The sequence below is a fragment of the Scomber japonicus genome, chromosome 24, assembly GCF_027409825.1.
Source record: "Scomber japonicus isolate fScoJap1 chromosome 24, fScoJap1.pri, whole genome shotgun sequence".
Taxonomy (NCBI): Eukaryota; Metazoa; Chordata; class Actinopteri; order Scombriformes; family Scombridae; genus Scomber; species Scomber japonicus.
The window spans coordinates 5,016,068-5,304,425 of NC_070601.1; the positions used below are offsets into that span (position 1 = coordinate 5,016,068).

Genomic DNA, 288,358 nt, shown 5'->3' on the forward strand with positions numbered 1-288,358 from the left:
ACCTAAACAGGATGGGTCTCGCTCCTCTCGTATATAAAAAACAGTCTCTACACAGGCTGAGAACAAGAAAAGTGTGAGATGAGATGAACAGGCTCGCTTAGAAGGAGTCCAAATCTCACTGTAAAAATGTGACCAAGTAAAAAGAAATTGTTAAGAGTGTTTTTAAATTGTTCATTTCTTGCAGATGTTGAAAATTGGTCAGTATATAATCCACACAGGGGAGAGAAAAAAAATCTCTGTGATTCAGTTCCTTTAAATAACAGATAAGTGGTCACAATTCTTGAAATAGATTGGAGGGAAAAATATGATTTGATGACTCAGTATTAGATTTAAAAATGTTTTTAATGTTGTGGACGAAGCTCAAACTGTCAGAGATGAATGTAAGGATTAAAGCAGGAGTAGTCTAGTAATGCCATCTCTTGAAAAAAACACAGAAAAAACGTCCCCATGTGTGTTCTCTCATGTCTCTAAAATGGCAACGTGTCGAGGAATAACTTATCTATTATTGCAGGCGGCGGCACCAAGTCCTCCAGCTTCAAATAAAAAATCCTCTGCAGGCCTTGGATGCACAGAGTACGGAGTTCAGGCAGCTTTTCCAAGAGTCTGGACAAATGGTCGGACCAACAGTTTGAGCCTCTGTCGGCGCACATCCCGCCGTCCTTCAAGCACTTGACGATGTTGTTCTGCAGCTCCTCCACTTTCTTGGGCTCCTTCAGTCCGTGCCGCTCTGCAGGTCCATAGGTGAGAGCCCAAAAACACATATTAGATAGTTTATAATGACAAATGACCTTTAATGAGACACTGAAATGTTTAATTATCTCCAAATCTTGTGGGGAAAATGCTGCTGGGATGAGATGTCATTTCTTTTTTTCCCAAAACTTTAAGCTTTGACAGATTTAATCACACATTTAAACCAAACAAGCCCAACACAAGAACTCTACATATTTAATTTATGTCATTACAATCAATTCTGATGTGTCCTATGCCCCCTAAATGCTACGTGGTTCACAGCAAGAAAAGATATTTCTTCTTAATTAAAGTTGCACCTCTCTGCATAATTAAATTTATAGTATACTACTTTTTTAGCTGATACATTTTCTTAATATTTTAGACAATAAAGACAATAAATATGGGTCAAATCCAATTTCTAGAGCAAGAAAAAGAGTTCAGGCTGGAGTACTTGAATGCAACATTTAAACTGAGCATTTTGTGGCCACACAAAATATTTCAGATCATCTCACCTGTGACCAGAGCGAGGGCGCATATGCACGAGAAGGTGGAGACGTCTAGATTCATCCTCTGCAGATTGGCGGAGAACTCAACAATGCTGTCAATCCACTCCCCAAAGCCCCGCAGGCACTGGAGCCGGTGCCACACCGACCCGTCGCAGAAGATCAGCTTCCCTTCTTCCGGGTTTGATCTGAAACATTATGACAGCTTGTGCTAAAAGTAGAAAAACCTGAATGGTGGAACAAGTAGATATAAGCTGCCTGGTTATACAGACACCTTTGTATTCATAAACAGGGGTGTAGATAGTCATTTTAGCCTCCTTGCTGTATTCATGCACCCTGCCACCTTTTATGAACCTTGTCCAGGTTTGAATCACACAAACAAAGATCCAGTCCTCTTTCCATCTGCTAAACTCCTTTGGATATTGTTGCAAAAATGTCACATCAGCCCCCTCTCCATTGTTTACCTGTACGACAGCCGTAAAACAAAGAGCTCCAGGAAAGCAGAGTAGAACAGGAGGTCTTGGTCTTGCTTAGGCAGTGAGATAAAGCCCGGGATCTTCTGGGCCCAACCTCGAATCACCTCCATCGATCTGATCAGGAGGTCATAAAACTGCCGCACGTGTTGAGCATCGTCTCCTGGTGGGCTTCCAGGACTCTCTTTGAACTAGAGGAGTCAAATAGGACAGAAATACCATGAATACTGGATTATATGTAGACTTATTTGAGGATAATGACACTTAAAGTCTATTAATGTTAGTTTAGGAATAGGTAGATAAAGTATGGATAGGCGATTCTTAGGTAATGACGTCAACACTGCTTACTTTAGAGTAGTCAAGGCGAGAGGGCGAAGGGTTCGACTCCACATGTGCCCTGACGAGGGCGCTGAGGGTGCTGACAGGCGAGGACGAGTCCGGAAGAGCTTTGGGTTTGGACGGCAGGCGACCTCTTCGACCCTTCAGACCCGCTGTCCTCACCACTACAGAGCAGGCATAGAAATGGGAGATGTCCATGAGTACATTGGGAGGATTATGTTAAATGATTTAAGAGAACCAGTTTGCAGCACTGACTTACCTTCTTTGACCATTCCCACTACAAGGCACTTCTGGAAGCGACAATATTGGCATCGGTTCCTCCTGCGTTTGTCCACAGGGCAGTTTTTGGCAGCCAAACAAACGTACTTGGCATTTTTTTGCACTGTGCGCTGGAGATAGAAAAAGATTGAGATGTTTTGTCAGTGTACGAACCTGGAAAATATCATCACATGGGCCAGAAAATGAGATGTATTTGATGCTAATTGGGTTGAGATGGTGCGTAATGTTTACTGTGGATGACATAACCTCCTCTTGTCTATTTAATACCGTAAATATAGAAAAACACAAAGATTCTTCAAGGATTCTTTGGTTACAGGTTGAAACCGACTTAAAGAGCCTCAGAAAATATATTGTAGTGTTTCTTTCTGAAATGTTCTTACGTCCTCTAAGATATTTAAATACTATAAAACCTCTAAATGGGCTCCACTGTGTAACAAACCCAAATTATAGCCTCAGAATTATTAACAAGAGAACATTTTCATGACATTTTCATTGCTTCACTTTCTTAGCAGCTTATCAGGCGTCTTGCCAGACAGTTAAACCACATTGTTGTTCTCTGTGGAATCAATATCATGTTGTCAAATGGTTCATTCTGGTTTCTGCATAAAAACCCCCCAGCCTTTTTGGATGATTTTTGCAGCAAGATAAGAGTTCTGCAGCGGTGCATGCTAAAGAAAACAAGAAGTGTGACAAAGACCAATGACATAAGCATAAAATAAACTCTCTTGAAGGCTTCTTTGAAAACTCTTCAACATAAAGAGGAAATTAAAAAGCCTTAAATGGTTCTTTGAAAATTAACAGCAGCACTCTTGCTCCTATGGGCCATCTGAGGCAGTATAAGGCATTCAGCAGGCGGATAGGGCAGTCTGGGTAAATACAGGGTCGTGGTCATTCATAATTTGGAGAATCGCCCCGGGGAATCTCCTTCAGAGAGAAAAAGGGGGAGGTTTTTATTCATGGCACGTTAGTGGTCATTTTCATACAGGACATTTGCCCCCTAAAACGCGTGTGTCAAGAGATCAAAACGTGCATCTGAAGCACAATGACCAATTCAAGAGAGCAGTCAGGATTCCCAGTGGGGTTTTTACATTATAGCCTGTTAACAGGAATTAGAGTTTAATTATGCGACAGAGTGGCCATGTAGTCTTGTCTGTATGTGCAGAGAAAGGTGATTCCATGTTAACAAATCTGGTATTTTTATCCTTAAGTAATATCAGACACATTCTTTTTAAGGATTGTTTCATGGTTTGGACAGAAATGTTCACTTTTGCGCAGCTGTATTATCCCAATTTCAACTTTTCAGCGTAATAAAGGTGCCACACATTTGAACTGCCTGCAGATTTCTCCGTGTTGCAATATTTCATGAAGCTTTAATATAAAGTTGCATTCATAACAAACCTTGAAAAATCCCTTGCAGCCTTCGCAGGTGCGCACTCCGTAGTGCTGGCAGGCTGCGTTATCCCCGCACACCGCGCACAGCCCCTCACTGCTCAGCGGTCCTCGGCTGGAGCATGAAGGACTCTGATAGTCCTTAAAGTGGTGGCTGTGGGCGAGTTGGAAAGGGTGAGGGAATCCCACACCGGGCTGCTTTCCGAGACCAGTGCAGCCGAGAACCCCGGGGCTGTCCAGCGATTGGTGCGCACCGGTAGCGTCCAGGTTCATGGACACGTGGAGAGATCCGTCACATTTCATTTGGCAGGCGGATAAGTTCTGACTGGCGTGTTGTGCGTGTTTGAGGGAAAATAGTGAGAATCTAGAAAGTGTGTTTTTCCTGTGCGCCGCCGCCAAATAGTCTTGACGGAAACTGTACAGAGAGCCGGAGTCTTCCCATATGTGTCCCGGTGGAGTCTGGAAGTTGGATGTGTGTGGCGACGGAGACCGGTAATAATAAACGGAGCCCGGGGAGGAGAGCAGCTCGTCTGATTGGTGTACATGATGCTGAGTCGGCTGATACCGCGGACATCCATGCATATCCTCCACCTTTACGCACGGAATCTCCCCCTGAACCGGCATTTGGAAGAGACACTGGGGCTTAACGTCGTAGCCGGAGCTGTAGGTGTCCGTTAATGGGCCAAAACTGGGACCCGATGAGGCAGCTGATACTTCATTGTTGGTAAGGTCCATGCTAAACTTGACAAACTCCGGGGTGAGGAAGTCGCAGCTGCGCTCTCCGATGGCGCCCTGTGAGGCCGGGCTGGCTCCCTGTGGAGAGGAGCCGCACTGGGTCTGGACGCACGGCATGGTCACTGCAAACATGAAAATCATAAAGTTAGCTAAAAATGACTTGTAGGCTATTTGGCAAAATTGAATAATGCGCATGAAAATGAAACACTCTGCAAGACTTCAATCTCTTAATCTATGTTAAATGTTACTTTCCTTTAAATTGTATAATTTCAAAACAGGCAGGCATGATAAAATAATATGTTTTTAAACGTTTCTTCATAATTCTCCTATTTTTTTTCTACAAAAAGTACATTTGAAACAAGTTGCGCACCATTAGAAATGGTCACTTGTTGAAAGAAAGATACTTCTACACTTTTAAAATTAAATTTAAACCACTTGGACATCTTTTGCAGTATGCAGAATAACAGTATTAAACTTGGATGCGTAAAAACCAGAATTTAAGCTACTACCTTAAGGCAAGCTGTCTTATTTTCCAAAGCGTGGTACTGTCCTGTTATTTGCCTGCTATGAAACAGAAAACATTAGAGCATCACTTGCAGTCACTTACACTGACATGCAGCATTGCTTTCTTCATAAATGAGTAGATAAAAAGTGGAATATGCATTACCTTAGACTTCCATCCAGTGCAAGAGAACAGTGGCAAGTAATCCCATTTCTGCTGCAGTATTGCTGTGTATCAGTTACAGTTTTGCTGTGACCAGAAAAGTCCATTCGCTGTCTGTCTGGAGAGCAAAGGAAATGACTGTTCACTTCTCCCACTCTTGGCTTACAGACTGGCTGCCAGTGACACCGACAATGTGCTTTTGTTTACGTGGTGCGCACCCGTGTGCCAAACCCTATTACGCACAAGGCACAGAGGGGTGGAGTGGCGTGAGTGTCTCTCTCTCTCTCTCTCTCTCTCTCTCTCCCTCTCTCTCTCTCTCTCTCTCTCTCTGTGTGCTCTCTCTCTCTCTCTCTCTCTCTGTGTGTGTGTGTGTGTGTGTGTGGCCGGGTGGAGGGGGTTATTTGGAAATAATGCTTGCGGCCCACTCTTTTGCAGTTTGCCTCATGCGTGAGCTATTTTATTGCAATTGGATAAACTATCAAACATGTGGCTGTAAATCAATGCATGTGTGTGTGCTGATATTGTTGGGAAATAACAATAAAAAATGAATATTTTACTGCTGATCATCTTCAACTGCTTTTATTTAATCTGTGGTAGAGAGAGAACAACAGGTTGCAGTTTAAAAACGTGTCTCCTATCAGTTAAAATGTCAGTCTAATTATAATTATATGTTGGGGGGGGGGGGTGGTTATGAGACTCCTCCTGAAAGACATAGCAAACGACAGGTGGTGGCACTTCTCACTCTTTATTATTATCCTGCAGGAGATAGATGGAGAGGATACTGGCGTCTATATTACACATGCAATAGTCCATTGATTCATCGTTGAGTGACAGACTATTTTGATCACTGAGACATCATTTTAGGAGCTTAATTGTTTAAAAGAAAACATGCCAAAGATGAGCTATAAGTTCTCAATTGTGACAATAAATGCATTTATTTGTCTTACGTTGGTATAATCTTCAAGTTGTGCACATCTGAAGAGGTCACACTGGACTATGAGGAACTATTACAGATGTTTTTCATAGACTAAATAATGAGTCAATGATGAAATATGAATGGAATAACTGTTGCAAACTATTCTCAAGTAGTGAAAGTTGGTATCAAATATGTCATCTTGTCTACTTCTGCTTTGATCTGCAGGTCCTCCCTTCCTGCTGTGGTCAGACTTGTCAGTCAACACTGCTCCCATTAGACCACACACTCACCAAAACTGACAAATCAACTGTGCAATATCAATGTATATTAAACTGTGCAAAGTGTGTTTATTATATCTTACTGTCTGTTTAGTTCTCTACAATATCTTGCTATTTTTACTGATGCTTCTTGCTATTGTTCTGTCTCCTTTGTTGTCAGTTTCTCCAACATTGGATTATTTATCTTATCTTATCTCTGGTGGTTTATTTTTTTTTAATCAAAAGTGAAAGTTGGCATCAAATGTCTGGTCTAATTTATCATTTTGTTTACTTATGTTTGGGTGTGTCTACTTTATAGAGACAAATATTTGACATTTGAGCCCAAGTCTCTTCTCTAATGAAGAAAAAACAGGTTTTGTAGAAAAAATGTGTTTATATTACAAGTAGAGCTGCAACTACTGTTTAATTAATAGATTTGTGTAACTACTGAAAATAAATCTGCAACTATTTTAATAACTGAATCATCATTTTATTAGATTTATACGCAAAAATACCAAATATTAACTTGTTTTAAGTTCTCAAATGTGATGATAAATGCTTTTCTTTGTCACGTGTGATGGTTCAAGTAGTGACAGTTGCTATCAAATGTCTGCTTAAATCTTGTTAATCGATAATGACAATACATTTCAGTCATCAAATGTCTACTCTAACATGTTATCTTGTCCACTTCTGCTCTGATCTTATATTTCCTGGTTTAAATGACACATCTAGCACATTTAAGTCTATTTTATGGAGGGAAACATTTAATATTCGACTATCTCCGCTTCTTTTCGTCAATAAAAGGCTGATTTTATAGTTAAAAACATGCTAATATCACTTATCTTTCTTACTATCTTCCAGGAGAGTTGATGGAGGGCCCTCGCCTTACGTCACATCTAAGCACCGCCTCTTCTCTAACGCTATTGGACGAACCCACCTGAGCGCTGAATTCTGATTGGCTCTACTCAACGTCACTCGGCGCCGTTCAGTTTCCTGGTTGTATCTGTCAAACACACAAGACTCCGCTTTTGGATAACAAACCGATGTCCTCAGTCGCCGCCCTGCCTTACATCGTCCCAATTGAGCTTTATCCATCCGCAGAACAAGAAAGCCTGTAAGTGGAAACATCTGTTGTATCACCTGTTGTTGTTTTAACATTAAAAAAACGAGTCGTACGAGTGGTTAAACCTGTTTATTTTGGTCTTAAATCCAACATCTAACGAGTTTTCCCCGTTGCTAGTGACTATGTAACAGTGGAAGGAATAGCCTCTTCTCTTCTGCAGGATATGTCAAGTTAATATGGTTATATTGCTTATTTAAAACCGTCATAAAATAGAAGAAATACTCATATAATGTTAGCCCTTCATGTCAAGGTGTTGGTGTTTTTTCTAAAGAGCTTATTCGTGACCTCTAAGACGAAGCTTGCTGTCGGTTTTCCTTCAAAGAGCAAACTGAGCTGACATTTTAATCCACTGTAAAAGATGTCAGACTTTCTCTAGTGGTGTGGTAATACACTACAACAACATAATAATAATACTAATAATGATGATAGAGAAAAAGCAGCTACCATGCATATTAAAACACAAATCACTGACAGGAAGAGGAGTGTAGAACATGAAAATGAGACCATGTGTTTCTTCTTATAAAAAAAAATAGCAGACAGGAAGCTCCCTCCTGTGCTGACTCACAATGAGTAGCTATATGGAGGCTGAGTCACCTCCCAAAGCTGGAGGAAATCACCACGAGGAGAAATGGTTAAATTAGTGCTTCAATTTCACTTCCAGCATGGTGTGGTTCAGCTGGTTTAAGTACACCTTCCCTTTTTTCTTTTTTCAGTGAGCTGCTGTCTTGTCTGTCCTCAGGGCTAATTATTTGTCATGTTTGGCCCTTTTTTTTTTTTTTTTGCCTTCAGTAATGAGCAGTCTGTGAAAAGGGGGTGTGAAAAGCAAAGCGTGTGGTATGCCACTGACTGAGCAGGATTTGTTGTAATGTGGAGCTTTTGAAGGCCAGGACACAAAGGGAAGTGTGGTTAAATGTGACACCTGTGTATCCCTGAATGTATCATTATTTCAACACCTATACCTTCAATTACAGCAAGCGTGTGAGCATCCTAAAGTGGTATCAGGTGTGTAGGCTTCAGGTAAAGACATTCAAAGAGTAATAATCACTATACTTATAGAAATATAAGCAAAAGGCAAAGTTTTATAAATGTTAAATATTGTCTTTGCTGTAATAATATAAGTGTTTTTGCTCAAAAGTGAAAGTTGGCTTCAAATGTAAGGTCAATTTTGCCATTTTGTTTACTTATACTTAGGTTTAAAGCATTTTTTGTTTACTTTATATAGAGACAAACAGTCTACAGTCTCGTCTTAAACAGGTTTTGTAGGAAAAATGTGTTCAGAGCTACAACTATTGGTTAATTAATTGATTAGTGTAATGACAGAAAATTAATATGTGACTATTTTGATAACTGAATCGGCATTTTAGTCATTTTTTAAGCAAAAATACCAAAGATCAGCTCATTTTAGGTTCTTAAATGTGATTTACTTTGTCGTGTGTGATGGTAAATTGACTATTTTGGGGTTTTGGACTGTTAGTCAGACACATTTGATGATCTCACACTAGACTGTGTGGACTGTAATAGACAGTTTTTATTGTTTTCTGACATTTTTCATCACAAAACAAGCCATAATCGAGAAGTTAGATGAATCGATAATTGCAATAAATGTTAGTTGTGGCCTTCAAGTAGTGACAGTTGGCATCAAATATCTGCTCAAATCTGCTCTTCTTCTGCCTTGATCTGATATTTCCTGATTTAAATGACACATGTAGCTTCATTTAGACTGTTTTATTGAGGCTGATGTTGAATTCCTGCTTCTTATCATCGATGAAACAGCTGATTTTGTAGGAAAAGCATGTTTATGTTACTTATAACCTTTTAATTAAGGAATTGAGAAAAGGATATCTTTTATATTGGATCCAAAACCCAGTAAGAGAAGCAATATTTGATGTAAAATGGTAAATATCCAGTGAAAAAGTGAGTAAACAAGGTGCTTGGTGCTTCACTTTTTTATATATTTGCTACCAAAAACAGTAAAAGTTTAATATCCAGCTCTACTAACATTTAGAGCAGCTGTCAGGACTATAATTATATATCAGTCTTATGTTCATACTATACCTCACAGCTTTACCATCCTACCCATGCAGTGAGGGTGTGATAGCTTTACACCGACCAGCCAGACCAGATTAAGATACAGCTCCGTGGAAACCTTGTCCTAACGTCTTTATAACGGGTTATAAAAGAAACTACTTTGCTTAAACCACAGTGCACACATCCTTTAAACTGCCTCTTGTAAACTTTTACATTTTTATTTCAAAGTTTGGTGCTAACATTAGCCGACACCATGGCTCGCTACTTGTAATAGGTCATTTACACCAAACTGGTTATTGGCATTTATACCATCTGTAGCAAGTGTTTTATTAAAATGCATTAGAATCTGTTACAGCTAATCCGCCACTCCCTGGAAACCTTTATCTAAAAGGGCTTTTAGTGGGAATGCAAATACTTTTTTTTGGGCTGCCCCTGGTGGGAATTGAGGCCTTCGCTCCCTGCCAGAGAGGACTGGTATCATGTTCAGCTCGTTAGGCAGTTTCTTTTTAATGGACTGGACATTTCAATCTGTAAATGGCTTATTTTAATGTTTCAAAGCCTGTTTCGAGTCATTTTCTTGATTTTATAGATGATTATTTTTTATTTAGCTGCACTTAGCTGAAACAATTAGTCAATTAAGAGTAAAACAATTATCTAAATATTTTGATAATTCATTAATTGTTAAAGTATTTTTTCAATCTGAAGTGCCAAACCTACTTAAATGTGGAGATATCTTACTTTTCTATGTCTTATGCGATATTAAACTGAATATATAGTTTGAAGCTTGGACTTTGGGAATCTGTGACGGGCGTTTCCACTATTTTATGACACTTTATCGAACTAGCGCTTAATTCAAGGCTGTAATCAGTAGCTTAATCAATAATGAAAAATAATCATTAGTCATAGCCTTACAGTATATTCAAGCATGCTTTACACTATAGGATCATTATTAAAAGGTGTGGACACTGGAAAAATACACCCTGATAAAGAGCAAACACATTAATCTGGAGGAAAGGGCGTCCACATACTTTCAGCTATAAACTGTGTCTCAACTCTTATAGAAATGAAATAAATGACTTGTTAGCACATGTTTGACCACACAGGTACAATCATTGGTGGTCATTATAGTTAAATGGTAGCATTATGGGACTGTCCTGCATCTGTAGAGTGCATGTTTAATGTATTATCATGGGGTTGAACTTGAGTTGAGTTTGTGTATTAAGAAATGACTTATCACTGCAGGAAGAATATCTTTAGTTTTTTTATTTTATTATGAAGCCAAAAGGTAATAACTATATATTTGGTGTAAAAAAAAAAAAAACTGAGCTCAAGCTAGTTCAGGCTAGCCGAAGAGCAGTGACAGTTTAGTTTAGTTTAGTTTATTTGGATCCCCGTTAGCTGTTACCCAGGCAACAGCTACTCTTCCTGGGGTCCATAACAGTCACCTGTAATTGCACACACATCTTAATAATTGAGTTTTAATGTCACATAAATAAGTCAGCAGCTAAATAGAATCATAGTAAAGGGAAAGAAGTAGCACCTGTCCCACAAAGCTAACTAGCTTAGCTCAGGTTGCTCACACAGAGAGTGCACCATCTGATTTTATGACCTTCTAACTATCCTAAATTTGCATGCATTTCACTGAACTGCTAATTATCAAATCACAGTGAAGGAAATGTGCGTTAACGTCGGATCGTTGGACGAGCTTAATGATTTTGCTAAAGGCGGAACTAGCAGTCTATTTTTAATGAGTGATTAATATGTTTTTTTTCAATGCAAATCAATACGTCTGATCATGTTTTAAATGTCAAAAAGTAATGACAAACACCTGTCACAAGTTACCAGAGCTGACTGCAGTGTCCTCCAAGTGATTACTGAGTCTAAGCAGCACTTAAGCAAACATTAGTCACGCTGCAGCGAGCAAATAGCTTTTAAAGAACTAAAATAAGTCATATATTACATGAATAGGCAACCGCCTTTAAATAAGCAGAGTCACTGTTTAGTAAGTAAGCATGAACACATTCCTCAGCCTCTTTCCACCACTTCCTCCCTTGAACTTGCTTTTTTGCCCCCCCCCCTCTCCTCTGCTCCCCTCCCCTCTCTCAGGCTTGCATGCCTCTATTCACATGATCCCTCTGTCATCTCAGAGTCTCATAACCCCCCCACCAGCGTCCCAGCTCCGTGTCCCTCACTGCACTTCACTTTCTCTGCAGGGCCAATGGCGTTCAGGAAGGCTCTGAAACGGACGGCGATCATAGGCGGCGGGGCGGTCGCCGCGGCGTTCGGCCTGTCGCAGGTGGTTGAGTACAAGAGGACACAGGTAAGCCCCTTCCTCATCTCTCAGTCTGAGCTGCTCATCCAAACATCTACCTTTTTTATTTCTGGTTGCATAATTAAAACTGCAAGAGTGAAGGGGGCATATTCTCTGTGTGTCTATATTTTGTGCCTTTGTGAGTTAGTTTATTGCATATTTGGTTTCTGTGCTTAACAGGGAGGGGTTGTCTTTCAGGGCATGTCCCGTCTAGATGGTGGAATGTGTTTTTGCTTTGTCTCGGACTTTTATTCCCTCTCTTTTCATTGGAGGATATCAGCACCTGTGCAGGCTCTGAATCCTGACCTGCACACTATACTAGTTCACCTCAAAGGTTTTCCCACGCTGCTATACAACTACTGTCATGACAAGATTATAATTGGATAATCGAGGACAGCTTGTTCCCTGAGCTGTGTGAGGTGTGGCAGCCTTTCAAAATAAAGTGTCAGCACAGGTTTTTGACAGTTTTTTTTGGTTTTGTAATGTAATAGGACCCTCCTCCTCTCCTGTTTTGGCTTCCAGGAAGTCTGAGAAGGGAAGTGGCGCCTTTTACGGTTGCCGTGGTAACACAGCTATACATCACTTAGCTTCTAGCCAGATTCATCTTACAGGAAGTTTGTGTTTAATCTATTTGATGTGTGTTTGGTTTATCTAGAGGCCACACAGACACATACATTTTTTTGTAGTGTTTAATGTAATAGGACCCTCCTCCTATCCTATTTTGGTTGCTAGGAAGTGTGAGGAGGGAGGTAGCGCCTCTTACAGTTGCCTTGGTAACACAGAAATATATCATCTAGCTCCTAATCAAATTAATTATGTAGAAGAAGATGTTTTCTCTGATTATTGTTTGTACTGTATTTAAAAGAAGGTCTATTTGATATGATTTTTGTGTTTATCTCCAGGCCCACACTGACACATAAACTCTCAAATGATGCTTAGTCATCGGTCAGAGTTGACGGACAACACCTTAAATTTAAGGAATGACAAGAATCCAGGCACATAGAGAACAATAGGCAGAGTTATGGTGACACTACGAGCATCGCTGCTGTTACCACATCACCTCCATGAACGTATAAATAACCACATGACCTGTCCTCATTTGAACATTTGAAATGGACACACAGCTGTCCCCCCCCCCCCCCCCTCCCCTTCACACCCCCCTGACCTCTGACCTGACGTAGACCTATTTTTGGCATGCCACAAAACTACATACCGGACTTCATTTGACTGTACAACCTAATGTGAACTTTGCTTTGTGTCCCGGTGTGAATAATGTCTTCTCTTGCCCGTCGTCGTCCTCGCAACCAAGCACGGATTGGTAAGCAAGAAAGTCGACCCTGATGAAATCTAATTATTTTTGTCACAATAGTTTGTAATCATGCATGCCTTCTAATCCCAGTAATTGCAACACTGATGAGATGAATGTCCGTCTTGTCTCCTTTAGCAAAGGTTTATGGCTTGGAGAAGTTTTCAATGCAGCGGCCGATTGGCTATTAGCATGGGCCTTCACTGACTTAACTTGATTACACGGGGGTACGCAGGCACTTAATTCTGCAGCACTGTTTTTCTCTACGCATCATCAAAAATAGACAATGATTATATCATTGTGTTGTTTGCGGTCGCAGGCCTAAATTAGGAGCACTTGCTGCTATTTGCAAGTCAAATGCCGGGGTGGCTTCAAAGCAGCTTGATGCAATCATTTAGCTTGAACTGCTTAATAAAAAAAATGAATAAATATTTCATTAGAGGTGAAATCCCACATCGTCATATCAGAGGTGAGCTGTGTTTTTTTTTTTCTATGGTGGTGGTTGTGATTATTTCTTTAATTCTTGTTCTAATCAAACCGAGGGTGTAAATGAGGCTCAAAATGTGCAATGTGATTGATTTTGTGGGTTTTTCAGAGATAAGCAGCATGTTGAAGCAGGCATTAACCCCGGGCTCTGTGTGAACTTTCCTCCTTTTATTATTACATCAAGAATATTTGGTGGATTATTTCAGCAACACTTCACTTGGAAACTAAAGGCGACGTGGCATCATAAGCACATTTATTATAACCTCACTTTCTGCTAAAAACAGCTGCAGAAAAAACAATCGTGGATTTTGAAAGATGATTCTTGGATTCATACAGCATTATATTTGGTTTCCATGTTACTTCTAATGGTTAACAGACACTTCATTTGACCATTTTTACATTCTTATTTCAATCAGTTCATCCAAATGTATTCATATAGCACCATTTATACAGTAATAAAAACATAAAACACAATAGAAACAACACCGACAAGCAAAAACCATTGATTATTTAATCATTAAATTAAATGCTTGATTTAAAAAAGCAGGTTAAAAACTACTGAGCTGCTTTTAAAGAGCATTACTAAGATTGCCTGTTTTAGGGGCACTGATGAAAAAAACTCCATCTTCAATATTTGTATGTTTTTTTAAGGAATATATAGATTTAAAAAGACCATTTAAAGCTTTGTAAATAAACTGTTAGATTTTATTAGATGGTGTTTTTAGCTGTAATGTTCAGAAATGGAGCATTGAACTGTGTAGGCTCCTGTTATTGGCTGATAGTAGCTTATAGCACATATATTTAATATGTTAGTGCTCTATATGATAACAATCGCTGTTCATTGTTGCTCCAAGATATGTGAGAGAATATGAATTAAATATTAAGTTGATTATTCAATAGTAAAATGTTGTTTTCAGTACGTATCTTGGTTGTAATTCCTAAAAAACAACAACAAATAGGGCATCAAAAATAAAAAATGTATCTCTGTCATATCTTGAAAATCCAGGATTGGTTGAGATGTATTATTTGCTTTCATAATATCATGCATCATACCATAAAAAAAACTCTACATACATTATATTTGATCCATTACAATGAAATAAAGCTTCTGAGTGTCTTATCTCATTACATACTGTAGATCATGCCTTAATGTATTAAACTGATTGAAAGTCATTATGCAATATATCATAAATAATCTGAAGTGATTAAAATGCAATAATGTTACATAAACACTCTACATTGTGTTTGCATTGTGCTTATAATGTTTCACAATGCCTCCAAGGAAAGTGTTGCTGTTATTTACTAATGATTTAACATAGAAATCTGTTGTTTTGCACTAATGTAAAATAAAATAACAGACTCAATATAAATCTGTTAGAAGTTAGAAAAAAAGTTAGTGTGCTCATGCTGTTGGTGTGTATGTGTGTGTGTGTGTGTGTGTGTGTGTGTGTGTGTCTGTGTCACATCCAGGCACAGTTAGCCCACGTACAGGCCGAAGCAGACCTGAAGGTCCCGTTTGCGGACCAGCTCCCCTCTCGGCAGGCCCAGCTCGCTGCGCTGAAAGACACAGAGGAGTTTGATGTCCTGGTGGTCGGAGGAGGAGCCACGGGTGCAGGATGTGCCTTAGACGCTGTCACACGAAGTAAGCTAACTGTCAACAAGTCCTATCAGCTTCAGCACTCTCTCATGGGATGTAGCAGGATCTATAATTGTCCTTAATGAATTACGTGGGTCAGTTTTACCTCTCAGTAATTATCAAAAATGTGGAACGCAAAGGCTGTAATTTTAATTTAGGAAACCCTTCACAGTTTAAACTCCCAGTGGCAGCCTGAGTGAGTTACTAAAATAATCCACGAGGCTCTAAATTGATAAAGAAATGCAGATACGACACAGCGAGGTCACCTTCACAGCTTCTAATGTATGAGCAGGATTTTGCCCTGGGCTTTGCTTTTCAGGCAACAAACCGGCTGCTTTAATCAGCTGGTAGGTGAAGCTTGTTGCTTGTTGCTTGTTGGGGTTGGACACAGACTGATAAGAAGCTCTGCAGATATTACTCAGCTTCATCTGCATCAGAAAATAACACTTATATTTAGATCTACAGGTGAAGATGTGGAATTTTAGATACTAGAATTGAACATTAATCAAAGGTAAGGCAGCAAGAAGAGAAAAGCTGTTTTTTGATGTTTGAAAGTTCAGTTTATTTAAGTGTTTCTGCATTTATTGTAGGGTTAGGGTTTAACCAAGTATTGTGATTTTATATTTCAATTATTGTGTTTTTCTTTCCTTAAACAAGAGCATGTTGAACTAAACACTTGATAATACATCATAAGTCATATTTACAAAAAAAACAATACACACATCATCACATCAGTTTGTGAGATTTATTTTTAAAACTGTGAACCTTATCCACCAACATCTTACTAAACTGCTACATGTAGCTGGTCTTTAGAAAAAATAAATAAATAAAATTAAAAAAATTAAATAAATAAATAAATCGCCAGAAAAAAATCGTGACTAATATAAAAATCTATTTTTTTGCCCAGCCCTAATATATTGTGTTTTATTTTTAGCATTTTGTAGTTAAAAGTATACAGTTAACAAAACCGTATTGTATTTAATTGTGAGTGTAATCTTCAGTCAGGTCCGAGCAGCAAGAAAACAAAAGCAACTGCAGCATTTCTCACTTCTTTATCAGATTTATTTGTCACTTTTTATCTGGTTTAAGAAGCCATAACCTCGACTCAGTCCCTTCTCACTTCTATTTGAACATCCTCTAAAGAATTTGAGCCTTTCTAACTTCATGTTTCAACAATAATAAAGTGTATACGAGTGCTGATGTGTCCTCTGTCTCCGTCCTCAGACCTCAAAACTGCTCTTGTGGAGAGAAGCGACTTCTCTTCAGGAACAAGCAGCCGCAGTACCAAACTCATCCACGGTGGCGTCCGCTACCTCCAGAAGGCCATCATGCAGTTAGACTATGAACAGGTTCATCTCCATCTTCCTCTTCTTCACCTTTATCTCCTGCTTCTGTTGCACTTCTTTGTCTCATGATCTTTTTGTCTCAGTACATGATGGTGAAAGAGGCTTTGCACGAGCGAGCCAACCTGCTGGAGATCGCTCCTCACCTGTCTGCTCCGCTACCCATCATGCTTCCTGTTTACAAGTAAATTCATTCAGTTGAATAAAAGTCATTCATGTATGTAGGTAAATGTAATTTCTATCTCTTACTGGAATAATGTGGAGAAGGAGCTGATTACTGTCTGGGGAATTTATGTGAGTTTTAAAGGATTGAGGAAATTAGCTTCTAAGTTTTCACTAAAATTGCTTTAAAACAATCTACCTGTTTATTCATAACTGTATTTGTGTCCCTGACTCTCAGTTTTAATTGTCTGTTTGTATTGGTTGTAATAGCAGGACACTCTTTTAATCTCAATTAAACTTTTACCTAGTTAAAAAAGGATATATATCATTAAATCAAATTAATTGAAGTCATTTAATTACCTATTATAACTTAAGTTGAATAAAATTATACAATTCAGTTAGATAAGTAATTATAATATCATATCTGTCATTATATTAACTAAAATTAAATGACTGGATCTCCTTTTATTTGGTTAATGTAGTCAGGTTTACAGTTTGATGAATAATTGGATGGTTTCTTCTTTTTTTTAACTTCTTTTTATTTCCTTTTACCAAGTACAGTCATACATCTTATATACAGTCTAATAAGAGAAATAAATAATAAATAAATAAATAAAATAAAAGGTAACTAGTCCATGGATCTCTTGACCCATCAAGGGCAAAGCATAACAACATTAATTGGATGGTTTCAATGTGTTAACGAGCTGATCTTTTATTAATTAGACTGACATCTAAATATGTTGGAACGAGTCTCATTACCTGGATCAGCTGATTGTGAGCCGATTCCTCTGATGTGATGAGTTACTTTTACCTTCTGTATGCTTTCTGAATACAGTCTGTGTTTTTGTCCATAGATGGTGGCAGTTGCCTTATTACTGGGCCGGGATCAAGATGTACGACTTGGTGGCCGGGATCCAGAACCTGAAGAGCAGCTACGTCCTCAGTAAAGCGAAGGCCTTGGAGCTTTTCCCCATGCTGAAGAAGGACAAGCTGGTGGGAGCCATCGTTTACTATGACGGTGAGTGAGCTGCTGGGGTTTTTTTATTTTTTATTATAACGCCCGCAGAGGCTTTTTCATCGCTTTCAAATGGGATATTTCCACATTAGACTCACCCGTGTGTGAACAGTAATCTAAAAAGCATGCTCGGTTTGTTGATTCATTACTCATCTCTTTATTTTCTGTAAACATGTACAAAGCAGCTGCGTCTGTGTTTTTTTTTTTTGCCCTTCTCGCTGTTTTCGCTTCTCATTCCTTTCCAGTAATGAATCAGATCAGTTAGCCACTAATTAACTGCTGAAACATAACTGTAATAAAATGATATAGCAGCATGGCACTTGAACTAAAAGCTGGTAGTTAACTGGCTTAACAGACTTAACTCATAATGCCTTTTATTTTATAGAAAATAATGACTTCCTGCTTTATTTTGAACCACACATTTTTTGATTTATGTCTTTATATGAATGATTTAGTCCATATAACATGTATTCAGTGCAACAAAGAGCACCTAATATGGAAACACTGCAAAATAAAACAGGATTTTAATTGGTTTCTAATTTATTAAAGCCAATAAAAGCTTCTGAATAAATAGTAATATTAAAAACCTTTGATGCAGCAGTTTTTTTAAAAATGAAAATAAAACCTCTCTGTAGTGTAGGAGTGATGAGATTAGATGTTATTAAAATAGGCTTCAGATGCAAGTCTTGCCCGTGGCCTTCACATCTCCACTGGTCCCTAACAAAACGTGTTGACAGGCTGGTAGGATGCCCTCATCCCCGTGGCAACAAAGGTTGCGTGTTCCCCCGGATGGGTGCGGAGGAGAACCAACCATATGCTGAGTGTCCAGCTGAGTGTGAGGAGCTTCACGCCGCGGGGCCGCCTCTCCTTTCCGCCACTGAAAATAACAACTTAGCGTCCGCGGGCCATGTGTCTGCTACTGTAGGCTTCACCGGGTATCAGCTCGTCACGTCCAAATGACAGCAGGCCCATGTGTTTTAGGGATGGCGCCGCTTAGAGAGGCTTTTATTGGATTTTAACTGTGTGATGCTTCTTTTTAAAGGATATATCGTTCAATTTGGTCCAAAAAATCAATTATATTCACATTTTTTAATACAAATTCACAGTTTTACAGCGTTTTTTTGTGAGCAATTAGCGATCTATGCATTTTGACAGACACTGACTTAAAATTCTGTAGACTTTGCACACTGAATATGAAAAAGCATCTTTAAAACCAATTTTCAAGCTAAATGTTCAGATTTAACTGGATTTACTGCAGGCAGAGCATTTTCTTGGTGCAAAGCAGCATATGTTTGATTTCCAACCCCCCTCTTCCCCCTCCTTCCCCCCTCTACCTACCCTCCCCGCCATCATCTGCTCTGAGGGGGGGGGGCAGGGTCGTGGGGATGGTGGAGGGGTGGGGCGTCTTTTCTCCAATTATGCCGTCTGGAACAATCACACCCGTGACATTTCCAGATCTGACCTTCTCTCCCGGCGGTGTGGAGCGCAGAGGAGCGTCGGCAGCGGTCGGACTGGCTGAGCAACAGCTTTTTCTCCCGTTGTCGTGGTTACTGCTGCTGCTCCTGCCACCACCGCCGCCGCCGCCGCTGCTACCAACAACAGCAGCAACCAGCAGCTCTTTTATTCTCTATAGGAGCAGGACAGCAAATGTGTCATCCTAATCTTTTGAGTTGTCTGGGTTGTTTATCAGTTTATATGATAAGGGACGTCAGGATTTATAAGAATATTATAAGGATATGAAATGAGTAAAGGAATATTGCAACCATTTTTATGAGGAAAATAAGTCATCAGTGATTCCCTCTGATTTTAAATCACTCCACAAACCACCTTCATTTGTGTTCTTCCACCTTTTCTATCTTTATATACATAATAAACATATTTATTCACATATGAGAATCTATCTATATCACTTAATGTCTGTTTCCGCACTATAAACCTGTAAAATGAGTTTTAAAAACAGCTAAAAGCAAACAGAGTTGTTCAGAGTCGCTATATATATCTATCTATAAAATAAAGGCTAGATTATAATTTTGATATAACTTCAGAAAGCAAAAATTCGAAGCTCTTTTGATATGAAATGTGAGATCATGATATTCATTTATATTTCACGCTGACATTCCCGGCCTGTCGCCTGTCAGCCTGCAGTTTGTCAAAGATGTGTCGCCTGAAATGGCAAATGAATAAATAAAACATAAAAATTGACGTTAGATCATCGTTATTACCTCAAACACTGATTGATGCAGCACCTTTCTTCTGTAGTTAAAAGGACACAATAATTTTAATAGTTGGGTTGAATGTTTAGTAGGAAGGAAGGAAGGAAGGAAGGAACAGTCAAAACAGACATAAATTAACAATTAAACATCTTTCTATTAGGAAGAAGGAAGAAAGGAAGGATGGAAAGATGGAAGGAAGAAAGGGGGTTGGAGGAAAGAAGGAAGGAAGGGAGGAAGGAAGGAAGGAAGAAAGGGGGATTTTGGAAGGAAGGAGGGACAGAGGGAGGGAGGAAGGAAGGAAGGAAGGAAGGAAGGAATGAATTTGACTTTGTATATTTTTCTTCGTCCTCTTTCAGAAAGTCTCACACTTCTCCGTCTCTCTTTCTCCCTCTCTCTCTCTCTCTCTCTCTCTCTCTCTCTCTCTCTCTCTCTCTCTCTCTCTCCTCTCTCTCTCTCTCTCTCTCTCTCTCTCTCTCTCTCTCTCTCTCTCTCTCTCTCTCTCTCTCTCTCTCTCTCTGCAGGTCAACACAACGACGCTCGTATGAACCTGGCCATAGCTCTCTCGGCCGCCCGCTACGGCGCCGCCATCGCCAACTACACCGAGGTGGTTCACCTGCTGAAGACTAACGACCCCCAGACTGGCAAGGAGAGAGTGTGCGGTGCTCGCTGCAGGGACGTCGTCACAGGTGAGTCACATGATCCTCCTTTAACTAATACTTAGAGAGTCCATCACTTAGATCATGGAGTATTAGCAGAGTTCATTTTAAGTCACTCTGGAGAGATCAGCTAAGTGCTGTTAAGATTAAAAGGTCAAAGGTCAGAGGCCAAAGAGAAGATGAACCAACCTTCATTTAAAGGAGTAAAATAGTTATAAAGCCTTTTCTTATTACACTGAAATCAGGAATTTAACCTTCCTGTCGTCCTCCTGGGTCAAATTGACCCTGTCTGTTTTGACTGTTCCTTCCTTCCTTCCTTCCTTCTTTCCTCTGTCCTTCTTTCCTTCCTTCATTCTTTCCGCCGTCCTTCCTTTCCTTCCTTCCTTTCCTTCCTCCCTTCCTTCTTCCCTTTCCTCCTTTCCTCCTTTCCTTCCTCCCATTAACCACAGCGTCACACCTTAAAGAAGGAAGGAAAGGAGGGAGGGAGGGAGAAAAGGAAAGAAGGAAGGGAGGAAGGAAAGGAAAGGAGGGAGAGAGGAAGGAAAGAAGGACAGAGGAAAGAAGGGAGGGAGGAAGGTAGGTGGAGGAAAGAAAGAGAGAAAGAGGGAGGAAGGAAGGAAAGAAGGACAGAGGAAAGAAAGAAGGGAGGAAGGTAGGGAGAGGAAAGAAAGAGAGAAAGAGGAAGGAAGAAAGGAGGGAGGGAGAAAGGAAAGAAAGAAGGAAGGAAGGAAGGAAGGAAGGAACAGTCAAAACAGACGGGGTCAATTTCACCTGGGAGGACGACACAAACGTTAAAGCATCATTATTTTCACTCGCTAAAGTTCAATTAATGGTGATTTAGATTTTTGCCATAATCTCCCAGCCTTACGTCATATCATATTTTCCATCATCGTCTACTCTTTACAGGACAGGAGTTTGACGTTAAAGCCAAGTGTGTGATCAACGCCACGGGGCCGTTCACCGACTCACTGAGGAAGATGGACAACCAGAAAATCTCCAACATCTGCCAACCCAGCGCCGGTGTGCACATCGTCATCCCCGGTTACTACAGGTAACACCAAACACTCAAGCAAAGGCAAATGCATGTATCCCTTTCATTTTTTTTTAGGCCTTTAGACCTTTTTTTTTTTTTTATGATTCCTCCTCAGGTTTTTATGATTCCTCCTCAGGTTTTTATTTTTCCTCCTCAGGTTTTTTGGTATTTCAAACGCAATAACTTGTAGATATTTATTCCTCTGTGTTTTTTCATTCTTATGTGTAAATACTAAGCTGGCTAAATATTATCTGACCTATGCTTACATGCAAAGGACAATCTCCTCCTTGCTTAAGATACAGCGGAGCAATAGAGTGGTTTTGTTGAAGGGGGATGGGGGTTGGGGGGGGGGGGGCGTTGGGTTTTTAAAGTTCAGCGAAGCTTATTGAGCGAAACCCGAGGGAGCGCGAGCCCCCTCCAGCCTCTATCTGCCGCCTCCCCCCTCTTCCTCTTCCTCTTCCTCCTTACTTCCATCTTCTTCTCCTGTTTTCTTCCTCACCTGCTCAATTTGTCGCTCTCCTCCTCACCTCCTCTTCCTCACTACCCTTCAGTCTTTCTCTGATGTCAACTAATTCACATGAAACAGTTACCTTCCTTCCTTCCTTCCTTCCTTCCTTCCTTCCTTCCTTCCTCCGTCCTTCCTTTCCTTCCTTCCTTCCTTCTTTCCTCCGTCCTTTCTTCCCTTCCTTCCTTCCTTCCTTCCTTCCTTCCTTCCTTCCCTCTTTCCTCCCTCCCTCCTACCTTCCTTCCTTCCTTCCTTCTTTCCTCCATCCTTCCTTTCCTTCCTCCCTTCCTTCTTTTCTTTCCTCCTTTCCTTCCATCTCCCTCCATCCTACCTTCCTTCCTTCCTTTTTTCCTCCGTCCTTCCTTTCCTTCCTCCCTTCCTTCTTTTCTTTCCTCTGTCCTTCCGTTCTTCCTTCCTTCCTTCCTTCCTTCCTTCCTTCCTTCCTTCCTTCCTTCCTTCCTTCCTTCCTTCCTTCTCACTTTCTTTCCTCCCCTCTACCTTTCACCTGCTCAATTTGTCGCTCTCCTCCTCAGCTCCTCTTCCTCACTACCCTCCTTTCTTTCTCTAATGTCAACTAATTCACATGAAACAGTTAAAATAATAAAAAAATAAGACTACTTCTTCTTCCCCTCCTGTTAATAAACATACTTCCTTTTTTTTCAGCCCTGACAACATGGGTCTGCTCGATCCAGCGACGAGCGACGGCCGCGTCATCTTCTTCCTGCCCTGGCAGAAGATGACCATCGCCGGGACGACTGACACGCCCACCAGCGTGACGGCCCACCCCATCCCGGGAGAGGACGACATCAACTTCATCCTGCAGGAGGTGCGCAACTACCTCAGCCCTGATGTAGAAGGTACTTAGAGTCCCATTCACTGTCATCATGAATAGAAGAAATACATTTTTATATTTATTCTAGTACTTCGACTCATTGTTTTGGTTTCCCGTTCCTCTTTTCTTCTGCTTTTTCTTTTTCTTCTTCCTTTTTCTGTTTTTCTAACCATGCTGCTGGAGTACTCTGTTTATCCCAGGAAGCTTTGGATTTATTTTTGTACCAGAGGGAAAAACAACCCAAATTTTAAAAGATTAACATCACATACAGTGGGAGAGATCCCCCCCTTTATATATTATGGTGTTATATTCAGTCAGTGTTGTTTGTTTTTGGATATCTGTATTTTTTATATCATGTATTGTATGTGCATATGTAGTTTTATGACTTATACAACTGTTTAAGTTGTAAAAATATCAATTAGTTTATTAGCAGCTGCAACCAGCGATTATTTTCTCGATTAATTTATTATTAGTGTTGTTCATAAATTAGAAAAAAGTCCATCCCAATCTCCCAGAGCCTATGACTGATCTTATATATTGTTTTGTCCAAAATCTAAAGATAATCATTTTTTAATCATCATTGAGAAGTATGACAATCAGAAAATATTCATATTTTCCAAGTAATATTTGCTCAAAAACAGCCTGAACTGATTATTTTATTATTGAAATTGTTGCCAATTGATTTTCTGTCAATCAACTATTTGAATTGAATGAATGAAATGTGTTTCCGTTGTCTGCAGTGCGCCGAGGAGACGTGCTGGCAGCATGGAGCGGCATCCGTCCCCTGGTGACCGACCCCAACTCCAAAGACACTCAGTCCATCTGCAGGAACCACATTGTTAGCGTCAGCGACAGCGGACTGGTCACCATCGCCGGTCAGTTAGTCAATATTTAAGAAGTAGCCGATGATGTCGTGTTACTATCAGTCATAAATTATCTGTGTGTGTGTGTGTATGTCTAGGTGGGAAGTGGACGACCTATAGATCAATGGCTGAAGAAACCCTGGACGCAGCCATCAAAGCACACGAACTGAAAGCCGAGCCTTGCAAGACTGTGGGTCTGATGCTGGAGGGGGCTAAGGGCTGGACTCCGACGCTCTACATCCGCCTGGTGCAGGACTACGGCTTGGAAAATGAGGTACGACCATAGACTGCATAAAAGAAATGGACGTAACATCCGTGACGTCACCCATTGGTTTGTGGACTGCTGCTCGGAAGCCAATAGTTTCGAATCTAGGCAGCGCCATCTTGAAAATTTCAGGTGCATGCTGGGAAAAATAAAAACACGGATTGTACTTATATGGGCATGAGGCGTAGCCATGGGCGGAGCGGGCAGGTTGCTATGGTTGCGAGGGCTGGATCTCGAGGACATTGGTCAATCAACCTGTCAATCAGGACGTAACCACGCCCTAATGCATACCCTGCTTTATCGTCACATATAAAATCAGGGAGGCCAAAATGTCCCAAATAAACATCATACTGCATTGAAGAAGGCTTTAAACTAGCGATTGAGACCATAAACACATTTTGAAAACGTTTACTGAGGTTAGAAATCAAGTGAGAATTTGGTGAATTCTCCATTGACTTGTATAGAGACAGTCGCCCCCTGGTGGCCTTTTGATAGAATGCAGTTCTAAGTTACTTCCGCGTTGGCCTCATTTCAGAGGACCAGAACTCCCCATCTGGGTACGACGCAAGGAAACATTGAGTAGATTTTGAGTTTAAATGTAGTTGTAGTCAGAAATTTGGAGCCAGAGAACCGCTGTTTATCTGATTAAGTAACATCAGAGTGAAGTGAAGTGAAGTAACAAAGGAGGAAGTACAGTAAGTTTTTCCACTAAAAGGAAAACCCCAAAAAGTTTTAGTAATAATACCTGTTCCCTTTTTTTGAATCAACTCGGCTTCTGTTTTTACTGTTTAGAGCCTGAATTTTCATTATGAACTCTTTATAAAGTTGTTTCATAGCTCCAATCTCCCATTTTGTGAAAAACAAAACAATCCCCACTTCTTCTCTTCATTTTTTTAATATGAGTCACTTTACAGTCAGGCCAGCTCCTAAATGTCAGCACATAAACTAGTCAGACCCGCCAGGTTCGGTACTGTTTATACTTTGACCATAAATTCTCAAATAGTGGCCTTTATTTAATGTTTACTGTATTTCTAAGTGGCCGTTTGCTGCTAGTACAAACTAAACACCTATTCCATGTTTATACCTGTTGTCTTGTTAAATTCAAGCCAAATGTACGTTTCCACCGCTTCCACTGTTTACTCTTTTAAATAGAAATATGCAGATGTTGAAAAGCTTTCCAGTGAATTAAAAGACCTATTATATCCTTTCACTGGTATGGTAGGAATATGAAACACATGCAGGATGATTTATTGACAGTGAACTGATACCTGATACCTGATGAAGGTTGAAACGTCAAAACTAATAAATATTTCTTGTTTTTATTGAAGTTACGCTCAAACAATCCTTCAAAAAGTGTTAACCCTCCTGTCGTCCTCCCGGGTCAAATTGACCCCGTCTGTTTTGACAGTTCCTTCCTTCCTTCCTTCCTTCTTTCCTTCCTCACTCCCTCCCTCCTTCTCTCTTTTTTTCCTCCCCCATTCCTTCCTCCCTTCCTTCTTTCCTTTCCTGCCTTTCTTCCTTAGTTCCTTCCTTCCTTCCTCCCTTCTTTCTTTCCTTTCCTTCCTTCCTTCCTCCTTTCCTTCCTCCATTGTATCCTTCCTTCCTTCCTCCCTTCCTTTTTTCTTCCGTCCTTCCTTCCTTCTATCCTTCCTTCCTTCCTTCCTCCCATCCATCCTTCCTTCTTCCTTCCTTTCATCTTTCCTTCCTTCCTTGACTCGAGGACAACAGGAGGGTTAATTTCCATCCTGAAAAACTGTTTCAATTCATTTAGATTGAAGTTATGTCCTTGTTAACTGTCGCTCTAACTCCAAAAGAACAGTACATTTTCAGCACGGTGAAGCAGACCTTTAATTACTGTACACACACACACACACACACACACACACACACACACACACACACATTCATCTACAAACAAACCTGTAAAAAGCAGCACAGTCACATCCACACATTCGCCGCCTTCACCAGCAGCGATGCAGCTGACATTAAAGCCACTGCTGTAACAATGCTGACATTTCTACTTCACAAAAGACTGGAGACACACACACACACACACACACACACACACACACACACACTCTCACACACACACACACACTCTGCATGCTGTACAATTTATCAATGGCATTAAGTAAGGGCACATTGATTTACATCAGCTACAAGTCGTCTTTCCAATAATTAGCCTGTGTGTTTTCATCAGATCCAATAGAACATAGTCTCATGAAGAAGAAGCTCGTGCTCCTGCAGCAGGTGTCTACAGTAAACTCACTCCTCATTAGAGCTGTTCTCAACCACCGCCGCTGTTCTCACGAATATTCCTAAAAGGTCACTGTTGATATTTGGACAGCGTTTGCCCTTTCACACGATCGGCAAGGCAACGATCTGAATAGCAAATAGGCCGTCCTGCGCTCTGTAAACATGTGACACCTCATTGACAAAGTGGCGCTAACGTTTTATCGTTTAGCTCCGATGAGGTGAAATCGATCATGTGACCGACGGGGAGCTGCTGCTGCTGCTACAATCTGCTTTGTTTGACTTGTTAGTGATTCTGAGCTTAATCAAACTTTAAGATATCGAAACTATTGACAATGCAGATGTTTGTTTTTAAAAGCAGTATCAAGTTCATGATCAAATATTACTTCTTATTATTTATTTTATTGTGATTTGTTCTTAAAAGTGTGGTTTTTATTTGAATGAAGGGCGTGTCCAAACCAAACAGATTAACCCTCCTGTTGTCCTCAAGTCAAGTAAGGAAGGAAGGAAGGGAGGAAAGGAGAGAGGAAGGGAGGAAGAAGGAAGGAAGGAAGGAAGGAAGGAAGGAGGGAGGGAGGAAGAAGGGAAGGAAGATGGAAGGAAAGGAGGAAGGATGAAGGAAGGAAGGAAGGACGGAGGAAAGAAGGAAGGAGGGAGGGAGAAAGGAAAAGAGGAAGGGAGGAAGGAAGGAAGGAAGGAGGGATGGAGGGAGGGAGGAAGGAAAGGAAGGAAGGAGGGAGGGAGGTAGGAAGAAGGGAGGAAGGAAGATGGAAGGGAAGGATGGAGGAAAGAAGGAAGTAGGGAGGGAGAAAGGAAAAGAGGAAGGGAGGAAGGAAGGAAGGAGGGATGGAGGGAGGAAAGGACTTTTATGTGTATTTGATTTTTTTTATTTTTATGACTAAATTGATTGAATTTTAATATATATAAATATGTACGGACAGTTTTTATTCATAGTTATATCTGATTATTACATTTCCAGTGAAGTTTATTGATATCATTTTAACCACATTTGAGGAATCATTGAATTTTGTATATATTCTGTATATTTATACAATTATCAGCCAATATATTGAATATTTGACAAGAAATCCCAGTAGTCGACTCTACTGTAAATCCTTGCTCTCAGATTGTATTTCATGTCTTTCTCTCTGTGCACAGGTCGCTCAGCATCTGGCCTCCACGTACGGAGCGAAGGCGTTTGACGTCGCCAAGATGGCCCTGGTCACCGGGCAACGATGGCCAATCGTAGGGAAGAGATTGGTGTCTGAGTTTCCTTACATCGAGGGCGAGGTAAGCCGTTAATAACCATCCACTGAGCTTTAAGAGAAACATCAACCTCTTTATAGTCTGAAATGAATCACATCTTGTCTCTCAGGTGCTGTACGCGATCAAGGAGTACGCCTGCACGGCCATCGACGTCATCGCCCGACGAACACGCCTGGGCTTCCTCAACGTGCAGGCAGCGGACGAAGCCCTGCCACGTATCGTACAGATCATGGGCAAAGAGCTGGGCTGGAGTCAGGAGCAGAGAACGGTACACTTTTAGGACTTGAAATCATTTTTATAAACACACTCTGAGGTTTTTCTCTCAGTTTTATTGCTTTAGTTCAGTGATATTCCTCCTTGCCCCAGAAAACCTGTTGAGTTTACATAATGCTTTAATGCCTGCTGGGTTTTGAAGTATACAATGGAGAGAGGTCCACACCCTTTATCCCTTTTTAGAGGGGGGGAAGCTCTCTGTGTGTGTGTGTGTATGCATGTGTGTGTACAGCATGAAAGAGACGAGGAGATATGTGTGTGTTGGTTACATGTGCATGAAAACTGAACTCTCACCTAATTTGAGCCCTCATTGTTAAGCAGTTCAGGACGAGCAGCACTGTAGAATAACACGGAAACAGGTCAATACATAAAAATAATCTAATACACACACATGTGTGAATAGATTTAACTCATTTACTTATTTTACTAAACCTTCTGTTTTCTCCATTATTTTCCATTTGCACACATTTTATATAATCTTTTAAAATAACAGCTCCTCTTCCTTTCTTCTTTTCTGTCAGTAAATGATGCTTTTCTTTTTGTAATCACACAGCATTATTCTTTCTAAGGCGGATTACAGTCTGCAATATGACAAAAAGCTGACTCCTCTCTTCCTCTCTGATCATTTTAAATCCAGGCTGAGCTCGAGGCAGCTAAGAAGTTTTTGTACCAGGAGATGGGCTACAGGTCTCGCTCCGAACAGCTGACCAGGACGACTGAGATCAACCTGGACTACCAGGAAGTAGTCAGGTGATTATTATTATTGCTTCCTTTTTGAAAGCATTTGACCTCCACACTGTTGAGTTTCTGCAAGCAGTAAAAATATGATATGACAGCTAAAATGAGATTGTATTGAGATAAATTATTACTTTAAACCTGCAGTGTGGAACTTCTGAAGCCCTTCCTAAACAAGTTCATATATTGTGGATTAAGCCAGATAAAGCTCTCTGTATTTTACTACCAAAGTTTTTAATCTGGTGTCAGGATTGACATTCCCGCGCTGGCTACATGAAGACATACTGAGCATGCTCTGTAGGCAAGGTGGCTAACTTCCTGTTAGCTCTCTGCTAATTTGAATGGGAATAAAATGATTTAACTGTGAGGCTAATAATTATGAGAACTTTTTATATAGCACCTTTTAAAAAGAGTTTACCAAGTGCATTGGCGTACAATGCAAAGACATACAACACAGAACAGAGAGCAGTGACAAGGCCGACATTAACAAGACCAAAGTAGAAGACATACTATAACAATGAACAAACAGTATCACAAAAAGGAAGTCTGTGGTTTTAAAATGGGATTTAAAGGAAGTCGCCGATTCTGCAAGCCTTATTTCCTCAAGCGGGTCGTTCCAAAGCCGAGGGGCCCTGATGGCTAAAGTGCAGTCACAGCCAGGAGGGTCCAAACCTAAGGCTCAAAACGGGGTCAACATTTCTGTTTTATAGCTCGGAGCCAAACCCAGAGTCAACAGTGTTTTTGTAGTAACTCTCACTGCCAGTCAGTTTTAAAACAGCTGTTGGATTATTAGGTCTTATATTTCTGATATGCTGTTGAACTGGATGTAAAGAACGGAGAGATTAAACAGTTTTTTATTTTGTTGACAGATACAAGAAGCGCTTTCATAAGTTTGACAAAGAGTGCAAAGGATTCATCACCACTGTCGACGTCCAGCAAGTTTTGGACGTGAGTTTGATTTCAACCATTCTTCCTTTAATTTCTCTCTCAGTTTTATCCTCTTCTATCACGTTTGTTGTTTCCTTCTTTTCCTCTCGTCTTTCTTTCTGCCTCTCTTTCATCTCTATCTCTACCTGTCTTCATTATGTTATTGATCCTCGATCTTGTTTTTCTTCTCTGCAGAGCATCAATGTCCACATTGATGAAAATGCGCTCCACGAAATCCTTAATGAGGTGGACCTGAACAAGAACGGACAAATAGAGATTGATGAATTCCTGCAGGTATGTAACACGCAGACAGACAGAGATGTCGGAGACTTGAGGACGAGCTTCTAATAACTGATCATTTCCCATTTTAAATTCAACTTAAACCTTCGAACAGTGGAGTTTATATGTACCTTCATTAGTAGCTGTATTTATTTATTACTAAACACCAAACTGTCAGTAATCACATGGGAAAGAGCACAAAATATCAGTTTAAGAGAAAAACGTTCATTATTTTACTGCAAACTTATCTGAGTATAAAACTGTATATAAGGAATAAGTAAAAAAGCTGATAGATATAGGGCAGAAATCTGAGCAATAATCCAACTAAAATATTAACATGGCAAAAAATCTCAAGTCCTAAAAGTCTTTTCCAGTTCTTAAAACAGATGCCAGTGAGATTCTATCAGCTTATTTTCAATAGAAATAAACTTTATCAGTCATTTTCTAGACATGAATAAGGCAGATCAATACACTAGAATTAAGAGAAATTAAACTTTAATTTAGATTCAAATGCTGGAAACATGTTTAAATATCCTCACTGCACTGATTCATTCAATGTTCATTTAATGTTATTTTAGTGTTTCGTTTTAAGAAAGTAACACTTTAAGGACTTAATGGCGGTCAAAAAACGAATTGAAGACAAATCCAGCAAAGACTAAATCCATAACTGACAGTGAAAGACTTTATTTTTTTCTGCATGCACAAACATTATACACTATATGTGATATGTGCATGTGGCTTCCTCTTGATGAGAGCGACAATTAAAGCCTAACACCTCGAACAAACGCTGAGACACTCTGACTAGATAATAGAAACCCTGGGGAACACAGTGCTATATCACCATTGACATTTTTACATTTTTATACATTTCTACTCCTTTTTTGAGATCCCATCTTAGTGTTTAGATACAATTAAAGACATTTGTAAGTCTATTGTTATTTATAGATATGTGTGTGTGTGGATATTTATTCACAATCTGAGGAAACAGTGGCAGTAAAAGTATCGAAGAGTCAAATGTTGACCAAAGCTGGAACACACATTGAGTCCTTGTTATAAAAAAAAAGGCAAACAGGTGTGAAGTCTCGACTCGGCAGCCAGCAGGTTCCACCAGATGAAGCTAATTAGAAATGAAAATCTCTGTCAGCGACTTCTGTAATGAGGGCTGAAGTGCATCCAGGGGCGACCGAGTCCGCCCGTTAAATTACTTTCTCACTCCAGTCCAGAAAAGAGTCATTATGGGAGAGCTTGATGATGACATTCGATGATTTAGTCTTCATTAGCGCGTCTGCTGTGACTTCCAGAGCCGAGGAAACGAACCCGTCACACAGTGTGTCTTTAAACTAGAACCTTTTTTTTATGTTCCCATATCTGTCAGTAGATACTCACGATGCTCGATGTCAATGTTTGTTTTTGCTTGTGTGCACATTCCTGACCTGCAATGATGACTTAGAGACAACAAACAGGTTGTTAATCACTTCCTGTAACTCTCTCTGAGTCCTACAAGTCGGATATTTATGTTAAAAAAACAACTTATGGATGCTTGTCAAGTCCTCTTTTGAGTGAAGACAATGTTTGGAGAGGAAGAAGATTAAAAAGCTGTCTGAGGAGTGTTAAAGCTGCACCAGGTGGCTTCATTCATCAGTAGTTTGAACTTAAAGGATAAGATACATAAAGAGCCTGATAAGTCACATTCCTTTATCAGCATAATCCTTCCTTCCTTCCTTCATAATTACCACACAAACCGTCATGCATCTAGAGTGTATTATTCCATGGCAGAAAATAGTCCCCTCCAACTGTTAAACCTTTATTTGTTATGTATGTTTCTATTAAGTTGCTAAACCTGTTTTGCAGACAGAAAAATGACAAGCAGTAAAAAAACAGATGGTGATACTTGAATGAGGCTTAAAATAGGCGAAGAACAGAGGTGTTAGTGAGGTTTAACTGAAGTGTTGATTTTATTGGTCAAACCTCGTCCCATCACACCTTTCTGATGTTGAGCTGCATCAGACAATTGTTGAAACTTCATGAAACCAACAATTTGATAAGCAAGCCCAGTTAGGATTGTTCCAAAGTGTTCGGAGCAGGCTGAATTATTTTGACTTTCAGGGAGCCTTTGTACATATGTTCACCTCAAGTTTTGCTACTCTGATCAGGTTTAACACAAACATCCAACATTATAGCAGTATAAAAATCACTGTTCCCTTTAAATCTTTACTAAGACGAAATAGGTTAGTGCCACAGACAGAGTAGACGAGTTTAAAAGTACTGAGAGACGGACTAACACATGAAGAATACAGACTATAATCAGCTTTTTCCTTTAAACAACTGCAAGATTCACTCTTCAAACCAACAGGCTCCAGAGTGACGAGAGCTTGAATGTTTGCTGTGCTATTTAGCAGCATCACTCGGCTTCATATCCAAGTGAAATCTCTCCTCATTCAGGTTTAACACATTTAAAAAAAACACAGTTAGTACTGGTTTTATTTTCTCCCTCCTCAAACTCTACGATGTGTCAGTGATCAGACAGCTGTAAAACCTTTCACCGTGAGGCAGCGAGGTGTTTTCACCACCACGCAGATAATTACTTCCACCTTAACCGCCACCTTTTGGAAAAACAGCCCCGTTGTCACCGAGCCCTCGCCCCCGTTTGACAGCTTAACCTTTTCCCGCTGTATTCAACACACCATTGTACCTCATGTTCTCTGCCATTTCCTGTGTAGCTGATGAGCGCCGTGAAGAAGGGACAAGTGTCCGACAGCCGTCTGGCCATCCTGATGAAATCTGCGGAGGAGACTCTGGATATGAGAGGGCCTGTGACGGTGGACCGCAGCGGGGGCGGAGTCTGAGCCCGGAGGATTTCACAAGGATGCCAAGAAAAACCTTCAAAGCTACAGTTCTTGTTTTATTTTGTTTTTTTTTTAAAAGGTGGAGACAAGTTAAGAAAGAGAAAGGAAAAGTGTCGCATGCAAATGATGCTATTTGAATGACAATAACGCAATCAAGGATGCAGCGGGATGAATTTGGCCAAATCAAGTGGAGACCAGCATCACTCCTGAGTGTGTTTTGGGTGAAATAGTATCTAATGATTGACTGAGATTAGTTTTATTCACAAAGTCAGAGAGTCTGTGTGTGTGTCTGTGTGGGTGTGTGTGTGTGTGTGTGTGTGTGTGTGTGTGTGTGTGTTTTGTCCTCAGTGGATTGATTGGTCCTCGACATCTCGTGCCTCTGATATTACACAGCACACAATATATCTGTTTTATACTGTCTTTTAAAAACAAAAAAAAACCTTTGATATTTTAATTATCACGTCTGTTCAACACTCCTTTTTAAACTTTTGCTTACGTTCATTTTTAACATTATCGACACTGATTGTTGCGTAAACTCTTTCTTCAATGCGACGCAGCTTATTAAGATGGCAACTGAACATTTGGTGATGCTTTATTTTACAGGTCCGTCATTTCCCCTAACTGAAAATTTCCCGGGAAATATGGTGCTAATCTCAGGATACTTATACTAGAGAGTCCTTTCTGTTTACTGGTAATGATCAAGCTTATGTAGAAATTAAGAGCCAAATCACAACATGCTGTAAAAATGATTTGCTATGAAAAGGAAGCTTCATATAGTTTGATAGATTTAGCAACTACCTACAAATGGAGCAGTGACAGGATATTCATACATGTTTAACAAATGTTTATTTTTATAATGAAATAGGAAACAACCTACATTCATCACTGTGATGATGCTGTAGCTGTCTGAACGACTGAGGAGAAAATCTATCAGTCTTTATATAATGGTTCAGTTTGGCTAAAAATCTATAATTAATTAATATATATAAATCTCTTAATGTGTTTTAGTGTATTTTAATTTGATATAACTGGAATACATGATTATATTTTGGCCACATAAGGGCAAGATCTTTCTTTATTGTTATTATTTTAAATATAAACAGACAGAAAAAAAAGAATCATAAAAATATAAACACAGTACAGATTTAACAACATTTCGAGAGTCCGAACTTCTGTATCATTAGTGAAAAAGCCATTACGTTGGTTGCAGTTTGATTTTAACGTTGAAAAGTGAGCATTTAATAATGAATCTTAGCTCTATTATTGGTTGAAATTGGTCGACGTCAGCACACATCATGAAGAAATGTGATTTGATTTTGATAGAAATTGGCCTTTTATTGGCATATTTCACAATAAGAGCGGTGGCGTAATCTGAAAGGGTTAAAAAGGTATTTCCCATTTGCAAAGCCTGCTAAAACATGATTGGTCAATACTACTCAGACTACAAATGATGGACATGTGCTGATAGAAAGGATAGAAGATAGAATATGCAGTAAAATCTAAATAATGAGCCAGAAGATGCTAAGATAAAGTCAGGTGATCATTATAGAAACTTAGGTTAGTTTCTCAAGCTTCTCTTTAATCTTTAGGAAGAGTCTTGTATGCTTACAAATGTTGATAAGATCATCTTAGCTTTAAGCTTTAAGCTTTAAGACGCAGGTTTCCGTTCTTTCCAGGAAACTTCCTAGAAAACTATGAAGAAATCACGGACCTTCAAAATAAAGCTATACCGAGCGTTTTAATCTTAGCGTGTTACAAGCTCTCGTCAGGTGATATTTAATGATTTCTTAAAACTCTCTGAGATGTTTCTGAAGTACTCTTACGCTGCCTGTAATTAGCCTAGAAGAGTTTCTGTGTGTTTTCAGGGTTAACGTCGCTACGGTGATAATCTTACAGCTGAAGTCGCACATCTTCTTTGTCTACTTTGTGTGTTTTTTATTTTTTCCATCTATTGCACTACCAGCAAAACTACTGAGACTGAGGTTTACACCATGAGGTTTCCAGCTTTAGCGTTACTGATTGAGCTTTTAAATCACCTTTGTTGTTCTTTTCTGTGCACATTATTATGAAAATTATTTATTCAGGTTTCTTTATATACATGAATACATTTAAAGAGATTATAGATTTAGATTGAATGCAAAAGGCAGCACAAAAACAGGAATTTAAAGGGATTGTGGTATATATATATATGAGTTATTTTTATTATTTAGAATTGCATGCTACATATTGATCTCCTTCTCTGAATAATGGAAACAATTTATTCTTTTATTTCTCCGCTTGTGGTCGAGATCGAGATCATAAACGCTGTATTAACGCACATCATTATATCAGCGGCAAAACTGATATAATCCTGCATGCTGTTAGCTGATGATTTTACTGCTTCTGTGATAACAATGAGATTTTAATCCTGCATGGACATTTACGTCAGGTCATAGCATGCTTTATATTCAGTGTTTTGTGATTTATTTGAAATTTTTTATTAGGGGTTGAATGGAAAGGCAGTGCACTGTATGAATGTATGATATGTGCCTTGATGTGCCTACAATATGACACTTAACCATTTGCTCTATTTTCCACAACCCATGCACCACTCCACATGTTTTACAAATACAGGAAATAATGTTGAGAATGTAAAAATATTTATACATCTGTTATTATTATTATTATTATCATTATTATTATTATTATTAATATATAAGGAATAGTATTTAAACTCTACTGTGTATCCGCTGTGTGATAACAGGAGTCTGTTGCAAGGAACGAGCCGCCATGTTGGAGGAGTTTGACTGAAAATGAGGCTGATATTTTTAGTTATTTGCACTGTCATTTTAAAAGGAGAGGTATTTTATTTTGTAGGAACGGGTATCAAGCACTTGTGTTTTTATACTTAAAGCTGGCATTGGATTTGTTATCTTGTAAATGTTCTTTTATTATTAAGATGAACATGTTGCTGGTTTCAGGCTGTTTTAAGTTAAGACAACATTTAAAGGCATCCTGTGGAGTTTTTGACCACTAGTGACCAAAGTGGAGACCATTTTTTTATGTAAGGGTCCTAAATCAATGCAATTCACATATTGCAGTTGGTAGTGATAACACAGAAGGAAGTGCAGCATTGATTGAGTGATGGATGGATTTATTTGATAATCGAAGCTTTGGAGATTTAAAATAGTACAAACAACAAAGGCAAGCTACTAAAAATGCAAATATGGGTAAATGATGTAGGTTGTCCTTTAAAAAAAACTCCACAGGGCTCCTTTAACATTACAGACATAAGCCTCTTTAATTAAATGGAAAAATATTCTTCTAAGTAAGGTATCAAAAAAGTGCTGAATCTCAGGTATCATGTTGAAACCAGTATCCAAAAAATAGGAAAAATGATACCCTGCTTTTTTTTATTTAGATATTTTTTGTACTGTGCCAGTTTAGAAACTCCTTTGAAACAGGAGTCAGACCATTAGAAACACTAAAACTCCTCAAGAGTCCCATAAAAATGAAATTTGCAGTTGGGAACTCCCACCTGATTTTTCTTCCTCCAACGTAGCGACTTGTCCGTTCTCTCTCTCTTCCTCATCACAGGCTCCTGTTTTATATTGTAAAAGAAAGTGTGTGAAAATGTGTGTGTGTGTAAGAGAGTGTGAGCAGACTGTACTTCTTTATTGCCTTCATATTTTTGATTTACATTTAGTGCTGATTCAGAGCAGGTTTTGACATTTTCTCCGGACTTTTTTGACGCAGTGAGCAGAATCATTCCATAATGTAGGGTTTTTTTTTCCCTCCCATGATCCAACACCGAAGCAGTTATTATTAAAGCATGTGTATCAGCTTGTCCTCACTTGGGGGTTCGGCTACATTACCTTGACAACTGAGGACCCTTCAAACTGCCAACGCCGGCCCATCAAGAATAGCTCATGGGCAGCACGACTTCAATCCACATCCTGATGTTTGATTGTCTTCTTCGGATGAAATTACAGCTTTATCCAGGCTCAAAGAGAATCATATTCCCTTTTTTTTTTTTCAAACCACCAAATACTGTAACAATACAAAGTCAGTCTTCTGGAGAAGGAGGGGGGGAAAAAAACAACGCAATTATCTACCTGTAATTAAATGTATCTGGTTGCTTGCAAAGCTTTGTGGGTTTTTTGTGTTTCTTGTGTGAACATATTTCATACTGGGCGTCAATGCGGGAGAATAGATGTGACAGACTGTGAATGGGGAAAGTATAAACCAGGACAATATGAAGAGGTCCTTTTTTTAAAATTTGTGTTTTAATTGGGTCAGATGATAGGGTAACTGTTCAAAATCCAGATTGTTACATAAAGGCATTACATATTTCCATTTCCATCCATTCTATCAAGCAAAAAAAGGAAAATGTTTGACAATTTACTGCTTTTCTCTCTTTTATATCATCGTAAATTAAATATTTTGGGCTTTTTGGCTGTTGGTTGGACAAAATGTGTCATCTTACACTGTGGAAATGGCTTTTAATTGGTCAGTATTTCCATTTTTACATCATTTCACAGAAAATATTCACCAAATGATATATGAATTATAATGAAAATAGTTTACATTTACGGCTCTGTACTTACTTATATATAAATGAATGTCTATAAAATGTATTGGTTAGTTGATGGGTGAAATAATATCTGACTTCCTGCATAAAACCATGTGTCATTTTTACGCTTTGTCTTACAGATTAAACAAACAAGCTATATATAACATATATAGTGAGCTTCAGAGGTACTTCCATGCATATTTGGTTGCTTTTTCACCTGTTTCCAAATGCTAAAATAAGCTTATATAATAATCTTCCCATCTGATTTGAACTTTAACTGAACCCTAATCTCAAATCTGACATCTATTGTGTTGAAAAACAGTAACAGCTAAATGAGCATGTGGATATTTTTAGCGAAGCAGTAACAGTTTATCTGTGTATAATGTTGCAGGTGGAGCTCAGGAGGATTTTCTTTCCCATCAAGTTTGTCTGTAATTGTAAAAACATGAGGTCAGGTTGCACCGGGCCAAAATGTCCTCACAGAGATAGATTCTTCTGACAAGCATGGAGGCACACACACACACACACAAAATATCATCCAGTTCGCTCCGTGAAAACTGGGTGAAAAACAGCCTTTTCTCCCTAAAGGTCACAGTGAGATTTGAATGACAGCTTTAAGTCCTCCGCTCATATTACAATTTGCAGCGGAGCCGTTCGCCGTGTGCCGCCTTCCTGGGAAAGGCCGGGAGTACGGGGAAGCAATTAATTGTAATGAATAATGGGACAAATCTGGTGGGCATATGACCGCTAATGCTCTTTTTCTCTCTTGAGGATTAGGGCGGTGATGCCAGCCATGCTGAGGTGTCTGTCTGCACACTAATTGAAACGCGTGAGGATGATGCGAGGGATGGTGTCAGCGTTCAACTCCACTGTCCTCCTGCATTCCCGCCTTTTTCTTTTTCCTCATCTCCTTAATTCAAAGTGAGTTTCTGATCAAAATACATCAAATCTGGCTGTTTTGTTAAGCTCCAAATCAGCTGCAAACAGGACCATGCATGGGGTATGTTTCAGCCCCACGACCCCTCTCAGTGACTAATCCGGCCATGTCTAACGTTAGCATGCTTCCTGTACCTATTAGCTTGAGTGCCAGTGTTAGTAATTAGAAATGTATAAATGGAAATTGTCAGTAGTCCTTCCCATTTTCCATAAACAAGTTGTCATCGTGTTTTGAGGAGTTTTAATTATAACTGAGTGAGAGTAAGGAGCAGACAGTCCCACAACAACGCCGCAAACCCTCACTTATTCAGCTTATAATTACGGTAAATAAGATGATAATTAACTGACGGCTCGAGAAATTAATCACATCCACCTCTCGCTATTAAGTAAAAGTTTAAATATTGATATGCTCAGGACACAGATGAGATTATTTATATCATTATTTGGTGTTATTTGTGCCTCAGGGCTAATTGCAAGTGGACATAATTAAACAAAGAGGTTGTTTTTTTTAAAGATGAGACACTAAAACCACTATCTTAAATTGAAAATGGAACCTCAAGGGTAATTTCTGAGACTTTGAAAGGACTGCAGGTGCGTTAGGGTCCTGAACTGAAGAGAAAGAGTAAAAGAAAATGCCCAGTGACCCCTGAAACTCTACACTTTATGATTGAAATAATGGTTCAAACCTTTCTGGGCCTCTCTTGAACCTCTTCTGGTCGAACAAAAACCCATTCTGCAAGGTGTCCTGACATTTACCTGGGTCATTCACAGGCTTTGTGTCTATCAGTGTGGAGACAGGAAGCTCTTTCAGTCGCATTTCAATGGACACCTGCCAATCAACCCAAACAAGCCGAGAATCTTTAGTCGTCATTCTCCCATAAACCCCAAACTAAATAAGGTGGACGTCACATTCAAGACGATGAGGAATAGAACATCAGTCACTGTAAAACAGAGCCTTTTTGTCTTAAAATGTGTCCAACTGGCGCCACCCGACACCAAACATCTCAATGAGAGGAATTTAGACAGCGCTTACAGTGTGTTTTAGTGACGGCAGCAAATTGCAACCCATTCCTGATTTCTCCTACGCGTTGAAAATAAAGCAGACTTTTCATGAAGAGTTTCCTGTATCTCTGTCTTGGTCAGATTGTGAGACATGTTGTGTTTCTGCTTGGCGACAATGCTCCCTTTCACACAGGAATCTGCAGTGACTCATTCCCTTCAGTGTCGCTGGCTTTGAGTGATTTTGAGTGGGCTGACCAAAATTTGTCGGGAGACACGACATTAAAAACAGATCTGGTCTCTTTGGAAGTAAACCATATTTTGTTGTAATTTGGTTGAATCTTCTCTTGTGTTGAGGACAGTCAAATATTGGACTTCGGCAGAGTCTTGCTTTAGGCTAAATGCTTCTTTTGAAGATGCAAGGGAGTCACATCACTGGTGATTCAAAATCTGACAAAAGCTTGTGTAGCTCACTGTGTTGGACAGCTTCTATGAAGTTTAGAAGTTGTTGGTTCAATCCTGACACTGGCAAGTTAATTTTTAAAGTCAGACACTGCTGGACATTGAAAACCTTGAAAAGTGATTATTCACCTCCTTCCTGTTGTGTGGCTCACTGTGTCAGAAGACTGTATTGAGGTTTTGAGGTTGTTGGTTCGAATCCTGACTCTGTCAGTGAGTTTTGAAAGTGATGACTCAGAGGAGAAGTTGAAAAGCGCTCAGAGAACAGCTTCCAATGTGAAGGGGACCTGGTGTAGTGACGGAGCCGTTAACACAGATCTCATATATGTCTGCAGATGTGAGGTGGCTGGTTCGATTCCTCTCCTGCATCAGTAACTGGATCAAACTAAAACTGTGAATGAATACATTTGGCAGGCTTTAAATGAGACTTTAATAAAAACGGTTTGTCTCGCAATACTAATGTACTGTGGGAAATTTCACTGTTACTATTGTATGCAGTCAGGGAAGCCGAGGGGTCCATTTGGATTTACCTTTCAAAATTTGAGTGAGAATTGAACCGTCACCCTTAAGACTCCAGACTCACAGTGCAACATAGTGAGCTACAGAGTGATCCTGACTCCATGTTCTCATTTCATGTTTTCAGTCTTCAGTGGTCTGGCTGGATTCAAAAACTTACCAAACAATTAAAACTACTGGACCAAGTCCTTAAAAAGGTGGTTTAGACAGCCTGTCTCAATCTTTACATATGTTATTCATTACAAAAATAAAAAGTCCCTTGTCTGAATTGAACCCACAATCTTAAAACTTGAGTGATGCAGTTTAACACTTTGAGCCACAGAGTCAAGCTGCTGCTGAGAGGTTTCACCAAAGCTTTTCAGTCTTCATCTAGCAGCTGATCAACACAGTTTAACACAGTTCAGTGCTGGCTTCAATGGGCTCAAGGTGTTGTCAATTAATGTTTTCAATCTTCAGTGCTGGATTTTGTGCCTGACTTGTGATTCAGGATTGAACCCACTACTTCAAAACCTTCAAGCAGCTGCCAATCAGACTGACCTAGTGGACCAGGACAGTCATGACTCAACATGTTGGCTTTAAAAGATGTCCAAGCAGCTCAACCTTTAAACCTTTGAGTAGTATCATTTAACACAGTCAAACCTTTACAAAGACTTTTACATCTCGCTTGACCGAGCTGAGCATCTCAGAGTTCAACTCACATGTTTAACAAAGTCAGAAAAAGTCACCAGCAATGATTACATTTCTGTTGAGGTGACTTTTTTTAGTATAAATGACATTAAGGAGCAAAAAAAAGTTGATATTCAATCTTCAAGGAGTGTTTCTATACCCTTCATGATACAGATGATGCAGATTATTACATCTTCACATTTTTAAGAGCAACACACAAATGAAACCATTAAAGATTAACTTCAGCAGCAGAACCAATAACCAGTAACACCAGCACCAGTTTTACCTGGAGGGGGGGGTGTTAGCTAAAGTCATGTGATGCCGGTCACATGACTGCCATGTAGTCACGTGACTGTCATCATTGAATAAAGCAGCAGTTTGGACTCTTCGCGGTAAGTTTGTTTTCTTTAATACTTATTTTAACTTTATCTACAGTAACTTTACACTGTGTTTCTTGCTCTTTCATGTTTGTAGTTCATATTTTTATTTATTCATCACAAACTTTGGAGAACATGTTAGAAGATGAATCTAAAATCTGGTTAATGATTGATCAACCTGCTGGAGTCAATAAATCAACAGCATTATTTCCTTTCTGCAGCTCTGAGAAATGAACATGTTTTATATGTTTGAATATAAATGTGTTGTATTCACTGATGTGGAGGAACAGTCAGTCAGTGTTACTACAACTTAACAGTCTAATTACACTTACACAGGAAGCGATGAGCTGTGTATTTATTGATTTATTTCTCTTTGTGATTATACTTCATCTACTGAGCGAAGAGTTAAAAGTTAAACTAGATCTAACATCTGCTGCTGTTAAGTTTTTACTGTAAAATAATTCATATCAAAATAAATGTGTGAAGGGCTGGGCGATATGGACAAAATCAAATATCACAATATTTTAGACCAAATACCTCAATATGGATATTGCAACAATTTTATAGAGGTGGTTGTTGATGCTTTAACAAAATATTTACACTATGAAATGTTTGATAATCATCAGTAATGTGGATATAATGACAAAGAGGGTAAAAGGTACATAAAAGAATAGCAAGAACAATCTGTTAAGTTCAGAAAATAAAACAGTAATGCAGCTTTAAAACCAGTAAAAGACAACTCGACGATATCTAGTCTCATATCACAATATCGATATAATTTCATATTGCCCAGCCCTCGTCAAGATCATATTTTAATACATTTCTTTTTGTGCATCATGTGAAATATTAATGTTACCACACTAAAGAGGACTAATAGATACCTGAATCTATTTAAATGTTGTGTTATTAGTGTTCAATTTGTTGAATATTAATGATTCAGTCAGTGAATGTTAGTAAATCCTCCTGAGCATCATGCTGCTGCTTAATGTCGCCATCTAGTGGACTGATGGTGGAACTGCAGCGACTTTTTCTGACTCAGTTTTATTACATTATTTATCAACTATATTAATCCAAATAGTGGATCTGTTACAAGAAATCCACTTCATTTCTAAAGGTTATTTGTGAGTTATAGGCCAGATTTTAGATTGTAATCTAATTATTCTTGTTAATCTAATTGCTTAAGGTAAAAAATGTTGCAGAAAGTATTTAACGGCATCTGAAAAAAAATCCTTAAACAGCACTTTTTTTATTGAGTTGGAATGAATAAAAACAAGTAAAAATGAATAATATAACTTAATTGTACATGTCATGCACCCTATATTTTGTCCTGCACATGTCTGTATTAAATGCAACCTCCAAATCATCACTCCTGTAATTCTTCAAATCACTCAAGTCCATAAATCCATATGTCTGTGTGTGTGCTGTATTTTTAAAGGACCCTCTGATGCTCCATGTGTGACTCCTGCAGGTGACACTTCATCTTTTGCTGCTCCCCAGAGAGTCTCATCCAACGCTGGAGATGTAAAAAAAAAGGGGTAAAATAACTGTTAGTGGTTAATATGATCTTAAACTTTCGACTCATCAGGGTTGTTAGTTATTCTTTTTTATTACCTCCTTCAGCATCATCAGTGGAACTACTACTAACCCTCCTCAACCTGTGGGAGCACCTCCTGCTGCTGCTGCTGCTGCTGCCTAAGACGATGACGCCACATCAGGACCACAGGTGGGTGTCTGCAGCTTTATTCAAGGCCCCTCCCCTCACAGCTGAAGGTTGTCATGCAGCTTCAATTCAAATAACTTTATTTGAAGAAACTGAAAGCAGCATGATGGTTGTGGTGCTTCAGGCTGTGAGAAGACTGCGCTGCAGATGTAGAAGTTCAAGAGGACAAGGTGAAAAGTGTGAGAAAATCTTTGTCCACAGTGAAGAGCCAGTGGCTCAGTGAGTAAAACATCTCACCTCTCAGTCAGAGGTTGTGAGTTCAATACTAGGTTGTACCTTTTAAGGTCAGAAAGCTCAAATAAAGACTGAAAAGCTAAAAAAAAACTCATATTAGAGTGTGAGGGCTGGTAGCTCAGGCAGTTAGAAGACTGCTTGGGAAGCTTCAGGTTGTTGGTTCAGTTCTTGCACACTTTTAAAGTCCAACATCCAAATTAAGAAGATCAATGCGCCCGGAGAAAAGGTCTTAGTGTAGACAGGCTTGCTGGTGCAGTGGGTTTGTCTGAGATCATAAGGTGTTTGTGATACAACGCCCGGTTTGAATCTGGGTGTTGCAGGGATACAGATTGTGAGAAATTTAGTACTTTTAAAGTCCAACATCCAAATTAAGAAGATAAATGCGCCCGGAGAAAAGATCTCAGTGTAGACAGACTCCACTTAACCACAGGCTCACACTGATTACTCCATCAGCACTTCAATCTCCAGCAGTTTGTCTGACTTACAAAAGTTCATGAACACATTTGGAATCAAACTCACAACCTTGTGACTTCAGACTCAGAGCTATAGAGTCACACTGCCCATCTGTTCTCATTGGATGTTTTCAGTCCTCAGTGGTCTGGCTGGATTGACGATATTCAAGACTTTAACCAAAAAATAATCAGACAGCTCCAACAGATGTTTCTGCACAGCTTTTTTACTCCTAAATCCGCTCTTAAGTCCCTTTTTACATACAACTCATAGTAAAGTGCTTCAGACAGGCCCAGCTGGATCTAACAGGTGTGTTAACGAGACCAATCAAACACAACATGGAGGTGTCTTTGTCTCGTCGGCACACCCAGATTCAGGGTAAGAAATGTTTTAAACTTTGAAATCAAGACAAATCTTTGTGTTTCTTCTCACAAAGTTGCTTTAATAAGTTCCCCACATACACACTTTATAGTCATTCATAGTCATTCATAGAGTTCAGTCATTGTTTTATCAAACTTAATGTCTCAATATGTAGACATGTCAACACCAGAGAGCATCTAAAACTTCATATTAAATCTAAACATCACATTTTTCTTATTTACAGTCAACTTCTGATTATTAGAAAATACTTTTTGTTTCTTCATCTCACTTTAAATCACCATAACTACATCTGGGAACTGTATTAAACCATTTTTCCTGGAAGAAATACAAACATTCAGCTTGACTCTCACACAACAGGAGCACCACCAGCTCTGCGGCACCTCCCTTTATTAATTAAGCACCTCCCTTTATTAATTAAGCACCTCCCACACACTGCATTAAAACCACACTTTAACAACATTACTCAAGATATTGATTGTAGAGAGCATCTGCAGCTCCAAACAAAGACAAACACAAACATTAGCAGCTGGACTGTGTCTCTTCTCTTTCACTCCAATTCTCAAACTCAGCTTCTCAATTGAGGAGTCAACTCAATGTTAAACTTTTATTTTCATTAGTTAAGTGTCACTTAAAGCCTGTCAAATCTATTCATCAACCACATCACAACTTAGCTCTGCAGAGATAGCTCAGCAGGATGAGTGACAGCTCTTTGTTTCTGTGTGTCAGCGGAGTTGTTGGTTCAATCCCTGCAGCAGGATGGAAATATTCTTGTTAACTCAGGTTTACACACCAGTCATACTGCCCCCGATAGGCTGCTTCACTAAGTACAAACACTCAGGTTAAAGTGCCACAGGAAAGGAACCACATCCACACTTTCATTTGGGGATTTGGAATTTTAGGCCTATGGCAAGGCGGTGGGCTTATGGCTATTGGGTATTTGTGTAATAGGCAACAAACATGTTATGGCAAGACACTTCCAACTGTTTTAAAAACTCGTTCACACTTTCCACTAAAACGTCACCCAGACGGGATTTTTTCCCTCATAACCCCCTGCGGGCAGACCTCCGAAACATCGGGGGAGGACAAGGCCCTCCCCCTCACCCACTCCGCGTGAGACACATTTTTAGTATGATCCGATTACTGATGCAGGAGAGGGATCGAACCAGCCACCTCACGTCCGCAGACGTATTTGAGATCTGTGTTAACGGCTCCGTCACTACACCAGGTCCCCTTCACACTCACACCTCTTCTCTCAACGCTTTTAAACCGCTCCTCTCTGTGATGTCACTGAAAAGTCACACGCGGGCCCGGGATCGAACCCACCACCCTTAAAGTCTAAACCGGCTGTCTAACACACTCAACCACAGCCTCACACTAACTCCACAAGTCTTCATCAGCTTTTCAGTCTCCAGCAGTTTGTCTCACTCACAAAACTCCACCAGCACAGTCGGGATCGAACCCACCACTCTTAAATTGTAAACTGGCTGTCTAACACACTCAGCCACAGCCTCACACTAACTCCCCAAGTCTTCATCAGCTTTTCAATCTCCAGCAGTTTGTCTGACTCACAAAACTTCACCAGCACAGTCGGGATCGAACCCACCACCCTTAAAATCTAAACCGGCTGTCTAACACACTCAGCCACAGCCTCACACTAACTCCACAAGTCTTCATCAGCTTTTCAGTCTCCAGCAGTTTGTCTGACTCACAAAACTTCACCAGCACAGTCGGGATCAAACCCACCACTCTTAAATTGTAAACCAGCTGTCTAACACACTCAACCACAGCCTCACACTAACTCTGCAAGTCTTCATCAGCTTTTCAGTCTCCATCAGTTTGTCTGACTCACAAAACTTCACCAGCACAGTCGGGATCGAACCCACCACTCTTAAATTGTAAACCTGTTGTCTAACACACTCAGCCACAGCCTCACACTAACTCCACACGTCTTCATCAGCTTTTCAGTCTCCCTAACCCTAACCTGGCTCGACTCATTTAATCAGCTTAACTCACTCTTCAGTCAGCTGATTGGTGTGCATGTGTGCTCCTGCTTGGTTGGAATGAAAACCTGCAGCCACATGGCCCTTTGTGGAATGAGTTTGAGATGCCTGGTCCAGACTTACAGAATAGGAGTATATCTGGACTGTCATGTTAGCATCCTTTCTTTCTATAGTCTCCTCCAACACATTGATCCAAATTTCCACCAAATTCCACAAAGGAGGTCCAAACCAATAATGAATTAATGCATTTGTATGTAGCCTGCCATATAGCCACTGTTGGTCAAACACTGAATGCTCCCTCAGCTCAGTAGGTCTTGAATGCAACCCCAGGCTTGGCCCCGCCTCTAATCAAGGTAAGGTTATTTAAGACACCTGTGTACATTTGTTCTTCCTTTTCTGCTGCCGTGTGGTCTGGACGGAGGTCGGTATGCTGAGATGTAACTGCCAGAAGTTCTTGTTTCTGAGAGCTAACTTTGGTTTTCTATGCTTAGTTTCTCTGTTGGTGTCTCCAGCTCGTAGACCCTTTTCCCTACTATGGTGGAAAGTGGTGCCTGGACAGTTTGATTCTATTGTGTATGCAGGTGGCTAACTAACTCTGTCTCTTTTTGTAGGATACCATCTGCTGCTGCTTTTTGCCTGCCCTCTTTAGTACAGCCTTATAAATATTGGAGATTAGGACCATCTATTTTTGTTTAACCTTTGTAGTTTTATTAGATTTAGTGGAGTTGTGGGCCAGTCTGCTGGGACAGGTCTCTTCACAAGTGAGTATATGTTGGCACACCTAGAGATCTGCTAGCCCTAGTCCACTTGTGTTTTGTGTTTAACTATTGGTAGTATATTCAGATTGTGATTTTTAAACTGAATTTGTAATAAAATGCTTTTACATTTAAACTCAATATTGTCTTGAATTTACTTTTGTCAGCTTATTCTTGAAAAATGTATCAGAACCAGTCTATGATCTGAACTCTATTTTGGAGTCACTGACTTTTCATGTACCATAATTCCAAGTGGTGTATCACATCTAGTCACTTTCCAACTGTTAGCACTGCTGTGTACAATGTACAGCAGTTCATTTTGTATAGTCCTGCTGGAAATGGTCCAAATGCACCATTTCCTTATTAGAAGTAACAAATGGTGTTTAGTTACATCTTCAGTGTACTTAGTAAAACTTGCTTTGGTTCTGATGCCTCAGACTGTGCTAATTGTCTTATACCTACAATGTATTGATATGTAGTTGTGAGATATTGCACTATCTGTTGAATACACTGATAATGTGGCCAAATCTGGAAAAAAAGCCTAATAAACCATGAAACAGTTGCTGCAGATTTTTCAAATTTTATTCAACCATCACAGATTTTACATTCAATGTTTGACAGTTTAAATTTCATCCTCAAACTCAGGCTGAGCAGAAGTGCCTGGTCACATCCCAGCAGGTGGACTCCAGTTCTCCACACCAGTCAAGCAACACTAAAAAAAAAAAACACATTACTAGAGAGCACTTGAGTTTTGAAAATAAATTGCAATTCACATGTTAGCTTAATAGAATCTGCAGATAGAAGTCTGCCATGGCAGTACAAGATTGGGGATACATACCTGACATCAGTCTTGGTTCCTGCTGTGTACTGCCCCCTACAGGCCAGCTGCTCCACACACTGCTGTAGAGAAAATAGTCAGTTAAAGCAGGAACAATACTGTCACTGCTCAGGGTTTGATTATCACCACATTAATATAAATTTTACTGGTTTTGCATCACTCACCTTCAGTCAGTCTGCAGTATGATGAGCAGCTCATCAGTAGCTCTGCCTGCAACAGTCAAGGAAAATTTACTTCACATCATAAGTCATATGGCTACTTTGATTGAAAACTGTTATTTTCTACCACCTATGAAAGTTCAACTTCAAAGCTTCCTTATAGGAGTGAGTCTGAAATGTGCAGCCTTGTACTCTCATTGGGCCAAGCTCTGCAACAGACTCTAAAACAGAACCTGCAGCCAAAGCCAAAATACAGAGATACTCTACCAGCACTGTAACACTGAGCCAGACACACTACCTGGACAGCTGACTGAGCACTGGAGTTAAAGAAACAGCCACCATGATGTGGTATCTACTGCAATTTAAACATTTTGCGAAAAATAAAGAAATGTAAAGTTCTGGGACATGACTTGAATGCAACGTGAATCTTAAAGTGAACCATCACAACTCTGTTTACCTTCACTCCAAAGAAAAAGGCTGGGGGTTGGTAGTTTCATCCCATGGCAGCGGCTCTGTCATGGGGGACCCAGCATCTCTGAAACAAAACATAAAGGTCATAACGTGCTGCAATGGAGCCACAGAAATTGGAGGGCAGGCAATGAACAAAAAGTTGACTTAATTACTGGTTTATATATCTAAAGTCAGGTAATTCTTGTGACCTAATATGTGCACATAAGTGCTCAAGTTCAGCTGCGTGGTTGAACACGTTCAGTAACGTTAGCCAGCAGCACAGTAAAGTGAACAGGTCACGCAAAAACCGCCAAAAAACGACTCATAAGCGCCATTTTATAAAAGTACTTGAACTTTCTCACGAATTTAGTACAACAATACATTTCTTTAAAAAAGCTGAAATTCTTACCGCGTTTAAACAGACGTCTCAGTCACGTCTCCCACACGTTTTTCTTCTAGACTGAGATCCAGAGCGAAAGGCACGCTCATATTTATAACCTACGGCTGTCGCAGTGCATTATGGGAAGAGACGCCCTTCCAAAGATCGTCTCTTAAACAGAACGACCACTAGTTTATTTCCCCCTGGATCTTCATTCATTTTATATATAAGTATAAAAGGTGAAACAACAACATTTGTACAACATAAAATTTTGGAAAACTAGTCTTAGGATAGCTCAGTGAGATAAGTGGTGGGCATTAGGTAATTGAAATTAAGGTTGTTGGTTCAATCCCCGTTTAGGGTCATTGATCTTTAATGTTACTTTACAGCATTGGTGGTAACTCCAATTAGAATACTGCCCCCTGTAGGCAACCAGTAGAAACACATCCACGATCCTCTTTGGAGGATTTGGGATTTTAGGCCGATAGGACGCAGACAGATATGTGAGCAGGCCGGGGATCGAACCCACCACCCCCAAAACTCAAACCGGCTGTCTAAATCACTGAACCACAGGCTCACATTGGCTCCATAAGTTTTCCACAAGTTTTCATCAGCAGTTTGTCTGACTTTCAAAAAACTGTGCAACAATTGAACCAACAATCTGATCGCTTCCCAAGTAGTCATCTAAGGCATTAGATGTGTCTGACTTGGAAAAACAATTGGACATAGTGGGAATTGAACCCACGACCACTAAGATTCAAAGCAAACAGCTAACAAACTGAGCTATTCCCCTTTGGGACTCAACCAGTAAAATCAGAAGTTCAAGAAGGTTTCCCAACAAGCTGAGCTGTTTGAGTTGAGATGCCGAGGTTTGGTTTCTTGCACCTGAGGCTCCAACTTGTCAACCTAATTAATCTGTAATTGGAGCAATGATTATGAATTAATTAATTAATTTATTTATTGATACATAATTATTAATAATCATTAGATTAACATTAATTGAAGCAAGTAATGTTCATCTATTAATGATTAATATTAATTAATTAATTAATATTAATAATTAAATAATATTAATTATTAATCATTACTAATGTTAATTGAATCAAGTAATGCTACTCTATTAGTTATTAATTATTAACATTAATAATTAATTAATATTAATTAATCATTAGTAATGTTAATTGAATCAAATAATGTTACTCTATTAGTTATTAATCATTAATATTAATAATTAATTAATTGTTAATTAACAATTAATGAAGCCTTACCTTGATGAGATCAATGTGAGGATGACTCATAAAATCACAACAAATGATTAGTCTACATATAATTAAGACTATAGTCTTACTACAGCCCCTACATATAAGTAAGACTATAACCTTACTACAGCCCCTACATATAAGTAAGACTATAACCTTACTACAGCCCCTACATATAAGTAGCCTTACCTTCATGTAGACTAATCATTTTTTGTGATTTATAAGGAAAACACAAATTGACCTCATGAAGGTAAGACTATAGCCTTACCATCATATAGAATAATCATTTTTTGTGATTTAGGAAAACACAAATGTTGTAATGTCTTTATTTGTTACCGTGATTACTCATATTCTCCGGTTCCTTATTTTGCCTCCGTTTCATGAACTGGCCCCAATTCCAAATGAATTGAAAAGCCCTGCTGTAGAAGATAAATGCTCCCGGAGAAAAGGTCTTAGTGTAGAGAGGCTCGCTGGTGTAGTGGGTTTACCTGAGCTCATAAGGTGTTTGTGATACGCCCGGTTTGAATGCGGGTGTTGCTGGGATACAGATTGTGAGAAATTTAGTAGTTTTATAGTCCAACATCCAAATTAAGAAGATGAATACGCCCCGAGAAAAGGTCTTAGTGTAGACAGACTCCATGGTGTAGTGGGTTTGTCTGAGATCACAAGGTCATTTAATGCACTTTGTAGTCACGTTTATATTTATTCTTTATCTTTGCACTAAATGTCACCTGATTTATATTGTTTGATGTACTGTTGTGTTATATGTGCTTTGTAAGGCGCCTTTAAATAAAATGCATTATTATTATTATTATTATTATTATTATTATTATTATTATTATTATTATTATTATTATTATAGGCTAGTGAATAGTGCAAGCACCTGGTTCAAATCCAGGATAGCCGTAGGTAAAGGTAGTGGCACCTGGTTCAAATCCAGGATGGAGGTAGGAGAAGATAGGTAAAGGAGAGCAGGAACCCCCCCCCGAGTTTCGGAGAGGTGGAACTAGGGGGGTTATATTAAACTTGACCATGAAAAAAAAGCTACTTCTTTCCTCGTTCACCTCCCTTCCCCATTTATAGGGATTTGATTTCTTCTTGCTGCTCGTAGAGTGACGTCACGTTTTCAGCACGAGGACAACACACCTGTGCGACACACTCGTAAACAACAATGGCGGGGGGAGAGAGAAGCGCGTTTTCGACTTGGAAATACAGTCATTATTTTGAGTTTCTGTCCGTTAAAGATCACAGTATAAAGGTTCACTGTACACTCTGTACTGGAGACGAAGTATTATCTAGCTTCAAAAACACAATGTCAAATTTGAAGAAACATTTGGAGTCGCGGCACGGCACAGTCAAACTCACGGAGAAAGTCCCACCAGGTGATGCGAAGGAGAGAGCTGTGATTAATGCAAGAGGACCCTCACCCACCACCCACCACCCACCACCCAAACAACAAAAGCTGGACTTCGGTGCAAAATCGGTAAGTGGGGGAGAGTTAAAGAAGTTGGTCGGGCAGTATGTTGTAGAGGAAATGCTACCCTTAAACACAGTTGACTCCATAGACACATAGACGCCGCATTGACTGTGGAGAGGCGTGCCTAAAGTAGCTACAGGGCTAGCAGAGACCGATTTTCAAACGGTTTGATTTGTTAAAACATGTCTATCTATCTATCTGACATTTGTAACAAACAGCCCGTGGGAATATATGTTGACAATTGAGCAATTTTATTTATTTATTTATTTATTTTTATTACAATTGAGCTGTACCAAGATGGCCGCCGTTGTAGGCACGTCGCTCCAATCGGTAGCAGCAGTCAATGCGGCGTTTACGTACATATGTCTATGGTTGACTCGCCCTCGTTTTATGCCATAATAAACAAGATCTAATGTATATATAATCTAACTTAGTTACTTTAAAAATCAATTAATCAGTAAAGTAACTATACTTTCCAAAGGAGTAATCAGTAGTCATTAATCAGATTAGTTTTTCAAGGTAACCGTGGCAACACTGCTCATAATACTGTACACTGGGACAAAAAGCACCTTCTCCAAAGCAGTGTGTCTGCTCCTTTTAAACTCAAGCTCCTCGTCCTCGCCCATCACCACTTAACGACTTCTTTAAATGTCACTGTGAAGGGTGCTGTTATATATGTCGGATTAAAATCTCATTAACTCTGAATGAGATCCTCCAGCACCTGCAGGAAAGGGAGGCCCAGATTCTGATTTTCCTACAACCCTTTGAAAGGAAATTTGACTGCTACAACATTAAAGAAGAGGATTTACCCTCAGTCAATGATTCAGTCAAAAGCACTTGATCGATTTTTCCTCCCTGGCGGCTTCTTGCTAGCAGCCATTGGCCCTCGTTCCCTCATTTCTACTCCTGACTTGTCACAAATTCCCTTAGAGCATCAGAGACGATGACGGGCCCCAGGCAAGCTGTGATATTTCAGTCTGTCAGCGAGGGTGACCTGCCCTTTACCTCGACCCTCGCTAAGGATTCCTGCATCTTCCTTTCTGGTCTTTTGTTTTCCTGCTGAAAAGAAAGAGAAGAAAGAAAAAGAAAGGAAAGGATGGGACTGAAGCCAAAAAACAAAAGGCGAAATATAGCAGGAGCATATTTTTTGCTGTTGAGTGAGTAGGTCAAAGAGCGCCTGCAGTGTCTGATCTGAAAGTCCTTCCTGTGACCTTTGACCTGGGAAACCTTGAAGCTGTGGCTAATGTTCAGTGTGGGGTGAATGCTGACATTTGCCTCCATTCAAATGAAATATATGCATTCATTTGGAAATATGCATATTTATAAAGATGTAAATATGCAACTTGGTCATCTTACACATGCGCTAATACATGAACAGGTGCTGTAAGCTAATGGATTACACTGAAAGCAGTCTTCTTTTAATACCTAAATGCTGTTTTGAGTCATTATTTACATACTAAATGTCTTTATTCTATTTTATTTAAGAGAAAACACCAATATAAATATAATTAGTGTAAAAATATATCAGAATCTGCCTTCAAACTCAACATGTGTAGTCTTCTTTTTGTGTTTCTCAGGAATTGTTTGACATTTTGGGAAATATAGCGAGACTGGCTCTATTTAAAACTAATAAAACCTGCATAAACCTCCCAAATAAAACTGCAAATTTACATGTTTATGTTCAATTTCTATATGCAGATCAATAAATTATCATAACGTTGTGAATTAGTCAGATTTTGAGGTGCTGATAGTCACAATGGGGGCAGGCAAATAAGTGTATTTCCCAAAATGTAGAATTATTCCTTTAAATTTGTTTTTATTAATGGCATGTTAGTGTTAGTCCAATTGATGAGCCTCATTGACATAATGCATGAACTAGCCCTTTACCCTAACCTCAACAGTCACAATTAAGTGTCAATACCGACTTCTAACCTTAACCTTAAAGCCAAGTCTTAACCCTCAAATTGCCCTTTGAAGCTGTCAAAATGTCTTCACAGCACAGAAATGTCCCCACAACTCTGGTTTTTAACTGAAACCGGTTCCCTCAAAGACATAAAAAGAGGCACACACACACACACACACACATCACTTTATTTCTCCTGCTCAAGGAGCTGCATCTGATAGAGTTCAGGCGCCATCTGTTGTCCAAGATTACTTTTTTTTAACTTTTTTTTTTTAACCAGCTGTTGTCATCATGGTCAAGATGTGTTTTTGTCTTTACAACCTGAAACACGTAAGCAGTCATGTTATAAAGGGCAAATTAATATATTTCTGGCAGCAATGTTCCTTTAATATTAATTGGTTTGTGGATTCTAATCAATAGCTGCAGGAATAATTTGGATTTCCTTATTACTGAAATGTGAAGGTTGACTTATGTGCGTGTGCAGATATTGACACACAAAGATTAATGTCAACACACACACACACACACAGCGCCTGTCATACTACTTCCACTTTTTTTTTTTCTTGTTTATATTCATGTTTGTTGTTAAGTTGAGAAAACAGAAATTATAATTGGATACTTGCTTCATTTATCTGCAGAACTGATATCAGCACAAATAGCACAAATAATTTAAAAAAATACAAATTTTACAGTTTTATAATCAAGTAATGTCTCAGAAGATACTTCAATTAGAGATCTTGTTTAATCTGATTTGATGACTGACATAAGGACTGTGAGCATAGCGATATTAATGATATAAGAGGGTTAGACATGTATTTTGTTGAGCACTGATATTCTGGGGCTACAAAATTCAATATTTTCCTACCATCAACGTTTCTGAAATCTTGGATGACACAAGTTTTGTTCCAGACGGCCAAAAATCTTCTGACTGACTCGTCTGAAACAGAAAAATGTCACTCACAGCACTGCCAAAAACACCCACTCCTTTCTTTACACAGTACAGAAGCCTTAAATGAAGAACTGTCAGGTGCTTTAATTATCTCAAATGCTTTGTTAGAGGCTTATCCAAACCAAGAAATTGATTTTTTGGCATTAAAACGACCATAAAGTGTCACCATTATTCATTTAAACATCATTTTTCAGCTGTTTCTTCCATGAAATATCTCTATTGTTAACGCAGACGTTCCTCTTCTTAGTTAATTTCTTCTTTCTAACAAAATCACCCACATAAATCGTATATTTTATATAAGTAACCAGCCCCCTTTTTTCCAGGCCAATATTGATTTTACACCTCTTTTATTTATAGGAGGAGGGGGCGGATGTGTATTGCTTCCTGTTGCGCCTCGTCCACCTCGCTTCAAGTGGAAATATGGCTGAACTTTGACCCACGGCACAGCGGGACCGGTGTGAGGGGGAGGAGCAGCTGACGTCTCATTCAGGAAAGCATTGATTGTTGCAGTTTCGGGATATCTGTGGAAGAAGAAGAACCAGGCGGCGGAGGAGAGGTGATTGTTTAGTTTTCCACATGACTTCAGGCTGTAATTTAAAAGGATAATTACAATTTAGAGATGATTTAAGGTATGAGTGAGATGTAGTGTAGCAAAATTGATCAAATTAAAGGATAATTACCGTTTTTTACAACCTGGATCTTATTTCTAGCATAAAATACGATCGTTTACTCACCCAGACAACTTTGGTGTCTCGTCGTTCGGACAAAATTAGTTCCAGTGTTGCGCTGCGTATATCCGTATAATGCGAGTACACGGGGCACCGAAGCAAAACCTCTATATAACACATTTTCTGCCACCAAACTAGTTCATTTCAATATTTAGTTATGATACGTTACTGCTATGCTCCTCCGAGCCCGTGGTGGCATGTTATCAACATCTGGGGTCTGTAGGTTGACCTACTAACCTCTGATCTGGATGATGTCATTTCAGATGATGTCAGATCAGAGGTTATCTATGAGAGGTTAGTAGGTCAACCTACAGACCCCAGATGTTGATAACATGCCACCACGGGCTCGGAGGGGAATAGCACTAACGTATCATAACTAAATATTGAAATTAACTAGTTTGGTGGCAGATAATGTGTTATATAGAGGCTGCGCTTCGGTGCCCCGTGTACTCGCATTATACGGATATACGCAGCGCAACACTGGAGCTAATTTCGTCCGAACGACTCCAAATGACACCAAAGTTGTCTGGGTGAGTAAATGATCGTATTTTATGCTAGAAATAAGGTTGTAAAAAACAGTAGTTATCCTTTTAGCTGTAGATGTGATGTATAAAGTGGATCAGGGAGGTAATTGAGCCCCACTTTTGCTTTATGTTGATAAATGTCTTATGCCTTTACAGCTAGTGTGCTAATAACACTAAAGCCAAAATAAGTTTTGAAGAGTTCGTTCAATTTGCAACCTAAAGCAAAATGCTTACTTGAAGCTTGATTAATAGCATGAAGAATTGATGACTTTGACATTTATTCAACTCATAATTTCAAGTTGAATTATGATGATTATGATCTTAAGAGACACATTGAAGTTGACCTGACAAACTCATCTAACTACATAGACTCAATGGTAAAATATGGGCTCATTTAATTCAAATGATCATGAAAATTTACTGTGTAAAATCATTCTGCTTCCCTTCTTCCCACACCATCATCCCATACATTCAAGTATTTGTCTAAATTACATTTACATTACTAATATCTTTCATTTTTCCACCTTCAGTTTATATACATAGTCCATTTACATATAATACACTCATCCTGATGTTAATACGGCTTATCTAATTATTTATAAGAGGAAACATACAGTTGAGTACAAATGAATTGCAATTAGGAGTTAATTTTAGATGCTTTGAATGTAATTAAATGCACACACACACACACACACACACACACACACACAGGCCACAACACACACTCTTCCATTCTTATGTTTAACTAAAAGGTGACTCATAAAAAGCTAACGTCTCATCTTGTTGCATGTGTCAAACACAGACCTGTTGAAATGACAGTTAAATCTGAAGTGGCCGACATGCTGGCAAATATTCACATTTAGTCATTGACATCAGAGAACATGTTTTTTTTTTGTTTTTTGTTTTTTGGGGGGGTGGAGAAATGAGTTTGGTTTGCAGTTCAAAAATGTGGCTTCTTGCTCTAGACTCTTCTGAGTTCATGTCAGCTCAATTAAGGCTCTAAAAAGCTGCAATGGTATGACGCCACTAGAGGGCCGGTGCACATCTGTCTCCATGATGTTTCAGTCTTCTTCCACTAGAGAGCAGTAGTCCTCCATTTCCTCCACATCTGCATGGAGTGCCTCTTACTTTGTCCATATTTTACAATAAATTAAGACCCTCAGCCAGGTCTGTATATGATATTCTCCATTTGTCATGATAATCCCGCTGTGGTGAATCAAGGCGTGTCGGCTCCATTCGTCCTGTGCTGCAAGTTTCCTGCTGAGTCTCCAAAAAAAACCAAAAAAAAAACCCTGACGTCCTTCAAACTCTAATGATGCTGATGGACGAGGAGGCTCTGTGGAGCTGAAAGAGAGAGGAGAAAACAGTGATTATAAACACATGACTCATAAAAACAGGCAGAGGGTCACAAACATGATCATGACTCACAAACTGCAGGACGGCAGCGTGCGTTCACGTGTGCTGCAACGTGCCTTCGTTTCACGTGCTGGATATGAGACATCTGTCAAAGATTTATTAATGAATCGATGACCTGTTCCTCCCGTGTGTTTCATGCTTGACATTTAATGCACCAATCGAAACTGATCACAATGGGTTCAGATGAGATTCTCACTTAATTGCTTCAAGTTTGGGTTGTACTTAAGGTGAGAAATGCTCAAAATTTGACAAAGTAGGATCACCGGGGGAGAAACTGTTTGAAGAATCAGATGATCACTGCTATTGAGACAGCCAGACATAAAAAAAATGAATCATGTTTGGCAAATCTTGCTGGATGCATTCTGTTTTTTAAATTTATCTCTGCTCTGAGGCAAGTTATACCAAAGCAACTCTTTTAATATACATTTTGGCTCTAAATCTAAAATGCATCTCACATATCAATCTATATTTAATCAAACACACATCTCAATGTCAAATTCGAGAAAATGTGCAAAAGCTTCCAAAGACACTGAATAGATCGAGCTGGAACTGAATAAAAATGATGCATGAGTCTTTGGTTTGAAATCTTCCCTTAATATGAATCTCTTTAAGCTTTTAGAAGAGTTCAAACAAGCTGATACAGAACAAATATAAAAGGAGAAACTGGACTCAATTACCCAATTCATGGATTAGTCAATCAACACAAAGTTAATCTGCAATAAATTATGAAAACAATCATTTTGTTGCAACATCTCAAATGTGAATTAATTTCTTATTCTGACCCTCTAATAAAGTAAATACCAAAGGGTTAATGTATTCATCAAGAAAATAATTGACTTTACATTTTATAAGCTTTTAATCTGTAGACAAATATCCTGATTGTTGCTTTAAAGCTTATCGAGTGTCTCTTTAACTCGAGGGAAAAACTTCCAAAGGACTCTAAATAAGAAGGATAAAACAAGTATTTACTCTACAGTGTGTAATATCTTCTTACAGGAGGATTCAAAGCTACATTTCTAATCTGCAAACTGTATTACGGTAAGAAAACTGTGTCACTCAGTCTTTACTTGAGCCTAAACTACCCCGAAACCAGAGATTAGTAAACACAAGGGACCGAAAACTGTTAAAGTGACAGTAACCTACATCTCCTGTTTAACAGAAAGCATAAATAATGTTGCCTTTTTACAAAAACCTCTAACAAGGAAGTTACTATTAATTACCTTAATTAAATCACTTAAGTATCTCAATTTACATAAACTATTTAACTTAAATCACACCTGCAGTTAACCTGGATGTTTGTAATTAGTGCTGCAAAGTATTTCTCATTTACTTTTGTTCACAATCAATCCATTTTTAATATCTTCTAGCAAACACTGAAGTGGATGCTCCCTTAAATGAACCCTAGAAACATGTTTAAAGATTAAAGAAGCCGGTGGAGCAGCTTCCTAGCCTGTCATGACTTCAGCTCTCTGTGCACCTTGTCAGACATGCAGGAGTGTATCTGGTGATGCCCTTCTTAAAAGCATAAAAGGTAGCGACCCTGCTTTGATGCACCTGCCAGCTTGTTGCTCGCTCGCACCTGAACTCTCTCTCAAACTGTAGTTTATCGCCACATCGGCTTATATTTAGAAACAAATCCACCCTGTCAGACTGCTGCTTTGAGCACTATCACCGACTGCATCTCCAGCGGCAACCCAACAAGCGTTTGCAGCGATAGCTCTGTGTTTCCAGCCCTGGTTGTTTTATATTTAGCAATGATGGCAGCAGCCCTGGTTGCTAGGAGATCTCTGATGCAACTGCATAGGGCTCTTCAGAGGAAACAAAATATTCCTGGCAGCCGAGAAATGATCATGCATAATAGAGAGGTGTTGCAGCAAAATGAAAGCCATGAAGAAGAAGAGGAGGAGGAGGAAGTTGTTTTTTTTTACAATAAAAAAACAACAACACTACTTTTAAATGAATTTGAGGGGTTAGAGTGTAAATGAGTCACCCTGCTGCTGCGTACGGCTCCGTTGTGGTAGATGGGTGAGCTGTGGGCAGAAGCGTTGTAGTAAGAGGAAGTGGCGCGGACCAGCGGCCTCTTTGTCTTGTCCTTGGCACCGTTGGAGTCGTTGTCCTTGATGATGTCGTACTGTCGGCAGAAGAGGGCAATGACGGCTGCGGTGGAAGACGAGACACAAAACAAATTAAACATATGAAACAAAAGAGTGTCTTCTAATAAGTTTGAGCTATACCCATGATACATCCTCGTCTGCAAACATATCCACGTATATAACACACACACACACATACATACACACCTGCCCACAGCAGCAGCACAGTGGTGATAATGAGCAGCTCTCCTGTCTGCAGATGCGGAGTCATGCCCAGACCTTCCATAGCCGGTTCATCTGAGGACACAACCAGAGCAAAACCTCATCGACAACGCCAAACAAGGTCAATGAGATGCAGATTCCCAGGTGTACAATGTGTGTTGGTATTTTTTTGTGTGGGACACCTCCGCTCAGGAAAAGCTATAAAATAGTGATTTGAATCATTATTTTTATCAATAAAAGAGGCTGTACTAAAATATAACACTTTTAAGACTCTGTGAGCTCATTTAAACTTTATGTCAACAAGTTCCTTTTAAAAGCCAAAAAACAACAATATATTTGCTGTTTGTTGATCTTCTAAAAGGTGTAAATCTTTAAAACCAGGTCACAAATGTATAGTCAGTTAGTTAGCTTGTTAGTTAGTTTGTTAGCTTGATAGTTTGTTAGCTTGTTTGTTAGTTAGTTAGTTAGTTTTTTAAGCCTAGGTTTTCTCTAAGAGATATTTGCAGCAGCAGATGAATCCACATTTGGCACTCTAATGAGTATTTCCAGCAGAATAAGATATGTCAGGCTTTGGATATGCACACAGTACTTATTAGAGGATCAAATCATCCAAGTCAAGAAGAAAAATAAACCGTATCACCAGATTCTTCCTTCAAATCTGGAGGCTTGACTGTTTGATACACAAATATTTGGTACACAACTAAAAATGCAGACATCATTTGAGGTGTAGTTGTTGCCCAGAGTGAGTTTGAGTGGCTTAACTTGTGTATAAATATATATTATATCCCCTTATTAATGTTTTCTTGCCTTTTTCTTTTTCAAAGTGTACATTTTTACATAATAAATGACAGGTCTTACTTAATAATGCTGCTTACATGTGTATATTTGTCAAATTTGTTGAATAGAAAGTCGGTTCAAATCCCTGAAAATATGCACATGTATTTGCATCTAATTTATTGGGAATAAATAAGCCTGTTTGCACTTTCTCTCTGTGTGTGTGTGTGTGTGTGTGTGTGTGTGGTTACGGTGGTCGAGGACTCCAGCAGGATAATGGTCGCTTCTCTCCAGAGTCCTGAAGTGGACGGCGCGGCTGGGCTGGCTGTCTCCATGCGGCCCGACGGACTGCACCTGAAGCCAAGAAAAAAAAAAAAGAACAATAAGTAACTGGTGAAGCTAAGATGGAGACAAATCACCTCATACATTTGGGCTTGTTTACAGACATAACGGAGGATGCCGTTATGTAACGATGATAAGAAACTGGCTCGCATGGGTATATTTAGCCAGCAAATGGTGCTTTGCTTTTTGGCCGAGATCCTGAATGATCACTGGAGGATGAAGAGTAAATGTAGAAGCAGACTGAAAGCTTGAGAGATAAGGGAGGGAAAACATTTGGGGCCACTTTCAACAACAAAGGAGAATGACAATCCACCCAGAATACTTTATTATGAACTCATTTTGTTATTTTCTCATTCAGGAGAGTACTGAGATACTTCTTGCCACTTGATGAGAAGAGTTCATGGTAGTTGAGCCAGTCTGCCCCTTTGCCCCCTTCTCAAAGCACATTTTATGTTTCCGCTTTACTTTCAGGTGCTTTACAGCTGTTAATGGCTCAGACGCTCTTCCGACAGCAGCAGTGTGAACATTATCATCTCCGTATGAGACACACAGACAGCTGTTACTGTTAACGAGGAACAGCCAACAAACCCACTAACCGCCCACGCTGGGTTTTTTAAAAACAAACAAAACCCTCCATGCAGAAGCTATAGCAGGCAGACTGGAGCCGCTTTTATTGGACAGACGGATGAATCAGAGATCAGAGGATGAAATGTGACAGTTAACTGGCATGAGCTGTTAAATAACACAAAAAGGAAGGAACTAGCACAAACTCTTCAAAAGGAGCTACAGTTTTAAATTTGACATTAGTGTTTTAATCCACAATGTTGCTGCCTTACTTTTAAAAAATCATGTACTGTAGCTTTATTAGTTTGACTACTGATGCATTCACACCATGTGTCATTTGTCCATAATTACCTTCATTAACACCATACAAGTTAAACTTCTGCCTCATGCTCACTCACACTTTTAAAAAGGAAGATGTTTTACATTTCAAGAGTTCAGCATTAACCTTCCTGTCGTCCTCCCGGGTCAAATTGACCCCATCTGTTTTGATTGTTCCTTCTTTCCTCCGTCCTTCCTTCCTCCCGTCTTTCCTTACCTCACTTCCTTCCTCCCTCTCCCTCCTTTTCTCCCTCCCCCTCCTTTTCTCCCTCCCTTCCTTCCTTCCTTCCTCCCATCCTCCTTCCTTCTTTCCTCCCATCCTCCCTTTCTCTTTTCCTCCCTCCTTCTCTCCCTCCTTCCCTCTTTCCTCTGTCCTTCCTTCCTACCTCCCTCCTTTCCTCCCTGCCTTCCTCCCTCCTTTCCTTCCTTTCTTCCTTCCCACCTCCCTCCTTTCCTTTCTTCCTCCTCCCTTCTTCCCCCCTTCCATCCTTCCTCCTTCCTCTCTTCCTTCCTCCCTTTCTTCCTTGACTCGAGGACAACAGGAGAGTTAAGGAAAGATGAGAGAGAAAGGATTTAAAATCATAAGTTGTAATGATGTTGAAAGAAAAACGAGGGTTACGTAAGTTTCAAGATGGACATAGAAATAGCTGAGGTCTGACTGATATTGTTCTGGTAAATATTTGTAAAGCTACAATCTGTTATCCAATGCTAAGTGAACGCAAACCACACTGTAAAAAGTCAAAATACAAGATTAAAACCTGCTGTAAAAGGACTCAGTGAGCTTGTAATACACTAACACATCAGCTCTATTAAAATGATGATTTATAAAGCTACTAAAAGGTATTTTACCTCAGTGACTGTAACCTAATAAAACAGCAAAAAGACAAAAGTCTCCATAAATATTTAAATACTCTGGAGACTATTTTCCATCCCTGAACAAATGAAACCTGTTCGGAAATGACTGAAAATGCCAAACATGAGCTCAGCGGATGTTTCTGATTGTTTTAAACTATAAAAGATGTTGTGGATAGAGGTGGAAGTAGCAGAAAAGTACTGAATATATCAGGAAAACATGGAAAACACGGGAAACATGTTTATTAAAGAGTCTACAAAATTGACTCTTGACTCGCTGACATCTATATTTTAGAAAAAGTATTTCAGGCAAAAAATATTCTGAAATACAGCAAAATATTTTACATATCTTCCCGCTGTGTTGCTTGGAGCTGTAAAAAAATACCTCGGAATATTTTTCTTATTTTTGCAGAAAACCATGATCTAAATAAAATAAAATAATAAAATGGTGTCTAACTTTAAGATATGACTGAAGCTGTGTGGTTTTGTCTGACTCTAGCACTACTCTTAAACTCTTGTCTCCATTACTTTTTTATTTCATAGTCTTTAAAGATTCTCTCTCTCTTTTCCCAGTTCAGTTATTGTAAGCCTTGTAGATTTTTTATCATTTCTTTGCAATTATGGGAATTTAAAGAGCTGCCTGTTATGCTCTGGATCAGAGAAACTGTCAGCATATCTAAAAAACTATTCTTACTTTGTGAAAAAAATGCATTACAGGAGCCTTTTCACCCACTTTGCCAACTGTTTTATATGCCGAGTCCTTCACAGGGAAATATTTGAAGCCTCGTTCGTTCACCTTTACAATAACAAAAGTGTCGGTCGGCGCAGTTCATAATGAGGATGAGCGTCGTCCAGCCTGCAGAGAGTGTTGCCCTTTGGCTGTGTGGTGTTTAATAGCTGCCAACAGGACACACACAAACTCACACATACAATAGAGAGCGAATCACAGCCTCCCTCTGATTCCATGGTGTGGGGGACGATGATATAGTATGATGGTTATGTTGGTGTTTTTTAAAAAAGTCTCACTCCTGCTACAGACATCGCTGTCTCCTCCTACGCACTGAACCCAGAGGTTGAAATGCAGCAAGTTTCCTGTGGAGACTGTTGCAAGTCATTATGGGAAATGAGTAACACTGGAGTAACAATGGAGGAAAAAGTTAATTACAATTTCATCGCCAAAGTGAAAAGAAAAGTGTCCGAGCATCCTCTTGAAAAGACTAATTAAACGGTTGCATTTTTGATCCGTGCAAACTGTCCTTGAGCAAAGAAATTCCTCACTCTGGTATGATAATAAATCTCTGCAGTAATCCCCCACAGGAAAACTCTCTCTTTGCCCCACCCTCCACCTCTGCTCTCATCTACAGGGGGGTCAGAGGTCAAAAGTCGTCCCCGGCTAGAGCTGTAGCTGTAGCTGGCGAAGCTTCCCGTATTTTGCTCAATGACACTTATGCGGGACATCTGCCTGCTGACGAGCATATTTAAACCGAGTCCTGCAGCTGAATGACAATCTGTGGCAGTCTGTCAGTCTAATGGATTATAAAAACTTTAATAGAGTCATGATAATGGAGTCACATTAGGAAGACAGAAGCTGAAGGAGTTTGTGCCGACTTTAGAATTAAGGTCATTTTGAGCTGTGATATCTAACAGATACGGCATTATAGAAGCATCACTGGTGTATGTTGATATTAATTAGACTCGGAGAGAAGGTTAATAAGAATAAAGGTTCATTTTGCTATTTAGCACTTTGGGGCAAAGGGGATTAATCATTTAGAAGCTGATGTATCAGATGTGGGCAGAAAGCTTTCAGTGAGTGTCTCATTTGCGCTGGTGATGAATTTGTGACTTTCCTTTTCAACACATGATTAAATCTCTTTTTATCAAGGGTTTTTTTGTTGTATTGAAACTTGGTATTAATAAGCTTGTGTTATTATCTCAGTTTTGCCCTCATTGTGAATCAGAATATTCTCTGCAGAGCTCGCTTTCCTTCGCAGAGAGGAAGGGATCATCTCTTCATTTTTTTCTCCCAGGCAACAAATTGGAAGCTTAAGACTTGAATTGCAACCTTTCATAGTGCAAACAAATCAACATTTCCACACTACTCCGTCTTTATATTTCAAATCTTGCTCTGAGGAATCATATTTTTGCACATTGACTGCCGTCTGTTGCTATGGAGAAGAAGGTCAGAGATGCAAATCAGAGCTGTAATGAATTCAAAACTGTTACAGTTGGGAACAAACGCGGTGCCGTAGTTGCTGAGCTCATCTAAAACTGACCACAGAATCCTAATGTAAATTGATTTAAGCAGCAAATTGTAATATTAGTCTTCTCAGCAGTGTAATTCTTAGCCTCCATGTAATTTAAAGATGTGTAAATGAGCGCTTCCTGCTGAAATGCATCTTGGGAGTCGTGTTTAACTTCTACTTTAAAATGTTCTGCTTATTCCTTCAACGTGTTTTAATGCAGTTGCTAATCGTTTGCATTCATTATTCATCTAAGAGAGTTTCATGTCCATCCAAATCAAGAGAAAAATTAAAGGGACTCCACAACATGTTCAATAATGACCAAAATACATGATGAGAAAAGAGGTAACTTCTTCTAATAAGGCACACTTGATCTAAAAAGTTGTATCTAATGGTTTTCATTAATGGTTAATAATTCATTTTTTAATCCTATATATCTATCTTTAAGCTCTGACAGCATGTTTCAGCCTGACTTTGTCTTTTTTTTAGCTTCTTAGACTTACAAACCTTTAGTATCTGCCAAGAATTTGGACCTAAACCAATTTTTTAACATCGTATTAAATTAGAAATTGCTGGTATTATATTTTATTAAAGATTAAAATTCATATTTGACTTTATAGATTAAAAGAAAGTTCTTTCATCCCCTTTATAACCCTTTATTAAATTTTATAACTGTAGACTTTTAGTAAAAGTGAGAATGTATTAAAGATATAAGGAAGATGTAAAACTTTATGAAGAGATAAAGTTATATGTTATAACATATAAAATTATATAATATCAATAAATTAACTGAAATAAAGGCCAATTACTTAATGTGTTTAACCCTCCTGTCGTCCTCCCGTGTCAAATTGACCCCGTCTCTTTTGACTGTTCCTTCTTTCCTTCCTTCTTACCCCACCCCTCTTTCTTTGCTCCCTCCTCCTCCCTCCCTCCTTACTCCTTTCTTTCCTTCCTTCATCCTTTCCTCCCTCCCTCCCTCCTTACTCCTTTCTTTCCTTCCTTCTTTCCTTTCTTCCTTCCTCTTTTTGTCCTTCCTTCCTCCCTCCCTCCTTACTCCTTTCTTTCCTTCCTTCCTTCCTGCCCTTCTTCCTTCCTCTTTTTGTCCTTACTCCTTTCCTTCCTTCCTCCTTTCCTCCCTCCTTACTCGTTTCTTTCCTTCCTTCTTTCCTTTCTTCCTTCTCCCTTCCTCCTTTTCTCCCTCCTTACTCCTTTCCTTCCTTCCTTCTCTCCTAAATTCCTTCCTCTTTTCGTCCTTACTCCTTTCCTTCCTTTGTCCCTTCCTCCTTTCCTCCCTCCTTACTCCTTTCCTTCCTTCCTCCATTCCTTTTCTCCTTACTTCCTTTCTCCTGTCCTTCCTTGACCTGAGGACAACAGGAGGGTTAAATACGACCACAAATGACCCCAAACTAGAAGCAGCTTTTTGAATAAAGCGTGTGTGTGTGTGTGTGTGTGTGTGTGTGCGTGTGTCTGTCTGTTTGTGTCTGTGTGTGTGTGTGTGTGTGTGTGTGTGTGTGTGCCTGCCACACCTGGACACTGTAGTGCGTGTCCTCATCCAGGTCCCACAGCACACACCAGCGGCTTGATGTGTTCACCTCACGGATGGAGCGCTGCATCAGGCCGTCCTGCCTCTGGAGACGAGACGCACGTGCAAATACAAGACAGACACGTGAGACATCTGGTGGACGCTTGCATACAAGGAGCACCTTTGCTTGAGTGAATGCAAACACACACACGCACACACACACACACACACACACACACACACTGAAGCAATATACATGAATATGCACACCCATGCACACACTTTGCATGTAAATGAAACATTTTAATCCAATCTTGGGGACTGATAATGTAGTTTATCAGGTTACAGGACACCCAGGGAGATGTAGGAGCAGGGTAGGGACTTAAAAAAAGGTATAATCCAAGCCTATATTCACAAAATCCTCACCATCCACCACATCATTAAGCCTTCATTAACACTATTCAAATTGGCTATTATTTCACAAGTGCAAGACAGATGTTTAAAAATGCAAATAAAACCCTACAGTAACCAGCAGCTTCCACTCATCTCAAACCCCCTTTTTTTGTGAAATGAGGTCTGCAGGCAAGGTGACACGAGCAATCATCATTCGGGGGAAACAGAGGAACACATGTCCACAGAGAAATGCAGCTTTTAAAGATAGAGAGAATGCACAGTTATCACCTTCAAATGCTTTCCCTGTTTATCTGCAGACTTCCCTGGTGATGTAACTGTGTGGAGGATAGTCAGGGCAGCCCAGGATGGTTTTAGCTCTCTTGTTTACAGGTCAGGAAGTGTACTGCTTGATGCTGCAGCACTCTGACAAAAACCATGAGCCTGTCATCTAATTTTGGACATCATACCACAGGAGGCACACACGGAGGCTGATTCATTAAAACTTCTGTAAATAAAAAATAAGCTTGGATGGGCAAACAACACCTGCAGTGACAGATGTTTTTGGCCACTTGAGGGAAGCAGAAAAAAGCTATGAACAAAACCCTGACATATTATCATATTTTAAGTTGACATGGCAAACTGTTGCTTATTCAAACATCCAGCAGATACTAGCCTTCATTTGGAGTCGTGTCTCTGGCCACCTGATGAATTAAAGTCCAATATTCACACTCCTTTTAGCTCTGGAGGAAATATCTTTAGCTTCTAAACAGTAGCTGCTAAATTCATCTGTCTGGTGGCTGTTGCTGCTGCCTACTGCATCCAAAAACAATGCTACTGTAGTGAAACTAATGAAGCGAAACAGTAAAGCTCACTGAAAACCAAAAGATTGAGCTGAAAGACACTGAGACACTGCAGAGAGCTGAATCAGGGACCTAAATGCTTTATCTCACACTATCTTTTCATCTTGACTTTCTGCAGGAGTTCAGACAAGGTTCAGACATCATTTTTCACCGACTGTCCATGAATGCACCAATCACCATCTGTTTGAACCACACAGGAACATCTGGGTCTGAAAGTGAAGCCAATGCAGAATTACACCTTACACCTGAATTCTCTCTAATGGCCAGCAGGGGGCGACTCCACTGGCTGCAGAAAGAAGATTGCATGCAAGTCTACGAGAAAATTACCCTGCTTATCACCAAATCCTCTTCAATACAGTATGATGTTCATTTAGTAAATTATGGTCGTTACCATGGTGGCACTTCTGGCTCCAAAAAACCCAACATGGTGACGGTCAAAATGTCAAACTCAAGGCCTCAAAACGGGAGTCTACGAACCAGCAGGTGACATCATTCGAACTGAAAGCGTGCAACAATAAATCATAGCGATGTGGGAGCGACTTGGCGAGGAGAATAGATCTTTCTTATCCCATGTTTTGAAGGTTAATTATATATAATACCTGAAGTGTAGCGGGTCGATTTACCAGAAATAATGTTCACTTTATTATGAGCATCACACTCCAAGATGAAGTCAAAACTTGGCAGGCCTGGGTAAATCTCAATTGTAAAATTAACATCAGACACAAATCTGGAGCAGTTTATTAGCCATCTCAATGATCTCACAAATATGAGCCTGTAATCTTATTTATGACATCATATTATACTAGGAAATGAAGCAAAATGGTGAAACAGATGAGCAAAACATTTCTTGTTTCCAATAATTTTATGAAAATCCTTCTAATTACCCAGCAGCTGAATGTTGGACCAATTTAAAAGACTTTCTAAAACCTACGTCTTCTGTTTTCGTGACATTTAAATGGAAAAAGGGTTATCGACTGCTTGCTAAGCACACCAATTATCTTCACAAACTGTGTTCCTCTGAAGTAGTCCACTTTGGATGGTGGGAGTTAAAGTCTGGTTTAGAATGAGACACAAGTTTCCCAGCAAGTAAATGTGGCTGCAAAGTGCTAAAAGCCGAGGAAAAGTCAATAAATGGAAGGCTGGCAGGATGCTCGAGGCTCTCCAGATGTCTGGATCAGAGAGCAGAGTCAAAGTGGTGTCTTCTGTTCTCTGGAAGCGACGGGTCAGTGAGGACGGTTTTATGGCTGCATAGCACTAAATAACTGTAATATGCAATATCTTTATGGGAGTTAAAAGGGTTGTTTATCAATGCCAGTGACGCAGAGGATACTCAAATCCATCAAATTTGCAAAAAGGCTGCACAGTTTGCAAACAGCATTTCATCCCCAGAGGAAATTACTGCAGTTTTAGTGAAATTTGATGCATATTCCAGGATGAAAAGTGCGCCAGCAAGCCAAATTATAATGAGGCAATTAGATTATTTTACTATAGCTGCAAATATTTTTCATGTTCTTTACAAAATGAAAGGAGGAATATATGAGACCAGACATGAAAGGAATATACTTGAAAGGTTTTCCAGTGAGCCTGTACAAAGCTCCGATGCCTTTTTCTACACTAAAAAGATCAGCATGGCATGACATGAGCTTTCTTTTCTGTAGCACAGATATATATCACAGTTTGGCTGGTTACACTCCAGTTGAGAAAAAATCTTATGTCCAGCTTTTGATAAAACACAGGAAAATGGGTCTTTCTGCGATGACTGAACCTGGAGTCAACAGATGAAGATAAAGTTTGGTTCTATAACTATTTTTATGTGGAGAAAGAAGTCAGCAGCTTAGTGATGCACCACAAATAAACAAACCTCTTCTTTGTTATCACTGGCTGTCAGACTGTTTTTTGTCTCGTTACATGTGAACGAACAGGCCTGCAGTTAAAAAACAAACACTTCCTGCAGGCTTGAGCATTGATTCTTTAACAGTAAACCTTGTGTTTGTTGCAGTTTAGGATTTATGAATGAAAATAAACATTATTAGGAGTTTGGATGTGTCAAATATGCAATCTCAAAATTGGGTTACTTTGAGATTTTGCTGTTGCTGTGTGAATCTGAGCAACCGGAGAGCTCTGGGATTTGGAGCTACTTCAGATGAATGAAGCAACTCTTTGTCTGACAAGATTCACTCATCCTCTTTCTCCTTCGCGAACAGAAGGGCTCAGCTTGTTAAGGAAGAAAAGCAGCCAGTACAGTATGTAGGTCCAAATCAAGCCCACAGTCTGACATTGTTGCTTGTTTTTTGGGTTTTTTTTATTTTACTCCTTAAAAGCAAAACCGGCTTTTAAGAAACCACCTAAAGATATGTTTGACTGACAGAGTGCATTAGCCTTTTTTATATAAATGAGATGTTTTGTACCTTCAAACCTTTATTCAGAGAGACTTTTGATGACTGGCTGAGATAAAAACCTCCTGCATCTATGTCTGCTGCATCTACCTGCTCCCATCACCTCTCCTATTAATATTTGAGTAAGGTTGTTACATAAGTGCTTTCTGAGGTTATGGCAGGAGATGTTTTACATCCCCATCCTGTGTTTTCTTGAGAATGCCACAAGGTTGATGGATTCTGAGTCAGGCATGAGGTGACTTAAAGAAAAAAAAAAGAAAAGAAAAAAAAAACAAGAGATGTTTGGCACCAATGTGGATGTTCCTCTTGCGAGATGAATCCCGGCCAAATCATTTCCACTAATGGAGACAACTCCCACTCAGAGCTCAGCTAATGCCTGATTCTGCTTTTGCCAAACTGTAGGGGGTAAAAAGTGATTAGGTGAACCCAGCTGAGTTAGCAAGCCTGAGTTTCAGGAAGTGGAAGACGGACAAAATGTGTTGATATACTGTACGAGCACAATTAAAGGTGGAGCGAAAAAGGCGTTTGTCTCCTCCTTCTGGCAGCGAGAGGACTTACAAAACAAGTTTAGACACTTGCTTAGATCATAGGGGGCAACTGTAGCTTAGTCTGTAGCTACTGATGTAAAATGGTTGATTTGAATTGTTTTGAACGTCACACAACCCCGACAAAATGACTTACTATCAGAATTTGTATTTTAATTTGTCTGCATATATCTGAGTGCAAGAATATCAAACCCAATACTAGATTAAAAACTCTGTGAAATATGTTCACATCTGACTCCGACATTAATTAAAATTCAAAGCTCTCTTCAATTTTCTTTTTTTTTTAAAATCAAAAAACGTTTTTTAAATAATAATATTAAACAAGCAGAGGCGTTGAACTGTGTTGTTTGGTACTAATTATAATCTTAATCAGTCACCTGCTGAGTTATTAAAGTTGATAAAGTTGCTCGTATTGGTTCTATTAGAAATAAAATAAATGTTATCATTTTTATTATCAGTTATTGATTTACTGAACTATTTCAAGTGTTTCTTTTCAAACATGTTTATACACTTTGCCGTGTAAAAGTAAGAATTAAAAAAAACATTTTAAAAAGTTATGTGAATTGATAACTGGTAGTAAAAGTAATGATACATAGCTGAATAAACGGCTTAATTTAAACATAAACAGCTTAAGTTGTTAGCTAAAAGTAAGAATACTCAAATGTATCCCAACAGTTAGCTAATGGCTAAAATATGTTAAAATAATGGAGCAAGGGTTGAAATAGACAGCTTAACGGAAAGATGAAAAGGTGAAATAGTTTACTAAAAGTAATAAAGAATTAAAATACCTAAAATAAATCCTAAAAATGGTTGAAACTGTTAGCCAAAAGCTAAAATGGCTAAAATAATCTAAAGTAATGGATAAAGGGTTGAAACATCCAAGTAATTGTGTTACTTGGGATCTTCGTGCTAAAGTTAAATAAAAATAAAACATACACACTCAATTTAAAAGATCTTAAACTAAGACAGACATGAAAGCAGCAGTGAATCATTCATATTTATAACTAATGGCCTTTGGGAAGAAACTGTGTCACATTCTGTCTTTGCTTTAACAGAGCGATATCTGTCTTTTGGTCTGAAGGCAAACAAGTCAATGAGCTGGATGCTGACAGTCCTTCACAACACATCCGTCCTCATAGATGAAGTTTGGGCAAAGTATTTTTTGGAAAAAGTTAAATGCAAACTTGACCAATCGTACTGAAACACTGACATTTCAACTATATGAAAGCATTATTGTTTTGTGTCACTGATGCTAAATAACAACTGATTTAAAAGCACATTTCATGGTTTTGATGAAGAACTGTGGAACCTAAAAATACTCAGGGACCTTTTTATGTTTCTATTCATTTTAATTCTTTCCATATATGTCAGTCCTTTCTCACTAACTGGATATTTTCATGTCTTCTTTTGGCTTTAAAACATTTGTAATCAGGAGATTTGTTTTTTATTGTTGTTTCCAAAAAGCAACCTGCATCAACCGGCAGCCAAGCTCGACATTAACAAGCTTTTTTAACAATTTATATGTTGATGATTGAATCCCATCTGACGTTTCCAAACTTTTTAAAAAGAGACACGTCCAAACTCCCATCATGATTCAAAATGTCTCAGAGCAAAGTGCATGCGGCCTTACTGGCCTCATGAATGACGCAGCGTTTTTTGTTTTTTTTTAAACCCCTGTGGATGACAACAAGACAAAAACAACCCACTCCCCAGGAGATAAAGACGACTACAAAAAAAAATAAATAAATAAATAAATACATAATTCAACTCTGAGAAAGCTGTTTTCTAGCCCCTTGCATGGCAGAGGTCCAAGTTTCCTGGGCATTCGATTCATAATTTATATCCTTTCAATTTGTATTCTTGCTAAATTAGTTGGCGTTAAACCAAATGAGAGCGCAGAGGCAGGAAGGGTTAGATCAGGCTAAATGTGATGTGAGACAGATTGGCTGGGTTTAAAAAGAAGGTCTGACTAATTAGTTTTCAAGCTTTTTTGAGGATTAAGCCAATTTTATGAAGTTGATCTTTAAACCCTGCTGCCCTGCTATCACATATATAGTAAATATTTACACACACACACACACACAGGGTGATGATATAAGGGTTACTGTGCTGTACCTGCTGTGAGATGGCGTATCCAATGACAGTGTCTCCCTGAGGGACGTTCCAGGTCACCATGGCCGAATGCGCCCTCAGCTGGGTCACCGATACGTTCACTGGGGCTGCTGGCACAGCTGTTAACACACACACACACACACACACACACACACACACACACACACACACACACACACACACACACACACACACACACACACACACACACACACACACACACACACACACACACACACACACACACATATTACTTATTAGGGACAGTCTGGTTTGCAGAGTAATTGCTCTACTGCAGAAAATACAAAGTTTTTCAAAGTGAGGAGCATATTTGAAGACCTGAACATTATTTTACACTACATTTAGGATCCTGGCTGCTTCCATTCAGATATAACAGCATTAATAAGGTTACCACTGAAGATTAACCCTCCTGTTGTCCTCGAGTCAAGGAAGGAAGGGAGGAAGAAGGAAGGAAAGGAGTAATGAAAGGAGGGAGGAAGGAAGGGAGGAAATGAAAGAAGAAAGAGAGGAAGGAAGAAGGATGGGTGAAATAAGGGAAGTAGGAGGGAGGGAGAAAGGAAAAGAGGAAGGAAGGACAGAACGACAGAGGAAAGAAGGAATGGAGGAAGGTAGGGGGACGAATGAAAGAGAGAAGGAGGGAGGGAGGGAGAAAGGAAGGAAAGAAGGAAGGGAGGAAGGTAGGGGGGATGAATGAAAGAGAAAGAGGGAGTGAGAAAGGGAAGGAGGGAGGGAGGAAAGAAGAAAGGGAAGGAGGGAGGGAGGGAAGAAGTAAGGGGGAGGGAGGGAGGAAAGAAGGAAGGGAGGAAAGACAGAGAGAAGGAGGGAGGGATGACAGATGGAAGGTAGGAAGGAAGGAAGGAAGGTCAATTTGACCCGGGAGGACGACACAAAGGTTAAGAGGTTAAAAAAAGCCTTAAATGGTGCAAAAAACATAAACTCCACTTAATTAATACCTTAAATTGTTTTCATTTTAAAAAAGGAGAATTCAGAGGTGTTTTTTTATGGGTTTTGGTTCCCCTTCAAAAACAAATTAATACTCACAACTGCTTCATTTTAAGTGGCCAGATGGTAAAAAAGGACCAGAAGAATAATTGGCCTAATTTAATGCTTTGCTTTGGATTAAAGGACTAGTAGGACAGTTTTTTGGGGGAAATGTGCTTATTCACTTTCTTGGCTAGAGTCACTTCCTGGAGTCAATCTTCATGATGATGACAACACTTCAGGACATTATTTCACCCAAGAAACAGTCTGCCAAAATATCTCCAGTAAAAGCATGACTTGATGTTTTTTTGTGATGTAAAGTGTCGAGTGATTATCTTTACAGGTGCTGCTGCGGGCTTTGTGCTAAGTAAGGCTAACCAGCTACTGTCACACATCCAGTATTTACTCTATAATAATGGAGTGGTGAAAGCAGCCTTTTTTTCTGCATCTGATTGAGGCAAAAATTTCATAAAAAATAAAGACGAAGATGAAAATTGACCATATTTGGTGTTTTCTTGACAATATGTAAATCTCATACAGTCCTCCAAACGTCCTGGAGTCTAGCTGGACGTCCTGAGCTCATAATCAAACAGCCACACAGACACTTCATCACACCCACATCTGTTTTTATGAGTGCGAGTTTTCATCAACTCGTCCTTGAGCGAAACACCGGCGATGGTGATGGTGATGATGATGATGATGATGGTGATGCTACGTTTCCTCTGTTGCTGTGAGTCGTTCTGGATTAAAGTACCGGCTAAATGGCTCAAATGTAAATGTATGATTGTGTATGAGAGATGAGAAACACACACACACCAACTGTACTTACACACTTCAAGGCTGATATTAATGAATCTCTGGAGGCAGGTTAGGACTGATGGGAAATGTGAAGTGTTCGCTGAGAGAGTGGGAGTGGGAGATTTTTATATATAACGGTAAATCACTGGTAAAAGCTGTGACCTCCACATAGAAAGAAGGAAAGAGAGAAAAAAAAACTAAAGAGAAAAGAAGAAATTATTTGTTTTGACGTGAGAAACACAGCAGGAACATAAAAGGAAGAAAAGGGTGGAAAGGGGAAGACAGGAAGTGGGCAATAGAAGAAAAATTGAAAGAGGGGAATTGACTAAAAGATTTTTAAAAAGTGCACAAAAAAGGGACACAAAGACAAAAAGAGGGAAAGAAAGACATGATTAAATACAAAAAGGAGAGAGCGAGAGAGACATGAAGACAGACGAAATGAGAGAGAAAAAAGACAAAGTGGCTGAAAGACAAATAAAAAGGAAGAATGATGTAATGAAAGGCAAAAAGAAAATGAAAGATAAGTGACACAAAAAATGACAGAAGACAACAAAAGACATAAATGAAGGCAAAAAGCAAAAAAAGGACAAGACAAGATAGAAAGAAAATGAGAAAAAATGAGTGTTGTTTGTCTTAATTTGATTTAAATGTTGTTTTTTAAATTCTCCAATATGCAAATGAGCGTGTGCCAGCCGGAAGGTGATTATAGTTGACTGCAGGATTGGCTGCTGAGCACCGATTGGTGGACTGGTTTCCAGGCTGGCGGCTTCCCCCAGCTGGAGCAAAACAAGAGGAAGAGGCAAAAGATAGAAAGAAAAGACAAGACAAATTGCAAAGAGAGAGAGAGAGAGAGAGAGAGAGAGAGAGAGAGACATGAAAAACAGATGAAATGAGACAGAAAAAAGAAAGACAAAGAAATGCCTGAAAGACAAACAAGATTAGAGAAAGACAATCATGATGCAAGGTAAAACAAACAAAACGAGAAAGAAAGAATGAAAGAAAGAAAGAAAGAAAGGGAATTGGCCAAAAGACAAAATGAGACAAACAATGTTCAACAGGAAAAAAACAGAAAGAAAAGAAAGAAAATAAGAAAAGAGTGAAAAAAGGACAAAAAGACAGAGAGAAAAACATGATGAAACATAGAGAGACAAAGACAAAAGGAGATGGAAAAAAGACAAAGAAAGACAGACAGACAAAAAGGAAGGAAGATATGAAGGAGGGAAAGAAAGAAAGAAATGAAGGAGGGAGGGAAAGAAAGAGGGAAAGAAAGGAAAGAAAGAAAGAGAAAGAATAAATGAAGGAGGGAGGGAGAGAAAGAGAGGGAAAGAAAGAAAGCAAGAAAGTAATCAAGAAAGAAAGAAAGGAAAGAAAGAAAGCAAACAAGCAAGAAACAGACCAAAAGACAAATTGAGACAACAAACATGCAAAAACCAAACACAGAAACAAAAAGACAAGAAAAAGGACAGAAAAAGACAAAAAGAGACTAAAATATGGTCAAACAGAAAGAGAGAAACACACACGATGAAAGAAAGAAAGAACATGAGAAAAAGAGAGAGGAGCCAGCATCCCTCCATCCCTCCATGATGATGATGATCGAGCGTCTAACTGGATCAATAACTGGAGACTTATTGATGACTTCACTTCATCTAACTTCTTCTTCTTTAGTGCAGGACAAGAATAGCACTTCCTCATGCACCATCAATTCCTCTCTCAGTGCCGAGCAATTAATATGTGACTACTGACAGTGTGTGTGTGTGTGTGTGTGTGTGTGTGTGTGTGTGTGTGTGTGTGTGTGTGCGTGTGCGTGTGTGCGTTTAAAGAAAAAAAAAAAGGACAGTTTGGACCTAAAGTTGAGGCCACTTTAAAGAGTAATTGCACCTATTTCGTGCCCAATGTTTCAGAAGAAGGATAAAACAGTTTCAGTGATGCCTCAGGTCTCAGGATGTGATACGTTACCATGGCAGCAGTGTGAGGCAGACGCTGCTAGACGAGCTGCCGTCTGGAGTGTGTTAAAGTGCTGCGAAGTAGAGACCATACAAAGGTGATGATAGTGATTGTTATAACCCCTTTTTTTTAAACAAGCTCACGTACAGTGTGTGTAGGTTTGTGTGTAGTTATGACAACGGTCTGTTTGTCAATGTTCTAGTTCAGGGGTGTCAAACATGCGGCCCGTGGGCCAGAACTGGCCCGCCGAGGGGTGCGATCCGGCCCACTTTCCTTTCTGTGTTCTTTTCCTTCCTTCCTTCCTTCCTTCCTTCTGTCCTTCCTTCCATCTGTCCTTCGTCCCTACCTTCCTTTTTTTCATTCCTTCCATCTGTCTGTCTTTCCTTCCTTCCTTCCATCTGTCTTTCCTTCCTTCCTTCCTTCCTTCCTTCTGTCTTTCCTTCACTCACTACCATTTATCTGTATCTTTTATCTATTTCAACCTTTTATTACCTTTCTATTTCCACTTTTTCAACCATTTATCCATTACTTTTACTCATCTATTTCAACCATTTATTACTTTTAGCTATCTATGTCAAGTGTTTATCCATTGCTTTTTAACTAATCCCAACTACTAAGTACTAAGCATACTTTTAGCTATTTTAACCATATTTATATAGCCTATTCTAATTTTTTTTCTGTTAGGTTTGTCAACTTTTTAACAGTTCATTCATCGATGTAGCTATTTCAACTATTTATGCACTACTTTTTGCTGTATGTGTAAAGTTTGTTACTAAACAAGCCACTAAAATTGGTTGCAGTTGACTGGCAAATGTTAGTCATCGTCATGGTTACCGTATATCATCTTTCTGGCTGGTAAGTAAGTTAAATCGATACTGGAATGAATTCCTGTGTTGTAAACTGGCGTCCAATTAATATAAAAACAGCTGTTTTACCATCACTGAGTATCATTCTGTGACTCTTTATGAATTAGCCGGACCCTCGGAGCTTGTGTGACTATATAGTTGTTACTCAGGGTTATGTTGTAACTTATCTCCATGGTGCAACTATTATATATTATTATTACACTAAGTTTTAATTTACACACAGCTGGTGCAACAAGCTGCTGCAAGTTCAAGCTGATTTCATTTGTGGATATTTTTCAATCTTGAAGTGTAAATACCTCTAAATTGGAAATTCAGCTAATTATCATTATTGTTTATTTATATTCCACTTGGAAAAACTGATGCTATCGTTAGCCGAGCTCGCTTCTCTATGATAATTAAACTTTAACTACAGTCTGTTTTTCATTTTATTCAAATAACTTCAGCTGCCATCATTTTTAGCGTTGTGTTTTTTTTTTGCTCTGATGCTCTACTGATGGTTTGTGGAGTGCATGTGAATCTAATACCTCCGTGTTGGAGCGATGACAACCAGAACAAACAAAAAAAAAAAGAAGAAGAAGAAGAAGAAAAATGACAGCAGCATCACCTTCGCTTTTTTTCTGTAAAAAACAAAAGAACACAGAAGCTCATTTCCGAGCTACTGGAGGAAGCAACACTGACAACAACCCCTCCATATATTTTCTGGAAGACTACATAAAAAACAACCAAAAGCTTCCAGCCAGGCTCCGTGGAGTATGACCGTGAATGTCAAGCACTATCTCAGGCTAACAAGCTCACCACAGCTCATTATGCAAGCCAGCCTCCCCCTGCTCCCTGCAGCACACACTGGCCAGCCTGCCAAAAAACTGCCTCACAATCATTAAAGGAGCAAATACAAAAGGATTATCAATCTAAGGGAGTGAGTGCATCAACTTCCCCCAATCTGCCTTGTCTGCTCCAGTTAGTGATTTCACTACATTTCCCAGAAAGCCATTTGACAGCCCACAGGGGAGGATTATAAACCTGTTGCATCCAGCATGTGTAGGAGGAGTGAATTAAAAGCATAGCAGGAGCAAGAAAGTGGGAGGTTTTTTTTTTCTTTCCAGTTGAGAAAATAAGAAAATAGTGTCTAGCAGAGCTGTCCTGTGACTGTGACTGGAAAGCTTTCTGGTCTATTTCTCGGATAAATTCATCCCTTTAAAATCACTGACTGCCTGTGTTCAATGGTGGATGTAGAAAGATGCTCTTGCTCTTTGATTGTGAGAAACATATTTAACATAACCTGATATTTATGGTTGATGTTTTCCATTTCTGAAGCCAATCCTGAGATGAATCACAGCACTACATGGCCATTCAAATGCTACTATAACAGCTTCCTGCAAGATTAGGCGAACTTGGAAAAGATGCAAGCGGACTCAGACTGATGCAAATTGGCTCTAGGTGGTGCCAGTTGAAAAGGTGCTTATCCTTTCTGAATGGGCTTCTTGGTCTTTCCTTCTTTCCTTCCTTCCTTCCTTCCTGTTTTTTCCATCTGTCTTCTCTTCCTTCCTTCCTTCCTTCCTTCCTCTGTTTCTTCCATCTGTCCTTCCTCCCTTCCTTCCTGTTTCTTCCATCTGTCCTTCCTTCCTTCCTTCCTTCCTTCTTGTTTCTACCATCTGTCCTTCCTTCCTTCTTTCCTGTTTCTTCCATCTGTCTTTCCTTCCTTCCTTCCTGTTTCTTCCATCCTGTTTCTTCCATCTGTCCTTCCTTCCTTCCTTCCTTCCTTCCTTCCTTCCTTCCTTCCTTCCTGTTTCTTTCATCTGTCCTTCTTTCCTTCCTTCCTTCCTGTTTCTTCCATCTGTCCTTCCATCTGTCAGTCCTTCCTTCCTTCCATCTGTCCGTCCTTCCTTCCTTCCTTCCTTCCTTCCCTCCCTCCATCTTTTCAATGATCCGGCCCACATGAGATCAAATTGGTCTGTATTTGGCCCTTGAATGAAAATGAGTTTGACTCCCCTGCTCTTGGTGGTGCAAACTGGGGTAAAACATACAACCATGCCAGTTGAAAAGGTGCTTATCCTTTCTGAATGGGCTCCTACAGACTGCTAGATGAGTTCTGGCATCAGTCAGATCACACAGACGCTCGATGCATGGGCTGCTAACAAGCTACAGCTAACATTTACAGTCTGTATGTCTGGCTGTTTGAGGCAAATAAACACAACTAACAGCATTCAGAACATCTTTAACTCAAGTTTAATTACAACTCAGCAAGGCGCTGCAGTGACCAGATGGTGAACTTGTAACATGAACTCTATTGTTTATTCACATTTACTGGAATTAGCATATTTTCCCAATAAAAGCTTATTTTATGAAGAGAGTTTCAAACAAATGAATCATTCAAAAAACAGATGAATGCAGCAGAAATAAGTCCAGTTTATGGACAGTAATGAAATGGCTCACATAATTAAAAGATACGTCAAAATCTAGAAGGTTCGAGCTGGCCCACTTTCCTTTCTGTGTTCTTTTCCTTCCTTCCTGTCTTCCTTCCATCTGTCCTTTGTCCCTACCTTCCTTTTTTCCCTTCCTTCCTTCCTTCCTTCCTTCTTTTTAATGACATGCCCACATGAGATAAAATTGGTCTGTATTTGGCCCTTGAATGAAAATGAGTTTGACCCCCCTGCTCTAGTTCATCCCAGTTAGTCGGAGCATTGCAGGCCAGTTTCCATACTGGGTGAACGATTTCTCTCTGGATTGCTGCGTGCACAAGAGCTCGACATAATGAAACCATCCACACACACATACATACTTGACATTGTTGTTAAGCCACCTACATAGAAGTGAAATGAATGCAGATATGTAAGCGTTAAGTACTTTAAGGAGTCAAACAAAAAGGTGTACATGTAATAAAAACACACCGCCTCCACCTCAGCACACACACTTCACAGAGTACACAATCAAAACCATGTTCTCTTGTCTGTGCCAATGACAGCAAGACACACACACACACACACACACACACACACACACACACACACCCAACTCTCATCACGTTACGGCAGCTAAATCCCAACCGCTTTCATCTGCCAGGGTAGCGATGGAGTGAATATACTTTTTGCAATTACATTATACACACCAGCAGAGGAGATGAGAGGAGAGCTTAGATAGAGTCAGGAAGACAGAGGAAAAGAGGTGGAGATGAGAGGATGAGAGGATGAAAGAGTGGAGAGAGGAAGAGAGAGAGAGAGCGAGAGAAGGAGGGAGGACAACATAGATAAGGGGAGGGATAGAGGAGGATGAAAGACGAGAGGAATATGGCTGAGTGAGGGATGAATGAGTCAGAAGGGGTGAAAAAAAAAGATGAAGAGAACAACGAGAAAAAGGAGCAATTATCTCGGGCAGATATCAAGCGAGGGCGAGTGAATCCTCAATATTTTGATTTGGAGAGAAAAGGAGAACGAAGGGCAAAGTGGCATGGATGGATACATGGATACGAGTATGGATGGAGGGATGGATGGAGGAATGGAGGAAAATATGATCAATGATGGATGGAGTGGTTAAGGAGCGAGGGTGGAGGGAAAACAGCGAGTAGGAGGAGAAGTAGAATGTGGGATATTGATTAAATGATGAAATATAGCAGTTCAGGTAGATGTTAGGGCACACACACACACACACACACACACACACACACACACACACACACACACACACACACACACACACACACACACACACACACACACACACACACACACACACACACACACACACACACACACACGTCCTTGTTTGCCCTTCATGTTTCAGGTGGTCAATTACATATTCATCTTCATTCCTAATTCAACTCTATTAAATTTATAATATATATATCAAATCAAATTGATTTTTAAACTATTTATGATCTACATTTTTTTTTTTGTAATTGTGACTTAATGTATTTATCAGCTGTAATAATAATGATGTAGATTTTATTAGTAGCTGTTCCTGTTCAGCCTGCTGACCTCCACATGAATGATTCACAAGATGCAGCATGTAAGTCAGCGTTACACACTTTCATTTCTCATTAAGCTTCGTGTCGTCCTCCCGGGTCAAATTAACCCCATCTCTTTTGACCCTTCCTTCCTTCCTTCCTTCCTTTCCACCCTTCCTTCTCTCCTAAATTCCTTCCTCTTTTCGTCCTTACTCATTTCCACCCTTCCTTCCTTACTGCTTTCCTTCCTTCCTTCCTCCCTCCTTTCCTTCCTTCCTTCCTTCCTCCCTCTTTTCCTCCTTACTCCCTTCCTTCCTTCCTCCTTTCCTTCCTTTCCACCCTCCCTTCTCTCCTAAATTCCTTCCTCTTTTCGTCCTTACTCCCTTCCTTCCTTCCTTCCTTCCTTCCTGCCTGCCTTCCTCTGAGGACAACAGGAGGGTTAATATTGTTAACTGTTGAAACTGTGAAAGCTGTATTAAAGGTACTACCTGCTGCAAACCAAAAAAAACATCTAACCAGCAAAACACACAAAGGTAATCTCATATATTTGTCACCGGTATCGACAAAATAAAATAAGAGTCATTTTGAGACATCTTTTAACTGGGTCACTTTTTATCCCTGCAAGGAGACACAGTGAGCTGTTGATGCACACCTCCGACTCTTCAGCGAGGCCGCAAATGGAACTGTGTCCCGCTGGTGTGTGAGAAACTAATTCATGCAGCACACAGCATGAAATCAGACCGCAGCTGTTCAATACATGATGGAAAAATGGGAGGTAATTGACGGACTTCTTTATCAAAAAATTGTTTTCTGGCCTCAGAATTGTGCAACCTGTGGTGTTAAACCATTAAACATACTCAACCAACTAATAAATAACATATTATGGATGAAAAGCAGGAATGCAGGAACAAATCTGTGAAAGTAAATCAGAAAGAACTACTGTTTATTATCCTTTTACACCCTTCACTTAGACCTTTTTCTAATTGGTTAAAATTGGCTGAAATGACTTGATGCAGCAAATCCAAAACTGTCAAATCCATCTGACGCTTTTTAGGCTAGAAAGTTCTGCAGGTAATTTTTATTATAGCTGAAACTAAACTAAAGACCTTCCAAAGGCTAAAACTCCCAATTTCTTCTTTAACTACCAAATAACATAATTTAAATCCTCTATCTTTTTGTATATGTGGCTCTAAGACAAGAGAATCTGCAAGAGTGGTGAGATTATTTTAAGTATTTCTGATGTATTCTGTCAAATCTAGCGTAATATTCATCTAGTTCAAAGCTGTCAAGCCCTGTTTAATTTCAAAACTCCTTCAAACAGAACAGCCTGCGGGGGGAACAGGTGCTCTAAATCTAGCACCGGAGGCACTAATCATATCCTGGTTTTAGCAATAAAAACCTAAATTCTTCAAGATTCAGATTCAAACATCAGAATCTGTGGAGAGCAGCAAGTTCCTGTTTAACTTTTGAGGAATGTGGGTCTTTAGAAGTTTAGAAATTACATCCCACCACCACCACCACAGAGTGCAGTGCTTTTGATCCATGCTGCAGCCTCAGCTTCCACAAACCCTGTCCTATATGAGACATCCTGGACAAAAATCATCCTCTGCACCCCCCGCAACACTACACAATGACTGCGTCTCCAATGGCGACGAAAACAAAAACAAGCCTTGTGACAGCTGTTGTTTACATCGGAGTGGAGTAGATGGTGACGTACAGCTCGGGTCTCGACAGCCGCCAGTAAATCACAGGGAAGTAACAGTTTGCTGATAGACTCAGACAGCCTAATCTGGCTAATGGCTCTCTACCACTTTCTATAAGGGATAAATGTCTGTACATCTGTGTGTGTATGAGTGTGTGTGTGTGTGCTCTTGCTCGGGTTGCCGTAGAGACAGTTACAACCCGTGCATGCTGATTAAGATACAGTAGGATTACATAAAGGTAAGACGTGCCATGAGAGATAATATCCTTCATGTCGGTGCAACTTTCTATGAGTTTCTAAACATCTCCTAATTAATAAATCACCTTATGCAACAACATTTTCAAACTGGACCCAAATGTCAGCAATTAGCCGAGAATTTTTAATTTGCCCTCAGACGGTCAGGTTGAGTCACGTCCCGCAAGAGTTCATCAGAAAGAGCAGAGCCAAAGTGAATTTCTTAGCAGCACCGCGGCAGTGATGCTGCGAAAACACCTCAGGCTGAAGAAGACAATAATAAAGAGAAACAAAGGAATCGAAATCGTCAGGGAGCGAAGAGAATAAACAATGTCCATCCACAATGAGAGAGGCAGTGATGTGAAGGGGGGAGAGAGAGAGAGAGAGAGAGAGAGAGAGAGAGAGAGAGAGAGAGAGAGAGAGAGGGGGGGGGGGGGGGGGGGGAGGTCTTTCTCTGCATGAATAAGGAAGCACTTTGCCCCGCTTCTTTTCAATAAAAGACCTCCCGTGGCCACAGTTGGTGCATTTTTGTGATCCCCCGATGTGCTGCAAATGTTCATCTCCAGACTTTGAACTGCTTTCCCAAAAAAAAAAAAAAATAAATAAATTTTTTTTTTTTTAAAAGCTGAATATAAACAGCTTTTCTCATTTCATTTCCAAGCTTTTCACCAGGGAGCGGAGAGGTGCAACAAAGAAGAACACAACTGGAGTCCGACTAGATCTTATCACCTGCCTGGAGCAACTTTTGTCTTCCGTACGTCAGATGTTGCCCGTAACACACAAACACACACCAAACATGACTCACAGATGTTATCAGTCTTGATTCAAATAAAATAAAGCTTTTGATTATATTTCCGGAGTTAATTTGTGGTCGTTAATGGAAGCATATGGCTTTCCAGATGGTTTGATACACATGATCAGATATCTGTATGTGTGTGTTAATGTAAATGAGGTTTTAACAGGGAAATTAATCAAAAGAATCAACTCTGACAGCTGGACTAGTGGCACACATGTAGGGTTTACATACAAGGTTGCAATGAGATGGAGGTCTTGACCAGTCACATCTGTATGAACAAGCATCTGGAGTTAAACTATAGTTGCCAAAACAGAGGGATTGGAGGAGAAGATGAGAGAGAAAATATTAATATTCAAATCAAACAAGACATTAAAATATAGTCGGAGTGGCCATCGGTGAAAGTGGGTGAAATCGTGTGTGGTATTAAAGTTGGGGGGGAGACAAAAATACTGATTATAGATCAAGAGTATCATCAAAATCCATCCTCCATCCTGTCCAAACTCTTCTTTTCTGGCTAACATCCTTCCTCCTCTCTGATTTGGGGATCGCTCCATGTGGAGAAATGAAGGCAGCGAGAGCCAGAAACAGTCCTGAGTACAATCTAATATAAGCCAACATTTATAGGTAGACTGGAATAGTTAATAAAAAGATGATAAACAATCACAGAGGAGATAAGTGGCTCATTTCTGTTGATAGACTTCCTGTCAGAGCTGTTATGTAACAATGATGATTTATTGTAATGAAGATGAAACACAGCAACACCTCCATCCTCCATATATATATATATATCAGTTTATAGTCTGGCTCAGATTCTGCTTTTTATCCACATGGAGTGAGTCTTCAGTGGCTGTTCAGGTCCTTTTTGAGTGCATGTAGGTCCCTCGGGGTCAAAGATACAGAACGTACTAAGACTGAAAGCATGTGTTTAATGGCCTAGTCAGTGTCAATCAAAGTCTTTTTCGATGACCATTGCTCTCCACTGACTTCATATTGAGTTAAGCTGCTTCCTTGTCACTTCTGTCTGCTGGGAAACAACAGAAACATGTCTAAGAGCTGCTGCTGTGTGATGGGATGAACAACCAACCCAAAGTAATGACTGCCAAACTGAGAAACTGAGCCTTTAAAAAGACTAAAGTGGGTAAAAAAAAAAAAAAAGTGGTGCCAGATGTGCTTAATGTTTTTAGTGAGCTACAGGCATTTTGTTAGTGTTTCAGCTCTTGGTTGTATAGTTTTATAGTTCAAATTACAAACCAGTCAAAGGACTTGTTGTATAGGCCAGACCTCCTGAGCTCAGTAACAGTCCACCAGGTGAACAGCAACATAACTCTCTGCACTTCTATCTACACAGCATTTCATTTTTATTCATTATATTTATGCTTTTTGTCTCATGGAAGGTTTGTTACATTTTTGTCTTGTAAATTGTGCAGAACTTATAAATATCAAAAGGCGGGAAAGGGAATATTATTACTGTATTGCTTCATATATTGTATTTATAATTGTTTTTCATTGTGAAATTCAATCTACTGAGTCGTAGTAGCGTTGCCGGGGAAAAAATATGATTAAATTATTGTTTTTCTGAAGGATTGCTGCTTATTGATCTGGGAAATAGCACAGTGTTTATTATTAATACGCCTTGCTCACACTAGCCTGAAGCTTACAGGCATGTTTAGCATGTTACTTCCTGTCTGATTATACTACTATCTACTATCAGACTGTTTATGATGAGATTGAGTAGAAATCAGCTGTGCTTCTGTTTCCCAAATGACTCAGAAGACAAATGAAGCTTTGTTGCCTTCTCCATTCACACTGAATTACAACCTGTTGCGTCTCAAATGTATGAATCCATGCTTGTTAACAGCCTCGCTTGTTATAATGTGAATCATAAGCTTTTGTGTGAAAGCCGCAGATGTTTTAATAACTCATGCATCTAATAGTACTGAGCCTTTAAACCATCTAATTCTCCTATAAAAGAGGAAACACCTGCGAGTAGTGTGAAATTATTCTGCTTTTTCTTCAATGCCAGTCAAATGAAAGATCCTTTTCTCCACACAAGTGCCTCCAATCAACAACACTAAAGGCATCTGGTTATTTCTCCATTTCAACCTCAACTTTTTGGTCTTTCTTATTCTATTTTCTGCTGCGCTCACCTGTGTGTGTTCCTCAGCCTGACCTTCACCTGCCTCCACACCTGCCGCTCGTTACTCAATCGGTCCCTTGGTATAGATACACCGCTCCATTAGTTTACTGCCTTTGCTGGAATATCTTGTCCTCTTGCTATATATATATATATATATATATATATATATATATATATATATATATATATATATATATAGTTTTTAATCGTTATGACCCCAACCTGCTCTGTTAGTATCTGCTCGCTCTTGTTTAATCCTGCTGACTATTTTTCTGGTGCCAAACTGTTTTCTGCTTGAATCATTTAATCCTATCTTCCTGTCCTTGCTGTTACTGTTCCCACAACCCTGATAGATACTGAAAAAGAGAAAACACACTAAATATAATATAACCTCACTGACTGATCTCACAAAAATAAAACATGCTTTTAGATGTATGACTTCTTAAGAGACATAGTCCTTGCAGCACATAATGGTGTATTTAAGTGCAAAATGCTGCCAGCAATGACTTTTAGTTTCCAATGCCAGCACAACAAACATCATTACATTGATGATGATGTTACACATTTTTATAGTTCCCCAGGTGCCGTTTAGTGATTAAGAATTTGGAAAGGTTTTATTTTATTCATTTTTTTTTTCCAGCAGGGATGTCAATGCCAGACAGAGGGATGTTTCTGCTCGATGAAGCCCAACACAACCCCGAGCTCTTGTTGGAAAAACACGTTTCAAAAAGAAATCGCTAACAAGTGGAGCTTTTCACGAGGACAAATCAGAGCTACACTGAGCTGGGTGCAGCTGTTCCACTGTTGCAAATTCGTCACTCAATCTTTTAAAAATCACACAGGAATAAATCCGGATATGTGCATAAATCTGCTCCTTGCACAGTCACATTGGCAACATTATACGGACATTTATCTGTAAGAAGTGGCTTTACATGGATGTAAATCCTCAGTTAAATCTGGCAGTGGCAGGGAGCAGCTCAACACAGCAAGGTAGGTGAGCTCCTCTAAAGATGTCATAAGCAGAGGAGGTGATGGCCATGTGGGGAAATATAAAACCACACTTCATTGGCTAAATCAATACAGAGCCTCTTAACGTAGATTAGCCACCTCTTGGTATCCAGCCAAAGGCAAAAGCATGTTGATGTGGTTTCTTTTGGGAATGATGCCTTACATAAACCCTCTACGTTAAAAGGTACGAGGAGCAGGATTTTGACCAGAAGTTTGGATGATTTAAGTGCTAGTGGATTCCCGATACAGCTAATTAAACAGGCTGGAGTGCGAGGGAGAGATTGCTTTGAAATTCCAATCCCCTGATAGACATTCAATTAAGCTTTTGACAGTTTTACAACAGCTGTTTGTCTCGTTGAAATATACGGCGCAAACCGTGGGCAGCAAACACCCTCTCACCCCCGAGTCAAACCGACGAAGCAATAAGTTAATGTAAAGCTGTGCTGCTGTCATGTACTTAAAGCTCTGGATGATGACAAAACAGGCTCCACTTGAGAGATCTGCCCTCTGTTATAGACACTGATAATTAATCACAACTTAAAAGCTCAAGTTTTCAAAGCAGGTTTCTTCTTATTTCAATACTATATGAATATTTTTGACACTTTTTAAGCCTTTAATTCCCCTTAAGTAGCTTTAAGGTCCAAAATCATCTTATTGTACACTGTCTGACTGCATCACATATATCTGCTATTCTACATCAGCTTTCTCAGCTCCTCATTGCAGTGTTCAATATGTCTTGTGCATAATTTTACACACTTTATCTCAATATTCAGTCTCATATTTCTACAATCTTGGGACTTGCTGTAGTAGAAATTAAAATACTAAAACAATGGTTTGCTGCACTGCATGACTTTGTACCAGCTGGACCACGAGAGGGTTAACGGGTTAAATGCATCAATGCAGAGACCGAATGATGTCTGAGCTAAAAAGAAAAAAGACACATGTAAACCAATATCCATTTTCAGTCCTAAATATCATCACTTCTTCATATTTATGCTTCATATTGAGACCTGATTTACACCACATCCTGGATTAATAATGAACCAAGGACAAATATTCATCCAATACTTGAAGAAAAGGAGCAAGCAGTTAAAAAAAGCACATTATAATAGCATTATAGTCTGTTTTTGATTATATTTACATTTTTTAGATATGATGCGCAGTGCAAACACACACACAAGATGATATTTATGAATTGAGCATTATTAATTATTGCCTAATTCACTATTTAATGACACAAAGTGCATGTTTGTAATGTATTTCTGCATATTTGCTCATATTTGCATGATGTATTTTTGCATTTGGTGACAATAAAGCACAATTTGTATGATCTTCAACTGTCATGCACACACACACACACACAGGGTCTCATCATTCTCTGAATTATGCAAGCAGCTCCCGTCTATACCACTCTATGTTTCTGAACTTGACTTTTCATGCATGAAATTGAGAGACAGTAAAGGACGTTAAACGGAGAGAGAGACACACTCACTTCCTCCAACCATCGCCGGAGTTTGCCAGCAGGCCAGCAGCAGCAGCAGCAGCCCGAGGTTCAGGTGAGGAGAGGCGGTCATAACCTTCTCTGTCTCTGCGCACACACACTGACAGACACCTCTGGATCTTCAGCAGCAGCTCTTCCTCCTCCTTCGCCTCCTTCTTCTTCTTCTTCTTATCCCCCCCTCTTGTTCACTCCCTTGCGTTTTTACTGCAAGTTCCCCCACAGGGTCACCACTGTTTCCACACCACCCTTCAGCTTCAGCTTCATCCTCCTCTTCCCCTTCTTCTCTGTACAAAAAGATGATGCACCTTCTCCAAAAGAAATCTTGCGTCGGGTTTTTATTTCCAACTTGCACAAACTAAGTCAGCAGCTGCAAATTCAAATATGCTGAATGTATATCTCGCTCGTTTTTTTTTTTGTTTTTTTTTACCCCCTTCTTCTCATATGGATCAGAAGCGCAGAGGGGGCTGCATAATCAGCTCGGAGAAGCTAACAGGTAGTTCGACCCTGCTCGCCACCACTTGTCCTCGGCTCCACTGGTGTCTATAGCGGGCTCAATTTTGCGCCAAATGTCGGATAAATTCGCCTTTCTCCGCGGGCAGGTGGAAGGTCGCCGGAGTTTCAGCACCACGGACAGCGCTCAGGCAGGTCGGCTGTCATCTCAGCGCAGAGGACAGAGGACAAATCGGCGTTTCTTTGGTGATTCAAATCAACCAAAAAGAGAAAGAAAAGGACAATAGGGGTTGATGTTTAAGCACTCTAGAAAAGGAAGGATGACACAGGAGAGACTGGAGCGCAAAAAAGGTGGCCCGCCTCCTCTAGAGGGCGGCGCGCTGGTTTAATCTGACAGATTATGGGGAATCCGGAGGCTGAGAAAATGTCTCTGTCTGCAAGGAGCTGCGATGGTAACTCCTCCAGCACAACCACACACACTCATACACACACACCTACATAAGCACAGCAGGCATGTACGGTGCTTCTTACAGAATGACGTTACAAATCCTGTCACTACATAGAGAGGATGGAGATGGAGGAGGAGGAGGAGGAAGAGGATGGAGAGAGAGAGAGGAGGAGGACGCATTCCTTCACTCTTTAAAAAGCCAACTGTGGATTATATGAGCAGATTATTAAATATGTGACTTCCTGATAAGTCAAACACAAATATCAGTCAATCAAATCAATAAATTGATGTTTTGAATCAATGTATTGGCCTTGGAAACAGTTGAGAAAACAACATAAACACAATGTCCATTTAGTAGTTGCTCTGAGCTTTCATTAGCAGGTGGAGTTTGCCCAATGTTGTCACTAAATTATGGCTCAAATGTACAAAAAAAGGGCAAAATAAGACCTTGTAGTGAGGCTGCATTCTCAAATAAATGAAAGTATTTGAAAAAATCATCCTGCCTGGTGTATTAAGTATATGAATATTACAAATATACTATAAATCCAAACCTTATAAGTATAATAAGCATAATCATTGTCATCCACCTCCTTCTAAACTGCCACATTTAAGAGGGGAATATTGCTCTTTTTTTATTCCAGATGTGTACTAAACAGCCATATTGACTTTATGGATCAATATTCTCATTCAAAACATGATTATCTTACATCATACACACAATATACTGAACTATTCAAACCATATAACTAGTCATTTTAGCTCCACTTCAATTGGCAAAGTAAAAAATCTGTTTATGCATCAGTAATCATAAAAATAATCCAACAATATGACTTTCATAATAATTTAACACACTGAAAAAGGACCATTCTACATAATGGGAGCCTCACTTTTCCTACTACTACTTAAATATCCAAGAAAGCATTGACTCAACATTTTTGGATACACCATGACCAAGATCATCTTTTTAATATCTTCATTTAACCAGCACGTCTCATGAGATACATCATCTTTTTTTATGAGAGACCTGATAAAAAGGGGGCAGCACAGATTAGTTAACACAGACTTCACATAAAAGAGCTGATTTACAACATGTTTCCACTACAATCAAACAGGACATGAGAGGAGGAATAAAAGGAGAGAGCTTCACACATTCCTCATAAATAATCTCATGAAAGTGAAGGATCTAATTACTTCTTGCACTGCTTGAACCCCTTCAAATGAAACAATGCCTTCTCGGAGCCCCGTGTGACACATCATACAAGCTAATGAGATGTCAGCAGCTCTGAAACTGTCTCATTTAAATAAGTTTTAGACACCTGAAGGAATAAAACAATCCCAAAAATTGAAAAAAGAAGCCCAAAAGTCAGTTAAAATAATATATAATTCATGTTGCAGGCTTGTATTTCTCCTCTTTCTTAGCCTCTTATTCATATTGCATCCTTGTATATTTACTTTGTGACTCCCTTGAAGGTGTTTCAACCCTTCAGCCGGCACGTCGGAGACATAGAAACCACAATTAAGCACAAGAAGGATATTTAAAACCCTCAATTTGTAAATCACTTCAGTATTGTTGCACTACAGGGAGAGATAGAAATGTCTGGATAATATTACAACCAGTACAGAATGAGGATGGATGTTATTGACCTTGCTTATTAAAAATCAACGCTGCAAATGAAGGACACCATCTCCGACCTTCTGCAAAGCCTTTTCCTGTATAGCGTAAACTGGCTTTTGTCCCATATGTGATGTCCAAAGATAACAGCTGTTTAATAAAGTCTGCATGTGAAACCTTGACAGTTTTCACACATCATTAATCTTTGTGCGTTGATGCCATTCGATTCAGCCTCTTGATTTATTTCACTCCAGTTTCAACGACACCAGTTGTTTCGCTGCAAAGTCAAACAGTTCGACGCCTCTGACATCACAGATTGATGAGAGAATAAAAGATACAGCAGTTTTTTGGTATCGATTTTCCGGGATCAAACGGGACTAAAAATGTCTTGACAACCTTCAGAAGAGTGAAATAGAAAGCAAGACATTTGCCTGAAGCACATTTGTCTTATTCAGAGGACTACCAGGCACATTGTTCAATTATTCAGTAGAAATCTGTATTAGAGGAACATTTCGAGGAAAGTCTGAAAAGATAAGTTTGTGCAGTAGAATTTTTGTTTTTTCCTTGTTGCTGTACTAAATCTATTCTGAGTCTCAACCATCAGTCTGGAAACTACTTTATATGCAAGTTTGAACTCCTTCAAGCTTCAAAAAAATAATGCAGCTGATTTTGCCTCCTGCTGCCACTTGGGGACACTAAAAACTCAAAAAGTTTCCAAGTGCAACAACATACATTTGGACTTGTCATAGCAGGAAAAAACACAAGTGGAGTTAAAAAACAATGAGGATAGCTTAGCTCCATTCAAGTGTCTTAGACTTAGTGGAGAACAATCATGCATATTGCAACTGTAAAAGGTCTACTGCTGTGCTCCAACTCTATAATGATATACAGTACATGCTCTTTATTAATGGTGATACTATGCCATTAATATAGTTAAAATACAAGCAATCAACTTCTATGTGTTGCTGTTTTCTACCTCCAGGAAATGATGCAACAACATATGTGCACTGATAGACTTCTAAAATGCAACACTGAAATGTTTCTGCCAATTTAACCCTCCTGTCGTCCTCCCTGGTCAAATTGACCCCACCTCTTTTGACTGTTCCTTCTTTCCTTCCTTCCTTCTTTCCTCCCTCTTTCTCTAATTTTTCCTTCCTTCTTCCCCTCCTCCCCTCTTTCTTTGCTCCCTCCTCCTTCCATCCTTCCTTGCTTCCTTCCTTCCTCCCTCCTTTCCCTCCCTCCTTACTCCTTTCCTTCCTTCCCTCCCTCCCTCCCTCCTAACTCCTTTCCTTCCTTCCTTCCTTCCTCCTAACTCCTTTCCTTCCCTCTTTCCTTCTCTCCTTACTTCCTTCCTCTTTTCCTCCTTCCTCCTGTCCGTCCTTGACCTGAGGACAACAGGAGGGTTAACTTCACAAAAACAAAGTTTATCATATTAAATTCTGTTAGGTGACAGATGTTAGTCGAGCTGTCTCAACACCAGCTGCAATTTGAATTGTTTGCAGCTGTGAGCAGTTCCTCCTGCACAGTTTGACCCTCCAAAATAAAGCAGCTGTTAGTACATGTGCTAACTTTTTTTTGAGTATGTGCTTAATTTTGTCAATTCTACAGTACATACTCAAATCCAGCTGATATGTAGTATACAGTTTGTGCTGACTCTGCAGAAAAGTAAAGGACATATATACAACCTTTATTTAATGTATTCTCCTCTCTTGGAAGTTTTTATTTCCCCATTTTTCAAATCAAGGTAGACTTAATCGTCAGCTTTTTAACACATAAACGAGTCAATATGGAAAAACCTCTCAACAAAAGGTTTAAACCAGCATTGTCTGTAAGTTCACGTGATTCAGACATCTGCTGAGGAAGCCTCCAGGACGCCTCCCGGTGGCAACTCAGAGATGACAGTAGGGAAAGATCAAGAACATGCTGGAGGGTTTACATATCCCATCTGGTGTGGGAACACCTCAGGACCCCCCCCCCCCCCCCCCCCCCAAAAAAAAGTTGAATCATCCTTTAAGACTCTTTGCTGCTACTAACCTTAATAAATCAGTGGAAAGGAAAAATTGATATAGCTGTAGAAAGATGGACAATAAAAAAAGAGCTTTAGTGTTTACTGAATAGCGAGTAGCTCGAAGGATTTCCAGCTGAGATGTTGCACATTATGCTGCTGTTAAATCTCTCACCCTTACCGAGGAAGCTCTGTTGAAAGTCAGCAATCAAACATCAGTTTATTACAGCCACCTCTTTGTTGTTTCTACACACTTGACGAGCTGTGCTTTCTCTCCACTCTCAAGAGGACTTATTGGCAAAAACCACGTTTTACTCCCTTGTTTGCTGCAGTATGCTAATGTGTTTCTTCTGTTTAGTGCTCAAAGGGGGGAAAAAAAGAAAGAAAGAGCCCTTAAGTCAGGATGTATAGAGTGAAAGGATTAAAGGCGCCTCCGCTTTGAGTAATACACACAATGCAGAACGCCTCAGACTTATTTCAGGATTACATGTTGGGTTTTATTTGAGTTTGAACTCAGTTGCGTGGGTCAGACTCAAAAGGAGAAGCTTCAGATGTCAACGAGAACTTCAACATCATTATTTTTACTTGTATTTGGCAAAAAGTTGATTAAGGATTTGATCATGTTTACAATATTTTGTTAACTGTGATCCAATAAATGAAGTCTTTCACTATTTTTTTAAGGCTGTAACTGACTGACTATCATCTGCAGGAGTTTATAAGCTTTTTAAAGACAAACACTCAACAACATGAGTACTGAAGATAACTCCTGTTCAGTTCAGTTAGATTTTCTGTGTACCGACTCTCTCCACCAGGGGGAGCTAGACGCCTGCAGAACATCATTTGTCCTTTGGTGATGCTAAGATTATGAGTCAACCAACTTCAGAACATGTCCTCCTCCGCACATACATCCAGTGCAGGCCCAATAAAATGAGGCTGCTTTATAAACGGCCATACTGCACATTTTAGATATATAGTGTGATTTGTTAGTGCATTTGTCTGCCTTTAGAGGACGTAGAGAGTCATACAATGAGTCAATAAGATGAAACTAATGAAGCATTCAGGGAATAGAAGCGTTAGCTGGGGACAAAAAACTGTGAGATCCACGAAATGCAATAGATGAACCAAAAAAAGACATCAGTGCTCATTCATTGACCTCAAAATCTACTATTCACATGACAATATTGATGTAAAGTTTATCATTATTATCTTTTCAGGGCCTAAAAATCAAACCTATATTGGATTTAAAGGGGCAATGCTGAGTCTTGATTGTTAATCTTTTGACGTTTTCCTGCAAAAACTATAAATATTTATCATATTCAGTGAGCATTAACATTTAGCCCCCAAAATGTTGCATGACTGTGACTCTTAAGGTGAATCTGTAACCACAAAATTAACATCAAGGAGTCATTTACAAAGATATAAATGCGCAATTTAGTATATATAGTCTTAGTTAGAAATATTAACACCAAACTTTATGAGCCAACCTGAAAAAAACCCTTTTAAAAAACACATTTATGCAACAATAAATATGTTATATCCCTGTGTGTTATTTCTTTTCTAAAAGCACAGAGCTGCAGGGTTCATTGCCATATTTCACAGCTGAGCGGTTAACGCTGTCCCTCAGAGATGTGAATACAAATCACAGCGACAATGAAAGCAAGAATTACAAATGTAAAAAAATGTTCCTTGCTGTTATTTGACAGTTTAGTTTTATCTACAGACTCTCCTGACTTGACTTTGGCTTCATGATGTGATTCAATCTCATATAAATCTTTGAATTAGGTCAGATATTTCTTACATTTATGCAGCCAACACAAATCAGAATAAGAGGAAATACTGGATTTTTACTTGAGGGAAGAAGCTTGAAATTACAAGAGCTTTTCTTTTAGTTAGTTTGCTTTTTTTATTCTTTGCTAATGATGAAAGCCAGCCATGCATAGGCTAAGTGAGCAGCTCCACATATGGTGCTGGCGTGTGCCACAGCCATGAGGAATGTCAGTTTTAGTAAGCAGCAACCCCTCCGCATGCTCGCGTCCATCCTGCAGGACACACCACACTTTAACATAATCTAGATGAATGTATGCAACGTAAAAGCAGCAGAGGGATTGCTGGTTAGAAAGAGGAGGAGAAGACACTGATGACTACTCAGATATTGTCCAGTAATGTGTGTCAGCGGTTAAGGCTTTTGTCTCAATGTGCAGCTTTTTATTAATGCATGGGACAGCTCATAATAATTTCATACATACGCCAGCGCTACATGACTCAGCATCATCGTCTGGCTCAGTCTCAGTCTCCTCTCAGTGACTATACTACCTGGCTGCTTTCATGTCCTCTTGATGCATCAATGCAAACCAGAGCAATCCCTGCTGGAGCACCAAGATAGTCCAAAAAAATCAAAGATATTAATAATTGACTAATAAATTATGTAATAATTATGGCTGAAGCTACCATTCAGTACACTAAGGTCATGTTCTCTGTATTTCTATAGGGAGGGGGGGCTGAAACTTAAATATGACAGGCTGATTAAGACATCACATATCTAAATTTATTATTTTAAAACATTTTAAGGAAGACAATGTCAAAATGTGTTGCTTCCAGCCTCTCAAATATGAATATTTTATGGTTGCTTTAATCTTCTGTGGCAGTAAACTGAACATCACTTTATGATTTGGGATTTTTATGACATTTTCTGGACCAAACAACTATTAGATTAATTGGGAAAAATAGTAGATAAGTAGATTTTTTGCTCTAAAATAAACTATTAAAATGATTCAGTGCTCTTCTCCATCACAATGTTGTTCCTAGCGGATAAGAAACAACATTTAGACTTTTATGTTTATCGGGGTGAAAATAGCCGAAATGTAATTGAACAGCGATTTAAAGACAGTAAAATATGAAATCCAATAATTTGACAATTTTGTAGACCTTTTGGTGTCTTTCTATCGATAAACTTTTCTGGAGGGATTAAATTCTGGCTGCAGCCCCGCTTGTCACTTTTCCTTTTTAGCACCGCTCTGCTGAACTCCAGCTTCATTAAGCTAAACTACTCCACTCAATTGACTCAGGCTCTCCATTTTACCAGTCTCCAGTGTACCAGGTGTCTGAATATACAAGGTACAATATTCATAAATCTGCTCAAACCTGTGTTTAACACCTCGATCCAGGATTTTCTCTTATTAGTGTTTTATATGTGACACACTACTATACAACCTGTCCTCATGGTCTGGGGATTTCCTCTCACCTTTCCATGCCTGTGAGCAGATTGAGTCCTCACAAGTGTAGAAATGTACGACCTCATAAGCCCTTGCATACAGTATACAGACACTCAAACACAGAGCCATGTGCAAACAGTGACACTTCCAGCATATTCAGGGCATCAAGGCTTCAGTCCCACTGACACCCAGGGGAACTTGTGTCCTTTGTCAAAGCAACTGGTTCTGCCACACTGGCAGCTTCAGCTAGGAGGCAACCAGAGGAATGTGTGTGTGTTTAGAGGAGGGGGTGGGGGTGGGTTAGAGAGAGAGAGAGAGAGAGAGAGAGAGAGAGAGAGAGAGAGAGAGAGAGAGAGAGAGAGAGAGAGAGAGAGAGAGAGAGAGAGAGAGAGAGAATCTATGATGATATATGAACAATCATCCAGCACAGTATGCTGCCATGCTATAAACACGTACAACAAAAATCCAAAGGCTACAGAAACCTTGGAGTCCGACTCCCATCGTTTGATTGACAGGTGATCTCTACTGTAGCAACAGCATGGCTATGACTGCTTAGCAACAAGGACAGAGACAAGATGTATCAGCACTTAATCTGTCATCTTGGAAAATGTGTTTTTTTTATCCTCTAACAATGAAATGCAGCCAAAAGCAGACAACAAAAATGAAAAATGATTGCTTTAGGTTGGAAACTTGCATATTCGATTATAAAACCAACGAGAAGACACTTTTTTTTGGACGTTAATAATTTTAGAGCAATCGAGGTCCATCAATCAAGCCATTTTAGCTGTGTTGAAATGTTCTGAGCTCAGCTTCTAGTGATTCTTTTTTGTCATTTTCATGTCTGAGATTAAACGTTTGTGTATCCTTTTTATATTGACACATGGATACAGGGATGAGGGGGAGGAAGAGGAGGATACAGACAACAAGTTACACTGTGCGTCTCTATTGGTACATTCTATTCAAGTTGGAGGTCAAAAATGTCCAAAAACCAAGCTCGAGGCTTCCCAGGAAACGCGACGTCAAATGCAATCAACGCCGCTGACCATGAGAAACTCAGCGTGTCAATATCTGCTATATGGCTTCAGCTTGATTAGCTATCGTTGATGGTGTTGACCTCCATGTTAGTAAATGCACATAATATTGGAGATATCCTCAATCTGAAACAGACTACTGCATAAAAACAGATTCTATTATCAGTTTCATCAGCAAAATCTTCACTTCTTGATTCATGCCAAAGATAAAACTGAAACAATGAACCAATCCATCAAGCAGGAAATTAACTGACAACTATTTTGACATCTAAGTCATCATTTAAACCATTTTTCTTATCTTAAATTATAATAAAGTTTTTGGAGGTTTTGACAGCTGTCTTAGTTCAAACAAGCAATTTGGGGATGTTACATTGGGTGACTATTATCTACCTAATGAGCATAATACTAGCTGTAGCCATGACAACCATAATAAAAGCATTATTCCTATTATACCCAACTAATCGATTCATTTCAAGTCACTAACATTAAATACACTTTTATGTTTTATCTACAACTAATTATAAGTCTACTATATGATTTTACATCTGCAGCCTCTGAATCTTTCATAAATCCACTCTGGCTGTTTCAGTCTACTCCACTGCGACTTGAGGCCACCGAGGTTGTCTCTTGTGTTTGTGTGTTACGGACCCTCTAACTTTGCTAGCGTCAAAAACTGTCCTTCTGAGGTTCAGTGACTTTCCTCCTTGTGTGTGTGTGTGTGTGAGTGTGTCTCATCGCCAGCCTCTGGCATGGTCAGGTCCAATCTCTATCACTGCGCTGTTTGGACGGGCTAAGAAAATGGTTTGCTCTGCCACTGCAATGCACCAGTCACCCATTCATTTACAAGCTCGTGCATCTGACCGGTTCATTCATTTACCCATCGATTTATCCATCATCCAACCACCATCATCAATCCTCTACGTTGTAACTCATCTCCATCCCAGATGTGTGTTCTTGCACCGCCTGCCCTGCAGTTACCGTACCCATAATCCCCTGGCTCATATCACTATAGTTCAGCACATGGTTGCCCTGCTCATCACCATCATCTGATTTCACAGCTGTATGTGCCCCGCATCTTAACATGTCAGATCTCATCGGATGGTATGAGTCTAAATCCTATCGGGATTGTTCCAGGGGAGCCCACGTGTCGATGCGTTGTGTTGATTAAAATAGATTTTCCTCATACAGTATTTGTTTTGACTCAACAATACCAATGTTCCCTCCTGTATTACCACCAAGGTAATCCTCAGACTGAGAAACACTGCGTCACTTCCCTCATGTACCACAAGGACTAAACACACCGCGACAACATACAATACAATTGACAAACTGATTAAAGCCGAACAAGCTAAAGAAGATTTAGATTTTTATGTATCAGCCTCATCAGTAACTGTGGCTTTCAATCGCTTTGTCGAAAGATTGATGATGGTCTGCTCAAAAAAAAAAAAAAAAGACACATCAGAACGTTGAGAGTGAAATGCAAATAGCCTCTGATGTCACGTTTAAAACAATGAAGTGATAAAGCATATCTAAATGCTTAGTGAGAGAAAAATGGGGTAAAGGTTGGTTTATGTCCATTTTTTTTACATCAGAAGTAAACAGCACAAATTATCTTTCAACTTTAACCCTCCTGTTGTCCTCAGGTCAAGGAAGGAAGGAAGGAGGAAAAAAGGAAGGAAGTAAGGAGAGAAGGAAGGAGTAAGGAGGGAAGGAAGGAAGGAAGGGAAGGAGTAAGGATGAAAAGAGGAAGTAATTTAGGAGAGAAGGAAGGAAGGAAGGAAGGAAGTAAGGAAGGAAGGAAGTAATGAAAGAGGAAGGAAGTAAGGAAGTAAGGAGAGAAGGAAGGAGTAAGGAGGGAAGGAAGGAAAGAAGGGAAGGAGTAAGGACGAAAAGAGGAAGGAATTTAGGAGAGAAGGAAGGGTGGAAAGGAAGGAAGGAAGGAAGAGTCAAAAGAGATGGGTTCAATTTAACCCAGGAGGACAACACGAGGGTTAAAATATCAATCACCAGCTAAAACTTGACTTTTTTTTCAAATTAAAGCTTCATTATTTTATTGTATTGTACCAAAAAGAGGCTATTTACACATCAAGCAGGCACAGAGCAACACGTTCATCCCATTTGAGAAACAACAACAAGGCCTTTTCCCTCTAGTTTGAACCAGAAACTCTCAAAGCTGTTAAACTAAACTACACATTGGGCCAGACAACCAAAACAATGAGCTAATTATGGCTCACAGCGATGCAACGCCACTAAATTTGGCACTACAAGTCACACAGTCATTTAAATAATCCACTTCAAAACAAAAGAATAAACCCTTTCTCAGTTTAGCACTAGTGGGATAGGTCATGTGACTCGTTTTAACTGTTAACCTAATGTTAGATTGGGCGCAAGTCGAGGATCCACACAACGTTTTAAACAACCAGTCCAAATAAATCAGAAGGATTATCTTTTTTTTTTTGTTTAAGCTCAGATTTGAAAAACAGACATGTCTGCAAATTTGACCCCCTTTTTTTTATCTCCATGTTCATTACGGCTTTTACATTTTTCTTTTAGGACAGGATTTACATTTACTGTATCTTTGCCTTCCCTTATTTTAAAACCTTATGGTGGTTGTTAACTAGCAGAAACAGAGGCAAAATGAGGAGATGGATACCAGTATTATTCTTCTCCTCACGTTCAAGTTCCTTCACAACCTGGCACCATCATATCTCCCTGACCTTATTCACATCTACACACCTTCTCCAACTCTCCGAACCTCCTCTGCCAATCAGCTCTTCGCCCCATCTGCCAACTTAACCACCATGGGGTCAAAAAAGAGCTTTCAGCCGATCTGCCCCTCGCCTATGGAACTCTCTCCCACCAGAGATTCACACTTCAGACTCTGTCTCCACCTTTAAATCCCGCCTGAAAACACACCTATTCAGAGTGGCCTACTCTGTCTCTCACTAACTATGCAATCTTCATTCTTGTTTATTTATTATATGAATGCACTTTGAAGTCACATTCATATTTATTCTTCTTTATTCTTTATCTCTGCACTAAATGTCACCTGATTTATATTGTTTGATGTACTGTTGTTGTGTTATATGTGCCTTGTAAGGTGACCTTGAGTGCTTTGAAAGGTGCCTTTAAATAAAATGCATTATTATTATTATTATTATTATTATTATTAATAGAGTCGATAAAAAACTACTTCTCTGTTTTCAAATTGTTCTTTGCTCATTTTTTAAAAGCTCCAAAAGGAAAATCAAGGTTAATATTTTATTTACTCCCTTCAGAAGAGCTTGTTGGACTTGATTTGAGGGAGAAAAAAAGCATTCCTCCATGACTCAATGTTGGCTGCTTATCAATGTGTAATCCGCTATCCCTTATGTGTGTGTGTGTGTGTGTGTGTGATGTGTTTTCTGCAGCCATCCTTCAAACTAAACTTCCTCACAGATAAATATTACTGCATCTTGACTTGGCTCAGTACAGTATCTGGCTGGTAACAAAGCAAGAACACAGTGTTTGAGCCCAGAGGAGTTGAACACAGTCAAAGTTCCTCACCAAACAGAAGTCTATTCATCATTGGTTTTAGCCAGAAGGCGATGTGTACCCATTACTGGCTGCATTGACCACATCGGGCGGAGAGAGGGGTCAGGCGATATTTTCCATTAGGAACACGGAGTTGCTTTGTGTAGAGCAGATTTAGAGTTGTGGGCGAAGGCTTTTAGAGCATGCTGAACACTTATGGGAGGTTTATTGTTCCCAAGACACAAGAGTGCTCCGTTATCGCTATCGGGGATAAACTCCTGACACAAAAGAAGATGGTTAGATATTATAAAAAGGAAAAGAGTTCAAAAGGGTCTCTATATCTATTCTCAGATGGCGTTTATTCAGGTTTTAATACAGCTTCTTCTCTCCATGTTTCTCCACAATAGTAAAACAATGCAGAAGCACATGATTTCTATTTAAGACAGGGGTGTCAAACATGCGGCCCGTGGGCCAGAACCGGCCCACTGAGGGGGCAATCTGGCCCACTTCCTTCCTGTGTTCTTTTCCTTCCTTCCATCTGTCTTGCCTACCTTTCCATTTTCCTTTCTTCCTTCTTTTTATGGGTCCTTCCTACCTTCCTTTTATCCTTTCTTTGTTCCTTCCTTCCTTCCATCTGTCCTTCCTCCCTTTCTTCCTTCTGTCCTTGTTCCATCTGTCCTTCCTCCATTCCTTCCTTCCTTCCTTCCTTCCATCTGTCCGTGCTTCCTTCCTTCCTTCCATCTGTCTTTCCTACCTTCCTATTTTCCTTTCTTCATTCCTTCCTTCCTTTTATGTGTCCTTCCTACCTTCCTTTTATCCTTTCTTTGTTCTTTCCTTCCTATCCATCTGTCCTTCCTACATTTCTTCCTTCTGTCCTTCCACCCTTTCTTCCCTCCTTGATTTTGCCTGTCTTTCCTTCCTTCCTTCCTTCCTTTCTTCCCTCCATCTTTTCAATGATCCGGCCCACATGAGATCAAATTGGTCTATCTGTGGCCCTTGAATGAAAATAAGTTTGACACCTCTGTTTTATAAGATAGCATGTTAGTTAATGATAGCAGAGGGCATGGACAATCAAACATTTATTTCTCAATGATTTAGACAGAAGAAAATGTGAGTTCACGAGGAGTTCATAGACTTTAGAGTCCACCTTAAAGGTTTATCCAAGAAATATTTACTGTCACAGATCTCTTATTGTTTCTCTTATAGCTGCAATATGTTTAACCCATAAAGCTTTCTCCAAGATAATCTACTTTTTGGCATCTCTTGAGTTTATTTGTGAGTTACTAAAAAAACAATTCAAAATGAGAAGGTTGATACAGAATAGCAGCTGCCAAATAAATACCATCCCTTTACAGATTTAAGCAGGAACCAATTCTCAGAAGACAAAAGATTAAACTTTCTGACATTTTCAACCAAAAAGGCAAACATGTAAGCTGTCTGATCTTATCTGATATACCTGTTCTTGTTGGTTTTGTTTTTTTTATTATTTCTACGCTTGCTCTTTCTAATCATTTATTTCATCACTTATCAGCTGAATGTAGCGTGATGAGCAGCAGCAGAGGGTTGATTGCTGAAGCAGGTTGGCGGCCGAGGCGTTACGAATTTCAATCTAATGAAACAACGGGGCAGATGGAAATGAAGAAGAAGCAAGTCTCTCTCTTTCTCTTTCTTTAAAACTACTAAACAACAAATGGGATATGAACTTTTTCCAGGGTAAATGATGGGAAACATATATGGGAACATACATGATTCAATACTTTACTACTTTGTTTAAATATTAGAAGAAATATACATTAAAAAAGTAGCTTGCTAATTGTTTATAAAATGTTTTAAAAGTTGGCACATTAACTATTAATGTTCATTTTTTGTATACTCTAAAAATGTACAATGCATCTCAAGAGATACAGAGTCTAAATTGAGAAAGAAAGTTTAGTTTATTTATTTAAAAATGGACAGTGCACATTCATGAACATTTCAAATTAAAATGTAAATGCACTGGAATTAGCTAAAATAGCTAGTTTTCATCCGTTGTCCCTAGTGGGTCATCTCTAGCCTAGATTAGAAAATAGCAATTAATTAATTAATTAAGTATTTATATGTGCTTGCCCATTTAAAGGGTAGAAACTGTGAGGTCTAGTTTAAAAGCACTAATCAGGTAGATTAACAATAGCAGTGTCGGTGCTGTAATAGTAATAATAATGATCTCATCTGTTACTAAAGCAGAATGAAAGGATCTGAAACCCAATTGAAGCTGTTAATAGTTTTTTTTTTGGGGCTGATACCCTCTAGCTGGCTACAGTCCAGTTCACTGACAGTCAATAGTAACATGCTGTTGGTTACTCATGGAAAATCAACATTGACTGCAGAGGAAAGTGTGGCAGAAATAGCTCAGAGCCAATATGACCCTACGCTCTCTTTCTCAGCATCGGCCTCTTTTACACAAACTATTCCACCACTTTCCATTTCGTCGATGTCGAGTTGAGTTTATCGCACCTTTTTGGTCTTTTCTAATCGCAACCTTACTTTTCTGCTTTTCCACTTTAAGTTAAATTTGTGCAGAAATTAATGTGTGAATCACGTTGGGGGGTAAAAACCTAATTCCTGGAAAATGACCCATTTTTAAATGTCATCTGATATTTCTGATGTTTCCCAGAATCCTGACTAATGCTCGATAGAACTAGTATTACACACTTTCACACAACATGGTTACTAATTTAATAAAAGGAACTTGAAATTGAATTCTGCTGCCCGGTCTCTCATTACTTGCTACCTCGTGGGGTCGACTCGGCCCCCCTTTTGTCGCCTCTCTCCTGCGTTTGCCAACAATCGGTTGGATTGACTGTCACTGTGATCTCCCTCACTCTCTCCTTCACGCCCTTCTGCCTCCATTAGGACCCTGGCACCCTGATAGGAGATGTGGGTGGCTATGAGGACAGGCGCTGGTAGGGGCGGGGTGGTAATGGGGGGGGGGGGGGGTGGTCAGTGTGTTCGCTGGACCGGCCTGGGTTCATCACCTTGCTGGAGGCCATGGGCGGGGGGTTAGTCAACTTATAGGGCTCTCTTTGCTTCTCTGCTCCTTAGTGTGCCCATAATCTGCCATCTTGGTCCTAAACTCCCAGACTGCACCTCCTTCTCTCCTGATCAGGAGCTTCCCTACATCTTAACCGGTAAGAAGTTTGACCTTTGACCCTAAGGATGTGCTTTGTTAAACCAGGCCGGCTTGAGAATGCTTCACCACCGCCATCAAACAACATTTATTTTTCTGCCAATCTCTTGAGTAGAGAATTATTTTTATTTTTTATTTAGATGGCTTATTATGTCTCTCTTAAGCCATTAATACATGTTTGACAGATTATGTCATTTCTCAAAGGACTGAACACAGAGTGCACTTAGCACCGATGAAGATTAGACTACACTCAATTATACAAGAATGTTATGTAAACTATTTTTTTTCCCCAGAGCTGCCACCACTCTTGGTTTTGGGTTTTGAAGGTGAGCCAACAGTGTTGTTTGAATATAAAGCAGATTTCCTCTGACGTGGCGCTCTATTTTACCCCACACACTCCTCCTTTTTGCCTCTTATGATTCAATGTGGAGCAAATTTAATGCTCTATTTGTAGTTTATCCCATGGGCCATTTTACAGTTGGGTGGGTAGGTAAAGGCATGGTTACCATTTTGTGTTGTATAGGTACAAATATTAAAAAGCTCACGCCTATCAGGAGCCTCATTTCAGAGCTTTTGTTTAGTTCAAGACAGGACTAAGACTGGATGTTGAATGGAGAGCATCTGTGCTAAATGAAAACAATTGACAATGAGGTGAAACATGCTCTTCATTGTCTGCATCGCCCCTAATCCAGACAGCATAACTCTAGTGTTTTCTTTTCACTGGCAGCTCCCTTAAACGCAGTGTTCTCTCCGCTGCTGTCGTCCAACCCTAATAATGTCAGATTAAGCTCTGCACAACTGTCCATCTGACATGAGGGCTGGATTTGTGCAGGATTGGAAAATCTGGATGGGATGCCTCCAAAGCTCTGTAATTCTGCACATACACACTTACAGATATATACACAACCCCCCACCCACCCCTCCTCCCACCACATCAACACACCACACGTACCGGAGCAGATTAAAAAGCAAAGGAACAGAGAGGATGGAGAGGATATGCATGTCATGGTAGTGTGTTTGTGCCGTGTTGGGGTCGTGTGAGTTTGGTTCGACCTCTTCTTCTTAAGGTGTTTGGTTGCCTCAAGCCCAAAAGTTCCTCAACTGTCCTGAGTGACTTCCTTCAAGGCTTCACACCACAAAGCACTCACGCAGCTGGATCTTGTGTTTTTACGATAAGAAAGGCATTATTTGAATGTGTAGCGAGAGGGTTATTTTCGTGTCGATTGTTATCAACAATGACAAGGACGATAGCTTGGTAGATTTCGAGGGGGGGCTCAACCCTCCCCTGGGACAGATGAATGCCTGGAGGCTACAGTTCTGATTCAGACCACCTCATCCCCAGACATGCCCCCACGATGCCCGCGTGCCTCACTGGGCATGCCCTCCTTTTGTTGCAGCCGAAACAAGGGGGTGGGGGGGGGTGGTTGATGGGGGCGGTGGGTGATGGTCACCCAGATTACGCCTCATCATACGGCCTATTTACACTTGACACCAAACAGTATGGCAAACAGAGTATTGCACTGTAGCAACAAAACTGTGCTCATTGAGGACGCCAGCCAGTTTGGTTTAATCATATAATTTCGAGAAGCGTCACGTGTTCCTCTGGTCGCTCACGTGACCTGTTGGTGCGGACCAATAGGGTGGCACGGTTAGTCCTGGGCAGAGCAAAAGGAAGAGGGGAAGAAAAAAATCATTTTCCCTTTGCGATTTTTAATCTCGCAACACCGAAAGTGGTCGTCATCGACAGTATCCTGCACTACATAAAGGTAAACTCCTTTTTTTACTGCTGTTATGAAGATTCATTTGGTGAAGCCTATAGGCCAAGATGTGCTCCAGTAGATTATCCTACATGCTAGTATTCATAATTAATTTTTTAAAAATATTTTTAGATATAAAAATAAATACACATTTGATTCATGAACACGGTTTCTGGACTTCCAAAAGAATCAAACTGTTTAAAACTTGCATGAAATACAGTCATCAATATTTAATTAACTTGATAACTAACCCACAGCCGAGAATCATCACTATCCTGATAATGAGCTGCGAAACAATACGACTTATTGACTCGTTATCTAATCTGGCTATTGAAAGTACTTCCAGTTAACATTTTCCCAACTTATCCTCAGCGCGCCTGAATAAAGTGACCGCATGCAGTGTGGAAATATTTTGGTATTCCCCAGAGAATAGTCAATTTTATGGTCAGTCGATTCTGCTTTTTGGGGGTCCTCTTGATTATCTTTGTTTGGGGTGTTCATTGTCTTTGGCTTAGATTCAAGCATGAGCGATTTTATTGTTCGGGAATTACCTCTGAATGTGGGAAATGAAACAAATAATAACCTTAATGTGTTTTTATTAAAGACCTGCTGCTCATCTACTGCTAACTATAAAAGCTAGACTGACCTTTTTCACTGTAGGAATGATAACGTAACATGATGGTCAGTGGAATTGATACATCAGCTGCCCCAAAGATCATTATTCCAATTATCGTCACGCTGATATTAGCACTGCTGATGGCCTTATTCTTGGCTAGTCATAGACCTAAAATGTCATTGGGCATTACCTCAAAAGCTGCATTCGACTTGAAATTACGCCGATGAATAACTCCTTTGTTTGGGTAACACAATAAAAAAAAAAAAAAAGAAGCTTGTCGTTGCAGCGAAATCAACAGTGAAAGTCTAGTATGCTCACAAATTTATGACAATCCTAAAATAGAGCAATGATGGGAAATGGTGAGACAGGAATGGCAATGAAGATTCGCTATAAAAAAAGGGGGGGAAACCATTGAAAAGAGGGGACGTGCATGATGTGGTTTGGACCCTTTCTGCATGAAGTGCTCGGTGAAAGCGACGCGTATGGAAGCCATGACTTTGTGACAAGCAGTGATCTCACATTACAAATTGTGGCAAATCTAAAATGGCCGACTTAACGCTCAGCTCTTAGCGCCGCATTCACAGCACAACATGGTGTGCCTGCATTGTAAAGCCTTTTACACTGTACTCCCCCTCCACTCCCCTCCCCACACACACGTACTATTTTAAGCGAACACATAGTACTCCGAGGTACTTTTAAAGCTACTTGGTGATAGTTGGTCCCCTTGTCTTCCCTGCTCGTTGGATTCTCTGATTTGACTGGTTGTGGTCTACCAAGGATGTGGTCACCATGGTTTTGATTGTGATTTAGGCTGAGGTATCAGGATGCTGGGCTGCTGATGTGGGCTGACAGCTCTTGAGAGCACTGTCATAGTGGCGTATAGGAAGGCCGGTTGGGTAGACGCCCCCCCCCCCCTCCTCCACAGCCCTCCCCCCCTCCACCCCGCCGCACTGCAACGCACCACATACAACAAAAGCCTGCGCCAGACGAGAGAAGAGCTGCTCATATACCAGTAAACTGAGGGCGAAAACCTCAGGACTCCGTGTAACTCATTCTACTCGAGCTGTCAACTGCTACTATTTCTGACAGGGGCGGCCATCGCCTGCAATTATTTAGTATCTATCAGTTCGGCAGCTCCTCGGAGTCTTCCACATTCCTGTTACCTTCCCTGTCACAAACTTTCGCTCTGGAAACCTGAATTATTATGACTCGGAGTGGCAAATTGTGCCTGAAAGTAAGAAGTTCATTCATGCAGAACTTAAATGCTTTGAAGAGATCCTGTGAAAACATATGGATCAACCAGGTCACCCCTCTGGGCCCCCCCCCTTTGCTGCCCTATATGCACACTAATTTCCCTTTTGTTCACCCTTAATTGGAGCACAAACATGTATGTCAAGAGAGTACACCGGCCGTGGGTTAACATATTGGCTACATTATATGCAAACCTTCTCTTTTGGTCGAGTTGATTAATTGCCTCACTTACAGATGTACACATGTGCTGCTGCTCATTAGCTGGACTGTAAGCATTCCCAAGGCCCAAAACTATTGTATAAATCAATAATAGTACAGAGGGTTGGGAAGCATATTTCATTTTTTAAGAGGATTGGCAATATGATAAATCCAGTAAAATGTATTTGATGTCATATGTAAAGACTGGACAGCATGGATGTGGAGCTCAATCAAGAGTCGAGGGTTGTAACTGAGAGGTCTGTGTATATTTTAAAGCATCTTCTTTGGTTTTGAAGAGTGTTTTAGCAGTAATGAAGTTCTAAAACACTGTCTCGGGTGATGACAATTAAGTAAACGTTCAAAAAGGCAGAATCAATAAGACATGACCTTTTTTTAATACCATTTGTCCACCTTTAAGAGTCTTTCTGGTAGCCATAAATGGTTTGGCTATGTGCCTTTACCTTTAAACTGACCTTGCCCTGCTTCACATTTAACCAAAAAATGTTCTCTTCCACTGTCTGAGTCTCCAGCGTTCACTAAAACTACCCGTTTGCCAAACTGTTAAATAATATCCTGCTTTAGAGACTGAAAACTTGAGAATGAATCCTAATAATATGAATCCTGATAAAGTTAGCTGTAAAATATCACAGGGTCGAGAGGTGGACGCTCCTTTCATACGGTCTGAAGTACAGATAAACTAGTTTTAGCTGGGTCTACTTTAAAGTGTAAGTCCGCTTAAGACAGGCTGATTCCCTGAACTGGCATCCCCCCTCTTGGCCTCTGATTATGACTTATCTCCACATGCAAACATCACAGATGAGAAGTTGAAAGGGTGGCAGAGAATTTTACATAAAGAAAGACACAAAAATACCAAATTTATCAAGCTTAAGTAATTATCTGATACTTCGCATTTTTCTATTCAGGTTTTGTAGATTCTGCAGGGGGAAGATTACGTCATGAGGCAGAAAACGCTGCTATTTGATTTCCACTCCCTCACACTGTTTTATACACTTCATTTACTTTTACTAGTACAACATTTCACTGCAGAACACTGTTTATTCATTCATTCTTTTAAAAAAAAAAGATATATAAATGTGAAGCTATTCAGCAGCAGATTCAATTTCAGAGCAGCTTCCACTCAGCTCTGGTGTATAGTCATGAAGGGTTTTATATCAAAATGTCATAATGACATATCTCTAGATATGTGGATTAGGACGGAACAGATGACAGGGGCTTTGGCCTAGATTAGACCGCCGGCCGTCCATTTAATGATTTTCTTTACAGGATTTCAAATGTCTCGTTCTGTCTCGTTCTCTCTATTGACAGAGTTGCTGTATCTCTCTGTGCAACTCACTGATGATTGTATGGCAACATAATTATTTGGAAACTTATTTTGAGATCATTCAATTAGCCTTCTACTGAAATAACTCGACGTCAGGAAGCATCCATCCTCGTTGATTCATATTTTTATATATTTGTGGTTTTAGTTTTAGTTCTTTTGGGGGTTTGCATTTTGTTTCAGTCCAAAAGATACCAGATCTCTTGAGCAGTAAACAATGTCTGTTCCTAAATATAATGCACAACTCATGCACAGGCTGGAGCCTGGAGTCAGAAAGGGGATTTACTAGTAGAGACAAGTGGGGACTTCATCAAAAGAGACTCCATCCATCGTATCCCTCTAGAAATCTAAAACAGAAACCACCTTTAAACTGAATCTATAATCGGTAGAAATGACTGAAAACTCAAAACTATAATAGAAATAAATGTTGAACTTTTATCTTTTATCTGAGATTTAATAGAGAAAACCACACTGGAAAGAGTGATGTAGACCATGTCAAAAGGGGCCGAAGCGAGTTGATGGTCAGTCAGCTGTGCAGTGGCCTGAAGTGCAGGGCAGGGGCAGAGGAGTGTCCAGTTTTATAGACAGTTCATGGTAATGAGATCCATCTCTATCTGCAGCCATCTCTGCCTTTTTCTTACCAGAGAGGCCAATAAAAATATATAGCCATCATTAGTCGACGCTGCTTGAATTGTGCAATATTTCCCATGCTATTAAACACTTTATACTCTAAAGAAAAGGGGGGCACTAATGATCAATAATCCTTGCCCTTTCCATCATCCATCTTCACCAAATGCACTTCCACATGTCAAACATCTCCGCTCAACTTTGCTTTTTCATCCATTTGCGAGTCCATCATTTACAGCCCAGTGCTTCTGCACAACAGGAGCATCTCCTCATTGTTAGGAGTACACAACAAGATAAAAGAGAAGAGACCTCAGATTCAAGTTCTTCAAGAGCAATGCACAAGTCTTTTTCTGTGGCGAGCGCTGAGCAGACGCAGGGAGAGATGGGAGGCGAGGGGGGTGGGTGGGTAGCGGTAGTGGTGGTGGAGGGGGGGAGCCATTTTGTGCACTGCGTTGTCCAGCCGAGCGTAAAGCGTGATTAATTCAATAGCTGCCATAGAGGAGGAGGCTAGCAGCACTGCAACACCGAGCATGACCCACTTTCCCCATCAGATGTCATGAAAAATTCCCTACCATCCTTCTCTACATCTCTCATTTCCCTCCTCCAACTTCCTGCCTGATTAACAAAGAGAAGGGGGAGGAACGTTGCAAAAATCAATGCATGCGCAATGTGTTTGAAATGATCAGCAGCGAAGGCCGCAGAGCAGCGACTTTAATAATGTCATTTAGCAACAATATACTTATTTTTAAGCTTTTAAGTGGAAGTTGAAGAGATTTTAAAATGCAGTTTTTAAAAAAGATTCAGACCTTAAAATAAAACAACTGGCTACTGCTTGGGGGTTTTAGCCCATTGGGGCAAATGATTCATGGGGCTCTGACCTAATTCTATTATGCTACAGGATGTACAGTATGAGCAAAATACTGTCTGGGAGAACAACTATTCAAACGCAGCTCTTAACTATGACCTCGTTCACGTCTGAGGTCCAACAGACTCGTTTTTATTGACCTAAATCTAAAGCAGAATATCCCACTTTTGAGTGCCTTAGTCACAGCGCAGGAGGCCGTTGGAAGACATTTTATTTTCGTTATCGTGCGGAGAATGCAAAGTGGAGAAAGGACGAAGAGACGTGCAACACAAGCCAATCAACTTATCTAGTGCATGGCTGTTTCATCATTTATCTCTCACTATTTCCCAAAGATTGATGATGTTTTAAGCACTTAAACTCTCTCCTTTAAGTATCTCTTTGCCCCCAAATACTCATTCGTAGTCTTGAAGAGGATGAGTACTGCGCCATGAGTACTTCCCCCCCCCATGCCTCCCCCTCCCGCCCCCCCAGAGGACCTGCACCTCTGGCTTGGGTCTTAAACCCGGATTAAGGCTTTTTATGTAATCTGGTCTCCTCTGGGAGATTGGAGAGACAGCTGGCAACAGAATCCCTGTCCTTATCTCTCGAACCTCCCCTGGCCTCGAGCCAACCGATCCCTCAGCTCTGCTCTGCATGCAGCGTAGATTAGAGGAGGCACAATTTCTGGATCCAGTGGTGGACGTTTAAGTCATGCTGTTGCTAAAACAAACGTTATTTTTAACATATCTGTGGGTTTACTTTGAAAGTACCTACACGTGAGTAACATATAAACTCCTCAATCTCACTACTTGTTTCTTTTAAATATGAATGCTTAAAACTACATGCACAAGCGTCGACAATGGCACAATTCCCTTGTATCGCTTTCTGTTCATCTTTTTAAGGTATTTATCTGTATGAAAATGAAGCTATTAGTCATTCAGTTTTATCACATGCTTCTACATCTTCTCTATCTCTGCAATGATTAATCAATTAGCTGATCACAACTATTTCTATTATCAATTTCAGTCAGTTTATTAATCATTCTCTGGTTGCAGATCCTGTAGTTTGAGAATTTTCTACCTTTATTTGTTTGAAATCATAGAAAACTGAATATATGTTATTTTCATTGTGTTGGTTGAACAAAATAAGACATCTGAAAGTGTCTCCTTGTCTCTGGGAAATTATAACAAGCAGCTTTTTCTAACATTTCACAGATAAATCATTAGCTGAAGCCACTATAATACAAGACCCTGACTTTGACTTTGAGTTAATGCCCTCTAACATCTTAAACTACGTGACACTCTGGGTGAAATTTTAAATACACCCAATATAGCTCCAAAAGTCTACATCCTAAAAAAGTACATTGCACTTCCTGTCATGTGACATTGTCGCAAAGCTTTTAGTTGTTGTACTTGCCCTGTCAAAGCAGCTGAACTATCACCACCTGTCTCACGGTTCCCCATAGACCAGCGCAGCACCCAAATTAGTATGGGGGCTCTGTGGTGAAGTTACGCAGCATTTAGAGGTGTAAATCTAATTGGGTGCATGTTTAGATTCCTGCTGTGTCGTTTTCCAAGGCCCTCGACAAGGTGGCGGCGAGGTCAAAAGACAATCCTTCAACCTGATAACCCGCAGTGATGCAGCTACCCTTTCAAGTGTAAACATCAGTCATTTTGGAGGCACGCCTCGGACTGTAGATATACGACTTTTAATCAAGCATCACCTGCTTGATTAAACACACACAGCCGGTCAAGAGCTTTTTCACAGGTTCAGCTTCACCTTTTCTTACAATGAATCTTCCCTCCTTGCTATCAAGTGGAAGAAAAGAAGCCAAGACAAGACCGTAATTGTGAATTATATCTGCTAATTAATCTGCAATTAAACCGAGCAGGGAGGCAGAGACACCCAGGAGTGATTTGTGAGATGAAGAAAAAAAAAAAAAAAAGAGGTTTTCATTTTCACACAGCATGCAGCACCTCTTGATTGGCAGACAGTGACATTGTGTGTCTGTTTAGCCAAGGTCAGCCGCTCCAGGAGATTTTCTTTCCACATATTGTCTTTAAGGTAGTAGATCAGAAAAAGTAAAATATTATATGATGTAGATATTTCCCTTCATGTGACATTTAATGTGGTTAATTGTGTTTTTAAAGGGTCAGTCTCATAATGTAGCAGCTCAGCATTAGATGTGATGCTTTCTGAGCTAAACTGTTTCAAATATAAATGTGTAAATATCAATATAAGTCATTTAGTATTCGCATACTTGATATAAAAGCTGGGGAAAAGGAAAAAGTTCATATTTATTCCTTTTGACTGACATTTTCGGCAGCAAAATTAAACCTGCGTCAAACTGCTCTCAGTTAATTTGCTCGGAGCCTTTTAAAGCCTGCACGTCATCGTTTATCTATTCAAATTGTTATTTATTCTTATTTACATTCATTTTTCATAATTGAAGTAGTTAAGCCTTCATTATCTACAATCATTATCTTAGTATGTGTCTGCAGTCTTGTGTCTTCTAATGTAATGTTATAATTTATTCCAATTAACTAACATTCATCAGCAGCCATTAACTAATGTTGTGTAAAATGCAATAATTTAAAAACCTCACAATATGAAGGATTTTCATTTATTTGGAAAAAAAAGTTTCCAATCTTCCCTTTGTGGGTTTTCTGGGTTTTTTCATTAAATGGTACCAGATTAAAAGCATCAGTCCTTTCTACAGAGCTGCACTAAATTCACTGTCAGACTGACTGTCTGGGAGTCACATTGTGGATTGGAGCGCCCTCTTGTGTACGCTCCGCAGACTGACGCGCTTGCTGGAGTCATTACATCACTTGTCAGGCAGAATTAGATTGGATCCAGCTGAAATGGGCTTGATAAAAATAAATACGGCGCTCGACGTTCGATGGCTCATCTCGTGACTGAAGAGACATATGCTGACCTACATTTCAATGGCTTTTATTGCAAACTGTAGTGTATTGCATCAGGCTTTTCAGACAGCGGGGACCGCAGCTCATTTTGTCAAAAGCACAGTCTAGTATGTATTTGAAAATGTCACTAGTTTGTGACAGGGCTAATCACAGCCTTTAATAGTTACATTTATATCCTAGAACGACTTTTACTATTATGAGTATATTTTAACCCCTCTTTTCTCCTATCATCTGTATAATATGTGCATTTTTCTGTACTTATATCATGTGTTCTGAATGGTAATCTGATTTAAATATGTTAAATTTAGTAAGACATAAGCACATAACTGATTTTGATCCTGCCTCAAGATTAAATAATAAAACAAGACCCACATTAAGGGATACGTTTAGTGATATTCTATATTTTTCTCAATGAAAAGACCAAAACCAATGATGGAAAGTCCTACTAACAAGTGTTTTCTATGCAAAGCTCAACATATCTTAATCCTCTGCCATTGTTGTCCAAAAACTATTAAAATCATGTCAGTGAGACACACTGCTGCACATAAACACTCAGTCAGAGCATCCAATGGGGATTAATGCGCTGCTGAATATAGTCTCCAGCAAATGTGCAATTTACCGCTGTATGATTAACTTTTGCTAAAAACTACAATGCCCAGCTGTTTTAGAAAATTACTGAGCCTTTTTTAAGCCTTTTTTTAGGGTTTGTGACCTGATTTTATATCTTCTGTTGAAACAAACGGGCCAGAGACGTCAGAAAAGACTATTTCATGGGATTTGTTGATATATACATAAATCAGTAAATATAAAGTAAATACATTACAGCCTGACTGATATATGATATATACTAGAATCAGCATATATGTTGTCCTATAAGCACTGATATGTTTATTTTAAGTTATACTCTGAATTCAAATTTAATATATGCTTTACTTATGTGTTTTTTTCCATTTATAGAAATATATCATTATTAAATTCCCTGTGAAGTTTACTGTTTGAGTGCACTGATGTAATTTTATGCAATAAAGTTTATTTTTAAGTTGTAAAATGTCAGGCCTCCATCACATATCTTTGTCACAAGTGTTTGATAACCACCATTTGAAGGATAAATGCAAAAAACTGTCTTTATGTATGAGATAATTGGCCAATATATTGATATCAGAACTTATATTCGTCTCTAATCAGCCCCAAATTTCCAGTATCAGTTGGACCTTTATACTCATATATAGAATATCAAAAGCCTTAACATTAGTGAAACAGGAAGTCTCAACACATCACAGTCATCTTACACTAAACCTCAACTTGGTATTGAGTGACATGTGATTAAAAGGTCAACTCAGTATGTTTAATATGAGACTATCCCAATAATGCTCTACCAGCTGTATTTTCATCACTAAGTTGCAATTTCACATTCGCTGAACTGACTAAAGCGCCTCAGTCTCAGTCCACATTGAGCTCAAAATGGAAAACCAATTACACACATCAGTCTCCGCTCGCTATCTGCTCGGCTTCATCTCAGCAGGTGTGTCTTTATTCTCCTTCCTGCAGGTGACCGGTTGGCTGACTCCACCATCACACTCGCGTTGGCCCTTGAACTCCTCTCTCACACGACCACGCCCCTTTCCTTCACATCCAATCCCGACATGGAGCCCATCAAGGTCCAATCAGAAGGTGGACTGAATGTGACCCTCACCATCAGGCTGCTGATGCACGGCAAGGTACGAAAAGTTTCTCTTGGCAATAAATTCCAATTTCCTGTTCTGTTAACTTTCTCCTTCTTGCAACTCGTCCAATTATGGTGTCAAAAGGAAATAATCTAATTTCAAGGGGCCCCTGTGGCAAAAAACACAGCTAACAATGTTTTTGTGTTTCTGCAGGAGGTTGGAAGCATCATAGGAAAGGTATTTATCACAAAACACACAACAAGCAGACCATGTAAAGCTTCATCATGCCTGTAGGAAACACACACAGCATCTTAATACCTGCTGCTTTCTTTCCATTTCCAGAAAGGAGAAACGGTGAAGAAAATGCGCGAAGATGTGAGTACAACATTTCTATGAAGAAGTCTGTTATAGTTATGTTGTTTTTGCCATATAATCATGAATTTTCTTCTCTTTTTTTGTCATGTAGAGTGGTGCCCGTATTAACATTTCAGAGGGGAACTGCCCTGAACGAATAGTCACCATCACCGGGCCAACAGATGCTATTTTCAAGGCCTTTGCCATGATAGCCTACAAATTCGAGGAGGTATGACCTTTAAAATCTTAACACTGCAAAGTCTGTTTTTCTTATATACACACACACAAACACACACACACACACACACACACAGACATTTATCTCACCATCCATGCTGAGTCTGCTGTGAGTGTGCTTTACAGTAGCGCCTCTATGGATTCATTTCACCAGAATACAAAACAGGCTTGGCCCTGTTATGTAGGACATAAAAATGCGCTGACCTAACCTTGCAACACCCTTTGAAAGTGGGCCAGTGCTGTGTTTTGATGTGGGTGTCGTATCAGCACGCTCCAAGCCACGCTGAGCCAAATGTCTCCAAAACACTACAGACAGGAATGAGTATGTAAACACTGATACATTCCCAGATATAGACATACAAATGTAGAAAGTCAGAGTATCACTATAAGATATACTGGATTAGTATGTGATCATAATGATTGCAGAAGCAAAGTATAGGAGTACATGAACAGAATAAAGCACAAAAAATAGAAAATAAGCAGTAAAATTAGATAAAAAATATCTTAAAGTGTAGCATGGCAGAAAAAGCAGCAATAATACACTTTTTAAAAAAGTCCTGCATTCAAAATATAAAAGCATGGATGTGGATTAAAAAGTCTATGATATAAATATAATACTGGATTAATATTATTGATGTTTTAATGTGTAAGCAGCAGTTAATTTTGAGTGAAAAGTAACTAATTAATTCAAGCTACCAATTAAATGCAGTGGGGTAGAATAGAAAGTGCAATATTGAGTAAAAAGTCTCAAATTTGTACTTAAATATGCACTAAGTGTTACTACTGCTGTCAAAACACATTTGACATGCAGAAAAAGATATTTGCATTTGTCCAAAAAAATAGTTTTTTGAGTAGTACACTCAGTTTTTTGAAGGTAGTTTTGTGCCACAGCATCTATTAAAGGTCTTCTGTTTGACAGCCACATCAAATGCATGAAGGTGAATTTCTACAAAGTCAACATTGTATAATAGAAAGCTGTAAAAGGTCATCATCTGATCCCATCATCTGATAAAAAAACTTTCCTTTCTCCCCCTTCAGGATATAATCAACTCCATGAGCAACAGTCCAGCAACCAGTAAACCTCCTGTAACCCTGAGGCTCGTCGTCCCGGCCAGCCAGTGCGGCTCCCTCATTGGCAAAGGGGGCTCCAAAATCAAAGAAATGAGAGAGGTAGAGTCCAAAATAACAGTAAAAAAAAAAATCTTATCATTGTGAATTTGCCCTCTCTGTAAATGCCCCATTCACAGTCGTTTCCGAGAGATTTGTCTCCTTATAGTTCCCATGTAAGCTTCCTAAATCCCATATTTAGGGTTCATATACTTTCCATTTACGCTTTAACTCCTATAATCCCCAACGTCTAAAAGCTCAAAGCTCATTTTTTGCTGCTCTGATATCAGTTTGTGTTTTTTTTGGAATTCAATTTGTTTGAAAAGAAAGCGGAAAGGACAACTGAGAGATGAATATCTGTCTACATACCTGAATGTGTTCCCCGTTTCACCTCCAGTCCACAGGAGCTCAGGTCCAGGTCGCAGGTGACATGCTTCCCAACTCCACTGAGAGAGCAGTGACGATCTCAGGGGCGCCAGAGGCCATCATCCAGTGTGTCAAACAGATATGTGTGGTGATGCTTGAGGTACAGTATGGAGGAGGAAGAGGAGGGAGGTTAAAAATGAAATGAAAAATAAAATACATGTTTTAATGCTTTAAACAGCTGATGAGAAATATACAGTAGTTTGTTTAAAGAGCCACAGTTTTGAGTTTTTATCTGCTTCATATTATCGCCTGAAATACACCTGCTGGTCGGCCTGACAACATGGTTACATGTATGTGTTATCTGCTGCTAGTATGTTCAAAACTGATGCATCTATGGACGGATTATGGGAGCATGTGTCCTCTGCTAAAAGGCCACCCGTAACACCTCCGACATGGGAGCAAGACCCCCAGATTAAACGAGAGGCACAACGTGGTTCAGATGACATTTTGCAGGTGAAACAGAACTCTTAAAGTGCTGCTGCTGCTGGACTCCAATAATCTGTTAACACGGGAGATGAAGCGAGCCAGTCTGACTCCTCTTCAAAGCTCCCTGCCACATCAGATCCACACCATCACTCCTCTGTAGAGATATAACATTAAATACTACAAGATGCAGGTTGTATTTTACTTAAAGCAGAGCTATTCTGCTGTCAACATTATTTAAAGTCTGTAATTACTACTAATTAAGTCGCTCTGTGTGAATGAAATGCCGCTGCAGCAAAAAACTAAATTGGATTGGATTTAGTTGGCAGGTATTCAATATTAAAAAGACAGTGATTGGGATCAGGAGCAAAACGTGTGATCCCTACTTTTAACTCTGCTCTGCTCAGCAATCCATTCATGGGTGCATCCGATTGATTTTGTGTGTTGATGATGTCTTCTCTTTCTGCTAAATTGGATTTCTAGCCATCAATATATTGCTGCAAACATATCTGTGTGGTCCAATATCTGACAATGACAGCACTAACTATTGTGTTCAGAGTGACTTCAGTTGGGTGCTCAGCCTCCAAATACAGTGATGTGTGTATTTCCCCCAAAAGAAAATGCTCCAGAGGTCAAACCAGCAAAAAATCTTTTGGGTAAATTTTATTTAAAATTATTACTCTGATAAATAGCTCTGTTGAAAGATTCGAGCTCAAAATGATTTTATATCAAATTAACCCAAAATATCATCAAATAAAGTGATTTTTCTGCTCTTTTTGACCTCTGGCATGCTGCCTTTTCCCCACAGACAGCAGAAACTATCATTCCTGGCTTGTAGCTACATGATTTGGATCAACAGACAACACACTTTTTTTATTTTAGCTGTCTCTCTTTTTCTTGCACCATTAATTTGAACTATCTGCACAGCCAGTTCTCCATTGGGCCTTCATGATGGCACCAGCCATGGATACTAGGACATTTGTGACATGACTGTAAGTCTCTAGAACACTGACTTAAAAAACAAACGATGTGTAAAATACAGTGTGTAGAGTCATCATTATCCAGTTGAAAGTGATGTTCCAGGTAAATCCAAGTTTAGTTGTGCACTGAACCACGATTTGGACATTTTATGTCAGCATGTACACACAGTCAAGAGCACTTTTGTGTGAGTGTCACAGGTTGTCTTCCCTAAGGCACTGTCCCTCTTGGTCTCACTTTATGCAACTTCTTTTCTTTCTTTCTCTTTCTTTTTTTCTGCTCTAACACTCTCTCCACATCTCACCCCTTCTTCTTCCCCCCACTCTCTCCTCCTTTGCTCTCCTCAGTCCCCACCGAAAGGTGCCACAATCCCCTACCGCCCCAAGCCTGCCTCCACCCCTGTCATTTTTTCAGGTGGCCAGGTAAGAGCAGACCCACTGGGGGCGTCCACAGCCAACCTCAGCCTCTTACTGCAGCACCAGCCACTGCCTGTTAGTGTCGCACCAGGTTTTACTCACTTTTCCTCCCTTCCTCACTTCCCCAACCTGCCCCCCTTCCGCGACTAGCATGAAACCATCACTGCTGTCTACTGTGCCCTCACCGTCACCCATCACCCCGAGCCACTCGCAGCAGAACTGGGATAAATGGCATTAGTCATTAAGAGAGAATCTGAATAAGTCTGGTGTCATCTCATGCTGGTTACAGCTTTTTTTAAACTTACCTAATAATTGATGAGAACAGAGGCAGAGAAAGGATCTGGTGTTCCCTTTCAGCGGTCCTCCATGCCCATCCTAAATAGACAGAGCCAAAATAAAAATTAATAAATTTCAGTTGCTAAAATGTCAAACTTCCTGTCTTCCTGAAGAAAAACATATTAACATCACCTTAAATAAATAACTACAATTTAAAAAGGCCAACATGCTTGTTAACTTACCTTAGTGTGGGCCAGAAAACAAAACAATCAAAATCCATGTAACACAGGTGGGAGAGCAGGAGGTCAGCAGGTCAGACTGGGGGAAGTAATCAGATGATCTGCAGAGGAGGGGGGCAACTAGTGGACAGGAGAGGTAAGACAGGGGTTAAATGAAACACTCAACTGAGATAACTTATTATGGCTTGATCAGGTTACTCTAGGCCTTAGCTCATATTTGAATAATTATTTCCATCATTAATTAAACCACAGATCATTTTTTAATTAACTGATTAACTGAACTGTCTTAGACACCAAAAAACTTCTTCAAATATAGACCAACAGAACACCATGAAACCCAAAAAATACATACTGTTTTTATCATAACTTTTCTTATAAATAAGGTTTCTATTAAGCTTCAGAGTTTCTCACCAAACTGCATTCTGCTGTCTGTAATCTTAAAGTCGAAAAGCCGATATTTTGATAGAGAGCAGTGTTCTTCTTGTCTGCCTTTGCTGGTGCATTGCTGCATTTCTTGGCACCTTTCATCACCAGCAGCATACTAGGAACAATAAAAAGGGTACATTAATATTTAAAACAAATCATTTAAAACAAACCCTTCAAAAATATTCAGTATGCAGGTGTATTTTTGGGTGCGTTACCAGATACCAGGAAGACTAAACTAGCAACACAGAGGCTAATGAGGATTATCTTCACAATTAACAATACGTCTGTAGATCGATGGATTAGAGTGAAACTACCAGCAGGAATGGCTTGTGATCAAAAACTCCAAATATTATCTTTAAGAAGCTGAAACCATAGACGTTTGGCCTTTTGATTGATAAAAATCTAATCAATTGGGAGATGTTTTCTGGGAGATGTTTTCTGTCAATAAACTAATCAATTAATTGTTTCAGTGTTATATTTCACCACCATTAGAACGCTATATTTTACATTATAAAACCGGAATGATCCAATTTCCAATGATATATATATAGCAGTAAACTGATATTCTCATGTGTTGCGGACAAGCTGACCACTAAAAACAATCAATGTATGTCCATTAAAGGATCAGTGTGTAATATTTATGGGGATCACATGGCAGAAATATTGGCAGAAATTGAACATAGTATTCACAAGTATGTTTTAATTAGTTTATAATCAGCTGAAAATAACAACCATTGTGTTTTCATCTCTTTAGAATAAGCCCTCAAACTGCTAGATTCACTGGATTTCTCTCACACCCAGACTCAGACACATTATTATTTGCTGGTTGCAGTATTGCTCCGATCACTGTCTTGGCTGGTGAAATGAAATTTAACTCAGTTCTGACCTCTGTGGCCCCTACAACCCAATATCCGATAGGTCAAGTCACATAACTCCTCTCAGGGCCGCTCCTCTGGTTTCCTCCACACCCTTTCCCATCACTTCCCCACTGTCTCGGTTGTCCCTTATTGATTTAGTTCAACTGGATCTGATTGATGAATTACTATGAGAACATGACAGGGAGTCAATAGTGCATGATGTTTTTTGTAACAATGCTAAAATATAACTCAAAAGATAACTATATGTGTTTTTCTATTGCATAATTGTATTTAAATTATAATTTCTTTAGGGCGTAATGTTAGAAGATCAACAGTTTTTACCTTTTGAATATCTGATTAAATACAGCATGTTTCTTATGCAATTACTTGATGAGTGTTTCTGTGCGCTTGTTCCGATGATGTAACGAGATAACAATAAGCTCTTCTTCTCATGTTCGCAGGCTTATACCATTCAAGGACAGTACGCCATCCCACATCCAGATGTGAGTGCTAACCCCACGAGGCAGTCCACACTGCACTCTCCATAATTCTGTCTCGCTGCATCCAAATTTCTCTCTTTGAGTCGCAGGCTCTTACTCTCTTTCCACCCTTATTAATATTAAATGTTAATATTAATACAGATTTTTTCTGATATGTATTTCCTATATCTTCTAACTTTTCTGACACTTGCCTCCCTGCCCTTTGTGTGGCGTTTAACCTCATGGGGCTTGGCCTGCAGCAGTTAATATAGTCTTTATTAAGCAAGGTTTTAAGTTATTTTGAGTTATTTCCCACTTTATTTCCCACTTTCCTTGCAGATGATTTCACCAAACACTTCAGATCCATGCACAGTTATGAGCTGAGACCAAATTCAAAGAAGTTCTGACATTCAACATCTTAAATGTCAGTTGCCAAAAAGTATTTCATTCAAAATCTAAACCAGAGGGCAAAAACTAAGAAAACAATGACCAAAGTAGTTTCCTGGATTAAAAAGGCTGCTTCGCTGGCAGATTTAAAAGGTTGAAGTTCCTCTTGAAGAACTTTCATAATACGTTTTTCAAACTTCAATAATGTTAAGAGAGACTTTATAATCACATCATTACTGCCTTTCTTATGCAAGCTTCATCGCTTAAAATAATGTGAAATGAATTAAAAATGAAGCAAAAAACCTTATGTGGTCCCTTTAACCAAAGTACAGATCTACATTAAGACATGATCTGTTCAATGTCACCTTAAAAATTAAAGGGTCCAGCAAGACTAGAAGGGACAGTTCGACATTTTGGAAAAAGCTTACTCTCTTTCTCGCTGAGAGTTAGATGAGAAAATTTAACCCACTTTAATGTCAAGTGATTAAATATGAAGATAAAGCTTTATATTTAAAGCAGCTATTATGAATACATTTAATAATAACAATATATCAAATGACAATGTGCAATGTCAGAGGTGTCACATGAACCTACAGAGAATTATCAGTGACTCTGCAGCTCCCCTCGGCTTGATGGAGCAATAGTGAGTTTCAGCTCATTGTTTAGCTGTTTAGCTGCAACTTTATTGTTCTAGTTCACTCTCAGGAAAAGATATTTCCCTCAGGAGTTGGTAGAGAACAAAAACAGGAAAACAGAGTAAACCAGGTGGATGGAAACACGACTTCCAATGAATGATAATGTTGCTCTATAACTGCTGGATGTCATTTAAAAGGCTGCTTGTTTCTGCTGCCCCCAAGTGGCCAAATAATCAGCTAATGCAGGTTCAAGAGACAGCTCAAGAAAACAATTATGCTTTTCCCAAACTGTCCATATTTTCATCTTTAGGAAGCTCAAATACTGTCATGGCATCTCACCTTAATCTGGAGATGTATCTTTGTTAGGTCTGAATTACTACATTGAATTGTCACACTCATGAATCCCAAACTAATCAATAATAAAACAGACCTTTATGCTCAAATTGACAATTAACCAACAACCCCAACGCCCCAATCTCAGGCCAAGTCCTTTATGAGCTTCTTCTCTCTCTGTCTCTCTCTCTCTCTCTCTCTCTCTCTCTCTCTTTCTCTTGGTCTTTGTCCTTCACCTGTCTGTGTTGTTACTTTTCCTCAGATCCTCTCTCTACTCTTGTAGCGTTTTGGACAGACCTGTATGTGTGTGTCTGTGTGCGTGCGTGTGTGCGCGCGCCAGTGTGTTTTTTAACGATGACCTCATAGCTCTGCTGTCCTCCTCCTCCCCCCCTCAGCAGTTGAGCAAGCTCCACCAGTTGGCTATGCAGCAAACCCCCTTTACCCCCCTCGGACAGACCACCCCTGCCTTCCCCGGTACGTACCCACCTACACAACGACCCTCTTTACCAAAGCTCCTTCTCTCGTTTTTACCTGTAGAGACGAACACATTCTCTTCCTCCTTTTTTTCTCTTTTCTCTTCTTTTCCTGTCTCTGTCCTTTTCTCTTTTTCTTCTTCTCGTCGTTCTCCTCCTACTGGTCTCTGTGGTGCTCTGCCATTGACATGGCCTGCTGGTGGTCTGCTCTTGTTGATGTTGAGGTTTCTTTTTGTTCTATGGTTTTCCCTTAGCATCCTTTTTTTTTAAATGATGCAATTGCCTCAAAGATTTTTGTTTGATTTAGAGTGTAGGCTTTAATTTGTCAAGTGATAGCTATTTTATAAAATGTATGTTTAAGCTCTGCTCAGGGCTGAGCACAGAAATGATACCAGGCAATAAAAAAACTCCAGGACTACAGTTCTTCAATGCTGTTCACTCCCTCAATGTGCCAAACTCTATTTTATGTCCTCTTCCTTCCTCTTCCTCTCTTTCTGTCTTCTTCCCATATACAGCAGCAGGTCTGGATGCCAGTAACCAGGCCAGTACTCATGAACTCACCATTCCCAATGATGTGAGTACATTTGTCAGCGAAATGTCCGCCAAATGCTCAATGAGACATTTATGATTTAAAACTTAGACAAGGCATCATTTTTCATACAACAGGCTTCATTCATCTATTTCGTTACCAGTCACAAGCAGTTTAGATCATTTGAAGACTCTTTGTGCGTATTTGTCACTTTCACTGCTCCTCTTACTGTGAAATTGTGATCATGACTCCTGTTTGAATATTTAAGCCCATTTTCAAAGAGATTAAAATGATGAAATCTTAATTAATTGGTTAAATTATGAATTACATGAAGAGACCTGCTACAATTTTGCTCTAATTTGGCTCAATGAAAGAGAAACAAAGCATGACAGTAACTGCTATCAAAACAGAAAATCACAATTTCAAAAACCCTGGTATATTATCTTTTATCATGTCTTCCAGTTAAAGTTTCCAGTGATATCATTTGACAGCAGCTCAGATGCTACTTTTTCAGAGATACAGTACAGCCAAAGACATTTGGCTTTGCGAAGTGAATGTCCTTAATTGAAAAGACTTGTTGGACCCAAGTATTAAAGTTATAGTTGAAAGGCTGACAATGACTGGCCCGTACTCACAGTCAAATAGCGTCAGACCAAAAATGTGCATCTATGAGTCTTCCATGCTCCAGCCATCCTAAGTCCTGCCCCCATTTTTTTCCCAGCTAATAGGCTGCATAATCGGACGCCAGGGAACCAAAATCAACGAGATCCGTCAGATGTCTGGGGCGCAGATCAAAATTGCTAACGCTATGGAAGGGTCATCGGAGCGCCAGATCACCATCACAGGGACCCCCGCCAACATCAGCCTGGCCCAGTACCTCATTAATGCAAGGTCAGAACACGATGGTTGTTAAAGGCTTTTTTGTCTAATTGTTTTCTTTTTTGTCTAATAGAAGCCATTAATGAGGGCTTCTAAATACATATTTTGGGGCTTCTTTTGATTAAATCAGACAGCTGAAAAAGAAATGAAGTTTGCAAATGTGAGAAACGTCCACCAACATCCAATTTAGTGGTGACAGCAAAAGCATAGACTGTGAAAAAACATTTGGTATAGCCACAGTGACACCACCCATCGGTTTGTGGTCTCCAATTTTGAAGCCTTAAGTTTGGCATTTTGACCATTGCCATCTTGGGTTTTTGGAGCCAGAGCTTGGAGAGCAGGGAGCTGAGGAGGAGCTCCACAGACTCCAACTAAAGCACCTCCCGCACCGCCATGTTACATCAATCACAAGGAAGCTACACCCTAAACTAGCATACCATGCTTTATTGTCCATTTTACTCTCAATAGGGCCATCATTTATAAAATTATTTCTCATGGACTTCTTTTTGGAGCCAGTGGAGTTGCCCCCTGCTGGCCATAAGAGAGAATGCAGGTTTCCAGAATTGGCTTCACTTTTCAGACCCAGCTTGAGCAAAACATCATAGACAATCTGAACCATCTCACGAATCAACTCCTCTTTGTCCTGTTCAGGTTGCAATAAAGAAAAAAGTGAAAATATGAAGAGAACTTACTGTGCCTAATGTCCCATCATCGTCCTCCAGGTTCAGAGACGTGGCGGCCATGTGGAACGACCCATCTTCCATGACCACATCCTGAGATCCCTGACTGGCTCCTCCGTTTGGCCCTTTCCAATGACTGACTACCGCAGACAACCCTGATGAAGCCCTTCGGACTCTGGCTCTGGCTCTCTGAAAAAACCCTGACCACCACCCGCCCTGGTTCAAAGCTGTCTATACATCAGGGGGGGTCGGGTGCTCATTTTTTCATTTCAGAGAGCCAAATTAAATCTAAAAAAAAAAGACAAAAAAAAAAAGAATTAAAAAAGAAATTCTCTGTTGATTAGGTTTTTTAGAGAACTGTTGAAGCATGTTGAATGTTTATTAGGAACAACTTGTGTTACTCTCTTTCTTTCTTTCTATCTATCTATTGCTTTCTCTTTCTCTCTGTCAGTGCTGCGTCAGAACATCATTTAAAAGTATAAAAAAGTAAATAGTAAAAAAGACTGAAATTTTTGTAGAACGTAGTTATTTGCATATTACAGCTGCTCAGTGATGCTATCGGCAGAGTGTGTGGTGGGATGTAGCCAAATTATCAAAATTTTATAATATATTTTAGAAAAGTGATATTTAAAAAAAAAAAAAATTGGACTATTCTGCTTTTGTCCCAATTTGCATCTTTGTCTACTACTCTACGAATCCAATCTCTACCCATGACTCTTTGCTGCATCACATGACCCTTTTAAGCCAATGGTATCACTCCTAGAGCCTCCCTTCTCATGTTCATTTCCTATATTTACATTATCGCTTATATTGCATGTGTTTAGTGTTGTATCGTTGTGTATTTGAGTAAACCTGTTCAGTGTACGTGTTCCTTCAAAATGTTATTATTATATCTTTGTGCTCCTGTTCTTTTCCGCTAACTTTTTTCAACATTTTTGGCCATTCACGTCTAGTCCTACACCCTGCCCAGACGAAAAACCTTCCGACATAGCCTCCTTCTATCAACACCAATTATTAGTATATAGATGCATGAATGGAAATTAGTGAAAAATCAGTGGCTAAAAACACTGACTGAAAATTTAAATGATTGTTTACTAACTTATTATTATACTGTATTTGTTTTGTACAAGGACTAATTGTGATTTAGCACATTAGTCGACTACGCGGCGCTCATGCAATAGACTATTCAACACTTTACTCTGGCCTGCCTCTGATGTGGGAGGAATTAGTTGGACTTAAAAGCCAAGTGTTGCGTCCAAACCTTTCGACTTCCTTCCCTTGTCTCGGCGGGAAAAATAAAATTACAAATCTGTGTTGAACCGTGTTGAAGCTTTTGAGAAGGGAAGGAAGTCGAAACTATCACGGCAAAGAGGCCTATAAACGTTTGGACGAAGCCGAATGGTATTTTTTGGGCCAAGGAATGTTCAGGGGTTCATTGGGGGGAACCCACGGGGCCTGGGCGGACGTGACCACTCAGTCTCTTTTTCACGATTGTTCATTTTGTCATGTTTCTTTTTGTCTGTCATGCGGTTGATTTGACGCTTTGGGTTTGAATGTCTTTTTATTGTCAGCAACTCAATTGTTTTTATTTAAGAAGAAAAAAAAAACAAAAGGACAGGTTGGATGACAATTCCTGCTCTGCTGGTTAAAAACCAGCACGTATTTATTTATGGTGTGATTATGCACATATGACTTTTTGTTTGTTGATCATGAAACTTAAGCTAAATTAATTTTGTCGTACTGTATTTCGTTTTCGAGAGGGAGGGAGGTGAGGATGATATTTGGTCTGATTCTGTATTTCAACCGGTATTCTACTCATGAGGATGCTCCTAATATACAGGACAGCTTGAGCCATCTCATTACAGAGCTTCAGCTGAGCTCAATTCAGTGTTGACGCATACAAACAGCTGTTGAATGTTATTGTCGAATCACATTATCTACTGTCCAACACAGCAACATTCTGCATTTTTAGTGTCTCAATTTCTTCGGACATATACTACGAGTTTTATTTTCCCGCAGCCTTTGCTGAGCTTAACTTTGGGTCTTAAGCGCTTTGATGATGACATAAATGTGATTATGTAAATGGACCAAATGCTGTATCACTATACCGGACGATGCATAGTCAACGATTATTCTGCAATAATTCTTACATTTTGATGTGAACTGAAGTAGTAGTGCTAGCATTGAAAATTATGACTTTGTGTTTTCTTTTTATTTTGAGTTGTCATAGCTTGTACTTCAGTGGAATGTTTGTCAAATGAACAAGCTGAAATTATGTTTTATATTTTGGCAAACTTGCTTTTTAGAAGAAGTTAGCTAATACCTAAGAGGGGATTCTTTCCGAAATACCCACATAAAAAACAGTAAAGGACATCCTCAAGGGTATTATGGCTTTTATACAACAGCTATCAGTGCATGTGTACCATTGGTATGTTTGCTTCAAATTAGCACACATATGTAAGAATAAAAACCTGGATTGCTAATGCTTACTAGCACTGTTCGAGTGTGCATTTGACAAATTTGTTGTATAATATGAATTTGATCGTTAAAGCAGGAACATTGAGTTGTAAGTGATGGCAGTGTGATTTCAATAACATCAATATTCATGTGTTACTCAGTGTTTGAAATCTGTATTTATTTACATTTGTGTATATGCCTGAGTATATGACTTTTGAAACAAACTGCAACTAATGCAATAATAGGGTGCAATGTGCAATTATTTATTCAGTTATTTCCTTATTATTAACATAGATACAGAAGAGCTGTGTAGCTTAAATGCTTTTTGAAATTTTATCCACTTTCCATGTGGCAGGCAGCAACAGCAGGAAAAAAGGAATGAATAGACTTTTCTTTTTGTTTTTTTGTTTTTCAGCTTTTGTTTGTGTGTATTGCAGTTTGGGATAAAAAAAAAAGTGATAGAAGTTCGTAACTATTTTCGATTGATTTATTTGCTATGTGCAGATCTATATTAGTTGTGAGTAATTACATAGGTTTTAATTTCAAAGTGTTGGTAAGTATAAAAACAAATAAAGTTTCATTTTTTCTTTCTGTGACTTGTTCTCTGGTTTCTTATTGTTGCCTTTCACAGAAAACTTCATTTCGACTTCGTCCCCGTTCGCACATTAAAGCCTGATGAGCCATGAGCTGACATCGGCCTATGCCAAGCAAAAACTCTCCCTGGGGAGATTTTGATAGATATTAAATACGGCTAATTATTATATAGCAAAGTGATTATGCTAATTAGATGATGGGGTTTAAATGAGATCTATCCTTCTTTAAAAAGATAGCTCTGTGATTTCACTGGAACAAATTATAAAATCTACTTTTAAAAAAGGCAATGAGCCAATGATACAATAAATAATGTAATCATTCTTGTTGTTTATAGCATGGGTTTTAAAATATCTTATGAGCTCTTACTGGAGTTTATTGGCAGGTACTGTAGCAGCAAGATGAGGAATCACTGTAATTTCATATAATTACTACCACTGAGTACAATTTAATTCAAATTATTCCCAATTAGAGAATTAGACTAAGGATGACTCCTCTGATAGGTTTCTGTATCACCACTTACACTTCTCTAATGACAGTATGGCATAAGTAATTTAATAATAGTATAGATTATTATTAGATTATAATAACAATGAAATCTTCTTGTGAGCATCCTTAAAATAATTCATGGTCAACTCCGCACAAAAAGAACCATATCACACAATATCCTACAGTTTGAAGACATTACAAATCACGGTATAAAAGTTTAAGTAAATATGTTAAAGAAGTGATATCTGTGTACTGAAACAAGACAGTCCCTTGCATCTTTACTGCAGGAATATCTTTTTCCAGCAATGAAAGACAAACTTCTTCTTTTTCTTTTTTTTATACAAATACCAGACAGATACCCATCATCAACCTTATCTAATCAATATGTTGCTCAACATGCCTGAGAAATAAGATCAATACTCTATAATTCTCACCATTAATGGTGATTTGGAAGAAATGCAAGCAGGGACTTTGGCTGTCAGAAGTGTAAATAAATGTACCTTCAACTCTTATTGAGGTATCACTGACTGATTGAAGTTCAACCAGCACCGCTTAGATGTTCTTAAAAGCCTTTCATCCATCTCTTTACTCCAGATTCCTTTCCAGTCAATGCATTTCCCCCCTTTTCCTAAAATCCTTCCCGACCCTTCATCCAGTCAGTACAATCCCGTCTCTCTATCACGACTCCAAACTAATTTAACAAGTTTCTTTCACCTTTTTCTCTGCAAACAAATTATAACTTTCCCACTTCAAGCCAACTTACTGCTAACTTCCCTGTCAAATACCAACAGTCACAAAAAAAAAATAAAGCATAGAGGGCATTTGTCAGATAGCAACAGATTTTTCTCCTCTGCTGTGAAGTCATTTCACCATCTTGATATGTGCTGGCCCGCCTTTGAACCTGTAAATTGCTTTGCCAGGGAGGATGCTGAGCGTCCAGACCACAGACGGCTCCCAGGCAGCTCCCAGAGAGGTGATTCAGAGCGTTCAACTTTTTTTTTTTTTTTTTTTGCCCTACAGAGCTTCAGATACTGCTACCTTTTGCGCTTTTAAATTATTCATTTTCCCACTATATGTAGGAACTTTGGTTGGAATAGACAGAAGAACAGCAGATAAATCCAGCGGACCACGTTCTCTTTTCTGGAAATCAGCTGTGAGCATTAAAAAAGGTGAAAAGTTCAGAGGAGATTTTTGCAGCTCAACCTTAGGATATGTGTGGGAAGATAGGGTGCTCTGTGTCTGGACTTGTTTAAAGGCTAAGAAGACCCTCAAGGACAAAAATCTGGTCTTACTATATGGTGTGTGGCAGAGCAGTGAAAGCATCAAGTTTAAATTCAGAGAACATTGACAGGGAAGTTCACAGTTTCAGCTAAACAAATGATGGTTTCTAAGTTCAGGGATGCATTCAGGGGTAGATTAAAACTTGTATGGTGAGAGCCAAGAAGCTGTCAAGTAAGTTGATAGGTAAGCAGGCCATACATAATCGTTGGCTGAGATCCAGCGCGGAGCTTTGCAGTGTGTATCAGACTTTAACGGGGCTGTCCCTGCAGCTGACAGTGAGCCTGACTGAGGAGTCAAAGTCCTGCCACACACAAGTTATGATAAATGAATCCGCACAGTACAAGCAGAAATGTCACAGAGTGCTTTGTCAAGAAAGGACTTAAATTCAGATCGGACATAAAATACACATCAGCTGACAGTGCATGTGGCATCGAAGCGTGGCACGTAACAGCTGAACAAAAGGAGCTGGTGAAGTTCCTATTTTACTGTTTTATTTAAGCGACATCTTCAATGTTCCTCAACAACAATGGAAAGTCTCCTGGATAAGTCAATGATTTTCATCCATTTAAACTTTAAAGCTCCCCTGTTTGGCACTAGAAGGCCGTTTTCAAACATATATTGAGACTTTGTCCAACAGTGAACCACATTTCTATATATTCATCAATTCTGGATATTTCAATGAGGGAAGAAATACTTAGAATTTATAGGTTTTAATGAGGTAATTGTACTTGTTGTTTACTGGTTTTAAGCCCAGTGATTGGAGTAATCTTACTAAAACGCTCCTTCGACAACCATTAAATCACTACACACAAAAATGCAGAAATGTGATGATTCTGCAAAACATCTTTTCCAATATTTCCAATTTTCTGCTGATTGTGAATATGGAAGAATTAACTCTTCTTAATGGATGGTTTGGGTTTGCCAACTACAACACTTAAGGTTCGATACAATCTGTGGTGATATTATTAAAAATGCAAAGGTTAGCATATGTCCCATTTACTTTCTGCATTAGCACATTCAGCATGGACTTGTAGTGTATGTATTCTTATATCTGTGACTTTTTATTAAAGAATTCACTCATTTCTAATGCATTTGCTCATCTTTTGTTCTGCTGATTCAACCAGCATTTTTAATGCTCTGCTTTAAAGCTCTGAAGACACTCCAGCTGACTGCCCCCCCCCCCTAAAAATCATCTTCAAGCTGAAAAATAACTGGACTTTATTATTTAAAGCCTTTGGTGCCAAAAAAATAAAACTGCCCATTTTACAACTCTCTTAGAGACAGTTAATCACATACAATAAGAGTGCTGTGATATCTGGCTCCTCATTGACCTGAGAGGCTTACGGCACATCAGACAAGACATCTGGGCTGGACACACAACATTAGCAAGTGATTAGCTAATCTTACAGCCGTGGCCTTTTCCAAACATACGCTGGGGAGAAGAAACAGAGAAACCGTGTCACAAAGCCTTTCAAGACTCTCAATTAAAAAATCATGTTTGTTCCAGCTTTAAAAAGTAACTCAGACTGCTGCTGTGAAGCTCCAGGAGTCCAGGCCGCTGTGCATCAGACTGTGCTTCACCTCAGTCGATTTACCTTCAATAACAGCTCAATAAAGGTTTGTCCAATTGGGCTCATCCAAAATGTAAAGCCATTCTCTGCCTGTGCGTTGGCTTGTCGTGGAAGTTGGAGTGGGTCCATGCTATCACTCAGCATTGCTGTAAGCTGCTTACGGACAACCTTCTCTATAATGCAAAGGACTGATGTCAAAGCAATAAGGGAGACGACGTCAGATTTGTAAAAGATGCTGCAAAAATAAATAAATCTTAAAGTCTGAGGAGAGTCCTGCTTGTCCTACAAATGTCGGGTTTCTTTCGTTTCCCCCTCTGAGTTTGGACATGGGTCACGGTGCTAAAACATGCTGCGTCCTCCCTCGAGAGTGACAACAACTGCAGACAGAGCGAGTAAAATCCAATGTCAGATAGCCTGCGCTGCGGGGAAAGCATTATCAAATGTACTGAGCGTGGCATCGGAGAGGTCAATAGTCTATATACTGTAGGGCAACACTGTGCCGCTTCCACAGAGTGACTTCACAATGTCAACGGTAACAAGGCATGCAGGGAGAGCAGATGGGGCAGGATGATGTTTAAATTGTACCTTTTTTATATATAAAGAAATGCATCCAAATGAATCATTTATTCCAATAAATCTGTCTCGTTGAATTGTGTTATGACAGAATCACTGAGTCCATATAATGCTTAGCTGACAAAGCTTCTCTAAATTGGCTCAGCTCCATATCCTTGTGATCCTGGGCAGAGGTTTTTATTTAAGATGGGTTACCAGGCAGAAATTTTTGCCAGGAGTCCAACAAGATGACTAAGGGTGTTAAACAAATGCCTTGGCAAGTGTCAAGTAGCTTAAACAGTGGAGGACGTGAGGTAAATCTATCACCCTGATTATCCCAGAGCAGGGTTGTTTTTATATCTATAGGGTGTGCTTTGTGATTTTGGATACTGTCACAGTGTAAACAAGGATAAGGAGGGGGGGTGGTAAAGCAGGTTCATACGAGCTAAAATGCTTCAGTAGTCAATATAATCAATGATTCTGCCTCTCAGCAAAATTGACAGGGCTGAACTCGGCACATGGCGGCCATTTAATCATACAGCTCTGGCTGCTTTCAGGTGGTCTCTGTGTCGCAACGATACAGCTGGGAGTGCCTTCAAAGGTCTTTTGTTAGTGTGGGTGGTGACAGGCTCGGTACTGAAGTCCTCCATCAGGGCAGGAGAATTGTAATCAATGTTTATGAAGAATGACAGAGTGTGACACGCAGGGCAAACAATCAGTCCGAGGCAGAGCAAGAGGAGAATGGAGGAGAATGAGGAGAGGTAGGTAGAGAAAATGAGGTCCGGGAGCCTTTAGGGGTCTTAAAAGACAAGACAATTAAAGTTAATAAGTTTGTGATGATTGATCTGGTGGAGATTCACTCCAGTTTCTTACATGCATTCATAAAGTTGATATATAAAATACAGCCTTTTAAAAATGGATTATGTCGTGTCCTTTGGTGTTAAAATACCAATAAAATGCCACAGACACATAGAAATATAAATCATATTAAACGTGCAAAGGGAGGTTAAAAAAAATAAATATGAAGAGGCAGAGGAGAGTTCCAGGAAAACATAAAGAAGAGGTTTAGATGTCATTCAGCTGCGCAAGTGAGCATGAAATTTAAATTTAATACATCAGTGGTTACCATGGAATGAACAGATACTGGAGGTGATAGAGTACAATTCACAATACGACAGTGCCGAAAAAATATTTTTGCAATCCAATCAAGTATTTTTCAAGAAATACAGTAAGTCAATCAGTAAGTCTCGTAAACACCAAAAATGATGCCAAACATCCATCACAAGTTACTAAAAGGCCCAAGGTCATTCATTCATCTCATTTAGCATCATTTTACAATCATATAAAGCCACAAAAAAAAGGAATTTAAAGTCAGCATTTTTTTGTATCTGTAACCAGAAATAAGTGATGTTTTCCTTGATTATTGACCAAAACTATTAATTACACTGTTGGATATTTATTTATATATTTTTCTTAAAGGAAAAGTCTGACATTTTTGAAATACTGGATACTTATTCGCTCTCTGGCTCACTAAAGTTAAGACTAGCAGCCAATTAGTTGAGCTATTGTCACTAAAATGTACTTATTGATAATTGCAGTAATGTAAACGTGTTTTTTTATTGTTGTAGTTTATAATGAGGCTCCTTCTTTTTATAAGAATGTGTCTAATATTGCATTCAGCCAGGTAATTGGGTAATTAGCTGTTAAATCGATGCAGAGGAGTAAAAAAAACAAAAACAGTATCTGCCTCTGAAATGTAGATGAATGCGCATAAAATTGAAGCAATTAAGTAAAAGCACTACTACAAATTACACTTGCTATTTAAGTAAAGTCATATTCCACTATTGTTAATTAACATATTGGCAATTTATTAATTTTTGTACCAAGTTTGATGATCCCGGTAACAGCAGGGATCCCTTTTAACTGAGAGAGAGAGACAGAGAGAGAGAGAGAGAGAGAGAGAGAGAGAGACCGGACCACAGCGGTGCAGAGTGCAGTGCTGCGTCTCTGCGCACATCCACACACACTCACTCACACACAGACCAACACACAGCTGCTGCAAACCTGCGCTGAAGAAGAAGCTGGAGCTTGTAAACTCTGATTAAAACAGTTGCATCCTCACTTGAATCTTCTGTGCTTTCCACATAAGAGCTTTGCCAGAGGCGTGCGCTCATTTGCGGGATATTAATCCTTTTTTTTCTATTGGTGGATGTCTCATTAAAAAAGAAAAAGAATCTCTCCGGTGTGGACTGCGTGGTGATGTGAACCGGACAGAGTGGAGCGTGGATCAGGTAAATACTGACTCCTTAACTCACTTTTTACGCAGCTTTTTTAATTTCCAGGATGGAGTTGAACCACTTTTACAGGCTGATACTATAAAAGTGAATATATTCTGGTAAAATGATGCATACACAAATTAAACTGTGTGTTATAATTTGCAAAATGAATGATTTGGCACTGAGTTAAGTGTGTTAAGAACATGTAATTTGCCTGTGATATTCAACAGTCCCTTTTTAAAATCCGCCTATAGTATATTCTTGTGCTTTCTCTTTCACCCCCTACATTATTATTCCCATAGTGGTTTAACAGACATTCAGCTTATATCAATATTATTATTCTATAGGTATCAGAAATCAGAAACTGTTTGACATTCATCAGCGTGATCAAAATGCTGCCTTCTGCTTATCAGCTGCTCTTTGCGCTGTTATCTTCCAGCCAGCTTGTTAATGTTATGATTTGCACTGTGACCTTCAGTGCTCTCACATACATATTATAGACTAGAGTTACTTAAAAAAAAATTATAATTATAAAAAATCACCATTTGAAAGTTCATCTGCTGCATAATGATGAGCCCACACCTTGTTTAATGGCTTGTCATCTTCTCACACAGACAAGTCTTCAGTGTTGGGAGACCATGCTGCACAAATGCTATTATTATGATAATGTTGAACTTTACTAGTCTGCTCTCTAAGGAGAATGGAGTCTGAAAAGAGGAAATGCTGTAGAAAATTTAGTGAATGGGAAGCGTAATGTGATCGAGGAGGAAAATTAACAACAGAGAAATGATGGGAAGCGTGAAGGAACTTGTTGTTAGTCGATCCACGAATGCACATCGATGAGATCTTCAGCTTCAAGACAGGAACAAAATTCTTAAACATGGAGGAACTTTCTGCAAATATTTGATATTTTCTCTATCTCACCTTTTTTTCCTCTCTATCTTTTTCTCTTTTTTTTTGCACTCATAGGTCGTGCCCTCCCACCCTGAGCACACAGTTATGACTTGGCTTGTCAAAAAATATCCTCCCACTCTCTCTCCAGTGGTTTACGTCAGCCATGCTGCACTTTGACATCTCAGCTACCTTTGGGACACTTGCTGCTTCGCTGTTGGATCACGGCTCGAGATAAATCATGGACGATGGACGATAATGTGCGGATCAATATTAAAAAGTCCCCCAAGAATGAAACTTTAGCCTTTAATGCCCATACTAATGGGGGCTTCTCAAAAGTGCGGTTCATCCATCAAGCCTCGTCCCTGTGGTTCTCTCTTCTTCTTCGTGGGAACGTTGTGGCTTCTGCTGATGATCATGACTGCGTGTGCGTGTCCTAAGAGCTGTCACTGCACAGACAGGAACGGCGTGGTGGTCCAGTGCACCTCACGAAACCTGGAGAACATCCCGCTGAATTTACCCAAAGACACTGTGGTTCTCCTGCTCTCGTCCAACCGGATCAGACACATCCCCAATGGGGCCTTCACAGACCTCCACCGCCTCAGGGAACTGGACCTATCTCACAACGCCATAGAGAGCATGGAGGTCGGCGCCTTTCAAGGGATTTCAGAGGGCTTGCGGACCTTGGATCTTTCCAACAACCACCTAAGCAGCCTCCCTAAGGACACATTCACCAAGCTCCACGCCCGCATCCGCCTGTCTCACAACCCCTGGCACTGCGAGTGCTCCCTGCAGGAGGTGCTGAGGGAGCTGAGGCTGGACCCTGAGACGGTGAACGAGGTGGGCTGCTATACATCAGTGCAGGAGGAGTACGTAGGGCAACCGGTGATCCAGGTCCTGGACTCTGGGATCAATTTTTGCAACTTCCACCAGAAAACGACAGACGTGGCTATGTTTGTGGCTATGTTCTGCTGGTTCTCCATGGTGACAGCTTACATCATTTACTACATCAGGCACAATCAGGAGGACGCAAGGAGGCACATGGAGTATCTCAAGTCCCTGCCCAGCACCTCCCACATCAGCAAGGACTACGACACGGCTAGCAGTGTTTGAGTGTGTGTGGGAGTGAAAACAGATGCAACTGTACCAATGAATATAGATGAAAGTGTGCCGATGAATATGATTACAGCATATGAGGAACATTGATCAATGACGGCTTTGCAACAGGAGGTGGTTTCAAAATCTCATCATCATCAAGTGCGGATATGAAACTAGCATCAGACTCTTTCAAGCAGCACTAAAATGAACCAACTTTACACTTTGAGCTCCAAAAACTTTCCATGATCATTATTTCCCAGTGAAATTTCATGTATAATGCATAAAAGTAAATTTCAACAAAACCACAAGTGCGTTTTCATATGGTTATGTGGTTTTAACGGTTCACTGTGAATTCATCTGCCGGGCAAAGCGAAACCTGAGAGCCACTTCACAGAGTTCAGTGAATTGAGGCACTTGAAGAATAATCCCCACGGCTTCGGCTCGGAGAGAGAGGAATAACTCTTCTAGGTTTCCAATTGTTTTTGTGAGAGAGTGTAAAGTTTTCTGATGTTTTTTTTTTTCAACTAACGACTCAAGACTTTGTTGCAGAGAAAGAAAGTGAAAAAAAATATTAAAATGAATGTTAAGTGTTTAAGTATGTTTAAGAGTCTATGAAGTGTATGAACCAGTGGTGCAGATTTGGCAGCACTGGACTCGTCTGCTACTCCTACGCCTTACACTTAAGGTGGAATTGCAAACCAAGAGTTAAATTACACACTGGAACCCCTGTCATCTCACTCAGTGTTTTTTGTAATGTAATAACTTTGTGACATTTGAGAGTGAAGATAATCAATTTCTGTCGGAGAAAACTGCAATTAGATGAGTCTGCCAGCTGCCAAAAAAATAAATCTCTTAATGATTTCACGGCCTTTTAAAAAAAAACAGCTCTCCTTTTCACATTTCTTAAGTTTAAGGTAGCTGAAAGTTGTTTGTGAACTTTCTACATATAGTTTTAAGAGGAATTATTGGGGATGAATAGCCGAACCACCTAAAAAGTCCAATTTTAGCATATTATAATCATGTTAAACACACTAGACTACAACACATAAGAACAACACATCTCAACCCAGACTCAGACAGTCAGCATTGTGTAGATAGATGACTCACACATGAAATTAATTCATCCAATTTGGAGCCATTTTTTTCAATTAAATTAGATACACGATTCATAATTGCCCTCCAGAATGACTGATTGCTTTCTAATCTGATGCCCCGATCACAGTGCCTTCCTAAACCCTAACCCAACAAATCACTTTTATTGTGAAAAAAAAACTGCTGTACGATCTGACGTCACTATTCGGTTCAGTTTCGAGGCAGAAACAGCGTTGTACTGTAAGATGTCGTCAAATATCATGGTTTGGGTTAAAATAGCTACTTGATTACGATTTATTGATAATACAGATTAGAATAATACATGTTTTACACAATTAGGTGATCACTGTTCCCTATTTCCGGTGCAGATTGGAAGTTACAACATCACAGATTTGGAATTGCTGCTGAAACGCATAAAGTCAATAATGTCAAACTATTTCCGCCTTTACTTGAACATAAATATTTTACTTTGGAGAATTTGTTGAAATGACTAAAGCTGTTTTGCTTCCTATCTGTTGGAGCTTCAACGTGTGATTTAGAATGAAATCATAATCTCGACTTTACATCAAGTCAATTTTCTCAGAGTTCCTCTCCTCTCATGAGTCTGTGAGCATCAGTCAAATACAGCTGCTATACTTCTTATCACAAAACACTGGCCCATTTGTTTATTTGTATTTCTTTTAAGAATAAAATCATCTAAATAAGGTGACATTTACCAGCTTTTTCTCCCTCAGGAAAAAAAACAGAAAGTTTAGGTATCAATGAAATGATGAAGCTTTGTTTGTTCAGCGGAGGAAAGAGATTTGAATCCTGCATCTAATATTGCTTTTTTTTTATGGTCATTGTTGTTACACTCTCTAGCCAATAAATGCATTGTAACTTTTAAACCTCTCAGGCAATCCTTTACCAACCCATCTGCAGCGAGAACAATGAGATCCAGTTATTTATCCCTCCAGATTACTATGAAAAATACCCACAGCTCCAAATATGGAACCCATATATCTTCAGCTGTGTAGATGGGGACCAGGCAGAGTATTAATACATGTCTTGCAACCCAAAAATAGTTTCATTCTGCCAACAGTTCAAATCCATAAATCTAATTATCCTTTGTGGGAAGGCATTTCGAGGACTGCTCATTTCATATCTCGCTATATTATCCATTTATATAATCATGAAAACGACTTGATCTAGTGCCAGTCACTTTGTTATATTTCATTATAAATGTAAAATTTGCTGTCTCCTGGTTTCTAACTTCCACCTATAAGCACGTACTGTAGCTCGTAATGTATTTTATCTTTTACTGACCTTGTCGTCTTCAAACCTCGACCTATCTCTCCTCTCGAAGGGTCACAACATTAATTACAGTCTGCATTGCTGTGTCTTACAAGTCCCAAGGGCCACAGCGTATATAATAATGAACGGATTATTATTAATTAGCTGGAAAGAGTCGAGGTCAGTGTATCTGTGTGAGTGTAAGTTCAGACATGGCATCTATAGTACGGAAGAGCTCTCTTTAACTCTTGGGCAATGCTCCAATCCATCTGTGTGTCATAATCACCTCTTACTGTCAGCTTGGCAGCTTTTAACCTTCAGCGAAAAACATCAACGTGAGTGAAACACAATTGGCAAAGGTCAGAAGTGCTTCATCGAATATATCTTTTGGTTATACTTCAAAATACCTTTCTTCCCGAATCGATCACATCATCTCAAAGTACACCTTGTTTTAAAAAAGGCTCAAAACAAAAAAACCTCACTCTTGAATTACCACTTTATTGATTCTCCGTAGCTCTTGGTACATAATTTAGGCTTGTTGTGCAGCCAAAGTCTGTAAATTGGAGAAATGGCTCCATGTCTACACTGAAAATGCAGTCTGGCTGCTTTGAATTCACAACAGTGAGCCCTGAGTTAGTTTTTCTGTAAAGCCACAACAACACAAAATACTCCACGGTTGGCAAATGTGTTGTTTTACTCATGTTTTATTATTTAATATTCCTATTTAGTCTAATATATCGAAGCGTTGTTGATTTATTATATGAATTTATCACACGGGAGAGGAAGAAAAGGAAATTTACCACTTCCACAGAAGATGTAGGTGATGTTTACAGATTACCTGAAGGCCAAACAGTCAGCCTGCGTCTTCTACTGTAAGCACTAACCTTCAATTAAACAGAAACTGTCAAGAGGTGAATGCATACTGTATGTAGAATAGTCTTAGTTTCTCTTTTGTCACTGTCTCTTTCAAGGTTAATTCATTCTTGGGTGTTTAATTAATTAAATTCAGATATTTTTGGCTTGCTCACTCTGACTTGATATCAGCTCCCATGTGACTTAGTGGCCCAAAGAAGAAGTGCCTGACTTCTCTGTTGCTTCACAGAAACAAAAGGTACATGAGTATGCAAGCATCGATCTCTCTCGCTGCCTCTTGCATCCTAAAAGCATTCACTGCGTTCTGTCCCAGTTTAACAGAAATGCATTTTGTTGAGGAACACGAGAAGATCAAGCTAGTTGGCTCAGTGCGCGGTGCCAATATGGCCAAAGTTGTGGCTTTGATCCCTGTAGTGACCAATATCTGAATCCTGACTGCTGTTATGCAATAAAACGTATAAATATGTGAACTGATTGCAGCACTGAAGCTAAAATACACACCAAGGAAGAGTCATAATCCTCCCAACCTTGCATCAGATAAATAAATATTTGCAGCAGGATAACTGATTATAACTACTATCTCAATCTCTGCAATAAATAAGCATGTGACCAAAGGTGTTTTACTCACTTTGACAAAGACAATAAAAGGCAGAGAACTGAGTACGCCATGTTCAAAAATGAAAGCAATAAAGACGGCAACATTACAACAAGACAACACATCCGGGAAAGTCTGCCCTGTAAGATTAACTTCCCTTGCAAAAAGGCCAACAACAAAGGTGATCATGTGACTGGACGCCCTAAAATGGCTCCAGTGTTGTGGGTTTGATCCCTACACTGGGCTGGCCAGTCACAGTTATTGTCAGTGAATCTGCAACTGCTGGAAGACATTAGCAAACTTTACCTGATCTACCTGCTGATGTCAACACAGGCAAGTGTCTACAGCAACATTGATCCAATCTCCGTTACGTGTGTGTGATGTGTGCCTCATTGACTTTTAAACAGAAGCTCCAAAAAGCTATATGTGCCCAGATTAGTTAAGTCTATGGAGTCAGAGTAACATTGCACCATAATTCCCAGTGATTGTTCTAAAGCATAAATAAACACAGCCATACCTCTGTGGGAAGATGCTGCATTGGAGGATTTTGTAGAGTGAAAGTAGAGCTTCATCCTGTCTGTTGTGGTCCTCTCTGCTCGGCTCTGTGTGTGTGTGTGTGTGTGTAGCTCAGCCTCAGCCTCGGTCAAACAGACACACACACACATCTGCAGCTCTTTAAAAGATCAATGACACAGAGACAGAGAGCAGAGCGGAGGAGAGAAGAGGAGAGAGACGGAGACAGTAATGAAACCTTTGCTTTGAGTCCTGACCTTCACACACTGCATGCTGTTACTGGCAAAATAATAAGTAAATACAGGCAGGTAGATACACCAACACTTACTTCTAGTTGGTTATAAGTGATTATTTTTAAAAATAATTACTTTTGTATGAGTCTAGACATTGTTTTATTGTGAAAATCCAGAATAGTACACCTTTAATTCCTTAAATGAAGCCACATTCAAGTCAAAATTACAGCTAAATTATACATGAAAGTACAAAATCTGTAATTACTTCTGTCAAAACCTGCTTTAAGTTTCTAAAACAACAACTGAAATAGCCTCTCTCTCTGTCTCTTCTTATAATTTACATGCACACACACACACACAGACTTCACCTTTATCGGTCAGGGCTGATGCATGACGCAGCAACCTCACGAATCACTGTTCAAGGTTCGAGCATCTGCAGAGGAGACAGTGAACGAGATAGAGAGATATTTATTTACTGAGCCCCCGTTGAGTCAGGACCTGTCTGCTCCTTTCTCTCTTTCTTTCAGTGCAATTTAATTTAGGGCTTATTTATGCGTGTTATGGTGAAAACAGAAAGCAATCTTTAAATCAGTTTACAATATAGGGCAATATAGCTAAGATATACCGTTTTTATTTCACTTGTCCTGTCCAGAATTGGCAATTGGTTGTTTTTTTGTGTCCAAGACAAATTTATGTAATACTGCAAAATGACTGGGCAATGACTTTTAGTTTGAAAGTATACTGCTGAATATAGTGCAATTGCAAGTGCTATTACTCTGACAGCTGACAGCACAGCCAACAGTGTTTTCTCTCCAAGGAGGAATTTAATTTTACTCTCTCGGCATGGTGAGAATAAGGTGATATTTTATTAAAAATGTCCATGTAGGTTAATCAAGCTGATTTGTCATTGTTTATTTTTCAGCACATGCAAAAGAGGCACCTCAACTACTTTTTTAAAATCTTTTTTTTTTTTTTTTATCATTCAGCATTAAAGTAAGCATCTGTTTTTGTTGAGGATGAAGCCCAACCCATGCAGAAGATCATCTTACATCACTTTTGAATGTGTTTCCATAATTAATAATCATTCCTCGTAAAGAATCTGGATGAAAAATAAATTATTTGCTACGTTTAAAGTGATTTTTAACATTTTTAAAACAGGCAAGTCTTGTTTTATTGGTTCATCTTGCAGAAAAACTGATGCTGAGCTCTGTGGTGCAAATTTAATATTAAGAGGCACAAACTGAAGCCAATAGTAAGATTGTGGTTAAAATTCAGACATTTCATTGCTTATTTTCTTTCTTTCCCAGAGCTAGACAATGTTCATTAGCTTAGCATAAAGACCTGCCCCTCTCTAAAGTCCAAAACTATGGGAATTAACCAAAGTATTTTATCCAATAGTGTACCCTTTACTAAAAACTCCCTCTATATGTTCCTATAATATTAATGTGGTGCCTAAAAGTACCAGAGTTAAAGCAGATCCTGTGTTAATGTGTGATATAACCTGCAGCATTATACTATAGATTTACCAAACAGTACACGACCTTTACCACAAACTACTGTGTTGTATCACAGACTTTATAATATGTATCCATATATCTATAAGAAAAGGAGTGTGGAAGGTTGAAAAGTTAGAAAGGAGGAAGAAAAGAAAAGAAAGGTAGAAAGAATGGTGGAGAAGTTAAAAAAAGTAGGAAAAAGTGACACAAGGTGACGAAGACCAAACAGAGGAAGTACAATGACTCTTTCCAAGACACCAAAATGCTATTTTAATGACAACATGATGAAAGAATTTCCATTTATACGCCCAGGTCAAGGCGATACAATGGTTCACTGCACCTTTTGTCATTGCTCTTTTTCCAATTGGCAGCGGGGGGAAAAAGAACGGCAGTGGTAGAACAGCATCAAGCATAAAACTTCTTTTGATTGCCTGCGCTGGTTTTGCACTCTGTCACCACATTCTTCAAAAAAAGTTGAGCCTTCCCTAGAAGAGAAAAAAAAAGATTTAGCTGCAATTTTGCTCATCTTCTCTTCTTCTGTTATTCTTCCTGGACTTCAAGGGCCACTGACTGACTGTCCACATCAGACAGCTCTGTCTTATCTGTAGTGTTTCTGTGATATACTTGTTTTTTCTGTCTGTCTGTCTGTCTGTCATCGTGTTTCTGATAGTTTTCAGAGGAGAATCAAGGGCTCAGCTGGACTTGCTAGTTTAAGATCCTTGAAGACATTTCGCCTCTCGTCCAAGGCGCCCTCTTCACTTCTGATTAGCTAGGAACGAGGAGTCCAAAGGTATTTAACCTCTATGGGGTCGTTATCAAGTTCACTGATACCACTTAATTCGTTAATACTCCTGGCTGGTTGTAACGGCAATCATTTAGAGCCGTCGGAGAGTCACTTGAGGCCAAATGTAAATGGCAGTCGTTGGAACACCTGGCTGCTGTAACGAGAATCGTTAAGAGCGTCATTTACATTTGGCCTCAGTTGACTCCAATGACTGTTAATGAATGTCGTTACAGCAGTCAGGAGCACTTAGGAACCGAGTCGAATCAATGACCTCAGTAAGTAACAACCCCAAAAAGTACATGAAACTGGAATTGTCCGCCCTCTTTTATTATATCAGATAATAACATTGGATATTTTAATGATTCAGTGTATTGCCTGCCAAACTTGAAATGTCCCCATTTTTCATTTCATCAAGTCCGTAACTCAAAAACAATGGAATTCTAAAAAGGCAATTTTCTAAATACCAAGCCAACAAACTCACCATGTACTGCAGCTTTAAAGCTTCAGCGACTTTCCATTTTCTCACTTCACAGTTACTTAGCTAAAGGTGCTGTAAGCTAAATGCTGACTCTGTACACCAACGGTTACAGTGTCAATCCTCTCATCACTCAGTGCCTTGAGGTGACTCCCCCAAAAAGTCTGTCTTTATTAGTGTGATTAGTCTAATGGAGAATTTCCCAGCGGAGGCCTCGATGCTCAGCTTTCCCGCAGTGTTTCTGCTGCAGCTCTGAGCTAGCACACCTGATTCAATTAAGGCTTCATGAGAATGTGTCTGCCTTAATTGGATCAGGTTCTTTAAAAAAAATAAATGGCCGCTGACCACTTGCATATTCAGCGCATGTTTGAGCACATGAAACACATTTTGTCCTTTGAGGTTTCACACGGTATTTTTAGCACTTAATCAGAGAAGTTTGAACTTTTTCCCTTAAAATATTTGACACTTTTATGTTGTTTGGCTTTTTTTTGGAGACATTCACCCGCTCTAAAGTTGTCTCCCAAGAGGCTAAACATATGAGGACACATGGATGGAGAAACCAATGAAACCATGCAATGAATACAAACTGCTGTTAGGATATTCACAGAGCTCATAATGTGTCATGGTGACCGTCTGTTCCTCAAAGTTGAGCAGGGGAGTGCATACTAACGAGACAGACCTCCAACTCAAAGAAAGTCTGTCACCACATTTCTTCTCCCATCTATCTTTCCATTTAGGTTGCATTCAGTGTTTTTTCAAATATGTAAGAAAAAGCAGTGAGTAACAAAAGCAGTCACCATTGCAGTGCGAAGTTTAAAGATTCGTGCCGAGGGGTCTTTCAATTTCGGATGCAGTCTTGAAGGAAAGCGCAGTGTTTGGAGGAGAATAAAATGGGAAGGAGAATCATTCACTATCATTGTGTTGCACACTGTTTGGTGGATGAACACGCTGCGACAGGGCCGTTCAATCCGGGGTGAATTCTCAAAAAGATACGAAGCGTTGGTGTGTATGTGTGTGTGTGTGTGAGAGAGAGAGGGGGGGAGAGGGCAAAAGGGACGAGGCAGAGTCAGATAAAAAAATATGAATAAATGAATTCTGATAGTGCACTCCGACATGCCTTTATGATTCAGGGTGCATCCTCCATCCCTGCTGCATTTTCTGAATTTATGTGTGACAAGAGAAAGCTCCACTGTACGGACATGCAGAGATGATGTCCAATGAAGAGTACAGAATTGCCCCAGTGGCCTAATGGATAAGGCACTGGCCTCCTAAGCCAGGGATTGTGGGTTCGAGTCCCATCTGGGGTGCTCTATGTCAGAGTGGTATCTCATTATCCAGAGGTCAGTCTGCTCTCTGCCATATGAGGTGTTTTTTGTTAACCTCAACTTACTATCAAATGGCCAGCAACAGATGGACCTGAAAGTACAATATCAGGGTTGTCATACACATATAATTATGGCCAGATAGAGAGCCTACTGCAGATAAACTGTCTATTTAATAAGGATTCGATTAAATTGAGCAACAACATACCAGTTTGCTTATGTCTACTTGGTTTTTATTGTGAATTATGTGGTTTTCTGTTAATTTCTTACTGCTATAATGTTGGATATGTATGTTAAACATTATCAAAGTTCCAAAAATTGGGGTAAATGTAAAATACTTATGCACCATTTGTCCTCTCACATATTACGGATTGCATTCGAAAATGAAGAGACTGTTTGTTTCAAGCTTCCTCCGGAGGTGGAGAAAGTTTCGTGGGAACAGAGTTGACTTATCAATTTGGGAGCCAAAAGAGACAAGAGTTAAAACAAACAGAGGCTGAACTGAGGGGCTGCATAAAAGAGCCAGTATAGGAAGTATGAGAATAAGGAGTTTTTAAATCTGTAAACCGTGCAAAGACCTTTAGTTTAGTCCCAGAATATACATATAGACCTGGAAATTGTTAAAAACTTCAACTGATGACATTTATCTAAGCTGCATTTTTATTTTTGGACCTGTTTTACAGCCCTAAACTAACATTTATTTTTGATAGAACATTTTCATATCCCAGCATGTAACATATAATTATACAACATGGTAATTATTCTCTCTCTTACAGGGAAGATTGTTTCATTTGTTTTGTTCCCTTCAAAAAAGTGAATACTGTATATCTGCAGTGGGAGGTTTCCGAGCTCCTGGCAGTGTGTCATGTGTGCAAATGTTTAGAAAAGCTGATGTTACTGTGCCCTTTTCCACAGATCGCCTGTCCTCCTCTGGGTGACTTCCATTAGGATAAAATAAAGTACGAAACACATCTTATATTTTAGGATTAGTTTAACTTTAGCCTTTAAAACAACAACAACAACAACAACAATAAAAACAAAAACCCTGTATGACAACACATATGGATTAAATAAGTGCACACACACATACACACACACACAGCTTGAAAATGAGTGACGATGTTTTCCAGCATGAAGAGGAGCAGCAGACTGCATCCTGGCTCAGATTGAACTGCAGACCTTTATGTGCATGCCATGTGAGAAAAAATCTGAATCAAGATATAAAATCTAAAAGAAACTAAGACAAAACGGTCTTTAAAACCTACTGTAATAGGAGTTATATGATTTTAGACAAGCAAACAGCTCAGATCTAAACTTGACTTGATCCTCTTTGACTTTTCGTGGGATTTGCATTCTCATGCTGAACAGACTTTTTTTTTTGGAGGTCTTCAAAGTCAAGGGCGTGGATCAGAGATTTTTTGACAAATGTATTTCCTCCCCCTCTGTAAGATATCCTCAAAACTAACTAAATAAATAAATAAAGCTAACACCTTCTCATTGTCTGTCAGAGGGGATACTGAAGGTCTTTGCATGGTTCTAAGATTGTCGGACTGTGTCTGTGAGTATGGCTGCAGGCTGCTTGAATGTGTCAGCCTTAAACTAGGCACAATTACAGATGCATAGCTGAGCAAGCAAAGAACTCCCCACGGTGCTGTGTGCCTGTGTAATGCTGTAAAATACATTCTGACACCCTATTAAGCTTAAGTTTAAATGCGTTTGCACAGCGACTAAAAAATATACGGCAATAAAAGATGACAGAATAAAAAAAAAGGTGATAACACCGTGAGAGTAGATGCAGTCGATAAGCAGCAGCTGATTAGATTAAATGTAAAGAGGTGCTACAGGATGTAAAATCTGTCCCTGTCAGAATACAACAACCAATCATAAACAGTATTTGTGGAGCAAATTCACTACTTACCCCCCACACACTTTATTTGTGTGGGGGGAGGGAGGTTATTTGTGTGGGGGGAGGGAGGGAGGGAGGTTAATTGTATGTTTTAATGTTTCTCAAATTACATGTTTTTCTGTTTTATATAAAGCACATTGAGTTGCCATTGTGTATGAAATGCACTATATAAATAAAACTGCCTTGCCTTGCCTTGCCTTGCCTTGCCTGAATGAAATGATGATTGTGGCAACAGAACAGAAAGATCACGTCTGCAGAATATCAGTCATCCGTCATCCACGTCACAGGATATCTGGAAATCACAAGACTTTTGAGCCTTTTTCAAAAGGAAAGATGGCAAAATTCTTGACTTACCAATTATTAAATGTGAATATTTTCAGATTGTATTTGGGTTGTTTGACAGTTTGGGACATTTTAGGTTATATCTTTGGCTTCGGGAAACAACCCAACCCCTAATTAAGAAAATAATCATTAGTGGCAGCCTTTGTTCTGATTTACTGATATTACTCTTTGACTCCCACTACCCGCTTCAATACAAGTTTGTAGATTAGTAGAATATGTCACCACATAACTGAGTAATACACAAAAGGAAAGCTCTAAAAACCTGTGGCTACCCCAAACTTTTGAGCTTTTGTCAAAACAGCATCAACAACATCATATTCACAGGCACATCCCACACTGGAACAGAAGCTTATCTACCATAAAGACAGAAGCAATATAATATACTCCAGTACCAACACAGGAGGAATTCACAGACCTATACAACTAGCTGACAAAACAGTTGCATGACTCGACACAAAAAGGCTGAAGGGGTCAGTGTGTGTCAAACTAAATACTTCACAGCTCCTTTTGTGTCTTTTAAAAAATAACAGACGAGGACAGAGAGGACAAACAGTTTGAATAGGCGGCCTATAACATCACTTACATGCCGTCTAATGTGACAAAATCCATGTTTCTGCTGTCTGAAGTCAATTATACAGGCAAATATTAAGATACATTTGGCTTGTCTTAGCAGAAAAAGCACAGGTGTCATTAATAACAATTAATGAAGCCTGCAGTTCGTTACCGTTATTGATCACACCTGTGCTTCTCCTGCCATGACATGCCTGAATGTGAGACAATATTTCTATCCATAAAGACTATATTTATATCTATGCACTTATCATTCAGCTCAACACAATGAAGAACTGTCTCTTTCTGTGCAGGGATGAGGTAATTTGATTAATCTGCTGCATTAATTATCCTCGGGCACAGCTCAAAATACACCGGGAAAGAAAAGTCCAGAAGATCTGAGACTCAGCTTCGTCTTCTTCACTTCTGTATTTAACATGAACACCTCAGTAGCTTTGCTTGGAAGGGGGAAAAAAATCTAAGCAATAAAGAATCTTAAACACAGCAAGATAAAAAAAAAAGTGTCTCTCTTATCGAGCCAAGGACGGGCAAATTTCCAATCAGGGCACAAAATCAGGAAGGTCGGATGAAACAGGCGGGAGGAGAATCAAGATGTAAACACAGCATGTTGATTATTTTGTTGATTTTTCCATGAATTATTTATGACGTTAGACTTTGACAGTTTAGCCTCAAGCCAACACTCATCCAAACCGACATCTTTACTTAAAGGGAAACTTTCTTAGTTCTCAACCTGGAGCCTATTTCCCCATCTTTTTGTGTCTAAGAGACTAATGGGGACATCAATTTTTTAAATTGGTCCTGTATTGAGCGAGAGTGCTGCAGCCAGCAGCCACAATGTAATCCAATGGGCCAATAGCGCTCTGTCAAAGTACAAAAAGTCCTTGTATTTGCCGCTGACAGGCTCAGATTATTATTATAAGTGTCTGACAATGTTATGGAAAGGACCCTACAGAGAAATAAAAGCCTTTTTCTGCTCAGTGTGTTCAATACTGTACCAATTCTTCAAAAGTTGTTGTCCCCAGTAGTCACTTAGACACAAAATGATGGGAACACAGGGTCCAGGTTGATAAATATCAATTTAAAAGTGCATTTGGACAGAAGTTTCTCAAGAGAAGCAGACCTATTTGACATTGCAAGTTTGATTTACAGTGTGTGACTTCTGTCAGCAGGTATGAAAAAGGAAAAAATAAACAAATAATAGTAATATCTTGGTCGAAACTTCACTTAGCAGCTTGATTTTTAGACATTCCCCAGAGGAAAGTGACAGATCATGGTGACTGAACTAAAGGTAAAAGTGCAGTAAGTGTAAAAATAAAAGAGCACTTTTAAGTTTCAGCTTTGTCTATTTACATAAATACATAGAAATATTACACAAAGAGCCTCAGTTCTTAACATGAGAACCAGGCAGAATCTGTGTGATGTCTCTGTTCCCTTTTCCATTCATTATACATTAAGATCTGCAGTCTGGTGGTCCAGGAGGGAGTAGCGGTCCTGCTCCTGGACAGGTTTAATGGATGCTCCCTGGCTGGACAAGGCGGGCGGTGCCGCTGCGTTGCTCTGGCTCAGCTCCCGAGGTCTGGTGGGGAGAGCAGGACTCCGCCGCCGGCCGTCGAGCCCCAGATGTGTGCTGATCTGAGACGATCGGAGGCTCCTCATTTGGCCTCTCGCACGCACCTCATACAGCTCCACTGAGGTCTTCTTAAACCTGGAGGAAACAGAAGTGATATTCAACTTGATGAGAAATATTATGGAACTTAATTAAGAGTCTCAGGAAAAAAAAGAGACCACTGCAGCTGCAAAAGAGAAATTACAGATACATTTACACTGAATGAGATGAAAAGAAGAAAGAATGTATTTGCATGTATAGATTTATTAGCTGGTCTTCTTTAGAAATCATGCACACAGGATTCATTTTGAGCTATAAACATACCAACTTGCAAATATTAACTATTGTTATTATTTCTTGTTTAAAGAGTAACTTAACAGCAGCTTAAAATAGTATTTGCTGACCTCCAGTGGTTCTCTAAAGCTCGATACAGTGATGTAGAAGTGTAGTTCAGGGTTTGTCAGTATGCTATGAAATCACTGTCATTGTGCCTTTAATATTTTATAATATATATTAAGCTTTTAACTCAATTACTGTCTGCTCTGTATGTTGATGTTGACCTTTCACATTTTAAGAGATCATATTTTCTATTTATGTTCAATTTGAAATGCATTAATCAATAAAAGGAATTTCATTTGGCAATTAAGTTAATGACTTACAATATTAACTAAGACAGATAATGACAGATCAGATATCATTGATTACTTTTAAATAGTGTAACTTCACGAAGACTCACGTTCTCAGCAGTAAAGAAGACAGGACCACTGAAACCGACGAGACAGCCATCGCAGCTGAGCCCATCCAGGGCTGCAGCACGAGGCCGAACGGCATGAACACACCTGCAATCAGCGGAGGAGAGGATGGCATGATGGGAGGAAGAGCTTTCATGTTCAATCACTTAAAGGTTGAGTCAGAAGCGTTCAAAGATTAGATTAGAATCTGATTAGAAGACTTTATTGTCATTGTACAATCGCACAACGACATTTTGTTGGCACTTCAGTCAATCAGAGAGCTTCTGTTAGTTTGTTGTTTTAGCAGCCAAGTGATTTTTATAAGAAGTAGAAGTACAGTAGTAATAATTTTGACAGGAGATGGTGTAAAAATCAGTCCTCACCTGCAGCGATGGGTATTCCTACAAGGTTGTAGATGAGAGCGAAGAAAAAGTTGATCCTTATCCTCCGCACTGTCTTCTTGGACAGCTCAATACTGGCCACCACATCCAGGAGGTCATTCTGGAGGAAAAGACAGTTTTTGATATTTTTCTGTGATTTATATAATCTTATAATGTCAGATGCCAAAGTTTTGTTACTTGAGGTGAACGCTTGTTAAAATGCCGCCCTCAAGTCAAAAGCCTAAATGCTCAGTTTTCAAAGTCTCTTCTTATTCAGCACAGAGCAGACGCCAGGTTGTTCTCATATTCCCACAACCAGCTGTCTGTTGTTTGTGATGCCCACTCACATATTTCAGATCAGATTCAGGCTCAAACATCAACAGATGTATTTGAGAAGTTTATATTTTGAGTAAAGAAGGAGAAAAAGAAAGAAAATAAACCCCAGTTTTTCTTCAGGAAGATGAGGAAGTTCCAGGTCCAAACATCAGTCCTGCAGGAGGTCTATAGATCCTTTGTGGGATCCATACTGACTTTCAATATCGTGATGAGCGCTATCAACCTGAACCGCCTCAACTGGATTGTAAAGATCAGCAGTAAGATCATCGGGCGTAAAAAAGGCCTCACAAACAGCCAAAGACACCACACACACACCCTTCCACTAAAACAGCCTGTTTCAGACAGAGGCTGAACTGGGCTGCATAAAGAGCCAGTATAAGATAAATAAGGAGTTTCTTATGTAAGTCATGTAAAGATAGTCCAGTTGAGCCCTGGAATATAACTACAGAGCTGAAAATGGGCACGATATAAGATTTTATAGTATCTTTGGACAGACTGTCAGCCAGAATGTGCCACATACTCTGATGAGGACGATATCCGCTGCTTCAATAGCCACATCTGTGCCCGTGCCGATGGCGATGCCGACGTCAGCCCGGGCTAGGGCGGGCGAGTCGTTGACCCCGTCTCCCACCATGGTCACTCTCAGGCCTTTTTCCTGCAGCTCCTGCACTTTTGCAACCTTATGTGAGGGCAGCACCTCTGCAAACACTTTCCTGATCCCCACCTGAAATAAAACAACATTTTATTTCATTTATTTGACTTCTTTTTTTTCCAAGTATTCCTAAAATTCTTCTAATGCGTGTGGTTTACCTGTGCTGCTATGGCTTTGGCTGTGCGTCTGTTGTCTCCTGTTATCATGACAACCTCGATGCCCATGCTGTTGAGTGTGTGCACCGCTAACGCCGACTCTGCTTTCACTGTGTCTGCGATGGCTAGCATGGCGCACAAAACACCTGCACAGACACATGACTGAAGCTGTAGAACTAGAAAACACTGCAGATAAGAGATAACAGTAAATGTCAGTGTTGTTTGTTTGTAGGGATTATCCTCACCATCTATAGCAACCAGGATAGAAGTCTGCCCTTTTGTCTCGTGGCTGGACATGGCAGCATCAACGTCTGCTCCGATGTGATGGCCGTTCCTCCTCATCCACTCTCGATTCCCAATCAGGACAGAGTAAGATAAGTTCTCACCTGGAAGAAAACAAACGAAGAAGTGAATTCACAAATAAAAAGACATTTAAAGGTAATAGAAATAGAAATACCTAACATAATCACATAAGAAGAGATAATAAATGACTAGCAAACAGAAGTTTTGTGTCTATAAAATAATTTACTAGCAGAAGTCTGGAAATCTTTTAAAAACAAAATTGTCAGTATTGCACAATGAAAAGCACAGGAAATATGTTTATTAATATAAAATATTTTAAATTAGAATAGAATAAAAATAATTAATTTGGCAATAAAATATATAGCAAGATATGTAAAAGTAGCACTAAAGAAATTTAAAAAGGAGAAACTGCATTACTGTTTTTAATATATTTTCACATTTTTACATATATGAAAATTAAATGTAATCAGGAAAAATAAATGTAGTAATGTGTAATAAATGTAGTGTAGTGAGGACATTTTTTTCTCATACTAATAGACCTTTATCATGTTGTAACAGTGTGGGGATTGAACTCATGACCTTGGTGTTATTAGCACATATTTTATCTACACTTGGAAGCTGATAAGAGGATTTTTTAAAATAATATTTGGCCAACACATTAAAGAAACACCTGAATACATGGGTAGAGAAACATAACATCACTTTCTCTTTCATCTGTGTGTTTATGTATTCTCCACAGTAAAGATAAAAGCAGCTGATGTGTGAAATAATTCAATATTCAATGCACACAACAAAAAGTCAAACTGTTCTTCCAGCCAGAGAACCTGAAAGGAGTCAGACCTGTAGACGGGGCCTCGGCAGGAGACAGCAGGCTGCTTTCGTCTGTGGTTGCTCCCGGCAACAGGATGCAGTCTTCACTCTGCTGCTGCAGCAGATGTTCCACGTTGGACACCCGGCAGCTGATCCCGCAGCCCGGCACCGCCTGGAAGTCCTGGCAGTAGCCCAGCACCTCAGAGCCCAGCTCCTAGAGACACACGATCAAATGTTAGAGCCATGATCTCTTGAATAGAAGATGTCAGAAAGAGCCATGAACACACAAACAGAGGCATCCTATATTAAATTCTCTCTGTTCCCTCTCTCACCTCTTTGCAGTGTTTGGCGACCGCCATCCCCAGAGGGTGCTCGCTGCTGGCCTCCGCTGTGCCGACCACCGCCAGGATCTTTCTCAGGGGCATACGAGCCATTTCCCATAACACCAACACACGCGTCACCCGAGGGACGCCGTTGGTAATCGTACCGGTCTTATCAAACATCACAACACCGATCTGAGGGATGAGAAAAAATATGCAAGTTTTCTTTTTGATCATTTTGTGCGATAATTGGATTTTGTTCTGTGTTTCTGGCACCAAAGGAAAAAGTCACAGGTCATAAAGCCTCATTTCTGACCTAAGAATGATGGAGAAAATCAAGATCTATCTCCTGGTTATTAACATCAATTTGCATCTTAAAAGGCATTTTTGGGATCGCTAATATAGTATGTCTAAACTTTGCCCAGAATGATACAAGCTTTGTGAGGCATTTAAATGCAACATTAACTCAGACTATGCAACTCTCTCTGGACTATGCTAAGTCACAGCATTTGGAAATATTCCATTTAAAAGTTAGTTTCGCCCCAGGCAAACATTTTATCATTCTAGGCAGACAGTAGATATCTGTGAGATCGCAAAAAAAAAAAAAACACCTTTGAAGATACAATCCACTGCTGGATTACAGGTTTAAAAAAAATAACATTTTCATTTCACCCCCAACTGGAACACTGAGGTCACTAAAACAAAGAGATGTCTTCCTCTTTGCAGGATAAAGACGTTCTCAAACAACAAAACAAATATATGAATGGAAGCAATCACACAGCAGTAATGGAGCAGTAACCTCTGACGCCACATGGTGTCACTAGTTAAATTGATTAGATGGAGATGAGTTATTAAATTGGAGACGGCTATGATACTTGCAGATAAACACATCACTTACATCCTCATACCAGGACACACTGTAGGAGCTTTGTTTTTCTAAGTGATGAGTCTACATCGATCCACGAATGACAGATTCATGAATAAAGTATAAAGTATGCTGCTGAGCTGTTTCGCTTTGTTAAAACAACACTGCTGCGCTTGTTCGGCTGCTGGAGTTTCATTCGTATCATTATTGCACAATTGAGTGTTCAGAGCAGCTAAATGAAAGGTTACAGATATTTAAAGTCATATTTAAAAACTAAATTGTGTCCAATTAGAAAGTTATGTCTGAGTGTGCACAGTATGAGCATATTGTGTTGAATCAATTTGGCAATAACAGAACAGTTGAAATGCTGATTTTATAACCAAAGACGAGTAATGAACCCTGTGATATTTCTTTAAAAGGCTGATTTGCCTCCTCTCACTACTTTTTCCAGTCTAAATATGAAATTGATGAGAGAGTATATAAAGTGTATTGCCTTGTGGGCCATCTCCAGCGGCTCGCCTCCTTTGATGAGGATCCCGTTCTGAGCTCCGACCCCTGTTCCCACCATGACAGCTGTCGGGGTCGCCAGCCCCAGAGAGCAGGGGCAGGCGATGGACAGAACAGTGATGGACGCCTGGAAGGCAAAGCGGACGATGACTTCCGCCTTGGAGATGTTGGTGTTATAACCCTTTGAGGAAGAATAGATTTATTACAGTGATGACTACAGAACAGCAGCTTTTGATGCATATGAAATCTCTGGCGTGAGCTCCTACCGGGAAGTTGTCCTTCACGATGTTAAAGTTGACAAAGCCGATCGCCAGCCATGCCAACAGAGTTAGCAGAGAGACGATAACTATGAAGGGCACAAAGTATCCGCTGAGCCTGTCTGCAAACTGCTGGATGGGAGCCTGAGAAACCAGAATACAGAGGAGAGTAACTCAGCGTTTATGTCTGAAAGCTTTATGAAATCAAACGTCTATATTTCAGCTGTTTGAATCTGTTTTCTGTATATTTCAGTTTTTGTGTTTTTAACCCTTGTGTCGTCTAATTTTTCTTTCCTCCTTTCCTTCCTTCCGTCTGTACTTGTCCCATCTTCCCTCCTTCTTTCCTTCCCTCCTTCCTCCCTAATTTCCTTCCTTCCCTCCTTTCCTTCCTTATTCCTTCCTCCTTTCCTTCTTTCCTCCCTCCCTTCCTCCTTCTCTCTTTCTTTCCTCTGTCCTTCTTTCCTACCTTCCTTCTTTCCTTTCCTCCCTTCTTTCTTCCCTCCTGGGTGGTCGTTTAAGGCAACGACCACCTTTAAAGTGTTTATATCTGAGTACATAAGGTATATTATCTTTACCTTCGAGGTCTGGGCTTCTTCTACCAGTTTGACTATTTGGGACAGGGTGGTGTCTGCTCCCACATGCGTCGCCTCCACCAGCAGAGCCCCGTGAGCGTTGATGGTGCCAGCGATCACCAGGCTGCCCACCTTCTTACTGACCGGCATCGGCTCACCTGACAGAGACACGGGCGGAAACACAGACCATGAAGAATAATAAACTCAAAGTCTTTTTTTTTTATTCATTTAACAGAATGAACAAAGGTTAGATCATGGCCTTTGGCTGTTTTATCACTGCATAATTGTTATAGCTATAAAATCATAATTTATATCCTAAATGGGTTGGAACCCAATGAAGCAGGTTAATAGCATCTTTTAAGCATACTGATGATATCTAATAGGGAGTATATATATCTCATCTACATCCAGTGGACTACTCCAAATTTGGGTTTCCCAGGGTGCAGCGTGTGAATATAATATTTCTTTTGACATCTGTGATTTTACTGCAGTGCTGTGTTGACACATTTCCATAATTTGTAGCACCAGTAAATGTGAGATATTGTTATTACCACCAGGAAGCTGATGTCAACACTCTGTCAAAGTTGGTAGATTGTAATGACTGTAAATCCCACATGCCGTGAATGTGACATCAAGGTGCACTCCTACCTGTGATCAAGGACTCATCTGCCATGGAGCTTCCCTCAATCACTTTCCCATCGACGGGGAACTTTCCTCCTGGGGCGACTCTCACAATGTCGCTCCTCTGCACCAGCTCCACCACCACCTGCTCCTCACTGAAGCATAAGAGGACATTTACAGTCACATAATGGTGCAATTACGCCTTTCTTTTGAGACTTTTCAAATGTCAAATCAGCTTTTGGGTCTTTTCTAAAATTAATACACTATAAGTTGAATGCATGTTTATATAGTTTTGAATGAGGCCCAGTTTGATCTCAATTAACTCATTGCACAGTAACCTATAAATAATACATAATACATACATATATTACAGCTTTACTATAATAAATCTTCTATTTACTTAAGAAAAATGAGTGCAATTCCACCAATATTGTGTCTTTCTTTCAGATTATTTTTGCACAGAAGCTGCTGATTGATAACATATTTTACAATGATCAATATATAGGTTTAAATATGACAACAATATATTCTGGTCAGGGTGCAAAAAACTCTGAAGCGGGCCATATGCTTTATTTCTTCTCTCTGTTGTATTATGATCTGTTGCATCTGTTTTTAGAGGAATTAAGGCTGATATGTTGAGTGTGTCTCACCTGATGATGGAGTGGTCAGGTCCCAAAGTTACCACAGTGGCATCTGTGGCTTGAAGTGACATTAACTTGGCCAGAGCCTCTGAGGTTTTACTCTAAAAACATAGAAACATATTTAAAACATAGTCTGGGTTAAATGAGGAGGACAGTCTGATTGCTTACTTGGCATATTGTCTTATTTGGAACAAGAGTGGAAAATCAGTGTGTATATAAACATAGGCAATGACAAACTGATCTTCAAATACTCATAACTAGTTTGAATGTTTAAATGTTACATCATATTTATCAAATTCAGATAAGTGAGTGCCTCATGATGCATAAAACAACCCATATTTAATCATAATTTCTGCTAACAGTAAAATCTTCCCACTGTTTTTGTGCATAGTCAGATCTGTTCACAACAAGGTCATAATAAAATGTCACGATAAAAATATAATGTGGTCTCATGATTGTGTTATTACACCAGCTGACCTACAGTTAATCATTAGCTACAACCACTCCTATCACACAGCTATAATAACACTGCAGGTCAAATTCAAAATGACCCGTGATGACTCAACAAAACGCTGCAATAAAAGTCTGAACGCTCGACTCATGCAGGCATCTGAAACCAAGTTCAGATTTTGCTATGATGAATAAGAAATTAATACCAAAAGGCAGCATTTTATTGTGTCAGTTGAGGCATGAATATTATTAAGATTTATCCTATTAGAGCGTAACATATAATTATTAATAAATGTGTTAATTAGTGAGCTTTAGAGGTGCTTGTAGGTGGATTTTGTAAGCTGATTGAGTCTATCTGGGCTATTAGTAGCATCATATTTACTTTACAAACATCAAATTCAGTGTGAAATTACTGGTGGTGGTCTGAAGTATTTTACTCCTTTCAGCAATTCTTTATGACTTTTAACTATTGACTCCTTTTCCGTCAGTTAACTCCTTTCCTGTTCACCAAAACTTTCTAAATAAAATACATCCGTTTAACAGGAAATGTCAAAATAAAATACCCAAAATAATACATTACGGTTAATAAAGCATGTATGAATTATTATGTGCATTTAAAATTTTGCAATATTGTGTCATTTTGCTGCTATGGATACGCTCTAATTTGATTCAAATTCCCCTGATGTAACTTATAGTTTGGTTCACCATATTAATCAAACAGCAACAGCATGGCAGGTAGTGACACATGGGGAGTATTTAGAAAGTATTCAAGCATTGTTATTATTTTTTTACCTTTGCGATGTGCTCCAGCCATCGTCCGAGAGCGATGAACACAAAGAGCATAGGCGGAGTGTCGAAGAACGTGACGGGGCTCTGGCTGGCTCGCTCTGCCATGGCGACAATAAGGACCACGCAGGAGTAGACGTAGGCGATGGAGGTGGCTAACACGATCAGCACGTCCATGTTGGCCGTGCGGTGCTTCAACGAACGATACGCCTGGATGTAGAAGTATCGGCCTCCGAAGATCTGGAGGGTAAGAAGCACAGAAGTAATGTGAATTCATCTAAAAAGAAAAACTCCCAGTGACAGAAGTGTTGTGTGGTCATGTACCTGAACCGGTGTGCAGAGCAAGAAGAAGGCCAGATTTAAGAGGGAGAGACCGGGCAGCAGGTTCTGCTCCTCTGGCATGGAGCCTCCGTGTTCCTGATGCTGACTGTCCATCACCATCATGTAGATCATGAGACCCATGACAGGCACGCCGAAGACAAGGCTGAACAGGAACGAGTTCTTCCACCTGCAACGGCAACAGAAATGTGTCAAATTACAGAAGCAAGACGAGAGAACACATATAAGACTTTGGGAACTACATTTAAAAGAAGTAGTTGAGGCCTTGACTATTACGAATTCAGAACATGAGATATTCTTTATGAATGAAGGGTCCATCAGTCAGCTTTGAAAGGCTCACGTTAGCTCAGTTAAACCTGCAGGAGCTGCTGAAGGCTTGTGTAACATGATTTTTCTTCCATGGAGGAATAAATGCATGAGAACGAGTTCGAAGCATCTGATTCTTCCAACTTCCAACTCTTTCCTGTGTGTAAATGCCAGTGGAAACGATTGTGGGGCTTTACTGGAAACTTTTCACTTTTACAAGAGATAAAATACTTTAAGAATACTTCAGCACTCTCCTCTGCTTTAGTTATACCTCAAGCCAAGTTTACCCAAAAGAAAAGTGTGAAAATGTGTTTTATGTATCTTCAAAAAGCTGCTGGGAAAAGGGGGCAATTTAATTAAGCATTTTTCTTAGGAACTTCTCCTTTTCTGGGTGATACATGGGATAAGGCCCACACTGACAGCTCCAGTTTGTTCCATAAGAGTCATTATAGTCTAGTCTCCTTTGCCAGGTATAGTGGGATCAAAGCCCATCTGGGGCGATTTACAACTGGATGTCAATAGACTGTAACCATTTTTTGGGGGTCAACAATAACGACTAGATACTTGCTGTCGAATCTCTTCCGTGTGATCCAGGTTGTTTTTGAAGCCCTCTTTCACCAGACTGGCTTCGAAGCCGAGGCTCTGGAAGGAGAAACAAAATCAGCAAATAGTGGATGTTTCAGATGGAGTTTTTAGAAAGTAAGTGATCTTTACCTGAATGATCTTGATAATATCTCGAGCTCCGATCACTTCCGGGTCAAACTGGATCTGTGCTTTTTTGGTTGCCAAGGCGACTGATGCCCTGAGGATCCCTTTGGTTGTGGTGAGCTTGGACTCAATGTTGTGGACACATGACGCACATGTCATGCCCGTTATCTGCAAGAGACCATTGGAGGACATTCATGACATCATTCACCAACACAGAAGAAGAGAGTTTATTATATTTTTATTGTTCATTGAGGACTTACAGTAAGATCTAGTTTCCCATTTGTTACTTCGTTGTCCTCAATCAGTTTGGCGCCAAAACCTAAGTCTTCTATGAGCTGCGTCACAGCTACAGCATCCATTAGATCTGAATCATACTTCACCTCCGCCTTTCCAGCCATGAGTGACACCAACACTGAGATAATTCCTGGAAGCCAAAACAATTGTGTTGCTTAACCCTCGTGTCGTCCTGGTGATCAAATTGACCCCGTCTAATTCTTCTTTCCTCCCTTCCTTCCTTCCATCTGTACTTCCCCCATCTTCCCTCCTTTCCTTCCTTCTTCCTTCTTTCCTTTCTTTTCCTCCCTCCCTTCCTTCCTCCCTACTTTCCTTCCTTCCCTCCTTTCCTTCCTTATTCCTTCCTCCCTTCCTTCTTTCCTCCCTCCCTCCCTCCCTCCCTCTCTCTTTCTTTCCTCTGTCCTTCTTCCTTCCCTCCTTCCTTCCTAATTCCTTCCTCCCTTCCTTCTTTCCTCCCTCCCTCCCTCCCTCCCTCTCTCTTTCTTTCCTCTGTCCTTCTTCCTTCCCTCCTTTCCTTCCTTCCCTCCTTTCCTTCCTTCCCTCCTTTCCTTCCTTATTCCTTCCTCCCTCCCTCCTTACTCCTTTCCTTCCTTCATCTCTCCTTTCCTTCCTTCTTTCCTTTCCTTTCCTCCCCTTCTCCCTTCTTTCCTTCCTTCTTTCCTCCCTCCCTTCCTTCCTTCCTTGACTCGAGGACAACAGGAGGGTTAAACTTGTGCAGCCCTGATAGGAAATAGGAAAAGACCAGTTGTGTAATCAATGCTCACCCTTGTGTTTGAGCAGGTTCCTCTCGATGTTCGCCACACATGAAGCACAGGTCATTCCCGTTACGCAAACGAAGCATTTTTGTACTTTAATCTCAGGCGAGTTGGAAAGATAGCTTTCAGAGGCCGCCTGTGATCCAGTGCCGTTGCTTACTCCCGCCTTACTGGGTGATTGTGAGGCAGAGGGGTCAGAAGGTCCAGAGATGACAGGCCTGGACTTTTCATTTTCACTCTTTGGAGATGCAGGCTCTGAAGAGAAGAAGGAACAAAGTCAATGGCTGCATGAAGAGAAGTCAACTATGCTTAAACTGAGAACAACTGAGAGAGTTGTACATGATGCAATTCAACAACAGTACAAACTCTAGCGTCCAAAATCAACACATCTCTGAAACAGCTTTAATAACAACTGAACTATAGAGACTAGATTGTGTATTCTGCAGTCTTTATTCCCAGTCCTGACTCTTTACTAAACCAAAAACCAAATAATCATATCTCCTGAGGGTTTCTGCATGGATCACCAAGTTTAAATTTAAGATTTCTGAGACCTTTTTAATAGCATGCAAAATTCAATTTATCACTTATTCTATTATTGGCCAAAGCATGAAAGGAAAGAAGGATGGAAAACAATTTGGCTTGATATTATTAATCATGACATCACCTTTTTCAGTTCTGCCTAGCAGGGTATAATAGTGATTCCTAATGATATAATTAATTAAGTTAATGAAACCTGAACCAGGATGAGTTGAATAAAACAGGGGGATGGATTGATGAGCTTTCTTGTAGTTCTGACGCAGGTCTGACGGAGCTGAATGAAACTCTACAAAAAGGACTGAAAAGCTGAAAAGTAGCACAAACTACTACATACAGTTTATAGAAGTTTAGCATCACCTGACAGCCTGCAATTACATACAAGAACTAAAATTATTGCCTAGGACAAGTAAGAGAAAATATTAAAAACTTTTGCAAGTCAAATCAAAGACTTTATAATACCTTCTAATGCCTTTCTTTTTAGGTCTGTAGCCCTGCTGTTGTCATTATCCCTGAATGTCTTGTTCTGAATATAACACAGCTAGTTATTGGCGGGCCCATGAGTTGTGTTTACTGCCACAGAAAATCTAGAAATCCCTCCTTCAAGTATATCTTGCCTAATATGTCACAATTAGGGAGGACCAGAGCATTTAATCCAACTGCCTTTTCAAATCCAAGCAGACACAAATTAGCTAAGCTTGAGCCGTAAGAAGTTTTTAGACAATATGTGTAATGGAAAAATCAATTAACACAATATATGCCAAGATAAAGTTACGTGATTGTAAAAAAAAGATTTAGTTTGCAGTTACACTTTAAAGGTTTTTGTAATGAGCACCTGGCATAGATTTTATACAAAGCACATTGTTGGAGATTTAACTTTTGTTCTCAGTTTAAGGTATGAATTAAACATAAGTACAGACCAGCAGTGGTCCAAAAAGCTGCACTGCTTTCTGCTTTGAAGCTGAAAAATTCAACTGAGCTACCTAAAAAAAAAAAGAAAAAAAGAAAAAGAAAACATGAAGGAATCTGCTCATAATCTGCCTGAGTTAATTCCACGTCTTGGCAAGCTGTTTTTGTCATTAAATCCAACAAGAAAGCCGCGGCCGGTAGTAAGAGCCCTCCGTGTCGCACTGGAGGGCATACTTGTCTGGTTTCCACGGTAACCGGTGGAAACTGAGGTGAGGTGAATATGAGGCGTCCTGTTTGGCTTTGTGGCCCAAAAGCACTTAATGGAAGTCTTTCTTTTTTTTTTTTTTTGCTCATAATGTATGGAGTTACCAGGAGACTAAACTAGAGTCTGTGGAAGCACATACACACAACTCAGTTCTTCAGGAAGCATCTTAACATGCCATTTGCAAGAATGCATGGGTGGGAAGGAAGACATTGCTTGGATGACAAGAATATATGCGGTTCATAGACGTCGAACAATGGTTTCTTTTCTGCCTCGAGCTGCTAAACCAGTTCAATGCTACTTGTGTTCCAAAACATACTCGTAATCTGGGAAAGATGAGGAACTGAAGAGCTCAGGAGTTTCACACAGTTCATGCTGATAGATTTTATTACACTTTATGTACTTTTGTATTGTATGTTGCAATTTTCCTTGTCACTAATTTAAAAAAAACATGACTGCACTCTGATAAATTCTCCACTTAACACTCCAGCGATTGTGCTACAGTCCCTAAACTACCATGTGGACGTTTAGCTGTAAATTGTACACAGACATACAGTATCACACCTTTTAATGGAAAACAGTTGCATAGCCAATTGATATGGAGAAACATTAGCATCAATTTTGAGTTTCTGGTGACCTGATTAATCTAAATCTGATATTCACTCTCTATTTTTTGGCTCTAAACGCTCAAAATCACTGGCAAACTTTACCTGCTCTCTGCTTTTTTCAGGACATAGAAAATCCTCTTCTTGGAATAATAATAATAATGATAGTCCTTAAAAACAACATCTGATATTTATTCCCCTAATCTATAAATATCAGAATATTTTAAATTTAAAAAGTTGTACAGTTGTCTCCTTTTTCATTGTAGAAGTTCATGTGTCTAAATGGAGGCTTCGAGTTCCCACATCAGATTTGTGTAAGGAATTTAAATGTAAAAATCCCGACTATAGCAGCTTTAAAAGTTACTCTCTTAACTCATCTTCCTGGACCTGTTACACTGTGTAAAAGTTGTATTTGTGCCACAGAGATCCTGCAAAACACACACAATCTCATCTCCTCACCTCTATCTCCCATCAGCTGCCAGCTCACCCCTTTCTTACCTCACAGTATCACCATATCCTGTTTGATTTACAGCATCATATCATCAATGTGAAGTTTAACTACATGTGAAGTAGGCCTGCACGATATCAGCAAAATGTGCGATGTGCGATCACACTGTTCAATATTGCGATGACGATATGACTTGCGATAAATAAGAAAATATTTAAAGTTTGCATACAGTTCCTGTCTCTTTCAGATTTTCAGCTTTAAAAGATTCCCTGCTTTTAGGTACTCTAAAACACTGAATAGCTGATTGTAATTACCGCAAATTCCGGACTACAGAGCGCACCTGATTAAAAGCCGCATGCTCTAATTTTAGAAAGAAAATCAATTTTGTACTTGTACAAGCCGCACCGGATTTTAAGCCTCAGGTGTCCCACGTTGTAATATGAGATATTAGCTATGGTTGGTCTGGCGATGCCTGACAGCCATCACGCATTTATTGTGTATTATTTTATCATTATTAAGGCAAAAGAACTCAATTTATGTCCATGGACATTGTAATGAATAGGATATATGCTTAATATTAGTTTGCATACAGCGTGCTGCATGGACTTCAATACATCTGCTGCACCGCTGCTATCACAATTATCAAATGCTAAGTTTCTACAGTCTGTGACTGTGACCCTCATAAAAGTAATATTTTACAAATCTGCATTATATAAACTAACGAAATTCGTTAAAGTAAGTAATTTGGCGACTTCTAAGTCATTAAACTAAGTCTTACTTTTACTGGAGTAATCTACCTCGTTGGCACCTGTCATTGTACGTCTTGCTTTGAATTAAAACCTACTGAGCGAACTCTCCCGTTCTCTCCTATGAACGAGTCGGACGACAACGTGTATCAACCATGAAGCAAAGTGAAAAAATAATAAAGTACGTAACAGCCGCATCATATGATTTTCTTCGAGTATTTTCCATGTTGATGAGAGTCAGTACAAATGACTGATTTACAATAATAAAGCGGGCTTGATTTATCACACAATTTCATTGGACCTCTGTGAACTACTCATCAATTTTATTGGTCTACTGTTACAAGGCAAAATGTTTTGGACGCCACGAAAAAAAAAAAAAAGTGTGCGTGGCCAATTTATCGCATTACAGACCAGCTTTTGCGATGGGTTCATCGCGAACGTTCACATCGCGATGACGATGAAAATTCGATTAATCGTGCAGGCCTAATGTGAAGGTTTCTCATCTTCGCCTACCTTGGAGTGATGCTTCGAAGCCCATGTCCTCGATAGCTGCCCTGAGCTGTTCCGGCTCCGTGAGTCCGAGGTCAAAGGTTATCGTTCCCTTTTCCTCCTCCAGTGACACAACGATGGATAGCACCCCTGTCATCTGAGAGATCTTCCCTTCTATGGACTGCACACAAGAGTTGCAAGTCATCCCTACAATCCAAATGGTTATAGTCTGGATTGACACATTCAGTGCGTCCCTCTCCCAGCGGTTTATAACTTCTCCGGATGGATCATCGGTTAATAAAGCTGCATCAAATCCCATATCCTCAATCTTGTCTCTGAGCTCCTGTTGTGTGACTAGAAGCGGCTGATATATAATCAGAGTCGCACCGTCTTTAAGAGACACCTGAATGTGTGACACCCCCGATACAGGGCTGATCTGTCCCTCGATGGATTGCACACAGGACTGGCAGTGCATGCCGTCCACCCTGATCTGCACCGCTGACTCCACATTGTATCCAATGCTCTGGAGCTCCAGGGCAATCTCTTTGGTTGTGATAAGCGAGGTTGCGTAGTCCACTTTGGCCAACGTGCTGGGTAAAGACAAGTGGACGGCGAGTACTCCGCTCAGGTTGGAGATTCGGCTCTTGGTAGATTCGACCTGGTGCTCGGAGGTGAGACCCAGGAGTTTGAAGGTTGCTCTGGAGGCAGTTTTGGGTGGAGGGTATAGCTCACTTTGGCTCCCATACTCATAGGCCAAGTTGTCAAGGCCTTGTTTCTCAATGTCAGAGCCATTCTCCTGGAAAAATAAAAGACAAAGGAAGTCATTTAAACATTTCCCCCTCATGTAAACCTCATAATTCTTTCATATTCTTACCTCTGATATCATGTGTGGAGTACAAAATGTCTAAAAACACGTCTTTGCTGTTTGATTCACAAGGATCAACAACACAACAACAAGAAGTACTAATGTCTTAGATGACTAAAAATGTTGCTGACACCTTTTATCTGCACAAGAGATAAATTATAACTTCTAGCTATTGGCTCACAAACACAGACAACACAGACCTCAAAAACACTTTCAATTTCCTGTTCTATCTGTGTAAGCATGCTGGATTTTGTTTGCTCTTTCCCCCCACGAATACAGGAAATGGCAAAGGTATGAGAAGATGCTGCCCCTTTCTCTGAGGCCCTAGCTCTCTGGGATCCAACCACTCCACAATCCCCACTTGACCCCCCATACCTCCCTGATTTGTCCCTTTTTTTTCTCCTCTCCAACGCTCCACCTTAAATCTAATCTGAGCTGTAGCAACTCATAGCTCACACAAGTTACTCAGGGACTCAAGGACTCAGGGACTTTGCTACCATTGAGTCTGTCAGGAAAATTTAGAGCTCCTGCTGCTTTATGTTGGGTCCTTTGACATTTCGATATAAACATAGATACAGTGTATGATCTTAGAGAATGATGTGTTTAATTGATACTTAATTAACTAAGCCCTTTTCTTTGCTGCAATACAATAAGACAGTCACCTGCTTTTAACTTATGTATGGAAATGATTAGATAGTCATATGGTTAGTCTTTTTTTTTTTTTTTTTTTTACTCCAATCATATAAATAAACACGTCTTATCTACAAAAGTCCCATGCAGAGTTTATGACCTCAATATTTGTCTAAATGCCTGACTCTCAAAAAGCTCTAACGTCTACAAGCCTGAATGTTACTGAGGTGTTACGATGTCAAGAGATAATCTCCGTGGGTAAAGAAAAGTTTCAAACTCACAGCTGTTTTTTTTTTTTTGCTTATCGCTTCTCAATCTGCAAAAGAGCTACAAATAATAGATCACATATCTCCTCCATCTAAGCTGGGCTGCTGCAGTTGCATCAGGTCTTGGTAAATTTAACTTAGTAACACACTCTCACACGGTGTCATCTAACTTGGGGTGGGGGCGTCCCTTTGACCCCATCGGAGAGAAAAGTCTAGCATTGCCAGTTTTTTGGAACCACATGACCGGCCCTTTACATAAGCCTCCCAACGTGACTCTGCTTAAAAGTCACCGACACTTTCCAGAACTGAGAGGGAGAGTCAGCCCCCGAGATAAAGCAGAGAACGGTGCTCTGTGTGGAGGGTTGTTTTTGCAGGCTATGACCTTTATCTAAACGTATGCCACTTCTTTTCAAAATGGCACATGTCACTTTCAATGCTCTCTATGTTTGAAATGTAGAGTTCAAGGTAAGTGACAGGCTTAGACACACTGATATGCATCTGTGAGTGGATGTGTGGTGTAACATAAAAAACAGTAAAGAAGAATACTTTTTTGATTTGGCTATTTAACCCTCGTGTCGTCCTCCCAGGTCAAATTGACCCTGTCTAATTCTTCTTTCTTCCTTTCCTCCTTTCCTTCCTTCCTTCCGTCTGTACTTCCCCCATCTTCCGTCCTTCTTTCCTTCCCTCCTTCCTCCCTCCTTTCCTTCCTTCTCTTCTCCCTCCCTTCCTTCCTCCCTCCTTTCCTTCCTTCCCTCCTCCCTCCTTTCCTTCCTTCTTTCCTTTCCTCCCTCCCTCCTTTTCTCTTTCTTTCCTACCTTCCTTCCTTCCCTCCTTCCTCCCTCCATCCTTTCCTTTCTTCTTCCCTTTCCTCCCTCCTTCCTTCCTTCCCTTTCCTCCCTTCCTCCCTCCTTTCCTTCCTTCTTCCTTCCTTCCCTTCTTCCTTCCTCCATCCTTTCCTTCCTTCTTCCCTTTCCTCCCTTCCTCCCTCCTTTCCCCTTTCCTTCCTTCTTTCCTTTCCTTCTTCCTTCCTTCCTCCCTCCCTCCCTTCGTCCCTCCTTCTTCCTTCCTCCCTCCCTCCTTTCCTTCCTTCTTTCCTTTCCTTTCCTTTTCTCCCTTCCTCCCTTCTTCCTTCCTTCCCTTCATCCTTCCTCCATCCTTTCCTTCCTTCTTCCCTTTCCTCCCTCCTTTCCTTCCTTCTTTCCTTTCCTTCTTCCTTCCTTCCTCCCTCCCTCCCTCCCTTCGTCCCTCCTTCCTTCCTCCCTCCCTCCCTCCTTTCCTTTCCTTTCCTCTCTTCCTTCTTTCCTTTCCTCCCTCCCTTCCTTCCTCCCTCCTTTCCTTCCTCAACTCGAGGACAACAGGAGGGTTAAGCGTCCTGCACCTTTCACCTTTCCAGCCCATGTTACAAGACAGTAAACTATAATAACCAGGATGGATACATGACAGATCATTATGAACAGTTACACATATAATCTAAAACAAAAAGTGGCTCTTTGTGCACTAAATCCTGTTGTTGTCAAAGTAATGATGATTGCATTGAATTAAACCAATTATTTGAAAAATATAAATCCAAAAAAAGTAGATATTTGAATTCCAAATGAACCAAAATGGTGCTCAAACCTTCTCTAGTGTAAAATATTTATTTTACTTTACTACTACTTTACTTTTAACTTGCATTTTTCTCCTCTAAATCTCACTAAAACAACAATCTTCATATTAAAAAGTCAACATATATATAAAACAAATCAGGATTCTTATCAACCTATTGTGTGACGTGATGTGCTGTTTCATTAACTGCTGAACAATGACGTGTTATGACTTGTGACCTAGTTGCTAGAAGAAGATTCTGTGTGTCTATCTGTAATATTCACACACACTCCCTCTTAAAAAAATCCTGTTTGAAACAATATTAGTTACAAAAGATGTTTGGATGAGAGCTGTTAACTTTGAAGTGATGCTTATGACGTATGTTTAACCAGCCTGGAGAACAAAAGGTTCCAGGTTGTACATGTGTAAGTCTGTGTAACATTTGTATATTGCTGAATTAAAGAGACGCTGACTTCAAAAGACCTCATTGAATGGTAACTATTATTCCAATAGTCGCTATTCAAATGGAAATTAAATTAAATTCATCCTAAAAAAAAACACATTAACTTTGCTCTCCAGTAAAACCTTTCTATCTGCCTTCCTCATCAGGCTTCTTAACAGGTTTTAAGCGGCTAGGATCATATTTAGCACAATAAGGATAATTCTTGAATCCATGAGAGATCTAGGGCTTACAATGATTGGAGCAGCCCAATAATGTGCCACATATTACATTACAGTGTCCTTTAGTTATTACGCCATCAGTTACATACATTTAGATAAAATAATGGCCAGAAACACTTAAATCTCACTTCCATCCACTTCTTTGTTATGGGCCTTAAACCATTAGAGCCACTGGTGCTGCCACTTAACAGGAAATGGTACCAGTCTTAAAAGAAGAGGAATACCTTAGTAGCTATGTACAGATGTCTGGACAGAGCTTGACCCCATGTGACCCTTTTGTTTTACACTGAAAGGCAAACACTGTAATGTTGGCTGAGTCCTTTTCAAATGAATAACACACCGAGGTAACATGAACACTTCCCAGAAAGATCAAATCTCTAGATAATCCACTGATACATATTTCCAATGTCTCTGCAACATTGCATGGTGGTATTATTATCATCATGTGGCAGTGTAGTTATTATATAGTGTGTTTATCTACCACAGCCTTTAAATGGAAAGAGGAATTATGACTTATACAGAGATGTAGGCTCATCGTGAAGGATTAATTTGATTCATAATTTCCTACTCAACAGCTCTGTTTATCTAAATCACAAGGCACTTATTGTATTGAGGCCCAATCTTGGGCTTGGGGCCAATTAGAGGAACCTAGACAGGTGCAGCTTTGCTCCGTAGAGCATTCATTAGACTTTTTAAAAGTTTAAATATTTGCAGTAACAGCATTTAAAATGATCATTTGAATGTTAAACACTGAGGTTTACAGGAATAATAGCACATTGAGGTGATATATGGTCAGATAACCCTAACCCTAACCCTATATTTAGAATAGTAAATGCATTTACATATCTCAAAATAACGACGATGTATTGTTATTTCCATAGCAGGATGCAACAATAAGGGCTTCATCTACTTAATCAACATTAAATCACACAATTAAAGAGATTTTTGCAACTAAATTTAAGTTAATGTACTATTTCTGTTACTACTATACACATCTGGGTTACTTCCTGCCCATTTTTCAACATATACATATATTGTGTTAATCATCATTACTCTTATTTTCAGTGGATATAATATAATACGCTGCCTACCTGCATCCTGAGTACTTGCTGTCACGCCTTGCTGTCTGAACTTTTCTTTTGGCAGCTGCATGCAGAATGAATATTTCCTTCCATGCGTGGTGTTTATCATTGAGGATAAGAAACAGAAATGAACCATTGGGCCGCTGCTGCACCAATCCAATCCGTCCATTTAAATAATCTACCTATTAACAACAGGCCTGGCATTGTTGATTGGCTTTATGAAAAGGATGCAAGGTAGAGGTGAGATTTGAAGCCTGTTTGGTTGATTTAAAGTTTTTAATTTATGTCCTTTTGAAGATCAGATGTTACTGTAGCGAAGTTTTAACTCTCACTCCTTCACTTTTCAGCAAAAATGCAAATTCAGCAAAGTTTAAAGCACAAAAAAAAACAAAAAGCTGCAGCAGTTAGTCGATTATTCAATAGTCACCAACTATTGTGACTATCAATTAATCATTTAGAGTCATTTACAACTTATTTTCTTGTTCCAGCTTTGCAAAAGTGATTATTTGCTGGTTTCTTTTGTCTTCTGTGAAAGAAAACTGACTATATTTGGGTTGTGGACTGTTGGTCGGGACAAAAACAAGATATTTTAGGTTGCGTCTTGGGTTTTAGGAAACAATAAAGAACATTTTTCACGATTTTCTGACCAAATTAAATCATTAGTTATATCCCTAAGTTTGTTCAAGCTCAATTAAGATCCATGTGACTTCTCATTTGGGGTAGAAAGACATTTAGGATAAGGAAGATGACTTTTAATCCTTTACAAATAAGTAAATAATACTCTGAAAATGAATAAAATAACTGTCATTGCTCATTTTTTCTATAAACTTACTTTTAAAACTTAGATTATTTCCACTCTGCGACCTCCATGTAGAAAATTACAATAAATGATGCAAAGTCACTCCACGCTTTGTTAGATGTGTAACATTAAAACCTTCAGTTAGATTCAATGCTTGCATAATATTACATTACATCTACTCAGCAGATGCTTTTGTCCCAACAGGCATTCAACCTCCACAGCAATAAGCTACAGAGAGTGTTACACATTCATTCACTGGAACTTCATGATGATAAATCCTGCTGGGTGCAAATCAAGTGATCTGACCTGTTGCATGCAGACTTTTATGAGAAGGAATTAAAGTTGAGTTTTATCTCTTTACAGGCGACTGCTAACACACTGCACATGTCTATTAGTACTGGTCAGCTAAGCCACAGTGAGTCTGGATTTGAATCATTTTAGAGGCATAAAAAGGAGAAGAAAGCACAGCAGCTAGGCGAGAATCCTTGGCTTCCTACTTTTTATTTATTTGTTTTTATTCTAATTTTTGTTTTTAAATTGAGCTCTTATTGTTTTTTATTTATTATTATATTGTGTGTGATTACATTGTATTTTAATAACTGTGCAGTACTTTGGTTCAACTGAGGTTGTTTTTAAATGTGCTTTATAAATATTACTTGACTTGACAAAAATTGGTGAAATTAGAGTTTAATATAGCAGGAACTTGTTTTTAAGTCCTGATCAGGGTTATTATCATCAACTAAAACTAAAACTGGCAGTGAGAAAAAATAATTTAGAAGAGTTTCCTAAATGAACAATGACTTGCAGATACAATCAGCTTAGTTTTAGTTTTCTTTTCATTTTCTTCCTCCATTTTTACTCTATTCTGTTCAGTTTTACTACATGAATAACCACAAGCACAGCAAATATTCCCCTCAGTGTCAGACTGTCAGACATTATCTCATCCTTTACAGCTTCTCACTAATCAAGACTTTCTTCGTAATACCTGAAAACTAAAAAAAATAAGACTAAAACTAAATAAAAACTACATAATCACTTGTTAAACTAACTAAAACTAAACTTTAAACACTAAATAAATACTAATGAACATGTCAAATCTATAATAACCCAGGTCCTGACGTGGGTTTGATTTCAGGTCAGGACTCAACATGTCAAAGTGTTAACAGTGTTGAAGCAGCAGCTGCAGATGATGAAGGCCTTACCTGATGTCTGCTGCAGGTGTAGTCCGGTTTACAGCCACACTCCACCATACAAATCTGCTCCCCGATACTCTTGGAGACATATTTGGACAGACTTTTGGGCGACTTCGGTGAAAACATGTCCGATCTCCTCTGATGGCGTTTGGCTTATCTCCACCTACTATCAAAAGTCGGAGGGGCAAAAGTCCGCAGTGGGAGAGCGCAGCGTGCTGTTCCTGGAGATAAGTGGAGCGCACTCTGGATCATTTCTTTTCCTTTTTTTTTTTGCTCTCATGCTGGAGGTTTTTGATCACAGGGAGGGGGAAGAGGGAGGTGGGGGGCTTTGGGGGGGTAAAGCCTGCAATCACATGACTTCTGCATGTCTGGAGGAGAAAGTGAGAAGTTGCATTAAACTGTAGTTTTTTTAAGGTTAAAGCTGGTGTGAGAAAATAAACGATAGTATGTGTAGAAAAATAAGTTTTATTCAAGTCCAAATAAATTCAAATACAAGAACTCCATAAAGGCAAAAACAACCCTTCACTCCTCAATTCACTTCTTTTTTCTTTTTTTTTTAACGCTATTACTGGGACTCAAGAGAAAAGCACGTTTAAGTATTTATATCATCCAAATACCATCTCAGCCTAATTCCTCCTCTATTACAAATGACTTCAATGCAATTTTGTGTTTTTTTTTGGTCAGGTAAATAACACAAGATTTAAGTTTCAATAGTTTGAATTGCACAAATTGACTCTAGAGTTTCAATTTACAAAAAAAGAACATTTTATTGACTGCACTCAATAAAGCCTCCAATGTCACACTGAATGATGCACCAACAGTCAATGTGTGTGTGTGTAGGTGTGTGTGTGTGTGTGTGGAAAAGAAGGGAAGGAGGCATTAAAACAAACCAGGAAGGCTATAAAAACAAAACAAAAAAAAAAGATGCAGAGCAATGTAGGAAACATTAGAAGGAAGAAGAAAAAAAAAAAGAATATAAAAAGGTTTCACACTGCAAAAAAAAATATCCATCTTTGGTCATTTTATCTTCTGTGTTTTTCTTAAAAAGGAGTGAAACAAATCTGCAGGTTGTGATGAGATGACCGATGCTTCCACTCGTCCTCGAAATGATTTCCCTGACGTCAGAGAAATCAGGCGATTGATTAATCTTATCATTGTTTCCAGATAATGACACTGCATAGGAAGCTACAAGGCACTCTGAGGGCTCAACATTTCACCTACATACTGATATTATTCCCATTTATCACAGTTAAAACATTCACTTATGATTTAGGACAAAGTATAACTTTATTTTCATGGCTGTGGCTGAAAACATAAATTCCACATCACCATTGATGCTTTATTAGATTAAAAACTTCTTATAAATCTGCTTCTTTTTTATTATTATTATTAAAACTCCTGCTGGCAGACAAACAGGAAATGAAAATCTCCTCGGCTGGAGAAACAAATGGAGTCATCTCATCTCGCCGTGGCACAATTTCTCACTTTTTTTTTATTTTAAAGGAGTATTTTTAAGACCCACACATGAGACTAAATGTTCAAACGGACATTTTTTGCAGTGTAGATCTGTACGACGGGGTAACACGTTTGAGGGGTGAGGGGTGTGAGCGATGGGGGAGGAATAGACCGGATTCCTTCATCAGTAACTGTTCAGCGCTGTCGATCCCAGCGCCAGATCGAAGCGTCGTCGCACACGGCTATCAAAATGCTGCTGTCGCGGCTGAAGCTGGTTTGCCGGATGGCCGACGTGCATTTGGGGAGGGTCAGTGTGGTGCACCTGAGGAGCAACGAGGAGAAAGCACATGCTGGCTGCAATTAATCACACACAGCAGGAAAGTCTGACACATTATCATCATGCATCAAATATTTGTGTTTTTCACTCTATATTCAGAAAAATGGCAAAAACCACCCACACTTTCATTGATTATTATTTTAATAGAAGAACACTGTGATCATCTGCTGCTGGTTTATTGGAGGTTTCACAGCAACAGCAGAAAGAAATAAAGTGATGCAGCTTTTGTTAGATTAGATTATAAAAACCTAACAAAGGCTGCATCCCCTTATTTCTTTCTTAATTACACCCAAAAGTTATGTAGTATGTTTAAGAGAAAGCTAAAAACTCCCATTTAGTCAGTCACTGCTGCACTTCTATTAATAGTTGTATTTCACTACATACTATTTGTATTCTTATATTCCATTCATGCTCTATGCTCCTTTTATGTGAAGCACTCGGTGTATTTAATTTTTAGGGTAAAGCATCTTTAAATTGTTTCTTTCCTATGTTCAACAGGCCAAAACACAATTATTCAACCTCAAATTTTAGATGTTAGAAGCTTTTTCATTTGCTCATTAAAACAAAAAGGTTGAAGAATGATTGATTTGCTGAATTTTAAGATCAATTTGGCCTCGATTCTCAATTACTGCTTTTTAAAAAAATGTAATGTTAACCATGAATAAGGAAGTTTTAATATGAGCGTGATAAAAACATTGTTAATGAAAATAAAAAGGAAGAAGTGGGAGATTTCTTTCATCAATCACTAACATTTAAAAGTCAAACACTGTGATGATAAATAAAATAAAAATCTCACCAATCATGAAGACAAACAAGTTAAACCAAAGAAAACTGGATTCAAGTGGAGCCTCACTAACGCTGTTAGTGGGATATTTACGTCACAAAACCAGTGTTTCTATTATTTTGTCCCTACTCTTCTCACTGAAAAAACAAACACTATCACCAAAGTGAAACTCCAGACTTTTATTCTCACCAGTGATTCTGGATGTGACTCAGGAAGTCTGCCAAAGTAAACTGCATTTACTTTAACAACACTGCTTCCCGGGTCACTGATGTGTTTCGTAAAGTAACCAGTTTCACAACAAGCCAGTCTGGTATGAAACATGTCACTCATATTTAAAACCGAGGCTTCTCCGTTTCCTCCGGTTGTGTTTACTTACTTTGCTTTGTGTGGGTCTTCCACTTCAAGGTCCCAAACGTAAAGCTTCCCCACCTGGTTTCCCAGAGCCAGCATCTGAGAACCAAGCATCACACGAGGACAATACATCATGAAATCAGTCAAACTGGATATTTAACGGACTTCAACCGGCCAGCTCTTAAGTTTAAAGTCTCTAAGAAGCCAATGTGTGAATATGAGCTGCTGTCAGTGCAACAACATTCAGAACGAGCTATTTATCAAACAACTGTTGAAGAAGCAGGATATAAACTTGAAGACAACTCCGCTCTCATCCACATGTGACCGGTGATGGATAAATGCAGCAGGCCAGTTTAGCTACACGGTTTGGACTGAGCTTAAATGGGAGGAGTAAAGGACTTCCTGTGATTTCTCGTACAATAAAATCTGTCTAAATGCAGTATCTTAGGGCCCTATAAAATCTGTTTAATTTTTTCCCAAATTCATTTTTAGGAATCCTGTTTTTTTACCTTTTGCTCAATATCGTACTGTACAGTAATAGTGTCGAGTTTCGAAGTTTTTTTGCTGACGAAGACAGAGCCGTGGCCAGCTGCTTCGCCATGCTTACATTGTTTTGAAGCGGGATGGACTCGTGGGAGGGGGGGGCTTGTTGTGCCACCCAGATTTGCTTCCCTCCGTGCAGTTTTCCCCAGACATACGTTCCTCTTCCACACGAAAACAGCATTTCAGTCAAATTATGTCAAATTCCGCAATAAAAATAAATTCCGTTATAATCGATTCCGTGATGGTGGAAATCATAGGGCCCTAGTATCTCCCGCATGTATGAAAGGGAAGCTCTGATTCTACAGACTTCATGAGTGACAAAAGCTTTAAACATAGATTCAACATTAGGATCGAATCAAGCTGGGTATCGGTATTAGTATTGAAACGTCTCCCCTCAATCGATCCTTTTTGCATCCAGAGCTAGAAAATATGACTATTTGTACGGACTTTGATTTAATGCAACATGTGATTGACCCACTTGAAAGAAAATGCTCAATTGATATCAGTATCACTTTATAAAAGGCACTAGGATTGGTACTGGTATTGTCTTTTTTTATAACGATACCCAGCCCTAAGATTGAGAATGTATTATTTCTAACCCTGTCCTTCAGTTAATTATTCAATATTTATTAGAAACTGCCTGAGTGATTTTCTGTTGTCACTACAAATGCAATGATTTTATTATGACTATAGTTGATCTTGAAAATGATCTTTTAACAGCGACAAGTGTAAAAAATAAATAAGCTCTTTCACCTTCTGCCAGAAGTCCATGGAGAAGCGCATGTACCAAATGTCACACTGGCTGTAATCAAAGCGTCCGAGAATCGTCACGTTCGACTCGTTCGGCTTAATGTGATCGATGTCGTCCTCCATCTTTCCCGGTTTCCAGCATACGATGGCATTTTCACAGGACTAAAAGGAGACAGGCAGGGGAGCTTATTGAACGACCTCACACAGATATATGATGGTTGTTTCCCTTTTTTTTTTATCATCTTTTTAAACTCACTACTAACTTGCCTTAGAGAGAATAAGATCTCCGAGCCACCGCACACAGTCCACATAGTTTCTATGGATGTCTCGTGTGGAGAAGTCAGGGAAGTGAATTTTCTGTGAGACGAAAGGCCTTAAAAAAAAATACAAGAAAACAAAATGAAATCAAAAAGTTTCACGTGTTATTAAAATCCATCTCTTCTGTCTGTGATGTTCCTACCTGTTGGTCTTGGAGGGGTTGTACTCGTAAGATCCGCGAATGGCTTTCTGCATCCTCTCTGAATTAATCCGCCAAAGTTTGAGGGAGTGATCCATCCCACATGACATTATTTTTTCACCCAAGAGATCAAAATCCTGCAGTGGGATTAAACACATTGTCAAAAAACAAAAATAAAACACCACACATCTTAAATGCCATCTACTTATTTTCTGTGTCTGCCGATTATTCTTTAGATAACGGCTTTGATTAGATGTCACTCACAGCACTCAGAACTTCATCTCGATGACCCTCAACGCCTCCAAATATCGCCACTAGTGTGTCTGTCTGTATATTCCATAGACGAAGGGCGTGATCTGAGGAAAGAGTCGGACAATATCACTGACAGAGAGTTCACAGGTTTATTTATTGATGAGATCAGTGAAGCTAATGAGACGACAGAGATACAGAGTTTGTTCATCAGCACAATTTCACTTAAACTTATCAAGAAATAACCAAAAAAACATCTTAATTCAAAAATGACTTGCAGCTGTTGGTGCAGACCAAGGTTTTTATAGTTTTGAAATTTTCTTTAGTTTTTCAGTTTGCTTTTTTATTTCAGTTTAGTTTTAGTTACTTCAACAAGTGATTTAGTACTTTTAGTTTAGTTTTTATTTTGAAGAATTGACTAGTTTCAGTTTTGTTTTTATTTAGTTTTAGTTTTTCAGGTATTAAGAGAAAGCCTCGACTTGTAGAAGCTGAAAAGGATGAAAGAGTGTGTGACACCAAATATGGTTTATCAAGTCCTTTTTTTCATAAATTTCATTTATCTGCAATTCAGTTTAGTTTTAGTTAGTTTTACATTGTTCATTGTAGTTTTTTTTTTTTTTTTGTAGTATTTATTTTAATTTCAGTAAACTAAATTATTTTTTCATTGCTAGTTTTAGTTTTAGTTTTTGTTTTCGTTAACTATAATATCCCTGGTGCAGACAGTGAATGCTGAGTTTCACAGGCTGAGAACACAGGACAAACTTGTAGATTTGAATATATAAAAATGTTTATCAGCTGCACACACAAAAAAAGATGCATTTTATTCCCACTTTTGTAAACTGTAGGTCACATTAGAGAAAAGTCCAGCTAACAGAAATGTGTATATGGTGTTTTTACAGCTTTCAAATGTAAAAGAAATATGTCAGTGTGGATGCAGAACATAAGATTAGTGCCTGGTTAACATTTTCACCTAATTAAATTAAAGATTAAACTTTGCTGCTGTTCACATGACTCTTATCCAGCAAATCACACCGTCTGCTTTCACCTGGATGACAAATCAGATGAAGGAGCCACCTGACAATCACGCTGTTTTAAAAAAAAACATCCTTGGTGTCCTTTAGCAATCTCTGACATCATGTTTACTGTCTAGATGGTGCCTCTAAATTGAAATAAAGACACTGTACGCTACTTCTTCTGTATTTTGTATGTTATGTAATAGACAAAGAGGGAAGCAGAAAACCAGATAAGAGATTTTTTATTGTCAAGATGAGTTCAATAAAGCCATCAGAACAAAGTCTAAGTTATTAGATAAGAATAAGACCTGTTTCTTGCTATTGTATGTATTTACCTTATAAAAGGAACATTTAGTCTATCTTCCCTCTTTATCTGCTTTTCTGGGTCACTGTCTAATTTAAATGTAAAGTATTTTAGAATGTGATTAAACAGCTTTGACATTACGCTCGAAGAAGACTACTCGACTTGCAGCCTCGTTTCATAGCGCCAAAAGTCATATGACCCTCGTTTTTGATGGTCACATGACTTTTGGCGCTTACGTCACACTTGTATCAGAGCAGTGTCTCAATCTGCCACAATGCCTAAAAATAGAGCTGTAGACTCTGTTTTGATATAATATAACAATAATGAAAGCAGTAAGATCACTTCTGTTCTGACTCCATACAAATGCTGTATCAGTACTTCATTAGCTGATGTTGCCATTTATAGAAATAGTGATCCAAGCTTTAATTCCCACATCATAATTAGAAAAGAGCTGCATAAATATTTTTCATTATTACTGAGGGTTTGTTTGTTTACCTTTGCTGACAGAGAGGAGCAGATTTGGATCCCTCGGGTGAAACTTCAACTCGTTGATGGCGTTTCCATGACCCACGTAATGCTGGATTTAAAAAACAACAAAACTTTTATTACTAAACATGACATTCATTTGTTACACTACTGTGCAATATCAGTATTTCGAGCATCATATTTCTTTCAGCTCAACTGTGCAATACATTTTCACTTTAATATATATATATATATTAATATAGGTATTTTATCATTCTGGCAACACCAATATTACTCTTGTACATAATATTACTATTTATTGAGTATATTTTTTACTACTATTGTTTTTATTGCTGTGTACTTAATTATTTATTGTTGCTCTTTCTATTTGTTCTTTCCACTTGCTGCTGTAATACTGGAAATTTCCCCACTGTGGGACTAATAAAGGAATATCCGATCATTTTATGAGCAGTAGAATCAGTTTTACATTAATAACTTGTTTAAATCAGATATATTTATATGGTGTGTTCAGGAAGTGTGAGCTGGTAAGAAAAGTCTGGCTGAATATTGGTGAATTTAACCAGGAACGCAAGGTCCCTTCAAACTGATGGTGACTCTGACTCTGCTCCTGTTTCATTCTCAGCTGAAAGAAGATCAAATGTACCTTGATGCACTGCATTGTGATGTGATTGATCACTCTAATGATGCCTCGGGACCCGGCTACAGCCAGCAGCGGGTGACTGGTGTTGGTGTCGTAGGTCCAGGCGCACGTGTAGAAGTTCTCGTCTGCCTTTGCACAAGTTGAGTCAAAGAAAACCACACTCAAGGTTTCCTGGAGATCTTTTTCTAAACCTTTATCAAGAGGGAGGTTTATTCGTTCTATCTTCTTGTACTGAGACAAATGATATTATTGTCCTCACCTGGCACCAGAGCACAATGCATAGTTTTTGTTTTCTTTGGACAATTTCCAGAAGACACAACTCATATTTCTGTGCACAGACCACAGATATTCTAAGCTGCCAAGTAATTAAATACGTCTACCTTGGTTTTCTGTGATTCAGGCCATATGATAGCGATTTAAAACAAGAGCAACTGGACTTGAAATGTGAACTTGAAATTGTGTCTTGACAAGGAAGTCGTCAGTTGGGTGAAAGGATACATCTGCATCGACATAAGACTGCAAGAGTCTTATTTCTCCCTGAGAGTGACATTCATAAAGAGTTACCTGGGGAAGAAAAGACAGCGTGAGTTTAGATGCAGATCAACAAATGACAAACAAAACAGGTTATTTACACAAAGAAAAGGTTAAATGTGTAACCTGTGTGCCTTACCCTGTTACTCCCGACTGTGGCGAACACCAGCGGGTCTCCCTCCTTGCTGTGCCAGTTAAACTGGACTCCAAACAGCGGCTGGCCGTGGTCCTCCTGCACAAATCATTACGTAATTATTTAAAAAATCTCAAGAGGGTGAAATGAAGTCACCTGATGAGTGGTGGTCATTTGGGGGGTAACCAGACTGTTCAGGGTGGTGTGTTTACTCACCCTCAGGCTGTTGACACATTTGAAAGAGTATCTGCACTTCTTGGACTTCCACTTGCCCTTGCCCCAGCTTTTCCTGCCCGGGGCATTGGCAGTGTTGGTGGGCGTGTCTGGGCGCTCTGCGTTTGTCCCACTCTCGACGCTGACGGCATCGTCCTACAAATAGAAAGAGATAGAGGTGATGTGTCGTTAAGGTTTATCTTACAGGAATTACTCTCAGCTACAAGTTACGTTCTCTCAACTGGAAAAGTACAACCAGCTTCCTTCACAGAGACTCAATGCTTTCTTTGATACCCATACTTGAGCTATGTCAATCAACACTTCCTGGAAAATAATTAATAGATAGATAAATAGTTGCAGCCTTGTAGTAATTACCTGCTTTTTATAATTGTAGCACAGTGGTAAATTAATAAGTAAAAGCAAAATAATCTGCCATCCATTTCTTTCACAGTCATACTGTAGGATAGATGATTAGTTAATATATTAGCTGCAACAGTTTTAGCATACAGGTTGCAATGCAGCATGCACATCAATAACCAACCTTTAAGCACTTTATTCTTGTAGAAAACGTTTAACTAAATACGCACTTTATTGTTTATTATTTGCTAATACCAAACCAAACTGTCTGCTATTACTTGCGTTTCATGTCGTTCGTAACAGTAACAAACACATTTGTGCAACACTTAAGTTAACACGTCATTAATTAAACACCTAACAACAATTAAATCTGCTGTAAAACACATTTAAATTAATATTTTTGACTTGTTTTAACTTATATTAGCAGCTACAGCTAACGCTACCGGTAGTTTACACGTGAATGATAGCAGTATAAGCACATTAAAAACGCCACTAGAGTATACATAACATATACAGTCAGTGAGTGTGCCTCTTTTATGTGTATATTAGTAAACAAGTTTGCATCTGAGCTGTAGCTGACCAGCTGTTTGCAGGTGGACAAAGCTGCTATAGCTAACCGCTTTAGCCCGGCACGAAGCTAACCCGCTAAAGGAGCTAATTTTGGGACTTTTGTCGTGGAATAAATATTACGAATGAACCGCTTACATTCTCGTCTCCTGATAAATCGGGGTTACTGTTCTCGTCACTGCTTAGTTTTTGTTTTTTCGCCGGTATTTCTTTTCCCGCTTGAGAGGGGGACTCGGACATGTTCTTATTTTCCCTCATGTTGGCTCAGACTCCGCCTCTTCCGCTCCGCCGCCGCAAGTGCTGCCGGGAAACGTAGTTTGAGAGCGCTTGTTGTTGAATAGACCTATAAACTTTAATAGTAAGATTTGGAAATGATATAGCGTGGTTTAGGATAATGTGGGACACTGACTAATGTGGGACAACTAGACTCCAGTGCATTTATCTCTTTTTCAGTTATTCAGTTATTTTAAAGCTAACCAGTATTATGCAAACTGTGTAAGTTATATTGTTTAACATTACACATAAGAACGTACAGGTTACTAGTTTTTTAACCTTTCTGATGAAAAAGCAAAAAAAAAACAACAACAACATTTTGGCAGACAAGACTACTTTGAAAATATGAAAGTATTTCTAAGCTTAAAAATCAAGGAACATTAATATAAGTAGGCCTACCATTTTCCTTTTCAGTACAATATCTAAAAACTGTCTTATGATTTAACAAGGAAACATTTCAGGGATTTCATTATGATATTAGGTTGATATAATATATTGGATTCATTTTTTAATATGGCAAACAAGTCAGAATTGCAAAAAGTGTCCCACATTACCCTAGCCCACCAAACAATTACTGATACACTCAACACAGACCTGATACACACATTTTATGATTTAATGTGACTTACACCCTTTACATATATCATCATATGTTGTGTGCATTGTGAATCTGCTTATAAATATAAAAAAAGACGATTTCGGCTTTAGGATTTCTTCACCTATTTATCCAGCGATGTGATGTCGAGCTATGACTGCAATACAAAATACGTTTAATGATGTCGTTTTGTCAACATTTAACAAATATGGACTAAAGATGGAGCCATGGATGTATGAAAGGAGCTCGCTGAATCTATGTAAAAGATATGTTCATCTCTCCCCTAAAAGCATGTTTTGGCAAATGTTGTTCCTGGGAGCATAATTATCTTTCAAATCAGTGATGTCTTTCATGTGAAACAGAGCTGTAAAATAAATAAATAAATAAATAATAATAATAATAATAAATAATAAAAAGTGTCTACATATCATATATTTCAATGTCTATGCCTTCAGAGTAACATTAAATCATGACTAAATCATTAATTCAATAAAAAAGCTGTTGTTCTTCAGCTGAGAGTCAAAGCTCAGAAGTTGCGACACCTGAAAGCACCACAGCTGTCACAGAGCAGTCTGTTAAGTATTATATTATTAGCACTAACTACTACTAGTAGTAGTAGTAGTAGTACAGAAACAACATATGCAAGGATAAAACAATAATACTGGTTGAAATACTGACAGTCGATATGAACAGAAACATGTTCAGGGGCTATAATCCTTTCTGAAATAATACAACATAATAAAAAAAACCTGAAAGACAGCAGACTCATTAAGGCACTTACTGTAATAACACGATGTTTACACCAAGAGCTGAGATTGAACATCCAGAGAGAACTTGACAATAAATCAGCTTTATTTAACATAAATTATATCTGACAACCTGTGTTAAATTGGAAAAAGGTGAGACAGGATGTGGATATCAGGAGTATTAATAACAGCAACAATACACTCAGTTACAGCATTCATCAAAAAACTACAAATATGTAGTAAAACGTAACATTAAATATGAATGACACTTGACTTTGCTGAATTATTTGATTAAAAAGATAAAGAAAGGGCGCGCAGGTGGTCGAGTGGTTAGAGCGCATGTCATTTACGCAGCCGACCCCGGTTCGAATCCCGATCGGAGGTCCTTTGCTGCATGTCACCCCCCTCTCTCTCCCATGTTTCCTGTCGATCTACAGATTAATAAAGGCGTCTATGCCAACAAAATCTTTAAAAAAAAAAGATAAAGAAAGATTATCTTTAAAGTAGCTGCAATATTGCATAATTCCACACGGTGGCGGTACAACACTAAAATACTGCAGTGACTTTCATCTTTACCACCTGCAGTGGTGGAAAGTAACAGAGTACATTAAGTCAAGTAGAGTATAATTTATAAGTGCTTGGACTTAATGTGTACAGTACCAAGTGATTCTGGTTTCAAAATATTCAAATGGTCACATGTTTGAAAGTAAAGAGACATTTAACGGTTAAATATAAATGCATAATATTTACAGGTCTTTCTGAACAAGTCTCTGCTGGAAATGATCCAGATGGACTAAAATCCAGACTCAGGAGAAGGGTGGAGGAGTCTCCGTGTGTCTGCAGAGAGTGTGTAGAAGGACAGAGCAGCAGCAGATCAGTCCAGATACACTGATGATACTCTGTCAGATCCAGAGGAACACACAGGGATGATGGTGGACTTGACTTTGTGTCTGACAGTGGAGCTGTTCTCAGATCAGTTCAGACTGCAGCACTGAGAGTCATCTCCACTTCTTCTGATTCCTCTGTCAGTCACTGCTGGATGAAGCTCTCCTCTCCACTCTACCTCACAGTAACATGGTCCAGTCACAACCTCTCTACACACAAACTGCTGCTGCTGCTGCTTCAACCTCTCTGGATCATCAGGATACAGCTGATCCTCTCTCAACACACACTGCTGGATGTTCAATCACTGTTACAGAGATCACCACCATCTGAGGAGAGAAGAAGAAACGACAGAGGTGATAAATGAGTGTTTAGTGAGACTCACTTCATCAGCTGTCAGTCAGTGATGCAGCACATCCAGTATAAAGAGCAGCAGGGACTTCAGTCCTGTTCAGACCACAAGTGGAACAGCTGTGCAGCGTAGCTTGCTTCCTTTCAGCTCTCATGTTAACGTGTTGGAGTGAACACACTGAGCTCCAAACTCACACACCTGAACACACTTTTGGTATCAAGTGTGTTTACTCTGCAGATTTGACTGAAGTACACAGAGGAAATAAAGTGCAGAGAGTCATGAACACTTCAGTACTGCAGAAACACTTTAGTGATACATTTACTGTTGTTACATGTGACCTGCTGTTAAAGTTAAAGCACAGTCTCTGTGTGTTGATCAACATCTTTTCTGCTTTTGAAATATCATTTGACAAATAAAAATGGAGGCTGTCACTGAAAATATTTGGAGGAAACTAAATAAGTGATGGACAGATAGAAAGATGTGAGTCCTGGACTTCAGCAGAGGTTCTGGTCTGTATAAAGACCACATGGTTACTAAATGTAATGATGGTTCTGTGAAATCAGAGCCAGTGATTTCCAGGCTGCAGTCAGACTGATCTTAGAGCTCTGACAAAGATGAACTGATTAATAGTTTAGTGTTGAAATGAGAGAACAAACACTTTGAGATCAGATGTGATGGTGTGATAGTTGGATGAATGAGGAGCACTGTCTCTATACATGTTGGAAGGCTGTCAGCTGTAATCCAGCTTTATTTCCTGCAGACATCAACACAACAACAACAGTCGTCTTCACATCAACTCAAACACATGATCACAACGAGCTTCTGGCTCATCTGATTGGCTGACTGTTCTCTCTCTCTCTGTCTTTCCGTCCAATCCTGAAGCCGGTCACCATTCTCCTCTCACAGCTTCACTGAGGAAAGCAGCACTGAGAAGGTCGGAGGTTCACCAGGAAATACTGGATCTCTGCTTTGATACTAACTGTGTTTAATACAAAACTGTTGAAACCAGCACAGACTGACTCCAACTCTCTACTCACATCACAGTCTGCAGTTTACAGTCTGGACTCTCCTGAAGATCAGACAGCTGCTTTTTGACTGATTCCTTCAGCTTGTTGTCGTATCCTCTCAGATCCAGCTCTCTCAGATGAGAGGGGTTGTTCTTCAGAGCTGAGACCAGAGAAGAACAGCTGATCTCTGACAAACTGCAGCCAAACAATCTGAATAAAGAAGAAATCATGTAGTGTTAGAAGCAGATTATTCTGCTTGAAATCATTCAATGTTTCATAATGTGTTCAGAGCTGAAGAAGGTTTAAATGTACAAGTTTAGAAAAAGGAAACTCCAAACACCTGAACCCAACAGGATGCAGGTTAAAAACTGTCAAATCCAAAGAGTGAAAAAGAGCTCTCATTAATATGAATGACAACATGCTGCTACTTCAATAAAGACACAGTGACTTAACAGTGAATTAGTCAGTGCAGCATTTTCTTCTTATATTAAATATGAAGAGCAAAAAGATGCTCAGTGTGGATCAGTATAAAGTCTATGTGATCACAGATGTTTTAATGTTAATGAAACTGATTTAAAACAAAGATCTGAATGTTTGAAAGTATGTTTTTAAATTGTTAACTTTGGTTTGAAGTTCAATTTAAATATTTAAAAACAACATTTGAATGTTTAAATCTGAAGGTGATTTTACCTCATTAAAATGAGCCTTATGTCTGTAGTTTAGTGTCATCACAGTTTTCATATCAAGAATATTATTTAGTATTTTTATTATATTTTTATGTATCTACTTTATTTCTCTGTTTTTTGTGTTGATCCGTGTATCAGTCCAAATAATCCAAAATCCAAAAAAACTAAAGAATGACTTGTTATTTCAGAGTCTCACAAATTCATTACATAAGGATCTAGTTTTCAACACTTTTAGAGTTTGTGTAATATTTCAGTCCAGATATGATTTTAAGGTTATGATAGGTTGGGTTTCTGTTTAAAACATGTGCTGGTATGTTTATGGGATTTTGCTAATAAAGAAATAAGATTGATAATAAACAACTTCTTTGTAGGCATGCCCTCATCAAAAAGACCAAATAAAATACATTCAATTGTGATTTTGAGATGAATATCTAATTTTCTGTTTAAAAGAAGGTTGAGGTCACACCAAAAGGTTTGACTTAAGGAACAATCCCAAAAAAGATGACTTAATGATTCATGTGTATGGTGACAAAAGGAACAGAGAGGGTCAACATTTAACTTGTACTTTACAATAGCTGAATTAACTGGATAACGTGTGTAATGTTTTCAGAGACACCTCTCACACCTTATTTGAATCAAAACATTTCCTTGGTAATAACAAAGCTTTTTCCCAGTCTATGTCAAAATACTAATTGTTCCAAACAAACACAGAAGCAGGTTTACTAATTATATCCCTCTGGATTAGTTCCCTTAGACATTTATTACTAGTTTTATATCTCATAAAAGGATGTGAACAGGGTTGGGAGGGTTACTTTAAAATTGTATTGTGATACAGTTACTAGTTATCTGTTAACAAATGTAGTCAGTAACGTAATCCAAGCACCACAATATTAAAGTAATGTAACTTGATTCAGTTACTTAAAAATAAAAATATCCTGACAGCTGTGATGGAGTTCAGGTTCATCTATAAGTTCTGCTTTATTACAAACAATCCCACATATAAACCTGAGTCTGTGTAACAGCTGATCTGTAGACATTAATTGCCATTAGATCCGGATGGATCTGGTGTTAATGAAGTTACCACTACTGTGCTGCGTGTGTAAATGCTCACAGCCCTTCTCTCAGTTTGGAGGATCACTTATAGTTTCAGCTGCTGAATGATGCTGCAGCCAGCTGTACTACGAGTGCTGCAGTCCTGTCATATAACCAACCTGCTGTTCTCCAAAGCAATAAAACTTTGCTGTTGACTAATGGATTGTGTCCCATTCATGACTTTGAAGTCATTTTGAGTTGTAATATATAAACTACACTTCATGGTGACATTAACCTGTTTGTAGAAGTATTACTTTAGTATTAAATTAGTGTTTAACTATTTAGGCATGATGTCATCAGTCATTTAAATTGATAATTGAAACTATGATATAATGCCAGCTTACAATAAAAATATTAACAGTTGAAACTACAAAGCGACTTGTTCACAGTTACTTTTCCACAATGCAAACTGACTATTTGTTAATTACTTTTATTCATTTAATATAAATGTAGGTGATTGAGGTTATGGTTTGGTTTCCTGGGTGATGACTCCCCTAGCAAGACTTTTTTGACATTTAATTTCACATCAAACCATTTCTGTTTTATTTCTGTGACGGTGAGTACAACAGCAGAGACAGTGTTCACACCACAGGTCATTTTTTCTATTCTTTGGCTTTTCAGGTCCTTTAATTCCTCCATTTACACTCTAAATAAAATGTGTTTCTGTTGATCTATTTCTGAGAGCAGGACCTCAATCTCTGAGCTCCTAAAGTTCTTCTTCTTAGTCTTTGGTGCCATTTTCATGAATGGAGTTTCTCTACAACTTGCTGGACCCCTGACCTTATATGATATTTTGAGGACGTCAATGATGCTGATTTATTATTGTTGGGAAAGCACGTTCATTTAGAACAGGTGGGATTCATCATGTTTAGGCAGGTTATTTATGACTGTTTCCTGGTGATACAAGTATTTGGTGAATATCTGACGTGGCACACTCGTACAGGTCCACCTAACCAAAAAACTAAGTGAAATTTAAGATAAGAATAAGAACATGTTGTTGAATGAGGCAAATTGACTCTTTATTAGCACCTGTTTGATCATTTAAAGGCACAATATCTAACCTATATAATGCACTGCTTGCCCAACAAAATGCCTCCCTCACCATCATCAGACATAGATGGGAGGAAGACCTGGATGAGAACATAACAGACTAAAGTTGGGATGTAGTATTAAAACGTGTCCACACCTCCTCTATCTGCATAAGACATGAACTACTGCAGTGTAAAATACTACATCAGACACACTGGACTAAAGACAAGTTGTCAGAGAGATTCCCAGACATAGATCCAGAGTGTAACTGTTGTAAAATGATCCCATCTTCATATCTACATACATTCAGGAAGTGCTCCAAACTAGCAATAAAGTCCTCCAGGTGACTGTGGACCCCTGCCCTATTATAGCTCTTTTCAGAGAACCACTGATGTCTACTCTGTTAACAAACTCCAGTCTGACTTCTAATAAACTTGTAATCCTACTGAAATGGAAAGATGTAAGTCCTCCATCTCATACACAGTGGATGAGGAATATCTTGTATTATATGAGGTTAGAAAACATTAAACACACACTGTGAGGTTCATCTGACACATTCTGTAAGATTTGGCCACATTTTCTGAGCTATGTAGAAGAGGAGCTAGAGCTACATGAGAACCCTGAGAGCAAATGTGATAGTAAGATAATGATATTGGTTGGATATCCTGCTCTGATAGACCCTGAGTATTAGAATAGTCTCTCCTCAGTCAAACCTCTCTTTGTTGTTTTGTTCATTCTTATTTAGTTTGACTTTTATTGACTTTTTTTATTCTATCATTTTTAGAGGACAGACTCTAATGCTATTATTCAGTGTTATTGATCATTCTGAAAACGTTGTCAATAAAGTTAAATCCAGCATATAAACTTGTGTTATTCAAATTAGCAGCACTTAATCCTTCTCTGCTGTATTTTTATGGTATTTTTTCTACTTAATGTATTTCTCTGCTTATTTGTTTTGAGGTTTGTTTCCACCTGTTCACTTAAAAAAGCAATAAACAAAGTAAAAAGAACAAAAAACTAAAGACAGTCCTTATGTCTGCAGTTTTGCAACATCAAACTTTCACATCATATTAATCTCAACACAGAAGTAAATAAATGGTGTCTTACTCCAGAGTCTCCAGTCTGCAGTTTGGATTCTCCACAAAATCACAAAGCAGCTTCATTACTGAATCCTGCAGGTTGTTGATACTCAGATCCAGCTCTCTCAGATGAGAGGGGTTGTTCTTCAGAGCTGAGACCAGAGAAGAACAGCTGCTCTGTGACAAACTGCAGTGACTCAATCTGAATAAAGAAGAAATCATGTAGTGTTAGAAGCTGATTATTCTGCTTGAAATCATTCAATGTTTCATAATGTGTTCAGAGCTGAAGAAGGTTTAAATGTACAAGTTTAGAAAAAGGAAACTCCAAACACCTGAACCCAACAGGATGCAGGTTAAAAACTGTCAAATCCAAAGAGTGAAAAAGAGCTCTCATTAATATGAATGACAACATGCTGCTACTTCAATAAAGACACAGTGACTTAACAGTGAATTAGTCAGTGCAGCATTTTCTTGTTATATTAAATATGAAGAGCAAAAAGATGCTCAGTGTGGATCAGTATAAAGTCTATGTGATCACTGATGTTTTAATGTTAATGAAACTGATTTAAAACAAAGATCTGAATGTTTGAAAGTATGTTTTTAAATTGTTAACTTTGGTTTGAAGTTCAATTTAAATATTTAAAAACAACATTTGAATGTTTAAATCTGAAGGTGATTTTACCTCATTAAAATGAGCCTTATGTCTGTAGTTTAGTGTCATCACAGTTTTCATATCAAGAATATTATTTAGTATTTTTATGATATTTTTATGTATCTACTTTATTTCTCTGTTTTTTGTGTTGGTCCGTGTATCAGTCCAAATAATCCAAAATAAAAAAACTAAAGAATGACTTGTTATTTCAGAGTCTCACAAATTCATTACATAAGGATCTAGTTTTCAACACTTTAGAGTTTGTGTAATATTTCAGTCCAGATATGATTTTAAGGTTATGATAGGTTGGGTTTCTGTTTAAAACATGTGCTGGTATGTTTATGGGATTTTGCTAATAAAGAAATAAGATTGATAATAAACAACTTCTTTGTAGGCATGCCCTCATCAAAAAGACCAAATAAAATGCATTCAATTGTGATTTTGAGATGAATATCTAATTTTCTGTTTAAAAGAAGGTTGAGGTCACACCAAAAGGTTTGACTTAAGGAACAATCCCAAAAAAGATGACTTAATGATTCATGTGTATGGTGACAAAAGGAACAGAGAGGGTCAACATTTAACTTGTACTTTACAATAGCTGAATTAACTGGATAACGTGTGTAATGTTTTCAGAGACACCTCTCACACCTTATTTGAATCAAAACATTTCCTTGGTAATAACAAAGCTTTTTCCCAGTCTATGTCAAAATACTAATTGTTCCAAACAAACACAGAAGCAGGTTTACTAATTATATCCCTCTGGATTAGTTCCCTTATACATTTATTACTAGTTTTATATCTCATAAAAGGATGTGAACAGGGTTGGGAGGGTTACTTTAAAATTGTATTGTGATACAGTTACTAGTTATCTGTTAACAAATGTAGTCAGTAACGTAATCCAAGCACCACAATATTAAAGTAATGTAACTTGATTACTTTCAGTTACTTTATGATTACTACAATAACAAATGTACAATAAAGGCACATTCAGCTCAAAATTGACCACTGTCTATAAAATGAAATCATCTAATTGACAAAGACCAGCACAAATTCCCACTCACAGTTAAGATGGAGATGTTAATGTGTTCAGAGACTAGAGAGGTGGTGTTAACTAAGGGTGAAATCTTCAGTCAGACTCTGGGCTACTAAAATAAATTCAGTTACTTAAAAATAAAAATATCCTGACAGCTGTGATGGAGCTCAGGTTCATCTATAAGTTCTGCTTTATTACAAACAATCCCACATATAAACCTGAGTCTGTGTAACAGCTGATCTGTCAATTATGCTGATTTATTATAGTTGGGAAAGCACGTTCATTTAGAACAGGTGGGATTCATCATGTTTAGGCAGGTTATTTATGACTGTTTCCTGGTGATACAAGTATTTGGTGAATATCTGACGTGGCACACTCGTACAGGTCCACCTAACCAAAAAAGTAAGTGAAATTTAAGATAAGAATAAGAACATGTTGTTGAATGAGGCAAATTGACTCTTTATTAGCACCTGTTTGATCATTTAAAGGCACAATATCTAACCTATATAATGCACTGCTTGCCCAACAAAATGCCTCCCTCACCATCATCAGACATAGATGGGAGGAAGACCTGGATGAGAACATAACAGACTAAAGTTGGGATGTTGTATTAAAACGTGTCCACACCTCCTCTATCTGCATAAGACATGAACTACTGCAGTGTAAAATACTACATCAGACACACTGGACTAAAGACAAGTTGTCAGAGAGATTCCCAGACATAGATCCAGAGTGTAACTGTTGTAAAATGATCCCATCTTCATATCTACATACATTCAGGAAGTGCTCCAAACTAGCAATAAAGTCCTCCAGGTGACTGTGGACCCCTGCCCTATTATAGCTCTTTTCAGAGAACCACTGATGTCTACTCTGTTAACAAACTCCAGTCTGACTTCTAATAAACTTGTAATCCTACTGAAATGGAAAGATGTAAGTCCTCCATCTCATACACAGTGGATCAGGAATATCTTGTATTATATGAGGTTAGAAAACATTAAACACACACTGTGAGGTTCATCTGACACATTCTGTAAGATTTGGCCACATTTTCTGAGCTATGTAGAAGAGGAGCTAGAGCTACATGAGAACCCTGAGAGCAAATGTGATAGTAAGATAATGATATTGGTTGGATATCCTGCTCTGATAGACCCTGAGTATTAGGATAGTCTCTCCTCAGTCAAACCTCTCTTTGTTTTTTAGTTTATTTTTATTGATTATTATTATTATTTCAGTGTTGAACATACCGCATGATCAATATGAGATTTTTTTTTTAAATGTGTGAGTGAATGACTGTGGTCGCAATTAGTGTTTTAAAGGTTCTTCTTTTGTTGTTAATATACCTGTAAACGTGTGCAAGAAGAAGAGAACAAATGGTGGATTGCCTGATTGGCTGCTGCTCACTGATTGGTGGATTGGTTTGCAAGCTGTCAGTGGATTGACTATCTCACCAGGCCCTCAGTCATAAATACTTCCAAGATAGCTGTGCAGAGGCGGATTTCATCATCTCCCGACCGGCTACACAATAGTCTTTGCGTATCTTTAGTTTATTAAGTTTGTGGTTTCATGTTTTATTTAGTTAGGGAGGTAAGTGTTTGTAATTTAATTTATTTTGTTTCTGACAGGTTATATTGAATACTCCGCAGTCAGGTTTTGTTTATTGTTTTGGCCTGGGTCCAACCTGAATTTAACCCCAGCCTGTTATTATTTCGTTATGGGGAAATGATTCATGATTCATGTTGTATAAATTCCTGCTGAATAATTTGTTGTCAATGTTTAACATAAACAACATTTTGTTTTATGAATCTGAGTTCCACACATGGAGCAAAACTAATAAATATTAAATTTGTCTCACAGATAATTGTCCAATAATTTCAACAGTTTTCTAATATCAGACCATTTTGATAGTTGACTAAATTCAAAGTGAAGCCAACTATTTCGAACTTCACACATTTCAGTGATTTGTGAAATACAAATGAATCAAATTGTAGATCTAAAACTTCTGTTATGACGTTAAATAACAGGATACAAGATGTACAAGAAGAAAACACAGTCAGTGAACTGACCTCAGAGTCTCCAGTCTACAGTTTGGACTCTCCAGTCCAGCAGACAGAAACTTCACGGCTGAATCCTTCAGGTTGTTGAAGCCCAGGTCCAGGTCTCTGAGATGGGAGGGGTTGGTCTTCAGAGCTGAGGCCACAACTTCACAGTGAGTCTCTGAGAGTTCACAGCCAGTAATCCTGTTAATAGAAATTATATTGCAATTATATAATTATATAAAAATAAGTTTATCATAAATATAGAGACTATGCATTTTGAGGACAAAGCTTCCCAAACACTCTCAAAGCTGTAAAACTCTCCCTTTGTAATGTTTCACTGTTACAGGTACAAAGAGTACAACATTTGGAGACTAATAGGTTGGGTACAGAGGCAACAGGAAGTAACTGAACATTTTTGGACTGAGCACCTGAACATGAGAGATGTGAATGTGTTCTGTAGTGATTGATTTATAATGTTGATAATCACATCTGGACTTACACAGCCTTTCTGCAGTTCCTCACAGCTGGGATCAGTCTCCGTCGTCCCTCCCTTGTTGTGTTGTACTTATTCAGGTCCAATTCATCCATAACCTCCTCTGACATCTGCAGCATGTAGGCCAGAGCTGAGCAGTGGATCTCAGACACATACCCTGATCTGTTCTCTGACTTCAGGAACTCTTGTATCTCCTGATGTACCGAGCGGTCGTTCATCTCCATCAGACAGTGGAAGATGTTGATGCTTCTGTCAGGAGAGATATTACGAGTGTTCATATCCTTCAGGTTGTTGATGACTCTCTTGATGATTTCTGGACTGTTGTCTGTCTGACCCAGCAGACCTCCTAAGAGACTCTGGTTGGACTCCAGAGAGAGGCCATGAAGGAAACGAACAAACAGGTCCAGGTGGCCATTTTCACTGTCCAGAGATTTCTCCATGGCTTTTATCAGGAAGTCATCCAGGGATGAGTGACTGTAGTCTTTTCCCAGGAAGTTCTTCAGTACCTCTGTGTTGCTGCTGGTGTAACAGTGGTACATGTAGACTGCAGCCAGAAACTCCTGAACACTCAGATGAACAAAGCTGTAGACTGATTTCTGGAAGATCACACTCTCTCTTTTGAGGATCTCTGTACAAAATCCTGAGTACACCGAGGCCTCTGAGACATCAAGACCACATCGCTCCAGGTCTTCTTGGTAGAACATGATGTTTCCATTATCCAGATGTTCAAACGCCAGCCTCCCCAACTTCAGAAGAACTTCCCTGTCAGCCTCCGTCAGCTCCTGTGGACTCGTCTCATGTCCCTCATCATACTTGTGTTTCTTCCTCTTTGTCTGAACCAGCAGGAAGTGTGAGTACATTTCAGTCAGGGTCTTGGGCAGCTCTCCTCTCTGGTCTGTGGTCAACATGTGCTCCAGAACTGTAGCAGTGATCCAGCAGAAGACTGGGATGTGACACATGATGTGGAGGCTCCTGGAAGACTTAATGTGCGAGATGACTCTCTTGGACAGCTCTTCATCACTGAATCTCCTCCTGAAGTACTCCTCCTTCTGGGCGTCAGTGAAGCCTCGTACTTCTGTTATTCTGTCCACACATGTAGGAGGGATCTGATTGGCGGCTGCAGGTCTGGAAGTTATCCAGATGAGAGCAGAGGGAAGTAGATTCCCCTTGACGAGATTTGTCAACAGCACGCTGACTGATGACTTCTGTGTGACATCAGACACAACCTCACTGTTGGTGAAATCTAATGAAAGCCTGCTTTCATCCAGGCCGTCAAAGATGAACAAAACTTTACAGACAGCGAGCGTCTCTGCTGTGAGCTTCTGTAATGTTGGATGGAAAATGTGGATCAGCATGAGAAGACTGTACTGCTCATTTTTGATCAGGTTCAGCTCCCTGAACGAAAACAGAATCACTAGAATGATATCTTTGTTTTCCAAACCCTGTGCCCAGTCCAGAGTGAACTTCTGCACTGAGAAGGTTTTTCCAACGCCAGCAACGCCACACGTCAGAACGAGCCTGATGTGTTTCTGTTGGCCAGGTAAGTACTGAACAGGTAAGTCTTTGGCTGGTAAGACTTTAAAGATGTCATGACACTTGATTGGAGTCTCATGGAGGGTCTCCATCTTGGAAGCTCTCTCAAGCTGCTTCACCTCATGTTGGGTATTAACATCTTCACTCTGTCCCTCTGTGATGTAGAGCTCAGTGTAGATGGTGTTGAGGAGGACTTCACTTCCTGCTTCATCAGTTCCTTCAGTCACATAGTAACATCTCAACTCCAGACTGATCTTATGTACATGTAAAACCTCCAGGAGAGCAACGCTCACTAAAACAGAGAAAACAATGTGAGACTAAACAAAGACAATCTGACAAATATTCATTACTACAAAAAAATAATCAGTCTTACTTTGTACAGTGATGGTCTGAGTTTCAGGTCTTGTTTTAAATCTTTTTCCACACTGAGGACAGGGGAAGTCTCCAGATGAAGCAGACTGGTCCCAGTATGAGATGATGCACTGTCTGCAGAACCAGTGTCTACAGCTGGTAGAGACTGGATCCTTCAGGACGTCCTGACACAAAGAACAGCAGGAGAGCTGCTTCTCCACAGAAACACCACTGCTCCTCTTCCTCTTCCTTTCTCTGTGAAGACATTTGTTTATCACTGAAATACTTCTTTTCTGAAAATAAGCATTCTTTTTATTTAAACTCTCCTGCTTTCATACATACATATTTAAGTCTTGTAAACTAGTGTTAAAAGATTAAATGTGTCTGTCTGCTGAAAACAACCCTTGACTACATTTCTTATCCAGCTCTTACTAAACATTTAATGATCTGTCTGTAGTTTGATATTAATACAAACTCAATTCTTCCTGCAGCTACTTCACTGTAAAAAGTCTTCTATTAACCCTCCTGTCGTCCTCCCGGGTCAAATTGACCGCATCTCTTTTTGACTCTTCCTTCCTTCCTTCCTACCTTCCTTCCTTCCTTCCTCCCTCTTTCTTTAATTTTTCCTTCATTCCTTCCCCTCCTTCCCTCTTTCTTTGCTCCCTCCTCCTTTCATACTTCTTTCCTCATTTACTTCCATCCTTCTTTGCTTGCTTCCTCCTTTCCTTCCTCCCTTCCTTCTCTCCTTACTTCCTTACTCTTTTCCTACCTCCCTCCTTACTCCTTCCTTACTCCTTTCCTTCCTTCCTCTCTCTTTCCCTCCTTCCTTCCTTCCTTCCTCCTTAATCATGTCCTTCCTTCCTTCCTTCCTTCCTTCCTTCCTTCCTTCCTTCCTTCCTTCCTTCCTTCCTTCCTTCCTTCCTTCCTGTCCTTCCTTGACCTGAGGACAACAGGAGGGTTAAAGAGAGCTGATTATGTGTACTGACTGAGATTAAAGAACATTAAAAAATGTGGGAAACCAGCAGTCTCAGACACACAGAATGTAACACTGTCTACTTACTAATGATTCAGAGCTTTCAACGTCAAGTTCTAAAAAAAATGTAAATTCCACTTTGAGCTTAATTTTCTTCACCATATTATATGTAAGCAGTTAGCTGAAGACAAAATTCAACCAACATAATCAAAAGTGAGCAAATAATTTCCACAAATAACCTTTATACGATGTATTGCATTGATTCAACACGATATCTGGTGGCTTATAACAGCTGACCTGAGGTATAGTTTAAGTAAAACAATGAGAAAATGAATTCAGGTTTTGAATGGTTGCAGATCTTTACAGTGAAATCAATGATTGGGCAAATATGTATAAATATCTTCATAGTTTGAAACAGTCAATAAAATAGTTCTGCATCATGAATAGAAATATTTAAATATTTCAGTTTGTCTTCATCCTCATTGAATCATCTTCCATCAGGTCAGTTTACAACAGAACCGTCTCTTACTTTGTGTCTGAGAGTTTCATCCATTGAATTTCATGAACATCAAATGAACTCTATTCCAACATGTCCTTGTGTTTTCATTGAGTGGGCGGTGCTAAACAAGTGGATCATGTGACAACCCTGCCTCTTGTGGCTGTAGGGCTGCTTGTCTTTGTCTTTTTGTTTTGTACTGCAGATGTCCAGTGGTGGGGGGGGCTGGGTCATTTACTGCTGGGAACACCTGGACCTGATGTTACTTTACCAGTGATACTTTTGTTTTTCATTTATTTGCTTGTGTGACCACCTTACAACACACCACTTACTATCTTAACAATCATGCATATACACTGACTGTACTGATTTACTGACTGCTAAACCTTATGCTATTTTTGATATTTGGTGGTTTTGATTTGACTCAAATAAATTATGATTTCCGTGCTTTAACTTCTTGTGTTGCTTCCCAAGATTTATCGTGATTTTGAGCAAGCCGTGACATGATCATTGCGTGATCATTAAAGCAGCAAAAAAGTAAAGAAATTTTGCCACATTAAAATTTAAAGTTTGGGCCTTTGACTTTGACATTTCAAAGTCAAAGGGCAGGGCAGGCTTGATCCATTTGCCAAACCCAACATCCATATCAGATATCAAGTTTTATCATGTCTGATGCAAGTGCAAACTTTCATGAGTTTTCAAGCACTCCTGACACCTCATAAATGCTAAAAGTAATTAAGATGTGATATAAGGCTGATGATCATTAATGCAGAAATCAATCAGTTTACAGCAGAAACAGTCTCTTACCTTGGGTCTGAGGGTCCAGGTTCATTCCTGAAGAATGGAGGAGGATCTATGGACCGATCACTCTTCATAGACAGACAGTCTGATGCTGGATACTCTGCTCTCTGTCTGTGGTCTGACCACAGGACTCTGTAACACCACCAAGATGTTTTATAATCATATCATGTGAATCTCTGATAAATTCCTTTGTGACAAAGTGCAGATAATAAGTTGTAGCTTTTCTAAATGACAGTTGTCACAGATACTAACTCAAACTGAAAAAGCTTCACAATTCAACATCACAAAGGTCTTTAGATGTCACCTAACTAATTTGAAGTCGCATTGGTTAATTCTCTTACAGAAATGTATTGAAATACAACATCAGTAAATATATTTTTCTGCCTAACAAATTCATACATCTACATCAAATTTAAGGTTTGGGGCTTTGACATTGAAATTGTCTAGGGGGCAGGCTTGAACCATTTGGCCACAATCAAACCCAACATCCTTATTAGATATCATGTTTTCCCACTTCTGATGCATGTGCAAAGTTTTATGAGTTTTCAAGCATCCCTGACACGTCATAGATGCTAAAAGTAATTAGGGGGCGCTATAGAGCTGATGATCATTAATGCAGCAATACATTTAGGGCCTGATTTACTAAAGGTCTGCGTGTGTAAAAACGTGAGCAAACTTGACATCACCTGCAAAAAATGTGCAAGCTGATCTACTAACACAGGTTTACATCTTTCAACTGTGTAAGATATTACGCTGCTGTCCAGTTAGTACGTTTGTCTTAATGAATTTGTAATATGGCTGTTTTAACATCAGTGTGCAAAATATGTGGTGGAGAAAATGTAAATATGTCATTTAGCACACACATTGTGATTTACCAAACTCAAATGTCATTTTTAAGACAGAAACTGCGTCTCTAAATGATTCCTTTTGAAAGGCAGATATTAACCAGCTGTTACTATGGAGACGAGGAGAGGGAGGCACAATGACAGAATACACACAGGACGGATGTTTTCCACCCGTGTTCATATTTTTGGAGTGGAATATTTTTGGTTTTACTACCAGCATTATCTTTGTCACAAATACTCTCCCATATGTGGGTTTTTCTGGTAATATTTATTTTTGTTATAACTCAATATATTTGTTAACCTCTTCCACTAGAACCTGATCACATTTTATTTTGCGCTTGCAACTTTCTGCTCATCCAAACTCTCCAAGACACTAAACCCTTCATGTAAATACTGCTGTCTCCACGCGTATCGACAAAAACTAAACACACAATCTATTGCACTGTGAATGCAGTTCAGTACCCTTTATTTGGGATCTTATTAAATCAGGACCTTAGTCATTAGCCAAGAAACAGTCTCTTACCTTGGGTCTGAGGGTCCAGGTTCATTCCTGAAGAATGGAGGAGCATCTATGGACCGATCACTCTTCATAGACAGACAGTCTGATGCTGGATACTCTGCTCTCTGTCTGTGGTCTGACCACAGGACTCTGTAACACCACCAAGATGTTTTATAATCATATCATGTGAATCTCTGATAAATTCCTTGATGACAAAGTGCAGATAATAAGTCATAGATTAGATCACAGCTTTTCTAAATGACTGACAGTTGTCACAGATACTAATTCAAACTCAAAAGCTTCACAATTCAACATCACAAAGGTCTTTAGATGTCACCTACCAAATTTAAAGTCACATTGATTAATTATCTAGGAGGAATTTTTAAAAATACAACATTTGTAAATGGCTTCACTTTGCGAAAAAAAGTGTGCAGTAACTTAAAAATGGCTGACTTCCTGTTGGACTTAAGGTATGACTACAAGAGGCTTCTTTTAAGTCTAGAGATGTTACATCTGTCTAACAAATTTCATACATTTATGTCAATTAAAAGTTTGAGGTATTGACTTTGAAATTTGTCTGGGGGACACGCTTGAGCCATTTAGCCAAACCCAAGCCCAACATCCTTATCACATATTACGTTTTGCCACTTCTGATGCATGTGCAAAGTCTCATGAGTTTTCAAGCATCCCTGAAATCTCATAAATGCTAGAAGTAATTAGGATGCTATATTGGGCTGATGATCATTAATGCAGAAATCAATCAGTTTATAGCAGAAACAGTCTCTTACCTTGGGTCTGAGGGTCCAGGTTCATTCCTGAAGAATGGAGGAGGATTTCTGGACCGATCATTCTTCATAGACAGACAGTCTGATGCTGGAGACTCTGCTCTCTGTCTGTGGTCTGACCACAGGACTCTGTAACACCACCAAGATGTTTTTATTCATATCATGTAATTCTCTGATAAATTCTTCAACGACATTCATTGAAGGAGCTTTAAATACACAAACTGTTGGTCTTGCAGATAATAAGTCATAGATTACATCACAGCTTTTCTAAATGACTGACAGCTGTCACAGATATTAACTCAAATTCAAAAGCTTCACAATTCAACATCACAAAGGTCTTTAGATGTTACCTAACTAATTTGAAGTCGCATTGGTTAATGTTTTTAATCATATCATGTGAATCTCTGATAAATTCCTTTGTGACAAAGTGCAGATAATAAGTTGTAGCTTTTCTAAATGACAGTTGTCACAGATACTAACTCAAACTGAAAAAGCTTCACAATTCAACATCACAAAGGTCTTTAGATGTTACCTAACAAATTTGAAGTCGCACTGGTTAATTCTCTTACAGAAATGTATTAAAATACAACATCAGTAAATATATTTTTCTGCCTACAAAGTTTCATACATCTACATTAAATTTAAGGTTTGGGGCTTTGACATTGAAATTGTCTAGGGGGCAGGCTTGAACCATTTGGACACAATCAAGCCCAACATCCTTATTAGATATCATGTTTTCCCACTTCTGATGCATGTGCAAAGTTTTATGAGTTTTCAAGCATCCCTGACACGTCATAGATGCTAAAAGTAATTAGGGGGCGCTATAGGGCTGATGATCATTAATGCAGAAATACATTTAGGGCCTGATTTACTAAAGGTCTGCGTGTGTAAAAACGTGAGCAAACTTGACATCACCTGCAAAAAATGTGCAAGCTGATCTACTAATGCAGGTTTACATCTTTCAACTGTGTAAGATATTACGCTGCTGTCCAGTTAGTACGTTTGTCTTAATGAATTTGTAATATGGCTGTTTTAACATCAGTGTGCAAAATACGTGGAGGAGAAAATGTAAATATGTCATTTAGCACACACATTGTGATTTACCAAACTCAAATGTCATTTTTAAGACAGAAACTGCGTCTCTAAATGATTCCTTTTGAAAGGCAGATATTAACCAGCTGTTACTATGGAGACGAGGAGAGGGAGGCACAATGACAGAATACACACAGGACGGATGTTTTCCACCCGTGTTCATATTTTTGGAGTGGAATATTTTTGGTTTTACTATCAGCATTAACTTTGTCACAAATACTCTCCCATATGTTGGTTTTTCTGGTAATATTTATTTTTGTTATAACTCAATATATTTATTAACCTCTTCCACTAGAACTTGATCACATTTTATTTTGCACTTGCAACTTTCTGCTCATCCAAACTCTCCACTCTCCAAGACACTAAACCCTTCATGTAAATACTGCTGTCTCCACGCGTATCGACAAAAACTAAACACACAATCTATTGCACTGTGAATGCAGTTCAGTACCCTTTATTTGGGATCTTATTAAATCAGGCCCTTAGTCATTAGCCAAGAAACAGTCTCTTACCTTGGGTCTGAGGGTCCAGGTTCATTCCTGAAGAATGGAGGAGCATCTATGGACCGATCACTCTTCATAGACAGACAGTCTGATGCTGGATACTCTGCTCTCTGTCTGTGGTCTGACCACAGGACTCTGTAACACCACAAAGATGTTTTATAATCATATCATGTGAATCTCTGATAAATTCCTTGATGACAAAGTGCAGATAATAAGTCATAGATTAGATCACAGCTTTTCTAAATGACTGACAGTTGTCACAGATATTAACTCAAATTCAAAAGCTTCACAATTCAACATCACAAAGGTCTTTAGATGTCACCTACCAAATTTGAAGTCACATTGATTAATTATCTAGGAGGAATTTTTAAAAATACAACATTTGTAAATGGCTTCACTTTGCGAAAAAAGTGTGCAGTAACTTAAAAATGGCTGACTTCCTGTTGGACTTAAGGTATGACTACAAGAGGTTTCTTTTAAGTCTAGAGATGTTACATCTGCCTACCAGATTTCATATATTTATGTCAATTAAAAGTTTGAGGTATTGACTTTGAAATTTGTCTGGGGGACACGCTTGAGCCATTTAGCCAAACCCAAGCCCAACATCCTTATCACATATTACGTTTTGCCACTTCTGATGCATGTGCAAAGTCTCATGAGTTTTCAAGCATCCCTGAAATCTCATAAATGCTAGAAGTAATTAGGATGCTATATTGGGCTGATGATCATTAATGCAGAAATCAATCAGTTTATAGCAGAAACAGTCTCTTACCTTGGGTCTGAGGGTCCAGGTTCATTCCTGAAGAATGGAGGAGGATTTCTGGACCGATCACTCTTCATAGACAGACAATCTGATGCTGGAGACTCTGCTCTCTGTCTGTGGTCTGACCACAGGACTCTGTAACACCACCAAGATGTTTTTATTCATATCATGTAATTCTCTGATAAATTCTTCAACGACATTCATTGAAGGAGCTTTAAATACACAAACTGTTGGTCTTGCAGATAATAAGTCATAGATTAGATCACAGCTTTTCTAAATGACTGACAGCTGTCACAGATATTAACTCAAATTCAAAAGCTTCACAATTCAACATCACAAAGGTCTTTAGATGTTACCTAACTAATTTGAAGTCGCATTGGTTAATGTTTTTAATCATATCATGTGAATCTCTGATAAATTCCTTTGTGACAAAGTGCAGATAATAAGTTGTAGCTTTTCTAAATGACAGTTGTCACAGATACTAACTCAAACTGAAAAAGCTTCACAATTCAACATCACAAAGGTCTTTAGATGTTACCTAACAAATTTGAAGTCGCACTGGTTAATTCTCTTACAGAAATGTATTAAAATACAACATCAGTAAATATATTTTTCTGCCTACAAAGTTTCATACATCTACATTAAATTTAAGGTTTGGGGCTTTGACATTGAAATTGTCTAGGGGGCAGGCTTGAACCATTTGGACACAATCAAGCCCAACATCCTTATTAGATATCATGTTTTCCCACTTCTGATGCATGTGCAAAGTTTTATGAGTTTTCAAGCATCCCTGACACGTCATAGATGCTAAAAGTAATTAGGGGGCGCTATAGGGCTGATGATCATTAATGCAGCAATACATTTAGGGCCTGATTTACTAAAGGTCTGCGTGTGTAAAAACGTGAGCAAACTTGACATCACCTGCAAAAAATGTGCAAGCTGATCTACTAACACAGGTTTACATCTTTCAACTGTGTAAGATAATACGCTGCTGTCCATTTAGTACGTTTGTCTTAATGAATTTGTAATATGGCTGTTTTAACATCAGTGTGCAAAATATGTGGTGGAGAAAATGTAAATATGTCATTTAGCACACACATTGTGATTTACCAAACTCAAATGTCATTTTTAAGACAGAAACTGCGTCTCTAAATGATTCCTTTTGAAAGGCAGATATTAACCAGCTGTTACTATGGAGACGAGGAGAGGGAGGCACAATGACAGAATACACACAGGACGGATGTTTTCCACCCGTGTTCATATTTTTGGAGTGGAATATTTTTGGTTTTACTATCAGCATTAACTTTGTCACAAAAACTCTCCCATATGTTGGTTTTTCTGGTAATATTTATTTTTGTTATAACTCAATATATTTATTAACCTCTTCCACTAGAACCTGATCACATTTTATTTTGCGCTCGCAACTTTCTGCTCATCCAAACTCTCCAAGACACTAAACCCTTCATGTAAATACTGCTGTCTCCACGCGTATCGACAAAAACTAAACACACAATCTATTGCACTGTGAATGCAGTTCAGTACCCTTTATTTGGGATCTTATTAAATCAGGCCCTTAGTCATTAGCCAAGAAACAGTCTCTTACCTTGGGTCTGAGGGTCCAGGTTCATTCCTGAAGAATGGAGGAGCATCTATGGACCGATCACTCTTCATAGACAGACAGTCTGATGCTGGATACTCTGCTCTCTGTCTGTGGTCTGACCACAGGACTCTGTAACACCACAAAGATGGTTTTATTCACATCATGTGAATCTTTGATAAATTCATTGATGACAAAGTGCAGATAATAAGTTGTAGCTTTTCTAAATGACAGTTGTCACAGATACTAACTCAAACTGTAAAAGCTTCACAATTCAACATCACAAAGGTCATTAGATGTCACCTAACAAATTTGAAGTCGCATTGGTTAATTCTCTTACAGAAATGTATTAACATATGACATCAGTAAATAGTTAATTTAAAGTTATCACCCAGCCCTCCCTATGCTCTGTACAGATTTGACCAGCTTTACAAATATTTTATTAAACGTCCTCCCACTGTCAGGGATCATTTTCAGGGCTCACTATATAGCGACAATAATCACCACATTTAAATAAATATGAATGTAGTAACACTAAGACTGCCAACATTATCCTCTGGAGTCCCACAAACGGTCTGCCAGACAGTCACTGTAAGAGGCAGAAATATGATGATGTCCCATAAAGGATGTTATTATTGTTAATATCATTATTATTATTATTATTAGCAGTAGTAATAGTAGTAGTATTATATGTGTTTTTCTCTTTTATCCTGCAATGTGTGTGTGTGTGTGTTTTATATTAGAGTGGGCTTGTTGTATTTTAGCATTGTGAATCACACAGCCCATTTTTAATAACTTCATTAAACAAATTAATGTATATGGTGCATACATGCTTACTATAAATCTGTAGTTTCACAGACACATTGTGGCATTTTGTTTTTGTTGTGTGTGAAGTTATTAACAATAATATAAAATCAGTCTGCACACCACCATGGTGAACTGGTTTAGTCTTTACTCCTGGTGGACACTGCTGTAGGATGGTAATACTGAATTTATAAGTGTGTTGTTTGATTTGTGTATTTGTGTGATTTTAATTACCAATATATTATCATTCATGATAAATGAAATAACTTTATCTTATTTATATTTATATACTAGAACCACCACTGAATGTGGAAACAAATCCTGTTAATGTTTTTTTTTATTATTTGTTAAATGTTTATTTTGTATCATTTAACATTACTTTACCAGCTCAGTGACGTTCAAGCAGCAAGCTGTTGTTGCTGCACTTTTTTGTATTATCAATTTGAAATGATGTTCTATTTTTGAATAAAGGGGTGGAAATTTAAAAAATGTTTTTAATCAGATTAATTGAATAAATTAATAGATGGATTAGTCGATTATTAGAATAATCATTAGTTGCAGCCCTACATCCAATCTCTATAAAAGATCAAATTTCCCCTCACTTCTAACACATGTACAAAGTTCATGTTTTAGCACCTTTAGCCCCTTAAAAATGTGATTCATTGCAGACAAGAAGAAAAAGATTTTTTTCACACACAATGAGGCCTTCACATCACTCGACTGTAATCTTCTCTACATAAAAAAAAGGTTCATCACACTCTCAGTGGCAGGACCCTACTGAGACATAAATGAGTTAGTAGCAGCTCTCTTACTTTGTGTTTGAGGGTTCAGGTTCATTACTGAAGTCTGGAGGATGACCATTGTCCTGGTCACTCTTCATAGACAGGAAGTTGGACACAGGAGGCTCTGCTCTGTCCTCCTCCTCTTCCTCCATACAAGCACTCATCTTGTGGACTTCAGTCAGTCTGAGAGATAAACCAGAAACACTGACTGTGAAATTAGAAAGCAAGATTCAAGAGAAACAAGTCTGTACAAGAACCACAGCAACAAGAGAAAACACTCAAACAAGTTAGTGTCTTCTTGTTTTATTTCCTCTCTTTATATTCACAGAAGTTCATTTGAACTATTTTCCACTCTACAGTCCTCAGAGAGAAAACTGAGACTTTCATGGTGAAATAACAATGTTTTATGAACACTCACTCTGCATCAGATGTCAGTTTTTAATCCATCTGCTCTGCTCCGTTGAACACTTTCAGTTCCAGTAGTGTCACCTACAATAAATCACAACAGCCTGTCAACATGTGTCATAAACATGTTCATGAGGATCTGTTTTGAATTTAACTCGTTAAATTAAAGTACTTTAGGTAAAACTTCATCAGCCTGCATTTTACAGTTAACCTCCTGTCATTAACATGTCATTTCCCAGTGTTGAATCAAACTATGTAATACTTGTGAGCTTCCTTTCATGTTGAACACAGGTGAAACTGTATCTGACAGTAACACTCTCAGTTGTCAATGGAGGTGGTTTTAAGGTAAACATAAAACCTAAACGTCATTATTTAACTACATTTTTTAAAATATAATTTCTCAGTAAATTGTGGTGAAAATGTAGGCCTACTTAGTTGGGACAGAAAAACAACAGATATAGACCGAGTTTACAGGAAGTAGCTGAACTAAAGTGGACAACAGAATATATACAATCACTGTTATGTAAATGAGCACACATCCTCAAAAGTCTACAATATTCAAAATGGAAACTCTGTCGCAAATGTATCCAAATAGTATTTATTGATGTGGTGTAAAATTTGGATGACAACTAACAATGAATAATGTATCTGCTAAAAGGGTACTTGATTATTGACTAGCTATTATTAGCTAATGATAATCAAAACTGAGGGCATTATGTTAAAAGAAGAATGTATTTTGAACAACGAAGTATTAGACATAATTTGATGTGATATAAGTAACGCTAAGTGGTTGTGTTAATAAAGACATATAAATGCAATAGACAGGCTATTACCCTATTTCCAAATGATAACTTGATAACGTCTCTGTGGTACGAACGAGCGCAGGAATATCGGGGGCGAGCTTTTTGTGAACGCGCCCTTTCCCCAGGGTGCAGAGTGAGAGGGGAACAGAGTTCGATGTAACACTGTAATCTGCGGTTTTACATGGTTTCTCTCTTTTGAAGTTCGTCTTCATGTGTCAGTCTGAGACAAGTGTTCACACTGAGTAGAGAGGCTGTGTAGAGAGAAGTGTGAGCTACAACTTGCTTCAAAACTTTAGTTTGATTGTTTTTATGGATAAAACCGGACTATTGGACTCTGTATGGAGAGTTACTTCCTGCTTATCTGAATGGAGTTGCGTTCAGTGACTCATGGTCAACATCAACAGTTACAGCAAATGTTCAATTAAATGAGTCTTATAAAGTGTGTATTAGGTACGTTGAGGTACCAAAATAACTAGTTTGCTGCGTGTACAGTGAATGAATAAACTATATTTACAAGAAATTGTTACGAATGAACCATTTCAAGACGGAATAAAAACTTCCTGGGTTTTTTTTTCAGCGAGAGCGGCTTAAGAATCCGGAAATAACACAAATAAATTATCTCCCCGTTTTATTTCCTCTCTTTATATCCTCACTAGTTAATTGAACTCTTCTTCACTCTTCAGTCCTCAGAAAGGAAACTAACTGAGACGTTCATGGTGAAATAATAAGGTTTTATTTACACTCACCTGCGTCAGACGTCAGCCATTGTCCACCTGCTCTGCTCCTTTGAACAATTTGGTTTCAATTTGACACTTAAGAAATCACATGATCCTGCGGAGGGGCGGAGAAACTTCAAAACTACTTCTTTGTCATAAAGTAGATCTTAATTTCTTATTATGTATTTGGACTTAAGTAACGTAGTGTTTTAAAGTCCCCTGAGATACTTTGAAGGACAAATAATGCTATCACCTCCTTTTTGTTTTTTTTAGACATTTTTGAGAAACCTGGGCAAATGTAGGACATGCTTGAAGGACTACATCTCCCAGCTGTCCTGGAGGAGTTTATTACAATCAAAAGACATTTCGTGCTGCCAGATTCCTCTGACCACTTGTTTACTTGAAAAGGAGTACAAGCTTAATCTGTATATGTCAGACAGTTTCTACTTGATTAGACCTCTGCTATCATCAATCAATACATATATAAAGTCTATTCAGCCAAAATAAGTGGAATCATACATCTTTACTGAGCAAGATATTTAACCAAAATGAAAACAAACCAAAGAAAACATAAAACTTGCACATTTACACATGAATTTAATAAAAAACACAGTTTACAAACATAATCTATTTGATATGACAGTCCAATATTATTGTTCTCCATTTGTTTTGATGTTGTTAGAATGAGGTCAGAACTACAGCATCATCTCTGCATCCTCCACAGAGGCCTCACTCATCTCCTCAGACAGCTCCTCTTCATCCTCCTCCTCCTCCTCCTCCTTAACATCATCCTCAGCTGCTCTCTTCATGCCCCTCTGCTTGGACAGGGCCACGGCATAGCGGATGTTGTACATGTTAAAGTCACACCTGAACAGAGAAAACACACATGTAAAAATAAATGACTCAGCATATCAATAATCAATCAATAAATCAATCAAACTTTATTTATATAGCAGCTTTCATACAGGCTAGTATAGTTCAAAGTGCTTTATAGTTAGTTGATTGGAATAAAAACTAATTAAAAGACAAAAAAATATAAGTGATAAAAATGTTTAGAACATTTAAATAAAATAAGTAAAAAAATAAATATATAAAATAATTATATAAATAAAATGAGAGAGTAAGAGAAAAAGTTTATTAAAAAGGTAAAAAACTAGATTAAAAAGAGATTAAAAGACAAAAACAGCAACAAAATCTATAAGATAAAACTTGAATGATAATAAATAGCGTAAAATAAGTAGAAAAAATGAAATATAAACATTTTAAAACATCAAAACAAATAAAATAGAATAAAAAGAGGCTAAACGTGTGGATTTTGAGTTTATTTTTAAAAATGAAATATAGCTGCACTGTAACATGACGGCATTCAAGGAGCAGAGAGAGGAAAGTGCATTAAAACCTATTTCTTAAATGCTGTTTGTAAATGTGAAATGTCACTTACAGTTTGGACATATTGTCAAAGTGTCTCTGGATGCTCTTCTGCAGCGCCTTCTTCTCTGATCTCTGGCTTGAAGTGTCGGGAACTCATGTCACCTTTAGAAGAGACGCAGAGAGAAAACAACAGTTAGCACAGACTGCACATAAATTTCATTTTAAAAAACAGTTTACAATCATAATGTTTTTTTAAAGTGCACATAAATCTGTTTGCTTTGCTAGTCCAACATTATTCTTGTTAGAATAAGATGTTGCTGGAATAAGTTTAGGCCTACAGCATCATCTCTGCATCATCCAACGAGGCCTCACACAACTCCTCTTCATCCTCCTTTCAATATTATTTAAACAGGTTATTTGTAACATGTAATATATTACTTTAAACAATGATGATATTAATAGGGTGGTCATTACTTGCTGCAAAGTTTTATGTTAAAAGACAGTTAATGCATAAACAGTTGTGATATTTCTGCCATTTTTTTACATTATTAATCATATTTTCATGCTTAAGTTGAGAAATCTGTCAGTCTTTGTACAGAAAGTGGCTCCAGGAATAAATGATTTAACTCTTCTGAAATTTTACAGACCTCATCCGACATTGGCTTGTGTTTTCTAATTGTTAAAGGTGAAACTTCTCAGACAGATCCCAGGTCAGCACCCAGCTGGTGACACTCTTATCTATGAAGTTGAATTATTTATTTGTGTGTTTTCTTTTCCTCTGAGACTCAGCAGCAGATAACGTCCCAAAGCTTTTTATCCTGGCTGTGTCCCGTGTGTGCTAAATGTTGCACTAAATGTACCACAAACCCAAGAAAACCTCCAGTCAGTGTGTCCTGAAAGCTGCACTCCTGCTGTAATAAATGTTTTCTGCTTCCACCTGCAGGATCCAGACTACTGTGCTGCTATTTTATGCTCTTTAAAGTTGTTTGTTGTCATGCATTGGCTCCTTTTCAGACACAATTTAACACCTTAACTGAAGCTTTAACTGCATTTCCTCTGTCAGGCTCTCACTGGTTATACTTCAACAACACGTGCTTCTAATATCTGGATTGAACTGTGCTTCAAATAAAACTGGCAGCAGAAGTTAGAGATCTGTCCATTTATATGTCTGTTTGTCACTCCATGTCTTTCATCTGTCCTTCTCTGTGTCTCTGTTCCTAATGTTGTGTTCCTCATTCAGTTCAACCTGTATGAAGTCTTTACTGACACCTACTGGTTATTAGTAGGAACTGCAGCAACACCAGCAGCACTCCATTGTATGCATTTGCTGCTGCTTCTCTAAATAAACAAAATATGATTATTAATGTGTATGTAGGGCAGTTTTATCCATGTATTGTATTGTTAAATGAACTTTGATATATCAGGCATGTTTTGTGACTCTAGTAACAGGAGGGGCCGCTGTCATTGATCATAGGGTTGTCAAAATGTCTGAAATGTCCTGGAGCAACACACATGAACCCAGTTTTACTTCAAATGTGTACAAGAAAACTGTGAGTCACATCTAATGAATGAAATGAGGGCTGCAGCTATAATGATTATTTTAGTTCAGGATTCATTATTTTATCCAGTGATCAATTAGCTGTTGTCCAAAAATGGGGGGAAATGTCCAAAGTGACATTTGTCTCTTTTTGTCCTGAAGACTAAAGAAACCAGATAATATTCACAGTTGAGAGTTTGATCATGTTTCCTCATGGTTTGCTTCTTCTGATTATTAGTGCTGATCAAATCTTTGCTGTTAAGTATTAAAAACATCTTTTCAGCATCATTCATGCTTTTTTTGTTGCTCTTATTCTGTCTCCTCTTCTTCTTTCTCCTCTCTGCCCTTTCTCCTCAGTGAGGGCTTCAGATTATTAAAAATTAAATAAAAATTATGAAGCAGCAATTTCCTGAAAAAAAGTAATCAGATTACCAATAACTGTTTTTCATGTACTATATACTGTTTCTCTTTATTATGATGAAAATGTACATAAATGACACTTGCTCACTCCTGATCATGCACTGATATTATCATCATCAATCACACAAATACTTACATCTATAGTCTATAATTGTGCCCTGAGAAACAAAGGAAATCAATAATAACAATAATAATAACTTGTTGATGATGACTTATTTACAAAGCACTTCTCAAGACAACATTACAAAGTGCTTTCAATAAAATAAAAAAAATCAGAATGAGCAAAAAATGATCATTCTGATAAAAGTACTTAGTTCAGATGATAAAACATTAAATCATAAAACAGTAAAACCAACAATAGTCAAAACCATGAAATAGAGATAAAATATAGAATTAAAACATAAAAAAATTAAAATTAGTTTATAAGAAGCGATCCCCATGGCCCCCCTTAGTAGAAAACGGGTAGGAGGAACAACCAGAAGACTCTTGGCTGAGGGTCTCAAGCAGCATTGTTAGTTTTTTCATCACTACCACATTTTAAAATTAATTAAATATCCAACAGAAACTAAATGAAGCAAAAAGGTTTAAAAATAAAAATAAAAAACCCCACAAAAAGCCTTACTTTAATATTAAGGCTACAATATTCATGTTGTGGGTAAAAAATATATAAAAAACTATCTGTAACTTTTACAGACTGACTGACTTTCCATAATTTACAAACTCAGAATGAGTAATCTGCTCCTATCTTCACATTTTCATTCACAAAGCTGAAAAATACTAAAACAAAACTGTAAAAAGTGACCCCACAGAAATGCTGCCAATCCCTCCACAAGCTTTAGAGCTGCAAACTCTGACCTCTGACCTCCCTGTGATGGGAAACAGAAGTCTGATCCATCACTGAAGATCAATAAAACACTGCAGCTCATTTCAGGACAAGGGGGCGGATGGCAATGACAATAAAGTTTCTGATATATAAAAAGGTCAAGAAATCTGAACAGACATTGAAAATATTCTTCAATAGCAAGAAAGAGGATCAAAGGAATGATTTAAAATCAGGTTAAAATCAACTTGAGTGACAAGTTCAGGTTTTTAAGATGAACTCCAAGATAACTCTGGTGTGTGTGAGCTGTAGATTGTCCAGGTGCTGCACTGCCCTCAGAGCTTCCTGATGTCCCTCTTAAATGTTTCTTGTTTCTCATAAATACTCTTGACAATGTCTCTCTCCAGAAAAATCCCATGATGCACTGATTCCTCTATTTGACAGAGGTCACATAATGTTTGTTTAAAGCAGTGAAGTCGTAGTACTAATGTAAACTGAGACGCCAACATTTCAACAGATACAGATAGTCATATGTTTCAAAGTAAAGAAACATTTAAAGGAGGTGGGTTAGTGGAGGAGTCTCAGTGTGTCTGCAGAGAGTGTGTAGAAGGACAGAGCAGCAGCAGATCAGTCCAGATACACTGATGATACTCTGTCAGATCCAGAGGAACACACAGGGATGATGGTGGACTTGACTTTGTGTCTGACAGTGGAGCTGTTCTCAGATCAGTTCAGACTGCAGCACTGAGAGTCATTTCCACTTCTTCTGATTCCTCTGTCAGTCACTGCTGGATGAAGCTCTCCTCTCCACTCTACCTCACAGTAACATGGTCCAGTCACAGCCTCTCTACACACAAACTGCTGCTTCAACCTCTCTGGATCATCAGGATACAGCTGATCCTCTCTCAACACACACTGCTGGATGTTCAATCATATTCACCGTAGATAGCTGAGGAAAGAAGAAGAAACAACAGAGGTGATAAATGAGTGTTTAGTGAGACTCACTTCATCAGCTGTCAGTCAGTGATGCAGCACATCCAGTATAAAGAGCAGCAGGGACTTCAATCCTGTTCAGACCACAAGTGGAACAGCTGTGCAGCGTAGCTTGCTTCCTTTCAGCTCTCATGTTAACGTGTTGGAGTGAACACACTGAGCTCCAAACTCACACACCTGAACACACTTTTGGTATCAAGTGTGTTTACTCTGCAGATTTGACTGAAGTACACAGAGGAAATAAAGTGCAGAGAGTCATGAACACTTCAGTACTGCAGAAACACTTTAGTGATACATTTACTGTTGTTACATGTGACCTGCTGTTAAAGTTAAAGCACAGTCTCTGTGTGTTGATCAACATCTTTTCTGCTTTTGAAATATCATTTGACAAATAAAAATGGAGGCTGTCACTGAAAATATTTGGAGGAAACTAAATAAGTGATGGACAGATAGAAAGATGTGATTCCTGGACTTCAGCAGAGGTTCTGGTCTGTATAAAGACCACATGGTTACTAAATGTAATGATGGTTCTGTGAAATCAGAGCCAGTGATTTCCAGGCTGCAGTCAGACTGATCTTAGAGCTCTGACAAAGATGAACTGATCAATAGTTTAGTGTTGAAATGAGAGAACAAACACTTTGAGATCAGATGTGATGGTGTGATAGTTGGATGAATGAGGAGCACTGTCTCTATACATGTTGGAAGGCTGTCAGCTGTAAACCAGCTTTACTTCCTGCAGACATCAACACAACAACAACAGTCGTCTTCACATCAACTCAAACACATGATCACAACGAGCTTCTGGCTCATCTGATTGGCTGACTGTTCTCTCTCTCTCTGTCTTTCTGTCCAATCCTGAAGCCGGTCACCATTCTCCTCTCACAGCTTCACTGAGGAAAGCAGCACTGAGAAGGTCGGAGGTTCACCAGGAAATACTGGATCTCTGCTTTGATACTAACTGTGTTTAATACAAAACTGTTGAAACCAGCACAGACTGACTCCAACTCTCTACTCACTTCACAGTCTGCAGTTTACAGTCTGGACTCTCCTGAAGATCAGACAGCTGCTTCATTACTGATTCCTTCAGGGTGTTGTAACTCAGATCCAGCTCTCTCAGATGAGAGGGGTTGTTCTTCAGAGCTGAGACCAGAGAAGAACAGCTGATCTCTGACAAACTGCAGTTGAACAATCTGAATAAAGAAGAAATCATGTAGTGTTAGAAGCAGATTATTGTGTGGGAGCTGCAAAGCTCCCACACTATGTTATCTTCGCTCTTTATTTATTTATTATTTATTATTATTTCGCCGTTTTTCGTAGCGTAACTAGTCCTACATGATTTGTCATATCAACTTCGTTTCAATGTCAAATTGTACATATCCATAAGGAGATGTGTGCTATTACTTTTCATATCTCTAACATATTCCATTGATTTTATATAATTTTTTTAAACATTAAAATTTATAATGGAAAGTCAATGGGAGCGATGTTTGAAAGCTCATATCTCAAGAAGTAAAAGTGCTAAAGTGTTCAAACTTCAACTACAGGTGGCCCATGAGCAAATGCTTCACATATTGTAAAAAATGATCTATAGCGCCACCATGTGGTCAGTTATTACATGTTTTACATTTTGGCTTATAACTCATGGACCGTAAGGCGTATTCAAACAATCTTTGCACAGTGTGTTCCTTGGATGGTACCAAGTAGACTGATATAGGCCACGCCCATTTGCGTCTAGAAAGTTTTTCCGCCATTTTGATTTTTTTGAAAAATAAATTTTTTACTACTTTTGGCACATTTTTAATCCAATCTTCACCAACCTTGGTACACAACATGTTTAGAGGACCCCGAACACAGCTATTATCTTCGTTTTTTGGTAACCCTTACCGTTTGTCCGTAATTGGTTAGCAAACTTTTGGGGGCGTGGCCTGATGCATTTAACGATCAATAACTCTTCAATGCTGATTCGGATCGCCACAAAATTTGATAATCTTTACACATGGTGGCTCTGTACCATTATGTAAAATTTGATACGATTTTACCAAATGGGGGCGCTACTGTAATATTATAACACAATATTCCTACAGTTCTGTTGTCTTCAATGAAATGAAACTTGGTACATTAGTTCTCCATGTCAATGTGTACGATATAGTGAAACATGGAGCCAATAGCCCCACCTTGTGGCCATTAGTGAAACACCAATATATGACTTATTAAGTTCCATATCTTTTAATGTCAACCTTCTATGATGACAGCAGAATTGTACAGATGGGGATATTGAACACCTTTGTGGTATTTAATGAAACTTCACCTCTAGGTGGCGCTACAAAATGTTGAATAATTGCTGCTCCAACAGAAATCTGCAGTGAAGGTAGCAATAACAGGAATGGTGGCAGCGGCTGCATCTGGCAGTTTGCGAGGGATGCGTCTGCCAGTTTGCAGCTCCCACACGCAATTTCTTATGAAATTGCAAAATTTTCTAGTTTATTTATTATTTCGCCGTTTTTCGTAGCGTAACTAGTCCTACACGATTTGTCATATCAACTTCGTTTCAATGTCAAATTGTACATATCCATAAGGAGATGTGTGCTATTACTTTTCATATCTCTAACATATTCCATTGATTTTATATAATTTTTTTAAACATTAAAATTTATAATGGAAAGTCAATGGGAGCGATGTTTGAAAGCTCATATCTCAAGAAGTAAAAGTGCTAAAGTGTTCAAACTTCAACTACAGGTGGCCCATGAGCAAATGCTTCACATATTGTAAAGAATGATCTGTAGCGCCACCATGTGGTCAGTTATTACATGTTTTACATTTTGGCTTATAACTCATGAACCGTAAGGCGTATTCAAACAATCTTTGCACAGTGTGTTCCTTGGATGGTACCAAGTAGACTGATATAGGCCACGCCCATTTGCGTCTAGAACATTTTCCCGCCATTTTGATTTTTTAAAAAAATACATTTTTTACTACTTTTGGCACATTTTTCATCCAATCTTCACCAAACTTGGTACACAACATGTTTAGAGGACCCCGAACACAGCTATTATCTTCATTTTTTGGTAACCCTTACCGTTTGTCCGTAATTGGTTAGCAAACGTTTGAGGGCGTGGCCTGATGCATTTAACGATCAATAACTCTTCAATGCTGATTCAGATCAACACCAAATTTGATAATCTTGTACACATGGTGGCACTGTACCATTATGTAAAATTTGATACAATTTTACCAAATGGGGGCGCTACTGTAATATTATAACACAATATTCCTACAGTTCTGTTGTCTTCAATGAAATGAAACTTGGTACATTAGTTCTCCATGTCACTGTGTACGATATAGTGAAACATGGAGCCAATAGCCCCACCTTGTGGCCATTAGTGAAACACCAACATATGACTTATTAAGTTCCATATCTTTTAATGTCAACCTTCTATGATGACAGCAGAATTGTACAGATGGGGATATTGAACACCTTTGTGGTATTTAATGAAACTTCACCTGTAGGTGGCGCCACAAAATGTTGAATAATTGCTGCTCCAACAGAAATCTGCAGTGAAGGTAGCAATAACAGGAATGGTGGCAGCGGCTGCATCTGGCAGTTTGCGAGGGATGCGTCTGGCAGTTTGCAGCTCCCACACGCAATTTCTTATGAAATTGCAAAATTTTCTAGTTCAACTTGTACTTTACAATAGCTGAATTAACTGGATAACATGTGTGTAATGTTTTCAGAGACACCTCTCACACCTTATTTGAATCAAAACATTTCCTTGGTAATAACAAAGCTAACAAAGCCCAGTCTATGTCAAAATACTAATTGTTCCAAACAAACACAGAAGCAGGTTTACATTTATTACTAGTTTTATATCTCATAAAAGGATGTGAACAGGGTTGGGAGGGTTACTTTAAAATTGTATTGTGATACAGTTACTAGTTATCTGTTAACAAATGTAGTCAGTAACGTAATCCAAGCACCACAATATTAAAGTAATGTAACTTGATTACTTTCAGTTACTTTATGATTACTACAATAACAAATATACAATAAAGGCACATTCAGCTCAAAATTGGCCACTGTCTATAAAATGAAATCATCTAATTGACAAAGACCAGCACAAATTCCCACTCACAGTTAAGATGGAGATGTTAATGTGTTCAGAGACTAGAGAGGTGGTGTTAACTAAGGGTGAAATCTTCAGTCAGACTCTGAGCTACTAAAATAAATTCAGCTACTTAAAAATAAAAATATCCTGACAGCTGTGATGGAGCTCAGGTTCATCTATAAGTTCTGCTTTATTACAAACAATCCCACATATAAACCTGAGTCTGTGTAACAGCTGATCTGTAGACATTAATTGTCATTAGATCCGGATCGATCTGGTGTTAATGAAGTTACCACTACTGTGCTGCGTGTGTAAATGCTCACAGCCCTTCTCTCAGTTTGGAGGATCACTTCTAGTTTCAGCTGCTGAATGATGCTGCAGCCAGCTGTACTACGAGTGCTGCAGTCCTGTCATATAACCAACCTGCTGTTCTCCAAAGCAATAAAACTTTGCTGTTGACTAATGGATTGTGTCCCATTCATGACTTTGAAGTCATTTTGAGTTGTAATATATAAACTACACTTCATGGTGACATTAACCTGTTTGTAGAAGTATTACTTTAGTATTAAATTAGTGTTTAACTATTTAGGCATGATGTCATCAGTCATTTAAATTGATAATTGAAACTATGATATAATGCCAGCTTACAATAAAAATATTAACAGTTGAAACTACAAAGCGACTTGTCCACAGTTACTTTTCCACAATGCAAACTGACTATTTGTTAATTACTTTTATTCATTTCATATAAATGTAGGTGATTGAGGTTATGGTTTGGTTTCCTGGGTGATGACTCCCCTAGCGAGACTTTTTTTTGGCATTTAATTTCACATCAAACCATTTCTTTTTTATTTCTGTGACGGTGAGTACAACAGCAGAGACAGTGTTCACACCACAGGTCATTTTTTCTCATTCTTTGGCTTTTCAGGTCCTTTAATTCCTCCATTTACACTCTAAATAAAATGTGTTTCTGTTGATCTATTTCTGAGAGCAGGACCTCAATCTCTGAGCTCCTAAAGTTCTTCTTCTTAGTCTTTGGTGCCATTTTCATGAATGGAGTTTCTCTACAACTTGCTGGACCCCTGACCTTATATGATATTTTGAGGACGTCAATTATGCTGATTTATTATTGTTGGGAAAGCACGTTCATTTAGAACAGGTGGGATTCATCATGTTTAGGCAGGTTATTTATGACTGTTTCCTGGTGATACAAGTATTTGGTGAATATCTGACGTGGCACACTCGTACAGGTCCACCTAACCAAAAAACTAAGTGAAATTTAAGATAAGAATGAGAAATTGTTCTTGAATGAGGCAAATTGACTCTTTATTAGCACCTGTTTGATCATTTAAAGGCACAATATCTAACCTATATAATGCACTGCTTGCCCAACAAAATGCCTCCCTCACCATCATCAGACATAGACGGGAGGAAGACCTGGATGAGAACATAACAGACTAAAGTTGGGATGTTGTATTAAAACGTGTCCACACCTCCTCTATCTGCATAAGACATGAACTACTGCAGTGTAAAATACTACATCAGACACACTGGACTAAAGAGAAGTTGTCAGAGAGATTCCCAGACATAGATCCAGAGTGTAACTGTTGTAAAATGATCCCATCTTCATATCTTCATACATTCAGGAAGTGCTCCAAACTAGCAATAAAGTCCTCCAGGTGACTGTGGACCCCTGCCCTATTATAGCTCTTTTCAGAGAACCACTGATGTCTACTCTGTTAACAAACTCCAGTCTGACTTCTAGTCTAGTCTGACAAAAAACTAAAGACAGTCCTTATGTCTGCAGTTTTGCAGCATCAAACTTTCACATCATATTAATCTCAGCACAGAAGTAAATAAATGGTGTCTGACCTCAGAGTCTCCAGTCTGCAGTTTGGACTCTCCACAAAATCACAAAGCAGCTTCATTACTGAATCCTTCAAGTTGTAGTTTTGACCCAGATCCAGCTCTCTCAGATGAGAGGGGTTGTTCTTCAGAGCTGAGACCAGAGAAGAACAGCTGATCTCTGACAAACTGCAGCGCCACAATCTGAATAAAGGAGAAATCATGTAGTGTTAGAAGCAGATTATTCTGCTTGAAATCATTCAATGTTTCATAATGTGTTCAGAGCTGAAGAAGGTTTAAATGTACAAGTTTAGAAAAAGGAAACTCCAAACACCTGAACCCAACAGGATGCAGGTTAAAAACTGTCAAATCCAAAGAGTGAAAAAGAGCTCTCATTAATATGAATGACAACATGCTGCTAAAGGTACAATAAAGGCACATTCAGATCAAAATTGGCCACTGTCTATAAAATGAAATCATCTAATTGACAAAGACCAGCGCAAATTCCCACTCACAGTTAAGATGGAGATGTTAATGTATTCAGAGACTAGAGAGGTGGTGTTAACTAAGGGTGAAATCTTCAGTCAGACTCTGGGCTACTAAAATAAATTCAGCTACTTAAAAATAAAAACATCTTGACAGCTGTGATGGAGTTCAGGTTCATCTATAAGTTCTGCTTTATTACAAACAATCCCACATATAAACCTGAGTCTGTGTAACAGCTGATCTTTCAATTATGCTGATTTATTATTGTTGGGAAAGCACGTTCATTTAGAACAGGTGGGATTCATCATGTTTAGGCAGGTTATTTATGACTGTTTCCTGGTGATACAAGTATTTGGTGAATATCTGACGTGGCACACTCGTACAGGTCCACCTAACCAAAAAACTAAGTGAAATTTAAGATAAGAATAAGAAAATGTTCTTGAATGAGTCAAATTGACTCTTTATTAGCACCTGTTTGATCATTTAAAGGCACAATATCTAACCTATATAATGCACTGCTTGCCCAACAAAATGCCTCCCTCACCATCATCAGACATAGACGGGAGGAAGACCTGGATGAGAACATAACAGACTAAAGTTGGGATGTTGTATTAAAACGTGTCCACACCTCCTCTATCTGCATAAGACATGAACTACTGCAGTGTAAAATACTACATCAGACACACTGGACTAAAGACAAGTTGTCAGAGAGATTCCCAGACATAGATCCAGAGTGTAACTGTTGTAAAATGATCCCATCTTCATATCTACATACATTCAGGAAGTGCTCCAAACTAGCAATAAAGTCCTCCAGGTGACTGTGGACCCCTGCCCTATTATAGCTCTTTTCAGAGAACCACTGATGTCTACTCTGTTAACAAACTCCAGTCTGACTTCTAATAAACTTGTAATCCTACTGAAATGGAAAGATGTAACTCCTCCATCTCATACACAGTGGATCAGGAATATCTTGTATTATATGAGGTTAGAAAACATTAAACACACACTGTGAGGTTCATCTGACACATTCTGTAAGATTTGGCCACATTTTCTGAGCTATGTAGAAGAGGAGCTAGAGCTACATGAGAACCCTGAGAGCAAATGTGATAGTAAGATAATGATATTGGTTGGATATCCTGCTCTGATAGACCCTGAGTATTAGGATAGTCTCTCCTCAGTCAAACCTCTCTTTGTTGTTTTGTTCATTCTTATTTAGTTTGACTTTTATTTACTTTTTTTATTCTATCATTTTTAGAGGACAGACTCTAATGCTATTATTCAGTGTTATTGATCATTCTGAAAACGTTGTCAATAAAGTTAAATCCAGCATATAAACTTGTGTTATTGAAATTAGCAGCACTTAATCCTTCTCTGCTGTATTTTTATGGTATTTTTTCTACTTAATTTATTTCTCTGCTTATTTGTTTTGAGGTTTGTTTCCACCTGTTCACTTAAAAAAGCAATAAACAAAGTAAAAAGAACAAAAAACTAAAGACAGTCCTTATGTCTGCAGTTTTGCAACATCAAACTTTCACATCATATTAATCTCAGCACAGAAGTAAATAAATGGTGTCTGACCCCAGAGTCTCCAGTCTGCAGTTTGGACTCTCCACAAAATCACAAAGCAGCTTCATTACTGAATCCTGCAGCTTGTTGAGGCTCAGATGCAGCTCTCTCAGATGAGAGGGGTTGTTCTTCAGAGCTGAGACCAGAGAAGAACAGCTGCTCTGTGACAAACTGCAGTGACTCAATCTGAATAAAGAAGAAATCATGTAGTGTTAGAAGCTGATTATTCTGCTTGAAATCATTCAATGTTTCATAATGTGTTCAGAGCTGAAGAAGGTTTAAATGTACAAGTTTAGAAAAAGGAAACTCCAAACACCTGAACCCAACAGGATGCAGGTTAAAAACTGTCAAATCCAAAGAGTGAAAAAGAGCTCTCATTAATATGAATGACAACATGCTGCTACTTCAATAAAGACACAGTGACTTAACAGTGAATTAGTCAGTGCAGCATTTTCTTGTTATATTAAATATGAAGAGCAAAAAGATGCTCAGTGTGGATCAGTATAAAGTCTATGTGATCACAGATGTTTTAATGTTAATGAAACTGATTTAAAACAAAGATCTGAATGGTTTGAAAGTATGTTTTTAAATTGTTAACTTTGGTTTGAAGTTCAATTTAAATATTTAAAAACAACATTTGAATGTTTAAATCTGAAGGTGATTTTACCTCATTAAAATGAGCCTTATGTCTGTAGTTTAGTGTCATCACAGTTTTCACATCAAGAATATTATTTAGTATTTTTATGATATTTTTATGTATCTACTTTATTTCTCTGTTTTTTGTGTTGGTCCGTGTATCAGTCCAAATAATCCAAAATAAAAAAACTAAAGAATGACTTGTTATTTCAGAGTCTCACAAATTCATTACATAAGGATCTAGTTTTCAACACTTTAGAGTTTGTGTAATATTTCAGTCCAGATATGATTTTAAGGTTATGATAGGTTGGCTTTCTGTTTAAAACATGTGCTGGTATGTTTATGGGATTTTGCTAATAAAGAAATAAGATTGATAATAAACAACTTCTTTGTAGACATGCCCTCATCAAAAAGACCAAATAAAATACATTCAATTGTGATTTTGAGATGAATATCTAATGTTCTGTTTAAAAGAAGGTTGAGGTCACACCAAAAGGTTTGACTTAAGGAACAATCCCAAAACAGATGACTTAATGATTCATGTGTATGGTGACAAAAGGAACAGAGAGGGTCAACATTTAACTTGTACTTTACAATAGCTGAATTAACTGGATAACATGTGTGTCATGTTTTCAGAGACACCTCTCACACCTTATTTGAATCAAAACATTTCCTTGGTAATAACAAAGCTTTTTCCCAGTCTATGTCAAAATACTAATTGTTCCAAACAAACACAGAAGCAGGTTTACTAATTATATCCCTCTGGATTAGTTCCCTTATACATTTATTACTAGTTTTATATCTCATAAAAGGATGTGAACAGGGTTGGGAGGGTTACTTTAAAAGTGTATTGTGATACAGTTACTAGTTATCTGTTAACAAATGTAGTCAGTAACGTAATCCAAGCACCACAATATTAAAGTAATGTAACTTGATTACTTTCAGTTACTTTATGATTACTACAATAACAAATATACAATAAAGGCACATTCAGCTCAAAATTGGCCACTGTCTATAAAATGAAATCATCTAATTGACAAAGACCAGCACAAATTCCCACTCACAGTTAAGATGGAGATGTTAATGTGTTCAGAGACTAGAGAGGTGGTGTTAACTAAGGGTGAAATCTTCAGTCACACTCTGGGCTACTAAAATAAATTCAGCTACTTAAAAATAAAAGTATCCTGACAGCTGTGATGGAGCTCAGGTTCATCTATAAGTTCTGCTTTATTACAAACAATCCCACATATAAACCTGAGTCTGTGTAACAGCTGATCTGTAGACATTAATTGCCATTAGATCCGGATCGATCTGGTGTTAATGAAGTTACCACTGCTGTGCTGCGTGTGTAAATGCTCACAGCCCTTCTCTCAGTTTGGAGGATCACTTCTAGTTTCAGCTGCTGAATGATGCTGCAGCCAGCTGTACTACGAGTGCTGCAGTCCTGTCATATAACCAACCTGCTGTTCTCCAAAGCAATAAAACTTTGCTGTTGACTAATGGATTGTGTCCCATTCATGACTTTGAAGTCATTTTGAGTTGTAATATATAAACTACACTTCATGGTGACATTAACCTGTTTGTAGAAGTATTACTTCTATAGCGAGACTTTTTTGGCATTTAATTTCACATCAAACCATTTCTTTTTTATTTCTGTGACAGTGCGTAAAACAGCCGAGACAGTGTTCACACCACAGGTCATTTTTTCTATTCTTTGGCTTTTCAGGTCCTTTAATTCCTCCATTTACACTCTAAACAAAATGTGTTTCTGTTGATCTATTTCTGACAGCAGGACCTCAATCTCTGAGCTCCTAAAGTTCTTCTTCTTAGTCTTTGGTGCCATTTTCATGAATGGAGTTTCTCTACAACTTGCTGGACCCCTGACCTTATATGATATTTTGAGGACGTCAATTATGCTGATTTATTATTGTTGGGAAAGCACGTTCATTTAGAACAGGTGGGATTCATCATGTTTAGGCAGGTTATTTATGACTGTTTCCTGGTGATACAAGTATTTGGTGAATATCTGACGTGGCACACTCGTACAGGTCCACCTAACCAAAAAACTAAGTGAAATTTAAGATAAGAATAAGAAAATGTTCTTGAATGAGGCAAATTGACTCTTTATCATCACCTGTTTGATCATTTAAAGGCACAATATCTAACCTATATAATGCACTGCTTGCCCAACAAAATGCCTCCCTCACCATCATCAGACATAGATGGGAGGAAGACCTGGATGAGAACATAACAGACTAAAGTTGGGATGTTGTATTAAAAGGTGTCCACACCTCCTCTATCTGCATAAGACATGAACTACTGCAGTGTAAAATACTACATCAGACACACTGGACTAAAGAGAAGTTGTCAGAGAGATTCCCAGACATAGATCCAGAGTGTAACTGTTGTAAAATGATCCCATCTTCATATCTACATACATTCAGGAAGTGCTCCAAACTAGCAATAAAGTCCTCCAGGTGACTGTGGACCCCTGCCCTATTATAGCTCTTTTCAGAGAACCACTGATGTCTACTCTGTTAACAAACTCCAGTCTGACTTCTAATAAACTTGTAATCCTACTGAAATGGAAAGATGTAACTCCTCCATCTCATACACAGTGGATCAGGAATATCTTGTATTATATGAGGTTAGAAAACATTAAACACACACTGTGAGGTTCATCTGACACATTCTGTAAGATTTGGCCACATTTTCTGAGCTATGTAGAAGAGGAGCTAGAGCTACATGAGAACCCTGAGAGCAAATGTGATAGTAAGATAATGATATTGGTTGGATATCCTGCTCTGATAGACCCTGAGTATTAGGATAGTCTCTCCTCAGTCAAACCTCTCTTTGTTGTTTTGTTCATTCTTATTTAGTTTGACTTTTATTTACTTTTTTTATTCTATCATTTTTAGAGGACAGACTCTAATGCTATTATTCAGTGTTATTGATCATTCTGAAAACGTTGCCAATAAAGTTAAATCAAGCATATAAACTTGTGTTATTGAAATTAGCAGCACTTAATCCTTCTCTGCTGTATTTTTATGGTATTTTTTCTACTTAATTTATTTCTCTGCTTATTTGTTTTGAGGTTTGTTTCCACCTGTTCACTTAAAAAAGCAATAAACAAAGTAAAAAGAACAAAAAACTAAAGACAGTCCTTATGTCTGCAGTTTTGCAACATCAAACTTTCACATCATATTAATCTCAGCACAGAAGTAAATAAATGGTGTCTGACCCCAGAGTCTCCAGTCTGCAGTTTGGATTCTCCACAAAATCACAAAGCAGCTTCATTACTGAATCCTTCAAGTTGTTGTTTTGACCCAGATCCAGCTCTCTCAGATGGGAGGGGTTGTTCTTCAGAGCTGAGACCAGAGAAGAACAGCTGCTCTCTGACAAACTGCAGTCGTTAAATCTGAATAAAGAAGAAATCATGTAGTGTTAGAAGCAGATTATTCTGCTTGAAATCATTCAATGTTTCATAATGTGTTCAGAGCTGAAGAAGGTTTAAATGTACAAGTTTAGAAAAAGGAAACTCCAAACACCTGAACCCAACAGGATGCAGGTTAAAAACTGTCAAATCCAAACAGTGAAAAAGAGCTCTCATTAATATGAATGACAACATGCTGCTACTTCAATAAAGACACAGTGACTTAACAGTGAATTAGTCAGTGCAGCATTTTCTTCTTATATTAAATATGAAGAGCAAAAAGATGCTCAGTGTGGATCAGTATAAAGTCTATGTGATCACTGATGTTTTAATGTTAATGAAACTGATTTAAAACAAAGATCTGAATGTTTGAAAGTATGTTTTTAAATTGTTAACTTTGGTTTGAAGTTCAATTTAAATATTTAAAAACAACATTTGAATGTTTAAATCTGAAGGTGATTTTACCTCATTAAAATGAGCCTTATGTCTGTAGTTTAGTGTCATCACAGTTTTCATATCAAGAATATTATTTAGTATTTTTATTATATTTTTATGTATCTACTTTATTTCTCTGTTTTTTGTGTTGGTCCGTGTATCAGTCCAAATAATCCAAAATAAAAAAACTAAAGAATGACTTGTTATTTCAGAGTCTCACAAATTCATTACATAAGGATCTAGTTTTCAACGCTTTAGAGTTTGTGTAATATTTCAGTCCAGATATGATTTTAAGGTTATGATAGGTTGGCTTTCTGTTTAAAACATGTGCTGGTATGTTTATGGGATTTTGCTAATAAAGAAATAAGATTGATAATAAACAACTTCTTTGTAGGCATGCCCTCATCAAAAAGACCAAATAAAATGCATTCAATTGTGATTTTGAGATGAATATCTAATGTTCTGTTTAAAAGAAGGTTGAGGTCACACCAAAAGGTTTGACTTAAGGTACAATCCCAAAAAAGATGACTTAATGATTCATGTGTATGGTGACAAAAGGAACAGAGAGGGTCAACATTTAACTTGTACTTTACAATAGCTGAATTAACTGGATAACATGTGTGTCATGTTTTCAGAGACAACTCTCACACCTTATTTGAATCAAAACATTTCCTTGGTAATAACAAAGCTTTTTCCCAGTCTATGTCAAAATACTAATTGTTCCAAACAAACACAGAAGCAGGTTTACTAATTATATCCCTCTGGATTAGTTCCCTTATACATTTATTACTAGTTTTATATCTCATAAAAGGATGTGATTGAATTCCTGATGTATAAGTGTGTTTGGGTAGTTTGAATGGTTGGTGATAGTCTGGTTGTAGAGGAAAACTAAGTTTTAATACCTGATGAAATAGCATCAAAAACAATAAGAACATCTCTAGAGAGCACAGGAATTTATACTCTGATAAGAATTCATTATAAGTAAACAACTGACCCTCCTTGTTCAACTACTGATAAACAAGTAGTATGCCATTATCAACCCATCTCTTTAAAGATAATGATTTATGTTTGAAATATATAATAATAATAATAATAATGCATTTTATTTAAAAGGCACCTTTCAAAGCACTCAAGGTTACCTTACAAGGCACATATAACACAAAAACAGTCCATCAAACAAATACAAATCAGGTGACATTTAGTGCAGAGATAAAGAATAAAGAAAGAAAATAAATAAATAAATAAATAAAACTAAAACTAAATATGAACGTGACTTCAAAGTGCATTAATATAATGAAGATTGCATAGTTAGTGAGAGACAGAGTAGGCCACTCTGAATAGGTGTGTTTTCAGGCGGGATTTAAAGGTGGAGACAGAGTCTGAAGTGCGAATGTCTGGTGGGAGAGAGTTCCATAGGCAATTCCATAACAATATATCCTGGTTATTCCTTATATAGTATTTGTGAGGGGAACAATGATGTTTGTATACCAAGGACCAGCATAAGAGTAACTGTTAACTGCAGGAAGTGTTTCTACCTTGTAATTACAGTAAGTAGAAATAAGTCTAAATCTTTTGGTATTTCCATGAGGCAATTTAATTCAACTATTCTCAAAGGCATATAAGATGTGTATTGATTAAGTAAAGTGTTCTCCAAAACCTTTAAACATAAACTGATGTTCTATAGAGTCAAAGGTTTTATGGAAATCTAGAAAAAGAATAAAGCTGTTATCTAATACTAAATCTGAATAGTCTAATATATCAAGGATGAGTCTTATATTATCAATTATATATCTGTCTGACATGAAGCTATGTCCTCAAGTTCAGATGTTGATCATTTAGATTCATAAAGAGTTTTATAAAAATGTTGACACATTTCAGCAATGTCTTTAGGATTATTGAGAACTTTGCCATTTAAGGAAAGTTGTGTTTTGCCATTTTTGTTTTGCCTTTGTTTTTCTAATGTGAAGAAATAAGTGGAATTCTGTTCCCCCTCTTCCATCCACTTAACCCTTGAGTGTATAAAAGCTCCTTTGGCTTTACTGATGTACAACTCATATAGTTTCTATTGTAGTGTTTGTAACTCAACTCTTTGATTCTCACACAGATTTTCAGGCAATATAGAGGATAAAGAAATGAATTCAGCCATCGAGCACTTTTCTTCTTTTTTCTTATCTTTCCTAATATTTGCACCTGTTTCCATTAAAAGGTTTCTTAACTCAAATGTTAAAATCTCCCAGTATTTCCCATGAGCCCCTTCACTTTCTGCTATTTTCAGGTACTCACTTATCTTGTTTTTAATAACTCCACTTAGAGTAAGTTAAGTAAGAGTGAACTGTTGAGTTTCCACTAAGCAGGAGTCCTCCTATTTACTGTATCTGATATCTTTAGTTTAGTGTCATCACAGTTTTCATATCAATAATATGTTTATGATATTTTTATGGAATTGTGCAGTCTTGAAGCCTCTTCACTGTCTGCATTAGTTCATAAATCCTATGTTTGCTCCTCTCTGTGGGATAATGTGTTTCTATACTGGCAGAATAAGAACATAAAAACACTGCAGGATCTCTTCATAGACACACTTTTTACCTCTTTTCAAAAGCTGTGTATTACATTTCTCACTTCCCACTTGTTCACATGTCTGCAGGTGTGTGACTTTGTCTACAAAGGGTTGACTAATGGGCCTCATGTAAGAAACACTCAAACACACTGATTTAATATGAAATTATGTAAACGAGAGATTTAAGAGAACTTGCCACTGGGTTTTCTTTTAGGTACCAACAAATGTTCTTGAATGAGGCAAATTGACTCTTTATTAGCACCTGTTTGATCATTTAAAGGCACAATATCTAACCTATATAATGCACTGCTTGCCCAACAAAATGCCTCCCTCACCATCATCAGACATAGATGGGAGGAAGACCTGGATGAGAACATAACAGACTAAAGTTGGGATGTTGTATTAAAAGGTGTCCACACCTCCTCTATCTGCATAAGACATGAACTACTGCAGTGTAAAATACTACATCAGACACACTGGACTAAAGAGAAGTTGTCAGAGAGATTCCCAGACATAGATCCAGAGTGTAACTGTTGTAAAATGATCCCATCTTCATATCTACATACATTCAGGAAGTGCTCCAAACTAGCAATAAAGTCCTCCAGGTGACTGTGGACCCCTGCCCTATTATAGCTCTTTTCAGAGAACCACTGATGTCTACTCTGTTAACAAACTCCAGTCTGACTTCTAATAAACTTGTAATCCTACTGAAATGGAAAGATGTAACTCCTCCATCTCATACACAGTGGATCAGGAATATCTTGTATTATATGAGGTTAGAAAACATTAAACACACACTGTGAGGTTCATCTGACACATTCTGTAAGATTTGGCCACATTTTCTGAGTTATGTAGAAGAGGAGCTAGAGCTACATGAGAACCCTGAGAGCAAATGTGATAGTAAGATAATGATATTGGTTGGATATCCTGCTCTGATAGACCCTGAGTATTAGGATAGTCTCTCCTCAGTCAAACCTCTCTTTGTTGTTTTGTTCATTCTTATTTAGTTTGACTTTTATTAGTGCCACGGGGTTCAAGCTCCGAGGCAACTATTAATCTTCTCCATACTTATTCTTTTTCTTTTTCTTCCGCCGTTTTTTGGCGCGTAACTCCTCCCGCAGCTTTGAGAAAACCCCGACAATATATACATCAAAACGTGCGGCTCGATCGGGAAAGAGGTGCTATGACTTTTGGTGTTGAAATTCCAAAGTTTCCCAAAGTTATTCCCAAACAACCGGGAATATTTCTCCATTGAAAATGAATGGGAATTTTTTTTTAAAAACACAAAATTTCACCTTTTTTCAGAGTCACGTAGCTCGCTCATACGTGCACGTAGAAACGTCATTCAAACTTTAAAACGGAGTAAAATTTGTCCTCTCTGGAAAAATATCAACAGTTTTTCCATAACATGTAAACTTTTCAAACTATGAGCAGTCAAACGAGGAGTGGAAATCACTTTTTCGTCAAAGTTAGAGTGGAAGCGGCAGTTAGCTAGAGTGCGGGAAGCAGTAAAACATAACCTTCATTTTTATTTTTAACTCGAGCTCACGGCCAAACCGTAAAAAGGAGACAAATCATTTTTTGTCAAAATGTAGACATAGGTGTTGGGATTCATAAAATGTGAAGTTGACAGGCAGGGTCTGCACTAAATTTAAACGGGGGGGCTGAGACCGGAAGCAATACCTGTCTCGCTCCCCATTAAACCTAATGTAATTTTCTTTTTTTTTCAAAAGAATCTCACTCTGTGTTCGCACTGAGCTTACTCGCTCATTTTAAGGAATATCTGAATAAAATAAACACTGTCAGAATCTGCCGGCTTCTGTGTCTCTCACAGTGTTTTCGGTTTTTGGACAGGAGTTACGGTTTTCTCACAGTATACAATTGTTCGGGACCTTGTCAGAAGCCTAATTCTTTAGAATTTTGAGACATTTTTCAAGGCAGATCCTGAAATTGCCGTAGCAACCGCAGGGCCTTAGCTGACCTTAGCAACCTGTTGCTGGGCAGAATCTGACCTACTTTTTTGTGATTGGCTGAACTGACCTACCTTTTTGTGATTGGCTAATTCTACCTGTCTGTCTGTTTTACCAGTTAACTGAGGTAGCGGCCGAGCTAGTATTGATACTCTCTCTATATATATACATATGAATTATATTGACACTCTTACTGCTCAAATGCTGGCTTGTGTGTGTGTGTGTGTGAGTACACACTGTGTTGTAGTGCTTAGAGTTAGTGCATGTTGCTACTGCCTTGTGCTCTGTGTGCTACTCTCTGCTTACATCTACTGTTACACTTGATACTGACCAGTAAGATGTACTTAATACTGACACAGTAAAAGTTACTTAGTGTTATATGATCAGGGTGACTTTTGAACACTGGAAATAAATCTAGTACTCGTCCCGGCAGTAGCCCCGTGGCACTCAAAATTTCCCCGGAATTTTCTAGTTTTTTTTATTCTTCCGCCGTTTTTCGGCACGTAACTCCTCCCGCAGCTTTGAGAAAACCCCGACAATATATACATCAAAACGTGCGGCTCGATCGGGGGAGGGGTGCTATGACTTTTGGTGTTGAAATTCCAAAATTTCCCAAAGTTATTCCCAAAAAACCGGGAATATTTCTCCATTGGAAATGAATGGGAATTTTTTTTAAAAACCACAAAATTTCACCTTTTTTCAGAGTCACCTAGCTCTCTCATACGTGCATGTAGAAACATGATTTAAACTTTTAAACGGAGGAAAACTTGTGCTCTCTGGAAAAATACAAACTATTTTCACATAAAATGTAAACTTTTCAAACTATGAGCAGTCAAACGAGGAGTGGAAATCACTTATTCGTCAAAGTTAGAGTGGAAGCGGCAGTTAGCTAGAGTGTGAGAAGCAGTAAAACATGACCTCAGTTTTTATTTTTAACTCGAGCTCACGGCCAAACCGTAAAAAGGAGACAAATAATTATTTGTCAAAATGTAGACATAGGTGTTGGGATTCATAAAATGTGAAGTTGACAGGCGGGGTCTGCACAAAATTTAAACAGGGGGGCCGAGACCGGCAGCAATCCCTGTCTCGCTCCCCATTAAACCTAATGTAATCGTCTTCGTTTTTCAAAAGAATCTCACTCTGTGTTCACACTGAGCTTACTCGCTCATTTTAAGGAATATCTGAATAAAATAAACACTGTCAGAATCTGCCGGCTTCTGTGTCTCTCACAGTGTTTTCAGTTTTTGGACAGGAGTTACGGTTTTCTCACAGTTTGCAATTGTTCGGGACCTTGTCAGAAGCCAAATCCTTTAGAATTTTGAGACATTTTTCAAGGCAGATCCTGAAATCGCCGTAGCAACCGCAGGGCCTTAGCTGACCTTGGCAACCTGTCGCTGGGCAGAATCTGATCTACCTTTTTGTGATTGGCTAATTCTACCTGTCTGTCTGTTTTACCAGTTAACTGAGCTGGTATTGATACTCTCTCTCTATATATACATATGAATTATATTGACAGTCTTACTGCTCAAATGCAGGCTTGTGTGTGTGTGTGTGTGTGTGTGTGTGTGTGTGTGTGTGTGTGTGTGAGAGTACATACTGTGTTGTAGTGCTTAGAGTTAGTGCATGTTGCTACTGCCTTGTGCTCTGTGTGCTACTCTCTGCTTACATCTACTGTTACACTTGATACTGACCAGTAAGATGTACTTAATACTGCCACAGTAAAAGTTACTTAGTGTTATATGATCATGGTGACTTTTGAACACCGGAAATAAATCGTGTACTCGTCCCGGCAGTAGCCCCGTGGCACTCAAAATTTCCCTGGAATTTTCTAGTTTACTTTTTTTATTCTATCATTTTTAGAGGACAGACTCTAATGCTATTATTCAGTGATATTGATCATTCTGAAAACGTTGTCAATAAAGTTAAATTGAGCATATAAACTTGTGTTATTGAAATTAGCAGCACTTAATCCTTCTCTGCTGTATTTTTATGCTATTTTTTCTACTTAATTTATTTCTCTGCTTATTTGTGTTGAGGTTTGTTTCCACCTGTTCACTTAAAAAAGCAATAAACAAAGTAAAAAGAACAAAAAACTAAAGACAGTCCTTATGTCTGCAGTTTTGCAACATCAAACTTTCACATCATATTAATCTCAGCACAGAAGTAAATAAATGGTGTCTGACCTCAGAGTCTTCAGTCTGCAGTTTGGACTCTCCACAAAAGCAAAGTCAATGTCTGAATCCTGCAGGTTGTTGTCACTCAGATCCAGCTCTCTCAGATGAGAGGGGTTGTTCTTCAGAGCTGAGACCAGAGAAGACCAGCTGATCTCTGACAAACTGCAGCTCTTCAATCTGAATAAAGAAGAAATCATGTAGTGTTAGAAGCAGATTATTCTGCTTGAAATCATTCAATGTTTCATAATGTGTTCAGAGCTGAAGAAGGTTTAAATGTACAAGTTTAGAAAAAGGAAACTCCAAACACCTGAACCCAACAGGATGCAGGTTAAAAACTGTCAAATCCAAACAGTGAAAAAGAGCTCTCATTAATATGAATGACAACATGCTGCTACTTCAATAAAGACACAGTGACTTAACAGTGAATTAGTCAGTGCAGCATTTTCTTGTTATATTAAATATGAAGAGCAAAAAGATGCTCAGTGTGGATCAGTATATTGTTTTGGCCTGGGTCCAACTGAATTTAACCCCAGTCTGTTATTATTTCATTATGGGGAAATGATTCATGATTCATGTTGTGTCTCAGATGGGGCATAACAGTGAGATAGACTTTATGTATAAATTCCTGCTGAATTATTTGTTGTCAATGTTTAACATAACATTTTGTTTTACAAATCTGAGTTCCACACATGGAGCAAAATTAATAAATACAAATTCATCTCACAGATAATTGTCCAATAATTTTAACAGTTTTCTAATATCAGACCATTTTGATAGTTGACTAAATTCAAAGTGAAGCCAATTATTTAGAACTTCACACATTTCAGTGATTTGTGAAATACAAATGAATCAAATTGTAGATCTGAAACTTCTGTCATGTATTTCAATAACTGGATACATACAAGATGTACAAGAAGAAAACACAGTCAGTGAACTGACCTCAGAGTCTCCAGTCTACAGTTTGGACTCTCCAGTCCAGCAGACAGAAACTTCACAGCTGAATCATTCAGGTTGTCGTGACTCAAGTCCAGGTCTCTGAGATGGGAGGGGTTGGTCTTCAGAGCTGAGGCCACAACTTCACAGTGAGTCTCTGAGAGTTCACAGCCAGTAAGCCTGTTAATAGAAATTATATTGCAATTATATAATTATATAAAAATACTTTTATCATAAATGTCGACACTATGCATTTTGAGGACAAAGCTTCCCAAACACTCTCAAAGCTGCAAAACTCTCCCTTGAAAATGTTTCTTTGTTGCAGGTACAAAGAGTACAACATTTGGAGACTAATAGGTTGGGTACAGAGGCAACAGGAAGTAACAGAACAGTTTTTGGACTGAGCACCTGAACATGAGAGATGTGAATGTGTTCTGCAGTGATTGATTTATAATGTTGATAATCACATCTGGACTTACACAGCCTTTCTGCAGTTCCTCACAGCTGGGATCAGCCTCCGTCGTCCCTCCCATGTTGTGTTGTACTTATTCAGGTCCAATTCATCCAGAACCTCCTCTGACATCTGCAGCATGTAGGCCAGAGCTGAGCACTGGATCTGAGACACATACCCTGATCTGTTCTGTGACTTTAAGAACTCTTGGATCTCCTGATGTACAGTGTGATCATTCATCTCCATCAGACAGTGGAAGATGTTGATGCTTCTGTCAGGAGAGATATTACGAGTGTTCATATTCTTCAGGTTGGTGATGGCTCTCTGGATGATTTCTGGACTGTTGTCTGTCTGACCCAGCAGACCTCCTAAGAGACTCTGGTTGGACTCCAGAGAGAGGCCATGAAGGAAACGAACATACAGGTCCAGGTGGCCATTTTCACTGTTCAGAGATTTCTCCATGGCTCTTCTCAGGAAGTCATCCAGGCATGAGCGACTGTAGTCTTTTCCCAGGAAGTTGTTCAGTACCTCTGTGTTGCTGCTGGTGTAACAGTGGTACATGTAGACTGCAGCCAGAAACTCCTGAACACTCAGATGAACAAAGGTGTAGACTGATTTCTGGAAGATCACACTCTCTCTTTTGAGGATCTCTGTACAAAATCCTGAGTACACCGAGGCCTCTGAGACATCAAGACCACATCGCTCCAGGTCTTCTTGGTAGAACATGATGTTTCCTTTATCCAGATGTTCAAACGCCAGCCTCCCCAGCTTCAGAAGAACTTCCCTGTCCGCCTCCGTCAGCTCCTGTGGACTTGTCTCATGACTCACATCATACTTGTGTTTCTTCCTCTTTGTCTGAACCAGCAGGAAGTGTGAGTACATTTCAGTCAGGGTCTTGGGCAGCTCTCCTCTCTGGTCTGTGGTCAACATGTCCTCCAGAACTGTAGCAGTGATCCAGCAGAAGACTGGGATGTGACACATGATGTGGAGGCTCCTGGAAGACTTGATGTGCGAGATGATTCTGTTGGACAGCTCTTCATCACTGAATCTCCTCCTGAAGTACTCCTCCTTCTGGGCGTCAGTGAAGCCTCGTACTTCTGTTACTCTGTCCACACATGTAGGAGGGATCTGATTGGCTGCTGCAGGTCGGGAAGTTACCCAGATGAGAGCAGAGGGAAGTAGATTCCCCTTGAAGAGGTTTGTCAACAGCACGCTGACTGATGACTTCTGTGTGACATCAGACACAACCTCATTGTTGTTGAAATCTAATGAAAGTCTGCTTTCATCCAGGCCGTCAAAGATGAACAAAACTTTACAGGCAGCGAGCATCTCTGCTGTGAGCTGCTTTAATGTTGGATGGAAAATGTGGATCAGCATGAGAAGACTGTACTGCTTATCTTTGATCAGGTTCAGCTCCTTGAACGAAAACAGAATCACCAGAATGATATCTTTGTTTTCCAAACCCTGTGCCCAATCCAGAGAGAACTTCTGCACTGAGAAGGTTTTTCCAACGCCAGCAACGCCACACGTCAGAACGAGCCTGATGTGTTTCTGTTGGTCAGGTAAGCACTGAACAGGTAAGTCTTTGGCTGGTAAGACTTTGAAGATGTCGTGACACTTGATTGGAGTCTCATGGAGGATTTCCATCTTTGAAGCTCTCTCAAGCTGCTTTACCTCATGTTGGGTATTAACCTCTTCACTCTGTCCCTCTGTGATGTAGAGCTCAGTGTAGATGGTGTTGAGGAGGACTTCACTTCCTGCTTCATCAGTTCCTTCAGTCACACAGTAACATCTTATCTCTAGACTGATCTTATGTACATGTAAAACCTCCAGGAGAGCAACGCTCACTAAAACAGAGAAAACAATGTGAGACTAAACAAAGACAATCTGACAAATATTCATTATTACACAAAAATAATCAGTCTTACTTTGTACAGTGATGGTCTGAGTTTCAGGTCTTGTTTTAAATCTTTTTCCACACTGAGGACAGGGGAAGTCTCCAGATGAAGCAGACTGGTCCCAGTATGAGTTGATGCACTGTTTGCAGAACCAGTGTCCACAGCTGGTAGAGACTGGATCCTTCAGGACGTCCTGACACAAAGAACAGCAGGAGAGCTGCTTCTCCACAGAAACACCACTCCTCCTCTTCCTTGTCATTCTTTCATTTGAGAATCCAAAATAAAAAAGTAATTTGTTATTTGATTATTTCTTTATAAATGTGATACAAAAAAACAGAACTTAGGCTTTGTTTTTCAGACTTTTGATTTTAGGCTCAGGTCAACTAAACGGCCCCGGGGCCAAATTTGTTTTTGATATTTAACCAATTTCAGTGGTCCAGAAGTTGTTAATTGACTTCTTCGCCTGTTAATAAATCTGCTACAATGTTTTTGGACATGTGAAAAGCTGTTAGCATCCACTGATCCAACTCTGAGATGATGAATCAGTTATCTGAAAATTGACAGAGGGAGGATGCTTAATAAAGTAATAGATTTATGTTTAGTATGTAAAGCTAGTGATAGTCTGGGCAGCTCTTCTGTCCAGTAAAAACATGAAGCTTCACTTTACATTCAAACATGTGGCAGCTACAACTGTAAGATTTCATCTGTGACACTAAAGAGAATAATATCATATATCAACATTAGCTGAGGTGACCGACTGCTTCGCCAGGCTTTTCACATATCCGGGCCACGGAAATTGGAAAAATTAAATATATATATTTTTAAAAATCGGCCTTGAGGCATTTTTTTTCATTCTTTTTTTTTTTTTTGATCAGAGCAAGAAAAATCTAAAATCTTGGGTTTGGGTTTTTTGTGTCACATTCATGAACAAATAATGAAATAACATTAAAAAAGTGAAATATTAATGCAGTAATACATTTACTGGAGGGAAACTGTTACAATTATACATTTATATGAATATTTGACTGTGGAAGAAGCTCTCTCTGGCAGAGACATTATCACCCTAACATTTCCTCTCACTCTCTACGCTCACCAAAACTCTACCTGAATGATGCAGACTCTGAGCCAATCAGAACTGAGCTAGTGTACATGAGTTTCCTCCAGAAAGCAGCATGAAGTCTGTATCAAATACTCTCCTGGACTCTCTCTTGTATACACAGTCATCTACAAGTGAGTGAATGTGTGTCATTCAGTATTTATAACTCTTGTTATTTTCTAGTTAGTATTTTGTGTGTTTCAGTCGACCTAAAGTGGCTCATGTTCACATTTCCTTCACACCATGTGGATACGTATTAGCAGCTACTGTTATCCAGTTATTGGCTGTAACTTACCAGCATTAAATGTTACCTTTAAGAAGACTAATGTTGACTGTATATAGATAAAATAGTGGACTGGCCAGCTGTTTGTTAAGTAATGAGGTGTTCTGAGCAGCAGGCTGGTTCAGACACTTGTTAATGCAGTTCATGTGCACTACTGGCCACTAGAGGGCAATGTGGCATCACTGATGGACATGAATCTACTCTTAAGAGGAAATACTGTTTCAGCATCAGAGATGGCTGTTTAATTCATAACCATGTTTAACTGCTGTTGATTCTGTTTATTTATCATTCTGACATAAGGAAGTAATGTAGCCCACAACTTTTACAGGTGTCTGTTGTATTTATATTTTACCAATATTTGATATTTGTTAAGTTCATGTTCATAAATACAGAACCACTGAGTCATCAGACTGTCATAAGATTGTTAATAAAAGTACATTTAGTCATTACTCAGCACCTCTAGAGACTCATGAATGCTAAAAGTAATTAGGGGGCGCTATAGAGCTGATTGTGCCATGCCTAAGCCATATTGCAATATGACATTAAAATATTGACTAATTTGAAAGTAGGTGCAAAGTTTCTAATGTGTTTGTGCATCTTTACAGCCTCAAACATTTGTTGGTAAAATAAAAACTGACACACAAAATTCAAAATGGCTGACTTCTTTTAGAGCAGAAAAAATGTATTGCCCAGAATGATGAACGCTGATATTACACCTAATGTCATGAAGATTAAATAAACTTTGTTTGATGTCCTTGTGTTTGAGAGCTCTATGGAGGAAGTGATGCTACACAAGCGGATCATTGATGAGAAATACATTTAATCATTAGTCAATCAGTTTACAGCAGAAACAGTCTCTTACTTTGTGTCTGAGGGTCCAGGTCCATTACTGAAGTTTGGAGGACGACGATTGGACCAGTCACTCTTCATAGACAGACAGTCCCATGCTGGATACTCTGCTCTCTGTCTGTAGTCTGTCTGATGTCTGTAAAACCACCAAGATGTTTTTATTCATATCATGTAAATCTTTGATGAATTCTCTGATAACAAAGACATTGAAGCAGCTCTAAATACACAAACTGCCTCAGATAATAAGTCACAGATTAGATCACAGCTCTTATAAATGACTGACAGCTGTAACAGTAAGTCAAACTCAAAAGATTTGCAATTTTGCATCATAAAATGTCACCTACACAATTTTAGTCACTCTAATTAATTCTATAGGAATAATCTGTGTAGAAACAAAACGTGTAAACAGTTTCACTTTGACAAACATATTGCTCAGTAAATTCAGAGTGGCTGACTTCCTTCTGGACTCAGGCTATGGACCCAAAAAGCATGTTTTAAGTTCTAGAGATATTACATCTGCTTAACAAGTTTCATATATGTCCTTCATATTTAAAGGAGGGAGCTTTAACTTTGAACTCTTGAGCCATTTTGCCACACTCAAGCCCAACACTCATGTCAAACATAAAGTTTTGCTACTTCTGATGCTGCTGTAAAGTTTCATGAGTTGTAGAGCAGCCTTAGAGACTCATAAATGCTAAAAGTAATTAGGGGGCGCTATAGAGCTGATTGTGCCATGACTAAGCCATATTGCAATATGACATTAAAATATTGACTAATTTGAACGTAGGTGCAAAGTTTCTAATGTGTTTGTGCATCTTTACAGCCTCAAACATTTGTTGGTAAAATAAAAACTGACACACAAAATTCAATATGGCTGACTTCTTTTAGAGCAGAAAAAATGTATTGCCCAGAATGATGAACGCTGATATTACACCTAATGTCATGAAGATTAAATAAACTTTGTTTGATGTCCTTGTGTTTGAGAGCTCTATGGAGGAAGTGATGCTACACAAGCGGATAATTGATGGGAAATACATTTAGTCATTAGTCAATCAGTTTACAGCAGAAACAGTCTCTTACTTTGTGTCTGAGGGTCCAGGTCCATTACTGAAGTTTGGAGGATGACGGTTGGACCAGTCACTCTTCATAGACAGACAGTCCCATGCTGGATACTCTGCTCTCTGTCTGTAGTCAGTCTGATGTCTGTAAAACCACCAAGATGTTTTTATTCATATCATGTAAATCTTTGATAAATTCTCTGATAACAAAGACATTGAAGCAGCTCTAAATACACAAACTGCTTCAAATAATAAGTGACTAATTAGATCACAGCTGACTGACAGCTGTAACAGTAAGTCAAACACAAAAGCTTTGCAATTTTTCTTCACAAAGGTCTTAAAATGTCACCTACAAAATGTGTAGTCACTCTAATTAATTCTCTCGAAAGAATCTGTTTAGAAACAAAACCTGTAGACGGCTTCACTTTGACAAAATATTGCTCAGTAAATTCAGAGTGGCTGACTTCCTTCTGGACTCAGGCTATGGACCCAAAAAGCATGTTTTAAGTTCTAGAGATATTACATCTGCTTAACAAGTTTCATATATGTCCTTCATATTTAAAGGAGGGAGCTTTAACTTTTCTAGGAGGCCGCTCTTGAGCCATTTTGCCACACTCAAGCCCAACACTCATGTCAAACATCAAGTTTTGCTACTTCTGATGCTGCTGTAAAGTTTCATGAGTTGTGGAGGAGCCTTAGAGACTCATAAATGCTAAAAGTAATTAGGGGGCGCTATAGAGCTGATTGTGCCATGCCTTAGCCATATTGCAATATGACATTAAAATATTCACTAACTTGAAGGTAGGTGCAAAGTTTCTAATATGTTTGTGCATCTTTAAAGCCTCAAACATTTGTTAGTAAAATAAAAACTGACACACAAAATTCAAAATGGCTGACTTCTTTTAGAGCAGAAAAAATGTATTGCCCAGAATGATGAACGCTGATATTACACCTAATGTCATGAAGATTAAATAAACTTTGTTCGATGTCCTTGTGTTTGAGAGCTCTATGGAGGAAGTGATGCTACACAAGTGGATCATTGATGAGAAATACATTTAGTCATTAGTCAATCAGTTTACAGCAGAAACAGTCTCTTACTTTGTGTCTGAGGGTCCAGGTCCATTACTGAAGTCTGGAGGACGACGGTTGGACCAGTCACTCTTCATAGACAGACAGTCCCATGCTGGAGACTCTGCTCTCCGTCTGCGCTTTGTCTGATGACTGTAAAACCACCAAGATGTTTTTATTCATATCATGTGAATCTTTGATCAATTCTCTGATAACAAAGACATTGAAGCAGCTCTAAATACACAAACTAGTTCAGATAATAAGTCACAGATTGGATCACAGCTCTTCTAAATGACTGAAAGCTGTAACAGATACTTAGAGCAAGATCAGACAAATGATTTGAATATGTGTTAAATTTCAGATAGAAAAACAATTTAGTAGAAATGTTAACATAGAGACACTAAACCAACCATTGGTGACAGATGACAATATCTCATTGGCCGAGGTAATTCAAATTAATGTTGCAAGCAGTAATGGCCGAGTCGTCACACTTTGTGTGTCAGACAGAGCAGCAGCAGTAGCATCACTACTGGAGGTCAGCTGACACAGCTCTGAATTTTCAGGATTAACAGCCATGATGTGAAAAGATAAAATATTATCTCCTGTGTGCAGTATGTGCTGCTGGAGATGACATGTTGGAAATTGTGTAAACATTTTATAAACTATGGGATATTTTGGCTTCACTTCCTGTTCCCCGTAGACAATAGTATATAAGTGAAATATGAATGCAGTAATACATTTACGGAGGGAAACTGTCACAGATATACATTTATATAAATATTTGACTGTGGAAGTAGCTCTCTCTGGCAGTGACATTATCACCCTAACATTTACTCTCACTCTCTACGCTCACCAAAACTCTACCTGAATGATGCAGACTCTGAGCCAATCAGAACTGAGCTAGTGTACATGAGTTTCCTCCAGAAAGCAGCATGAAGTCTGTATCAAATACTCTCCTGGACTCTCTCTTGTATACACAGTCATCTACAAGTGAGTGAATGTGTGTCATTCAGTATTTATAACTCTTGTTATTTTCTAGTTAGTATTTTGTGTGTTTCAGTCGACCTAAAGTGGCTCATGTTCACATTTCCTTCACACCATGTGGATACGTATTAGCAGCTACTGTTATCCAGTTATTGGCTGTAACTTACCAGCATTAAATGTTACCTTTAAGAAGACTAATGTTGACTGTATATAGATAAAATAGTGGACTGGCCAGCTGTTTGTTAAGTAATGAGGTGTTCTGAGCAGCAGGCTGGTTCAGACACTTGTTAATGCAGTTCATGTGCACTACTGGCCACTAGAGGGCAATGTGGCATCACTGATGGACATGAATCTACTCTTAAGAGGAAATACTGTTTCAGAATCAGAGATGGCTGTTTAATTCATAACCATGTTTAACTGCTGTTGATGTTGTTTATTTATCATTCTGACATAAGGAAGTAATGTAGCCCACAACTTTTACAGGTGTCTGTTGTATTTATATTTCACCAATATTTGATATTTGTTAAGTTCATGTTCATTGATACAGAACCACCGAGTCATCAGACTGTTGTAAGATAGTTAATAAAAGTACATTTAGTCATTACTCAGCACCTCTAGAGACTCATAACTGCTTAAAGTAATTAGGGGGCGCTATAGAGCTGATTGTGCCATGCCTTAGCCATATTGCAATATGACATTAAAATATTCACTAATTTGAACGTAGGTGCAAAGTTTCTAAAGTTTTTGTGCATCTTTAAAGCCTCAAACATTTGTTAGTAAAATAAAAACTGACACACAAAATTCAAAATGGCTGACTTCTTTTAGAGCGGAAAAAATGTATTGCCCAGAATGATGAACGCTGATATTACACCTAATGTCATGAAGATTAAATAAACTTTGTTTGATGTCCTTGTGTTTGAGAGCTCTATGGAGGAAGTGATGCTACACAAGCGGATCATTGATGAGAAATACATTTAATCATTAGTCAATCAGTTTACAGCAGAAATAGTCTCTTACTTTGTGTCTGAGGGTCCAGGTCCATTACTGAAGTCTGGAGGACGACGGTTGGACCAGTCACTCTTCATAGACAGACAGTCCCATGCTGGATACTCTGCTCTCTGTCTGTAGTCTGTCTGATGTCTGTAAAACCACCAAGATGTTTTTATTCATATCATGTGAATCTTTGATAAATTCTCTGATAACAGACATTGAAGCAGCTCTAAATACACAAACTGCCTCAGATAATAAGTCACAGATTAGATCACAGCTCTTCTAAATGACTGACAGCTGTAACAGACACTGAGGGGAAGATGAGACAAATGATTTGAATAAACAAAAAGTGATGCAAGAAATCCAAAATGGCTGACTTCCTGTTGGGCAAAAAAATGTATAAAAAGAAAGTATATCTAAAATTATGAGAGCTAAGATCGCACTGAATTTCATGAACATCAAAGCAAGTTTGTCCTAAAATGGCCCTGCACTTAAGACCACTATTGAGCTCGCTGGCCATATCCGAGACAAATCACTAAAAAACATTATTTCCCACTACTTATGATGTAAATGAAACGTTTCATGGATTTTTGAGAATCTTTAGCCTCTCAAAATGCAATTGATTGCATGGAAGATGAAGGTGAAGAAGATAAGACGAATACCTTAAAACAAAATAGAGCCTTCACACCACTTGACCCATAATAACCCCTAAGAAAACAAAAGGTCCCTCTTATTTTTTGTAGCAGGGTCCTAATGAGTGACATAAATGAGTTAGTAGCAGCTCTCTTACTTTGTGTTTGAGGGTTCAGGTTCATTACTGAAGGTTGGAGGATGATCGTTGTCCTGGTCACTCTTCATAGACAGGAAGTTGGACACAGGAGGCTCTGCTCTGTCCTTTTCCTCCACACAAGCACTCATCTTGTGGACATCAGTCAGTCTGAGAGATAAACCAGAAACACTGACTGTGAGATTAGAAAGCAAGATTCAAGAGAAACAAGTCTGTACAAGAACCACAGCAACAAGAGAAAACACTCAAACAAGTTAATATCTCTCAGTTTTATTTCCTCTCTTTATATTCACATTAGTTCATTCTCATTCCCTCTACAATCCTCAGAGAGGAAACTGACTGAGGCTTTCATTATAAGTTAACAATGTTTTATTAAAACTCACCCTTTGTGAGATGTCAGTTTTTATCCATCTGCTCTGCTCTGTTGAATACTTTCAGTTCCAGTAGTGTCACCTACAAGAAATCACAACAGCAACATGTGTGTCAATAACCTGTTCATGAGGATCTGTTTTAGCTTGAACAGGTTTACAAATGGTTGTAGTCAAATTGTTAGTACTTCAGGTAACACTTTAATGTTTTGAAGTGTAACTTCCCAGACAGGACTAAAGTTGAACTGTTAAAGCAATCAGGGAAGTCCCGTTGGAGAAGGGTTCCCCCCTCGGACCCTTAAATACTGTGGAGAGCTAAAAGAAAGTGTGGCTATTTTAAAAGTTAACAACACATTTTATGACTATGAAATCACAGGTAAGTAAATAAACACACATGACCTCCAGAAATTGACAATATTAAAAAGGGAAACTCTCTCACAAATATATTTATTAATAGAAAATAACACAATTTTATTATGCAATAAACAGGTTGTTACCCGTTTATAACTAAGCAGTCAAGCAATTTGCCATTCACTTTTGCTATACAATATTCTACAAAAACAAATACTAGTTTTGAGCCTAGGAATGAGGATCTAATAATGAACAGATTAAGATGAAGACACTGCAGGTTGAACAGGACTCTTCATATGATAGGGAAACATCCAACTGGACTGCGCATGTGCGACTCATATCAGGTAGTCACTGCTCGAGTGACTTATTAGAGCGCCTAAAGGCACTCTAGTCACTGCCAAGTGGAACGAGCACACCATCTCGGGGACGAGCTTTTTGCGAGCACGCGCAACCTTAGTCGTCGCCTGCTTAATGTTATAATCAAGGGAACATCAATAGAACATGTTAAAACGTATTAAAGTGTATTAAGACGCTGAGGTACAAAAGTAATGATTAATAAAAACTGAACGTTTATGTTCTACACTAGTTTGCGATGTAAACTCTGAAAACTGACGGACATTTTTAGTAGGCTAATTATTACGGTTTAACAATTTCTAAGGCAGCAGAACAAAATCCTTCCTGTTTTTCAGCGAGAGCTCCGCGAGAAAGAGTTCGATACAACAGTGTTATAACACACAAATACATTTTCTCCCATTTTTATTTCCTCTCTAAATATCCACAGCTCAGAGGATCATTTTACCTATTTTCCTCTCTACAGTCTTCAGAGATTAAACTGACTGAGACTTTCATGGTGAAATAAGGTTTTAATAACACTCACCCTTCGACACACGTCAGTTTTCATCCACCTGCTCTGCTCCTTTGAACAATTAGTTTCACTTCTGAATGAGAAATCACATGATAAGGGCGGAGACACATAAACTGTGTTATAAAGTAGTTCCTTAACTTTGTCTTTATGTGTTGGGATTGAAACACTTCATAATAAAATATTTTCCAAGGTTGGTATCAAACTAATACTTGTTGTGAGCTACCTTTCATATTGAACACAAACGAAAACGTTTCTGACAGTAACACTCGAGGTGACTTTAAGACAAAGATAAAAAACCTAATGTGGTAATTTTTCTAACTACAATTTCTTATAAATGTTCTCAGTAAATTTCGGTGAAAATGTCGGCCTCTAATAACAGATAATTAGCCTACATATAGCCTCGTTAACTCTTCCCCACTTTACAGTCCTCAGAGAGGAAACTGACAGAGACTTTCATGGTGAAATAATAAGGTTTTATTAACACTCAACCTGCGAAACACGTCAGCCATTATCCACCTGCTGCTCTGTCCTCTTTAACACTAACGTTGCACTTCTACTGCTTACAAGAAATCACACTCACATAGCAATTATTGAAACTATATTGAATCAACATTCCACTGTCAGAGGGTCTAAACTCTTCTTTGTCATCCAGTATTTCCTAAATTGTATCTAATTGAGTGTGCTTAGATTTAGACTAGCAAACATGCATATCCTAAGAGTAATATTCAAAAACTCTCAGAAATATAGTTCGTATTTATTGATAGAAATAACACATTTTTTGTGATAATAAAGATATAAAATGCAACAGAACGAGGTTATGTTACCCTATTTTAAAAATGATACAACACGGAAGTAACACAAATTATCTCCCCATTTTATTTCTTCTCCTTATATAAGAGACAAACATCCTACTTTCACATACTTGCTGAGAACACATTAAAGGTCATCTTTTCACGCTCCGTATTTTTCCACTTCAAGTTACATTGTGTTTTTTTGGTACAGTGGTGTGACTCTGGCTAAGACAATGCAAGCATTCACTTCTTATCACTTATAAAAACCCTTATTAATTAGTGCAACATAGTTCCCTTTAATCATCACAGTAATTTCCTGTATACTCAGCAGATTAAACAATGCAACAGTTCAAGACTACATGAGAATAATATAACAACTTCAATATATTGACACTCTTACTGCTCAAATGCAGGCAGGGGTGTGTGTGTGTGTGTGTGGACTGTGTTGTGTGTTAGCACAGGGTATGTGTGTAAAGTGCTGTAGTGTAGTGCATGTTGCTACGGCCTTGTGCTCTGTGTGCTACTCTCTGCTTACATCTCCTGTCAAACTTGATACTGACCATTAAGATGAACTTGATACTGCAAAAGTAAAAGTTATTTAGTTAGTGTTAGTGCAATTATCAAAACCAGAATATGATCAGGGTGACTTTTGAACACTGGAAATAAATCATGTACTCATCCTGGCAGCAGTCCAGTGGCACTCAAAGTTTACATATAATATTAGTAATAAAAACAATAAAACAACACCACATAAGTTAATGTAACTCTTCTCCATTCTTCAGAGAGGAAACTGAATGAGATTTTCATGGTGAAATAATAAAGTTTTGTTAACATGCGTCACACATCAGCCATTATCCACCTGGTCAACTCTGTTGAACACTTCAGTTTCACTTCTGCTGCTTGCAAGAAATCACATGATCCTGCAGGGCTGAGAGGCTCTAAACTGTCCTTTGTCATCCAATAGCTATGTCCTAAAAAGTATCTTATCGAGTGTGTGTTTGGATTTAGAACTGCAACCTTGTACAAAAGGACAAATAACGCTACCTCGTTTTTAGTGATTTTTGAGGCAGATGTAGGTCATAGTTAAGGACTCGGAGCTGTCCTGGAGGAGTATAGTGCTGCCAGATTCTGTCAGACTATTTTGAAACATCTAAAAAATGTCATCATCATTTCAGTGTCTCTACATACAGTCTATTCAGCCAAAATAAGTGGAATCAATTGTTTAAGTTGAGCAAGATATTTAACCAAACTGAAAACAAACCAAAGAAAACATAAAACGTGCACATTAACACATGAATTTAATAAAAAACACAGTTTACAAACAATCTATTTGATATGACAGTCCAATATTATTGTTCTCCATTTGTTTTGATGTTGTTAGAATGAAGTCAGAACTACAGCATCATCTCTGCATCCTCCACAGAGGCCTCACTCATCTCCTCAGACAGCTCCTCTTCATCCTCCTCCTCCTCCTCCTCCTTAACATCATCCTCAGCTGCTCTCTTCATGCCCCTCTGCTTGGACAGGGCCACGGCATAGCGGATGTTGTACATGTTAAAGTCACACCTGAACAGAGAAAACACACATGTAAAAATAAATGAATCAGCATATCAATAATCAATCAATAAATCAATCAAACTTTATTTATATAGCAGCTTTCATACAGGCTAGTATAGTTCAAAGTGCTTTATAGTTAGTTGATTGGAATACAAACGACTTAAAAGACAAAAAATTGAGATCATTGCACAAAAAAATATGTGATAAAAATGTTTAGAATATAAATATAATAATATATATATAAATATATAATATAAATATAAAATAAGTAAAAAAATAAATATATAAAATAATTATATAAACAAGTACAATAAGAGAGAGTAAGAGAAAAGGTTTATTAAAAGGTAGAGTAAAAACTAGATTAAAAAGAGATTAAAAGACAAAAACAGCAACAAAATCTATAAGATAAAACTTGAATGATAATAAATAGCGTAAAATAAGTAGAAAAAATGAAATATAAACATTTTAAAACATCAAAACAAATAAAATAGAATAAAAAGAGGCTAAACGTGTGGATTTTGAGTTTACTTTTAAAAATGAAATATAGCTGCACTGTAACACAACGGCATTCAAGGAGCAGAGAGAGGAAAGTGCATTAAAACCTATTTCTTAAATGCTGTTTGTAAATGTGAAATGTCGTCACTTACAGTTTGGACATATTGTCAAAGTGTCTCTGGATGCTCTTCTGCAGCGCCTGCAGAGTGGGTAGTATGGATCCTGACCTGCACAGCAAACATCATCAGGGAAGAGTCAGAGGAAATGCATTTAAAATCTCACATCCAACATGCAGATCATTTTTTCAGACCTTGAACCACATTATAAATTTAAAACAGATGAATAAGAGTGAATAGAGGACAGGAAACGTGCCTGTTTTTGAGTTTCTGTCCGTGCAGCATGAGCAGGCTCTGGGCCCAGGTCATGTAGAACTGCAGGTGACCCGACTTCTCCAAGCACGCCGCCACAAAGCCCAGCAACTTCTCCACGTAGATGTCCGGAAGAGAGCCACAAACCACTCGGACTGGAAAACACACACACAATCCATATTATGAGGATTTTCAGCTTCACAATATAGCCAATTCAAATACAAACTAACATTATTTTACAGTTATCTACACACTACCGACACCAGAAGGCGCTGTGTTGCAGGGAAAGATGGTCACTCACTCTGATCGTGAGGCACCGTTTCCAGCACTTCCTGCTTGAGGGCTTTTTCGTTGAGCCGGAACGCCAGGACGATGGCCGACGTCCATTCCTGGAGCCGCAGCTGCTTGTGTATGCTGGCCGGCGTCACGTCCATGTCCAGGTCGTAGGGATCAAAGACCAGAGACCCGTCAAGGGAGTAGACCAGCAGGCCTTCGGTGGTGGTAGCGGACCAGCTACGACCTGAGAGAAGGAAGAGGGGACGGTTTTATTAACCAGCTGATGGCTGAGATTAATTGTCTTCTTAACATAAAAATCAATTAAAGTTTGAGTTTATTTCCACTCTGTTTATAAATGTTACAGTTTCCCCACTCATCTCAACTCTCCAACTTCATTTTAGGAAACCTTTGAAGATGGGGGCTCATTATATTTTATTGTATGAACGATAGTAACTAGAAGTTTGAGAGGTGACTAAGTCAAGAATTTAAATATTTGGACTGTTTTTGCTCAACCAACATGTAAAGGAAAGCCGTCCAATTTCATAACCAACATTTTTATCTCCTTTGTCAGATTTTACTCCTGAGCTTCTGTTCATGAAACCTGGTGATGCCAACTTCTCTGCATGTGGGGGAGAAAATACAACCTAATTGTGTTACCTACCAGTAGGGGAGAACCGCAGTGAGCTGACTCTGATCTCTGGCTTGAAGTGTCGGGAACTCATGTCACCTTTAAAAGAGACGCAGAGAGAAAACAACAGTGAGCACAGAGAGAGAAGTGATGTATTATCAACAGCAACAACTTACTTCTAGGTAAAAAAAAAGATAATAATGATTCTTTATGAAAACTGGTTGAAGGAAGCTACGCACCTCTCCTGACTCCAGGTAGGCTGATGTTGACGCTGTCTCCGTCTCCAGCTCCATCATCCACCAGCGCCAGGCTGCCAAACTCTGTCATCTTCCGTCTGTCCAGGAACTCCTGAAGCCAAAACAGGACCACAGTCATGTAACAATGACTTGAAGGACCTTTTTAAATTACTTTGTTTTTTTGCCAGGATGTGCCAAGAAAATAGTCCTTTCTACATATGACAGCAGTAAAAAGATGCGCTAAAAGCTGAGCTGAATGTGAGGCCGTACCTCCATGGCATCGAAGGACAGGTTGCAAGAGATCTCAAACTTCTTCATGAGCATCTGCTCCTTGACGTTGTAGATGCAGACAAACTTGGACTGGCCTCCTGCCAAAATAGACTCCCCGTCCGCAGAGTAGCACAGCGACGTGAAGGACCTGAGAAACAGCGAAGATGACATATAACCTTGAATGATAAACCCTACAAATGAAGCTGTTCTGCTACGGTTTGGACCAGAGGAACTGCAGACTGAGGGTGTGATGATGTCCACTTACTTGCCCTTGGCAGACTGCTTAGCTGTGACTTTATCGGTCTCTTTGCGGCCCATCTGCAGGTCGTGGCGTCCGGCCACCGAGCCAGTTTGCGTGGCTGTGTGTGGGTCCCAGAAAGAGATCTCACCGTTCAGAGTGGCCACGGCCAACTCTTGACCATCAGGCCGGTAAGTCACTGACAGGCCTGAGAAAACATGGAAAAGAAGAGTGTAAGCAGTTATGCCACATTATTCTGAAAGGCTAAATAATACATTTCTACATATGCACAAGAATGACGAACAAAACCTGAGAAAAAAATGTTTAAAGCTACTTTAAAGAGGAATGTAAATCTTTACAGCGTCATGTTGTGCTTCAACCAATCATTACTTACCATCGGAGGTTAGGGGAAGTGTTTCTTTGACCTGCCAGCTGTCCAACATGTCCCACAGCCGGACGGTGCGATCCCACGAGGCGCTGGCCAGGATGGACTGGACTGGACTGAAACACAGGCAGCTGACGGGACCCTCGTGGCCTCCAAGGATCTATCACCCACAGAGAGAAAGGAGACACATATTAACACTTAAAGCATGTTGTATTTTGATGATGTCACTGAAAGAAAAATTGATGATGTGCCTACCTCCAGCAGCCTGCCTGTCTGCATGGACCAGAGAAAGATCTCAAATGAATCCTGGGCTCCGGCGCTCACCAGCTCTCCACTGACATCTACTGCCAGGGAAGAGAACTGCGCAGGCCGAGGCGAAGTGAACGTCCTGAAGTTTCGGTACCTGTAATGAATATAGACACACACACAATCACCTTCACACACACACTACTAATTTACAGATTCACACATAGTACATCCTCATGCTCATTCTCCATCTCTATCCATATTTGAAGGCTTCACTGTGAGCTCACCTGTGCAGGTCGAAGGCTCGGACCGTCCCGTCCAGAGAGGCGCTGACGATGACGAAGCCGCTGGAGGTGAAGGTGACGTTGGTGATGCTGCTGGTGTGCTCCGTGAAGGTGACGAAGCAAAGGCCGCTGTTGGTGTTCCACACTTTGACCTGCGGAAATGAAACACGGTGACATCATTCTTAAAAATGTGTAATACAATGAAAGCAAATCAGAGCCTGGAGAATTATCTGTGACGTCATCATCCTGGTGTTTTTTTATTCCCATTTTAGCTTTCCAACAGACTAACTTTTCCTTTCCCAGCTTTCAATATTCCACATACATACAATGAGAGCTTTTAACATGTGTAGAGTCATATTATGTCACCCTGCTTTCCACAGCTGCATATAAATTAAGAAAAACGTTGCATTTGGAAGACGCGGAGCACTCACTTTGCCATCGTCGCCTCCTGTGACGATGTACTGTCCGTCAGGTGAGTAAGCCAGCGAGGCCATGTTGTTAAAGTGTCCCTGCTGCTTGAAGACGTACGACTCGCTCTGCCACTCCCACACTAGCAGCTGACCCATCCCTGAAACACATAAATATCCAACAACAATGAAACACTTCAAATGCAAATCCAAGCAAATTGAAGATCCTAAAAGAAGTAGCGACAAAAAAAAAAAAAGAGGAAGCGACTTCTCACCTGAGCATCCAAAGCCAATCCAGTCTCCGGAGCAGTTTATAGAAACCGAAGCGATTCTCTGGTCCGAAATACTGGAAGCAGAAATGATCAAATAGTCGGTTAGAGTATTAAAATTCAACCGAGAAAAAAAGTGATGCGTGTAAATCAGCTTTTTTCTCTCACCTCAGGGAGTGAATGAGGTTGAACTCTGGAAGTTCGTGCAGGTGGAAGATTCCTGATGCAAAACCTGTGACCAGGATGTGCGTCGGCTTGTGGTAGGCGGCCGCTGTCAAGTTGTTAAAATCTCCCTCTTTGTTGAAGAAGTGTCTATAAGAGCAGAGAGCAAAGAAAATACAGGTGAGCTGCAACTTGTAAAGGCAGCTGATCTTCACCCTGCAGCTTGTGATCTTGTTGGGGAGACGTGATGCTGGCTCAGCGGTACGGCACGCACTGGTTTTTATTATACATGCCGATGCTGCTATGACAGTTTTAGAGCAGCTAAGGGACAAATTAAGCTGCACTTTGTGAAGCCAGCTGCCTAACAGAGAGAGGCGGATAAATGCCACTCAGTGTGTCACAATGTGTAGAATGACTGTGGCTCGGAGAGAGGAGTGGAAAAACTGTTATACGGCTTTCAGGTTTGATAGAAAGAACTTTACTCACTAAAAATACAGACACTGAACTCAATTGTATTAAAGATACAGATCTAACTAAATGTGATGATAGATAGGATAATACAACTGCCAGCATCCACAACATCTAGACTGAAGAGGGGAAAAAAAAGAGTAATATATAACAGGATCAACACATCTGATGTTCAAAATGTTTATAAATGAGGGTAAATTAAATTACTTAAAGATTAAATTAAAATGTCTGTTATATTAGTTAAAGGCTCATTTAAACTGTGTAATTTTGGGCTGTGTGAGGTGAAAGGTGAAATCGAAAACGGTGCTCCTACATCACACTGAGAGTCACCAGCTGATGACTGATATGGAGCTTTAAGAATTAATAACTCTCAAACACATACAGTATTTCTTCATCTGTGCACATATGAATAAAAAAGTATTATATACAATTAAGATAGGTTGAATAAAATTGCACATTTCTGTCAGTCATGCAGCCTCAATCTGTTTAAATTAGTTAATTGCTTTTGATTGGAGCACAACTATAGGCGTTTCCGAGCAACCAAGTTAAACATTATTAAGTAAATCACTCCTTTTGGTTCTAGCTTGTAGATATTAAGAGCTTATGATGAACTTTACTCATTATTTAACCCATATTATATTGTTTGTAAAGAGATTATTATATGTTTATCCATATTTTAAAATAGCTGTTCTGTCTTTTAACTAGAAAGCAAATTTCACCATCAAATAATAACTACCAGGTTTGGATTTACGTCACATTATAAGACTGAGAAAAAGAGATTTAATTGACAAAATCAGCCACAAAAAGAGAGAAAATTCTTACTTGCTCCTCTGCTTGTATCGAACATTTTTAACCTCCTTCTCTTTGGGAGCTTCAGCTTTCCCTCTGATGACTTCTCCCTCCTCTCCCTCTATCCTCTCCTCCTCCTCGTCCTCCTCGTCTTCCTCCCTTGGTCTCTGGGGTTTGGGTTTGCCGCTGCTCTTCTTCAGAACGAGGCCGTCCGGTTCGGTGTCGCTCTCCCACACGCACAGCGTCCCGTCCTGGCTCACCGTGTACAGCTGGAGACACAGGATTAAACAGGTTGTGACGACTGTGTGGATTTTATCTTGTGAGCAGAGTCGCCTTTATTAAAACTCACATCCAGACTGTCCTTCTCAAAGAAACAGCCCACGATGAGGTCCTTGTGTCCCCCCAGTGAGTAGTAGATGAGGTTGGCCCAGCGCTCTGCACCGAACACCCACGTTGACATGTCTTTGCTGCCCACCGCAAAACACCTGAAGGAAAAGGATTCATCTGATCAGTTACAATCCTCTTCTACTCTTTGGTGTCACGGAAATCTTTCAACTTCTACTCACTTGGAGTCGTCCGTCCAGTCGATGCAAGTGGTCTCATCATAAGGTCCGTAGTAGCTCTTGTCTAAAACGAAGGCGTTAAACTCCCGCTGCTTGCCCGGTGCGTGGTACATCAACGCTACGTTCTCCTTTGTGACAACAAACTTCCTGAAGAGGGAGAAAGTCAGTGTATTAAAAACATCTGGAAGTGTCACAAAGATACTGAAACATTAAAACAGATGAAGGGAAATGGAAGATAAGAAAGTGGCACAGGTGGTCACAACTGTAAGCAGGGTGTGAAAATGACACAACAAACAAAACCCCATAATTTATATATTTATGCTGCTTTTAGGATTTTTCTTAAAAGCAGATTGAACCTACTCTAGCATGCAAGTTGTATCTGATACCAAAAAGCATGGATAAAGATGTTTAAAAGGGAGAAATGAAACATCTGTGCAAAAAAATTAAATATTTTCTGCACTTTTCTGCATCAATTAAACACATTTCATTCAGTTTTTAATCATTCAAAAAATCTCCTCATACATCTATAAAATCAAACCCAAAACTGTTTAATTTCTTGATCTTTTCTTTTCATAATTCTTCACGTAGCGCTCCCTCTTACCTGCCGTCAGGGGAGAAGCGGATGCTGCTGACAGGTTTGTGGAAGTGGAAATGATGGAGGATGGCTCGGGTGATGAGACTGACCAACAGCGCTGCGCCATCTGTACGACACCAACAGGAACACACACGTTTCGGTTTTTTCTTGTTTGCTTATTTTGGGATATCACCAGACGAAACATTTAGCTCAATCAGGTGTAATTTCTCACCTTCATCCACCACGATTGCCAGGTTCCCGTCAGGAGAGAGACCCACACATGTTATGTTCTTTGTCGTGGAGATCGGCAACGTCTCAGATGTGTTGCTAGGAGACAGAGAAGAAACTGCTTCAGTCCTGATTTGGTTTTTGTTATTAATAAAAAGTCAACCTTTGCTTTCACCTTAATCTGTTTACACACACAGGAAACACCAACATGAAAGCATCTGATCATCCATATTGTGCTTTATATCAAAAAAATGAAAAAATGTGACAGACTTACTTTTTCAGGTCGAAGACAGAGACTCTGTTTCCAACTGGACTGATCACAGCGTTGCCATCTTTGGAAAAATTCAGATTCCCCTGACGATAGACTGCTCCGAGCAGATTGGAAAACTACAACACAAAGACAGAGAGAGAGAGAGAGAAAGTTTTTATACTTTATTTTATTGTCATCACTTCATTTCCTACATTCTGCTGCACAGCGATGACAACTCTCTTTTTTGTTATGTGGTTAAGTGTATCACCAAGGTATACAACATGCAAAATAATCACAAGGCTCCTGTAAATCCCAGTTATTGTCATATATATGTGTTAAATCTAATCCTGCCCCTGCACCTACAGAGGCATTAAAACTGACACGCAATCTTAAGTCCAATAAAAGTTTAATACATGAATTCAACAGCTTTTGACAGTGGAAGAGAAATGATGTGTTGATGCCAATTTCCCTTTTAGATACAATCTTTAGTTTGTTTTATTCTTAAAGTGAATTTAAAAAATAAACATATGAACCTGCGTTTCCACTGCATCAATGATGAGACCATCTTCAAATAGTTTCAAAGTCCCCATCATTTTATAAGTTAAGAACTCCATCTGATATATTTGTTGAACCATGTCTCTCCATTTATCTATCCTGTGCTCAAATGTACAACATTAACTTAACATGGTGTTAATTTCCCTCTGTGTATTATTACTACAAAACAATTGTAATAATGGTCAAAACCAAAAAACATGACTAAAATTGGCATCTAATTCACCACTATCCCTCCAGTAGTTTGGTGATATTTTGCTGTTTTTTTCTTTTTTAAATAACTTGTATCACAAATGCAGTTCAACAGCAACACAATACAACACGGTTTACAGGCAGATATTAACAAATAAACTAATTTATACCAGATTACAGAGCAGTTACATGTCCTGCTTGAGTTGGTATTAATTAAAACATCAGTTCAATGACGCCTCAACTGTGAAACATGAGTTATTTTAGCGGAAAATGGAGAAAAACTCGTAAAGCGTGAATGCTCAACCTTTATAAACATTAACTTTTAATAAAACTACACAGTTTATACCTCACTCATGTAAAATGTCAGTCTAAAAATGAACACTTTTTTGAATGAAGTTTGGTTTGAGTCCGCTATAATACATTATCTACATATCACGTAGCTACTTACCCGATAAGAAAACTTCATGTTTCTAATTATATTCCTTAAACTTCATGTATGTGTCCAGTGTCTTATTATTTATACAACCCGAGAGGAAATATTAATATTACACATGCAGCTTCTTCCTCCTCTGCTGCAGCGACACCACACGTGTTTGCATTTTGTTGACACTTCACACATCCGGCTTTAGTTGAGCTGAACCCAAAAATCACCGCGCCCCCTGGTGGTGAGGAGGGCAAACGACTGAATATTAAAGGCACATAAATCTTTATTTATTGGTCAATGACGTGCAAAAATCTGATTAAACACAGGAAAATAAATGTGAAAAATGTGGATTTAAAAAAAACAACACATTTTACATAATGTAAAAACTTGTTTAGAAAAAAAATGGTTGTTTTTAGGATATATCCTGCTCAATATTCACACAATGCTTTAAAATTTAAATGTAGAAATACTCCAAATTTGTTTCTGTTTATTTGATATTTTAAAATGAACTAACTATTCTTATAAGCACACTTAAATACACTGTAGGTGGATGAAATATTTAATACTTAATATATCATTATTTTGTGTTTACACCATTTGACATTTTCAGAAGCTTTTGGTTTACTTTACTAAAAGGTGTACTTTAAATGACAGAAAACCAACAAAAACACAAAATATACATATTAATAGGCCTGATGCATGTTTGCAGATGCAGACTTTAACCACTTAATACACGCCCCTGTTTTTTTATGCTGTTAGCCTAAACGACATGCCCAAGTTGTGAGCAGCACAGATCCCACATAGTTTGAGACTCAGAGATGTCCTGTGTCTCAGGATTCTTGTAAAAGTGTGTGATTCTGTGACTTACTGACAAAGAGTGGCAGAGGTTACAATAATGGGGTTGTTTACTCGCCTATAGGTTTGCCTTTACAATGACATGTGTACAGACATTCAGGGACCTCTCAGCAGGATATAGACACAATGAGGCCACAGCCACAGGTATTGGCTTCATGCAGTCCAAATTTGGAGTCGAAAGACCAAAAGATGAATTTTTCAGAGTTATTTTTCAACAGGTATGTCCATGCGTTTTCCTCAGGTCCTTTTTGGAGACTCCAAATGGACACTTGGTTACCAAAGCTGTATAACCACAATCAAACACCTATAACTTCACATCCCCTTTGCCTACAATCAAAATTTGGGTCTCTAATGAAAGCTGACACCATATTATTATTATTATTATGATTATTATTATTATTAGTATTATTATTATTACAGCAGTCAATCAAAGCCATGTCGTCATTGTCGTCGGTCACATGCATGTCCTCATTGGCTTTGGAGACATGTACTGTCTAATCCTAAACACCGATTGGCTTGTGTGTGGTGTCGTCAGAAGCAGGAGAGGCTCACGGTCGTAAACATCTAGTCACGTGTACTCTGAGATGGACGCGCAGGTCAGGAAATGACGTAAACGGACCGTATATGGTTTGTTATTTGTGTTATTACGTTACGTGTTGGACTAAATACATGGACATATTGAGGAAAGTATTTCGGTTTTTTGGGAACGGATTCCATATTTCACAAGAATGGATACTTGGCGAGCTGTACAGAAAGTCCTGAGTCATAAGATGATCGTTGTGGATAAAGAGAAGACTTTGAAGGTATGTAGGCATTATAGCTTTTCTTACTTAGCTGAGTGGCTAGCCGAGCTAATCGCTAATACTATTACTGCTGTGAGCAACCATATAAGTCGTGAGTGGTCTTGAATGAATCAGGAGAATCTAAGCTTTCCAACAATGTACGGCATGAATATATATGTTTAAGGGTTGGTGTTTAAAACATTCAGAAGAACGTGTGGCTACCTCCTAACATCCGTCCCGTTCCGTAGACGGAACAGCGTGCGTTAAGAGGTCTTGAATTGATTTCTGTACGTAATAAGGCAATTGCAGCATTATGAAGCAGCTAAACTTGCGAAAAAGAGCTATAAAGTGTGACTATTTAACTTTTAACAGAAGAAAAAACTTCATTTTTCAGACATGTAGCTTCTTAAATCTACACACAGAAAGGTTTTGTTGCTACAGCTGTGGTCTGGCAGCTAATGTTAACCTAGATTAGAAAACTTTAGATGCTGCCTCACCCTTGACTTAATGCTTATCCTGTACTTGAGCTCTTGTTACACTACATAAGATTCACACGCTTCCATAATGCACATGGAAAGAGTATTTGTTTACAATTTCAGCTGATCTATGCAAACACTACACCTACTGAAAACAAAAGGCACTGCTCAGAATAAGTGACACACTTGGATCTGAGCAAAACCAGGCCGTCCTTTCCAATTGCTGCCTCAGTGGCCTTCACACGATCCCTCCTGTCTGCTTACATCTAATACTCTGTGTTGAATAATTCAGCATCTGGCAGCTACACTATGTACACAGCACACGTGTGGAAATGGGCTGAAGCCAAAGGTAAACTGGAAATGCTACTGTATATTACACACACACCACCACAGTTTAGCACTTAAAGGACACACAAAGTCCAACTTTTTTTTTATAGGATTTATTTAAAGAACGTCAAGATTAAACATCCAAAAATCAGTAAACAATTACACTTGTTGCTTTTTCTCTTTTTTCACCTCAGCGTTTTGTGCCAGAGGTCGAAACAGGGCACCACGTGCAGCCGGACATACTTTTGGCCCCCGGCTGAGCACTCCAGACAGCCGTAAACAGTTTCCCGCTTCTGGTTTCCCATGCCGCACAGCGAGCAGGGGCCCTTGGGGATGTTGTGCTTGAGGAGGTTGACCCGCGTGTGGGAGCTCTCCCTCAGGTAGGTGGTGGACACGTCCGTCATGCTGGCGGCTTTCTCGTAGTAGTCGGTCACCATGTCATCCATGTAGGTGTCAGAGTGGGTGAGTTCTTCAAATGTTCTGTCATCTGCACAGGAAGAGTTGAATAAGAGGAAATGGTGACAGTAAGGTGTGAATATTTTGAGATGGTTACTGTACCTGCTCTGAAGGGGTTTCCGTAGATGATCCCTGACAGGAAGCGGCGCAGTCGGCCCATGGAGAAGCGACCGATGAAACCACCCAGCTGCTCCCTGATCTGCTCCCTCTCAAATCCCCCCTGAGACTCTGGAGCCACACAAATATCTGACACAGAAGAAGAAAAATGTTAGTTTCATCTTCGTTTCTGTTGCCTAAATGAATTTAAAAAGTGTGAAACTCTGCATCACACATGCAAACAATCAATATTTTAAGATAATTGAGGAGTTATTAATAGACTATATGAACATTACAATGCATGCAGGCTTTGTAGAACTACACATGTATTGCATTTATCCCTTTTAATAGCAATTATTAAAGCATTAAACTATTAAATTACTCATTTCTCAGGGTGAACATTTTAAAATTAAGCAGTATCAAGTCATTTCTTTTCACTTTTTAATTTCAGGTGCCATTGTTTAATGACACCATGACTGTAGAGAGAGAAAGCATCCGTTTCTCTGTCTAACAGTAACAGTGGAGAAATTGTAGTGTAACATCACATAAGATGAGGATGCACAGCCTAAGGTGTTAACCGCAGCTAAATCGCCTGCTGCCTTTAATGTGGAAGACAGCTTTTAACTATGAAAGGATTCAAACCTTCAATTTTCCCACAAATAACACACTCCTAATCCTTTAAGTGTCCTATTGACTTTCATCTCAGCTTTGTTAGTGGTGGGTTAAAACTGGAGGCAGCCAAAAGTTTTTCATTTAAAGGTTCAATTTCTGCACTGAAAGTTTAATTTAGTCATTTTTATGCTTCTGAAGAGCATGTTTACTCTCTAAGAGCACATTTCAAGGAATGAGAGTATAGGTGAATGATGGGGAGTGATGTAGGTAGATAGATTTCCTACCGAGCCGCCCGTCAAGTCGAAAGAACAGCTCGCAGATGCTGAAGGCGATGGTGGTGTGAGCCGGGATGACGATGGCCTTGTCTCGACCTTTTGGGTTTCTGCCGTCGTCGATTTGAAACTGCAGCAGATTGGAAAGATAGTCGACTGTTATCTAGATTACAGAGTCAGGTGATGGAGAAATAGTTGGGTCCAGTCTGGAGAAGAATCTGCATTTTGAGGCAGATTATGGGGAGGCACAACAGCTGGATCTGAAGTCTATTAACGTTCACAAATATGTGCTTAAAGGAAACTGGTCTTGAATTTAAAGCAGTGGGATTAATTGGTATCACTAATTGGTAGTATTTAGCATGAGTTGGTCAGGATAGTCATCAATCTAGTACACTGTGTTCATATGTGACAGTTTACCCTCATGGTGGTCCCTCTCATCCCAGCGTGGACCGTCAGAGAGCACTGGCGTGTGGTGCGGATGCTCTCCACCACGACACAGAGGATGCTCCGTCCGCTCTCTCTAGACTGACGAACCAGGCAGTGATCCAGGTCCACTTTCCTGAAATACCACAAAATTAATTCTCAGTACTGTTTGCGCCTTCTAAACGCCTCCATATTTGTTGTTTCATTGTGTATTCTCACAATTTAAAGCCCAACAACACATCATTGACAATCTATTTTCTGTGTAGCTTCTATCTTGTAGTATGTGTGCTGGTGTAAGATAACATGATCATTTATTCATCCTACAAGGAAACCCTCTTCTCACATTCCCTCTGCCACAAGAAGGTCAGAGGTCAGACATCAATGTGTTGCGGTTATCAGGAGAAAACTTGAATCTATATCTCTAAAATGTCACAAAAACTCATAATAGAAACCTTTTGGGGTAGTTTTAAGATCTCTCCTTTCAAAAAAGATAAATATATAATCAAAAAAATAGATGATGTAACTTGATAATTAATAAAACATCACCTACATGGCACTTTAATCAGTCTCAAAGTGATATGATGATGATGATGCTGATGAAGATGAGAGTGTTCACTAAGCAGCTGCTAACAGTATATTAAAGCCAGACTGTAATAAGTGTTGACACCTGGAGTTGAGCTCTCGTAGTAGCGTTGGCACCTCCAGTTCATGTTTGGTCACGATGCCAAAGGAGGCTTTAACGGCCACAGAGTCGGACCCGCTGATGTTGAACCCCACGTCGTTGATGATGTGGTTCCCCAATCGACCGTTGAGGGCTACGTCTGATTTGTCTTCATAGTTGAGGAGCTGATAGGACGACACTCCTGTATGCATAAAAATATAAAAGATGGATATTTCTTATAAAGTTAATCTCTTCTTGAAATATTGTCAATATAGACCAGAGGTTTAAAACAAAAGGAGATTTGTTAAAGTTCTGCCTGTACATATAACACAATCTGGCACTATCCAACATTATTACCAATAAAAGCAACATATTCAATAATGGTGGCACTAAAATTGAAGTATTCATGTTGACACTCTTGCCTGTAAAGGGGAGAAACTACAGATAGTTAATGTCTTCATAGCTCTTGTTTGGTATCCAGCAGCAAATCTTTACATTTAAAAAGCATGAATCAGAGAGTTTGTGGTGTTTTCTTCATTGATAAAGGACATTTCTGATTTTCTGTTCAAAGATTTGCTAGTGTCAGTTCTACCTCCAACATGCTAGCTACGTTTACACTGCAGATCAAAGGCAAAAATCTGATTTGGTTTTTTTCATGACAGTGTGTGAACAGCACAAATCAGATGTGATATTTTTAGATTTGGGTCATATTTTAGATGTATTGTAGATGACATATGGCTCAAAGTCTTTTCTTGTTTAAATAAGATTATTCTGATATTTTGGCAGACAAGAATAGACATCTAACTCTAGATTTGTGGAGTTTCTTGGCCTACAAATGAAGCTATGGTCTAAACATCTTCATTTAGGACACTCAGCTCTTAAACTTTCACATCCAGCATCATCCCTCCTCACAAATCCTCACATTCTCATCACCGTACCTGCAGTGATCTCCTTCTCCCCTACCAGGATGTCTTTCAATGAGAAAGGAGTGGAGGCGCATTTGGTTTTCTTCCAAAAATGCCTCTTCCTCTTCTTGGTGACCAGGCTGAGAGGTTGATATCGGTCGGCCTCGCTCAGGCTCGGGACGGGGATCAACCTCCCCGTGTCTCCAACCTGCTTCACAAAGTTCTTAGTGGCTGCGGCGAACATCTGGAGTGATGCATGAGTGTCAAAAATATTCCCTCACAAATAAAAAAAAACTACAGTGCCACATACACTAGTGATAACACTGCCTGCTGAGCTGAACTCTTCTCAATAGGTACGCTCATCCAGGAGTGTCCTTTCAAACTTGTGAAATGTTAAATAATGTATGTAGTGTGTAAGGGAATATGTGTGTTAACCTGATAGGTCACTGTAGGCCAGCAGCTTCCTGTCACATGACAAATAAGGTGGAAAAACAAACTACAGGAGCATTGTGACACTTTTTTAACCTGTATTTGAACTTTTTATGTCTAAAATGCCCAAAAGGAAAAAAGGAAAGAGGTGCAGGATTAAAACAAACTGCAAAAAGACATAAAAAAATCTGTAAAATTTGTTACAGAGAGAGTTTATTTTTTCACCTGTAACTGTTGAGTGAAACTATAAATATCCTGTCCTAGATGCATATTCCCTTCAACTCTGTAATACATGAAACATCTGCTTTGAGCCTTTTACTGAAAAACCAGTCTGGATTATTTTTTTATTTTCTTTTAGGGATGTCTCTGTGGTTTTTTGTAAGATCTAATGTTTTTTCATCCAAGCTTTTTTTAGTTTGGATAATGTCCACCTTTTTCTGACTGGTGGCCTCCACTCACAGTGTGGATATGTGTGTGTGTGTGTGTGTGTGTGTGTGTGTGTGTGTGTGTGTGTGTGTGTGTGTGTGTGTGTGTGTGTGTGTGTGTGTGTGTGTGTCTCCTACATGATCATGGGCTGATTTCTCTCTCCTCTCTCTTGTGGTTTCACTACTGTCTAGTCTATACAACCAGAAATAGCGGGCACGGCGTACATGTGGCTTTAAATGCCACATGTACGCCGCTTTCTTAGAAGCTGAGGTCAGTTTTAGCTTTCTATACATTATATTACACTCTGTAATTTTCACTTCTTGGCCAAAATAGGTCATGTAATTTCTTGAAAGCATGATTTTAAGGATAAGGAAGGGAAAAAAAATCATCATATGCTGCAATTTAAGCTTCGGCATGCAGCCTCACGTGCCTTTTGAAATCTAATTTAGGAATAACTACTGAATATCATAATGGGTATTATTAAAAGCAGCTGTCATGTAGCAGAGTGATGTGTCATGTTAAGCATTTCTATTTGGTATTATCTGTTAATTATTACTTGTATGTTAAAATGCATGCAATGATGTGCTCATATAAGTGCAGTTTTTAAGTTTTTCTCTAGTTTCACACATTCATCCAAGCTTTTTTTTCTGACTGGTGGCCTCTACTCACAGTGTGGATATATATATATGTGTGTGTGTGTGTGTGTGTGTGTGTGTGTGTGTGTGTGTGTGTGTGTGTGTGTGTGTGTGTGTGTGTGTGTGTGTCCTACATGATCATGGGCTGATTTCTCTCTCCTCTCTCTTATGTGTAAAATATTAGATTACTCTGCACCTCAAGAAGTTATTTAATGAAACTATCACTTAAAAAAGAGCTTAAACCAGACATGATGTGTTGAATGTTATGAGTTTTTCATAAAGAGCAACTTGACCATCAGATAAATGTAGTGGAATAAAAATATTTCCCTCTTAAAATATAGTCGAGATATTAAGTAGCAAAAAACATGGAGAACATCAAGTACATTAAAGTGCAAGTGCTTCACAATTAAGTACTTAAGCAAATGTTCTTACTTGTTCTTTCCGTCACTGTTAGCAGCTGTTCATTTGTTTCAATAGCTGTTTTGCTGCAAGATGAAAATTCAAGAAATGTTTTGATATTGATCCTGTTGATAGTATTAAACGAAACTTTTCAAGTCAGTCTGAAAAACAACAGTCAGGCGCCCCATGTGAACTCTGAAACAGGTCTTTGTTGCTGTAATCAACACTCCTGTCCATGCTGGCTATTGTGCTGATATGTAATTGATGGGAGACAAAATCCACAGTGCTTGTTTTGGGCAAAACTGTATTTAAAAGTTGATGTGAAGCTTATATGAGGCTTCAGCAGTCTGAGTTAGTCATATAAAGTGGATATCTGATACATTTACAGTCTTTTTAGTAAAGTAGCTGCAATGGAGGTATAGTAAGACAATTGACTTTGAAGCTTCATATTAGCTTCAAATAAACTTTTGAATACTTTTTTTCTAATGGTCAGTATTAGCAGGAGGAATGATTACAGCAAGAAAAACATGTTTCAGTGTTCATTTGGGCACCTGCCTATAATTTGACTTGAAAACCTGTAAAGACAAGACATCCTTAGAGACTATACTTAGCCTAAAGCAGCTCAGGGAGGAACTACTGATGCTTTAAAATAGCCTAAAATGACATGCTGGGTATCTCAGGAGGAAATCGATGCTGGCTGTTTCAAGAATTGACGCTTAGGACCTTTGGCAAAACGGATATGTTTTCAAACTGCTAGTTCATCACACTGCACAAAAAAAAAAAAACTGTGTACAAATGTGCAGAAGCTTATAGGTCTCATCTGATGACTTTCTTCCCATCTGCTTCAGTTTCTGTCCCCCAGTGGCTCTGCCCTGCTCTCCAGCTCCTTAATGGAAAACCAGTCTGTTGCTTCAAGCACCTTTAAACACTTCCTGAAGTTGTTCTGCAAAGGAAACAAGTGAAATCCACCACGAAACAAGTGGAATCAATCTTATCCACGGACAGAAATGCAACTTTTAAAAAAGCTCAATTCAATTCAAAATCACTGCTGACAGATCACAGTATAGTCTGTATAGGGATCACAGGCGGAGACGATGGCAGATAAGTCACAATGTTTGTTTTGTTCTCTACCTCGGGGACATCACTTCAGGGATTGGCAGTCTGCTCAACGCACCGACTTGGCAGAGCTTTGCCCTGGAAAACACATCAGATGAGAGTAACCTGCACGTTGCAAACCGCTCAAGCTGGACTGCACAGATCAGCAAGTTGAATTTCAGGTAGACAGCAAAATAAAATGAAAAAAAAAAAAAAAAAACATGACAAGAAAGCTGCTTCATTTTTAATGCATGCTTTTATTACATATTTATATAACATATAACCTACTTCTTGTTTCCAAAATGATGTAACAGGAGTCAAATCTTATGATAGAAAGAACATGATAGAAAACTTGCATATAGGAGATGCTGTAGTCTTAATTAAAAAGCTAAATAAATTAAAATGTAGTTAAATAAATATATATATAATAAGTGGGTTTTTTTTCATAGTCTTTGCCTATTTTTGACAAGAGTGCCAAGAGTGAGATGAGATAATTGATACCACTGTCAAGTCTGTGTGGTAAGGCTATAACAAGGAGATGGTTAGCTTAGCTTAGCATACAGACTGGGAACAGAGGGAAACAGCTAGCCTATTTCTGTCTAAAGATAACAAAAGCAGCCTACTAGCACCTCACAAATTTACATGTTATATCTTGTTTGTTTAATAGATGCAAAAAAGGAGAGAAAGTGATATTTCTTGGCCGGTTGCAGTGACTTCCTTTCCCCAAATTTTTGAACTCCTATAATTTTATATATGCTATAACATGTGTGATCAATTTCATGCTTGATTATAAATGATAGCCACTTATCTTTTTGTTTTTTTTGTTGTAGTTTATTAAAGAATTGTTGTGAAGAAGGGTTGTAGCAGGTGACATAGAAGACAAGGATGTAAATCTACAGTATGTGAATCTTGGTCATTTGTTGAGTTTAAAGGTTTAAAAGAGGGATTCTGGCATGAAAAAAGTAACAGAAAAGCCTCATTTAGAGCTTCCTCATGTGCAAAATGTGGTTGCTTAAGTGTATCAGACATTACACTTGTTTCATACTTGCAAAAGCAACAATATCCTGACTAAAAATCCTCAACTTGTGCGTTCAGGAGTCTTTCTTCAGCAGCATCGTGCAGCCCACAATTTCTGTCATCAGTCTCTTGGTTTAATGTCTCTAAATTTAATGCAGCCTTTAATTAGCTACATCTTTCAAAGTAACTCTAAGAGCCTGAGGAGGAGGTTGGTCTTGAAATGAGGCAAAAAAAAAATGATGAGAGAGGAGGAGGAGGAGAAGGTGGAGGAGGAGGAGGAGGAGGAGAGTGAAAGAAGAAGGGGGGGCAGAGAGAGAGAAGGAGCTTGTTTCAGTTCGCAGTAATCGCTCATCCAGGAGCCCGTTCCACTCAGGGATATTTGGATTTTTTAAGCCTGGATGCTGTAGCTCGGGGTTGGGCTCTGTGACTTACCTCTTCTGTCTGTGTGTGAGGACGCTGCATGTCTGGCGTGCAGACATGGGCCCCTCGTTGCGCTCTAGGATTACTCTCTGCCTGGCCATCACCTTGGCTCAGGTGATCGCTGTTACCTGCCAAGAAGATATCAAGAACGGTGAGTGACAACTGCCCCAGATATGACTCTGTCCTTCTTCCTTCTGATTGGGTTTTTTTTTTCTGTGTTGATACCTGATATGTTTAGGTGAGAGGTTGGAAAAGGAAAAGATCATAAAGATGTTTTGGTGTATATTCCTCTGCTTCTGAAACTTTTATCAAATCACGTTTTTGGTCTTCTTTGGAGACACAAGTGCACCTATTTGAATCCTGCAAATGTTGGCTATAAATCATCTTTTAAAATGTTTGTATTGTGTTTGATTCATGACAATGTTTCTGCTGTTTAAAAGATTCATGTTTGAGTTAATTCATTTTTATAGCTTTGTGAATGATGCCTGTAAAAACATTTTCTTCTATATAATTTATGTAACTGACAAGTGTTTTTTTTAACCTTTCTGTTTGTTTTTCTCATTATACTCCTGTTTTTCTTTACTTTTCTTTCCTTTTTTTTGAATTTTTAGGATGTGGTTTGGGGTAGTTGCTCCTCTCACTGTTTTAGTTTATAAGCTAAACTGAGGCTGTTCTTCCTCTCAACAGCTGGACCACACTGGCCTTGTGGTCTGGTGGGAACTAAAGGTTGAAATCACACCCACAGCCTGGACCAGAAGGGCTTATTGTGCCTTAATGAAACACCATTTTTCTTTTCACTGTTCACAAAGCTGCTAAAAAGCCACAGAATGATGATTTGGGAGTGCGTTTACATGAAACATCTGGCAAACACTTCGAGGAGTTAATTAGAAATGAGAAAGGTAATAACAAAAGATGTGATTCTCTTAGAAGACAGAAGTGACGTTGAGGTAAAATCTCTAATTTAAGATGATTTCCTAAAAGGAGAAGATGTGGCAAAACCCACTTGGGCACATTTTCTAAAATAAAACATCCCAGTAGATGTGATTGTGGGTCAAAAATACCGCCCCCCGCCCAATGCCCCCCCACCCTCTCTCTCTCCCCATTGCAGGTTTCAGTATGGAGCCTGCTGGGCTGGCTGGGCTATTTCAGTGCGAGGTCGAGGCTGAATGAAGGGGTTCTGAGTGCCACGGCTATAATGATGTGGCCTTGTGGATGGGGTGGACAAAAGCAGGCCACTAATTTTGGTCAGACTCCGGGCCAGAAGCAGACAAGACACACCCAGAGTGAGAGGATGCTTGGATATGAAATATGCGTCACTACAGTAGCTATTTATTCAAGTTCACCTCCACTGAAGCATTTAAGCTGCGAAAAGAGAGAAACTTTTAGATCTGAGTTCATACTGGAAGGTCGTGACATGAGCAGTAGATGTTTTATGACTGAGCCTGTCATCTATCAGTGCGGTTCTGCTTAGTTGAGGCGTTTTCTCCAGCTGTGGACTGACAGGTGTCCCCCTAGGGCCCAGACGTGATTCAACCTATAAAAAGTGAAACATCTTAAATCTTGCTGTGCTCTAAAACTGCTGATAGAAGTCATAACTTTTTCATTTGTTGCATCTAAAGTTAAAGTTTTACATTGTGTTTCTTTGGTTTTAGATTTATAGGACAATTCAAGTCTCAAGAGGCCTCTGTAATCTTGGGTCCCTTTATATTAATACTTCACTTTGCTGCCTCCACTGTTACTATAACTACTGCACTAGTTCGGCTATTTTCTTGGCATATTACAAAATTGGATATAAAAACATTAATATTAAAAAACAATAATGATCTCTAATGATAAGAGTTGCGTAATCCATCCCCTCTACTCACTGTCTAATATGAGCTTCTGTTTAGTATAATAAAATAAATTGTGAAATGCTTTAGGAAATATTAGGAAATATAATTTAGGAGAGTTAGATGAGAGGATTGACACACTTTAATGTCTACTGGGTGAAAATGAAGCAACTACCAGCAGACAATTAGCCTAGCATAGCACAAAGACAAAATCCTTCTATCAACACCTTTAATGCTCACAAATTAACATCTTATATATGATTTGTTTAAAAAGTCAAAGAGTAAAAACTGTTAGCATGAGCTGTTTGCTCTTTATTCTAAGCTAAACTAAGCTAAGCTAAGCTAACAGACTATTAATTAGCCTGGAGGTGTGAAAATGGTATCTATCTTTTTGACTGTCTCTCACAAGAAAGCAAATAAGCATAACTACTTCTAAACTATTTTATATATAAGATGTCCAAATGGAACTTGGAGGATGTAGTTATTGGATTTGCTGCTATGTTGCATATGTCTGCAGCTTGGTGAAACTAAAACTGGGAGATGTGGCAAAGGAAGAAGATCCATGTCCAGGACACTGAGGAAATGGTTACAAAAGATGAGTACAGGAAATGTTTTCAGGAATGGAAAAAGTGCTGAGACTAGTGTATTACATCTCAAGGAGAAATACTTTAAAGTGGATTAGAAAGATGCCACTAAAAGATTTCAGTTCTTTTTCAGCACTTGTCCTTCATCAGTACGTCATCTCAAGAAAAACAACAGTGTAATTCAGAAAAACGACCTATACATATGTATTTAGTGACAGACATTAGCTTGTGGTCATTGTGATTATGACCAGGACGTATCAAAGGTGACAAATGTCCATATCAGGAGGGTTGATGACTACATGGTTAGATGGCAGGAGAAGCTACGATTGGCGTGGTGTCTACTGTTGCCAAGACGATGAAGGTTGCCTAGCTTTAACGAAGTAGAAGCTTTAATTCACACCACATTTTAAGTGATCATTTGAACCCAAACCATGATCTCTTCTGGCCCCTAACCAAGTGTTTTTTGTGCCTAAACCTAACCAGATGTTAACCACAGCGCTGTCACATCATAAAAAATCATTACAACATCAAACATAGCATTGATGGAGGCGGCGTTGTTAGAAATCATTCCTATGGGTAATTTTGGAGTGCGTTGAATAATTGATCTAAGTGTCATTTAAGTATTATATTATTATTATTTAAAAAAACAATACTTGGGACCCCTTGTGATTTTTTTTGCTTTATTTTGAACATCTTTGATACCTGAAGATGTAAAATTATCCAAATTATCCAAAAATTTGAGGAAAAATAGGTTTTTCTGCTTTCCTGAATCATCTTACAGCTACTAGTGGAGGATCCCTCTTTCCAGATTAAAAACATTGATCTAAGCACAACACTGAGGGATCATTTCAAAAGATGCTTAATCAGACCGTGTATTTCATGGTCAGATGTGTCAGTCGTTGTTGTGTTGAAACAGTAAGCTGAGATTTATGATTCCTGCTGTCAGCTTGTTAAGTCATTGATCGGCCATTTAACATTTTAGCGTGCTGTTCTTGGCTCAGTGTTGTGAATGTGAAACACCACCAACACCTGCAGGTTTAAAATGGATAAAACTTTCTTTTCTCTCTATTGGCACATTTTTCTTATATAACTGGGTTGTTTTATTTAAAAGACTCAGATCTGAAGGGGTGAATTATACAGTATCTCACAATAAAGAGCAACAATTGTCTTGATTTCCAGCTTCAGTGTATGTGGGCTGGATATTTTTTTAAATAATAAACCTGAGCTGAGGGGATTGGGTGGGGGTCTGCAAAACCACAAGGTCAGAGAGCTGCAAAGACATATTTCACTTAATAAGAAGTGTAGAGTTGATCGTGATACCTAAAAATATCTAAACGTTTAAATCAATACTCCAAAAAACAAGACAGTTGCAGAAAGGAAAGAAAAGAAAATAATGCTGGAGAAGAATTACACAAGTATTTGGCCTGAACAACCTGCTGAATAAAGCTACAACTGCTACAGTTGCTCTGAAGGGTGAAGCAGTTTTCATAGCGGGAGGCTTCTCCGGGTGTGGCATCTCTGCTCTCCCCCAAATAAAGGCAAGCCACAAGTTTTTCCTGAAGCCGAACGTATAATACAGCCTGCTGTGGTTTCCCCTGAAATAACTCGTGCTTTTGAAAATGAGCTTCTCTCGCGGGGAGAGGCTCCACCACATAATTAGTACTTAGGACGTCACTAAACTGCCTGAGTTGATATGCTCACAAAGTCATTATAGCAGGTGGCTATATTTGCTTTTCCCCCCCACCTAAAATGGCCTTTATGCACAGCAAAAATCACTCATCTTAACATGTAATTTTGTCTTTCATGTCATCAAACTTTATTTTTCTTAAAGCAAGAAAAAAAGAAGGAAAAATGAATCATAATTACCCATCTGAATAGTTTCCTTCCCTGTGTCAGTATATGGAAACAAGTATTAAGAAAATGTCACTTTTTAAACAGAAAATTCATTTGAAAGTTGTAAAGTTGCTCAAATTAATGCAAAACAAACATTTATACAAACTTATGTATGTGAGTGTTAAAGCCAGCAGAATGAAGCAGCTCCAATCTTTCCTTTTTTTCTGCTTAAAAAAAGGAACTAAATAAATTATAGGATGCCGCTGGCACATTTCACTCTGAATCTTGGCGCATACCTCTCAATTAAATTACATGTAGCTGGATTTTGTGTGCCATGATGTGCTAGTATGAAAAGTATAGGTCTCCTCTTGTTTTATGTTTACAGAGAGAGACACTGCTGCTGCTGCTGCTGCAAAGATGATTGCACACTGGCATTCAGACACTTTTTTAGACATGTTTACAGCCAGGAGCTGTTCAAGTTCAACCGCAGTCTAGTCACACTGACTGGATTATTAAGGTGCCTTGCTCAAAGTGTAGCTCAGGGGCAATTTGAATTGAATTTACAGACTGCTCATTCTAGGTTTGCTTTTAGTGATAAGAGGAATGTTAAAAAAAGCAAAACACATGCACCTCATATCATTTTTCCTATGCATATTTCCTACCGATATAAGGATTTTTAGGTTTTGGTGACTTGTGAGAGACAGATAAAAAAATAAAAAGGCAGCAGAGGCCAGGATATCCCAACTTTTGGTGGGTCAAACTACAATTGCTATAATAGGCTACATCTTGATAGCATGTTTCCCTCAGACCCTTCCTGCTTGGTAAATGCTCACGTCTGCGAGACTCCACACCCTTGTTTTACATCAACTTTCCTTTAAAAACCTGTAATCTCCAAGCCGATGTCTAGTACGATGCTGATGACATCACGAGGGCTATATTCATCATCCGCCAACAGAGGAGACGTGAAATGGTTTTTAAATCCTGACTGAGTTGCTCTCTCCAGGACTGAGTGGGTCATGGAGTGTGTGTGTAAAATCAGAGGAATTTCCCTTTAAAGTTTCATGAGTTATAATCATGGTACGCAGTCGATTTTATTGGCCTGAGGTATAATTTATGTCTTTCACTTCGTAGTACATTTACTCAAGTACAGCTTCGAGGTGGCTGTGCTTTTACTTCACTACAATTCAAAGGGAGATATTGTACTTTTCACTCTATTACATTTATTCAACAGCAATGATATGCATGCAATAGATGCTGAGAGTACAGAATACACCAGATGACTGGCCTCCCAAAGTAAGAGTTATAGGTTGGAGTCCCATCTGTGCTGATTTCCATCATAGAGAGGCAGCATTTGTGCGCTGGGCCTGTAACCGAGATGCTGATTAATGGATCGAAACCATCCTCAGCTGGGGGAAATATACATGTTTTGGTCTGTGGATTAATTCTCATACAGCTGTTATTGCAAAGTAGGAAACAATATGAATCGTAAAATGCTTAGAGGTTGCTAAAATAGATGACAATGACACAGGAGATGATTTTTACTGTATTACCTGGGAAAGGCTGCAACCTGCTGGCCAACAGTGGGAAGTACAGTAGAGAGAATTCCTTTATTATTGTGATATTTTGAAGGATTAATTTGCAGTGATGCAATCTTAATTTAGCAGATTTTATTCCTCAGATTTAATATGACATGTCTTGAGTCTTGGTTTTAAATATCTTAAGATCATGTAGGAATCAAGCAATCTTATTTTACAGTGTTGCGCCTCAGATTCAGTGTGTTTTTTAGATTAATAGATAAGAAAAAATGAGTTTGTGTTGGCTTTGTTGGCTCACATTTTCAAACATAAATGCTTCTGCTGTGGTGCAGTTTATAGAATAACACTGATTGTGTGCTCCAAAAATGCCTGATTTTACTTATTTTTGAGCTTTACTCTACTGATACTTAAATATGCCATTATCAATGAGACATTCTCCAAGTCTTTCCCAGTCAGTGACATGCCTTTTTATAAGGTTTCCACATGCTCACTGCTGCTCTACTTGACTCAGACAGCTGCACAGAAAACGGCAAAACCTACTCCAACAATCAGATATGGAGCCCAGAGCTGTGTCGAGTCTGTGTGTGCGACATGGGGGCTATAATGTGTGAGGACGAGGTGTGTGAGGAGCTAATTGACTGCCAGACGGCTGTGACCCCAGAGGGCGAGTGTTGCCCTGTGTGCTCCACTGCAGCACCGGCACAGAGCACAAACCCTAAAGCAGGTAAATGAAGCTACTACTGCTGCTCCTTTCATTCCCTCCTGCAGGGAACAGCGGCTATCCTCAAACACAGTTCCCTTTCAGTGTGTGTATGCATCATTATGGGGTTTTTATAGTCAGCAAATGAATGGAGAGTTTCAGTGATAGTTTCAGAGATACATGCGTCTATCTCATGAAAAACAATATGCTGTCTTAAAGAATTGTGTGTGAGCTTTAACACATCTGGATTAACACTTGATGTTATCTGGAGACTGGCAGTGAAGGCCCTAAACACCCTTTCCACAACCACACAGGTGTTTCATTATGATTTTAGCTAATAGACAATTAAATTATCATTCATTTTGAATCACCGATATGTGTAGTGTTGCAAGACTAATTACTGTAGTCAAAAAAAGCAACACATTGGATTGTAGAAGTGTCAAAAGTTACAAAACTGGAAGAAATAAAATGCTATCTATTGATATTGTCCACTGTGCAATAAATAAGGAGCAAGGGAGGATTTTTGGAGATAGGCTTTCACCTTTTTCTTCCTTATTAGTTGATGTTTGGTGACATCATTCTCAGCACAGCTCTGCAACTTCAACCTGAGCAGAGGTCTAATCAGTGATTGAAAACACCTGTGTGTGTGCAAGCTCGTTAAGACTAATGAAAGCACAAAGGTAAATGTAATTGGAAATTTGGTATACGTGTGGACAAGAAGGGTTCAAACCAGAACATTTAAATAGTGCATGTTTTTTTTAATTATTATTATTTAAAAAGATTAAACAGAGGGAGGTAAAGGCTGCAGAAAGGGTTAAATTCCGCTTAAAAGTAACCCAAACAATCTTATTTTCTGACTTGGTGAAGTTTGATTGAGACCTGCAGAAAAAGAAGATGATTAGCCTGATAAACGTCACACAGTTAGAAAATAATAACTGTATTTTTTATATTTTACCAGTAGTGCCTCTTTATTACCGCTTTACCTGAAACAATGAGGTCATTCCCGGTTTCAGATGACTCAGTTGACTTACAGTAAGAGAAAAGTTTATGAAGCTGAACGTCTTCGTCTTTAAACAGGAAACCAAGCTGTAGATGGAAAACCTGCAAACGACCATGCCAATACACAGTGGTAGTCTTTGCCACATCTTTGAATCATTGGCTAAGTGTTGACTCACGAGTGCTATAAACTGTCAGCACTGCGGTTCAGGTGTTACTCTTGCTGTTTGCTAGTTCCACATTTCAGCCAGTTTTCTCCATATTTAAAGTTTTTTAAGCAACTGCTGCAAGAATCATGACCACAAGAATCATAATTGTTTTCTCTTGGTTTAAACATCTGGAGAATAGACTGGATTAGATCCAGAGCAGAACAAAAACAGATCATTTACAAAAAAACTTTCTATATACTGTTATACTGTATATAGAAACTTACAAAACTCATATCACTAGATCAAGGAGGCAAATATTGTACTTTTTACTCCACTACTACACCAAATATTACCAGCTAATGTATACTGATGTATTTTCAAACATACCTTTACCAGTTGTGACATAGCCTATAATAAAAATAATAATAATAATAAGTTAAATTTATATAGTGCTTTTCACAAACCTAAGGGCGCTTATATGTGATGTGCACACATAATTGCATCAATAATTATAATCCAGTAATTTAAAGTATTGTGTTTTATTCTGGATTGGGATATTCTGCACAACTTTTTTGGTACTTTAAATATATTTTGTTGCTAATATCTTTAAAATTTGGAGTATTTCTACAGTATAGTGTAGTGTTGCTATTTTTATAACAGAGGTTTACAGGAACTTAGACCCTTTCCTGGCTAATTATCTCAATTTCTTTTTGCTTAAAACACGAAAATGGAAATCAATTTTTGAGTTGCAAGAGAAAAAAAAGACGTTGGAGTTGTAGTTGGAGACCAACTTAGCCACTGAGCAAGTTCTCAGCTCCTTGGAGATCCTCAGTTGTGATCAGCTTTGTCCTTAGTTGAAAGTGCAATGTATGTTTGTGTAGTGGCACAGATAGCTCTTGGTTTTGATACAAGTAGTGCAAAAAAGCTGAGGAAAAAAAAGTGAAACCCTGATTTAAAGCCCCATAATGATGCACAAACTGAACCATCAACTACCGCCTGAAAGCGAACCACCCACGATACTCACGTGGTTCCTCTTCTGTCTCATGAAGATTCGTGCACAGAAAATGGCAAGACCTACTCCAACAATGAGATATGGAGCCCAGAGCCGTGTCGAACCTGTGTGTGCGACATGGGGACTGTGGTGTGTGAAGAGGTGGTGTGTGAGGAACTAGGGGACTGCCAGACAACCGCGGCCCCAGAGGGCGAGTGTTGCCCCGTGTGCTCCACAGCCGCATCAAGTCCTCCTAGCAAGGACCAAGCAACTGGTAATAAATGTTTAAGAAGCATTTTGATTCTGATATTTGACAGACGACTTAAACATCAGTCTGTCTGTTCCATAAATATCCACATTTACAAATCCACCATGGGGGGTATGTGGATTTTTATGATGTAAAACAAACAGAGGAGACTTTTGGATCATCACATCACTGGAGTGTAAATGATGTTGGAAAGTCTTGACTTCATATCACTAAAACATTCCACTCTTGCAACTTCCTGGTCGCCCATCTACATTTCCTCTTATTTTGATTGCATTTGGAGATGAATGTCCTCTCCTCTTTTGAGCCACTTCCCCTTCTCTTGTCATCGTTTCTTGTTTGCTGAAAAACAAACTCTTCAGTCTCATCAGCCAAAAAAAAAAAAAAAAAAATCATCAATTTCTGCACGAATTTCTACTTTTTTAAAAGTTTTCATCCCATCATTTTCTTGTCTTGTTGTCTCTTACATTTTTACTGTGGTGTCATCATAACAAGGATGACATGTGAGGGTTAACTACACCCTGTTTTCCATGTGTGCTTTCAATGAATGTATGTACTTAATACCCATTGTGAATTGTGAAATTGTGAAACCATTATGTGATTAAATTGTCTTGATGCCATGTCATCTTGATGATATTAAGGAAATTAAAGATTTTTACTCACTTAAAAACAGCTTCATGTACCACATGAGTCCTCACAACATAAAAATTTAATTGTAGCATTTATTCTTCCAAAATATTCCATAAAATCATAAAATCACACTATGGTTCTGTTTTGGAGGGACTACTCTGGTTAGCTATGTATATAAAGAGCTCACAAGCACTTTAGATGTGAATTGCATGTAAATACATACATGTACAATAAAATTGGGCTTATACTGCAAAGATAAATGCCTCATCTTAACTTTGGGGAGGAAAATATCAATTAATGGACTCCTGGCTGACTCAGGGTGAGAGAGATTTAGATAAAGAATCAAAATCAAGCAGTCTGTCAGTATATTGGTATTCAACCAAGATTTTAGTCATATTTGTAATTAATTCGGATATTGTTTCATGTTAATTTAATAAATCTTCTATTCTATATTTTGTATAACGTATGGATTTCTTCCTCTTCTGTCTCTAGGTTTGAAAATGGTCCAACTTAGTCTAAAATAAAATTGTGTGAGCTTCAAATTATAAATTGCAAGCTGCACTTTGAGTCCCCATATTGCCAAAAAAAAGTACATTACAGAGGGCATGTGGTACATGCAGCCATCATGGCATTTTAAATCTAAAACCACAGCATACTCTTAAGTGCATATGCCTACAGGGTCTCTCTAAAAAGAGAGCCAGAAAACCAATAAACAGCTGCTCTCATTCCCAAAATGATGTGTTGCACCAGCTGACTGTGCATGATTTGGGATATTGATGTCAGTTGCTGTTGTCTCTCATCAAGATTCCTGTTCAGACGATGGCAAAGTCTACGCCAACAATCAGATTTGGAACCCCGAACCGTGTCGTGTCTGTATATGTGACATGGGCACGGTGGTATGTGAGGACGTGGTGTGTGAGGATGTAGGTGACTGCCAGACCTCGGAGACTCCAGAGGGCGAGTGCTGCCCTGTGTGCACGGCTGCAGCACACCGCCCTTACACAGATACTGAAGCTGGTAAACTGCAGAAGTGTCATGTGGATGCATCTTGTTGTGTCTTGGGGTGTTCAGTGCAAGAAACTTTTATCACTGCTGGTACCCTTCATCCTCACGGCCTGAAAGACTCGTCTTCAGGCTCCATCCTGTGCACACCATTTTGAAATGTTTTTATTTCTTCAATATTGTGCTCTGAATTTCCCTTTTTGATCATATTTTCAGTTTACGTCAGGAATACATGAACTTTTTGCCAGATAAGCTCACCTCTCAGCCAACTTTTGTGCAGCAAAACTATTGGTAGCTCTTTCATCTGCAGTTTTATTTAAGGTACAGCCTTTTTCATTATGGATACTAATTTTATATCATGGACATTGGTGGACATGCTACCAATATTACTGCCACACAAAAGAAGGTTGAGCAAGTAACTTATTTACCAAATAAGGTGTATTCCTTTGGGAAATCATTTTGTGCTTCGTCATGTTCAATGTCATGTTGTGCATTGTACTTTTTGATGATGGTAATGATGACCACTTTTATTGGTCTTTGCATTTATTTTAAGTTGTTGTCTGTTCCAGCACCATCAAAGTATGTAAATGACTTTTAAAAAAATGAATTGTTTCTTTCTTTATAAAGATTAAAGCCCCTATGTGTAGTATTTGAAAATGTGTGGCTTTAGCAACTCCTAGTGGTAGTATCAAATAAGACAGCAATACATGCAATTATGGGCATTAGGCATTAAAATTAGCAGACCAAAAAATGCCTGCACACTAAATAAATGCTCAATCATGACATTTTTGGTCAGGTTTTAACATTTTTCCTCAAACTAAAACTTCTGTCTGAATAATGAGCTAAAATCACAATAATAATCTGCATATATGGGCTTTAAACAACAGGGCTACTCCGAACTTTTCAGAGTGATTGCTGGCATGATAGTAAAGCATGTTGCAGTATGCTGTTAGCGTTCGTGATTGGAAGTTTGTCTGTTTTTGATTGTTAGATTTCGAGACATTAGTTTAATTTCCCTTGGTTTCTGTTTCACAAAGATACCTGCACAGAAAATGGGAAAGTCTACGCCAACAATGAAATGTGGAACCCGGAGCCGTGTCGGATCTGCGTGTGCGATATGGGGACCCCTATGTGTGAGAAGGTGGTTTGTGAGGACCTCGGCGACTGCCAGAAAACTATGACCCCAGAAGGCGAATGCTGCCCCGTGTGCTTGACTGCAGGATCAACATCCAGCCCCAGCACAGACCCAATAACAGGTAAATGTCACATCAGCCACCTTTATTCAGAGTTTGTTGAGCCACTATTAAAATACTCCACCTGTTGCAGTTGCAGATGAGAATAAAGGTGAAAGCTGCACAGTGGAGGGTGAGCTCTACCAACACAACGACATCTGGAAACCCGAGCCTTGTCGCATGTGCGTCTGTGACAACGGCGTCGCCATCTGTGATGAGGTGCAGTGTGAAATCCTGTCAAACTGCGAAAAGGTCGTCACACCTGAGGGGGAGTGTTGCCCCGTGTGTGACACCTTCGCCAGTGCCAGCAGGATGATTGGTGAGTTACTACAATAGGAGCTATTCAAATCATTTAAGTTTTGGTGATTTTAGACATGATATGTTAAAGGAAGTTATAAAGTATTACAGTTACTTCAATGTTCAAAACTGATTTTACCTGTTGAGGAGAATCAAAGCCTTTATTTTGTTAATTATTTTAGATCTACTCTCATTATTTCAAGTGTCAGTTTAACTAGAGTTCTTTGACATTAACTATTTAAGTGCATACATTTAAGGAAAGGCAAGGCTAATTTATTTGTATAGCACATTTCAACAAAAGGACAATTCAAAGTGCTTTACATAAAACATAAAATGCATCAAGACAGGATATAAAGTCAACATGTTGCTAAATAAAAATACATTTAAATACACTTAAAAGTATTAAATTGGATATGAAATTAAGTTAGAATAAGAATAAGAGTTGAGATATTAACCCTTAAATTTTGAATGTATTAAAAAGCGGTCACAAACAGAAAAAAAGAGTGTAAAAATGTAGTGTAATGAAATATAAATGTAATTAACTTTCTTTTTATTTCCCTATTTTCTTAAAGCAATCATGGGTTACAAGGTAAGTCACACTTAATACTAAAACAGACTCATATTATAAATAATTGTGTAAAATATTAGTGGCTGTTTTTGATGAAAATAATTTTGATTTATTTGCTTTCTAGGGACAGAAAGGTGAACCTGGTGATATCCCATATGTAAGTTATATATAATACTGACAATACATTCAATTAAATCTCTTTTAGGATGTTTTTGTGTCTTTTTTAAAAGTCTTAATGATGTTTTTCTCTCAGGTGGTGGGGCTACCTGGACTCTCTGGACCTGCGGTGGGTTTTCCCTGCTTTTATTCTCTCTTACTTGATTACTTGACAATTTATAATATACTTTTTAGAAAAACAGGGGAATTAAAGCTTTTTTGAGCATCCTTCCTTTCAAAGATATCTAAACATACTAATTTTGGTGCCAGCAATGTAACAGCTGCATCATTTCATGCACAAACATTTTTATTTATCTCATGTGTTTCTTCTTCAGGGTCCTCCAGGAGCTCAGGGACCTACTGGACCAAGAGGCTTTAAAGGTAGACGGGTGAGTACTGTAGTGCTAATCTTAGCAGAGAAGCTACAATTTAGTTCAACCAGCATTTAGACGAGCAAGGTATAATAATATGAGGATGCAAAATGTATTAGATTTAACAAGTGATTAATTAATTATCTATGTTGACCATCATTAATGATATTTCACCACACAAACTGCAGGGATTCGCAGGGCCTCCAGGATTTGATGGAGAGCCCGGTGTTCCAGGAAATCCAGGAGAGCCAGGACCCCCAGGCCAGCCCTCCCCCCCTGGGGTGAGTGTCTTAACCTATCCGGGAGAAATACACCAGGTTTATCAGAATATTAAATAACCACTCATCTAAAACAGGTTTAAACATTTATTTGAAATCATTCTCCTCCTAAAAGGGCCACCTGGCATCACACATGGCTTCAGGCTTCAATGAGAAGGCTACTATGGCTGGGATGATCTCAGGATCAAGGGTGAGTGCTGCAGACCTCTATAGGAAAAGAAACTGTTAAAGATATATATGAGGAGTTTTCTACGGGATAAAATATAATGTGGGTGAATTGTTTCTTTTTCAGGGTGAGGCAGGACCACGAGGACCTCCAGGGCAAACTGGAGCACCAGTAAGTTTCCTTCAACTGTCTAAGAGTAGAAGACTTGATGCTTGAACACATGTACAAGTTTCTAAACTGAAGTTATTTTCAGGGCCCGAGCGGTGGTCAGGGAATCCCAGGAGAGGCCGGAGAGCCAGGACTCATGGTGGGAACACTTCTGCTTCTTTATTTCAGTTTTATACACATCAAGTGTGTGTGGAGATGGAGATCAACACTTGTTACTAAACCAGTTGAGTCAAACTAATATGTGTTAAACTTAAAACTTGTTCGTCCTCAGGGTGAGCCTGGTCATCGAGGACCAGAGGGCCCTTCTGGAAAACCTGGACCTGATGTGAGTGAAACATACACGCGTCTATTTTTGATGGTGTCATTAGACATTACTCATTATTTATCACTAACTAATAATAATAATAAATAATATTGTCAATTACTTTTTTCAGGGAGAATCTGGACCTTCTGGTGCACCAGGAGAATCAGGATATCCTGGATCAGCGGTAACCAACCATTTCCAAATATTCACATTAAAACTAAATGAATTCATTATTTTATTCTTTAACAAGTAGTGACACAATGGAGCCATAACGAAACTTAATGACGCACTGAAAATATAAAAATGCCATTTCTCTTAATATAGAATCAGTGTATCGAATCTGATCTATTGAAATTAGCTTTTTTTTCAGGTAAATTGAATCTTATTAGGAAGTTACTTGGTCAAATTGTATCGTGCATGTAATATGTTTGAACCTCATGTTTTATGTGATCATGTAAACTATATGTTGTGATATTTAAATTAATAAACTGACTCTAAATTAGGGTGCAAGAGGATTCCCTGGTCTTCCAGGTCATCCAGGACTGAAAGGTCACAAGGTAAGTCAGTGTTGCCTTTACAGACTTAGTTATCATTATTATTTCTTTCTCTTTAAATGTGTCTTGAACTTGAATCTGAATTTTTCCATTAGGGTATGGCTGGACTTCTCGGTTCAAGAGGCGAGTCTGGACCAGTTGGTTCCAAGGTATGAATATGTCCTCTGATCCTGTGATTCTCAAAGTGGACTCTTTCAGTAAAGAAGAGTTAGATTTATCCAGTATGTTGGTTACTAGTTTTTATTTAAAAAGGCTCTGAAAATAAAAGATGGCGTGTATCATTGTTGGAGGTGTTAAGAGGCCCTTTAAAGATATTCTCTTGTGCTCCACGCTGCTCTTAAAAACCTTAATTGTCCTATTATCAGATGGATCTTAAAGGCACACAGACACATTAGCCTAACTGGAGAATCATGAAGGAAAAATTGACTTAATAAAATATTTTGAAAAAGATCATATTGATGGATTTTTATTTACTGTAATGTCAGCCATTATTTACTGTTGTTTTCTTTTCCAAAACTGCACTGTGCAAACCTGCATTCTTCCATGTGTCTTTGTGTTTTGCAGGGTAAATCCGGTACTCCCGGTTCAATGGGTCCTCCAGGCCCAGCGGTAAGCAACACATGCTGTAAACAGATCACTGCAGCATTTAATACAGAGTCACATGTCATTCACACAGATACTAAACATGTCTTCTGTTTCAGGGGGCCGCTGGCTTGCAGGGAGAAAGAGGCAGAGGTGGCCCAACTGGTCCTCCCGTAAGAAAAAAACATTCACATCTATTTGAAATATGTCCAATAATATAAAAAGATGTTGCAAGATTGAGACATTTTCTTTCTATTTCAGGGAAAACGTGGAGCTTCTGGCCATGTTGGTAAACCAGGTCCTCTGGTAAGGATTCATATCTGCAGCATGAATGAATTTAAACTGTAATATAAGTCACAATTTGCATTTATTAATCATAATTTCCTTCAATTCAGGGTCCAATGGGTATTCTCGGTGTGCCAGGTTTCCCCGGTAACCCAGGAATGAAGGTGAGACTGATGGGATTTAGTATGACATGAATCCAAGTACAGTAAGACGTTATACTATTTATAGCCTTTAATCTTTGACATAATACTTGATCTAAAAGGAATAAATTTGAGATATTGGAAAAACTGGATAGCTAATCTAATTCGTTATTAACATGATCAATTCGTTGGGATCACAAGTGGAACATTTTTTAACAAAATGAGTAATTAAAAAGTCCTTGTATCAGACCTGACACTGTCCTCTGGTGCAGGGTGAAGCCGGCCCCACAGGTGTGAGAGGAAGTGCAGGACTGCAGGGACCCAGAGGTGATGGCGGTCGTGTCGGAACAACCGGCCCCACTGGACAGCAGGTGTGTCAAAATGTCATCGTTCTGTCTGTGTTAGTTTAGGTATTTCTTTTAAAACTGGGAAAGTAAGCAAACTCTAGAAAGATATTACAGTTTGGGATAAAATTTCATGACTAATTTTGTTTTTTAACAGGGTGCTGCAGGTTCTGACGGAGCTCCAGGTGCCCGCGGACAATCAGTGAGTGTAACGATGTCACACTGTGTCACTTTGGGTGTACTTCTTCATGAATATGCATATAAAAGTTTAACAATTATAGATATTTATAAAGTTTTCATTGATTTATTTTTTGCTCCTCCTCCCTCTCAGGGTATCGCAGGTGTCCAGGGTCCAGCAGGGATGCAAGGCCCAGCTGGTCCACCCGGCCCACAGGGAACTACAGGAGCATCAGGACCAAAAGGCCAATTGGTAAGAGCTCTAATTTTAAATGTTTGTAATTGATAAAATCTACTGTGTTGAGTAAGGTCATCTAATCTTTCTTTTTCTTTCTTATCTGATCCTTTTTCACAGGGTGATGGTGGAGTGCCAGGATTCAAAGGAGAAGCCGGATCTAAGGGAGAAAGAGTAAGATTTAGTTTTAATTGTATGATATGTAATGTAATTGTTGGATGGCTGATTGTCTTGGTATTGATTTGTGGTGTCATGTTAGGGTGACCACGGTGCTCCAGGCCAGTTAGGCCCAATGGGAGAGGAGGGGAAGCGTGGCCCCCGAGGTGATGCTGGGTCTATCGGTCCTGCCGGGCCTCCAGGAGAGTCAGTAAGTCGACTTATTAGGTGCAATTCAGGTTCTTAGGAAACTATATTTAATTTCAGCTTTTAAAATTGAAAGAAAAAAGTCTTTATTTACCTTTATCCACTTAATACTTACATAATTGAAAATCCTTAAATCATTTTAGGGTGCTCCAGGAATCAGAGGTTTCCCCGGCGCAGATGGTTTACCAGGCCAGAAGGTGAGTGGATGACAGCAGAATTTAACTAATGTGATTATTACGAACATCATCTTCATCATCTCTTTTTCCTTGACTTTTCAACATTTGATATTTGATTGAAACAGGGTGCTCAGGGTGAAAGAGGGGTGTCAGGAGTGTCTGGCCCCAAAGGTTTAGACGGTGATCCAGGACGCACCGGAGAGCCTGGTTTAACTGGAGCTCGGGTAACATTACTTACATTACTTGTCACGCTTCATAAGTTATGTGTCCGTTCTTGTTGGCTCTATCAGAATAGTCCAAATGCTCTACATGGACTATCATCACATCTTCATTAGCTCACTTTTAACTGGAGAGTTTTGGTGAGGAGGAAAATACATACAGTGTGTTTCTTGCAAACTTCTCCAAAAATTGGACCGTTGAAACACATAAAATCTGACTGCATGAAACAAAAGATGAAGCATCAGTAACCTGGTAATCTAACGCTGTTCTCTAACATCTTATTTCACAGGGTCTGACAGGACTTATTGGCGCTCAGGGATCAGAAGGAAAGCAAGGACCAATGGTATGCAAAACATTTGTTCCCAAACTAACTAATTAAGTCTATCACCAAACCAAGAGTACAGCATGTATAATGTATAATGTCACATTTTTTCTGTCTTTGCAGGGCTTATCAGGAGAGGATGGGAAACCAGGGCCTGCTGGCTCTACCGGAAACCGAGGCTCCGTTGGACCGATGGGCCTGCCGGGACCAAAAGGCTTTGCTGTCAGTGTGAAGTTTGTCACTTGCTGAGTTTTACCAGATGAATAATAAGTAACTTTAGAATAAAGTACAAAACATAAGACAGTATTGTACACTGTTGGAATGAGTAGCTTCCATTTTCCTTATTTTGCTTAATTTTAATGGCAGAGGTCTAATGTGTAGTTTAGCATTTCTGGGCATGTTTTATTATCATTTATTATAATAACCCTGGTACCACAACAGATGATGATATGATTTTGGGCCTTGATTTTTAGGGTGATGCTGGGAAGATTGGAGAGGCTGGCACCTCCGGATCTCCAGGTCAAAGGGTATGTTATTTTCACCAATGTATTTATGTAATCAATGTTTTTACTGGGACTCCATCAAGGAGCAAACCTGATCAACACTGTAACTGTCTTACAGGGAGTGCATGGAAAAGATGGAGAGGAGGGCGCTGCTGGTCCACCTGGCCCAGCTGTAAGCATCTTTGTCCAAACAATACTTCATCAAAAATAATTGATAATATTGTGTTGAGATCATGTTAAAATCGTATTTGCGTTTCTTCAGGGTCTTGCAGGAAAGAGAGGAGAGCAGGGACCTCAGGGAGTGAGCGGATTCCAGGTATATACCATTCAATAATTGACCAGCTTGCCAGTTGACTGTTGTTTTTAAAATATATATTAAGTATATGAATTTTCCTGGTAATCCTCTCATTAACCAACATGTTTGTACCTGTCCATTATTGCAAATTTTAGGGTTTGCCTGGACTGCCAGGTGGACCTGGAGAACCAGGAAAACCAGGTGCTGAGGTGAGGCAAAATAATCCAAATAATGAATTTTGAAAAACATTTCAATTTTTTTTCAACGCAAACAGTTTAACAGTTGAGATATTGTACAATGGATCAGTATGCCTCTCTTATAACTCTCCATATGCTGATATATAAAACATTTCATGTTTTCTTCAGGGTCTTGCTGGAGAGGCAGGAACTGTTGGTGGTACAGGTCCAAGGGTAAGTCCGTTACTATCTGTGATTACTGAATAACACAGTTTCCAGTCTGTGACAGAGTTTGAATGAGCTGCCTTCCTATTCCTTTACTTAAAGATTCAGCTTTTAATGCATTAAGGGATTATTATTGTCTTTAACTCCTGGCTGTCGCTGCAGGGAGAAAGAGGTGCTCCAGGAGAGAGAGGAGAAATTGGACCCAATGGGCTGCTGGGACCTAAAGGTAGTCCAGGTGGACCAGGACCAGATGGGCCAAAGGTATCACAATAGATGCTTGCACATAATATCTGAGATATTGCTTTTAGATCCTATTTAGAGTAAGTCTTAATGTGATGTGTTTTTGTGCATTTTAGGGTAGCGCTGGTTCACAAGGGAGTGCTGGAGAACCAGGAGGTCCAGGACTTCAGGGGATGCCAGGGGACAGAGGCATTCCAGGACCTTCAGGCCCAAAGGGGGATGCTGTAAGTGAAATAGTTAAAGAGCATGAGTTTCTTCACCAACATATTCCCTTCGTGAAGCAGAAAATACTGTATCTGCTACTGGAGTCACAATTTCTTATTTTCTAACAGGGCTCTGTTGGAGACAAAGGCCTTGAGGGCAAAGCAGGAGCTGATGGTGCTCGGGTGAGTTTACTGTTTACTGTAATTAATTGCAGATATCTCAGAAAGAAAAACATTTTTTGACCTGCATGAAGTTGAAAAACATCAGTATCAGCAGCACTGATTCATGCATTAGCTGACACACTACAGTAAACCATGCTATAAGAAAATCATACAATATTCTAATATATTTTTGTTTTATTAAAAGGGTCTTCCAGGTTCTGTTGGACCTGTTGGTCCCAGTGGACCCAACGGCGAGAAGGTGAGATCATAAGCATGACTCTTAGCATTTACTTTAAACTCATAAATGTGATAGTTCAGGTTTGTGTTACCAGCTCACGTTAGCATATTTCTTTAAGAAATACTTTTGCAAAACCACTAGAATTTAATCAAATTGAAAAGATGGAAAAGTACAAGTAACTAAGGTCTGCCAATTTTGATTGAAGATTTAATAGCCCACTCGATACATGATATGACCATGAACCTAAACTTAAGTCTTTCAAACCTTAAATCTTTGACTTTGTTTTAAATGAGACATAGATGTAAATAAATCTTGTCTATATTTTAGGAACTGTTTGAAATAATTGAATTGTATGTTCCCTTTATTTCAGGGTGAAACTGGACCAGCAGGACCCACAGGTCGCCGAGGGTCAAGAGGAATCGCTGTCAGTAGAACTTACTTTATCTTATGTCTGAATTGAATTGATGTACTTCATTTTCTTCATTTTTAAAGTGTATATTTATGATATTAACAGGGTTCTTCCGGTGAGCCTGGTCCAACTGGTGCTGTTGGTTTCCCTGGAACTGCTGTAAGTAACCATTAAGACAGCTAAATTGCAAAATCACTGTCAAATGTTTTAACAACATAAAGCTTGATAAAACTTCCTGATTCTGTCCCAGGGTATAGAGGGTAAGCCTGGGGTCAAAGGTGACACAGGTGATCCTGGCAATAAGGGAGAAGTAGGACCACCTGGAGCACAGGGGGTGAATGGGAAACCTGGATCTCAGGTATGCATTAAAAACACAACATCATCAATGATTATGCATTTTAAAATTATATATTTTGGTCTGAAATCATGATGTAAAGCCCCAGTAGAAGACAAAGACTGATTGTATTAAATGTTTGTGTTTGCAGGGGCCTGTTGGTGTGACTGGACTTAAAGGCGGCAGAGGAACACAGGGTCAAACAGTAAGTTAGGCTCTATATTTTGACTAAACAAAGTCTATTTTTGGAAACAACGCTACAAGTTTTATTACATTATTATCATTAAAGTATTCCTCATTGGTTGTGCTTTCTCTCCTCAGGGCGCTCCTGGTTTCCCTGGCTTACCTGGAGGAATTGGACCAGTTGGCTCCCTTGTGAGTTATTCTCTTACATAAAGGGGATGTATCATGCTTATTTCCAGGTCTATATTTATATTCTGGGACTCTTCTGAAATGTCCTTATTCATCTTACTCTGGCCTCTCAGTTTAGCCATTTTAGCTCCTGGCTTGCTCAGGCCCTCCTCCTGATTAACCCACTCTATTCTGATTGGTTAAATCTAAGAGGCTATATAAACGAACAATAGCGGTCGGATTTTGTAATTTTGTAACATTCAACAATCACAATGAGCATGTGGTATGTCCCCTTTAATAAACCTTATATTACTTTGGAGCTTCAGCTTCAGTATAGTAGAAATATAGTAAAATTGTTGAATGACCAACAGTTTTCAGTTATTGACTACGCTCTTTGTTAATAACTATAAAAAGATCTCAGTGGGTTTCACTTTCCTTTGCAGATTCTCATCACTGTTAGAGTCTCACTACATAATCAGTTGCTCTGTCAAATATTTCTACTAAGGGGAAATCATGTGTATGTGCTAGGGTGCTGTTGGGGCTGACGGGCCCATTGGTGCTCCAGGAAAGCAAGGTCCTGCTGGAATTCGAGGAGAATTTGGAGCCAATGGACGTCAAGGAGAGAGTGGACCTCCAGGCCCAGCGGGCAGCGCTGGAGAGAAGGGAGACTCTGGAGAGGATGGTCCTCCGGTAAGATGCAGGGTTCAAATCTCAAAAAGTTCAAAAATGTATCTTCCAACTGACATAAGTTAATCCTGACAAACTTTCAACTCTTGTGTTTCTGTGTCAGGGTCCTGGAGGCCCTCCAGGACCTGCTGGCACCTCAGGACAGCGAGGTGTTGTGGGTCAGCCTGGACTCAGAGGAGAGAGAGGCATGCTGGGACTTCCAGGTCCTGCTGTATGTATTCCTGTTGCTTATTGTTAACCATATGTGTTGAACCACTGAGTGAATCACTGGGAGTCTTTAGAGAATGACGTATGTGATTATTCGTTTTTCAGGGTCCACCAGGAAAACCTGGGGCATCTGGAGTTAAGGGAGGCACAGGGCCTGCTGGTGGAGTTGGTTTACCAGGAGCCACGGGACCAAGAGGAGACGCCGGCCCTGAGGTTAGTCCTGTCAATCGCAGTCATGACGCAGCTTGTTTAGCTAATTATTTTAATTTTAATTAGATTCAGTTGCAACAAATGTTGCTTTTTTCTTCAGAACACGAACCAAAACAGAAAAAATGTTGATAAAGAATATTGGGTTTCTGATTTCATTAAATGTTTTCTCCTGAATGCAGCATTTCAAAGCCACAGTATCTGAGACATTTAAATTGTGTTTTACTATTATTATAAACATACATCCAAAAATGCTATTTTAGCTGTTACCTGAGAGTCTTTCATATGACAAGTTTATGTTTGTAGAGTTTAGTAGAGAAGTTGAGGCATCAAATATATCCACACTATACTAATCACAGTCCATAATGCATTTAGAGGTTCATTCTCTTTGTATAAAACACTTGAACTATCTGAAAATTGTCTTCAAAGTAATCAAACCGTGGAAAGAGAACATGGGAAAGAAAGAAAACTTTGGTAGCTTCCTGGTTACAAAAAAAGAATCAAATGAAAATCTGATTTCTTAATTGAAACCTGCTATTGTTTCTTTGCTGATGATTTGGCCTTTTATCTTACATATTTGTATTTTTGTTCTTCCCTTTTCTCAAACACATGTGCACAGTTTTCCTTTTTTCCTCTAATGTTTATCATGCCATTATCTGTGTTTTTAATCAGGGTATTGCTGGAGCAGAAGGGTCTCCTGGTAAGGACGGTCTCGTAGGAGAAAGGGTAAGATTTACTGTGATACATGGTGAATGTGTGTGCTTAGTAATGTGTTTGGTTTTCTTAGTTATTTTGTGGTAATCACTGGTGTGTCTTTTTTACAGGGAGACAGAGGTAATCCTGGTCCAGAGGGTCTGGCTGGTGGCACAGGTTCTCCAGGAAATGAGGGTCCAGTCGGAACTACAGGAAGTCCAGGAGACAGAGGAGAAAATGTGAGTTTCACAACTGAAATAAAATTAGCTACTAAAAAATAGCTACAGCAAAACCAAAGCAAAAAAAGAAAAAGGAAATCTTCTCAGAGATTCTCTAGTTATTCGTGTCATGTCTTTGAATTTAGGGTGCCATAGGCTCACCTGGACCCCAAGGAGCATCTGGAGTACGAGGCAAAGTGGTAAGGAAGACATGGCAATTTGTCATATTGTTTCTGCCTGTAAAACCAGCCAATCCAATGATTCAAAATCAAAAATGTAATAAACTTTGTACTAATTTTTGTGTGAAACAAAGTATGTTCCAATGACCTATGTTAAATTTTTATCATGTGTTTGGTGTTTGGTTTTAGGGCCCTCAAGGACCCCAGGGAGAGAAAGGAGCACCAGGAGAGCAGGGAGAGAGGGGCCAGAAAGGACACAGAGGATTCACTGGACTCCACGGTTTGCCAGGAAATACTGTGAGCAAAATGCTTATGCTTAAGATACTTGAGATACTTCTGTCTTTAGATAATTGAAAGTCTTTTCTTTTATGCAATCAACCAATTTCTGTATAGAGAGAATAATAGAAATACAAAAACAGTATAACAGGTATCAGAAGTTGAACTATCATTCTTTTCTGTTTCAGGGTGCCACAGGGGAGGCAGGAGCTACAGGTATTACTGGACCAGCTGGGCCTAAGGTAAGTGCATAATAACACCAGCAGTGCAGTGAAATGTCTCTTAATATAGCATCAATTTCTGACTGTCTCATAACATTACACAGGGTCCTCCAGGAGTGGTCGGTCCTCCTGGGAAAGAAGGAAACATCGGCCAGCCTGGACCAATGGGCGCCCCTGGAAGCAGAGGAAGCAGTGGAGAACTTGGGGCACAGGTGACACATTTTCACATTTTATAATCAGCTGATTGTCTTATTCTGAGAGAATTATTGTGACTGCAATACTTTAAAATCATTGAAACTTATAGAGATGAAAAATCTTTGTCTGTCAGGGTCCACCTGGAGAAGAAGGACCCCCAGGCCCTCCAGGTCCTCCCGGACCTCCCACCGCAGCTGTGGATGACCTCTACGCTGCTCTACTCGATTATGACGGGAATGGTGGCATGCCGGAAGCTTTGGAATTCTTAGAGGACGATGTTGCAGCTAACTCTCCTCCACTTCCTGAATTCAACAAAGATGAAGCCCTTCCCAATAAGATCTCAGACACCCTGCGTGCTGACACTGGCGTCCACGCCACACTGAAGACCCTCAGTGGAAATCTGCAAAACCTTCGCAGTCCTGACGGCAGCAAGATGAACCCTGCGAAAACATGCCAGGACATCAAACAGTGCTACCCTCAGAAAAAGAGCGGTGAGGGTTTTCTTCTCTATTGTTTAGTGCCTACTTAGAAAAGCATTTTTATCATACAACAACATTTTACAGACTTATTTTAATTGATTTTATTTGTGACTTTGATACAGGCGAGTACTGGATTGATCCAAACCAAGGAAGCACAAAAGATGCCATCAAGGTCTTCTGTAACATGGAAAGTGGTGAAACTTGCATCTCTGCTAATCCAGCCAACATTCCCCGCAAATCATGGTGGACCGAATCCAGTCCCAGTGCCAACAAACCTGTGTGGTTTGGAGCCAATATGAATGGTGGAACTAGAGTAAGCAGACATTTAAGACTTTTATCTCTATAATACTATGTCATTATTGAAAGACATGAATGTTGTGCAAATTTCAAAATAGTTCATGACATGAGGCTTTGATAGATCTATCCCTGATATGAAACAGGTTTCTTGGTTTGCCAGATAATTGGGGGATTGTTTCTATTGTAAAAAAAATATCTGTTGATAATAAAATCAGTATCTGGTCATCTGTGGACTCCAACATGTGACAAACATTTTATGGCCTGGTTGTAATTATGTCAAACTGAAATCTAATTTCAGTTCCGCTATGGGAACATGGAGGACCAGCCAAATGCGGTGGCGGTTCAGCTGAAGCTGCTGCAGCTTTTGTCCAGAGAGTCGCACCAGAGCATCACTTACCATTGCAGGAACAGCGTGGCCTACAAAGACGAGAAGAACAGCAACCTAAAGAAAGCTCTGGTCCTCAGAGGCTCCAATGGCCAGGAACTGAGAGCGCAAGGCAACAACCGTCTGCGATACACTGTCATTGAGGACGGCTGCTCGGTAAGTCATCAACAAAACAAATAGCAACATGTAAACAAACAAACAAATTAAACCAGATGTTCTGATTAATGTTGTTTTCCCCTCAGAACTCAAACGGTGAGTGGGGCAAGACTGTGATTGAGTACAGGACTCAAACTTCTGCCAGACTTCCCATCATGGACTTGGCCCCCATGGACATTGGAAAGGCTGATCAGGAGTTTGGCCTGGACATCGGACCTGTGTGCTTCTCATAAGACTCAAATCCCCAATGCAACATGGACAGAAATATCCCTTTTTTAGAGGAGTAACATCATCAGCAGATTTTATAGAATATGGATAAATGACTCCTCTTTCTCCTCTGTCGATGAAGGTTAGATGGTTCATTGCCGCCATTCTTCATACATGGCTGCATTACAGTACAGTGTACTTACTGCGTCTCCAAAGATTCTGGTGTGAATGAGGACTGGTAGGACGCTGACATTATTTATTCATCTTGTCAATAAATCTAGAGCACAAGTACTCTATGGGGGGGGGGGGGGGGGGGGAGGTGAACAAATAAATACCTGA

General features: G+C 39.0%; 12 protein-coding genes, 1 long non-coding RNA gene and 1 other non-coding gene across 16 annotated transcripts; 5 read left to right on the forward strand and 9 right to left on the reverse strand.

Moving 5' to 3' along the window:
* Positions 1–409: 409 nt before the first annotated feature.
* On the reverse strand, positions 410–4,564 carry LOC128354244 (nuclear receptor subfamily 4 group A member 2-like). Its single transcript, XM_053314505.1, has 6 exons — positions 3,722–4,564; positions 2,304–2,433; positions 2,054–2,208; positions 1,697–1,896; positions 1,242–1,420; positions 410–727 (listed from the first exon to the last, which is right to left on the reverse strand). Exons 1-6 carry the CDS (start codon positions 4,562–4,564, stop codon positions 468–470), a joined length of 1,767 nt encoding a protein of 588 aa, XP_053170480.1. The 3' UTR covers positions 410–467.
* A 7,089-nt stretch (positions 4,565–11,653) lies between these two features.
* On the forward strand, positions 11,654–33,445 carry gpd2 (glycerol-3-phosphate dehydrogenase 2 (mitochondrial)). Its single transcript, XM_053314257.1, has 16 exons — positions 11,654–11,755; positions 14,982–15,180; positions 16,399–16,523; positions 16,604–16,701; positions 17,534–17,697; positions 20,429–20,593; positions 21,470–21,614; positions 22,765–22,958; positions 23,674–23,808; positions 23,895–24,070; positions 27,473–27,604; positions 27,690–27,848; positions 28,491–28,603; positions 29,458–29,536; positions 29,711–29,809; positions 32,515–33,445. Exons 1-16 carry the CDS (start codon positions 11,654–11,656, stop codon positions 32,638–32,640), a joined length of 2,211 nt encoding a protein of 736 aa, XP_053170232.1. The 3' UTR covers positions 32,641–33,445.
* A 22,420-nt stretch (positions 33,446–55,865) lies between these two features.
* LOC128354250 (fibronectin type III domain-containing protein 4-like) lies at positions 55,866–140,371 on the reverse strand. The gene is made up of 12 exons (XM_053314511.1): positions 140,277–140,371; positions 124,734–125,009; positions 119,455–119,584; positions 119,047–119,163; positions 118,834–118,903; positions 116,655–116,805; positions 72,003–72,118; positions 65,698–65,799; positions 60,107–60,209; positions 59,067–59,156; positions 58,757–58,923; positions 55,866–56,694 (listed from the first exon to the last, which is right to left on the reverse strand). The coding sequence occupies exons 7-12, from the start codon at positions 72,060–72,062 to the stop codon at positions 56,653–56,655; spliced, it is 564 nt and encodes a 187-aa protein (XP_053170486.1). The 5' UTR covers positions 72,063–72,118; positions 116,655–116,805; positions 118,834–118,903; positions 119,047–119,163; positions 119,455–119,584; positions 124,734–125,009; positions 140,277–140,371; the 3' UTR covers positions 55,866–56,652.
* Positions 114,567–124,818, forward strand: LOC128354249 (poly(rC)-binding protein 3-like). Of its 2 annotated transcripts, none has more exons than XM_053314509.1 (12): positions 114,567–114,641; positions 114,801–114,824; positions 114,930–114,962; positions 115,054–115,170; positions 116,217–116,348; positions 116,683–116,811; positions 118,460–118,603; positions 120,788–120,829; positions 122,559–122,634; positions 123,155–123,207; positions 123,884–124,053; positions 124,764–124,818. In XM_053314509.1, exons 1-12 carry the CDS (start codon positions 114,567–114,569, stop codon positions 124,816–124,818), a joined length of 1,050 nt encoding a protein of 349 aa, XP_053170484.1. The 2 variants fall into 2 exon arrangements, with proteins under 2 accessions (XP_053170484.1, XP_053170485.1); XM_053314510.1 differs by having other exon boundaries at positions 118,460–118,534; positions 122,556–122,634.
* Positions 135,151–135,942, forward strand: LOC128354010 (leucine-rich repeat-containing protein 3-like). Its single transcript, XM_053314258.1, has one exon. It carries the CDS (start codon positions 135,151–135,153, stop codon positions 135,940–135,942), a length of 792 nt encoding a protein of 263 aa, XP_053170233.1.
* A 4,123-nt stretch (positions 140,372–144,494) lies between the features above and the next one.
* Positions 144,495–144,567, forward strand: trnar-ccu (transfer RNA arginine (anticodon CCU)). The gene has a single exon. It is a non-coding gene; the product is annotated as a tRNA-Arg (tRNA).
* Positions 144,568–146,558: 1,991 nt separating this feature from the next.
* atp7b (ATPase copper transporting beta) lies at positions 146,559–171,097 on the reverse strand. The gene is made up of 21 exons (XM_053314504.1): positions 170,897–171,097; positions 163,812–164,583; positions 159,804–160,049; positions 159,006–159,169; positions 158,752–158,913; positions 158,606–158,679; positions 157,717–157,900; positions 157,399–157,632; positions 156,166–156,257; positions 155,543–155,670; positions 154,898–155,052; positions 154,332–154,466; positions 154,052–154,246; positions 152,706–152,888; positions 152,404–152,587; positions 151,506–151,646; positions 151,264–151,406; positions 150,974–151,177; positions 150,121–150,238; positions 149,743–149,845; positions 146,559–149,105 (listed from the first exon to the last, which is right to left on the reverse strand). The coding sequence occupies exons 1-21, from the start codon at positions 171,011–171,013 to the stop codon at positions 148,844–148,846; spliced, it is 3,996 nt and encodes a 1,331-aa protein (XP_053170479.1). The 5' UTR covers positions 171,014–171,097; the 3' UTR covers positions 146,559–148,843.
* A 537-nt stretch (positions 171,098–171,634) lies between these two features.
* Positions 171,635–180,315, reverse strand: eed (embryonic ectoderm development). Its single transcript, XM_053314508.1, has 12 exons — positions 180,196–180,315; positions 179,137–179,289; positions 178,927–179,019; positions 178,755–178,820; positions 178,260–178,385; positions 177,626–177,707; positions 175,829–175,920; positions 175,568–175,701; positions 175,375–175,480; positions 175,111–175,269; positions 173,840–173,913; positions 171,635–172,664 (listed from the first exon to the last, which is right to left on the reverse strand). The coding sequence occupies exons 1-12, from the start codon at positions 180,313–180,315 to the stop codon at positions 172,538–172,540; spliced, it is 1,332 nt and encodes a 443-aa protein (XP_053170483.1). The 3' UTR covers positions 171,635–172,537.
* Positions 180,316–183,770: 3,455 nt separating this feature from the next.
* On the reverse strand, positions 183,771–205,820 carry LOC128354011 (NACHT, LRR and PYD domains-containing protein 2-like). Its single transcript, XM_053314259.1, has 13 exons — positions 205,791–205,820; positions 203,867–204,019; positions 202,257–202,382; positions 200,663–200,788; positions 199,900–200,025; positions 198,299–198,424; positions 197,535–197,660; positions 196,173–196,298; positions 193,919–194,151; positions 192,019–193,837; positions 191,547–191,720; positions 187,827–188,000; positions 183,771–184,122 (listed from the first exon to the last, which is right to left on the reverse strand). The coding sequence occupies exons 2-13, from the start codon at positions 203,998–204,000 to the stop codon at positions 183,939–183,941; spliced, it is 3,474 nt and encodes a 1,157-aa protein (XP_053170234.1). The 5' UTR covers positions 204,001–204,019; positions 205,791–205,820; the 3' UTR covers positions 183,771–183,938.
* Positions 205,821–206,337: 517 nt separating this feature from the next.
* LOC128354252 (uncharacterized) lies at positions 206,338–207,244 on the reverse strand. The gene is made up of 2 exons (XR_008320982.1): positions 207,202–207,244; positions 206,338–206,627 (listed from the first exon to the last, which is right to left on the reverse strand). It is a non-coding gene; the product is annotated as an uncharacterized LOC128354252 (long non-coding RNA).
* A 3,230-nt stretch (positions 207,245–210,474) lies between these two features.
* Positions 210,475–240,765, reverse strand: LOC128354251 (NACHT, LRR and PYD domains-containing protein 12-like). The gene is made up of 15 exons (XM_053314512.1): positions 240,507–240,765; positions 239,744–239,866; positions 237,773–237,895; positions 236,697–236,819; positions 235,630–235,752; positions 234,457–234,463; positions 233,419–233,635; positions 231,519–233,337; positions 231,046–231,219; positions 230,116–230,283; positions 222,779–222,955; positions 218,914–219,087; positions 216,877–217,053; positions 211,918–212,091; positions 210,475–210,857 (listed from the first exon to the last, which is right to left on the reverse strand). The coding sequence occupies exons 1-15, from the start codon at positions 240,632–240,634 to the stop codon at positions 210,845–210,847; spliced, it is 3,720 nt and encodes a 1,239-aa protein (XP_053170487.1). The 5' UTR covers positions 240,635–240,765; the 3' UTR covers positions 210,475–210,844.
* A 3,484-nt stretch (positions 240,766–244,249) lies between these two features.
* pwp2h (PWP2 small subunit processome component) lies at positions 244,250–252,899 on the reverse strand. Its single transcript, XM_053314444.1, has 21 exons — positions 252,764–252,899; positions 251,596–251,708; positions 251,326–251,420; positions 251,121–251,220; positions 250,523–250,666; positions 250,306–250,441; positions 249,990–250,225; positions 248,706–248,849; positions 248,544–248,614; positions 248,293–248,429; positions 247,865–248,013; positions 247,587–247,734; positions 247,341–247,491; positions 246,974–247,154; positions 246,709–246,856; positions 246,442–246,550; positions 246,236–246,301; positions 245,600–245,818; positions 245,303–245,453; positions 245,083–245,157; positions 244,250–244,444 (listed from the first exon to the last, which is right to left on the reverse strand). Exons 1-21 carry the CDS (start codon positions 252,779–252,781, stop codon positions 244,273–244,275), a joined length of 2,763 nt encoding a protein of 920 aa, XP_053170419.1. The 5' UTR covers positions 252,782–252,899; the 3' UTR covers positions 244,250–244,272.
* Positions 252,900–255,364: 2,465 nt separating this feature from the next.
* Positions 255,365–258,848, reverse strand: pjvk (pejvakin). Of its 2 annotated transcripts, XM_053314653.1 has the most exons (6): positions 258,638–258,848; positions 257,706–257,901; positions 257,033–257,174; positions 256,628–256,745; positions 255,738–255,881; positions 255,365–255,666 (listed from the first exon to the last, which is right to left on the reverse strand). In XM_053314653.1, exons 1-6 carry the CDS (start codon positions 258,846–258,848, stop codon positions 255,365–255,367), a joined length of 1,113 nt encoding a protein of 370 aa, XP_053170628.1. The 2 variants fall into 2 exon arrangements, with proteins under 2 accessions (XP_053170628.1, XP_053170629.1); XM_053314654.1 differs by lacking the exon at positions 255,738–255,881.
* A 4,234-nt stretch (positions 258,849–263,082) lies between these two features.
* Positions 263,083–288,143, forward strand: col5a2b (collagen, type V, alpha 2b). The gene is made up of 58 exons (XM_053314260.1): positions 263,083–263,176; positions 269,282–269,530; positions 271,701–271,916; positions 273,342–273,554; positions 274,577–274,795; positions 274,866–275,090; positions 275,641–275,657; positions 275,761–275,793; positions 275,890–275,922; positions 276,128–276,181; positions 276,352–276,444; positions 276,557–276,631; positions 276,734–276,778; positions 276,861–276,914; positions 277,047–277,100; positions 277,210–277,263; positions 277,583–277,636; positions 277,729–277,782; positions 278,198–278,242; positions 278,335–278,388; positions 278,477–278,521; positions 278,611–278,664; positions 278,913–279,011; positions 279,142–279,186; positions 279,316–279,414; positions 279,517–279,570; positions 279,656–279,763; positions 279,903–279,956; positions 280,061–280,159; positions 280,444–280,497; positions 280,600–280,698; positions 280,950–281,003; positions 281,098–281,151; positions 281,242–281,295; positions 281,430–281,483; positions 281,640–281,684; positions 281,838–281,936; positions 282,032–282,139; positions 282,248–282,301; positions 282,486–282,539; positions 282,889–282,942; positions 283,033–283,086; positions 283,178–283,285; positions 283,413–283,466; positions 283,583–283,636; positions 284,141–284,302; positions 284,403–284,510; positions 284,612–284,719; positions 285,386–285,439; positions 285,538–285,645; positions 285,771–285,824; positions 285,993–286,100; positions 286,268–286,321; positions 286,405–286,512; positions 286,629–286,986; positions 287,097–287,287; positions 287,570–287,812; positions 287,899–288,143. The coding sequence occupies exons 1-58, from the start codon at positions 263,083–263,085 to the stop codon at positions 288,043–288,045; spliced, it is 5,448 nt and encodes a 1,815-aa protein (XP_053170235.1). The 3' UTR covers positions 288,046–288,143.
* The last annotated feature ends 215 nt before the right edge of the window (positions 288,144–288,358 follow it).

Excerpts from the sequence above, each read along its gene's own strand:
- LOC128354244 (XM_053314505.1), bottom strand. The coding sequence starts at position 4,564 with ATGCCGTGCGTCCAGACCCAGTGCGGCTCCTCTCCACAGGGAGCCAGC. Across the intron at positions 1,421-1,696 it reads GTTTTACGGCTGTCGTACAG|ATCAAACCCGGAAGAAGGGA; the intron begins GTAAACAATGGA and ends ATAATGTTTCAG. Across the intron at positions 728-1,241 it reads CGCCCTCGCTCTGGTCACAG|AGCGGCACGGACTGAAGGAG; the intron begins GTGAGATGATCT and ends ATGGACCTGCAG.
- gpd2 (XM_053314257.1), top strand. The coding sequence starts at position 11,654 with ATGGCGTTCAGGAAGGCTCTGAAACGGACGGCGATCATAGGCGGCGGG. Across the intron at positions 17,698-20,428 it reads AGCCATCGTTTACTATGACG|GTCAACACAACGACGCTCGT; the intron begins GTGAGTGAGCTG and ends CTCTCTCTGCAG. Across the intron at positions 27,605-27,689 it reads TTCCTTACATCGAGGGCGAG|GTGCTGTACGCGATCAAGGA; the intron begins GTAAGCCGTTAA and ends CTTGTCTCTCAG.
- LOC128354250 (XM_053314511.1), bottom strand. The coding sequence starts at position 72,062 with ATGGTGACCTGGAACGTCCCTCAGGGAGACACTGTCATTGGATACGCC. Across the intron at positions 65,800-72,002 it reads GATACGCCATCTCACAGCAG|AGGCAGGACGGCCTGATGCA; the intron begins GTACAGCACAGT and ends TCTCGTCTCCAG. Across the intron at positions 56,695-58,756 it reads GAGCCGTACGCAGCAGCAGG|CTCCACAGAGCCTCCTCGTC; the intron begins GTGACTCATTTA and ends TCTCTCTTTCAG.
- LOC128354249 (XM_053314509.1), top strand. The coding sequence starts at position 114,567 with ATGGAGCCCATCAAGGTCCAATCAGAAGGTGGACTGAATGTGACCCTC. Across the intron at positions 122,635-123,154 it reads GACCACCCCTGCCTTCCCCG|GTCTGGATGCCAGTAACCAG; the intron begins GTACGTACCCAC and ends ATACAGCAGCAG. Across the intron at positions 124,054-124,763 it reads CAGTACCTCATTAATGCAAG|GTTCAGAGACGTGGCGGCCA; the intron begins GTCAGAACACGA and ends ATCGTCCTCCAG.
- LOC128354010 (XM_053314258.1), top strand. The coding sequence starts at position 135,151 with ATGGGGGCTTCTCAAAAGTGCGGTTCATCCATCAAGCCTCGTCCCTGT.
- atp7b (XM_053314504.1), bottom strand. The coding sequence starts at position 171,013 with ATGTTTTCACCGAAGTCGCCCAAAAGTCTGTCCAAATATGTCTCCAAG. Across the intron at positions 164,584-170,896 it reads ACACCTGCAGCAGACATCAG|GAGAATGGCTCTGACATTGA; the intron begins GTAAGGCCTTCA and ends TTATTTTTCCAG. Across the intron at positions 154,467-154,897 it reads AAGAAGCCCAGACCTCGAAG|GCTCCCATCCAGCAGTTTGC; the intron begins GTAAAGATAATA and ends CTGGTTTCTCAG.
- eed (XM_053314508.1), bottom strand. The coding sequence starts at position 180,315 with ATGAGGGAAAATAAGAACATGTCCGAGTCCCCCTCTCAAGCGGGAAAA. Across the intron at positions 179,290-180,195 it reads ATTTATCAGGAGACGAGAAT|GACGATGCCGTCAGCGTCGA; the intron begins GTAAGCGGTTCA and ends TTCTATTTGTAG. Across the intron at positions 173,914-175,110 it reads CCATGGACTTCTGGCAGAAG|ATGCTGGCTCTGGGAAACCA; the intron begins GTGAAAGAGCTT and ends CTTGGTTCTCAG.
- LOC128354011 (XM_053314259.1), bottom strand. The coding sequence starts at position 204,000 with ATGAGTGCTTGTATGGAGGAAGAGGAGGAGGACAGAGCAGAGCCTCCT. Across the intron at positions 191,721-192,018 it reads AGGAACTGCAGAAAGGCTGT|GATTACTGGCTGTGAACTCT; the intron begins GTAAGTCCAGAT and ends TTCTATTAACAG. Across the intron at positions 184,123-187,826 it reads TGCAGACTGGAGACTCTGGA|ATTGTTTGGCTGCAGTTTGT; the intron begins GTAAGACACCAT and ends TTCTTTATTCAG.
- LOC128354251 (XM_053314512.1), bottom strand. The coding sequence starts at position 240,634 with ATGAGTGCTTGTGTGGAGGAAAAGGACAGAGCAGAGCCTCCTGTGTCC. Across the intron at positions 219,088-222,778 it reads TGCAGACTGGAGACTCTGGG|ATTGAGTCACTGCAGTTTGT; the intron begins GTCAGACACCAT and ends TTCTTTATTCAG. Across the intron at positions 217,054-218,913 it reads TGCAGACTGGAGACTCTGGG|ATTGTGGCGCTGCAGTTTGT; the intron begins GTCAGACACCAT and ends TCCTTTATTCAG.
- pwp2h (XM_053314444.1), bottom strand. Across the intron at positions 248,014-248,292 it reads CAGGAGGCGACGATGGCAAA|GTCAAAGTGTGGAACACCAA; the intron begins GTGAGTGCTCCG and ends TCATTTCCGCAG. Across the intron at positions 245,819-246,235 it reads ACTGCGGTTCTCCCCTACTG|GTCGTAGCTGGTCCGCTACC; the intron begins GTAGGTAACACA and ends TCCTTCTCTCAG.
- pjvk (XM_053314653.1), bottom strand. The coding sequence starts at position 258,848 with ATGTTCGCCGCAGCCACTAAGAACTTTGTGAAGCAGGTTGGAGACACG. Across the intron at positions 257,902-258,637 it reads GGAGAAGGAGATCACTGCAG|GAGTGTCGTCCTATCAGCTC; the intron begins GTACGGTGATGA and ends TTATGCATACAG. Across the intron at positions 257,175-257,705 it reads CTACGAGAGCTCAACTCCAG|GAAAGTGGACCTGGATCACT; the intron begins GTGTCAACACTT and ends GTGGTATTTCAG.
- col5a2b (XM_053314260.1), top strand. The coding sequence starts at position 263,083 with ATGGGCCCCTCGTTGCGCTCTAGGATTACTCTCTGCCTGGCCATCACC. Across the intron at positions 275,923-276,127 it reads CTGGACTCTCTGGACCTGCG|GGTCCTCCAGGAGCTCAGGG; the intron begins GTGGGTTTTCCC and ends TTTCTTCTTCAG. Across the intron at positions 279,415-279,516 it reads CAGGACCAAAAGGCCAATTG|GGTGATGGTGGAGTGCCAGG; the intron begins GTAAGAGCTCTA and ends CCTTTTTCACAG.